The following is a 250,430-nucleotide window of genomic DNA, read 5'->3' on the forward strand; positions in this document are numbered from 1 at the left end:
GTTCATTGGAGGGACTGATGCTAAAGCTGAAACTGCAATACTTTGGCCACCTCATGCGACGAGTTGACTCACTGGAAAAGACTCTGATGCTGGGAAAGGTTGGGGGCGGGAGGAGAAGGGGACGACGGAGAATGAGATGGCTGGATGGCATCACCGACTCTGTGGACATGAGTTTGAGTGAACTCCGGGAGTTGGTGATGGACAGGGAGGCCTGGCGTGCTGTGATTCATGGGGTCGCGGAGAGTCGGACACGACTGAGCGACTGAACTGAACTGAACTGAACTGCAGAAAAGAGTATTATTAAAAAATTAATCATATTCATCCACAGAAAATTATGATTCATTTATTGGTTCATATATTTCCAGATTTTATTTCATAAATAAGTGTTGGAGCCTCAAATTTATTATTATTTATTTATTGGTGTATACTTGCCTATGATCTTCAGTTCAGTTCAGTTCAGTCGCTCAGTTGTGTCCGACTCTCCGCGACCCCATGAATCACAGCACGCCAGGCCTCCCTGTCCATCACCAACTCCCGGAGTTCACTCAAACTCATGTCCACAGAGTCGGTGATGCCATCCAGCCATCTCATTCTCCGTTGTCCCCTTCTCCTCCCGCCCCCAACCTTTCCCAGCATCAGAGTCTTTTCCAATGAGTCAACTCGTCGCATGAGGTGGCCAAAGTATTGCAGTTTCAGCTTTAGCATCAGTCCTTCCAATGAACACCCAGGGTTGATCTCCTTTAGAATGGACTGGTTGGATCTCTTTGCAGTATAAGGGACTCTCAAGAGTCTTCTCCAACACCACAGTTCAAAAGCATCAATTCTTCGGCGATCAGCTTTCTTCACAGTCCAACTCTCACATCCATACATGACCATGGGAAAAACCATACCAGTCTGTAATGCCATACCCAGGTGAATTAACAATCAAATCTGAGAATAGAATAAATACATTTTCCAGTATGCAAGAACTCACAAAATGCAACTCCAAAGCACACTTGCTTATGAATTTACTTGGCAATAGAATCCAACAAGAATACACAGAAGAACTACAAGTTCTTAATTACCTGGATAACCATGATGGTGTGATCACTCACCTAGAGCCATTAGGTGGAATGTCACTCCTAGACATTCTGGAGTGTGAAGCCAAATCGGCCTTAGGAAACATCACTATGAACAAAGTTAGTGGAGGTGATGAAATTCCAACTGAGCTATTTCAAATCCTAAAAGGTGATGTTGTGAAAGTGCTACACTCAATATGTCAGCAAATTTGGAAAACTCAACAGTGGCCACAGGACTGGAAAAGGTCAGTTTTCATCCCAATCCCAAAGAAAGACAATGCCAAAGAATGTTCAGACTATCCCACAATTACACTCATTTCACATGCTAGCAAGGTAATGCTCAAAATCCTTCAAGCTAGACTTCAACAATATGTGAACCAAGAACTTCCAGATATACAAACTGGTTTTAGAAAAGGCAGAGGAACCAGGGATCAAACATCCACTGTATCACAGAAAAAGCAAGAGAATTCCAGAAAAGCATCTGCTTCTACTTCTCCTTCACTTCTACTTCTGCTTCACTGACTATACTAAATCCTTCGCCTGTGTGGATCACAACAAACTGTGGAAAATTCTTAAAGAGATGGGAATACCAGACCACCTTGTCTGTCTCCTGAGTAACCTGTATGCAAGTCAAGAAGCAACAGTTAGAACTAGACATGGAACAATGGACTGGTTCAAATTGGGAACTATATATTGTCATCCTGCTTATTTAACTTCTGTGCAGAGTACGTCATGTGAAATGCTGGGCTGGATGAAGCACAAGTTGGAATCAAGATTGCTGGGAGAAATATCAATAACTTCAGACATGCAGATGACACCACCCTTATGGCAGAAAGCAAAAAAGGAACTTAAGAGCCTCTTGATGAAAGTGAAAGAGGAGAGTGAAAAAGCTGGCTTACATTCAAAAAGCTAAGATCATGCCATCCAATCCCATCACTTCATGGCAAATAGATGTGGAAACAATGGAAACAGTGACAGACTTTATTTTCCTAGGCTCCAAAATCACTGAAGATGGTGAGTGCAGCCCTGAAATTAAAAGACTCTTACTCCCTGAAAGAAAAGCTGTGACAAGCCTAGACAGTGTATTAAAAAGCAGAGACACATTTTGCCAACAAAGGTCCATACAGTGAAAGCTATGCTTTTCCCAGTAGCCATGAATGGATGTGAGAGTTGGACCATAGAAAAGGCTGAGCCCTGAAGAACTGTGGTGTTGGAGAAGACTCTTGAGAGTCCCTTGGACAGCAAGGAGATCAAACCAGTCCATCCTAAAGGAAATCAACCTTGAATATTCATTGGAAGGACTGATGCTGAAGCTCCAATACTCTGGCCACCTGATGCCAAGAGCCAACTCGTTAGAAAAGACCCTGATGCTGTGAAAGATTGAAGATAGAAGGAGAAGGGGGCAACAGAGAACAAAGTGGTTGGATGGCATCACCAACTCAATGGATATGAGTTTGAGCAAGCTCCAAGAGATAGTGAAGGACAGGGAAGCCTGGCGTGCTGCAGTCCATGCAGTTGCTAAGAGTCAGACATGACTGAGCAACTGAACAATGACAAGACCAAGGAACAATGACATGGCATCCAGACAAGAGGGGTACAGGATTACAGGTGAAGTACAGACCTACTGGATCAGTGGTTCTAGGAGAGAAATCTCTAAAGAAAGGAAGTACTTCATAGAAAACTCAATTTGATTGAGAGGATGGATCAATCTGAAGTCTACAGCTTGCAGAAACTGTGTAACAAATAAAAAAGACAAAAATAAACTCCAAAAGGTACAAAATGTTTTTTAAAAGTATGCTGTTTCTGAATCTTCAGAAACATTATTTGCATAGTCAGTTCAGACTGTTTGCGTAGTCAAAATAATATAAATACTTTGTATTGATGGCTCAGAGGTTAAAGCATCTGCCTCCAATGTGGGAGACCCGGGTTCGGTCCCTGGGTTGGGAAGATCCCCTGGGGCAGGAAATGGTAACCCACTCCAGTATTCTTGCCTGGAGAATCCCCTAGACGGAGAAACCTGGTAGGCTACAGGCCATGGGGTCGCAGAGAGTCAGACACGACTGCACAACTTCACTTCACTTCACATGAACCTAAGCTTTAATTTTGGTCTTGAAAAATTGGAACTTAAAATATACATCACATAGCTGAACCAGATACTAAGAGAGTTAGTGTATTATCAGGTTAGAAAGGTAAGCAACAGAGAAACTTAAATATAGCTATATTAGGAGGAAGAGGAGAAGGGAGTGAGGTGTATTTGGGCTACACCTTAATCTGCTTAGCCACTTGATGGATTAATATGTGGAGAAAAAAGACTTTTCTAGAGATAGTGAGGCAAGATCTGGAAATCGTGCTTCTTGGCCCCACTTGGACTGGAGAGTTGGAAAGTCGTGGGGAGAGAGACTGTAGCTTTTAATTGTGGGCATGTACTATTTTGATAATTACAAATGTGACCTGAGTGACAGAGTTTCTATTTGGCATGATAAAAAAAGGCTTAGAAATAGATGGTAGCGGTGACTGTATAACACTGTGAATGTAACTAACACCACTGATTGTATACTTAAAAAATGATTAAAATGGCAAGTCTTATGTTTACATCTATTTTACTACAATGATAAGTGTGTTCTGAGGTAACATTCATCTTTTGCTGAGCCCACCTCTTATAATACCTCTACTTAGGCAGTTGATTTGGTCCTAGAATTTCAGAAGATGGATTTAAGTGACCACAACAGCAAAGATAGAAGAACTGTAGAACCAGGGCATTACACAAGTCATTAGGAGGATACTTTATTATCTCTGGAAGTAATGCTGCCTGTTCAAATTTTATTCTCATTAAACAGGGCCTGCCGAGGGAGAAAGTTCCCATCTTACAACTGACTTTTTTTTTTTAATTCTTGTCTTGAGACTTTAACGAAATCTTTTTCCATTTTAGGATTAACACTAAAAGAATTGCTTCAAAAGTAGTTGAGATGACTAAGCTAGGCAAAACAGATTACAAGAGAGGAGCCAGTGAATGAGAAGACGCCTGACTGTGGGGATAGTTTGTTGAGGCTGGTACGGATAAGCTCAGGGGTGGTGAACACTGATGGCGGCCTTGTCCACTGAGCGGCAGGTGGCAAGAGTGAAGGCGGGTGAATGATGGGCTCTCCGTGGCACTTGCACAGCCTGAGCTGGGTGTAATTTTCCTCTAGGAGAGATTTCTGAACCATGTTTCCTCTTTGTATCCTCCTGAATGAAGCCAGCTTCAGCACCCTGAAGGTGGGATTGATGATACTACGCAGCCATTATGAATAATCCATATAAATTTAAAGGGCTTTATATTTATGTTTACAGAGTAACAGAATCTATGTGCAAAAAGAAAGTTTATGAGGGTTTGTATCAGGAAGTGGAGAGAATCTCTGGGAAGAGGAGAGGCTGGGTCACTGAGAATTGGTTTAGGTGTGGCCTGTTTAATAAAAGGTATGCGAAGTTCAATGATAATGAGATGCCTTATATTGTCTATTAACTATCAGAGATTAGAATAAAATAATACCAAATTATGCAAAGGATATAGAGAGGTGGGTCCACTCTGTACTCTGGTAATGGAAGTGTAAGTTCAACTTATACTTCCAGAGTGGGGCAGAGTTAGAGTCAAGAGCCAGGCAAGGACATGATACAGAGACGTTGCCTTATTTGACCATAAGCAGAGTTGTCTCTAAGGTGTGTGGCCCTGGCCAATTTTTTTTTTTTTTTTTTGAAGAGTGATGACTAGTGTGGCCCCTATCTATATAAACAATTTGACTTTTAAATATATTATAAAAGTCATAGGCCCAAGTGAAGTACAGTGACTTATCATTGATGATTTAGAATTATGGGTAGAGGACTGCTACTTAGTCCTACTAAGAAACTACTACAGCTTATTTGCTTGCTGTCCAATCAGTGCACGTACAGACTTTTGTTACCATCTGGGCACCATCTCTTCATGTTAGATCTAGGAGACGTTTGCTCATGTTATTTATTGTCAGAGGCATTATTCCTGGATAATCTCATTATCTCCCACCACATGAAAAAGGCAGCACAATGCCACAACTCTTCAAAAGCTGTCTGGAATCGTACAGATCTTCCTCTTTCTGCACTTTCCGTAATGCCACTTATTTCACACCGGCTATATCACGACTCATGGCACCGAATCATTCACTGTGGTGCCTGTGAATACCAGCTCCAGTGACTCTGTCAAAGGTTACTTTGTTACTCTATTGTGTCGACAATGACCGCAAATGTAGGCAGTGTCTTACTTAGTCCAGCCTATATTGTTATGACAAAATACCACACTGGGTATCTTATGAATGACAGAAATTTGTTTTTTACAGTTCTGGAGGCTGGAAGTCCAAGATCAGGGTGCCAGCGCAGTCAGGACAGAAGTGGCAAGGGAGCTCTGGGGGATCTCTTTTGTAGAAGCCTTAACCCCATTTATTAAGCTCCACGTCCTAATTCCTTCCCAAAGGTTCCACCTGCTCACACCATCACATGGGGCATCAGGATTCCAACATGTGATTCTGGAGGGGATACATATTCAGACCATAGCACCAAGAGCAGACAGGAAAATGAGAATAAATTTCTGGCTATGTGAAATTTGCCATCTGGAGTTTTATAGTGTAAACATAAAACTATACGTCTTCTAACCATATCTTCTGAACTGCTTTTTTTTTGAGAACTGACTTAAGAATTTCTCAAGTTTTCTTTTCTTTTTTTTAATCGGAGCATAATACTAATAGTATATTAGTTTCAGGTGTACAATTCTCTTGAACTCTTTAGGCCATGATGACCACATTCCTAGAATGCCACCTCTTTCATAACTGACCACACCATGCTCCTGCCTTCCACACATTGCCACCATCCAGGAGGACAGGCAAGGGGCCCATGAGCAGAGCAAAAGAGCAACCCCATTCACACAAGGAAGGACCATACTTCATCTTGCACAGGTTAAGAGCACATGTCATCACTGTCAATCAGAGGCAAGAGAGGGCATTGATATGAAGTGCTCCACTGGCTCTGCAGAGCCAGGGTCTCAAAAGTCTTTACAGGAGCTAGGAGCAGCCAACCATGCCCTCTATGGTGTGGAGCCTGCACAGGGGTGGGGTCCACCCTGGGTGCCAGCAGTGGGGAACTCACAGTGTAGGGATACATGTTACGTTGCCCCTCATCCTCAACTGCTGTAGACCAGAAGAAGCAGAGCAGTATGAACATGGGTCCTGGGGAAGACTCCTGTATCATGCACTCAAGTCCAAGGGTGAATAGTGACCATCGATAACCCAGAGTCCTAAATTCATTCTGCGTCCAGGATATATTTGAGTCACGAGAAATCAATTTGTCAGCACCATTCTGGTGACCCACTGCTGTGTTCCCACAAAAGAAATACCACACCAGCCAGAGGGAACTGTCCACTCACCAGGCACCCTCCTGGAAACAGGACCTGGCTTCAGCGTCCATAGGTGAACTTTTATGGGGCAGCTGGTTGGCTCCACACATGGGGTAGGGGAGCAGTGTCCCGAAGGGGAGAAATGGGACTCGGGCCCACAGAAGTCCCAGTCCAAGCTCAGGGTACCTGATTCAGATGGCACTGCTGGCCCCAGTCAGTCCCAGACACCAGAGGGGAACTTCCTAAGTAAAAGGCACTTCAAAGTGTAGGGGACCCCTGAGGGGCTAGGCTCCAGATCAGGGTCCTGTTCACTCAGGTCTGAGGACTGCCCTGGCCCCAAATATGTAAATTAAATGGCCACCAAGGGATGGAACTTGAGGAGTTCTACAAGACGCCACATATTCACATACCAGCCAATGTGATCAAAACTGAAACTGGAGCTAATGGTATTGCGTATTGTATCACAGTACTGCTTCCAGAAGAATGTTGTCAAAATGCTTATGCTTTCCATGAGCAGTGAGCCCAGTATCATCCCCACCAAAAGCAGCTGCCACTCATGGAGCTCTACTAAAGGCCATTTAATCTCATAGCATTCTCATGACAACCCTGAGGTAAGTACTATCATGATCTCATTTTACAAATAAGGAACCTGAAGTTCTGAGAAGCAAGAGCTGAGCTGACTCTTTTCTCCCTTGCTATTTGAATTAGTTAATAATCTGAGTAGGTTACTTTATAATCTTACCTAGATGTGAATCTTTAGGGTAGTCCCCATGATAAGTGTATTAGATGAACAAAGTCAGGTGAAGGGCTTAGAAAAGTCTGTAACAACTTTTCTCAACTAGAAACACTAGTTCTAGAAGCTGCTGAAGACTGTGTGTGCTCAGTAGTGTCCGACTATTTGCAATCCCATGGACTATAGCCTGCCAGCCTCCTCTGCCCATGGAATTTTCCAGGCAAGAATACTGGATTGGGTTGCCATTTCAGAAGGGAGGAATTTCATGATGAAAAAAATTTAGAAATGTTGAATATGATCTCTGCCTATTAGAGAGTCATAAGGCTTGTTCATATTAAAGGTTATGCCAATTGCATAAAAGAAACCTACTTAATTCTGTTTAACCCAGCACCTCCCAAACCATTTCAGCATCTCTATAAGCAAGAATCCTCCATTCAAATTACAGATCAGTCATTTATGAGTTGGGTGACCTTCGTCCAGGTAAACCTGGACTCTCTGAGACTGTTGCTTATTACCTGCAAAATGAAACTAATAAAATACCACCTCCTTACAAGAACGACATAAAACCAAGCATGGACAGCACCTAGTGTACAGTGCCCAGCATACAATGGTAGTTTCTGTCCTGCTGTCTTAAAAGAATTCACATAGAGTCCTCAGGAACGTGAATTAAGCTACCCAGCTCTTTTTGTTTGCGTGTGCAATATTTGATAGAAGTCAGAAAACTTGCTTGTCTTACATGATTCTATGTTTCATACAATTTCTATAATTTCTGAGGAGGTACTGGATTATCAGTAAGCAGGTAACCATTGATCAATAAATATACTGAAAATATAGAAGAAATTTATAACAGAGTTGTCTTCACAAAAATGCTCATGGTCTCACTAAATACTCAAATTAATTAAGGACTAACTAAAGAGTATATATTGGAGAAGGCAATGGCAAGCCACTCCAGTACTCTTGCCTGGAAAATCCCATGGATGGAGGAGCCTGGTAGGCTGCAGTCCGTGGGGTCGCTAAGGGTCGGACACGACTGAGTGACTTCACTTTCACTTTTCACTTTCACACATTGGAGAAGGAAATGGCAACCCACTCCAGTGTTCTTGCCTGGAGAATCCCAGGGACGGCGGAGCCTGGTGGGCTTCCGTCTATGGGGTCACACAGAGTTGGACACGACTGAAGTGACTTAGCAGCAGCAAATTGTATATATAGGTCCCAATCCCTTACCTGAAACTTTTAGGGCCAATGCATTTTGAAACAGAAGTTTTAGGATTTTAAAAAGCAACATTGTGTGGGTATATAAGATACATTACTTATGCATCCCTAGAAAAGTTTATGTGAGACAGTATTCATGATCAGACATTTTTATATTTCCTCAGTGAAATGTGTAACAGTCATTGTTGTTTAGTTGTTAAGTCATGTCCGACTCTTAGCGACCCCGCGGAATGCAGCCCACCAGGCTCTTCTGTCCATGGGACTTCCCAGGCAAGAATACTGGAGTGGATTGCCATTTTCTTCACCAGGGGATTTTCCTGGTCCAGAGATCAAACCTGCCTCTCCTGGGTTGGCAGGTGGATTCTCTATCACTGAGACACTAGGGAAGCCATAATAATTATAGAGAATAAATAAAGATAATAGTTATACTAACATAGTCAGTTCAGTCAGACTTATATCTCACTGAGTTTGGGAACCACTTTGAAAGAAAATCTTTCAGTTTTCAGAGCTTTGGGGATTTAGGAACATTGGGAAAAGGTTTGAGAACCTGTTACATGGGCTAAGCATATACCCTGCAAGTGCAAAGTGGGAGATATATTGAAGCCAGAAGACTTTGTGAAAGTTCTGTGAATCAGGCATCATTTGAGCTATGTCTGTGAAAGTCACTCAGTTGTGTCCGACTCTTTGTGACCCCATGGACTATACAGTTCATGGAATTCTCCAGGCCAGAATACTGGAGTGGGTAGCCTTTGCCTTCTCCAGGGGATCTTCCCAACCCAGGGATTGAACCCAGGTCTCCCACATTGCCGGCGAATTTTTTACCAGCTGAGCCACAAGAGAATTAATTTTCTGTTTCTGGTGAGTGAAGTTCCCACATCTTATCAACCCGTTACACCTACCAAGCTATGTTTTCCTGCTTAAGCCACTAGGAGCCCACAGAAGGCTATGTAAACTGCTTTCCTGAAATAGAAAGCTGAACTGAACATCCTGAAATAGATAAAAGCCTAACCACTGAGATTTGTCTAAAGTGGAAACCAGAAGAGGGCGATAGAGGTACTCCTTGGAGTGTGGGCACGCTTAAAGAGAGAAGCTGGTGGGAACCTATGAGAGGATGTAGCCTCATCTGTGAATGAAAGCATATTGGCTTCCGTTTCTTGCCAATTCCCGTCTCCTAATAGTTCACCCGACACAATGGATTCTTTGTCTTATGGTCAAGACATGAAACTTGGAATCTTTCCCATCCCATTCACAATCTTCAGTGTGTTTGGTTTACCTACTGCATGGCTGATTTTCTCTGTTAGCCACTCTTCTGTCCTCTCTCACACCTCACTTCTTTTTTTTTTTTCTTTTTTTTCTCCCTTGTTTTAAATCATGTTTTGTCTATTTCTCCTGAAAGAGATCGTCCATCAGGAAGGGTAGAAATCTGCCTTGCCCAGGGCCTTGCCTCTTGCCACTCCTCAACCCACCTCTGGAATGTCAGGGCAGCCCACAGCTGCAGACACACTTCCTGCCCAACAACACTGCTCTTGAGAGGTCACTGCCAGGAGAGGTGAGTCAAAGGTATAAAGGGAAATATTGAAATAGGGGAATCTGAGCAGAGACTAGAGGCAAAACATTTAAGTGGTTGCTTGCCTGTAAGAACAGGTAGGATAAGGGAAAGTAGGGACTAAATGATGAAAGAACAGGAAAAGAAAAGCCAGGCAGAGTAAGACAAACTTACCTTCCTCCAGTCTCCCAATTATGGATGTCCCTGACTCTTGAGTGTGTTACTGTCTAGAAGGCTAAAGCAGAACAAACACCCTAGGGAAAAGAAATCTCAAAATCAAGTCACATACTGAATCCTTATTGCCATTTTCGAAGATCTCTTCTGTACCCCTGTCCATCTAAACTATTTCTTGATAGATTTGAATTCAGAGGAAATAGGCTGAGGCAACCACTTACAACCTCTGTTTATTCAACTCCATAGCATTTCTCCTCTGAGTAGATGCAGTCCTTTTTCTGCTGAAAATATTCTTTCACCAACTTTCTTGTTTTTCAGAACAAAAAAGGAAAGAGGTACTGAGTGAGGATAAAATTCCCTCCAATCCCATTCATTCTGCATCTATTGAGCATCTAATGTGAACGTTATTCTACTTATTGGACATAGTTTTAAAAAAACAGCTCTCTCTTCTTATCACTCTCCTGACCCACCCTCCCTCTAAACCCCTATGACCAACATCGTCTTACCTGACATGACATAAGAGATCAGTATTGGCTGAATGAATTTCTAAAAGGATTCAGAGCAAGAATAAGGAGAGCCCCCAAAGAAGAGGAAAACGAGACTAGGAGAAAGTGGCTGGGGGTGAGGGAGAAACAAAGGGAGGGAAGAGAAGATGAAAAATGGCAGGTAGTAAAAGATGGGAGGGGAAAGAGCTGAGAAAGGCCAGGAAGATGAGTGCTGTCTTTGCCCCAGAACGTGTTTCATCTCGGTCTGCACCACCATAGCACTGTGCCAAGGTGGTACACCTACAACCAGGGGTCAGGAAAAGAAACTTGGTCCATATACAGTTTCAAATACAGTCGCGGAATTTGCATCTACAGCAGAGAAGAGCTTCTTGGGAAGCCCAGGAGGTTTATGTGAGTGCCCTAGAAGCTCATGGTGGCTAGCTGGGAAGGACATGGGTAAGGATGCATTAGACTCTTGTACTCCACACCTAAAGGCCTCCAGACCAGGGAACAGACTAATGACCAAGATCATAAAAGAGACTGTCTTATCTTTTTTCAGGACAAGGGATAGACTATAAGAGACAGAACCTACAGAGATCAGACATCATCACCCTCTTCTAATCTCAGGAATAAAACACAAGTTAGTTGAACCCTAGGGAAAGAAGATTTATATTTTTGTATTTATCAGAATAGTCCAGCTTCTCTTCCCAAACCCTTCTTTGCAGAATACTTAAGGATGAGAACAGTAAGGAAAAGAAGTGAAAGGAAGACAAAAGTGAGAAGGTGAAGAAAAGAAAAGTTACTTCATGATTTAGATGTTATCTGGACTTTCATGTCACTACAGGACATAAGAATGTACTTTTCAAGAATGAAAGTTACATAATTACAGTGAGGAATCACTTGGCCTGATTCGGATAACTTGCAGAATGTCAAATCAAAAGGACGGGGGCTTTTGTGGCATTTGCCTCCCTTGAGATCACAGGCAACAGCAGGACTCTTACAGACAGCTTTGACTGCATCAGGTTCCTCATGGATAAATATGTATTGGGGTATGCATGTGTGGTCTTTTGACTTCAACTTCGGTGCCATGAGGGCATTGCATTCCCTGTCCATCACATCAGACCTAAGATAGTCTTTGTTGCTCTGTAAAAGAAACTCAGCTCTGAGCATCCTGTCTCCTCCAACTTCATCTTCACTGATGATGGGGTCTTCTGGTTGCACCACTTCTTTGTTGCTAACCAGCAGGATTTCTTTGCTTCGGCTGTCCAATCCCTCCTTAGTAGCTTCAGCTTTGTCCTGTGAGTCACTGTTCAGAAACTCATCCAGTAGCTGATCACTTTCCTCCAGGACAGCTGCGGCCATCTGGAGTCCCAAGCCCAGGCCCACCCCTAGGCCCAGCAGCAGCAGCAACATCATGAAAAAGATTTGCACCAGAGTCAGCTTCATTTTGCCTGGTGGGAAGAAGGGAAACAGAGGACTGACTTTGAGATGAAACTTGGCTCCAGTAGAGATCCTAAACTCCCCAAAACCCTGAGAACACAGTCTTTGGGGTCTTCTCCTCCCCCTTCTCCACATTACCCATCCCTCACCCAAGGCGGACATCCTTTCTCACTCTTTTCCCACTCTCCCGCCCTCTCATTCATTCCCTGACGCTGTGGAATAATGTGTGGATCCTGTTCTATAATTGGTTCACATTTGGGAAATCAGGGGGGAAGGTTGACATTAATTAACTTTTAAAAAGAAATCAGTTCCAAGTCACCAAAAATAATAGGTAAAAAGACAAATACAGTGTCACTTTTTCCTTGAGAGAAATTCTTGTAGAAACTCTTATTCTCAGTAAAGGACTAGAATTACCATAGGAGACCAACTCCCTATTTTTTTCCCAAATTAATTTTTGCTCATTCAAGTATTTATTATTCTCCCAGATACCCACCTCCCCCTCCAAAGATCAAAAGGAATAGAAAAAGTACTATAGTTCATTTACATTCCTAAGCTGAGGCTGATGGGGAAGGGAGATTGGGGAGGGGAGGGTGCGGGGAGAGAGTAGAATTTCCCCTTGCTAAAACTGCATCTTGTCAAGTCAAATCTTTTCTACTACTATAGAACTCTTAGACTTGGGTATTTCCTGCTGATTAGTTTTTATATTCTTTAAAAAGGCTAGGGACTAAGGATGAAACCAAAGTTAACCAAACAAATGAGCATCAGAGTTCCCCTACTAATAAAGATCCTAAAGAGATTGAAAGGAGTATGTGCCTTTGTCCTGCTATGCCAGCCTCATGCCCCTATCAAAGAGAGACCTTCCCTACCAGAAAAAAATATTACTATAAAGAACATTTTTTATACAATGGATTATACAAGAATATTGTCAATGGAGTAGATAGGAGTGCTATGTCAGTGTTTGATATGTGGAATTTGAAATTTATACTACAGTTGTCAAAGAGGATATCTTTATTCTTAGAAAATCCTAAAATATTGCACAGGGGCATGATACAAGCAACTTACTCTCCAAGATTCAAAATAAAGATCATATGGGGAATTCCCTGGCGGTCCAGTGGTTAAGACTCCATGGTCTCACTGCATAGGGCCTGAGTTCAACCTCTGGTCGGGGGAGCTAAGATCCCATAAGCCGGGTAGTGTGGCCAAAAAAAAATGTAGATCATGTGTATGTATGTGTATGTGTGTTTACAGAAAAAGGAAGAAAAAATGTTTAATGAGGGAAAGAAAAGTTTTAAATATGGTGACTGGACAAAGGGTATTTAGGAGTTCCTTGTATTATTGTTGTAACTTTTCTGTAAAATTACAAATACTTAAAAAAAAAATTTTTTTAACCATGCCGCACAGTTTATGGGATCTTAGTTTCCCAACCAGGTATCAAACCCAAGCCTTCCACAGCGAGAGCATGAAGTCCCATTCGCTGGACCACCGGGGAATTCCCTCAAATTTTTTTAATTTTTAAAAAAGAGAATTTCTCATGTTTTTCTCTGGAGTGCCCAACAACACTGTGACTTACCTACATACCTAGATAGCTTCAGTGATGCTTGTGTCTTCTTGGTTTCCAATTTTGTCCCTCCCAGGTTTTCTTTTTCTCTGAAAAGTACCCTGGATGCTAGACTGGAGAAAAATGGTTATCCTCTTATGGTTCCTGTGCCCTTAAACCCAGACTTACTTCCTACACCCATTTCCACTCCCACTCCCCCTACCTAGCACTGAATAAACACGCAGCCAATTGTCCTTTCTGCTCCCATGAACACTTTGAAGTAAGGCTACTTACATATTGAAACAGATCCAGACATCCAAGACAGGAAATGTCTCCAGTCTGGGAAACTGCAAATGGTTTTATTTACCCAATCAATTGTTCCACTTCTGAGTTATACCCACTATGCTGTAGTTTATAGCAGCCTGACCTTGCCCTTAAATTTCAGTCATTTCCTTATATTTTCTACATGTGTTTCCTTTCAACTTTCCCTGTCATTTCTGAAATCTCAAAATCTTTGGACTGTGTTTGGTTCCTCCCTCCAACATGGCTATTTTGCTTTTTGCATTTTAGAACTGTATCATGACTTCATGAGAAGATTTGGCTATTTAAATCAATGATGACTGTTTACATATCTTTATCTATGAAGCCTATCCCAGCCCTCCATTCTCCACTCCCTGTTTCCAACCCTCAGCCAATAAATTCACGTCAAGTTTTGGAAACCTTATGATTTAGTCCTAGATAAAAGAATATCCATAGCAGCTGTCAGTCCCTATAGCCTTGGTGAGTAAAGTCAGGAGGTTACAGTATTGATCCCACTCATTTCTTTAGCTGAAAGTGACATCATAAGATAACATTTTTAAAGCATCCTGGAGCTCATTAAAGCGGCATGAAAATCCTCTTTAGACATAAACAGAGAACTTTGGGAGGATGATTTGCTGTGTCTTTCAGGCAGGAATTCTCAAATGGTGGTCTAGGAACAGCTTCTGTGATCTGCAGTCTATCAGGCTGAATTCTACACTGCAGATTCACAATAACAGTAATAACAGTGTGCATGCTTAGTTGCTCAGTCATGTCTGACTCTTTTCAACCCTTTGGACTGCAACCTGCCAGGCTCCTCTGTCCATGGGATTTTTCAGGCAAGAATACTGGAGTGGGTTGCCATTTCTTTCTCGAAGGGATCTTCCTGACCCAGGGATCTAACCCAGGTCTCCTGTCACTATTGCAGGCAGATTCTTTACCCACTTAGCTGTGGGGGAAGCCTAATAATAACAGCAACGAACTATTATGGAGCACTTACTTCATGCTGGGTACTTACTACATTTCACCCTCACAATTTGCTAATGCTATCCATCTTTGGTGTCTGTTCTGCCCTTTCATTCTGACATGAAGGCAGAGTAAAGGTGCTTCTGCTGAGCCCAATAGCTGTCTGGAGTCAGCAGGGATAAAACATCCAACTTTATACACCATTTGTTTCTTTATGAGTGTTAAGTCGTGTCGGACTCTTTGCAACCTTACGGACTGTAGCCTGCAAGGCTCCTGTATCCATAGGATTCTCCAGGCAAGAATACTGGAGTGGGTTGCCATGCTCTGCCCCAGGGGATCTTCTCCCTCCAGGGATCAAACCCACGTCTCCTGCATTAGCAGGCGGATTCTTTACCGCTGAGCTATTGGGAAAGCCCCCTGCATCTTTATAACTGGTTACTATTAGGGATTTGAGGGAGAAGGAAATGGCAATCCACTCCAGTATTCTTGCCTGGAGAATCCCAGGAACAGAGGAACCTGGTGGGCTGCCGACTGAAGCAACTTGGCAGCAGCAGCATCAGCATTAGGGATTTGAAATTAACCTTTGATTCAATGTGAAGAAAAGATCTATGTCTATGGTCGAAGTATGACCATTAGGCTGGACAGGTTTTTAAACTTTATTTAATTCATTTATTTATTTTGGGTGCTGTGCTGGGTCTTCCTTGTTGTGCAGGCTTTTCTCTAGTTGCGATGAGCAAGGGCTACTCTCTAGCTGCAGTGCATCAGCTTCTTATTGTAGTTAGTTTCTCTTGTTGCAGAACACAGGGTTCTAGGCCTGTGGGACTCAGTAGTTGCAGCTCGTGGGCTCAGTAATTGCAGCTCCTGGGCTCTAGAGCAGAGGTTCAATAACTGTGGAACACAGGCTTAGCTCCACAGAATGTGGGGCCTTCCCAGACCAGGAATCAAACCTGTGTTTCCTGTATTGTCAGGCAGATTCTTTATCACTGAGCCACAAGGGAAGCCCTGGATAGGTTTTTATTCTTATTTTTTCCTTTTCTAGGCTACAGTTTTCATATCTTCTGTAGGTCCTCACAGGGATGATATGAATATTATACAATGCACTGCATGTAAAAGGGTAAATGTATTAGCTTTTGTTATTATAGTTACTAACCATGATGGAGGTAATGAAGATAACGGCGACCTCCTCCAAAAGGTCCCATGCACACACTGCTGTACTCGGTGCCCCCAACCCTGCAGCAGGCCACCATCAACCCACACCTCCACTGGAGACTCCTAGACACTCACGAGCAAGTCTGGGTCAGTTTCTTGTGGGGTCACTGCTCCTTTCTCCTGGGTCCTGGTGCACACAAGTTTCTGTTTGTGCCCTCTGAGAATCTGATCACAATCACAGAAAACTAACCAAACTGATCACATGGACCACAGCCTTGTCTAACTCAGTGAAGCTATGGGCCATGTCGTGTAGGGCCACCCAAGACGGAAGGGTCGTGGTGGACAGTTCTGACAAACTGTGGTCCACTGGAGAAGGGAATGGCAAACCACTTCAGTACTCCTGCCTTGAGAACCCCATGAACAGTAAGAAAAGGCAAAAAGATAGGACACCAAAAGATGAACTCCCCAGGTCGGTAGGTGCCCAACACGCTACGGGAGATCAGTGGAGAAATAACTCCAGAAAGAATGAAGGGATGGAGCCAAAGCAAAAACAACATCCAATTGTGGATGAGACTGGTGATGGAAGTAAAGTCTGATGCTGTAAAGAGCAATATGGAATAGGAACCTGGAATGTTAGGTCCGTGAATCAAGGCAAATTGGAAGTGGTCAAACAGGAGATGGCAAGAGTGAACATTGACATTTTAGGAACCAGTGAACTAAAATGGCCTGGAATGGGTGAATTTAACTCAGATACCATTATATCTACTACTGTGGGCAAGAATCCCTTAGGAGAAATGGAGTAGCCCTCATAGTCAACAAAAGAGCCCAAAATGCAGTCCTTGGATGCAATCTCAAAAACAACAGAATGATCTCTGTTTTTTTCCAAAGCAAACCATTCAATATCACAGTAATCCAAGTCAATGCCCCGGCCAGTAATGCTGAAGAAACTGAAGTTGAACGGTTCTATGAAGACCTACAAGACATAAGCATAGGACTAGGTATATAAAGCCATGAGACTGGAGAAGACTGAGTGTCAAGAGAAGGTCGGTGTTCTACTTTGTTCCTTTTTTTTTTAAGACAGGAAAAATAACAGCTTGCTTATTGATAATGAAGACCAAACAGAGAGGAAAAACTGATAAGGCAGGAGAAAAAGGAAAGAACTGTTAGAGGAATGATTCTGAGTGCTCAGATTCTGAAGGCGCATTGCCTGGGTTTATGAGTGTAAACGTGTTATTTTATCTGTGAATTACACTACAGGATAGTAAATGGGGCATACCACATGTTTCGCGATAAAAGATTGGATCTGGTGATTGGGTTGAGAACCACTGGTTTAAAAGAGTTAGTGGTGGTCAGGGTTCTTTGTACACTGTGGACGAGGGAATTTCCCCCTCATTTTTCTGTTGCAAGTGTTACTTTTTTAGTGACAGTTGGCTGCATATAAGAATCCAGGTCAGCCTTGGGCTGGAAGATTTCCAGTTGTGAGGAAATCTCACAATGGGAGATAGAAACAAAAGAAGGGAAAGAATGCTAAACAATGTCTTACTAATAAGGAATCCAACTTTGCTTGTGTGCCAAATAAGTATTAGATTTTTTTCCCCAGAGTTTTCGTCACTCACACACCCCCCAGATATACAAAAGTCTTGGTTTGAGGAGGGTAATTTTTTTCAGAACTGGAAACATTATTTGAGATGACCTGATATCTAAACACAGACCTTCATTAGATCCCAGAGTGCTCAAATGTGTGCAGAACTTAGCATCCATTTACCCTGACCCACAGAACACAATGAGGTCTAGTCTACTAAGGGTATTTGGCAAATATCTTGCTAGTGAATACTTCTTCGTTGTATTATGTAGTGTAGTTCTTACAGAAATGATTCTAAAGGTTATGCTCTGCTCAACGGTGGCCAGCCGAGGGGACAAGCAGAGAGTGAAACCTAATACATGCTCTGTTTGGCAAACTGTACAAACTGGAAGAGAGTTGACATCCCTGAGAGGAAGTGACTTTTCTTCCAATTCACACAAATGTGGTGATTAGGTTCTTTTCTGCCTGAGCCACCAGGGAAGCCATTAGGTTTTCTAGAGACCTAAATAGATGGCTTTGCATTTTGACTCAGAAATGACCTCATATGACCCTTACAACTTCTTCACAAAGTAAGAAGCACTAGAATTTATTTCTTTTTTTTCTTCCTTCCTCCCTCCCTCCCTCTCTCTCTCTTTCACCAAGGACTTCCCTGGTGGCCCAGCGGTTGAGATTCCTTGCTTCCACTAGGGGGCACGGGGTTGGATTTCTGGTCAGAGGACTAGGATCCCTCAAGCTGCCCGGTGAAGTGCAGCTAAAAATAGAAAAACAAAAAACTGAGGCCACATTGGTAGTGGGTGGCAGGGTGGAAGAACAGGAATGGGACCCAGATCCAACGACTCCCACAGATTGTTCTTTCTCGTACACTATCCTTCTTGCACCCGATAGTTTGTTCCAGCTGAAGTCATTTCCTCATGGATCTAGAGAACAATCAGTTACCACTGATGCCCAAAAAGTGAAAGTGAAGTTGCTTAGTCGTGTCCGACTCGTGGTGACCCTGTGGACTGTAGCCCACCAGGCTCCTCCGTCCATGGGATTCTCCAGGCAAGAATACTGGAGTGGGTTGCCATTTCCTTCTCCAACCACTGATGCCCAAAACTATCTTGCAAATGTAAGATGGATATTTGCAGCTATTGTTGAGAATCGCAACAGTTCACATTTGTAAAATGTGATACACAGGCTGGCTCACAATCTGTAGAACCCAGCCCTTCTAACCTCTGCCAGATCTTTCACTCTTGTAATTCTTTTATCCCTCTCTAATCACTGCAGTGCTCCTAACTGAGGCTGTTACCTCTTCAGGTCCTGACTAGGCCTTGGACCATTTGGTAGATGACCCTATGGGGATATTATTGCATTATGTCTTGTTCTTTCTAAATGAGTGACTTTGGCAGCTTCATGACATTGGAGGAGTTTTGTTAATAACATATGATCCATGAATGAGCCCACAACCTGATACAACAGGAACTTTCAGAACCAACAAAGTCTAAATAATGAGTTCCCCCAAATTACATCCGACCTTTGACTCCTCTACCCAAGTTCCCTGTCTTCTCACAGCCTACACCTTTGCTACACCTTTAGGAAAGATGCCAGCTCACTGACATTCTAGATTGTATTCTTTATAAAAATTACGTTCATCTGTTTTTATCAATCAATGTAATATGTAATACTGACTTCTTTGAAACAGGTTTACAATTATCTTTTGAGACATTTTGTATAGCATTTTTCGGGAAATGATTTATTAACTGGTTTTGCATGCCAAAGAAGCAAATAAGTTTCCCTCTAAGTTACACTACAGTAAGTCCCCTACATACAATCCTTCAAGTTGTGAGCTTTCAAAGATGTGAACATGTGTCTGTCTGTGCAATCATGCAAGTTAGTGCACTTGTCTGGTGTACACTGCCATGGGCATACGTCCTCTGGAAGTGGCTGTGCTTTTGTGTGCTTTACTGTATGGAGTACAGTAGTACAGACTCTTTCAAGCCTGGGATGTCCGAAAGCAAATGTAAAAGCAGAGGTAATGTAGTTGGTACCGCTAAGAAGCACCAAGCAATGGTGGAACTTGCTGTCCAACACAAGGAGCTAACTAATGAAGACCTGATGGAACTGGAGGCCCAGAGAAAGGACGAAGAGAGACAAAAGGAAGAAGTAACTGAAGAACCGAAGAGTTTTACAACACAGGAAATGGCAAGGAGATTTTCTCTATTTGAGGAGGCACTAATAGCTTTGGAGGCACAGGACCAGAACATAGAACGACACATGAAGGTTGCAGCAGGCATTCATAATGCAATCCAGGGCTACCATGTCATCTGTGATGAGAAATAAAGGGCAACTACAAGACATCACTGGATTGTTTTTTCAAGAGGGAGGATAGAATTGAAGGCTTCTTTCATGGCTCAGTGGTAAAGAATCTGCCTGCAATGCAGGAAACACAGGCAGAGTTCAATCCTTGAGTCAGGAAGATCCCCTGGAGGCATGACAACCCACGCCAGGATTCTTGGTGGGAAAATCCCATGAACAGAGGAAATTGGCAAGCTACAGTCCATAGAGTTGCAAAGAGTTGGACATGACTGAAGTGCCTGACCATGAGCACGACGAGATAGAATTGAATCCAGCAAGGAAGCAGAACTGTGCCATCAGCGTCAGGCATGAGTGAAATTGAAGCTTGCCTTCTGTCTCCTTTGCTGAAGATCCTTCAGCTCTACCATGTCACCCCTGCTCCCCCTCCTCCAGTCAGTAACTCTTCCTGCTTGTTCATTGGAGCCAGCACCTGTATGCCAGCTGTTGTACTGTACTACTGTACTTTAAGACACTATACCGCAAGATTAAAAATGCTCTCTTCATTTTTTGTGTATTTGTTTTTTATATATTACTTGTGTAAAAATTCATATATAAAAAATAGCCCATGGGGTCACAAAGAGTTGAATGCGACTGAGCGACTTTCACTTCACTTCACATATCCTCAGGTGTGGAAACCAGGAATACGGAAGGTCAATTGTACTGTGCCGTTCTATGCCTACAAGGGACTTGAACATCCCTGAATTTTTATATTCGTGGGGGTCCTGGAACAAATCCTCTGTGGATACCAAGAGATAAATGCACAGATTTTGAATTAACACCACTTAGACATCTTTCATACCAAACCAGTGAACTGAGTCAGGATTACTAGAATTCTTTTTGGTCAAAAAGCAGATAGCTTCTGAGACAACTGACTCAAGAGCCAACAAAACAAGAATTAGCTGTATAAGACCAAATGAACAAACAAAGAACATTTGTGGTTATTTGCTAGGAATATTGTTTTAATGTTCTACATTAATGTTAATGTTTTAATGTTCTATTATGAATATATTAATATAAATAAGGCTTTTTTCTTTCTTCTTAAACTCTCAGTAAGCCAAAGCAAACTATTAGACTCTGCTTTTTTTAACTGAAATAAACATTTAAAGATGATATTTGATTCTCGCTGACCCACACACTTGAGCCATAAATTTACCAAATCTCCTTACTTTTCTTGGCAATATAGCTATTTGCACAGATTCAGTAAAAATCTGTCCTCTTTTTTACGGAAGTATAAGAAAAAATCAGTTATGCAACCAAGACCTTGTCCAGATATCACTTTTGACAATGATGTTCATTTAATCTGTATGATGAAATCATATTTACAAAGTCTTTTCAGGGAAGCTCGTCTAGGACCTGGCTTATCAGGTTGCAGGTTTGCAGGAGGTAGGAAGACCACTTACTGGCCACGAACTTTAAGAAATCATAAGAACCTTGAGAAGAAAGGGATTTACCCAAATTTATATGTACTATGGGGCTTCCCTGGTGGCTCAGAGGTTAAAGCGTCTGCCTCCAATGCGGGAGACCTGGGTTCGATCTCTGGGTTGGGAAGATTCCCCTGGAGAAGGAAATGGTAACCCACTCTGGTATTCTTGCCTGGAGAATCCCATGGACGGAGAAGCCTGGTAGGCTACAGTCCACGGGGTCGCAGAGAGTCGGACACGACTGAGCGACGGAACGGATATGTACTATGGGTAAAATCTGGTGGAAAGACTTTCCTAGGATTGGGCTTGGTTTTTCTAAATTCAAGATAGCAAATAATAGAGCCTTTTAAAAGTCCAATCTGAAATTCTTTAAGGAAAATTCCAGAAAGAAAATACTTTTGTGGCTTTATCAGTAAATACAACTCTAGATTTATAAAGAAGACTTAAGGAACCTATATGATAAATTAACACTCTTGCTGCACCTGCACAAATAATCAGGCCAAACCAACAGTCTTGCCCTTTTGCTTTTTATATTTTCCAGTGAACTGAGAGTTTCTTAGTCTATCTGTCTTCTGTTCTCAGTGCCTAGCCCAGTGTCTGGCATAAAGAAGGTAATTAACATTCAGTTCAGTTCAGTCGCTCAGTCGTGTCTGACTCTTTGCGACCCCATGAATCACAGCACGCCAGGCCTCCCTGTCCATCACCAACTCCCGGAGTTCACTCAAACTCATGTCCATCGAGTCGGTGATGCCATCCAGCCATCTCATTCTCTGTTGTCCCCTTCTCCTCCCGCCCCCAATCCTTCCCAGCATCAGGGTCTTTCCAGTGAGTCAACTCATTGCATGAGGTGGCCAAAGTATTGGAGTTTCAGCTTTAGCATCAGTCTACAAAAATCAATATCAGGGGACTTCCCTAAGTGGTCCAGTGGTTAAGACTCTGCACTTCCACTGCAGGAGGCATGCACTGGATCCCTGATCAGGAAACAGATTTTACATACTACTTGGTGTGGTCAAAAAAAAAAAAAAGATCAGGTCATAAAATTGTATTTGCACCTGATTAGGGAGAAGGTGAGCCCTAAAAATAAATTCATAACTAGCATTAAAAATACTTTAGGAATAAACGAGCACAGATTAAAAAAATAAAATGAAAGGAGAAATGAAACCAGACAGGCAAAACTCTGATTATTGTTGAAGTTGTATGTGGTGGGCACTTGAAAACTAATCATACTTTTTCATAATAAAGTTTTTTTTTTAATTACCTTGAAGGGAAAGGGAAGGATAACAAAGAAATCTGAGGGCTTTGTGTGGGAAGAAGTAATCTCAGGCAGTTTTTCTGTTCTGTTTAGGGTTTTTTTCATATAATAGTTCACCTCTGCTTTGCCCTGCTGACAGTTGCGGGGAGGGGGAGCGGAATATGTAAAATGTCAGAAGTTTCAGGGAAACGTGAGCTCTGAGAAGAAGTGCTCAAGTGGCCTTGAGTCAGCCCTGAGTGCTGGCAAGATTCACTCCACATGGGCCTTTGGCTAAGCCATGTCAGATCTGAGATGGCCAGTGGCCAGATATAGACCTGAGCAGAATAGGAAAGGAATGCTCTAAGGTCTAAGAACAAGGCAGGGGAGGTGGGTAGATGTATGTGGGCCGAATCAGTGCTAGAGGCCAGGAGACAGAAGAAGAAAGGTAGGGAGCACTGCGCCCTCTAATTGTCGTTCCCTACCTCAACAATGGCACCCTACTCCAGTACTCTTGCCTGGAAAATCCCATGGATGGAGGAGCCTGGTGCTGTAGTTCATGGGGTCGCTAAGAGTCAGACACGACTGAGCGATTTCACTTTCGCTTTTCACTTTCATGCATTGGAGAAGGAAATGGCAACCCACTCCAGTGTTCTTGCCTGGAGAATCCCAGGGACGGGGGAGCCTGGTGGGCTGCTGTCTATGGGGTCGCACAGAGTCGGACATGACTGAAGCGACTTAGCAGCAGCAGCAGCAGCAACCACAGCAGAGGGAATCTGGAAGCAGTGGAGCCACAGGAAAAAGAATGGAAGTTGTTCGTTTGCATTAGACTACAAACACTCCTTGGGTTTAAAGTCAGTATCAACTTAGCTAACACAACATTGTAAATCAGTTATACTCCAATAAAAATGAATTTGAAAAATTAAAAAAATAAAGTCAATATCAACTTAGGGTGATTTCCTTTAACAAGGTACATTGCCTCTGAGAGATGAAATAATAACAAGCATTTATGAAGTGCTGATTTAGTGCCAGGGAATTTTCTTAAGCACTTTGTTTACAGTCTCATCTAATACTGTGAGGTAACTGATACTATATCCTGATTTTATAAATGTGAAAACAAAGCATTAGGAACTTTCAGTGAAATGCTCAAGATCATAGAGCTAGGAAACGACAAGGACTGCATTTGAACTTAGATCTGTCTGACTAAAAATTGATGTTCTTGGAAGTTCTAGAATAGAAAGAAGAAGCATGGAGATAGACCCTTAGGTCAGGGGGTCATTCTTGTCAATTCCTGTGGTGCACAGTGGTACTAGACACCAGGGAAGAAATGTGTGGTATGTGTGTCTCTTGGAGGGAAGGTGACCATTTGTGAAATGGCTGAAAGGTAATTGTAACACAATTCTTTTATAATGGCCACAGAACACTGAAGCAGTAAACTTCGTAGAGAAAGGACCAATCTTCAAACAAATGTCACTGTGTGGTATTTCAACTTGAGGCAATCGTCAAACAAGTTTTAGTGGAACCATATTTGCGTCACATAGTAGAAAAGCCTCTGAAGTCAAAAGAAGATATACCAGTTAAACTGGTGGCCTCTTAGGACTTCTCTGGCGGTCCGGTGGTTAAGACTTTGCACTTCCTCTGCAGGCATCGCGGTTTCAGTCCCTGGGTGGGGTACTAAGGTACTGCATGCTGTATTGTTGTTTAGTCACTAAGTTGTGTCTGACTCTGTGGCCCCCAAGGACTGCAGCACGCCAGGCTTCCCTGTCCTTCACTAGCTCCCAGATAATTTGCTCAGATTCATGCCCATTGAGTCAGTGATGTTATCTAACCATCTCATCCCCAGCCACCCCCTCCTCCTTTTGCCTTCAATCTTTCCCAGTATCAGGGTCTTCTCCAGTGAGTCAGCTCTTCACATCAGATAGCCAAAGTGTTGGAGCTTCAGCATCAGTCCTTCCAATGAATATTCGGGATTGAGTTCCTTTAGGATTGACTGGTTTGGTCTCCTTACAGTCCAGGAGATGCCATGTGTACAACCAAACAACATCAACAACAACCACAAATTGGTGGCTTCTAATCTTTTAATCACCAAAGACAATGTTATTACTCCCAGGCATCTTGCATTCTGATAAGCTACACTTGTTAAGCTACAGTGATTTCTCTTGCTTAGACTGAGGTGAGGTAACAAAAGCATCCAGCAGAGCCAGATGGCCACACTGACAGGGCTTCAGGTGGTGGAGGCAGCGAAATGACCCAAGTCACACTGAGTTCATCCTCAGCTCACAGGTCCATGTTTGATTCTGTCTGTGCCTCTGGAAGTTTTCAGTCTCACAGGACTGATTCATACCAACCAATCCCAAACTAGAACAATAAACAAGAGCTACATTGAGAAATCTGTGTAGTGAAAAATGAGTCTGCTTCCATATTTTCTCCCTGACTTCAGTGGGAAAGCAAACCATGAACAGATGTTTGCTTGGTGAGCAGGGGTGGGGAGTAGTGTTGAGGTACATTCAGGCCAGGATGAGGGTGAGGAAATATTTCTCACTCAGAATTAATGACAGAGCCAGTGTTCCACCCTTGACCAGTGGTGGCTTACAAGGAAGCAGCTCCCAAAATTTAGAATTTCCCTTTATAATCTCTAAGCTTCTCAATCTCCTCCTTAAAATACATTAGTATGCTTGTTGGTTGGTGTTCTTTTATACTCCACCCATTTCAAGGCAGGATTAAAGGTAGCTTACAAAACTATCCACAATAAATGCAACACAAATCAAATTTGGGTAAGAGAAAAAAGGCAAGATGCATTTTGACTGATTATATTTTTAGTTGTGAGGATGCTAAAATCACTGTACTCCCCTAAGCCTGCATTTTGGTCCCCAAACTGGAATCTGTGGAGTGGGCCACCCTTACTCTACTGATTGGAAATTTCAGTAGTTTGCTTTTACAAATGGTGGGGTCAAAGGAAGAAAAACACACAAACTAAAAGTTGCAAGCTGTGTTTTAAGCAGTGAACCCACTGAGGACTATAGCCCAGGAGACAGCCTCTCAGATAGCTCCAAGGAATTGTTCCCAAGAAGTAAGGGAGGAACTGGGGTATATAGGGATTTTTGCTGAAAAACAAGCAAGCAAACAAAAAACCTGTAGTAGCACATCCAAAGATTACTGCTAATTACAAGAACAGACATCTCGGGTTAATGATTTTAGCTCTTTTCATCTATGGGAAGATAAAGCATCTAGGCTCCCTGAAATTGCTCCTTAGATATGCATCTTAACTACCTAGGGCTGGTATCCTGTACTTTTCCATCTTGAATTCCCCTCAAGGGTATAGTCCAGGTGCCGTGTCAGGGTGGTTGTACTGACTTGGCGGTGACAACGTTTGCTTTTTACTGGAATGGCAGGCAATGTTCTTTGTCTACAGTGGCTACTCTTTACCAACTACAGATCTAACCTGATTTAATTTTCAAATGGCTCCAAAAATTTCAAGTTTTAAGGAGAGTTTGCTGCTATACTTACAAATCACCATAATTTAATTTTCTCTTTCATATTAATAAAAAAGAAAAACTTGCCAAAAAGTTTTTGTTAAGAATGAGAAAACCAGGGTTTCCGTAACGGATTGATATCATTCAAATAGGCTTAGTTAGCATGTGTCTTATTTAGACTAAACTTGTGATCTTCATTAAAATTTCTGAAATGTTAAAATTAGCTCACAGATCTCCAGGTTTACCTTCTTATACCCAGGAATGATTTTAAAAGGACAGCCAACAACTATATCCAAAAACAAACAAAAAAGTCTAAGTCAACAAAGTAATCACAGATGCCCTTAAATTTGCAAATCAGATATTTTCTTGCACAAAGAATTGTCCCAGGGGGAGCAACTCAGCTAAAATTTCAGGGTAAAGGAGCTTGCTTTCTCTTCATGAAACTGTGTCTGGAATTCTGGTCAAGTAATGATGCTCATCAGGGCAACTATCAGCTCAACCATCAGTTTAGCCTTTTCCACATGAAGCTCCTCGTATACACTCTAAGGTCAGTAGATGGGTAAGCCAGTCCTACGGGCATGATGCTCCTAAATAACAGGTTGCAGACCAAGGACAGAACCACTCACTGAGGAGAAATTCTACCTTTTCTATATTTGAGATCAGGGACCAAGTTCACTTGGGTGGGCAGACTCTGGTGCAGAGCGTAGCACAGAATTGGTGCATGGTAAAGCCTGGTGGAGCAGAGAGGAAGGAAGGGAGGGAGGCCAAAGCAAAGCTCTCTAGCCCACAGCCTGGAGGAGAGCTGTGTAGATGAGCTCAGGGGAGAGAAAGCATCCTGGACTCCTCGCAGAGATGCCCTTCTGACAGGCTTCCAGGTTGCCATGCTCTTGGGGATTCTCCTTCTTATCTTCCCTAGTACACAGCTGCTTTGATTCAGCTGACCAGGTAAGTGATTGCACTTCTGTCTTCAAAGATGGACTAAGAATGTCACCTGCCATATCAAAAAACAAAGAATGTTGGGGTTATCAAGCCATCAGTCACTACAGCTGCCCCTGGTGGTGAGCCCTGAGGGAACACAAAACACAGAAAAGCAGGCTGCCATCAGCCACTACAGGCACTCTCAATGGTGTACCTGAGGGGATTCAGGATGGGAAAGAACAGGATACTGGCCCGAGACTGCTGCAATGCATATCAAAGGAATGATTTCAATGAGCCCAGGCTCTCGTATCTCCCCATACACAGAAAAATGCTAAAATCATTAAATTGAGGTAGTAGCTCAGTCATGTCTGACTCTTTGTGACCGCATGGATTGTAGCCTGCCAGTCTCCTCTGTCCATGGAATTCTTCAGGAAAAAGTACTGGAGTGGGTAGGCATTCCCTTCTCCAGGGGAGCTTCCTGACCCAGGAATTGAAACCAGGTCTCCCGCATTGCAGGCAGATTCTTTATCATCTGAGTCACCAGGGAAACCTTAGCTTCCTTTAATTAACAGTAATCTTTGGATGGTCTGACACCTGGTTTATGTTGCAAAAACTTTTTTATATATTGGCTTCTCCCTTACCTCTTGGGAAGAACTCCTCAGAGCTTCTCTGAGATGCTATCTTCAGGACTTAAGTCCTCAGAAAGTCCACTGAATAAAACATAATTCTCATTATGTATTTGTATTTTTTTTTTCAGTGAACGGAGAAATAAGAAAAGGGAAAGCATTTAGAATCTGTAGCAAAACATATTGATAACTAAGATATATGCAGACCTTACTGAATTAATCTTGATCTTGTGCTTAGCCGTTCAGTCGTGTCCGACTCTTTGCAACCCCATGGACTATAGCCCACCGGGCTCCTCTGTCTATGGAATTCTCCAGGCAAGAATGGTGGAGTGGGTTGCCGTGCCCTCCTCCAGGGGATCTTTCTAACCCAGGGGTTGAATCCAGGTCTCCTGCATGGCAGGCAGATTCTTTACCTTCTCAGCCACCAGGGAAGCCAATGTTGATCTTAGGTGAGATAATGTTAACGTTATTACATAGGAGAATGTGATTTTTAGAGATGCATGCCAATGTATTAAAAAATGAACTGCCATGATGTTTGAAACTATTTGATTTCAAATGGCTCAGTAAAAAAAGGAAGTGTATATGAGGCTAATTGTTAAAAATTGATGATTTACGTGTAATGAATGGACTATTGCTTGCTATATTAGTAAACAAAGACTGTCACAGTCATCAGTGATTATAATTACAGCCAATGGTGAGCTAATGAGCTCTGAGGATACTCAGGATGTGAAGACACAGCCTAGTGGCCCCAGACAGCTGAGGTGCACATCTAAGGAATGATTTCAGTGCTCAGACCCTCGTATTTTCCTATACGTAGAAAAGCCGTAAATTCCTTAACTTGGCATATCTGGTTTTCTTTAATTAATAATAATCTTTTGATGTTTAGACTACCTGCCCTTGTTGCAAAACTGTTGTATATCTCAGCTCCCCCACTGGCTTCCTCAGAGCAGTTCTATCAAGGTTACTTGAGATGCTGCTTCCCAGGCTTGAAGTCCTAAAAGTTCCCACTGAAAAAAATATAACTCTCCACTTTTAGGTTGTGAATATTTTTTAGTCGACAGGTGGTAGTTATGCTAGTGTTCGATGCACTATTCTTCTGTTGTTCTTCAGGCTTTAAGGTTTTCAAAGTAAACAGTTGGTGAGAAAATGGACTTTAAAATTTTCCAGAATAAACAACTGAGATTTCCTGTATAGCATGGGGAACTATATTCAATGGTTTTTAATAAACTATAATAGAAAACATTATTAAGAAAGGATATGTACACATACATATATATAACTAAACCTCTTTGCCGTAACCTGAAACTAACACAATGTTGTAAATCAAGTATATTTTCAAAACTTTTCCAAAATAAACTTTAAAAATCCATAATAAGTACACCAAACTGGTAACAGTGCTTATCGTGGCTGAGGCAATATAGGGGTTCTTTTTTGTTCTTTACATAATCTAGTTGTTCAACATTAACATATTGTTTTTGTAATCATATAAGATTTTTATTTCAATTTTTAAATATGTATATGCATATATTTTTTAAAAGCCACTGCAAGGACTCTTCCTTCAGCTCCTGTGGCCTCTCTCAGTGCCAAACACCACCCTGTCATAGCCCCAGTAAAACAAGCCTCCAACACAGCACATTTCTCCACAAGTGCTTTCATGCATCTCACTAGCCCTGTATCTCCCTTCCCCACACTTTCCTCATGAACCACCGCCCACACAAAACACACTCCCTCTAAACTACTCTTCCAGAACAAATGACCTCTTTTACCACTGACTGCACCTTTGCGCGGTGAAGGCAATGGCAAGCCACTCCAGTACTCTTGCCTAGAAAATCCCATGGATGGAGCAGCCTGGTAGGCTGCAGTCTGTGGGGTCGCTAAGGGTCAGACACGACTGAGCGACTTCACTTTCACTTTTCACTTTCACACATTGGAGTTAAGGAAATGGCAACCCACTCCAGTGTTCTTGCCTGGAGAATCCCAGGGACGGGGGAGCCTGGTGGGCTTCCGTCTATGGGGTCACACAGAGTCGGACACGACTGAAGTGACTTAGCAGCAGCATCAGCAGCTGCCCATAAATCACTCCTTCTTCAAAGTTCCTATGTAACCCTTCCACCTTCTATCCTAACTTACTGCTTCAGTCCCCTGGTGAATTTCTCCAGGTGTGCTGCTAAAGAGTTCTCAGTTGCTGACTTTCCTGTCTGCTGAAGTAATGAATTGCTTCCACCTTGGTCTGAGATCAATCACAGCTCCCAACTCTTCCTTTTCTAGCCTCCCAACTCCTCATCTCTTACCTTGCAGCTGATCAAGAAGAAATGAACATGCATAAAATTATTTATATATATATTTATTGCAATTATTGCAATATAATTATGTATTGCAATATATATATATATATAGTTATTGCAACATGAGTATACAGGGTAACATTTAACCTTCCTTCCATATAACTTAAGTGTTGGAGAAGTGTACTTTTGTTATTCAGGCTTTTGAAACAAGTCCTAATGTTTCAACCTGTGTTGGAAAATTGTACTAGGGTTATTCAAACAAGTTCTATTGTTTCAAGCTACTTGATTTGAATAGAATTTTAGAGATTTTAAGATCAAAGAAATTCCTTTATGACTTTCTCAAATACTCATCTAGCCCCTACTTCCACACTTCAAGAATTTAATCACAAAAGAGAATATAATTTCCTTTTTGTGGAGTTCTTCACAGATTGAGTGCAGTCTGTTTTCCGGTCTAAATTTTTTTTTTTTTTTGCCTCACCATGCGCATGTGGACTCTTAGTTCCAATCCACACCCCCTACAATGGGAGTGTGAAATCTTAACAACTAAAGTTTTAACCACTGAACTGCCAGAGAAATTCCTTCCAGTCTAATCTTAACTTTCCAAAGTTGTGCAAAATAAATTTAGCTCTTCTTTTATATCAACAATCTTTTAGAATGATAGAAGACAGTTTTTCACTACTCCATTTCATCTCCAATTTACCACAGAGTGGAATTCCATTGGACCTTTTCTATTAGCCTAAACATGTGATGCGTTTCCACACATTACCCTCCCGTATCACTCTCTGTAGATTCAAAGATACAAAGACAAAAGTTGTGACTATTAGTCCTGGTTTAGTCATTCTTTTGCTGTGTGTGATGGTGGGAAACTCAAGTGACCTATCGCTAAGCCTCTTTTTTCATCTGAAGAAGGAAACTGAGAATAATATTAATGATAATTGCTCAAATCTCCATAAATGCCAAAACTGAAAAGGACAAAGAATGTAAAATCTTTTGTCGATTGTAAAGCACTCTGTACTGTTACATGCTGTGGTTATTCACATTAAAGATTCAGTCACAGCAGGTGAATCTTTCCCTCCCCCCAGCTCATTACAGATTAATGAGATTCTGGGAAGGAAGGGTTTTGTTATTGTTGGTTAGTCACTAAGTCATTATGTGACTCTTTTTGTGACCTCATGGACTACAGCAAGTCAGGCTCCTTCTATCTGTGGGATTTCCCAGGCAAGAATACTGGAGTGGACTGCCATTTCCTTCTCCAGAGGACCTTCCTGACCCAGGAATCAAACCCACGTCTCCTGCATTGGCAGGTGGATTCTTTATCACTGAGCCACTAAGGAAGTCCAAGGAAGGGTTCAGTTCAGTTCAGTTCATTCGCTCAGTCGTGTCCGACTCTTTGCGACCCCATGAATCACAGCACGCCAGGCCTCCCTGTCCATCACCAATTCCCGTAGTTCACTCAAACTCATGTCCATCGAGTCGGTGATGCCATCCAGCCATCTCGTTCTCTGTCGTTCTCTTCTCCTCCTGCCCCCAATCCCTCCCAGCATCAGAGTCTTTTTCCTGTGAGTCAACTCATCACATGAGGTGGCCAAAGTATTGGAGTTTCAGCTTTAGCATCAGTCCTTCCAATGAACACCCAGGATTGATCTCCTCTAGAATGGACTGGTTGGATCTCCTTGTAGTCCAAGGGACTCTCAAGAGTCTTCTCCAGCACCACAGTTCAAAAGCATCAATTCTTTGGCGATCAGCTTTCTTCACAGTCCAACTCTCACATCCATACATGACCACTGGAAAAACCATAGCCTTGACTAGACGGACCTAAGTTCCCTAATATTTTTGAAGAGTAAGTAACATTACCCTGCAGGGACAACCTTGCCAAGCTCTTTCTCTGCTGCCCTCTTGTGGATAGCTATCAAGTCAAAGCTATCAGTGTGGACTTATTTCATTATCAAGAGTCCCTATCAACAGTACAGCTGTAACTGTACTATAAGCAAGTCGTAGCAGAATGCATCAGTGATCTATTCAAGGTCCCATGTAACTCCCAGTCAACAGTAGAGACCATCTAGTCTCCTCCTTCATATTGTCTCTATTTCAAGATGTCTACCATTGGAGAAGGAAATGGCAGCCCACTCCAGTACTCTTGCCTGGAAAATCCCATGGATGGAGGAACCTGGTAGGCTGCAGTCCATGGGGTCGTAAAGAGTCGGACACGACTGAGCGACTTCACTTTCACTTTCACCTTTGGTACAAATTAAAAAGAAAATTAATCCTCTTTCTTTGACCTCACATGTTTCTTTAGCCACTTCTCTCCTATGTAGCAAAATTTCTCAAATGAGTTTGTACATGCTGTATGCACTTCCTCATCTCTTATTCTTTCTGGTGTATAGTCCAATTAAGGTGTTGAAGTCGAATCTAGCCTCTGTACCCTGACACCGAAGGAAATTTCAGAGACAGAATTTTGGGTGAGATACAAAAGAATAGTTTTATTGTTTTGCTGGGCTTCTCTGGTGTCTCAGTGGTAAAGAATCCACCTGCAGTGAGGAGACCCATGTATGATCCCTGGGTTGGGAAGATCTCTTGGAGAAGGAAATGGCAACCCACTCCAGTATTCTTGCATGGGAAATTCCATGGACAGAGGAGACTGGTGGGCTACAGTCCCTGGGGTCACAAAAGAGTTGGACATGACTTAGTGACTAAACAACAACAACAAATAGTTTTATACCTAGCTTTATGAGATACCATCAAACTGTTTATCCAAAGTGGCTACACCATTTTATCCAAAGTGCTACATCCAGCAGCAATGTATGACGGTGTTTTTCTATCTGCATCCTGCCAATACTTGTTAATATCTCTTATCTGAAACTGCAATACTTTGGCCACCTCATGCGACGAGTTGACTCACTGGAAAAGACTCTGATGCTCGGAAAGGTTGGGGGCGGGAGGAGAAGGGGATGACCGAGAATGAGATGGCTGGATGGCATCACCGACTCTGTGGACATGAGTTTGAGTGAACTCCGGGAGTTGGTGATGGACAGGGAGGCCTGGCGTGCTGTGATTCATGGGGTCGCGGAGAGTCGGACACGACTGAGCGACTGAATTGAACTGAACCGAAGTGAACTGAACTATGGACATAATAGTGAGCATAAAATGGTATCTCACTGTAGCTTTAACTTGCCTTTCCTTCCTTTATTACTTTCCATCCCCTTACTTTGATTATTTTTCCTTAGCACTTACCATTACCTGAGGTTTTTTTTTTACATTTGTATTTATTTGTAGTCTAACTCCTCAATTAAATATAAACTCTTCAAAGGCAAGAACATTGTCTTGTTCTTCTGTTTCCCTAATCCCTGGAACATTTGTTGAGGAAATGAATGGATAAACATACCCTCCTCATGTGTTTATTTTTCTCTCTGCACAACAGCCTAGAAAGGTACACTCAGCGAGTACCTTGCTGAGACATTGTAAAGCTTCTAGCTTACCCAAGGTTTCATGGGCAGACAACAGGTTGCTGCTGCTAAGTCACTTCAGTCGTGTCCAACTCTGTGTGACCCCATAGACGGAAGCCCACCAGGCTCCCCCGTCCCTGGGATTCTCCAGGCAAGAACACTGGAGTGGGTTGCCATTTCCTTCTCCAATGTGTGAAAGTGAAAAGTGAAAGTGAAGTCACTCAGTCGTGTCCGACCCTTAGCAACCCCACGGACTGTAGCCTACCAGGCTCCTCCATCCATGGGATTTTCTAGGCAAGAGTACTGGAGTGGCTTGCCATTGCCTTCTCCGGACAACAGGTTATAAGTTGATAATTTGGGGATTAGCACACAAATGTGTGTGTATATGCATATGTATGTATGCACAAACACACACATATACCTCAGCATTTCTATATGTCTTAATACATCCGATTATCAAAGGGACACAGTTCAAAACAAATGTGGAAAAAATGGACAAACATCAATGCAATACAGCATTGTCAAGTAAATATTATGGTTATCTGAGTGGCCAATGTGTTGAAAAACATCAATACAGAGTAATGACTGATAACAAGACCTGACACAAGCATCACTTGAATAAATCAAACACACTACTTATCCAACAGGTACAGAAAAAATTCAGCTCAATTAGAGACGATGAAATCTTTCAGTTCAGACCGAAGTACAAACATCTTAGAAAATAAACTTATTGGGATTGACATATACACACTTAGGGCTTCCTTGGTGGCTCAGTGGTAAAGAATCCACCTGCCAAGCAGGAGACATGGGTTTGATTCCTGGGTTGGGAAGATTCCCTGTGGAGAAGGAAATGGCAGCCCTCTCCAGTATTCTTGCCTTGCCTAGGAAATCCCAGGGACAGAGGAGCCTGGCGGGCTACCATCCATGGGATGGCAAAAGAGTCGGATTCACCTTAGTGACTAAACAACAACAAACAGCAATAGAAACACTACTGTATATAAATAGATAACTAACTAATAAAGATCTACTGTATAGCACAGGGAACTCTACTCAGTACCCTATAATGACCTATGTGGGAAAAGAATCTAGAACAGAGTGGATATACATATATGTATATCTGATTCATTTTGCTGTACACCCAAAACTAACACAACACTGTAAATAGATTGTACTCTAATAAAAAGTTTCTTTTGGAAAAAGAAGTACAAACATCTTAATTTCAACACCTTCACCAGAGGGTGTATTATTACTGAAAATGCTAAGTAAGCAAGAGTCATATTAGGGCCTATGGAACTCTGTGTACTCATAAGCAAGGAAGGATATGCCCCAAGCCCTTCAGGTAGAAGCACCTCATGTGTCTGGTTTATACAATGTACATTCCTATTGCAGGGTTCAATTTGGTTCTCTAAGGTACCTCTCTCAGGCTCCTCAGGCTAGTACATTCTGGTCTGAGAACAATCCTGAACCCAGTATTGTGTAACCATACCAGGGATCAGTTTTCTAGATCTTTGGGAGTCCTGCTAACAAGCCTTTAGGTCAACCATGGAGCTATACTAAAGTAATGAGCTGGTAGGTAAGAAATATTTTAGATGCCGGACATCCATAAAGAACGGCAGAAAGGCAGAAGATATTCAGAGTTACCCTTACCATATTTCCATGTTTTTTTTTTAAACACTGGTGATTCCTATCCATTTGTGAAGGACAGAGTCAATTTGGGGGAGCAAGCATTCAAGGAAACCCAATGACTTTCTTCTGTCTCCCCAGATTCAAAATCTTGCAGGTCTATCAGTGGATGTCCAGAGAGAGAACCTTCCCACCTCCAAAACAAGCATATCAAAACCAACCACTGCACCAAACATCAAGTTTATTCCTTGATGGCAGTTAAATTATTTCCATACTTTGTTTGATAGAGTGGGTGGGATACTAACAATGGTAGAAGTGTTGTAGCCACATGTTCTGGGAAACAAATTCACTCAAAAGGACAATGCAGATAGTGAAGTGCAGTTTATTACACCGGCGGGCCCAAGGCAGAGTTCCCTCTTAGCCAAGGACCCTGACCAACATTTGTGAAAATCTTTAATGCCCCATGCATACGTGTCTGAACCCACCACTCCAAATTCCTTGAGACTTACATAAACCAAGGAAGATACAACCCCAGTAACCCCATCTTTCACGTGCTATGTGCTCAGGTGCTCAGACAGTCAAACAGTTAGCCAATAATCAATAAGCCCCAGATTACACTCCGACAGATACAGAAAATCTGTGGCCTGTCTGGAGGAAGGGGTGATTAGTGTATGTTTTCTCTTAGGCGATGAGTAACCTAGATACGATCTTTAAGGTTCCCCTGTCTGGAGGGGGTCTTATCCTTCTGTTGTCGTTTTCATAGGCACTAAACAGAGTTTAGAGTCCATTGGAAAGGTGGCTGAGCATGATCAACATGAACAGGCCTAAGATGGAGTCCAGGCCCTATGAATTCCTTCTTCAGAAGCTCTACATTATTATTTAAAGGGAGCAGTGGAGATTAAAACTGTGAACTGGAATTAACCTGAGACAGTTTTTGAAGGGTAAAAGGAACACTGGATAGACCTAGAACATGTCAGGCTACACATAAAGTCGTACTAAATTCCAACTAATCTCTTATTATGAAATTATAACTAAAGTTCAAGTAGAAATAGCTCAAAATAAAATAGGAAAAGGAAAGACTAAGGCTAAAATAAAACAGCTGGCTGACATTTATTTTAAAAAATGAATAAAAGAGAGAAGGGAAAGAGAACAAGAAAAAAAGAGATTTGCAAGGGAGCTAAAGTAAACCTCCTGAATGAACATATTTAGGATGGAAGTGAAAATGAAAACCAGTGGGTGTGGAGGGGAAGGGCTCTCTGACCCAAAACAGGAGAACAAAGACAGATTAATCCCAAACAATATCGAATCTATTTCAGGCCAAAGCTACAACTCTGGAAAAAATATTGAAGACAGGAAATGTTCCATTTTTATTAAAATCCAAATTTACAATAACAGAAAAGCAAGGCAGATAGCCAGTATTTATCCAAAAGGTGTCCCTTAGAAACGAAATGTAATTATGAAAAGCAGAGGCCTATTTACAAGGAAAAGAGCAATGCAAATCTAAGCCAGATCAAATTTAGATTCAAGGCACAGCAAGGAAGAAACAGTTTCATTCTCTTTCACTTTCTTGTTTTAAGGGGACAGCAGGTGGCATTATCTCTTCATATGTACTCCTAATGCTAATCAACAAGCAGGCTGGGAAACAGCTAAAAACAAACAAATCCAAGCATATTTTTCCTTAGGTTCTAAAAAATTTGAGATGACAAACATGTGTTCTCGACAGCATTGACCTAATTCATGAAGTAAGCACGCTAATTTACGAAAGGGCAAAGATCTCCAAGATATATTAAGATAAAATAAAATAGCAAAGTGCAGAACAATACAAATAACATGCTAGCTTCAGTGTATTACAATAATAGGAGAAAAAAATTGTATTTGTATTTCTTTGTATTTTTTATAAATGCTGGAAGAATATACAAGAAGCTAATAAAAGTGACTCCTAGTGGGATAGGGAAGGAAGGGCAGATGGAGGACAGAACTGAGATGAATATTTTCACTCTATACATTTTTTTGCTTAACTTTTTAGCTATGTGATTATATCACCTTTTGAAATTTTAATCTAAATGAAAGAGAAAACTAATTTGAATTAACTGTATATTTTAATTTCTAAATTTCTTACATTGTTGCCTTTATGTTTCATTTTATCACATTTTCTTTCAAACACTACAAAAGACCTCAACCAGATTAAAAATTAAATACTTCACACCACCCAGCTAATTTGAGGTGAAATTAATTCTCTGGTTCTACTTAGGCTTTAGTCCATGAAAATATTTACTATAGTGTGATTTTCAACTAGCAGTCAGTTAAAAAGCCTTCAATGGTTGGCCATTTGCCTAGAAAATAAAATTCTTACTGCCTAGCCTGAAATCAGAGCTCTAAACAATTTAACCTCTCTCCACCTTATCTCCAACTGCTCCTTCTCATGATTTCTTCAATTTTACCATTCCAATTTGTTAAATGATTAGAAATGCCTAAATTTGACTGTGTACATTGCCTTCAGATATATCTTCCTCATCTATCTTTCCTGTAAAGCCTACCTCATGTCCTACCAATCCTTTTCCCACTCCCAATCCTCAGTAGCACATATGATCATTGGCACTTAGCATATGCTGCTTTTCACATTATTATATTGCTCTTTCAAAAACATTTTTTCTAAATAATCATTACTAAGTCCAAGCTCACTCTGCTCACTTCACAACAGGCCAATAAATCTGAGAAAAAAGGTTTTGAGGCAAGGAATCCAACTTTATTTGGTGAGCCAACTGACCGAGAAGATAACCAACTAATGTCTTAAACCACTAATGCCGAAGAAGATAAAGTTGAACAATTCTATGAAGACTTACAACACCTCCAAAACCTAACACCAAAAAAGATGTCCTTTTCATCACAGGGGTCTGGAATGCAAAAGTAGGAAGTCAAGAGATACTTGGAGTAATGGGCAAGTTTGGCCTTGGAGTATAAAATGAAGCAGGACAAGGGAGTTTTGCCAAGAGAGTGCATTGGTCATAGCAAATACCATCTTCCAACAACACAATAAATGACTCTACACATGATATAACCAGATGGTCAATACTGAAATCATATTGTTTATATTCTTTGCAGCTGAAGATGGAGAAGCTCTATACAGTCAGCAAAAATAAAACCTGGAGCTGACTGTGACTCAGACCATCAGTTCCTTATTGCAAAATTCAGGCTCAAATTGAAGAAAGTAGGGAAAACCACTAGAGCACTCAGGTATGACCTAAATCAAATCCCTTACAGTTAATATATTGGAAGTGACAGATTCCAGGGACTAGACCTGATACAAAAAGTGCCTGAAGAACTATGGATGGATGTTCGTAACATAGTACAGGAGGTGGTGACCAAATCCATTCCTAAGAAAAACAAAGGCAAGAAGGCCAAGTGGTTGTCTGAGGAGGCCTTACAAATAGCTGAGGAATGAAGAGAAGCAGAAGACAAAGCAGAAAGGGAAAGATAAACCCAACTGAATGCCGAGTTCCAGAGACTAGCAAGGGGAGATAAGGAAGCCTTCTTAAGCGAACAATGCAAAGAAATAAGGGAAAACAATAGAATGGGAAAGACTAGAGATACAAGGGGACATGTTCATGCAAAGATGGGCACAATAAAGGACAAAAACGGCACGGACATAAGAGAAGCAGAAGAGACTAAGAAGAGATGGCAAGAATACACAGAAAAGCTGTACAAAAAAGCTCTTAATGACGCAGATAGTCACGATGTGGTCACTCACCTAGTGCCAGACATCCTGGAGTGTGAAGTCAAGTGGGCCTTAGGAAGCATTGCTACAAGCAAAGCTAGTGGAGGTGATGGAATTCCAGCTGAGCTACTTCAAATCCTAAAAGATGATGCTGCTAAATTGCTGCACTCAATATGTCAGCAAATTTGGTAAACTCAGCAGTGGCCACAGAACTGGAAAAGGTCAGTTTTCATTCCAATCCCAAAGAAAGGCAATGCCAAAGAATGTTCAAGTAGTTGTACAATTGCACTCAATTGCTAGCAAGATTATGCTAAAAATCCTTCAAGTTATACTTCAAAAATATGTGAAAAGAGAACTTTCAGATGTACAAGCTGGATTTAGAAAAGGCAGAGGAACCAGATATCAAATTGCCAACATCCACTGGATCATGGAAAAAGCAAGAGAATTTAAAAAAAAATCTGCTTTGTTGACGATGCTAAAGCCTTTGACTGTGTGGATCACAACAAACAGTGAAATATTCTTGAAAAGATGTGAATACCAGACTACCTTACCTGCCTCCTGAGAAACCTGTATGCAGGACAAGAAGCAACTGTTAGAACTGCACATAGAAAAATGGACTGGTTTCAAATTGGGAAAGGAGTACATCAAGGCTGTATATCGTCACCCTGCTATTTAACTTATTTGCAGAGTACATCATGTGACATGCTGGGCTGGATGACTCACAAGTTGGAATCAAGATTGTGGGGAGAAATACCAACAACCTCAGATGATATCACTTTAATGGCAGAAAGTGAAGAGGAACTAAAGAGCTTCTTGATGAGGGTGAAAGAGGAGAGTGAAAAAGCTGGCTTAAAACTCAATATTCAAAAAACAAAGATCATGGCATCCGGTCCCATCATTTTGGTAACAAAAATAATACAGTCACAACCTGAAAGTAGAGTTATTTTATTTGGTGGGAATGTTTAGAACTCCAAGCTCGGGAGATAGTGTCTCAGTAGCTCTGAGAAAACTGCTCCAAGGAGATAGGGAAGAAGTCGATCTACATACAAGTTTGCAACAAAGGGAGCAGGCAGTCTGAACATCAAAGATCAGGGATCAAGTTAAGAAATTTAGCATTTTATGTATGGGAAGATACAAGCCTCTGGGTTCACTGAATTCATTCCTTTCATATTCTCATCAACTATCTGGGGCCAATCCTGTTTCTTGCATTCTACCAGCTCCTCAGCAATCACTGTAGGGTGTGGCAGCATCCTCTGGATCTAAGTTTTGAAAGACCTGAATCACATTTGGAGGCCAGAAGTCGCTGAAGGCTGTAACATTTCTTGTTGATTAATATGGTAGGAGATATTTTCAACAACTTTGTAGCAAATAAATGGGGAAAAAGTGGAAACAGTGTCAGATTTCATTTTCCTGGGCTCCAAAATCACTGCAGATGGTGACTACAGGCATGAAATTAAAAGACTTTCTCCTTGGAAGAAAAGTTATGACAAACTTAGACAGTGTATTAAAAAGCAGGGACATCAGTTTGCCAACAAAGGTCCGTATAGTCAAAGACTACTGGTTTTTCCAGTAGTCATGTATGGATATGAGTGAAAGTGAATGTCACTCAGTCATGTCCATCTCATTGAGATATACAGTCCATGGAATTCTCCATGCCAGAATACTGGAGTGAGTAGCTGTTCCCTTCTCAAAGGGATCTTCCTAATCCAGGGCTCGAACACAGGTCTCCTGCATCACAGGCAGATTCTTTACCAGTTGAACCACTGGGGAAGCCCAAGAATAGTGGGTTGGGTAGCCTATCCCTTCTCCAACGGATCTTCCTGACCCAGGAATCAAACTGGGGTTTCCTGCATTTCAGGCAGATTCTTTACCAGCTGAGCTACAGTTGGACCATAAAGAAGGTTGAGTGTCAAAGAATTGATGCTTTCAAACTGGTGCTGGAGAAGACTCTTGAGAGTTCCTTGGACAGCAAAGAGATCAAACCAGTTAATCCTAAAGGAAATCAACCATGAATATTCATTGGAAGGACTGGTGCCAAAGCTGAAGCTCCAATACTCTGGCCGCCTGATGCAAAGAACCAGCTCATTGGAAAAGACCCTGATGCTGGGAAAGATTGAGGGCAAGAGGAGGAGGTTTGACAGAGGATGAGATGGTTGGATGGCATCAATGGACATGAGTTTGAGTAAACTCAGGGAGATAGTGAAGGACAGGTAAGCCTGGTGTGCAGCAGTTCATGGGGTCGCAAAGAGTCGGACTTAGGGAGTGAACAGCAACAAATGTCTCAAAACAACCATCTTGTGTGCTTGTGTGTGTGTCTGTGTGTGCGCATGGGGGTGGGGGTGGGGAAAGGGGTGTTGCTGGATGCCAGGATCTTTTATAGAACCAGAGAGAGAAGCTGTGAGGAACTAAAGTCAAAAGGCTTTTGACATTGCCTCTCTCTCTCTGGAAGAATAGAGAGAGGCAATGAGGAAGTAAAGTCAAAAGGGCTTTATCTCTGCAAAATATCTCTGGGGATGGCCAGCCTCCGGAAGTGATGTTTTAATCTCTTTTCTCTTGCAGACATTCACAGGTGGGCAGGGTTCTTTGAGGCAGGCCATTATGTATGCTTATAACAATAAAAGCAGCAAAAAACAAGTCAAAGAAAGAGTTTTAATGTGGAGTCAGAATTGGCTCTTCCCTGCAACACAGTGACAGTATAACACACAAAAAGACTAAAAGTGGGCATAGAGGGTCCAGCTCATCCACCTTCCTCCCCCTTTTTAATGCATATATCCTGTCTTCTGTCTAAACTGCAAGCACTTTGTCTTTTCACCAATTTATAGTATGGTTTTAAAGACAATGTTCTATGTAAAGTACATGATTAATGATAGTACTGATAAAATTAAAGATGACCCTGACTGATGGGGTGGTCTTTCCTGTGGCTCAGCAGTAAAGAATCCACATGCATACAGGAGCTGCAAAAGATGCGAGTCCCACCGCGGGGTCTGGAAGGTCCCCTGGAGGAGAACATGGCCGCCCACTCTAGTATTCTTGCCTGGAGAATCCCATAGACAAGAGGAGCCTAGCGGGCCACTGTGCATGGGGTCACAGTCAGACACAACTGAAGCAGCTTCACAAGCACGCATGACTTGATGGAGTACGTGTGTTTTGACATATATGATGAGACTCAAGAAACTAAACCCACTTCTCAGGCATTCTGTAGACGCCTCTGGAGAGTTTTTCCCCAAGAGTTACCCTTCCCTAGTTGGCCCCTATCGCCTTGACTTTGTGCTTTTATTCTTTTGCTCACCTCAACGGATACATTCACTTTGGGCTGAATTGGTTGATATTTTGAAATTGAAAATACTTGATAAACCAAATGTGGTGTAGCCATACAATGGAATATTATTTGGTTCTAAAAGGAATGAAATACTTATACATGTGACAACTTAGGTGAACCTTGAAAACACTATGCTAAGTGAAAGAAACCAGTCACAAAATTCCATGTGATTTCATGTATCATTCTAGTCATAGAATCATGAGAAACAGTTCACTCTGAAATGGAGCAAGACCCTATGGTCTTTGAGTGCCCACTCACCCCACCCCCTACCCACCCCCATGATGTCCTCTGCCTGCCTTTTTTCTGTAGAAAATTTCAGTCAAAGAATAAGTTTAATTAGAGAAGTGAGAAATGCTGAAACGAAAACAGTCACAAGAGAGTAAAAATAATAATGCAGTCATTTTAGGCATAGTCAAGGACCTTTCGGAGAAGGCAATGGCAAGCCACTCCAGTACTGTTGCCTAGAAAATCCCATGGACGGAGGAGCCTAGTAGGCTGCAGTCCATGGGGTCGCTACGAGTCAGACATGACTGAGCGACTTCACTTTCCCTTTTCACTTTCACACATTGGAGAAGGAAATGGCAACCCACTCCAGTGTTCTTGCCTGGAGAATCCCAGGGACGGGGGAGCCTGGTGGGCTGCCGTCTATGGGGTCACACAGAGTCGGACACGACTGAAGTGACTTAGCAGCAGCAGCAGCAGCAAGGACCTTTAGTTCTTTCTCAAGGGCTTTGCATAATATTCTGAGCCATATCCTGTGAGCTGTCTTATAGATTCTAAAACACCATGTAGAGAATGATGACCAGACTGTACTCAAGTCATGAGCTGCCACAGAATCGACTGCAAAAAATGGGAAGAAGTGGACCCTGAAACTAAAGATTAACTGTGCCAATCTTAGTGACAACCAAGATGATGCTGGTCAGATCACTGAAGACCAATTGAAGACGACTGTTATAGATGACTGTGCTGTTTCTGCATGTAACCCTCCCCCCTCCCAACTTTGTCTATAAAAGCTCTTCTCTGCTTGTTGGAAGGTGGGGAGTAGGCCTTTGAAAAGATGTCCACCACCCTCACCCCACAGTCACCAGCATCTTAAATAAAGCAAATTATCCTATCTGCCTGGGCTGTCTATTGGCCTTTGAGCAGCCAGGGGTAGCAAAGCCTTTGACTGTGTGGATCACAACAAACTGTGGAAAATTCTGAAAGAGATGGGAATCCCAGACCACCTGACCTGCCTCTTGAGAAACCTGTATGCAGGTCAGAAAGCAAAAGCTAGAACTGGACATGGAACAACAGATTGGTTCCAAATAGGAAAAGGAGTACGTCAAGGCTGTATATTGTCACCCTGCTTATTTAACTTATACACAGAGTACATCATGAGGAACCCTGGGCTGGAAGAAGCACAAGCTGGAATCAAGATTGCCGGGAGAAATATCAATAACCTCAGATATGCAGATGACACCACCCTTATGGCAGAAAGTGAAGAGGAACTAAGGAGCCTCTTGATGAAAGTGAAAGAGGAGAGTGAAAAAGTTGGCTTGAAGCTCAACATTCAGAAAACAAAGATCATGGCATCTGGTCCCATCACTTGATGGCAGATAGATGGGGAAACAGTGGAAACAGTGGCTGACTTTATTTTTCTGGGCTCCAAAATCACTCCAGAGTCACAGATGGTGATTGCAGCCATGAAATTAAAAGATACTTACTCCTTGGAAGGAAAGTTATGACCAACCTAGACAGCACATTAAAAAGCAGAGACATTACTTTGCCAACAAAGGTCTGTCTAGTCAAGGCTATGGTTTTTCCAGTGGTCAAATATGAATGTGAGAGTTGGACTGTGAAGAAAGCTGAGCACCAAAGAATTGATGCTTTTGAACTGTGGTGTTGGAGAAGACTCTTGAGAGTCCCTTGGCCTGCAAGGAGATCCAACCAGTCCATCCTAAAGGAGATCAATCCTGGGTGTTCTTTGGAAGGACTGATGTAGAACCTGAAATTCCAGTACTTTGGCCACCTGATGCGAAGAACTGACTCACTGGAAAAGACCCTGATGCTGGGAAGGATTGAGAGCAGGAGGAGAAAGGGACGATAGAGGATGAGATGGTTGGATGGCATCATCGACTCAATGGACATGGGTTTAGGTGGACTCCGGGAGTTAGTGATGAACAGGGAGGCCTGGCATGCTGTGATTCATGGGGTCGCAAAGAGTCGGACCTGACTGAGCAACTGAACTGAACTAAAATTAGACTTTGGAATTAGGACATCAAATGCATAATCTTATTAGCCTAGTATTTTATTATGAAATACATGACACCTTCTAAATCTAAAAGGCTAGAGGGACTTCCCTGGTGGTCCAGTGGTTAAGACTCCACACTTCCACTGTAGGAGGCATAGATTGTATCCCTGGTTAGGGAACTAAGATCCTGCATACTGCACAGTGGCCACACACACAAAAAAAAGGCTGGATGCCCAAACTCTAGAAATGCCCTTAAATATTCCAAATCTCTCTGGGACATATTTTTCAGATGGCACTATTCTGATTCCTGACCCACCACACTGCAGATCTGGGGTATGAAAGCCCAGCGCCAAAAATGCAGCCCTCCTCTAACCTCCAAATGCCCATCCGCTATGTCTCCATGTCTTCTGTTCTAGTCACACCTGTTGTGACAATGACCCATGAACATGCCTAGTGCTTTTCATTGCTGTGTACTTTGGCTCACCCTCATCTGAAATCCTTTCCCTCCCTTTCAACCTTGAAGACTAAACTCAAAGTTAAACAACCTTTCTCTCAGTAACCAATCCTCACAATCCAGTGTATAAAATCAGTTTGTCCTTTAGGCTCCCATAACAAGTGAGTTGTACCTATTTTGTGCCACCTTATATGGACAGGTAGTAACTTTGCAAATGTGTATTTCTATTGGCAGGAAGTGAAGAGGAACTAAAGAGCCTCTTGATCAGGGTGAAAGAGGAGAATGAAGAAGCTGGCTTCAATCTCAACATTGAAAAAACTAAGATCATGGCATCCAGTCCCATCACTTCATGGCAAATAGAAGGGGGAAAGGTGGAAGCAGTGACAGATTTTACTTTCTTGGGCTCCAAAATCACGGCAGACAGTAACTGCAGTCATGAAATTAAAAGACACTTGTTCGCTGGAAGGAAAGCTATGACAAAGCAGTGTATTAAAAAGCAAAGACATCACTTTGCCAACAAAAGTTCATCTAGTCAAAGCTATGGTTTTCCCAGTAGTCACATAAGGATGTGAGAGTTGGACCATAAGGAAGACTGAGCACCAAAGAATTGATGCTTTCGAATTGTGTTGCTGAAGAAGACTCTCGAGAGTCCCTTGGACTGCAAGATCAGTCAATCCCAAAGGAAATCAATCCTGAATATTCATTGGAAAGACTGATACTGAAGCTGAAGCTTCAATATTTTGGCCAGCTGATGTGAAAAGCCGATTCAGTGGAAAAGACCCTGATGCTGGGAAAGACGGAAGGCAAAAGAAGGGGGTGGCAGAGGATGAGTTGGTTGGATGGCATCACTGACTCAACGGACATGAGTCTGAGCAAACTCCAGGAGACAGTGAAGGACAGGGAAGCCCGGTGTGCTGCAGTCCATGGGGCTGCAGAGTCAGACACCACTTGGAGACTGAACAACAAAATTTCTGTAGGGCATTGCAAGGCCCTTGAGAAGAAAAGACCATTTTTATATTCTGAACTTTACATTCTCTTAGCTAACAGTGTTAAACAAGTATTCAATAACTTGAAAAGAATGGATGAAAGGAAGAGTAGTTATAGTGCCCCTCCAGGATGCTTTTCTTGTTGGGTTCAGCTAAGTAGGTCAGTTACCAAACAAAGCGTTTATTTATAAGAGTTCTGGAAAGCTTTCCTGCCAAAATTTCTCTTCCACATTATACTAATTGAAATGGTACCACTATTGGAGGCTCACCCAGCTCTACCCTCTCTCAAAAGGCAGACAGGCCTGATCGGGTGGGAATAGTACATCTTTCAAACATGCCAGCCAGCTGAATGCAAGCTGATAAGCACAAAGAGTTCAGTGAGCCGAGTCATGCCTGGGGTCACGTCACAGGGAGGTTCTGATCAAGCAGAGTGAAAAGAAAGGCTAATGCCCAGGAAGAAACCAATAGGAGGAAAGGTGGTATGAGTCAGCCTCACAAGGGCTGGCGGCACTCTCATCAGCAGTGGCGTGGCAGGCAGCAGAGAAAAGGGTATTTGCCATTGCACTGTGAGAATGGGGTGAAGTATATGGCTGCCATGAATTATGGCAGATGTTTGGGTGAGGGAACCGAAGGAAATCAGTAGGAAATACAACTAGGGCTTAACAAGGAAGTAGCAACTATGGAACACAAGCTGAGATCAGTGAACTAATTCAGATATTCACGAGCAGACAGAAACTACCAGAAAGCAACGGGACAGAGGAAGACTGATTCGAGGGAAGTAGCCATCATGTGCCAGAAGTTAGCCTTTCCTTATCTTCTAGCACTTTCTCTCACTTTCACCTCTTTGCCTTTGCTTCATCCTGCCCTGAATTCACATCCCACCTCATCTCAGTTCTTCACTGTCTGCGAAGCACAGAGCCAAACAAAACGTGGTCTCATGATTGGTTTCATGTCACTCTCGGTCCATATCCCAACCTTATTCCGAATTACATAAAAATGAAGAAATTATTTCATCTTTCTCTTTATTCTCAAAATACAATACTATAAAAATCCAAAAGGAATAGGCTGTTCCCTATATGGTCTCCAGTGCTCTGAGGAGGCAGAACTGAGCCCCGAGGAATGTGAGACGACCATCTTAAGCCAGTAATAGTTACTGCGCTGAGTTCGAGGCTTGGGCTCCAGTTCTTGAAGAGGAATAGGAGTGGAAATCATTTTGAAATGACAAACTAACCAGAAGAGGTCACAGCACCAGTAAGGTCTGGTGGGAGAAGCAGGGAAAAGTGACCCTCCTTTCTGCCACCACCTAAGGCAGAGGCACGTGACTCTAGCAAGGGCTGAAGTAGGCAGCAGCTCCTCGGATCCCATAATGGAGAGGCCAACCCATCCGGGGCTGGTTAACTGGTGTGCCCAGGCAGTGGAATGCTAGCCATAAGAATGGAGACAAACTGTTCCAATTTCTGTGCAGCTTGCTTCCCGGCCTGTAGTACTTCCTCGTGACTGGCCTTCCCCTGGCTTTCATAATCGAAGACGACCTTGTTGGTGATGAGTGAGAAGCCAAAGACTCGAAGTCCACAGTGTCTTGCAACTATAACTTCTGGTACTGTACTCATGCCTGATGTGGAGAGAGGGAAACCAACTGTCAGAATCCTCAAATGACCCTTAGCCTCACCTCCGTTCATCACCTCGTTGACAATTCGACACTAAGAAAACATCCAAAGAAGCAGCTAAATTAGTGTCAAGCTTGGGTTGTTCTGTATTACCTAAAAGAGTTGGGCTTCAGGGGTCTTTACACATTTCTTATAATATCACCACTGCAATACTTTATTACTATCTCTGCTTGTGATCATTTTAAAGTCTCTTCTAATGTTGCAATTCTATTTTCCAGCCAGAGGTATAGAAGGTGCCTATGATATTTGTTAAAATAATCAAAAACTGTTATCACATAATGGACAGTTATCACATAATGGACAGTTATCACATTAGCATTACGCTGGTTAAAGTCCTTGGTGCTGGGTGGTGGGTTGAGGCTACAGTGCAAACCTCCCAATCACCTTTAAAGTCAGTTAATTCAATCTTCCCTTAAAGCAGACCCCTCCTTCAGTGTATCATCTAAATCTACAATCTTTTACTCTTCCAACCTATTTTACCAGGATCCTCTCTTCAAGCCTCCAAGTCACAGGAGTTCCCTGGCAATCCAGTGTTTAAGACTCTGTACTTCCAATGCAGGGACTGCAGATTCAATCCCCGATTGGGGAACTAAGATCCCACATGCCCTGCATAGCAGCCAAAAAAAAAAAGATAAAACAAAACGTCCCTCCAAATTATGATGCCACCAGCCAAGTTCCCCTTCTCACCAACAGCATCCGCCCCTAGCTTCTGCAGCAGGCGACACTCTGCCACAGTCTCAAAGTTGGGGCCCGCCACCATCACGTAGGTGCCTTCCTGTAACTCTCTCTGCCCCCCAATTTGTTTCCAGGCACTGTGAGCTTTCTGCCTCATATCCCGGTCGTAGGCATCAGACATGGCAGGGAAACGAACTCCAAACCTAGAGCACAGGTTGGATTATCTCAGATTAGTGGAATACAGAGAGCTCTCCCAAGCTGACCCATCTAAACAAAAAGAAGCAGGATAGATACCTTTCATCATTGGGCCCTCTGAGAGGGTTGTCACCACTGAAACCAGGTAGGTTGATGTGATCACGGATCAGCATGATATCGCCAACCTCAAAGTTGGGGTTGAGCCCTCCAGCTGCATTGGTGACCACTAGGGTCTCCACACCCAGAAGCCAGAAAACCCTCACTGGGAATGTCACCTTAGAAGCAAAAGATAAAAGATCAGAGAGTTTTCTTTAAAATTGTACCAATACACCCATGCAGATAAACATGACATACATCATGAAAGAAGAGAAAGGAAGGGACCAAAAATCTACTGTGCCTAAGCAGCCAGGTAGTAAAATAGGACAGAGAGCTCTATCTCCCTTCTTCCAGCCCCAGTCAGGCTTGTGCCCCTGTTTTACCTTCCAGAGCGGGTAGCCTTCATACATGTGGAACCTGCCCTGCATCATCACACAGACTCTGCCATTCAAGATCCCAAACGCCAGTCGACCAGCATGACCTGGCACTGAATAAAGAACAGAGAAGGAAATGCATGGAATGATGCTTCACACAACACATATCCACTGAGCACCTACACTGGCCCAACTCACTGTGCTCAACATGTGAGGGTATAATTAACCAATAGAAAACATCATCCTCTCCACTCTGAGAAAGTTTAAGTCTGATGGGGGTGTGCTCAGTTGCTTCAGTGTCCAGCTCTTTGTGACCCTATGGACTGTAGCCTGCCAGGTTCCTCTGTCCATGGGACTCTCTAGGCAAGAATAATACCGGAGTAGGTTGCCATTCCCTTCTCCCGGGGATCTTCCCAACTTAGGGACTGAACCAGGGTCTCCTGTACTGCAGGCGGATTCTTTACTACTGAACCACCAGGGAAGCCACTGGTGGTGGAGACAGAAATTAATCATAAACTTACATACAAGTACACTCTGAGATTAGAGCAATGGGAGTAAAGATGTTCAATGTGAATATACACCAGTTACTTTTTAAAGAAATTTTAAAAGAATGAGAAAGTCATAATGCAAGAGAATGAAAGAAATGAGTGGGTAATAGAATAGTGGGTAAAAATAGAGTCAGTGGGTAATAATGAATGCACTGAGTGTTGTAATCACAGACCTCTTTTCCAAAATTTTCAAAACTCTCAAAATGTATATTCTTATGACCATAACTAAGCTATATGCTTCCTCACTCCTGAAAGGAAGCTCATGGTAGTCTGCTGCTGCTACTGCTAAGTCACTTCAGTCGTGTCCGACTCTGTGCGACCCCACAGACGCCAGCCCGCCAGGCTCCCCCGTCCCTGGGATTCTCCAGGCAAGAACACTGGAGTGGGTTGCCATTTCCTTCTCCAATGTGTGAAAATGAAGTTGCTCAGTCATGTCTGACTTGTAGCGACCCCATGGACTGCAGCCTACCAGGCTCCTCTGTCCATGGGATTTTCTAGGCAACAGTACTGGAGTGGCTTGCCATTGCCTTCTCTGATGGTATAGTCTAGCTTCCTAAAAAGGCTATGAACAAGGAAAGGGGCCAACATTGGACCCATACAAGTCCTTTTTGTGACTCACAAAATAGTCCTGTGGGAATACATGTCCTGTATGTGACACGTAGGGGCGTGGGACTACAAAGATATTTCTCTCATCTAACATTTCTCCTTTAAGGGACATGGCCAACCTATCCCTTAGGGAATGAATGGTCTGGGAGAAGAACCAAAACAAAGGGGGACAGTTCAGGGGGTACTCAGAGATTGAGGAGTGTATAAAAGTTACCTGTAATAGAGCAGAGGTGATACAGTTAGGAAAACCCAAATAGAGTATAAAAAATAAGTTGACAAAGTTTAAAAAGATCAATCCACTTTTCACTGAGTGCAGTGCCCTTGTCACTGGGGGTAGAGTGGCAGATGGAGCCAAACTCACTACTGTCCCCTTTAGAAAACTTTGCACTCCCTTCTATTATTTCCTTCTCCAACCCCATTGCCACTCCCTGCTCTGGTCTCCTAGTCTTGTTTCAAAGGGAATGAAAAATATCTGTTAAAAGTCTTAACTCTCCAGGGAAAAGAGGAAGGAAGGTACAATCTGAAAAACTAATAATAAACCAACAGAGGTCAGTCCTGAGAAATTAATAAATAAACCAAATAAACTACCCTTGTCTTCGGCCAAGTAAACTTGGCCGTTTCTCACCTGACCCTCCTCTAAGCCTCACCCTTGGCATGAGGAACCTCCTCAATCAGGGATGGAACCCAGTCCCTTCAATGAAGTGTGGAGTGTTAGCCACTGGACTTCCAGGGAAGTCTGGCCTTGGAGCTCTTGGCTGCTATTGAGATGCTGGATACACTCTCCTCAGATCCCTCAGAGCTCAGCTGTGCATAGGGGGCCCTTCCCCGCCCCAGACAAAGGTCAGTGTGAACCAAGTCTTGTGTATTCATATATTACCTGGGTATTTGTCTGCAAGAACATGGCAGTCGGTGTGTTTATTTGTTGGTATGTACCACAGTGTGCCTTATTCTAGGACTGGAGCTAGAGCTGAGGAGATTGAGAATGGTAGGAACACACAGGATAGGGTGAGGTGGGGGGTGTGGGGTGGGGTGGGGAGCTGACTTTGTCCCAGGAGGTTACAGGCATTTCTTTTTCCACTTAGGATGCAGACTGAAAGAAATGAGTGGGGTGTATGAGGATGTGGTGACCATGGTGTGTGGGGGGAAAGGATGCCTAAGGGAAGTGTTGTAAAGCTTTAAGGAGCTGAGGCATAGGAAATATGTCATCATACAGTACCACTGACACACACACACATCCTGTCTGTTAAAATGTTTCTACTGAATTTCTTTCTAGTCATTCTGATTCTTGGGTTTTTTCCCTCTCTCACAACAGTGGTTGCTAGTCAAATGTTATAGAGGATACCCAGGGTCAGGTGTAGAAGCGTTGCCCTCCCATCACAATCCCACCAGTATCCCTCAGTCCCACCCCTCCTTCCCTTTGCCAGTACCTGTACTTTTGGGAAAGTTTGGTATTTCACTATAGTCAAAGATCTCGGCTTGAGTTAATCTGTAAATCAGACCTCCTAACCCAGAACCGCAGATCACTGCCACTTGAGGTCGGTGTTTGGTGTGAGACAAAAGCCATTTTGCAGTGTCTTGATAATCTTCATATGTAAATCTAGGGGAAAAAATGGAAAACCAAGGTGAGTTTCACTCGCAACCCAAGGGTATCATAAAATAATAACCTTCTGTGTAGAAAGGCTGGCAGGGATACTAAGGTGACAGGGGATACAGAAGTTGGCCAAGGAGCGAGACCAAACTACTGCACAAAGAAGCAAATCCAGACCACAATTCTGGTTGTCAAGAGCTGGGGGAGAACTGACTATTTAAGTTTCTCAGCAGCAGCTTGTGAACACTATAGACTCTGGAGCCCACCTCTACAGATTGATCATTCTGGGGAGAGGCCCCAGAATCTCTATTTCTTACAAAAGTGCCTCGGGTAATTTTCATCCGAAAACCAGGTTTCATAATTCTGGCCTAGAGGGAAGCAGAACTCTATCTGGATTCTAGTCCCAATTTTGTCTTTTTAAGCAAGTAACTTGTGCTTCAAATTCTTTCCTCTAGGGTAAAGCAAGGGACTGTGATTGGCCTCACCTATTGTATAGGCTCTGTTTGAAAAAGAATTAAAAACTTGCTAACAAGCTCCAAAGACCTTTGAGTCCATAAAATCAGGTCCATGGTACAGGTCCACAGAACTTGAACCTTTTTTTTTTTTTTACAACTCTTCCCCCTGCCTGTATTTTTCTTCCCTGCCTTCTCCCATCTTTCCGTCTCTTCATCAAGATCCAAGGTCCTTTGCCTTTCAGAGACCTAAAGACATAACATCCCCAAGAATCAACTGGGAATTTTTCTCACAATTCTAGTCCAATTATCTCATACCTATCTGGAAAAAACAAGGAGAAGGGAGGTGGGGAGACTGAGGTGTGACAGAGCTGAACACAACTAACCAAGCCTCCAGAGAAAACCTTTGGGTTTTTTTTTTTTTTTCAAAAGTTCCGTTTCATCGCTCAGTCGTGTCCGACTCTTTGCGACCCCGTGGACTGTAGCCTACCAGGCTTCTCCGTCCATGGGATTCTCCAGGCAAGAATACTGGAGCGGGTTACTGTTTCCTTCTCCAGGCGATCTTCCCGACCCAGGGATCGAACCCGGGTCTCCGGCATTGAGGCAGACGCTTTAACCTCTGAGCAACCAGGGAAGCCCAACCAGATGACTCTACCATACCCTGGGCTACCCTCAGTCAAGTAGCTGGGCAAGGGACAGGGTGGGGGCAAAAGAACTGGGGTCAAAGAATGATGGAGATGAGAGAAGCAGTGAGATGGTAAAAATTAATCAAATATCATCCCCAAAAGGTGCAAAGGAAAGGAAATAATTGTGAAGCCCTGGCCCATCAAGCATGTCGGAGCCACAGCTTACAGGACTTCCTCATTAGCCATCAATATCCCAAGAACGCCCCGAATCCCTAGGCACCGTAAAGCCACTGTGATTCCTAATGCTGGGTAGAGATTTCAAGGACCAAAGCAGAAATAAAGGTTTTCAAAGGCAAGAGCGCGTGGGAGTGCGGGGTGGGGGTAAGGGTGGGGGAGGGGTGGCAGGGAATGGGAAGGATCTGTTGTTCAGTTTCATGAGTAAGAATTTCCTTTTCTTGGAGAGGCCATCCGTAACTTAATTGGACCTCCAACTTGGAGGGAAGAGAAGTAAGTGTTCGCGAGGGACGAGGAGTACTCTCCACTAAAGGACGAACTCTAGATACGGGCACCAAAAAGTACCTCGCTGCTTTCCCGACACTTTCGAGCCGGAATCTGTGACAAGCACATGGGTTGCGAAGCCCTCTTCTCCGCTATACGGGAGGAGGAGCACGCTCTCTACTCACCGCGTGGGCCAGCGCGCGCACGCACACAGCGGCTCCTTCTGGGTGCAGTCCACTGTTTACTAACCTGTCCCCTTTCTGCTCTGCTGGCGCCACCCTGCTCGATTCCCGCGCGCGCCCCTGCCAGGGCCGGCCGCACCACCGCTCTGCTGCCTTGCCCCTGATCCCGGGCTGCAAGCCAGGCCTCTCTGCGTCTCCGGGGCACTCGTTCCCTCTCTTGGCCCTCTCGAGACCCAGGGTGGTGTGTTTTCAGGGCTCGAAGATAGCCATTTCCTCTCCCCAAGGGCCTCCTGGGTTCCCTGGACCTGGTCCCCGCCTTACCCATTCTCCATGGTCCCGAAGACGCCCTCTCGATGGGTTTGCCCTTCTCCGTTCTTATGTGCTCCGCTGAGCTGAGCTGGCTTCAGTCACCTAGTGTTACCCACACAGCGCACGGTTTGCACCGCGCTGGCTCATTATATACCCCAGCGCCAGAGTCCCCAGCCAATGGCAAGCGAGTACGCAGCCGGCCTCGTCTCCATGGTGACCCGCCCAGACTCAATAGCCAGGAGCAAGGCTGTAAATCTAATCTGAGTTCTTCCAGCCGCAGTATCTTTCTCGAGCCACACTTTACCTTAGACAGAGCGGGGAGGGGAGATGGGGCGGAGGGAGGTGGGAGCATCGAATGTTGTGCCTCTGCACCCAGTCCTAACAGCTCGTCGGGAGTTTCCAGCGCGGAAGCCTGTGCGCGAAGAGGGCTAGAAGTCCGGGAGGAGAGCCTCTAACCATCTGTCTGCAACCCCATTCCTGACTGTGTCTACAGCAAATCATGAGAGATTTGAAAAGAGAAAAATTTAAATCTTAGATCCTGCAAACTCAGAATAAAATTAAGTAGCCTCTGTCTGAGTTCCTTCCTGAACAAAGGTAAAAGGGTGTTACTACTTCGCTGGTGACTCAGATGGTAAAGAATCCGCCTGCAGTGCGAGAGACCTGGACGCGATCCCTGAGTTGGAAGAGCCCCTGGAGAAGGGAACAGCTACCCACTCCAGTATTCTGGTCTGGAGAATTCCGTGGACTGTATAGTCCATGCACTGGAGAAGGGAATGGCAAAGCACTTCAATATTCTTGCCTTGAGAACCCCGTGAACATGTGTCACTGAAAGATGAACTGCCGGGCTAGGTAGGTGCCCAATATACAGGGTACCTACCCTATATATTGGGTCTAGTCCATGAGGTCACAAAGAGTAGAACACGACTGAGCAAATTTCACTTGCAATTAGGTTGATGTGAGGTTATTCGTTCGTTCCATCGCTCAGTCGTGTGGACTCTATGCGACCCCGTGGACTGCAGCCTACCAGGCTTCTCCGTCCATGGGATTCTCCAGGCAAGAATACTGGAGTGGGTTACCGTTTCCTTCTCCAGGGGATCTTCCCGACCCAGGGATCGAATCCCGGTCTCCCGCATTGGGGGCAGACGCTTTAACCTCTGAGCCACCAGGGAAGCCCGATGTGAGGTTATAGGATTTGGGTTGCGATTTCCTGCTCCAGGGAACCCATCCGGGTTCGATCCCTGGGTCGGGAAGATCCCCTGGAGCAGGAAATCGCAACCCACTCCAGTACCCTTGCCTGGAAAATCCCATGGACCAAGGAGCCTGGTAGGGGTCGCAAAGAGTCGGACACAACTGAGTGACTTCACTTCACTTCACTTCATAGCCCTACCATAGAGACTATAGGCTGCCTCAGGCCAAATTACAAGGAGGGAGCACAGCCCCACCCATCAGCAGAAAATTGGATTCAAGATTTATTGAGCATGGCCCTGCCCTTCAGAGCAAGACTGAGTTTTCCCCAGAGCCAGTCCCTCCCATCAGGAAGCTTGCACAAGCCTTTTATCCTCATCCATCAGAGGGCAGTCAGAATGAAAACCATAATCACAGAAAACTAACCAAAATGATCACATGGATCACAGCCTTCTGTAACTCAGTGAAACTATAATCCAGTCAGTGTAGGGCCACCCAAGACAGATAAGTCATGGTGGAACGTTTTGACAAAATGTGGTCCATTGGAGAAGGGAATGGCAAACCACTTTAGTGTTCTTGCCTTGAGAACCCATGAATAGTATGAAAAGACAAAAAGATAAGACACTGAAAGATGAAGCCCCCAGATTGGTAGGTTAAAATACACTGCTGGAAAAGAGAGGAGAAATAGCTCCAGAAAGAATGAAGAGGCTGAGCCAAAGCAGAAATGATGCCCAGTTGTGGATGTGTCTGGTGGTAAAAATAAAGTTCAGTGCTGTCAAGAACAATATTGCATAGGAACCTGGAATGTTAGGTCCATGAATCAAGGTAAATTGGAAGTGGTCAAATAGGAGATGGCAAGAGTGAACATTAATCTTTTAGGAATCAGTGAACTAAAACGAATGGGAATGGATGAATTTAATTCGGAAAACCAACTACTGTGGGCAAGAACCTCTTAGAAGAAATGAAGTAGCCCTCATAGTCAACAAAAGAGTCTGAAATGCAATACTTGGGTGCAATCTCAAACATGACCAGAAGGGTCTCAGTTTGTTTCCAAGGCAAACCATTCAATATCACAGTAATCCAAGTCTATGTCCCAACCACTAATGTTGAAGAAGCTGATGTTGATTGGTTCTATGAAGACCTATAAGACATTTTAGAACTAACACCAAAAAAAAAAGATGTCCTTTTCATCATAGGGGATTAGAATGCAAAAGTAGGAAGTCAAAAGATACCTGGAATAATGGGCAAGTTTGGCCTTGGAGTACAAAACGAAGCAGGGCAAAGGCTAACAGAGTTTTGACAAGAGAATGCATTGGCCATAGCAAACACTCTCTTCCTACAACACAAGAAATGACATCACCAGATGGTCAATATCAAAATCTGATTTTATTTGCAGCTGAAGACAGAGAAGCTCTAAACAGTCAGCAAAAACAAGACCTGGAGCTGATTGTGGCTCAGATCATCAGCTCCCTGTTGGAAAATCCAGGCTTAAGTTGAAGAAAGTAGGGAAAATCATTAGGCCATTCAGGTCTCACCTAAATTAAATCCCTTACGATTATACAGTGGAAGTGACAAACAGATTCAAGGGATTAGATCTGATAGAAAGAGTACCTGAAGAACTATGGACAGAGGTTTGTAACATTGTACAGGAGTCAGTGATCAAAACCATACCCCAAAAGGAAATACAACAAGGCAAAATGGTTGTCTGAGGAGGACTTACAAATAGCTGAGAAGTGAAGAGAAGCAAAAGGCAAAGGAGAAAAGGAAAGATACTTACTGGATACAGAGTTCCAAAGAACAGCAAGAAATAGCAAGAAAGCCTTCTTAAGTGATGATGAAAAGAAACAGAGGAAAACAATAGAATGGGAAAGGCTAGAGGTCTCTTCTGTGTACGTCAAGGCTGTGTATTTTCATCCTGCTTATTTAACTTCTATCTAGAGTACATAGATAATAGAAAATTAGAGATACCAGGGGAACATTTCATGTGAAGATGGGCACAATAAACGACAGAAATGGTATGGACCTAAAAGAAGCAGAAGACAAGAAGAGATGGTAAGAATACACAGAATAACTATACAAAAAAGATCTTAATGACCCAGATAACCATGATTGTGCGGTCACTCACCTAGAGCCAGATATGATGGACTGTGAAGTCAAGTGGGCCTTAGGAAGCATCACTATTAACAAAGTTAGTAAAGGTGATGGAATTCTAGCTGAGCTATTTCAAATCCTAAAAGATGATGCTGTGAAAGTGCTGTGCTCAATATGCCAGCAAATTTGGGAAACTCATCAGTGGCCATAGGACTGGAAAAGATCAGTTTTCATTCTAACACCAAAGAAGGGCAATGTCAAAGAATGTTCAAACTACCCTACAATTGCACTAATTTCATATGCTAGCAAGGTAATTTTCAAAATCCTTCAAGCCAGACTTCAACAATACGTGAACTGAGAACTTCCAGATGTACAAACTGGATTTAGTAAAGGCAAAGGAACCAGAGATCAAATTGCTAACATCCATTGGACCGTAGAAAAAGCAAGAGAATTCCAGAAAAACATCTACTTCTGCTTCATTGACTACACCAAAGCCTTTGACTGTGTGGATCACAGCAGACTGAGGAATATTCTTGAAGAGAGGGGAATACCAGACCACCTTACCAGAAACCTGTATGCGGATGAAGAAGGAACAGTTAGGACCAGACATGGAACAACAGACTGGTTCAAACTTGGGAAAGGTGTACATCAAGGCTGTATATTTTCACCCTGCTAATTTAACTTCTATGCAGAGTACATCATATGAAATACTGGGCTGAATGAAATGCAAGCTGGAATCAAGATTGCCTGAAGAAATAGCAGTAACTTCAGATATGCAGATGTCCCATCACTTCTCCATCACTAGATGGGGAAACAATGGAAACAGTGACAGACTATTTTCTTGGGCTCCAAAATCCCTGCAGCCAGTGAGTGCAGCCATGAAATTAAAAGGTACTTGCTCTTTGGAAGAAAAGCTATGACAAACCTAGACAGCATATTAAAAAGTAGAGACATCACTTTGCTGACAAAAGGTCTGTTTAGTCAAAGTTAGTCAAAGGTCTGTATAGTCAAAGACTCCTGGTTTTTCCAGTAGTCATGTATGGATGTAAGAGTTGGACCATAAAGAAGGCTGAGCTCCAAAGAATTGATGCTTTTGAATTGTGGTGCTGGATAAGACTCTTGAGAGTCCCTTGAACAGTAAGGAGATCAAACCAGTCAATCTTAAAGAAAATCACCCCTGAATATTTTTTGGAAGGACTGACACTGAAGCTAAAGCTCTAATGCTCAGCCACCTAATGGGAAGAGCCGACTCATTGGAAAAAACCCTGACTCTGGGAAAGATTGAGGGTGGAAAGAGAAGGGGACAACAGAGAATGAGATAGTTGGGTTGTGTCTTCAGCTTAATGGACATGAGTTTGAGGAAACTCAGGGAGATAGTAAAGAAGAGGGAAGCCTGGAATGCTGCAGTCCATGTGTCTCAAAGAGTTGGACACAGCTGAGCAACTGAACAACAATAATCAAGGGTCTAAATCTAGACCCAGAGGAGAAGAAAAGGTTTCTAGTGGAATGAATTCCCAGATCATCACAGGAGGATGCAGCAAATCCCCTTCTCCAGGTGTTTTCAACCAAATTCCTTTTGGGTATTAAGCTTTGGGATTCGGTAATGAGAAATATCCCAATAGTCGTGTATGGATGTGAGAGCTGGACCATAAAGAAAGCTGAGCGCCAAAGAGTTGATGCTTTTGAACTGTGTTGTTGGAGAAGATTCTTGAGAGTCCCTTGGACTGCAAGGAGATCAAACCAGTCAATCCTAAAGGAAATCAGTCCTGAATATTCATTGGAAGGACTGATGCTGAAGTTGAAACTCCAATACTTTGGCCACCTGATGTGAAGAACTGACTCATTGGAAAAGACCCTGATTCTGGGAAAGATTGAAGGCGGGAGGAGAAGGGGACCACAGAGGATGAGATGGTTGGATGGCATCACCGACTCAATGGACATGAGTTTGAGTAAACTCCAGGAGTTGGTGATGGACAGGGAAGCCTGGCATGCTGCAGTCCATGAGGTTGCAGAGTCGGACATGACTGAGCAACTGAACTGAAACGAATGAGAAATAGGAATTTCCCCCATGTCCCCCCAAATTATGTCATTTATAAAATATTTCCGTACATTCTTTACTCATTATTATGGATATATTTTTTTAAGTTGTTGAATAAGAAATAAATAATAGTATTTACAAAGAATTGTAGTCTGTAACAGATAGTCAAATGTTGTAAACTGTCAGTGAACATTATTGGGTGGTATTCTAATAGCAAGCAAAATACAGCTCTCAGTCTGTTTTGGTAAATAAGTTTTATTGGAAACCACACACACACATACACACACACATAATTTCTGGATCCTTGACACAGACAAAGGATGGGGATAGGGTGGGGATTGGATGAGAAAATGACAGACAATTTCTTGATTTACACAATAATTGATGCAAGGAAGTCAGATAATTAGACAAGAACTCTTCCCCAAAATGAAAATTGTTGTAACAGAACTACTAAACATAATATCTTTGTAAGAATTCAGCTATTTTCTGCCCCTACTTTTATAAGTTTAACCAAATTCACATCAAATCACAAATCAATGGTCCTTACTTAGTTATTGGAATTCTCCACCTATTTCCACTCTCCCGAACTCAAAGCTTTCCTGCTGGCCTTTTTACCCAACACCATGGCTCAGCAGTGCCACAGGACTGGAAGAGGTCAGTCTTCATTCCAATCCCAAAGAAAGGCAATGCCAAAGAATGCTCAAACTACCTCACAATTGCACTCATCTCACATACGAGTAAAGTCATGCTCAAAATTCTCCAAGCCAGGCTTCAGCAATATGTGAACCGTGAACTCCCAGATGTTCAAACAGGTTTTAGAAAAGGCAGAGGCACCAGAGATCAAATTGCCAACATCCGCTGGATCATGGAGAAAGCGAGAGAGTTCCAGAAAAACATCTATTTCTGCTTCATTGACTATGCCAAAGCCTTTGACTGGGTCGATCACAATAAACTGTGGAACATTCTGAAAGAGATGGGAATCCCAGACCACCTGACCTGTCTCTTGAGAAACCTGTATGCAGGTCAGGAAGCAACAGTTAGAACTGGACATGGAACAACAGACTGGTTCCAAATAGGAAAAGGAGTAGGTCAAGGTTGTATATTGTCACCTTGCTTATTTAACTTATATGCAGAGTACATCATGAGGAACGCTGGGCTGGAAGAAGCACAAGATGGAATCAAGATTGCTGGGAGAAATATCAATAACCTCAGATATGCAGATGACACCACCCTTATGGCAGAAAGTGAAGAGGAACTCAAAAGCCTCTTGATGAAAGTGAAAGAGGAGAGTGAAAAGGTTGGCTTGAAGCTCAACATTCAGAAAACAAAGATCATGGCATCTGGTCCTATCACTTCATGGGAAATAGATGGAAAAACAGTGGAGACAGTGTCAGACTTTATTTTTTTGGGCTCCAAAATCACTGCAGATGCTGATTGCAGCCAGGAAATTAAAAGACGCTTACTCCTTGGAAGGAAAGTTATGACCAGCCTAGATAGCATATTAAAAAGCAGAGACATTACTTTGCCAAGCAAGGTCCGTCTAGTCAAGGCTGTGGTTTTTCCCGTGGCCATGTATGGATGTGAGAGTTGGACTGTGAGGAAGGCTGATCGCCGAAGAATTGATGCTTTTGAACTGTGGTGCTGGAGAAGACTCTTGAGAGTCCCTTGGACTGCAAGGAAATCCAACCAGTCCATTCTAAAGGAGATCAATTCTGGGTGTTCATTGGAAGGACTTATGCTAAAGCTGAAACTGCAATACTTTGGCCACCTCATGCAACGAGTTGACTCACTGGAAAAGAGTCTGATGCTAGGAGGGATTGGGGGTAGGAGGAGACAGGGACGATAGAGAATGAGATGGCTGGATGGCATCACCGACTCGATGGACATGAGTTTGAGTGAACTCCGGGAGTTGGTAATGGACAGGGAAGCCTGGTGTGCTGTGATTCATGGGGTCGCGGAGAGTTGGACACGACTGAGTGACTGAACTGAACTGAACTGATGGCCCAAACCAATGTTTCCCAGCCCTGTTTCTAACTCATTCTTGTAACAAATACTCATTGAGCATCAACTATGTACTAGAACTGTTCTTTTTTAGGGACATAAGAATAATGAAAATATGGGTGCATATTCAGTTGTGTATGACTCTTTGCAACCCCATGGATTGCAGCCAGTCAAGATCTTCTGTCTGTGGAATTTTCCAATATATATAAAAACAAAAATAACATTTTAAAGAACTGAGTGCAGTGTCAGATGACTGATTTATTCTATCACTATTATTGGTTTATTATTTTCCTATTCATCCAGTAATTTTAGCAAAGGTAACAAATGGGTGGTCTAAAAGTAATGTTTCACCTTAGAAATATGTGTACAATTGAGACATGGAAAGCATGATTTTGAATGATGGAGAAGTTCAGTCATAAGAAAAAATCAGCCCAGGGATAATATCTATCAATATTCAATGCTGAAGGGTTTTTTTTTCTTTTAATTTTCATGGTTGTGCCACATGGCATGTGTGATCTTAGTTCACCAACTCACATCCCTTACATTGGAAGCATGGAGTCCTAATCAGTGGACCGCCAGGGAAGTCCCTGAAAGGCTTTTTTAATTTATTTTTTAAATTTTTATTTATTTATTTATTTTTGGCTGCTCTGGGTCTTTGTTGGTGCATGCAGGCTTTCTCTACTTTTGTGAGCAGGGACTACTCTTCCTTTTGATGTTCTGGCTTCTTGTTGCAGTGGCTTCTCTTGTTGCAGAGCACACAGACTTAGTTGCTCCGTGGCATGTGGGATCTTCCCAGACCAGGGATTGAACCTGTGTCCCTTGCATTGGCAGGCAGATTCTTAACCACTAGACCGCCAGGGAAGTAAGAAAAAGGTTGTTGTTCAGTTCAGTTCAGTCGCTTAGTCGTGTCTGACTCTTTGCGACCCCATGAATCACAGCACACCAGGCCTCCCTGTCCATTACCAACTCCCGGAGTTCACTCAAACTCATGTCCATCGAGTCGGTGATGCCATCCAGCCATCTCATTCTCTGTCGTCCCTGTCTCCTCCTACCCCCAATCCCTCCTAGCATCAGACTCTTCTCCAGTGAGTCAACTCGTTGCATGAGGTGGCCAAAGTATTGCAGTTTCAGCTTTAGCATAAGTCCTTCCAATGAACACCCAGAATTGATCTCCTTTAGAATGGACTGGTTGGATTTCCTTGCAGTCCAAGGGACTCTCAAGAGTCTTCTCCAGCACCACAGTTCAAAAGCATCAATTCTTCGGCACTCAGCTTTCTTCACAGTCCAACTCTCACATCCATACATGACCATGGGAAAAACCACAGCCTTGACTAGACAGACCTTGGTTGGCAAAGTAATGTCTCTGCTTTTTAATATGCTATCTAGGCTGGTCATAACTTTCCTTCCAAGGAGTAACACCCCCAAATCCAATTCAGTTTACTCAAAAGACAAGAACAGAACGTAATTGTATCTAAAAACCCAAACTTAATTATTATTATTTTTGCTCTGCCACTCAGGGATCCTAGCTCCCGGCCACAAACTGAACTAGGCCCTTGGCAGTGAAAACACCAAGTCCTAACCACTGGACTGCCATGGACTTGCCTTACTTAAGTTTGTTTTTTGTTTTTATTTTGTTTTTATTTATTTTAATACTTTTTTATTTGACTGCACCCGGTCTTAGCAGTCGTACTTGGGACCTTTGAGCTTTGTTGCGGCATGCAGGATCTTTAGTTCTGGTGTGGGATCTATTTCCCCGACCAGGGATTGAGCCCAGGCCCACTGCATTGGGAGTACAGAGTCTTGGCCACTGGCAACTGGGAAAGTTCCTTAATCAATTAATTGTAATGGTCTCCGTCTAAAGTAAGTGAAGATGATCTACAAAGTAAGTGAAGATGATCTACAATATATCTACAAAAGGAAAACTGGGGAACAAGACTCAATCTTCTGTAGTGTTTCTCCACTGTCATTCAAGGAAGAGTCAGAAGTGTATGTAAACATTCTGGGCACCAAAGAAATGTATTATTATATGAAAGGCAAGGACAATTTACCAGACTGCACCTTGGCCCGGGTCACATAACCTTCCCAGAACCACACAACATACTTTATTCTGAATTCAAGTACAGAAACCAAGCTTCTATACACAATCATTTGGACCCTAACCTTTTAAATCTCAAATTCACCAATGGCCTAGTGAGAAGTCTCCCCTATGAGGCCCAGCAGGCCTCTTCAGAACACATTTTAGTGGTCTATCCACCAGAAGGTCCCAGGCCCCAGATTGCCTCAAACCCTACCTTGGGTCCCTTCCTACCCTAACCTTGGTTGGCTAACATCTCTCACTACTTTCCACAGGATTTTTTTCCCTCACAGGAGTTTTACCTTTAAAAGGGAACAGATTTAGACATTCTGTCTGTGTGTGTATTTGGGGTACTAAGAACACTGGTATGCAGCTAATACTTAATGGTTACATATGTAAAATACCTATTAAATGTCTATTATTTCTCTTTAGGCCATCACAAGCCAAGTCTCCATACTCCATTTTGATCTGTTTTCAATATCCCAGTCCAGAGGTTTCCAGTTTTTCAGTTTATAGGGCACTTAGGATCTCAGCAATTTTTTCACAGCACTTCTAGATCAAAAGAAACACCTAAGAGTTTTGCTTGGTGCCTGACAGCTTAGTAACCATTTGAAAAAAAAAATACACATAAGTTAAAAGAAAATTTTTTTTTTTCTTAAATAAGCACACATAGTTACTAATGGACTGTGCTTGCCTGTTGGGCAGGGCAGGGCCCAACTTCTAAAACCTTGGAATCCAGCACTTTTACCCTCATTTCCTGTTCCATGCTGATTTTCACACAGTTCTTACTTTTTTATCAAAGGGACCTCCTAAGTCTGACTTTGCAAAGATATTTTATTATCAAAAGAAATGTAGCACAGTCCAATGTTCAAATTGTGAACTTCCTTGAGCTAGCAGTTTGCATAGCACATGAGAGATATGCCAGATATTGCTGTGTTTCCCTTAAATTTTTTAAAAATCCCATGGTACCCCTGTGAATTTGCCCCTTGGCACAGAGTTTGAGAACTATGGCCCTGGGGCACTCCTTGCCATCTTGTTCCTAAATGTGTCCTGTAAATGAATGAACTCTAATCAAACTACTTGTGAATTCCATGGAATAAATTCCATCTCTACTCCTTACCTGCCAGCTATGTGACCCAAAACAAGTAAAATAAATCTTGTTCTGCCTCAGTTTTCTCACCTGTTAAATGGTGATAATAATGGAATTTACTCTTATTGCAAGGATGTGCCTGGAATTACAGTAAGCACACAGAAAATATTGGCTATTATTTTTTATTTCGCTAGACCATCTAAACATGAATTGGATCAGAACAAAAACTAGAGGTTTGCCCAACCCATTAGCAGCAACTCTAACCCTACATTGTTTAAAACAGGAGCCACTAGCCAAATGTAACTATTTAAATTTATTGAAGTCAAAGGGCAAAATTAAACAGATAAAAATTAGTTCTTAGTTATACTAAGCACATCCCAACTGCTCAAAAGCCACAAGTGGCTAGTGTCTACCACACCGCATAGCATAGAAATATTTCAATCATTACAGAAAGTTCTATTGCATAACACTTTTCTTATCTTTTCTAGTTACTGCTTACCCTGTATCCACATTTTAAAAAGCTAGATCTATGTTTTATTCTGTATTTGTAAGGTTCCTGTAGTCAGGAACCGAACGATCATCAAGGGTGATTTTGGCTCATTACTGCCTTATTACCTCTTTTCTATCTTTTTCTCATGCCTCCTTCTACTTCTGAGGGACTCCCATGGCCAGGCACACATGCACACATCCATCTTCTATGCTCAATATCAAGGAAACTGGAGAATGGAAGTGGCGGGCTTTACATCACCAAATATTGGCTTATGGAGTGGAAAGATGTCTTGAGTTAGTGACTCCCAGTGGAACATTTATAGAAGCAGGCTCAACATCTTAAGATGTTTTAGGAAGGAAACATGTTTATTCCTGCCTCTTGCCTGAAATTACTCAGTCTCTCTATATCACAAGATAGATGTTTCCCTATTTAAATACCTATCCCACCATCACCAACCATCTTTTTTTTTTACCTTCCATTTTCTACAATTCCTGAAATTAAAATATTATTTTAGTTTAGTTTTTATCCTGGTGGCAAAAGGATCACTTTCACTTTTGTGTGAGATCCCTACCTGTGCCTCGGTCAGCAGGCACAGATAAAAAGTGACCGAACACCCTCGTTCCCAGATAGGGAAGCTGACTACATCCTAAAAGAAGGGACAAAGACCTGGGGCATGGAAAGGACCTGGAACAGAAGGGAACAAAGTTTCAGAGTGATAAAGAGAAATAATCTCTTAAAATTAGACCACACCCTACCCCACTCCATCCAACTCTGACACTACCCCTTATCTTGGTTAATTCACTCTGCGTATTATCAAAAACATTCTCTGCCCTGGAAATAGAGTAAGGGACTGTGTTGGTTTCACATGGGTGATAAACTACCACTTCAGTAAAGGAAGGTAAAGAAGAAATAGGGTATGTGGAAAAGAGAAGTCAAATTGGGACACCAGGTGGCAGAAGCCAGGTGGATACCTCCAGCCTCATTCTCGGTCATCTACCCAGTGTGACAGTAGTTGCCAATTGGTTGGAAGCCTGAAGAAAAAAATGCTTCCAAACCTTTGCAGTTCCTTTCTTTATACCCTCCCGCTATGGAGTCTCATGGACTATTTCAAAATTCATATGTTGAAGCCCCAACCCCAACTGACCATATTTGGAGACAGGCCTTTAAAGAGATAAATAAGTTAAATGAGATCATAAGGGGCCCTAACTCCTTATAAGAAGAGGAGAAGACAGGAGGAATATCTGTGCACAGAGAAAAGTCCACATGAGAACACAGTGGAGAAAGCGGCTATCTGCAAACCAAGAACAGAGGCCTATGCTGACACATTGATCTTGGGTTTCAAAGCTCCAGAACTGTGAGAAAATGAATTTCTATTGTGATAGCTCAGTTAGTAAAGAATCTGCCTGCAATGCAGGAGACCACAGTTTGATTCCTGGGTCAGGAAGATCCCCTGGAGAAAGAAAAGGCTACCCACTCCAGTTATTTGGGCTTCCCTTGTGGCTCAGCTGGTAAAGAATCCACCCTCAATGCGGGAGACCTGGGTTCAATCCCTGGGTTGGGAAGATCCCATGGACAGTCCATGGGCTCGCAGAGAGTCAGACACAATTGAGCGACTTTCACTGTTTAAGCCACCCAGTCTGTGATATTTTATTATGACAGTCCCAGCAAACTAATATACTCTCATAGCTTGATTTTTCTCAATCTAAGCGAGAACTCCCATCCTATAAGTAAGATACCTGGTACCGGGGTTAATACTGAAACTATTTACTTGTATAGTACAGGAACCAACCAATCAAAACCAATGCCAGCCATAAAGAACTGATGCCAGCCACACTGGAGTGTCTTAGCTGAATATTCACCCTGCTTGGAGCTATAGCTGACAATATTGCTCAGTATAGAAATTTACCTTCAAGATACAGCTTAAGGTAATTAAATCATTTAATTGTCATTTATTAAACAACTTCTATGGGCTAGGCACTGAGCATAAAAAGGGGTCCATCCCAGATACCATGCACTCTGCCACCCCTGAATTTTTGCCCTTTTCCATCTGCCTAGTAGATGATGTGTGGAGAAGGCAGTAGCACCCCACTCCAGTACTCTTGCCTGGAAAATCCCATGGATGGAGGAGCCTGGAAGGCTGCAGTCCATAGGGTCTCTAAGAGTCGGATACAAGTGAGTGACTTCACTTTCACTTTTCACTTTCATGCATTGGAGAAGGAAACCGCAACCCACTTCAGTGTTCTTGCCTGGAGAATCCCAGGGACAGAGGAGCCTGGTGGGCTGCCGTCTATGGGGATGCACAGAGTCGGACACGACTGAAGCAACTTAGCAGCAGCAGCAGCAGATGATGTGAGTGCAAAAGCATTAAACCATAAGTCAGAAGACCTGCATTTTTTAAAAAAATTGTTTTACTACTTCATGCAGTGAGAGAAAGCACAAACCATGAAGAACTGAGGTGTTGTCAGTAAGAGGGTGCTAGAAAGGATTTGATATAAAATTACACTTTTGTTAAGAAATTTTGAAAGGATTTAAAGAAATGGGATTTTGCTCTGGGTTGGGTGCTATCAGGAATTAGGGCAATTCTATAATTGGGTATCTAATCCATTTTATCTAGAAGCAGAGAAGACTACACAGAGGCTAAAGCTCTAATAAGTAAAGAAGTAGCTGCTGCTGCTGCTAAGTCACTTCAGTCGTGTCCGACTCTGTGTGACCCCATAGACAGCAGCCCACCAGGCTCCCCTGTCCCTGGGATTCTCCAGGCAAGAACACTGGAGTGGGTTGCCATTTCCTTCTCCAATGTGTGAAAGTGAAAAGTGAAAGTGAAGTCGCTCAGTCATGTCCGACTCGTAGCGACCCCATGGACTACAGCCTACCAGGCTCCTCCATCCATGGGATTTTCCAGGCAAGAGTACTGGAGTGGCTTGCCATTGCCTTCTCCAAAAGAAGTAGCAGTCATTCATATTTGCTGGAGGAGGGGCTACTGGGGATTTTTTGGCTCGGAGAATGTTCATGGTTTGATTGTGTTCAGACATGATTGCGGAGTGGTCTCGCTTTTAAGGAGAGTTGGACTTTTAATCCCATTTCAATCTTTGCCTTAGTTTAAGTGACTCTAGCTTACAGAGCCTCAGTTTTCAGACTGCAAAATAAAAACAATCTTGTCTTCCCTGCCCAACTTACAGTGGGCTTTGAAATCAAATGAATATGGATATAAAACTGCTTTATTAGCTGTGAGCAAATATTATCACAACTTTTTGCATCACTCTGCATACTGACCCACTTAAGGCAGAGCTCAAATCCAAGTTATCCATGCACAATAATATAATAATCCTTTAAGTTTTTAAAGTTCTCTTTGGTTGCTCTGGATAGAAGTGATTTCTTCTTTTCCTAATTTGTAGACTGTTTAACTCACATCCTAGGAAGCATGTGTTGTACCATGAATTTCTAGATATTTAGAAATTTAGAAATTCTAGATATCTAGAATTGATAATTTTTCTCATGTAATAAAACATTATCTGTGTTGATATTTTATTCTCTCTCTTCTTCTTTTGGTTGCATCACGTGGCTTGTGTGATCTTAGTTCCCCCACAAGGGATTGAATCCAGGCCCTCGGCACTGAAAGCATGGAGTCCTAACCACTAGACTACTAGGAGATTCCCTAGTGTTGATATTTTATACTGCAAACTTTCACATTGTTATTCCTCCTCACCCAGAGTTTAAGTTTCTTAAGGAGTGTCTTTCACAGAGTAGATACATAACAAATGTATAAAGATGTATTGCTTGCTGGAATTCTACCATTCGTAGTAGGTTGAAAAACATGGCCATAACATTTTGCAGCTCCTTCCATCAAGAATTGAAGTCCTAAAGAAAAAAAAAAAGAATTGAAGTCCTTTTCCCCACACCTTGAATCTGGGCAGGCCTGATGACTTGCTATGACCTAGAATGAGTTGGGAATGAAGTTATACCAGTGCTGCAGCCTAGGCCTAAAAATGTCTTGCAGCTTCTCCTCTCACCCTGAGTTCCACCTGCTATAAAGAAGCTAGCCGAACCAGTATATACAATTGCCAGACATGTGAAGAGTCCATCTTGGACCATTCAGTTATTTCCATGAATGAGCCCAGGTGAGACCAGTGAAAGAACAGTTCAGCCAACCCACAGAATCATGAGGGAAAAAAATATCATTTTGTTTGGGTGCTACTTATTATGCAGCAAGAGATAATGGAAGACCAGAAGAGGGATCCCTCTTCTTCACACTGATAGGAATTTTTCCTACCTCTTTTAGGGCCCTTCTCAAAAATTACCTTGCTTTCTGGATATATCTCTTCTGACCACTACCAGGTTGTAATGTCACTCAGGGTGAGACAATTTACTGATCTTAGATTTCTTCTAAAGTACTATGCCTAGAACTGTATGTAGTCGGTGATGAGTCCATTTGCCAAGTACATAATGGCTCCTTCCAAGGAAGTCTTGGAAATCAGGTCCCAAAGGAATTTATTACAAGGCACTTTCAAATGAGAGCACTTAGAGAGTCCCTGTACTTCCCTTAACCCTCTCTCACACCTATATGGGTAGAGGATCATCTAGCATTAAAAGAGCTCTGTAACAGGAAACATAGAAGGATTATTGCATCATACCTCTCCTTCAGTGACTCACATATCAGTCAGAAAGAATATTTTTCCTACTGGTTAACACTTACCTCTTCATTTACTTCTCTAGCACATATTTCTATATTTAACATAATGAAAACATCGCCAAGAGGCCAAACTACTAAAAAAAAAATAAAAAGCCATTCTACTCAACCATCCTCTAGGATCCTTGGTGCTGTATCCAATTCTCCAACTCTCCCACATTTTTATTAAACTAGATGAAACAAACATCAAATATGGCTTTGGTGAGGGTGAGAAGAGTCACAAAAGAACAGGTTGTGGAATGATGTGTAACCAAGGTGCAAATAATGAACCCTACTACACTCTAGAGCAAACACTTGAGCATCTGTATGCCCAGAAACAACAGTAAGAACAGCAGACTGATCTGTTCCCCTGTGGAGCTACAACCCCCTCTCGATTTTGGATTCAGAGGTTCCTTAGTTCTGAATTGTCTGTGGGACCTACCTGGCCTGGGAAAGCTGTGTCTAAAAATCAGAATTCAGGTGAAGTCTCCAGCTCCTTTAGCAGCTACAAATGCTAGAAAATCAGCAGTCCTTTTTATTATTAAGTATTTGGGGCAGGCTGCACTTTCCTCAATGTTAGGCTCAATAGAGAGGCTTCTAGCTAAACTAGTCATGGTCCTCAGAGTTGTGTTTTTCAATTTCTTGTTGCTTCATTCACTTAAGACAGTCACACTTTGGGTTATGAAGTGGGGGAAATTGAAGTGCGGTTCAGACTCTTGTAACAATTACATGAGGTTGGAGAAGAAAGGTGGTCCCCAAAGGTTGGTTTAGAGGTTACTGAGAGACCCTTAGGGTTCTGCTTTGGTTTCTTGGAAAGGGTAAGGTAAAACCCTCACCTGAGGGTTTCTTCAGGGAAAGGCAGCCATTCAGAATTATTCTCAGTCAAGGAGCCCCTACGGTTAATAGACATGCTAAAATGTTCCTATTCAGAGCAGTCAGATATTTCCCAAGAGTATGAGCTGGAACCAACTTCCTTTGATTTCTGGGTACTCCCTTCTATGACAATGAGGTCTTTCCATTCCGTCACTTGCTTAACTAAAGGAAATTATTTTAGTTACATTGTGAAACAAACATCTCTTTAAGGTGACTCACTTTTACTCTATCATCCACCATCAATCCCAGAGTAACAGTCTACTCACCCCGAATTCATGACTAAGGAAATCCTTCTAAACCATTGCATAATAACTTTGCCAACCTGTATCTGCTCTACCCAGAACAGGCAGAACCTTGAATCCTCAACAAAGCTGAAACAAAAAGTTCCTTTAAGCCACAGGAGGGAACTCTACACATTTCATTTCTGTCTGGGTACCCAGACAGAAATGGATCACCTTGATAGATTTGAAACGTAGTATTATTTGATATGCAAGTAGAGGATGGATGACGGATGGATGACCATGGATGAACAGGAGAATGGCTGTATGTTTAAACACAGGAGGTGCTTACGATCTTTTCCTATACTTGTTAGAATAAACTCTGTTAGCAGTCTCGTGACCGGTGGTGAAGTTGAGACAAGTCTAAAGACTGTCTCTACGCCAAACACGAACAAAAATATCCTTGGACTTGATTGGTTAACTCAGTCAAAACACTCTTATCACGCATATATGTTTACAACTGGGGGCCAGAAAACCGAGTAAAAGGATGAGACATCCCTGTAGTGACAGAAACAAATTTATGTAAAGAAAATTTCATAATTTAACCGGAGATGCTAGGAGGGTGGATTCTGCAAGGCAGCTTTCTGGAGAAGCTGGTCTTGTGTCCTGTTCCAGAGGTGACTTCAGCGAGGAAGACTAGGGTAAACATCTTAATGTTTTAATCCATTTCTTTCTGGCATATCTTCACTCTGACTTTTCAGAGGTATTCCTTTGAGTAGAGTGGCTAACTGTTGCCTATCCTTTCTACTCTCCGTGCTCAGAACAGCCCTGACTTCTCACGCGTTTACTGCCGCTCTTTGAGCCACGCCCCCAGGTTCTGGGGCTAAGTTCGGGCCAATAAAGTTGCGCCCCAAGGGAAGGGAAGCCTCCAGCCAATGAGAGGCCAACCATAACTGCAAAGAGTAGAAAAGTCTTTTAGTGGTGTCTTCGGACCAATGAAGAGCAATGATTATGCGCCGGCTCCGGGCTACCGACAGATCACGGGCGGCTTCCTGAAACACGTGACCAGCGAGCTGAAGCAGCCCTGCCCCACCTCCTGGTCTGGAGGTAGCGCGATGGGCCACGCTTCCAATGGTTCGAAGAACTTCTCGTCACGTGCAGTTTTTGCAGGCCCAGCGGCGTCCTGAAAGTCATGTGACAGTTGACGTTGGCGCCAAGTTTCCCAATGGAAAACAAGAGCTGCCGTCACAGGCCCAGAAATCGCTGTGTCTCCGCGAATAACAGCACGGCGGGGCGGGGATAGCCTATCACGTGCTGCGGGGCGGAACGGGGCGGGGCAGGCCACTGGTTGCGGGGCGAGCTGGGCGCGCGGCGCGCAGGCGCCCTGGGGACCCGGTAGCGGCGGCGGCGGCGGTGGCTGCGGTGACGGCGGAGGCGAGAAGAGCCGTATCTTTGGCCGAAGCGGAAGGCGGCGGTGGCGGCCATGGCGGCAGATGGAGAGCGATCCCCCCTGCTCTCCGAGCCCATCGACGGTGGCGCCGGTGGAAACGGATTAGTGGGGCCGGGCGGGAGTGGGGCTGGGCCCGGGGGAGGCCTGACCCCCTCCGCACCACCGTACGGAGCCGGTAAACATGCCCCGCCCCAGGGTAAGCCGGGGCGGGGTCCGAGGTGTTCCCAGGGGCACTCTGACAGGCGGAGGGGGCGGGGCCGAGGGCGGAGGCGGGGCCCAAGCGCCAGGTGCGGGGCTGTTGCACCTGTGACTGGGTGAGGCTTCCTTCCCTCTGCAATCGCGACCGCAGCTTGGGAGCAGAAGGGAGCTCTGAGGAATCTGATAGAAGCACCGATCATAACAATCACGCTGAGCTTGTCAGAAGGGTTGAGGACCAGAAATAGTTGCCTTACTCCGTGTAGCATCAGTGAGGGTGTCTGCAAGTAATGCCAGCCCTTCTTTTTACCTTCCTCTCCAGCATTTCCCCCGTTCCCCGAGGGACACCCAGCCGTGTTGCCTGGGGAAGACCCACCCCCCTATTCACCCCTGACCAGCCCGGACAGTGGGAGTGCTCCCATGATCACCTGCCGAGTCTGCCAGTCTCTCATCAACGTGGAAGGCAAGATGCATCAGCATGTAGTCAAATGTGGCGTCTGCAATGAAGCCACTGTGAGTTATACAAATCTATGAAACGGGCCTTGTTTTCTGGATCCTCTTTCTGATCCCTTGATTCTACACCCGGACCTTCAGGCATTGGCCAAGGGCCTTTCATGAAACCCAGGTTTCAGTTCCAGGAGTCTCATACACCATTTCCCCAGAAGCCACTCACCAGGCTAATATTTACCATCCCTCATCTTCATACCTGTCTTTATACTTAAGCTTAGTTATAGTTTGTAAATCTCATGTTACATGCCTTTCATTTCTCTGTCCTGGCTAAGATTTTACCTCTCTGATCTCTTCTCAGAAGGTGTTTTTTGAAGAGCAGGGATTGGGATTAGAGATTTGCTTACTGATGTCCCCATTATTCTCTAGCCAATCAAGAATGCACCCCCAGGGAAAAAATATGTTCGATGTCCCTGCAACTGTCTGCTTATCTGCAAAGTGACTTCCCAGCGGATTGCCTGCCCTCGGCCCTACTGGTGAGGAGGAATAATTTGGGGGAGGGAATTAGTGGGGAAAATTGGAAAGCCTAAAAAAGATGAATGTTTACAGAGAATGTAAAGGTGAGAGAGCCTAGTGTTTATTTAGAAGGAGGAAAAACTAAGGGCTGCTGTGTCTCTAGAACATTATAGTCATCTTTCTCATTTCAGTGAAAAGATTAGGATAAAAGACTACTCCATCTTTAGGAAGATGGATAGTCTCATAGACTGGGTAAATTAACCTGAGGTAAAAGGGACATTAGAGACCTTAAGTTTAAGCAGTGCTCTTCCCACAAGTATTCTCTGGGGTATGACTGGCAGTGCAGAGAAGCAGAGGGACTTCTAAAGGCAGGGAGTAGGGAATGTGATGGAGGAATAATGTAGGGATCCTTAGGATTAAAAACTTTCTAAACATAGTCGTTTTCTCCTATACAGCAAAAGAATCATCAACCTGGGGCCTGTGCATCCAGGACCTTTGAGTCCAGAACCACAACCTGTGGGTGTCAGGGTCATCTGTGGACACTGCAAGAATACTTTTCTGGTGAGGAGAAGTATTAGGAGGCTGGGGGTAGGGAGGGGCAGGAGTGGAAATGTAGTCATGAATGTATTTCTGAGTTATGATAATGAATCCTGAAAAGGTCTGTTCTATGAGGAACCATTTCCCCACCTCCCACTGCCCCAGGGCTCTCATTGAAAATGACCCTGCTTCTACTTTTAATTGGTTTCTCCCTTTTCCTTTCTCCATAGTGGACAGAGTTCACAGACCGAACCTTGGCCCGTTGCCCTCACTGCAGGAAAGTGTGAGTGATTAGGGAGCAGCATCCTTGAGCTGGATAATGAATAGGGTAAAATCTACAAGGCCATTCCAAGTATCCATTTCTGTTTGCCTCCCCACAGGTCATCTATTGGGCGCAGATATCCGCGAAAGAGATGTATCTGCTGCTTCTTGCTTGGCTTACTCTTGGCAGTCACTGCCACCGGCCTTGCTGTGAGTAGACCTTGATCCAGCCCCTTTCATTCTGCAGCCTCGTCTTCTAAGGCTAAAATTGGGGAAATAGCTATCCTAAAAAGAAGTGAAACTGAGGGGGGTTTTGTTTGTCTTATTTTAACAAACAAGATGACCTAAATTTGAAGGAGACTGATCAAGTCTTCAATGTTACTATCAGAGTTAAAAACAGCCATCTTCTTTATGTGGAGGATAGAACAAATTAGTGACTTAGATTCAGTTGCTATTAGGAAGTTGTCAGACATGAAGAAAAACTGATAGGTGCCTGGGATTGTTTGAGTATCTTCCTGCCTAGCAGAAGGGAATTGGACAACTGGGCCTTTTAAAAGGTCCCTGAAGGTGGCCACATGTGGATAGGGGACAGAAACTGAAGCTTGAGTTGCTTGTTACTGTTACTAGGTTTCCTGGAAAGTGGTGAGAGATCAACAGTAACCCCATTGTTCTTCTTCATCTTTTTCAGTTTGGCACATGGAAGCATGCACGGCGATATGGAGGCATCTACGCAGCCTGGGCATTTGTCATCCTGTTGGCAGTGCTGTGTTTGGGCCGGGCTCTCTATTGGGCCTGTATGAAGGTCAGCCACCCTGTCCAGAACTTCTCCTGAGCCCCACGACGACCCACAGACTGTGCCTGGCCCCTCCCTGGTGGAGACAGTGACACTATAAAGGGAGCCGTGGTAAAAGGCTCCCTGGGCTTCTGTAAGGGGAGCCAAGCAGCTGCCTTCCTTTTCCCTGGGGAGAGGTAGGAAGGAACCAGGCCCTCACCTAGGTTTGGAGGGATAGGTAAGACCAGTGCTTGCCATCTGCTTTCCTCCAACAGTTGCTGTGTTTAGGGTGAAGTAGGCGAGAAGTTGCCCCTAAACCTGGGTCCAAAAAGACAGTTCTAGCCTTGTCCTTCCTATATGCTCCCTGAGAGCCATTCCTGTCCCTTACACATTCCAGGGCAGGGTTGGGGTGGGTAGCCCTGGGGGGGTCTCCCTCCCTCTTGTGCACCATTAGGACCTTGCTGCTGCTATTGCACTTCACCAGGGGCTGGCTCTGGTCTCAGCACCCTCAGTCTCCTCTCCCCCCGGTTCTGTGTCCTGTGGGGGTGGGGTCAGCCGCTGCTCTGTACAGAACCACAGGGACTGATGTATATAACTATTTAATGTGGGGTATGGTCCCCTAGTCTTGTATTTCCCATAATTCCTCCCTTTCAACCTTCTGCCCCAGTTGCAGTTATTTAACTGGGCTGGATAGGGTTGCTGTGTCATGGGAGAGGTTAGGGAGTCATCCTGTGCTTGTAAATAAATAAGGTCATGACTCTATTCTTTTCCAGTTGTTAATCTCTGTGTATGAAAGGATGAGGGGAATTTGTAGCCCCATGAAGGGATAGAATGCACCACCACCAAAGCTGAAACTATGGCTCTTTATTTTCACAGGGACAGTTCAAAGGAAATATCAGTAGCTTTTAATGTGAAAAAAGGAAAAGCACCACCCCTACACAAACACTCTCCTTGAGAACTCACATCTGTTATCAGAAGCCTGGTTAAAGGATTCATAGTTTAGAAGGGAAATACAATGCAGATTTCTCTAGACAGCAGTTATTAAGGAAGTTTGGGGGTAAGAATTTTAAAGCTAGCTTGGTGGGCTTATTTCCCAGGCTCAACGTGATTTGGAAGAGGTGTCACAGAGCTAGGTATAGGGTAATGGGACAGTGGTCACTGCCCAGAGCCTTAGAACGGATTTTACTGTCACACAAGGCAGGCAACAGAGACTGAGATAATAAAAAATAATCAAGGCGCCAACCAACGTTTTTGGATCGCGCATTCATCATATAGGTCCAAAAGGTGTAGGCATAGGCCGTGTCGGGGTAGAGGTGCCGGAAACTGTCAGTGAGTGGCACAGCCTGCAGCAATTCCCCGAAGCCCTGCCGCTCTTGTGGAGTGAAGCCAGCATTCTTTTTATTTCCCTTTGGGTTGCGAAGGTCAATTTCTTCATGAGCCACGTTGAGGTCCCCACATAGCACAAGGGGCTTGCGGGATGCCAAACCCTTCAGGAATTTGCGAAAGGCTTCATCCCAGCGCTGGCGATACTCCAGGCGCACCAGACCTCGACCTGCATTAGGCACATAGGCTGTCACCAGCACAAATGCATCATATTCAGCCACAATCACTCGGCCTTCCTGATCATGTTCTTCCTCACCTACAGAAATGATGGAACAATTAGCAAAAAGAAGTTTTAAGAAAAGGGAAAGGAGAGAATAAAAGAATCAAGAATTGGGGCTGGACTGGGATACCAGCAATTAGTTTGGAAGTGCTGGGCTTTAGAAAATCAATAGGGTCTCACCAATGCCATAAGAGACTTTGAGTGGGCACTGGCGGGAGAGGAGGCCCACACCACTGTACCCTTCCTTGTCTGAAGGAGCTGACCAATACTGATGGGATAATCCAGACAGTTCTTGAAGTTCAACTGGTAGTTTGTTCTCTGAACATTTGGTCTCTTGGAGGCACAGGATGTCTGGGGCTTCTTCCTTTACCCACTGTAAGTGAAATTAAATGTAGAAAAAGTATTATCAATTCAGCAGCCATTTACTGAAAAATCTATATGCTAAGTACTAGAAATATACAGATGAGACACAGTCTCTGCAGAAATAACGTCTAACAGCACAATATTAAAACTTATAAATGAAGGGCAGACAGGCAAGAAGAGTGTTACATGCAACACTGAGGAATTCTTGTTTTCTTCCCCCAAAGGCCCTGGATAGCCAGCTAAGATTTTTAAGCAGTAGTTATTTAAATGTTGGCTATGCAGCAAATAAAATGGAGCAAGTCCAGTAAGGAGATTTTCCCAACATGCCAGGGAAGAGATGAGGACATTATAAATAAGAAAATAGCAATGGAACTGTTGAAATGGCATTTGAAAAATAACAAGGTTTTTTGGTGAAAACCTAGTACCTTTCCCACAAGAGAACTACCGTGCTAGGGACTAAGATGGAAAAAGATGATTGAACGCCAAGATCAGCCTCTGCACCCCCTTAATTCCACTCACATCTAAACCTTTCTTCTTAATCCAGGCTCGAAGCCCATCCACGTTCCACGAGCAGATCTTGAGTGTGGCTGATTTGCCACTGGGTGAGGTTTTCTGATCTGGGGGGTCTTCATAGAGAACTGCGCCCTCTCCTACTGCCTCTTTTTCGGTCTTTTTCGCTCCTGCCTTACTCTTCTTCGCCTCTGGCTCTATAAAATTAGTAATACATAATGGGATATAGTTGGCGGTACCAACTTTGATCCAAAGTTAACTATAGACCCACTAAGAGCCTGCAGCTGCCGCGACTTCTTCACAAATATGAGTATACTGTCGGTGTCGGTCTGGACTTCCCGTTCAACGGTCCGTACTTCCCGTTCAGCTAGGTAATTATAGACATCCCCATCGCTGCCTCTAGGGAGAGGGACCCATTTCATTCTCTTACCAGTCTTGGGCTCTTCCGCGTCTTCGACCACCGCTCCCTTTTTCCCACGTTTCGGCATCACTGTAATGTACGCCCTTCTGCACCAGTTCCACTTCGCCCACTGAAGCAGTATTTTGATCGCGTTGCCTACAAGTGCAAAGAAGTCGTGAAACCAGCTAGAGCAGAAGACTCCACCCTCAACGCCCACGTACCAAGTACCGCCTTTCAAATTGTATTATCTCTGAATTCCTTCCCCGCCTCCGTGCACCGTCAGCCTTTCGGCCCCTCACCCCCAAGACTAGATCATTTCATCGTGTCTCATACACTTCTCGCGAGATCCGCCCTCCGGCCAATCGAGGGACTTAATTGAGAGTCCCGACCTGGCCTTGCGGGTCAGACGTCCAGAGAAGCTGCTAAGATGGGCAAAACACAAACCCTTTAGCTGACCTGCTCCGGTCCCTGCCTGCCTCCTCCTTAACCCAGCACAAAGAATGGAGCACGCTGTGCCCCACGTGGGTAACTGGCGTGGTCACGTGATCTGAGCTGCTCTTCCGGGGCGGAGGAACACGGGTCATTGGTCTAGTTGCACCACGTGACTGAAAGCTTCCCGCCCTTCTCCCGGACTCCGGGACACTGAAGGGCCCACCCTCCATTCTTGGACTGTTTATCAATATGCCAGATTCACAAGTCTTTCTGCCACCCTGACTGGAGATCCCAAAGCTGTGTGAAAGAGAACGAAATCAGTGGAAAAGGCTGTGCTGGACCATGGGAGAGAAGCAGAGGGACGGACAGGAATTTAAGGAGCAGACGCCGGCTCAGCGTTCCCGGCAGTTAAGCGAACAGGCCCGCGAAGGGGTCTTGATGGGTCGTCGTAACGACCGAGGTTGGGACGGCGCTGGCGCGCTACCTACGGGAATTTTTTGGTAGCTGCTGTTCTGGTTGGCGCGGCTCATCTTCCTGCTCTGCGACCCGGAGTCTGCGTCCCAGCGCGGACTGGTGAGGGCTCCGTGGCTCCAGTACTGGCTCGGAGCCATGCCGGCGGTGCTGGGTTTTGAAGGCAGCGCCAACAAGATTGGCGTGGGAGTGGTACGGGATGGTAAAGTACTGGCAAACCCGCGGCGGACGTACGTCACGCCTCCCGGCACAGGTGAGGAACCGGGGATTTGTAATTCGTGGCGCACTTCTCCGCACAGCATCCCCTGCTATCTGTCTAAATGTCGGTGAAGAGTGCGCATTGTGCACTCATAATTTTTGATCCTAGTCTCTGAGATTATGTAACGGTAAGAGGGCTTCCCAGGTGGCTCAGTGGTAAAGAATCTGCCTGCAGTGCAGGAGACTTGAGTTCGATCCGTGGGTCGAGAAGATCTTCTGGGGAACGGAATGGCAACCCACTCCAGTATTCTTGTCTGGAGAATCCTATGGACGGAGGAGCCTAGTGGACTACAGTCTATGGGGTCGCAAAGAGTTGGATAAGACAGCACGCACACACATTATTTCGAGGCTGATGGGTAGAAGAGTTACAGGCACTTGGAACTGGATCTTCTGAGTTTGTTCAGCCTATACTGAGTACCATTTATGTTCTAATTATCGGCTGCCCTTGCAATATTTGGTGGTTGTTTTTGGACTTCTGTACCTTGTTCCTAAAATGGTAATGATAATACCTGTGTCATTCGGTCTGGAGAGTTAAAGTACCGGACACATTGACCACTTTCCGTAAATGTTATTTCTAAGTTCTATTGTGTGTTTCCTACTTTACTCCCAAACACCTCCTTCCATAGGAGAGGGCAGCAGACTTGTGTATACCCAAAAAGCCTCCCTGAACCGGTGATGTTGTAACAGGTTACTCGTTAGAAATGGATATATATGTTTAGCACTCAAGCTTCTTGGCATTTGGCACCAAGAATGTGAAGATAAAATAGGCAGTGCTTTGAGTTGCTCATGGTTAAGCTCGGAAAAGTACCGATTAACTATAATGCTGTAATTGTTATATGTTATATATAGTGTGTTAATTTCAATGATGTTACCATGCATAGTGTTTGTAGAGTCATAGGGAATCACCAAAAAGTATGAGGTATTGAGTTCTGAGTAGGAGTTGAGTATGAAGAAGGGCCTGAACAGGTTGAAAAGACTTTATCTGAAGACAGGATGTTTGAGGAAAAGGGAAGGAACTCTTCCTACCCTACTCAAATGTCTGTTTTGACTCTAGGTGCCTTCTGTCAGAAAATTCTTAGGATCTCTGACTTGCTTCGTCTCCTAGGATTCCTTCCAGGTGATACTGCCAGGCACCACCGAGCTGTTATCCTGGACCTGCTTCAGGAGGCACTAACGGAGGCTGGATTAACCTCTGAGGATATTGATTGCATCGCATACACCAAAGGTATAGCTAGAAGTGTGGGCAACAGTGGAAGAATACACCTGGAACCCAGCTAGGGCAAAATAGCCTGCATTTCACCTCTGATACCACCACTACTTCCACTGTACCTTCACATCCCCCGCTTCCCTCAACTCTGTTTTCCCAATCTCTATAGGATTCTAAGCCCCATTCTGTCCCCATAGGTCCTGGCATGGGTGCCCCACTGGTTTCTGTGGCTGTTGTGGCCCGTACTGTGGCCCAGTTATGGAATAAGCCAATCCTGGGTGTTAACCACTGTATAGGTCACATTGAGATGGGCCGCCTCATCACTGGAGCCACCAACCCTACTGTGCTGTATGTCAGTGGAGGAAATACACAGGTATTTAGAATTCTTCACCATTCTTTCTTTTTCCCTCAGAGATTTTTGGGTATTTTTAATGAAACAAAACAGATCTAAACCCACAGCTTCTGGAAGAATCATTTGTTCTTGCTGGTTTTGTATCTGTCCTCAAACTTGACCTTGACCTTGTTGGGCCACACATTTAATCGCAGGGTCTCTGAAGACATTCTCATTGGCAACAGTTTTTTTCCAAGGGGATACCTACAGAGTACCTTGTGGGCTTGAAGTGATATACTTCAAGTTACAAACTTTCACAGAAGACTTGCTCTCTGACCTCCTGGCAATTTTCTTCTTGCCCATGGTAGCTTTCACTTTGTACCTTGCTAGCAAGGTAGCAAGATCATAGGTGTTCTTCATGATGACTGGCCAGGGGCATCACCACCTTCCCAGTTTTCATGAACTTGCCCATTTTGGCAGAAGCCATTCAGGACTACAGCAGAAAAGTTCCACCATGCCTTCTTAATTTCTGAGGCATTGTACTAGCAACTTTCACTTTCTTCCTGAGTGGTAGGAAAACTGGGCTCATCTGAAGCTAAAATGTGATACATTGGAACATTGGATGACTTTTATATGTGGCTATAGAGATGAGGAATTTCAAACTTAGAGAAGGAAAGAATAGTAAGGATTGAAGTGTTTAAGGATTTTAATTTTCATTATTTTGAAGCTGATTTTTCCTATGAATGTTAGCAATTAAAACTAAGGGGCACTTGGGAGTTCAGTGGTTAAGACTCTGCTTTCAATGCTGGGAGCACGGGTTTTATCCCTTGTCTGGGGACTAAGATCCTACATGCCTCAAGGTGCAGTCAGAAAATTTTTTTTAAAAAAAGAAAAAACTAAGGAGTACTATCTCATTTGTTTCTTTACAACATTTGTTTTAGTTACTGGTAGTAAATATATAGGTTTTTTTTTTTTTAAGAGTGAAAACGTAAGTAATTTAAAAAACGTTTTATGAATGGTGGAAGATGTTTTAAATTTATAGATGAAGCCAGAGTTATTTGGGATACCTTACAAGATCTTTTTAAGTTGAGATTGGAGAACTCTAGCCTGCCTTTTCCACCTAACCACCTGATGGGACTATTGTCCAGACTGATTCCTCTCTCAGTTTATGAAAGGATTATATTCTAAAAGTTCATTTTGTGAAATAGTTATTACAGATGAAGCACACATTCCTATGAAAATGACGTGGGAACTTTAATGGGTAGAGAGCAGGTAATTGGTTGAGGCCTGAAGGATATTTATTATACAAGGTTAGGAACTTGGGGTGTCGAAAGTAACAGTGGAAGCTTACAAGATTTACTTGAGATGAGCAGTGATGGAATTTTCTCTTTTCCTCTTTCCCTTTGAAGCCTGCTTAGGTGTGAAAAACAAGGTGATTGACTAGGGAAGAGCAGATGGCAGAAGTAGATAGGCAGAATTTTTCTTTATGCTTTTGATTCCAGCCTTTTATCAGTAGAGTAAGGGCTACATCACAATGGAAGAAAATCCCTAGCAGCACCAGAAAGGGAAAGGGACTTAATGATCCTTTGGAAGTACTGTCAGAAGTCTGGAGCTTGTGTGTCAAAGGGTGATAAATATTCTCTGTGCTAGAAGTTGGTCACATATGAAGAGTGGACAGAAGTTGGTTGCCAGTGCTGAGCTGGATGAGCAATTAGTCTGACCCAGTATGGGATTTTTGGGTTTTGTTTTTGTTGTTGTTATTGCTGCACCAAGTGGCTTGTGGGATCTTAGTTCTCCTGCCAGGGACTGAATGCATCTGCAACCAGCTACGGGGAATTCCCTGGGATTTTTGAGTTTTTTTTTTTTAAACTCTACCTTGGTGGTTTCCAAATATTACCACCCTCGTAGGATAATCTTGAAGAACTCTGGTTCCCTGCCTCCAAGAAGGAAAACTTTCCCTAGTCCACATTGTCTTGACTGCTTTTAAAGGAATATCAGCAACCTCCAAGCTAGAAAAATGTATCCAAAATGATAACTTACTTCTCCCCTGACCTAGGTTACCTTCTTAGACTAGAAATCTACTCTGGGAATCCTTAGGGTGTATATAGACTTCTCAGATAAGCACTATATAAAAGTACCTATTGAGGGTTTGGGAAAGTACTTTATTTCCATTGCCTATTGAAGTTCTAGTGACCGTGTTGATCCTCTGCTATATTCTTCCCCAAGCCAAATGCTCCTCTTTACAGACTTGAGGTTTCATGGACATCCTCATCACCCTTAGGTGATTGCGTATTCAGAACATCGTTACCGCATCTTTGGGGAAACCATTGATATTGCCGTGGGTAATTGTCTGGATCGTTTTGCTCGAGTGCTGAAGGTAAGTCATTGAGGCTACAGAGAATATAAGTTGTGAATGAATTTTGGGAGACCCATGGAAAAGGAAAGGGAAGATAAATTAGCTTCTTTTGCTTCATAGATACCTGCCTTCATCCTGTTTTTCCTTCTGCTAGATTTCCAATGACCCAAGTCCAGGCTACAACATTGAGCAAATGGCAAAGCGGTAAGGGGAATAAGGCAGAAGGAGGCTGACTGGTGGGGTCCAAGGATTTCCCTATGTATGTGTTCATGAGCTTTGGGAGGGCTGTGGAGGGTGAGCAGCCAGCTGACTACAGGCCTTGTGCCTCATATACTCACTCCCACATAGAGGCAAGAAGCTAGTTGAGCTGCCATACACTGTAAAGGGGATGGACGTCTCATTCTCTGGGATCTTGTCTTTTATTGAGGTGAGTGTGGGGAGGTGAGGAGATGGGCACTTTCATGCTTTTTAGTGAAGTGTGCAAGTTTTGCTCAGTGTAGTATTTTCTTATGTAGCATAGAACTGGCCTATGTTAGATGCTGAATAAATTCATCTAGCAAATACTTACTGAACATGTTTTGTGTACCAAGTGCTGTTCAAGGTAATAGTGATACTAGATGGAGCAAAACAAAAATCTGCCTACTTGGAGCATGTGTTTCATGGGGCATGGGAGGAGGGAGGGAGACAGAAAAAGAGACAAATAAATGGGAAAAACATAAAAAGGGTCAGATGGGGACAAGTCTGGAGAGAAATTAACCAGGGCAGGGGCCAGAAGGTGAGAGGGCAGGCATTCATGATTATTGAATCTTGAAAGAAGGCTGCTGCTGCTATATATATATATATATATATATATATATATATGGCTCAGTGCCAGTGAAGAGCAATATATCCTGGTAAGGGTGAATTGTGGTAAAATGTAGTGATTGTCCAAGTGTGCTAGTTTTCTGCTCACGTGTCATCCCCAGACCACAGTTCACTGTTTTATCTGTTTGCCCCTGTAACTGCAGGATGTAGCCCAGCGGATGCTGGCCACTGGAGAGTGTACTCCCGAGGATCTGTGCTTCTCCCTGCAGGTAATGAAGTGAAGAGCTGGGAGAGAAAGGTGGAGCTGACAGAACTAAACTGGGATCGCCTCTGATGTTTTCAACTTGTCTGCCCCCCCACAGGAAACTGTGTTTGCAATGCTGGTTGAGATCACAGAGCGGGCCATGGCACATTGTGGCTCCCAGGAGGCCCTCATTGTGGGAGGAGTAGGGTGTATGTATCATTGAACTGTGCTTCTCTTTCATATTTTGGGGCATGTGCATCTTGCTCCTGATACTCTAAATCTCTAAGGGTTTGGGGAAATGACTTATTTTGTTTCTGTCCTGTGCTTCCCAATCCTTGCACCTGCTTCATTTTCCTAAGTCAGTGCACATGAGGTGTATAGCTAGACTGGAGAAATGGCTAAAAATAAGCTAATCGTAGCCCTGCCTCTGCAGGTAATGTGAGGTTACAGGAAATGATGGAGACCATGTGCCAGGAACGTGGAGCTCGGCTTTTTGCTACAGATGAAAGGTAAAGGCCCTCCCACCCACACACACTCCCCCCGCCCTGCCCAATTGCTGTGATTTTCTACCCTTTGATTATGAGTTTCATACCTCTTTTCCTTCCCAGATTCTGCATTGACAACGGAGCCATGATAGCCCAGGCTGGGTGGGAGATGTTTCAGGCTGGACACAGGACCCCTCTCAGTGAAACTGGGATCACACAGAGGTAAGTGGCCCCTGGGAGGAAGTAGACAGACAGCATTATATGGGAGGTAGGCAAAAATCTCGGAGAAGTCAATGGCAAGCCACTCCAGTACTCTTGCCTAGAAAATTCCATGGACGGAGGAGCCTGGTAGGCTGCAGTACATGGGGTCACTACAAGTCAGACATGACTGAGCGACTTCACTTTCACTTTTCAGTTTCACACATTGGAGAAGGAAATGGCAACCCACTCCAGTGTTCTTGCCTGGAGAATCCCAGGGACAGGGGAGCCTGGTGGGCTGCCGTCTATGGGGTCGCACAGAGTCCGACACGACTGAAGTGACTTAGCAGCAGCAGCAGCAGGCAAAAATCCAGCAGGAAAAGGACCCAGAATAGTTTGGGCAAAGAAGAATGGAATAAGGGATAACTGTCCACCAAGTTTTTCCTTTTTTTTTTTTTTTAAACAGGTATCGGACAGATGAAGTAGAAGTGACCTGGAGGGACTAACAAAGTTAACAGGATTGGAGTATGTAGTGCCCTGAGTGGAGCCCAAGAGACTCTAGGTCTTAATCTGTATCCTGTCAAGGCTGTGGACTCCCTTGTCTCATCATTTGAACCTCAAGAATTGATTCAGCATTAAAATACTTTTGGTTTTTATATGTTGGCAATTGACTTGTGTTCCGGAAGAATACACATTTGGCAATGGTTAAATCCTTTTGATGGGTCGATGGATAAGGAGGGCAGGGATCAGAGCAGCACCCTGGTGGACTGCAGGTAGCCTTGGGAGCTGCTGCTCTGGAGCTAAAATTGAGGAGAATCTCTGAGATACTCTAATCTTCCCTTAGGAATGCATTATCATTGGTACTATTTTAGCATCAGGTCTTGTGTTAATTCCTTTACATTCATCACCTTGTTTAAATTATTTTAAGTGTAGGTACTCAGGATTTCCCTGAAAACAGCCTGAAGCCAGATATAATTTCATACTAATTGATAACTCAAAAGTAAAACTGTCTCTCCTCCATACACTTAAGCCTACAGACATTTCCATTGGCAGACCAGAGGGAGGCCCTGGGTACATGTCCTGCCACAACCATCAGAATTAACCTCATCATGTACTTTTGTTTATACCAGTCACTCACATAAGAAGTGGTGACTATCATCAAGTCACCTCTCATCTTTTAAACTCTAAAACCATTACTCCCACTCCCTTTTTTGTCCCTGTCTACCTGCTTCTTTTAACTCTTGAAATTCTTTTTGTGCTCTCTGATGTTAGCAGCCAGTCATTAGCAAAAATCCCATGTATCCTCCACATCATCTCTGAATGTTCCCTTTCCATAGCTGTGCTCTGAGCCCTGGTTTCTCCTGAGGATTCTGCTGCCACCGTAGTGGTGGTTTCTCTCACACGCATTGTAGCACTAGGCCAGCCTGGAGGCAGTGTGGGAGTCCTCATTTTTCCTCATACTATTTTTAGACTACTCTCATCTCTAACATACCTTGGCTCTAAAACTGTATCTGTCATAAATCTTGGTGCTTTAAATATCCATATAGATTATCTAACACTCTGGTCTCAGCTCTTTGCACCTCCACTGATCTTGTCCTATAGTCCCACTTCAGCTACTCATTCCTTTGGTCATATTCTAGCCCTGCTGCTACTCCATATCTCAATCTCAAACATCCCACTCTCCCACCATTACTTCCTGTTTTTCCAATTGACTCCACGTGTCTTCACTGCCATCCTCCAACTAAGTGCCAGTCATGAGCACCTCATTGCAAATAACTAATCTCTTTTGCTTCTCTTGCTTTTGTCACACGCAGTTCTTCACTGACTTTATGCCTACACCCATTCAGCTGAAAGGGCTAGGGAAAAACAGCCAAGCTGACTTTAAATTCATTACCATGAAACTTCAGTGAGTCCTTTATGCTGAAAGTAGTATTTGCAAGTCTTTTCATTTGCCCTCCTTTTTTTGCCGGGGGACTCTGTGTTGCTTGTGGCATCAAAGTTGGGAATTCATCACTTAACTCTTTTCTGATCCCTGTTTTATTCCTTCTGACCCCTCGGATCTCCAACATCCCCTTCATTCTCACTTTTTGGTAGAAAATAGAGACAGTGAAAAGGTTCACAAGCTCCTACCACTATACTTACCATAACTTGCAGCATTTCTACCCATGTGCTCTGCTTTCTCTCCTGTTACTGTACTTTTTTTCCCTCCTCTTATTATTTTTGTTGTTTACATTTTTCTCTACTGTTACTGCATACCAGTGGTTCTCAGCTGGGACTGAGTTTGCTCCCAGAGGGCATTTGGTTGTGACAACCGAGAGGGTGCTTCTGGGTAGAGGCCAAGGATGCTGCAGTATGGCTTACAGTACACAGAACAGCTCCCTGCAACAGAATTATCTGGGATTAAATGTCATTACTGTCAAGGTTGAGAAGCATTGCTCTAAACAAACTGCCCAGGCTCCCCTCCAAATCCTTGGACAGCTGGTCCCATGCTCTTTCAAGGACATCTCTCATCTCCTTTCCTGTAGGGTCAGTATTTTCCTTTCTCTCTTGGAGCATCCTATCAGCATGCAAATACGCTGTCATTTTTCTCATCTTAACAAAGACCCTTGACCCCATTACCCCTTCCAATTGCTTCCAATTTTCCTGCTCAATTTTTAAAAAACATAGTTATTTTTAAAATTCAAGTATAGTTGATTTACAGTATTATGTTTCAGATGTATAGCATAGTGATTCAGTATTTTTATAGATTATACTCCACTTAAAGTTATTGTAAAATACTGTATTCCCTGTGCTGTACTAATATATCTTTATAGTTTATTCATTCTGCTCTGTTTTATAGCAGAACATCTTAAAAGAGCCATCTGCACTTCCTCTCCACCAGTTTCCTATTAAGTTGACTGCACCCAACTGTTACCATGATCAGACTTGCATGAACCAAAATCTAATGGCATCTGCTTCATCTTACACAGGCTGTCAGCAGGATTTGGCACACCCTCTTAGAAACACTGTCTTTACTTGGCTTTAGGACATAATCTCTGGTTTGCCTCAGTTGCCTTTGCTGGTTTCTCCTAATCTCCATAGCTCTTGAGAGTTCAGTCCTTGGACTATTTCCTGTTTACATACATACTTTGAGTGATGTCATCCAGTCTTATACATTAAAGCCATTTCATTGTGGTGGGCTCCCCATTTTTTAGCTCCAATCTGGACTTATATCCTGAATATCTAGTTGCCCTCAGCATTTCTACTTGGATGCTTAATAGGCATCTCAAATTTAACATATACAAAATTGAACTTGTCCCAGCTTACTGCTGCAGTCTGCTGTTTCAGTCAATGACAACTCCATCCTTATAGTTGTTCATGTCAAAGTGCCTTGGTGTTACCTTTGACACCTCTTTCATCTCCTCTAATTGATCAGATCACATTGACTTTAACTTTACAATATATCCAGAATCCACTGCTGGACTTCACTGCTGCCATCGTAGCCCAAGCCAGAATTATCTATCTCTAAGATTATTGCTTGAACATCTGGGAGTTCACGGTTCACATATTGCTGAAGCCTGGCTTGGAGAATTTTGAGCATGACTTGACTAGCGTGTGAGATGAGTGCAATTGTGCGGTAGTTTGAGCATTCTTTGGCATTGCCTTTCTTTGGGATGGGAATGAAGACTGACCTTTTCCAGTCCTGTGGCCACTGCTGAGTTTTCCAAATTTGCTGGCATATTGAGTGCAGCACTTTCACAGCATCATCTTTCAAGATTTGAAATAGCTCCACTGGAATTGCATCACCTCCACTAGCTTTGTTCGTAGTGATGCTTTCTAAGGCCCACTTGACTTCACATTCCAAGGCTCTAGGTCAGTGATCACATTATCGTGACTATCTTGGTCGTGAAGATCTTTTTTGTACAGTTCTGTGTATTCTTGCCACCTCTTCTTAATATCTTCTGCTTCTGTTAGGTCCATACCATTTCTGTGGTTTTTCCCGTGGTCATGTATGGATGTGAGAGTTGGACTGTGAAGAAAGCTGATAGCCTAAGAATTATTGCTTTTGAACTGTGGTGCTGGAGAAGACTCTTGAGAGTACCTTGGACTGCAAGGAGATATAACCGGTCCATTCTAAGGGAGATCAATCCTGGGTGTTCATTGGAAGGACTTATGCTAAAGCGGAAACTGCCATACTTTGGCCACCTCATGCGACGAGTTGACTTGCTGGAAAAGACTGATGCTGGGAGGGATTGGGGGCGGGAGGAGAAGGGGACGACAGAGAATGAGATGGCTGGATGGCATCACCGACTCGATGGACATAAGTTTGAGTGAACTCCGGGAGTTGGTGATGGACAGGGAGGCCTGGCGTGCTGTGGTTCATGGGGTCGCGGAGACTCGGACACGACTGAGTGACTGAACTGAACTGAAGATTATTGCAGGAGCGGGTCTATGTGTTTCCACCATTTCCCTCATATATAGTCAGCTCTCAACAGCAGTCATTCAGAGTGAATAGTGTGAATGTGGAAGCCAGATTATGTCACTCTTCTCAAAATCCTCCCATGTTTTCCCACCTCAGAATAAAATCCAGAGTCCTCTCAATGCCTGTGAGAACTTCCATGACCTGCCCCACCCTTCCCCCTTTACTGCTTTGACCTTATTACCTGCTACTTATCTGGTCATTCACTGTGCTCCAGCCTCATCTGTCTTTTCTTCCTTAAACACAGCAGGTTTGCCGCCCCTAAGGTCTTGTTGCCCCTTCTGCCTGGGAGGCTCTTCCCAGAGGTGTTGGCTCAGCTTAGTTTAGTGAGGTCTTCCTGACAACCCTACTTAAAATTGTACTTCTCTTGTGCTTTCTAGCCCACTGTCCTGTTTTACTTCTCTGCATAGCACTCCGTTCCATCACTCAGTCATGTCCGACTCTTTGCGACCCCGTGGACTGTAGCCTACCAGGCTTCTCCGTCCATGGGATTCTCCAGGCAAGAATACTGGAGTGGGTTACCGTTTCCTTCTCCAGGGGATCTTCCCGACCCAGGGATTGAACCCGGGTCTCCCGCATTGGAGGCAGACGCTTTAACCTCTGAGCCACCAGGGAAGCCTAAGCACCTTGTAATCTAGTGGTTGTGTTTATTATGTTCTTCGTCCTCTTGCTGGAACTCCCTGAGAGAAGGACTATCTTGTTTTATTCATTGACATATCATCTCACAGTACTTAAAATAGGGTCTGGCACATAGTTGACATTGAATTAGTATTTGCTAGTGGGTACAGCTCCATGGTGGGTTTCCCAGGTGGTGCTAGTGGTAAAGAACCCGCCTGCCAATGCAGGAGAGGTAAGAGACACATCATGGCAGTCCACTCCAGTATTCTTGCCTGGAGACTCTCACACAGTCCATGGGGTTGCAAAGAGTCGGACATGACTGAAGCAACTTAGTATGCACTCACACATAGCTCAGTGGTGGAGCATTTGACTACAATTAGTATTTGCTGAATAAATGAATAAATTTATGGGAAACTAAACCAAAGAAATAAAGGACTATAAAACATGGCTTGGGCAAAAAGATTTTAAAAATTGAGATTAAATGAGCTTGGAGACAGTTTCTGATTACTTATTAAGTAGGAAATGATGATAAATATTCTTTTGTTTTTTACAAAGGACAGACATAAATGGGTTGAAATGCATTTAGGGGTAGAGGTCTAAAGTGGAAACTTTGAAATGGAAGATAGAAGATAAATTCTTGACTGTATTTGAGAACAGGAATGATCTGTTTCTCTAGGGTCAGGGAGTTTTCAAGTATGTTATTACACATTAGCCTCAGGTATTTATTTGTAAATTTTTATTAATATCATCAGGTGGAATGGATTTTGGAGAAGGGCTGTCTTTGGCACTGTAGCTGCAGTTCATATTGTTCAGTGGAGGGGGGCTCTCCTTAGGAAAATTTAAAGTGAAAGTGAAGTCGCTCAGTCATGTCCAACTCTGCAACCCTATGGACTGTAGCCTACCAGGCTTCTCCATCCATGGGATTTTTCAGGCAAGAGTACTGTTGTGGGTTGCCATTTCCTTCTCCTGGGGATCTTACCGACCCAGGGATCAAACCCAGGTCTCCCGCATTATAGGCAGGTACTTGACTGTCTGAGCCACCAGGAAACTTTGGGCTGTTGTAAAACCCTTGTATGGGTGGTCCAGTGGTTAAGAGTCCTTAAGGGTGGTTAAGACCACCCTTCCCTGGTGGTCCAGTGGTTAAGAGTCCACCTGCCAATGGGGCAACTTAGGCCCATGTTCCACAGCTACTGAAGCTCACATGCTCTAGAGCTCATGTTTGGTAATGAGAAGGCTGCACACTGCGATGAGACAATAGGTCCCACTTGCAGCAGCTAGAGAAAACTAGTGTGTAGCAACGAAGACCCAGCACAACCAAGAATAATAACAAAACCCTTGTATGTCCAAAGCTTTGGGCTACACAAGAGTAGACCCGAAGTTTGTGGATCCAGGAGATTAAAAAGGCTCCTTGATTCCTAAATTGTGAACTCCTAGCTGTTTCACTTCCTGAGCCTCTTACTAACAGTAAAGGATCAGTGTGTCCTGCTGGTTTTCACAGATGAAGGCACAGGAACATCAGGCCCCTGGACAGCATCTCCAGCCAGCTCAGGTATAGGGCCCCAGGGCAGGCTGATGGGATGACAGGTAGGCTTCTGTTATGGAAGGCTCTGTGAGAAAGAGAACCTGTTGCTCAGCTTCTCTACCACTGAACTAGTCCAACCCCTGAGCTCTGTGACCCTGTAGCTTGGAATCTTCCCAGACTCAATGTCTGTGAGAGCAGCCATAGCACTTCATGAAGACACATGTGCTGCTCTGACTGAATGGTTAGGAAAAGCGAGCAGGACCAGGGTAAGCACCATTGTCAGTCTGTACTCTGGGACAACTGCCCCGCTTAATGGGGCAGTTACTGTATACCCACCTGCCTTTGGTTTGTCCACAGGTCCTGCTCCGAGGTATAGCCTGAAGGAACAGGAGTGTTGAGAGGTAGATCTCGGGTCCCCCTTTGGTGTGGCTTCTGCACTCTGTAGAAGGCCACCTAGTCTTCAAAGCCCTTTTGGCTACAGAGAAAGGAAACCCCAGATTCAACAGGGAACAGAGAGTGAGTCCCCTGAAATTTCTTTCCTTGGGAATTTAGATATAAATGGCTCCTTTACTCTTCAGTTTTTTCTGTTTTGTTGGCATTTCTTCCAAACTGGTAACCATTAAGCCTGTTCAGACATACTTAGCTGGAGACTCTAGCCACTCTCCCCATGGCCAGTACCCGCCATCACAGAAATTCCTCTTTTGTCAGATTTTGGCTCCTCCTCCCTGAATCCACTTAAGTCATTACTGATTTTGGGGCATCTACTCTATGCTGGGAAATGGGTTAGGTAAGATTTATCTCTCTAACCTTCCCCTCTGGTTCACTCACCTGGTTGTAATCAGAGCGCCCACAGAGGCAAGACTGTGACTCTGAATATCTGCCGAAACACCAGCCATACTGGCAATCTGACACTAGGCAGCACCCACTCTGTACACCCATGTCAGTCCTATTTCCTCAGACATCTCAGGGACTTCCCTGGTGGTCCAGTGGCTAAGACTCCACGTTCCCACCACAGGAGGCATGAGTTCAACCCTTGGTCAGGGAACTATATCCCACATGCTGTAACTAAAAAGATCTCACATGCCACAACTAAGACCTGGTGTAGCCAAAGGAAAAAAAAAAAAGACCCAACATCTCAAATCATTCAGGAACCCGAAAATGAGATTTAGAACACACATTCCTTCATGGGGAGAGAACCCCCAACCCAAAGCAGTAGCACTGTCTGGGTACCACCAAAGCCAAAGAGAGGAATGGAGTTGGGGGAGGACCAAATTCAGTAATCAAAGAACACCATGCAATTCATCATTGAAATGAAGGATGGAGAGAACTGCTGAAAAAGGGGATGGGGCCTTCAGTTCAGTCGGTCACTTGAGTCCAACTCTTTGCAACCCCATGGACTGCAGCATGCCAGGCCTCCCTGTCCATCACCAACTCCCGGAGCTTGCTCAAACTCATGTCTATCGAGTTGGTGATGCTATCCAACCATCTCATCCTCTGTCATCCCCTTCTCCTCCCACCTTCAATCTTTCCCAGCATCAGGGTCTTCTCCAAGTTCAGTTTTTGGAGTCAGTTCTTTGCATCAGTGGTCAAAGTATTGGAGTTTCAGCTTCAGCATCAGTCCTTCCAATGAACATTCAGGACTGATTTCCTTTACGATTGACTGGTTCAATCTCCTTGCAATCCAAGGACTCTCAAGAATCTTCTCCAACACCACAGTTCAAAAGCATCAATTCTTCGGCACTCAGCTTTCTTTATATTCCAACTTTCACATCCATACATGACCACTGAACCATAGCTTTAACTACACGGACCTTTGTTGGCAAAGTATGTCTCTGCTCCTTAATATGCTGTCTAGGTTAGTTCCGAGGAACAAGCGTCTTTTAATTTTGTGGGTGCAGTCACCATCTGCAGTGATTTTGGAGCCCCCCAAAATAAAGTCTGTCACTGTTGCCACTGTTTCCCCATCTATTTGCCGTGAAGTGATGGGACCAGGTGCCATGATCTTAGTTTTCTGAATGTTGAGTTTTAAGCCAACTTTTTCACTCTCCTCTTTTACTTTCATCAACAGGCTCTTTGGTTCTTCTTTGCTTTCTGCCATAAAAGTGGTGTCATTTGCATATCTGAGGTTATTGATATTTCTCCTGGAAATCTTGATTTCAGTTTGTGCTTCATCCAGCCTGGCATTTCTCATGATGTATTCTGCATGTAAGTTAAATAGGCAGTATACAGCATGTATATTAAATAGGTATGTTATACTGCACATAACTTAAATAGGCAATATACAGCCTTGAAGTACTCCTTTCCCGATTTGGAACCAGTTTTGTTCCATGTCCAGTTCTAACTGTTGCTTCTTGACCTGCATACAGATTTCTCAAGAGGCAGGTCAGGTGGTCTGGTATTCCCGTCTCTTTAAGAATTTTCCATGGTTTGTTGTGATCCACACAGTCAAAGGCTTTTGCATAGTCAATAGTAGATGTTTTTCTGGAACTCTCTTGCTTTTTCGATGATCCAATGAATGTTGGCAATTTGATCTCTGGTTTCTCTGCCTTTTCTAAATCCAGCTTGAACATCTGGACGTTCATGGTTCACGTACTGTTGAAGCCTGGCTTGGAGAATTTTGAGCATTACTTTGCTAGCATGTGAGATGAGCGCAATCGTGCAGTAGTTTGAACATTCTTTGGCATTGCCTTTCTTTGGGGTTGGAATGAAAACTGACCTTTTCCAGTCCTGTAGCCAAATTTGAGTCTTCCAAATTTGCTGGCATATTGAGTGCAGCACTTTCAAGGCATCATTTTTTAGGATTTGAAATAGCTCAACTAGAATTCCATCACCTCCGCTTGCTTTGTTCATAGTGATTCTTCCTAAAGCCCACTTGACTTCTCATTCCAGGATATCTGGCTCCAGGTGAGTGATCACACCATCGTGGTTATCTTGGTCATGAAGATTTTTTGTATAGTTCTTCTATGTATTCTTGCCACCTCTTCTTAATATCTTCTGCTTCTGTTAGGTCCATACCATTTCTGTCCTTTATTATACCCGTCTTTGCATGAAATGATCCCTTGGTAACTCTAATTTTCTTGAAGAGATCTCTAGTCTTTCCCATTCTATTGATTTTCTCTATTTCTTTGCATTGATGACTAAGGAAGGCTTTCTTATCTCTTCCACATTGTAGGCAGATGCTTTACAGATGTTCTCTGGAACTCTGCATTCAAATAGATGTATCTTTCCTTTTCTTCTTTGCCTTTAGCTTCTCTTCTTTTCTCAGTTATTTGTAAGACCTCCTCACACAACCATTTTGCCTTTTTGCATTTCTTTTTCTTGGGGATGGTCTTGATCACTGCCTCCTGAACAGTGTCACGAACCTCCGTCCATAGTTCTTCAGGCAGTCTATCAGATCTAATCCCTTGAATCTATTTGTCACTTCCACTGTATAATCGTAAGGGATTTGATTTAGGTCATACCTGAATGGTCTAGTGGTTTTCCCTAGTTTCTTCAATTTAAATCTGAATTTGGCAATAAGGAGTTCATGATCTGAGCCAGCTGATCTGAGTCAGCTCCCAGGCTTGTTTTTGCTGACTGTGCAGAGCTTCTCCATCTTTGGTTGCAATGAATATAATCAGTCTGATTTCAGTATTGACCATCTGGAGATGTCCATGTGTAGAGTCTTCTCTTGTGTTGTTGGAAGAGGGTATTTGCTATGACCAGCATGTTCTCTAGGCAAAACTCTGTTAGTCTTTGACCTGCTTCGTTTTGTATTCCAAGGACAAGTGTGCCTGTTACTCCAGGCATCTCTTGACTTCCTACTTTTGCATTCCAGTCCCCTGTAATGGACATCTTTTTTTTTTTTTTTTCCGGTGTTAGTCCTGGAAGGTCTTGTCGGTCTTCACAGAACTGTTCAACTTCAGCTTCTTCAGCATTATAGGTTGGGGCATAAACTTGCATTACTGTGATATTGAATAGTTTGTCTTGGAAATGAGCAGAGATCATTCTGTTGTTTTTGAGATTATATCCAAGTACTGGGGGCCGACTAGCATACAAACTACTTTTAATATAATTGATGAATGCCTCTTGCTCATTCCATCACCTAGCCCTTCAGAGAAGCAGAAACCAGGGTTCTAGGTCATTGTACACTGAAGGCAGAAGTGGAGGACCTTACCAATTGTGGCAGAGATGCTCAGGTAGGAAAGTGGTCCATGAGATGGCAAGGACAGTTCGTGTGGGGATGCCTGTACTAGGGTGATATTAACAAAAGTTTACCCGTTAGTGGAGAGAAAAGGGGCAATAGAGTGTGCTCCAGGCCTGGATATCCTTCTCACCTTGAGATCCCCAGAGGTTTTGGTCCTGGTGAGTGCCCCAGTGGCTGAGAAGAAGATGGAAACTTCCATCTTCTGGGCCACACTCACCACTGTGGAACCGTATTTTCTAAGAAAATGCTTCCTATGTAAAGGAAAAAAGAGAAGAGATGAGGTTTTGAGGAGCTCCTCCTGGCTTCTTTCATTCAGCCCAAAGTATCACCCCTCTACTCAGTTTAGTGTTGGTGACTTAAGTTAGGCTGGGAAGCATAAGGGAATTTTGGCCCAGGGACTTAACAAGGACTCTTGAGTGGTCTGCTGGCCAACCTGTGAATGACACAGAGAATCAGAAGTCAAGGAGTCTTTTCTGAGGAGGGTGCACATTTCTCAGTCAATTTCCCACTGTCTCACCTTGACACCCAAAGAAGCCAGTGACTTGTTGGCTGGGGTTTGTGGGGAGAAGTGTCCCCAGAAGGTAGTTGATAAAGGAGAGGAAGATGAGGAAGAAGATAATCTGCACCTGGAACTCGACGGGTGACATCCCCCACGCCCCACTCCCCCAGGGAGAGAGAGAAAGTGAGACAGAGAAAGAAAGGTGATGGAAGAGGAGGCAAAACTCTTCCTCCTCCCTCTCTGTGTCTCATCTTCACTGTTCTCTTCAATCCTCTGGTCCCCTTTCCCGCCAGCCCCTTTCCATAAAGTATTGTGGTTAAATGGTTGTTCTTTTCCTTCTTGCCTCAAACTGCAAAGCGTCCCTTCCCATGCTAGAGGTGAATCTGAAGACTGTAACTATCTGGGAGCAAGAAACAGGGCATCTCTCACCTGGTAATCATGCCTAGTGCTCATCCCAACAGATCCTCAGAAGGAGTCCTCTTTACTTTCCCCTTCAAGAACTGGCATGTGGAGTCTCTCCTAGCAGAACTGGCTAGTTTCAGGTTTGTGTCCCTGGAAATCAGTTCTGTCAACCACACACACATCTCCCACATTCAGTCTGCTCCTCATCTTTCTAGCGCTCTCTGCTATCCCCTTAGTCTTTTCACCCCAAACTCAATTCCCCTTCACCTGCCTTGGACTCCCACTCCATGCCTGCCACTGCAGCACCCAGAATAGTCACAGTCACCAGGCCCACCACCCAAAACTCATTTACGGGATCCATGTTTAGTAGCTGTGCTCCTTGCTCCTGGAAGGGCAGAACACAGAGGTTGGGGGTCACAGAGACTTTACTGGCTGATTTGATGCCTCCATCTAATTCTTAAAATGAATTGCCCAGGGCACTGTGATGACCTAGAGGGGTGGGATAAGGAGTGGGTGGGAGGGAGGCTACAAAGGGAGGGGACATATATATATATATATACTGATTCACATCATTGTATGGCAGAAATCAACACAACATTGTAAAGCAATTATTCCCAATTAAAAATTGACTTGCCCAGGCTGGAGCCACAAAAGTAGAAGCTGGATGGTCAGTGGACTTGAGAAAAGGGCTCACCAAGGAAAGAAATGGGTTTTATCCAGAACAGGTTCAAAAGGGTCTTCATGTAGCCTACCATAGGCACAGCCATGGCTACTGCATTGGAGAAAGCAAAGATGATTCCATGGAACTGCTAAACTCAGAACGCAAGCTGTGCAAGATGGGGAAGTAGGGGCCACGAGAAAGGAGAGGAGTCAGTCAGTCTCAGCAACTCCCGACAGGACTGGGGGCCCTAAGAGATCATGGACTCACAAGAGACTTACCACTGGTGGAGGTGACTGAGATACACAGGCTGGTGATATTACTGGCTGAAGCTGAGAGCAGTATTATAATGAGCCATCTGAACCCTGGAGTGAGATAGGAATGGGGCTCCTTTAATTCACTCAGGCCGAGTCCTAAAGTCCTTCCTACTGTCCCACAGAGTGATGAGCCCATACCTGTGCCTGAGCAGTGAGCCAAGGCAGCAGCAGGTAGAGGATAATGCCCCGGATATCCAGCATGCAATAGATCTGGGGAAGCAGGGTAGGGAGGGAGGAGTCAAGGTCATCCTCAGCCTTCTCACCCTCGGAGGTACCCTTGAGACTCTCCTCTGGAGCAAAATCCTCTTTTCATGCTTTCATCCCCAACCTTTGAGAATCCTGAGTACCAATCTGTTACCATGACTTCCATGGTCCAGCTAACACACACAGGGACTTGCCAGGTCTGGCCCCTGAATTCTGCAGATGATCTTCTTAGGAGCATGGTTCCACATGGGGCTCCTGAGCAGAGGTGGAAAAAATAATGTCCCTTGAATGAGATGCCAAGACCCCTCCCCAGCCAGCATGTCAGCAACAAGACCTGGAGGTGCTATGGAGGGAGGTTAGTCCCAAGGAGTTTAATGGAGGATGGACGATCACCCAGAAGAGTGGATTTTATCCAACCTTTGTGGATTCGTTGTGAACTATGGGTCTCACGAGGCAGAGCTGAGCAGAGCTTCCTGAAACATGTGGCTGTGGTGGAGCTGTCCCAGGACCATGGGGCTGGCAGAGAACTCAGGGTCCAGTGTCCTTGTCCTTGTTGGCAGGGGAGGGAACAGGCTGACCTGGGGTTTGTCTCTGCTGGGTAGCACTTCCTCCTCTTCCTGGTAGGGGCTCAAGGTGTTGGCCACCTTGTCTTGTGAAGGGGAGGCCATAGGAGGATCCACACGGAGGTTAGTCACTATCACCCATTTTGAAGCCCAGAACAACCAGAGGTTGCCTCTCTGTTGACCCATCTGGTGGAGAGCAGCCCTGGGGTTGGGTTTGGCTCTCTCACCACTGACTCCATCTCAGGACAAGGAAACCCCTCGCTAAGGGTAGGTCACGGTTGGTAGCCCTGACCCATACCCCTTCACCTGCCCCACCCCTCTGCCCTTCTTGGACCAGATGGGTTATATCTGAGATTCACCCCAGTACTGTTCTCTCCAGGGTCTCAGCTTTAGCATGCACAGAAAAATCAACAAAGGCCAGGACTGACCCCCGAACTCACCCTTCACACTCTCCCAGCTTTCCCCCGTATCAGTCCAGACTTTCTTCACCCGCCTCTCCAGCCCAGCCCAGTGGACACTGGGCTGGCTCACTCCACCACATCCCCTCATCCTCCTTGGCTTCCGAGTTTGCTTTGCTCAGCACCAGGACGTGACCTCCAAGTGGAAGAGGGGAGGAGGTAATCTCGGGTCAGGCCCAGGGGATTGGGTGTTGGAGTTTGGGCACCTGGAAACCAGCCCCTCGCCTGCCAGCAATGGCTATAATTAGCCGGGTGCCACCACTGACAGGGACAGGATTGCATTCCCTCTGCCACTCCGTCAGAAGTAGAGCAGGCCCAAGTGGGAGGATAAGTGGGACGCTGGTGTCTTAAGAGGGTGACTACTGCGATGGGGGTGAGGTGGGCGGGGTGCGGTTTCAGGCACTGGATCTTTACTCATTGTTCTGGCCTTTGCGGCCCCCAGTGCACTTCATAGTTGCCTGTTGTGGCCTAGATGCTAGAGCCCTGCCATAGGGGGAGACGGTTGAAGTAGGAAGTGAGGCTGGAGACAGGGCTTCCTCTGGCCTCTGTGGGTCCAGCTCTTACCCTCTCTTCTCTTTCCCCTTTCTATCTGTAGCGATCCAGCGAACCTGGGCCATGAGCCTCTCGGACTCCACAGGTCACCCCTCGGCGGCAGAGCAAGTCTCTCTTCTGGTCCAGAAGGACGACCTTGACCTCCCTTTGCCCACCCAGAGAACCCCCTCCTGGCCTCCGTCCCCGGATGAGGATCCTGGTTTGCCCCCCTTTCCTCTGGAAGAGCCTGGCCCCAGGCCCATGACCCCAGGGAGCCTTCCTTCTCCAGCCCTGTCCCTGGAGGAAGAAGAGGAGGAGGAAGATGAGGAGGATGGAGAAGACTCCGCGGAGCCCGAGGGGCTGTGCAGCGAGGAGCATCCCAGTCAGTTTTTCGCGGAGGCGCAGCGGCTGCGAGAGCAGAGGTTGCTGATGGACGAGGAGGTGTCAGTCGGGGGGAGAGTGTATGGGGTGCATCGGGTGATCTTGGCCGCAGTTAGCAGCCTCTTCAGAGGCAGGCTGCAGGGCGGCAGAGGTCCGCAACGCCCCCTCAGCCTGGACGTAACCCCGGCGGCCTGGGAGGCCGTGCTGACCTTTGCTTACGAGGGGGAGCTGGGACCCGCCCCACGGGAGGATGTGCTGGTCGCCGCGGAAGCCCTGGGAGCCCCCCGGGTAAAGGCTGTGGCCCAGTGGGGTCGCCGGGGGACTGGATGTGGACGGGAAGATGAAAAGCAGCCCAGCCAGGCAGAGGAACTGAGAGAAAATCTGCGTAGCATTGAGCTTCTGTACCAAGAAGGCATCGGGTGCGACCTGGAGCTGGAGGCAGGCGGCTGCCGGCTGCGGGGTGAGGGCCTGGCGGGGGTGGGCATTGCATTGAGGCATATGCCACCTGGAATGGTATGTGCAAGGAGTAACTGATTCGATCCCTAGCATAGTGCTTTCGATCCCTGCTGAAATCAGAATTTCCCAGGGGGTGGCCTTGGCGCCTCTCCTGACCCACTGAGAATGGGGCATGCGCAGTTGAGTTGTTTTCCTAGGCGCACTGACAGATTTATGCTGTGGCTTTTCCTGTGCCCAGAAACAAGAAACTTCCAGTCAGCTGGCAGGCGCTAAGGTATAGTCCATGCCAGTAGAACAAGCAGAAGGTGATTGACTCAAACAGAGATTAACCAAAGGCCCTTCTTGGCATCTTCTATTTAAGGCATGGGAAAAGCTAGAGGAACATGGTGGAAAAATTTATAGTGTGTCCTTTTGCCTAAGAGAGCTTGACACCATGGCAGACAAGGACCCTACAGCTCATGAGCAAAGTCTGGTACTGTTTTCCCAGAATCTATGGCTACCAGGTTGTGACATTTTGAAGTTAACTCTGCTCATCACTAGGAAAGCTAAAGTGAAAGTTGCTCAGTCGTGTTTGTGGAATTCTCCAGGTGAGAATACTGGAGTGGGTAGCCTTTCCCTTCTCCAGGGGATCTTCCCAACCCAAGGATCGAACCCAGGTCTCCCACATTGCAGGCAGATTCTTTACAAGGGAAGCCCCAAGGAAAGCTAAAGAGGATTGGATAAGTTGAGAATTATTCAGTTTCTGCTGCTGCTGCTGCTAAGTCACTTCAGTCGTGTCCGACTCTGTGTGACCCCATAGATGGAAGCCCACCAGCCTCCCCCGTCCCTGGGATTCTCCAGGCAAGAACACTGGAGTGGGTTGCCATTTCCTTCTCCAATGTGTGAAAGTGAAAAGTGAAGTCACTCAGTTGTGTCCGACCCTCGGCGACCCCACGGACTGTAGCCCACCAGGCTCCTCCATCCATGGGATTTTCTAGGCAAGAGTACTGGAGTGGCTACTAACATTTAATGAGGTACTGGGTACCAGAAATTTTTTTTTACACATGCCATCTCTTTTAATCTCAGGTATTTCTAGCTGAAGATAAAGAATATTAAACTCAGAGATGTTAACTGGTGAAAATCAGGATATAAGCCCACATCCATTAGCCCAGTCTGCCCTCACTAGTCCATACATTGCTTCTTATGCAGCCAAACCAAAGGCACATAGCACCTGGCAAACGAAGCCAGAGTATAGACATATAAAAGTTTAAAATTAAAAGGGATTAGCTTAGATATTATCTAGTTCAGTGCTTACACCTTACTGATAAGGAAATCAGACTTTAAGACATGTCCAAAGTCACATAGCTACTACTCATTAGAAAAATGACTGGGACCCAAAGTGCTTCTGGGATTCCCAGAAGGAAAAGCATCCTATCTTAGTCACCTTGAGTTGCTATAACAAAAATACCGTAGGCTGGGTGTTTTAACAACGGAAGTTTATTTCTCTTGGTTCTGGAGACTGGGTCAGGGTGCCAGCATGGTCAGGTTCTGGTTAGGGCCTCCTTTCCAGTTTGTAGATGGCTCTGTTCTCACTATATCTTCACATGGCAGAGAGAGACACAGAGAGATTGACGATTTCATGTCTCCTCTTATAAGAGCACTGATCCCAATCATGAGTTCCACACTCATACTTCATTACCTCCCAAAGGCTCTACCTTCAGATACCATTATGTTAGGGATTAAGGCTTCAACATATAAATTTGGGAGGGGTCCAAATGTTTAGTCCATAACAGATTTTGAAGTATTTGTTATAATTTCTGATAGCACTAGATGGAAGGGGAATTTAAAATTTCATAGTTATAAAGTTTTCACTAGGATTTGGAATTTAAACATACTTATATTGATGCTTTCACTTCCTTAACAAACATTCCAACTTAATGGTGGGGATATGTCACTTAAAATTCTGGAGAATAATGATGAGTATGAAGGGGCACAAAATACAAGTGTTTGTGACTCCATTGACAGTAGGCTATGAGCTATAGGCTGATTGATGGTATGGAAGAGGAGATGGTTTCTTGCTTTGAGGAATGCAGATTTTCTCAGGGCAATATATATGTGAAAGATGTCACTAATGTTTACTGCTTGGGAAGCACTGAGCTACTACCTACTGCTTAAAAAGACAATGGAAAGCCATACTGACATCACTTGCCCTTTGAGAGAGGTGAACATGCTGCAGATGGTCAAAGTAGCCTGAGGTTCATAAACCACACTAGGAGCTTGGGTCTGTGTGACATGCCTCAGAGGACTTCTAGCAGCATTTTCCTGCTTTTCTGTAATGAAGCATTTCAAACACATAGCAAAGAAAAGAGAATATTAAGATGAACACTGTAACACTCATCACCCAGTCTTAACAATTAACATTTTACTCTATTTGTTTCTGGAAAAGGAAATGGCAACCCACTCCAGTATTCTTGTCTGGAGAATTCCATGGACAGAGGAGCCTGGTGGGCTATAGTCCATGGAGTTGCAAGAGTCAGACACAACTTAGCAACTAAACCACCATATTTGTTTCATCTATTTTATTTTTTGGTGAAATTTAAAGTATTTCGCTCATAAATACTTGGGTATGTGTCTCTCTAAGAGAGGATATTTTCTCATATAACCACACTGTCTAACAAAATTTATGTGTTAGTCACTTGGTCGTGTCCAACTCTATGCATATGCAACCACATGGACTGTTGCCCACCAGGCTCCACTGCCCATGAAATTCTCCAGACAAGGATACTGGAGTGGGTTGCCATTCCCTTCTCCAGGAGATCTTTCCTGACCCAGGGATTGAACCCGGGTCTCCTGCATTGCAGGCAGACTCTTTACTGTCTGAGCCACCAGGGAAGCCCTTTGCTCAGTATCACCTTGTCCACACTGAAATTTTCTCACTTGTCCAAAATAGTATCTGTTAGAGCAGTTCTGCTCAATCCAGGAACCAATCAAGGTTTACACTGAACTCAGATGTCTCTGAAGCTTCCCTTACTCTTGTCCAGTCCTCTCTCCTTTTCTTTTTCCTCCCTTTTTTTAACGACTTGATTTATTGAAGAAACAAGATTAGTTTTCCCATCAGTTCCGTTCAGTTCAGTCGCTCAGTTGTGTCCGACTCTTTGCGACCCCATGAATCACAGCACGCCAGGCCTCCCTGTCCATCACCAACCCCCAGAGTTCACTCAAACTCATGTCCATCGAGTTGGTGATGCCATCCAGCCATCTCATTCTCTGTCGTCCCCATCTCCTCCCGCCCCCAATCCCTCCCAGCATAGAAAGCTCCAGTTTCTAGATTTGTATGCATTTTCCTTCTGTGTTTTTTTTTAAACTTGTTCTTTTAGCCTCTCAATTTCCTATAAACTTGAATTTAATCTAAAGGTTAGATTAAAGTTAAATATTTTGGTCAGAATACTTCATACTTGATGCCAACTGCCTCAAATTGAGTTACGTTAGGAAGCATATGTTGTTGTTGTTCGCTAAGTTGTGTCCGACTCTTTGCCACCCCATGGACTGCTGCATGCAAGGCTCCCCTGTCCTTCATAAACTCCTGCAGTTCAGATTCATGTCCGTTGAGCTGGTGATGCTATCTAACCATCTCATCTTCGGCTATCCCCTTCTCCTTTTGCCTTCAAGCATATGAGTTCTAGTTATTTAACAACATTTATTTAAAAAAATATTTATTTGGCTGCCTTAGGTCTTCACTGCTGCACGAGGGCTTTATAGTTGTGGAGTGCAGGCTTGAAAGAACATGGGCTTAGTTGCCCTGCGGTACATGGGATGTTAGTTCCCTGACCAGGGATCAAACCCACGTCCCCTGCATTAGAAGATGGATTCTTAACCACTGGACCACTAAGAAAGTCCCCTAACGACATTTTAAATAATTTATTTATTTTTAATTTTTAATAGGACATTTTCAGTGTCATGAGGGCCATGCACATAAGCAGGGAACTGATACACAAGTATGCTCAATGCAGCCTGGCAGCAGTCACAGTGCATGACACTGCCCAGATGTCTACTACATGGAGATAAAAAATAAATCACTCCCTTTCACTAGGACTCAGTTTCCTTATCTTAAAATGAGCGCTTGAACTAGATGGTTTTGAAGGTCTCCAGTTTACAGTGTCGTGATTCCATAACTGTATCAAGGAGGTGGGTATGCAAAGAAAAACTATAACACTTGGGAAGTATTAAGCCCTAAATCTTGGGTAAGAGAAGATAGCAGTTAGATGAGGTTGGATCATAGCCATCCCTGAGTGTGGTACCATTTTCTAAGTAAAATCTGACTAACAGAATGGCTGATGTCAGTGGCTCTTCTAATTGTAGAGGAAAGAACTTTATTCTGTGCACAGTATGGAAAGATCTATATAAGTTACACATTGGTCTTTGCAGTTTATTTTTTACCCCCTTTTAGCAAATGTTCTTTATAGCCTCTTCTCCACTTAATCAGTCAGGACCCTTTTTCTAATTGGCCTGCATCAAAAAAACTAAAGCAATGTTTTTCAAGGGGCTTCCCAGGCAGCTCAGTGGTAAAGAATCTGCCTGCTAATGCAGGAAATGAGGAAGCACATGATTGAACCTTGGGTGGGGAAGATCCCCTGGAGGAGGAAACAGCAACCCGCTCCAGATTTCTTGCATGAAAAATCTCATAGACAGAGGAGCCTGGCAGGCTACAGTCCATGGGATTGCAAAGAGTTGGACACGATGGAGCACATGCACACAATGTTTTTCAAAGTGTCTTCAGGTCACTAACATGAGAATAATGCAGGGTGCTTGAAAATGTTAAAACACAAATTCCTAGGATCTCCCTCTGGAGCTACTGGGTCAAAATCTCTGGGGGTGGGTCTGTGAAAATTTCATTTCAACAAGCCCCTAGTAGTGTTCTGGTGCGCATATCGCAGTTTAGCCTGTGGTCTTGGGTGGTTGGCCCAAAGTGGGGGTTGTGAAATCGAGAGAGTGCCTAGTGGTTTGCAACACTCTGGATTCCCCTCTGCTTCTCCCTCTTGCAGTGCACCGAGCAGCCCTCGCCTGTGGCAGTGAGTTCTTTGGGGCCATGCTCCTGAGTGGGATGAGGGAATCCCAGGGCACAGAGGTGTCTCTGCACACCATCTCTGCCCAGGACCTGCGACTCCTCGTCTCTTTTGCCTACTCTGGGGTTGTGCGGGCAAAGTGGCCAGGACTGCTGAGAGCTGCCCAGGCTGCTCTGCAGTACCAGAGCTCCTCCTGCCTGGCCCTGTGCCAGAAAGCCTTGGCACGAGGCCTCAGCCCTGCCCGTTGCCTGGCCCTGATCCCCATGGCAGAAGCCCCAGGGTTGGAGAGGCTCTGGAGCAAAGCCCGTCACTACCTCCTCACCCACCTGCCCGCTGTGGCTTTGTGCTCCACTTTCCCTACTTTACCGGCAGCCTGCCTGGCTGAGCTCCTGGACAGTGATGAGCTACACTTGCAGGAGGAGTTCGAGGCCTTTGTGGCTGCATGGCGTTGGCTAGCTGCCAACCCTGACACCCAGGAGTCAGACGCCAAGGCCCTGCTTCAATGCGTCCGCTTTGGCCGTATGTCCACCAGGGAGCTGCGGAGGGTAAGGGCGGCAGGGCTGCCTCCACCCTTGAGCCCCGACTTGCTGCATCAGCTGATGGTGGAGGCTGAGGTTCCAGGACAAGAGAGACGGAGGGAGCCTGACCAGGCACTGGTGGTGATTGGCGGGGACGGGCTCAGATCAGACATGGCCGCCAGACAGCCGTCCCGAGGAGTGTGGTGGGCCCGGGCCTTTCGCTGCGGCATAGGACTGGTTCGAACTGTGGACTGGGGGCGTCTGCCTGCCCTGCCTGCCCCCGGGCGCTTCCGGCACGGGGCTGCGAGCCTAGCAGGAAGTGTGCTCTACGTGTGTGGGGGACAGGATTTCTACAGCCACTCTAACACCCTGGCTTCGACCCTCAGGTATGGATGGGCTCCAGAGAGCGGCAGTTCCCAAGGTGGGCAGCTGAGGGAGTTTGTGGGCCAGCCAACAGCAGACTCCCAGGGTCACTCTTCCCATCTCTTGTCCCACTGTCTCCAGGTGGGACCCCAGTCAAGAGGACTGGGAAGAGATGGCACCTTTGTGCCAGCCTCGGAGCCTTTTCCCCCTGGTGGCGCTGGATGGCCTGCTTTATGCCCTGGGTGGACGAGACAGTGGTATTGCCCTCAGGTCTGTGGAGACTTATAATCCTGAGCTCAATGTCTGGAGGTGAGCCGGGAAGGGGGTGTTCCGGGCATCAGGGGTCTTGTCAGAGGAGAGCTGAAGATGACTCATGCCTGACCACGTGCTCTGTTCTCCACAGGCCAGCACCTCCTCTTCCTGCACCACGCTTTGCCCACGCAGCTGCTGTTCTGGAGGGCCAGCTGTACGTGAGCGGTGGCTGCAGTGAGACTGGCCAGTACCAGGCCTCGTTGCTGCACTATGATCCCAAATTTGAGAAGCCGGCGACACTTCTGAGCCCTATGGGTGTGCCTCGGGCTGGCCACGTCATGGCTGCTCTGGGTGGGCGGCTGTATGTAGCAGGTGGGCTAGGTCAGACTGGGGACCTGCTGAGCTTCGAGGCCTACAATCCAAGTACTGGTAGCTGGACTCACCTGACCCCTCTGCCCTCCCCCCATGTCGGGGCTGCAGGTGCCGTGCTGCAGGGGGAGTTGCTGGTGCTGGGGGGCTACAGCCACCGTACTTATGCCCCCTCCCACCTTATCCATGCCTATTGTCCTGGCCTGGGCCGATGGCTGTGCCTGGGAACTCTGCCAAGGCCTCGGGCTGAGATGCCTGCCTGCATCCTGACCCTGCCCGCTGTGCAGCACGTGACTTTGGTTCCCACACGGCATCAAACTAAACCTGCCGGGTGAGGGAAGCAGTGGTGGATGGAGAGAGGAAGGGATAAGAGAGGACAGAGATGATGAGTGCAGGAAGAAAGAGAAGGCTTTGTTCGTCAGCATTTCATTCTAGCGCAGTGCTTTACAACTCATAAATTGCTTTTGTATATATGATCTGAGTTGAGGAAAAGGTGGTTCTGGAATTCCTAGGGAGAGTATGGGGGAAGGAGAGGCAGTTGAATATCTAGGTAAGGAGAAGAGACCTAGGGGCAACTCTACAAGGTTTAGGGGCCCTGGCTCGATTCTCGGTGGGGAAAGTGCATCTAACTAGGAAGACAGTCATGAAGCATTGGTAGTAAAGGTGTAGGGGCCATGAGAGAACAGTCAGGAAAATTATGATTCTGACCAATGGATTAAGGAGAAAAATGCGGAAAGGTCATCTGTGAAAAGAGTTGAGGAGTATGTCGGGAGGACTGTAGCTGCTGCTTCTTTTTACTCTCCAATTCCTGGGACACCCAGACCCTTTTGATGATGTTCTTTCTCAGGTAGCTGGTAGATCCAGTCTAGCGTTTCCTCAGCCACACACCACAGGCTGCCCCTAAGAGCCTCTTGGATTTCAATCTGAGGACGAATTTCCCTTCTGGACCTGGCATACACAGGGGCCCGAGATGCCAGGGCGACCAGGCAGGAAGGCTGCAGGTGGGAAAAATGATGAGGAAAAGGGAGGCGTCCACGTGGAAAGGGAGGAAGGACTTGAGGGCATGGGGTGGGAGAAGTCAGGAGCTGACTGGCTTCCTTCCTCCCCTTTGGGATGAATCGAGGGATCAGAAGGGAAAACGGCACAGTTGTGGTGTGCGGTCCTAAATTGTGAGGGGAAGCGGCAGAGAGGAGAGAGGCAGAGAAGACTCAGAAAAGTGATTTCTTTTCCCACTTCTCTGTTCCTTTCTTCCAGAGTTTTTTAAATCCATTTCCCTTTTTCCTGGCCAGGGAAAGCTGAGTCAGATGTTTCCTCTCTTTCTTCCTCCACCCTGCTTTTCCGTCCCCTTCCCCCTTCTCTTCTATCTTTTCTCCTTTCTCCCTCACAGTTAGAAATTATCTACTTTGTGCCAGGTACGCTGTGAGGCACTAAGGACCCCAAAATCAGGGATTTTGACCGGAACACAGACTTGCAAGCAAATACAAGTTTTACAGTGGACTTAGAGGTATGGACACTTGCCTCATAGCTCTCACAAGAGCCTCACACCTCACATGTCTCACAGCTGAAGGTATGAAAGCCCAGAGGACAGAGAGGGAACTCTGTCCAGGGAAGCCTTCTTTGAGGGAAGGCATCATTTGATGGGTATAGACTGAACTGGATCTTGAAGTTTCCCTGGAAACTCACCGGTCTGAGGAGGGAGGCATTCCAGTCAGAAGAAAGAGGCAAATGGGACGTTTGGTGCCCTGTGTCTCCACAGCAAAGGGGAAGTCAGTATTCCAGGGGTTCTTCAGGGAATTCTGCTGCTATTCCAGCCTACTGTCTTCCCTGAAAACTTTCTGAAGACAAGGCCTTTCAGTTAACAATTTTGTGTTCCCTTCCTCCACAACTCCCCTACATTTTTCCTGTCTGGTGTTTCCACTTCTGACCCCCGAGCAGCTTAGGGCAAAGGAGGGCCAGTGCTTTGTACAGGTCAATTTTCTCTTACCATTGCTTATTAAGATTCTCACTCTGCTAAGGTCAAGATGAGGGAGCCTCCCTTGCTTCTTTCTTCATCCTGACATGTTTTTCTTTGTTTTGAGATTTTATTATTTTGCTAAGGGCTTTTTCTATATCTCTATTTAGGAACATAGTTGAAAATGAGGAGGGGTAAGTAGGATATATAAGCACAGAGAAGAAAGATTGAAGAGGACAGGGAAGAAGGAAATTGGAAGCACTGAGAAACTACAAGGATTGAGTCTTTAGGGTGAACTTCTGTGACCAAGTTCTTGGTGATTTGTATGCAAACACAGGCTTAAATAAAGGTTTCACCATGACTGAATCATTCTTGTCTGCGTTTTTCCATTAAAAAAAAAAATTCCATTTCCCTTGTAATTTGGTTTTTGTCTCCACTGCACTACCGAAACCATTCTCCCTCATGTCACTGTGACCCATTTCTCACCAAATTAGACAACCTAAGGCCATCCCCATTCTCTTTCATCTTTCTGCAGGAACTGGCTGGCTTGAAAACTGGCTTTTGAAACTGGCTTTTGAAAACTAAAAATTTCTCCTTCCCTGTCTCCAGAGATGGTGCACTCTCCTATGCTTATTTCTCCAATCCAAAGAGGCTGCAAAAAGTCAAATCCTGGTGTCTAAGAGCGTATGGTGCCATCCGAGGTGGAGCTGATAGCCAAGAGTCCAAAAGTATGTAGATGGGGGAGATGGCTGCAGAAGGCTCTATCATTAGGCTTTTTCAATTTTTAATGAATTTATTTTATTTTTGGCTGCGTTGGGTCTCCATTGCCTTGCGAAGGCTTTCTCTAGTTGCGGTGTGCAGGCTTCTCATTGCAGTAACTTCTCTTACTGAGGAGCACAGGCTCGAGGTGCACGGGCCTCAGGAGTTGCAGCACTTAGACTCCACGACATGTGGAATCTTCCTGCACCAGGGATTGAACCCGTGCCCTCTGCCTTGGCAGATTCTTATCTACTGCACCACCAGGGAAGTCCGCTAGCCTTAGTCTTGAAACTGTGGTTGGAATGAGAAGAGAGGAAGAGGTTTCTGATGTGAAGCAGGACCCTGGCCAATGGTCCACTCTTCAGTGAGAGGGCCCTGAATTAAGCCAGGTAACAAGTTGGGGTCTTGGGCATGTGCACTGAGATTCAGGGCAATATTTCGCCCCCAGAAGGGAAGTGGAGTGAGAATCAGGAATTAGGACAGAAATCATTCCTGTAGAGTGGGCAATCATGGCAGTCCAGGAATTAGGCGACAGTTTGGTGAATTCCTAGAGGTGCAGGATTCTTATTTTGGTAAATCAGATAATGAGCCAAAGTGTTGTATATCCTCCCCTGCTAGCTGCCTCCACAGTCTTCCTTCAACCTCCTTTGTGGAAGAGGGTGGAATCTGCACACTTGCTCTCGTCTTTTCCAGGTTGACTCAGAAACTGGATAGGACTAGGAGGTGTGCAGTTTTAGTACCGAAAAGTCTGTTAGACTATAAGAGTCTCCTATGCCTAATTCATGGACAGAGAAGCCTGGTGGGCTACAGTCCATGGGGTCGCAAAGAGTTGGACTCGACTGAGCGACACACACACACACACACCTAATTCTGGGTTATCCATGTTCCTCTCTTACCTTGCTTCATGGTGCGCTTCAGAAAGCTCACTTCCCCTCTGTCCTAGGCCTTAATGACTCACTTGGGTTCTGGTTAAATTTTTCTGTTTTTTAGCAGCCCTCACCTCCACTTGGATTTACCACTATCATCAGTTCAGATTCATCATGCTTTGTTGGTGCTATCATTTTTCCTAGACACAAAGCTTTGTCATCACCTTTAGCTTGTTCTCCTCTTATCTTATTTTTCACTTGACTCATCATGGAATTCTGTACTATTGAAACAGAAACTTTACTGATTCCTTCTCCCAGTGTTTTCCCTGTCAAATATACTACATAGTTTATGTCCTGGACATCTGGAAATCTGATAGCAGAGAAGTTTAAAACACAAACGAAAAATATATACACAAGAGTAAAAACCACATAAAAATCCTACTTCAGGGAACTCCCTGGCAGTTCTGTGGTTAGGACTTGGCCCTTTCACTGCTAGGGGTCAGGGTTCAATCCCTGGTTGGGAAACTAAGATCCCAAAAGCCCTCCGGTGCGTCCAAAAAAAAAAATCCTACTGCAAAACTAAGTACCATTATTTATCTAGACAGACAGTCCAGGATATAGAAGCAACAATGTCCAACTCCAAAGAGTGAAAAACTACATAGAAAGATTGTTCAGTAGAACATGGAAATGGAGATTTTGGAGAGAGTGTAACTCAAACCTTCCTTTACACAGTGTAAGAAGCCAAGGCAGGTGGCACAGTCTGGATAATAAAGAGGAACATTTTCAATGAGAGCAATCTCCAAGTGACATACCTATAACATTGGGACCCGGAGATTGTCTGGGACAAGTATCACAGGTTAGGTTTATATGCAGGACAGTCATAATTACTCTTTTAGGGCCACAGACTACATTCCAAATCTGAGCTAACTCTTGGGATCAAAGGATCATAGGTGGAAAAGTATGAATTTAACACAACTCCTGCTAATACAACTACAAAAAAAAATACATACATTACATACATATATATACATATGCATATTATACAAGCCTGAATACATGTGTATGTCATTAGCGGTAAGATTACTGTCTTTTATAGTCTTTATTTCCTCTGAGAGATAGACCTTTATAGATGATTCAAAATACAATCATTTGTATTTCTAATCAGAACAGTGAAAAAAGTACAGCTTGAGAGTGAACTGAATTAGAAGTAGTAACTTGAGCTCAAGCTCCAAATCAATTGCTGTTTTGGTAATCATGAGTAGATCCCTTAATCACTTTGAATGCCAGTATCTTAATCCATAAAACGGGGATAGCACCTATATATGAACATCATAAGGTTATTATAGTCACGAGCCACAGAAGCCACAGACTATCCTTGGGATAGTCCTAAGGACCTCTACGCACATTTTGAAAATAATTTAGCTGATAGTTCGTAAATTAAGTTTCCAGGCTACATCCTTTTAGATTAGTGAGCTAGATGATGCAAAAAAAAAAAGGGGGGGGGGAGGGGCCAGTGTGCTGCAACATCCCTGAGATCATGAGTGCCATACAGAGGGTTACAGGTTTATGCCCAGCTAATGCAGACTAACACTGCTCCTGAGATAGGGATATGGATTCATCTGGACTCCAGCTGAGGGTAAGGCACTTGGGGGCTAGAGGTCTTCTAGTTATGTATCAGTTTGACTCATCAGCAGACAGGTAATCTGAGCCTCAAAGCATTACATACTTTTCAAACAACTTACTGATGTAAGTCAACTCTCTCATAACAGAGAAAGAACTAGTTTAAGTGTTTGCTATGTGCCAGGCAGTGTGTTAAGTGCTTTACATGCATTATCTCATTTAAATGCAAATAAAACCCATAAAAGGTTGATGCTATTATTACCCTCATTTTACAGACAGGGAAACTGAACTCAGAGGCATGAATTTATGCACCCAAGGTCATAGAGTTTATAAATACTGAGCATTATTTAAACACAAGTACAAGGACTTTGAGCCTGCTTTCTTTATCATACCACATCTCCAGTGTAGATTCACCTCCATGGATGAAACTTATTGAAACTCTTACTTGGACTCTAAAAGTGGAAGTAGTTAAATGTTATCAATATCTTCTAGCAATCTATAATGGAAAAGAATCTGGTGAAATTCCCTGGCAGTCCAGTGGTTATGACTCAGTGCTTTTGCTGCTGTGGCCTAGGTTCAATCCCTGGTTGATACCAAGTGCTCCCAAATAGTTGCTTATTCATAAACCACTTGTCCAGTGCAATTCTTTGAAGCGGGCAGTAGTCAGACTGAATAGAGGCTTCCTTGGTGGCTCAATCATAAAGGATCTGCCCAAAATGCAGGACAGGTAGCTTCTATTCCTGGGTGGGGAAGATCCCCTGGAGAAGGAAATGGCAACCCACCCCAGTATTCTTGCCTGGGAAGTCCCATGTACAGAGGAGCCTGGCAGGCTACAGTCAATGGGATCAAAAGAGTCAGACACAACTGAGTGACTGAGCATACACACACATAATTAGGCTCTAACACTATTTAAAATATAAACATAAGGCATTTTATGCATAGTTTAATATACACTAAAATTTCTAGGAATGACACTAGCATGAACATCGTGGGATGACTATACCTTGTTTCGTTCGAAAATTTGCTAAAAATTATTTTGGACAGTCATTTCACATCACCAATTCTGTTTGTGATATCTGAATCACCACTGAACATCCCTGTATCATGTTGCATCTGTAACTGTTAAATCAAGGTGATTCTATAGAGAGACGTATACATCTAAGTATCTCTTTGTGTCTTCTTATCGTGTCCAACTACTTATGTATATAAACACATAGTATTTTACAATAAATTACCTTCTCTCTACTGTTCTTTTATATCTCTTTAGACATTTTGGACTGTGTATCTAGCTAAAATACACTATGTATAATTTGTAGCTCAGGATCAAAAGGGGAATATAAAAATATTTCTTATGAAAACAGTGTTGGGACTAATGGGATAGGTGGTAAGAGAGGCAGCTAAGGAGGGATCTGGGTACCCTCGATTCTGAGGTGAAGCTCAGTTCTCACCTGAGAACACAAGTGACCTCCCAGGCTTGTATGCATGCTCAGCTGTGTCCGACTCTTTCAAGACCATAAACTGTAGCCCACCAGGCTCCTCTGTCCATGGAATTTCCTAGGAAAGAATACTGGAGTGGGTTGCTACTTTCACCTCCAAGGGATCTTCCCCACCTGGGGATCAAACCCCTGTCTCCTGCTTGGCAGGAGGACTCTTTACCTACCAAGCAACCTGGGACGCCCACTCCTCACCCTTAGGGAAAGTGAAAGTTAGTCACTCAGTTGTGTCCGACTCTTTGTGACCCCATGGATTGTAGCCCACCAGGCTCCTCTGTCCATGGAATTCTCCAGGCAAGAATTCTGGAGTGGGTTGCCATTTCCTTCTCCAGCAGATCTTCCTGACCCAGGGATCAAACCCAGGTCACCTGCATTGCAGGCAAACTCTTTACCGGCTGAGCCACTAGGGAAGCCTACCCTTAGGAAAGGGATATTTGATTGGAGACAGATAATCATACTCTGTTTTACAGGAGATAAGCATGTTTCTCCTTCTGGAATCTGTTTGGCTCTGCTCTTTATGAAATAGCACTAGCATTACCATCGTAGAGGTCACTTGTCTCTTTCCTGAGTCTGGTCCTACCTTTTGGGAAACAGTTCTGCATTAGCCATTCAGAATGGCTCCAAAAAATTCTTTGTAATCCAGGGACCTCTCCCAGATGGACATAGGCATGCTCTTAGTCCACTCAGGTTTGATCATTTGATATTTACATCCAGTTATAGGTCATTGCTTTAGACCTTCCTTTCCTTTTACTTCTATTTCTACCAGGTAACTTACGCCTGAATTAACAGTCCCATTATATTTGATACCAGAACAAAATGTGTCCAGATTGGCAGCGAACATACCAAAATCTTTTCCAAGAAATGGTGTTGGAAGACATAACAAAAGAGGAAATTTCCCAAAAGAAGAGAATTTGGTAGCAGGGGAAACCTGAGGGACAGGAGAGGAAAGGGTGAGGAAGGGGGAAAGAAGGTGCGGCTTGAGAGCGGCACTAACCGCAGGCCCCAGAAAAAGCTGCAAAGTGCTGGCTCCATCCTCGCCGTCAGCCGCTGGTCTCTCCGCCCCGCGGGCCGCGCCGAGTCCGTCACAGTCCCCGCCCCTCTCCCCGCCCGGCTCCGCCTCGGGTTTCCACTCTTCCTGCCAGCGGAGCCCAGAGCCAGGATCCTATTCCGCCGCCCGGAACCGAACGTCCCGAGTGGCAGCTCGCTGCTCCAGGCCCGGGTGTCTCTGGGAGGATCGAGCGCCGGCAGCACCGGCCCAGGCCTGGATCTCGGCGTGGGCCCGGCCGCCGGGGCCAGCGGGAAGGGCCTAGCGCGGCCAGGTAGTGACCTCCCCGGACGCGGCAGGGCGGGCGCCGACTGGGGTGCCTCGGCCCGGACCACTCGGACAGCTCTGGGAGCGGAGGTGGAGTGTGAAAGAGGGAGCGAGAAGGCTGGAACGGGAGGGCCCGGGGATGGAAGGGCCCCTGGAGGAGGTAGGAAGAGGCCAGATGAGAATGGGTCCTCTTCCTTGTTCTATATGCTCCTTGGAAGGGAACCTGGGCTGTGCTTAAGCAGGGTGGAGTGTCACACAGTCAACTTAAAAGTGTGGTGGCTATTAACGTGCTTCCCAGGTGGCGCTAGTGGTAAAGAACCCTCTTGCCAACGCAGGGGACATAAGAAATGCCACTTCGATCCCTGGGGTGGGAAGATCCCTTGAAAAGGGCATGGCAACCCACTCCAGTATTCTTGCTTGGAGAATCCCACGGACAGAGGAACCTGGTGAGCTACAGTCCATGCGGGCGCAAAGAATCCGAAAGGACTGAAACAATTTAACACGCAAGGTCTAAAGTATGATTCTCTTTATTGTTGTTTATGCCAAAGCCTTTGACTGTGTGGATCACAATAAACTGGAAAATTCTGAAAGAGTATACCAGACCACCTCACCTGCCTCTTGAGAAATCTGTATGCAGGTCAGGAAGCAACAGTTGGAACTGGATATGGAACAACAGACTGGTTCCAAATAGGAAAAGGAGTACGTCAAGGCTGTATATTGTCACCCTCCTCGTTTAACTTATATGCAGAGTACATCATGAGAAACGCTGGGCTGGAGGAAGCTCAAGCTGGAATCAAGATTGCTGGGAGAAATATCAATAACCTCAGATATGCAGATGACACCACCCTTATGGCAGAAAGTGAAGAACTAAAGAACCTCTTGATGAAAGTGAAAGAAGAGAGTGAAAAAGTTGGCTTAAAGATCAGCATTCAGAAAACTAAGATCATGGCATCTGGTTCCATCACTTCATGGCAAATAGGTGGGGAAACAGTGGAAATAGTGGCTGACTTTATTATTTTGGGCTCCAAAATCACTGCAGATGGTGACTGCAGCCATGAAATTAAAAAACACTTACTCCTTGGAAGGAAAGTTATGACCAACCTAGATAGCATATTAAAAAGCAGAGACATTACTTTGCCAACAAAGGTCTGTCTAGTCAAGGCTATGGTTTTTCCAGTAGTCATGTATGGATGTGAGAGTTGGACTATAAAGAAAGCTGATCACCGAAGAATTGGTGCTTTTGAACCATGGTATTGGAGAAGATTCTTGAGAGTCCCTTGGACTGCAAGGAGATCCAACCAGTCCTTCCTAAAGAAGATCAGTCCTGAGTGTTCTTTGGAAGGACTGATGTTGAAGCTGAAACTCCAATACTTTGGCCACCTCATGCGAAGAACTGATTCATTTGAAAATACCCTGATGCTGGGAAAGATTGAAGGCGAGAGGAGAAGGGGATGACAGAGAATGAGATGGTTGGATGGCGTCACCGACTCAATGGACATGAGTTTGGGTAAACTCCAGGAGTTGGTGATGGACAGGGAGACCTGGCGTGCTGCAGTCCATGGGGTCGCAAAGAGTCACACATGACTGAGCGACTGAACTGAACTGAACTGAGTCGCTCTTCGTGACCCCATGCACTATAGCCTGCCAGGCTCCTCTGTCCATGGGATTTCCTAAGCAAGAATACTGGATTGGGTTGCCATTTCCTTCTCGAGGGGATCTTCCTGACCCTGGGATCAAACATTTGTCTCCAGCATTGTCAGGTGAATTCCTTACTCCTGAGCCACCTGCGAAGCCCCCAAATTACAATCCAATGACTTGAAAAATTCTGCTTCACAATGATAGAAAGTGCTGACATCAAACCATCAAAGAAGGACCTCTTTGTGTAAAGCAAAAGAAAAAGGGGGTGGTGGTGGACATGGGAGAATGAGAAGTATAGACCCTACATGTACTTGTATATGCGTAAAATTTCTGAAACTCTTCATATAAAACTTAGCAGTGGATGTCCCTGGAGAATGGAATTCTAGATGGGGATTTTTATTTTTCATTTGTAGATCAGTGAATCTCCTTCACGAACACCAGGGTGAGAAAAACATGTGACTGTAATTTTTTTCTAGCTTTATTATGGGACTTCTTTTTAAAATCTTGAGTCAATTCTGAGATTTCCCATGCCTTTTGCCGGGAGCTTATATAGCACAAAGACATGAGAGAAATGTACAAAAGATAGAGGCTGTCATTCTTTTTTTGTTGTTGTTGCTAAATTTTTTTTTAAATTGAAGTACAGTTGATTTACAGTGTTGTGCCAATCTCTGCTTTAAAGCAGATTGACTCAGTTATATACATATATACATTCTTTTGAAATATTCTTTTCAATTGTGGTTTTTCCAGGACATTGAGTATAGTTCCCCGTTCTACATATTAGGACCTTGTTTGTCCATTTTAAATGTAATAGTTTGCATCTACCAACTGCAATAGCTTGCATGTACCAATCCCAGTCCATCCCTCTGCCTCCCTTCCTTCCCCTTGGCAACAACAAATCTGTTCTTTATGTCTATGAGTCAGTTCCTGTTCATTTGTGCCATATCTTAGATCCCATGTGTTAGTGATATAATATGGCATATGTCTTTCTCTTTCTGACTTACTTCACTTAGAATGATGATCTTTCGTTACATCCCTGTTGCTGCAAGTCAGGCCATCATTCTTTTTTGTAAATCAATTAATTTTTGGCTGTGCTGGGTCTTCGTTACTTTGTGAGGGCTTTTCTCTATTTGTGGTGAGTGGGGTTTCCCATTGCGGTACTTTCTCTTGTTGCGGAGCTCGGGCTCTAGGGCTCGCGGCCTTCAGTAGTTGTGGCGTGCGGTCTCAGTCATTGCGGCTCCTGGACTCTAGAGCACAGGCTCAGTTGTTGTGGCTCACAGGCTTAACTGCTCCGTGGCACGTGCGATCTTCCCTGACCGGGGATCGAAGCTGTGTGTCCTGTGTTGGCAGGCAGATTCTTCACCACTGAGCCACCAGGGACATCCAGGCCATCATTCTTCTTTCTGTTTGCCCACACTGATGTCCAGTGAGACACCCACTGTCCTTTCTGGTTCTGGATTGTCAGTCCATTGAAGTCTTCTTGGAAGTATTCTACATTTCAGTCCATAAACTCTTACATATCAAGGATTAAGTGACTGACTTAATCCTAATGACATACTTTTTCCTAAAATACTTAAATGTAAATAGGAGATAAGCATTTGTCCAAATAAGAGAGTATATACATTCCTAATAATATTAATTCAAGCATTCTGTCAGATGGAAGTTCTTAATTTGCAGTTAATGGAGATTCTAGGAGATACATGGGTGGGCTTCCTGAAAACTGAATGCAAACTAGTATATACTCATGTGAAAAAGCTCCATAGCTTCCACCAGATTTTCAAAAACTTCTGAATCCCATGGACTAGGCACCGTTCCAACAACGGTGAACAGGCTGAAGGGTCTTTGTCCTCAGGACCTTATAGTCTGGGGGGGATGAAAGATAAATGAACAGACAATTACAATACAGAGATGTGTTCTCTGCTTGAGGAAGGACAGTGTGGGAACAGAGAAGGACCACCTATACCAGGCTGGGGGCTGGGTTTCACCCGAAGCTCCTTGGAGGCACTGACTATTAAACTGAGACCTTCAGAGTGAGAAGGAAGTAGAATTTGGCCTAGTAAAGAAGAGGCTGGGGAAGAAGGGTGGTCTCAGTAGAAGGATGAGTATTCCAGGCTTCTGCCTGTGCAAAGATGGAGAGTCAAGAGATACCTCGGCAATTCATAAGCTAAAAAGAGTTTGTATGGTTCAAGCATAAAATTAGATGGGAGTAGCAGGAAAAATGGAGGAGCCTGGTAGGCTGTAGTCCGTGGGGTCGCTATGGGTCGGACACGACTGAGCGACTTCACTTTCCCTTTTCACTTTCACACATTGGAGAAGGAAATGGCAACCCACTCCAGTGTTCTTGCCTGGAGAATCCCAGGGACGGGGGAGCCTGGTGGGCTTCCGTCTATGGGGCCACACAGAGTCGGACGCGACTGAAGTGATTTAGCAGCAGCAGCAGCAGCAGCAGAAAAAAATGAGACTGGGAGATTAGAAGCCATGTTATGTGTGTGATGCTGGGCATACAGAGGTGAACAAGACAAAGGAGCCCTGACCCTCTATTAAGGAGAAATGGTGAACAAGTAGGCAGATAACCTAACAAGATAAATTTTTGTCTTGATGAAATAAAGTGATGCAGTAAATGGTGGCTGGGGTATGTATTGCTGCTGCTGCTGCTAAGTCGCTTCAGTCGTGTCCAACTCTGTGTGACCCCATAGACGACAGCCCACCAGGCTCCCCCGTCCCTGGGATTCTCCAGGCAAGAACACTGGAGTGGGTTGCCATTTCCTTCACCAATGTGTGAAAGTGAAAAGTGAAAGTGAAGTCGCTCAGTCATGTCTGACTGTTCGTGACCCCATGGACTGCAGCCTACCAGGCTCCTCTGTCCATGGGATTTTCCAGGCAAGAGTACTGGAGTGGTACCATTGCCTTCTCCGGGGTATGTATTGGGACTTCCTTTAGGTCGAGCTATGTACTGTGTGCCATGTGGACTGGAGAGTTTCAGCAAAGATGGTGACAGGCAGAACAGAGAGAATTAGATTTGGGAGATATTGAAGGAGTAGAATCAATAGGATTTGGTAGTTTATTGCATGATAATAATAATAATAAATAACAACTTGCATTTAAGTTCCAGGAACTACTCTAAGTGATTCATATATTTTTTTCTTACTTATTCCTTACTTATTCCTTATATGAGGTAGGCATTTATTTCAGTTTTGTCGATAAGGAAACTGTGGCACAGAGTTTAAGGAACCAGTCCAAGATCTCATCGGAATTCAAACTCAAGCCTATTTTATTCAAACCCTTGTAAGCAGAGGGGGCAATGAGGGGGAGTGGATTTGGGGAAGACGTAGAAAAATGATGCCTTTGGGATCTATGGAGTATTGGGTACCTTTGGTTATTCAAGTGGTGATGTCCAACAAGGGAATGGATAAATGAGTATGAAGCTCAGATGAGAACTGGTCATGGAATAAATATGTGAATTGCCAACGTAGCAGTGTTATTTGGAGCAGCAGAGTAGGTGAGACCATCTTGAGAAAGTAGCATATAGAAGGATTAGAAAAGAATTCTAAGGAATATCAATATTCAAGGAATGGCAGAGGAAGAACCCCCAAGAGGTGTGGTCAGGGTTTTAAGAGGAAAACCAGGATGGCACCATGGAAGCCAAAGGGAGAATTTCAGTGAGAGAGTGATCACAGTGTCATAGTCTACTTGAGAGATAAAGTAAATAAGGGCCAAGATATGTCTATTCTTGTAGTAACCAGAATTTCATTAGTTACATAAGAGGATAGCCTTGGAGAACTAGTGGGGATAGAATCCTATTTAGTTGGTTAAAGAGTGATTAAGAGGCAAGAAGTTGACGTATTTTTTTTTCTGCTTAAAATTGCTTTATTTTTTCTTCATATATTTATTTAAGTATAGTTGACTTACAATGTTTCAGGTGCTCAGCAAGGTGATTAGTTATACATATATACATATATTATTTTCCATTGTAGGTTATTACAAGATAGTAACTATAGTTCCCTGTGCTATACTGTAAATCTTTGCTTGTTTGTATCTATTTTTTTTAAGTTAGATTCCTAGCATTCTATTCATACTAAGTCAAATAAGTAGAATCAAAATGTTATAATTTTTTTTAGCTAGGTAAAAATTCATGTTCTTTAAAATATGTATTATACATACTATATACATATGTATACAAAAGCTTTTCTGCTATGCTTGATAAAAGCTTGAGCAAGAACATTAAAAACAATTTAAAAATGAAGAGACAGAGAAATTGGAAAACATAAACTAAATGAAATGGGAGCACTGAATATGAAATAGAAAAAGTGAAACTAGATAAAAGTAAAAGATCATCATATAGTCTGGTTTTTAAACATGGCTGCTCTGGAGTTTTGGAGGAAAAAAGCAATAGAGGTGGTGAGTATTGATATCTGATCAAGATGTTTGTTTTTGTTTCACCAAGAATCCAGTCCAGATGACCAGTATGGCTCCTGTGCTAAGTTGGGATCATACCGATAGCTCTCGAGTTTTCCTTACCCCTTCATGTGAAGACATGTTCCTTTCCTCTCAAGCCCTTGCTTTTTCTTTTCCTTTTTTTTTAAGAATTCCTTACTCTTAAACTTCTGCCTTGTCTTTTCCCTACTCCTCCTCCTTAGAATACTCCCTGTATACTCTCGATTGAATACTCTCTGAATACATCTTTGAATGAACCCAGTCCTAGAAAAACAAATTTTGGTTGTGCTCTGCCTTCAGGTCACTGGCATTACCAGGGGACTATGGGCAAGATTTAGCCCCAGTACACATGCATTCCCACTGCAGCCAGCTGCTCATCACCTGTCTGTCTCTCCTTCTAGGTGTATACAGGCTGGGCCCCAGTCATAGAGAAATTCCATGGGTGTGTGTCTACCCACATGGACATCCTCTCCTTGAAGAACCGGTGCCTGGCCACACTTCCTGACCCGAAGATGTTGGAGAAACCACTTGGGCATGTGTCTACTCATTCAGACATCCTCTCCTTGGAGAACCGGTGCCTGGCCACACTTCCTGACCTGAAGACCTTGGAGAAACCACCTGGGCATGTGTCTGCCCACTCAGACATCCTCTCCTTGGAGAACCGGTGCCTGGCCACCCTTCCTGACCTGAAGACCTTGGAGAAACCACCTGGGCATGTGTCTGCCCACTCAGACATCCTCTCTTTGGAGAACCGGTGCCTGGCCACACTCACCATTTTAAAGAGCACTGTGTCTATCAGCCCCTTGCACCAGAATCTTCAGATATCTCACTTGGCTCAAGCTGATTTGTGCAGCCTGAACAGCAGCAACCACCTGCTCTCTGGGCCTTCAGCTTCGAGGGCTCAGTGCCTCTCTGAGGGACTAGGCCTTCTGACCTGCCCCAGGGTCTCGAAAACCATCTCTGCCCCAGAGAGAGTTCAGGAAGCAGTTCTGGTAATGGCTCCAGGCAGTTGTCTTCACTGCAGCCATATGTGTTAGATGCTCTAGTCACTAGCTTTCAGTGCCACAGTGTCCCTCTGTTCTGCATCTGTGTACCCTCTCCCCTCAGAGTCTCTTCCTGAGGTGCCCTTTACCCAAAGGCTCTCTTCATCAGCGTCATTACTCTTGTTGCATATATAGTTCAGAGATTCTGAACAATAGAGCAAAAGTAGATTTTGTTCTTAGAAAGCCTCTGCATGGGAGGAGAGCTGGCATTATATTGCAGTAGCAGAGTCAGTCGGGTGCTTTTGAGATCTTGCAAGGCAGAAGCACAATTGTAATACCCTGGATCACTTCACTGTGTATGCATGTGCAAACACACGTCCACTTACACATCTATATAAGCACCTTTGGTATACAGGTCAGGATCGATAGACACACATTCCTTCTGTGGAGACTTGAGATTTGGACTGAGGGAAAGGTGAATCTGGGCCTTCCCCCCTCTCTGCCTATTATTATAAGCCACTCGACCTTGGGCAAGACTCTTAACCCTTTGAAACTTTAATTTCCTCACCTTTAAGATGCAGTCAGTGAAAGTCCACATCATAGGGTCATTACAGCTACTGCCACCTTACATTTATTTAGGGCTTTGCAATTTGCAGAGAGTCATATATACATCCCATTTAATCTTCTAACAGCCCCATCAGGTAGGTGGCAGAGGATGAGGAAGCTGAGGCTCAGAGAGTAAGATCACGGTTGCTGGGGGATTAATCTGGGACTTGGTCTTCTTTTCTTCTAACTCCATAATACCTTAATAGCAATTAGAAGATGTGTTGTGAGGGTCCCCAGGCTTCTAGGCTATGACATCAATAAGAAGATGAAAGCAGATCGTGAATCATCTGAGCAAACGCTCAGAATGTTGATTTAGGAAAGGGTGTGTGTGTGTGTGCCAGTGTGTCTCACTCCATCAGACAGGACAGATCCGTGCTGGGGTGTGAAGGGAGAGGAGTTTAGGTGCTAGAAGGTAGTTGTGGACTCTTCCTAGCCCTGGATGTTGCTTTTAGCTCTCTGTCTGTTTGAGGGGCTGCTGGTGTATGCTGGGATTAATAACTGCCACTATCCCCAGGGTCGATGGTCACCTTCAGGAGAGAAAACGCCTGAAGAGAAGGAATGGGCAGAGGCTCAAATGCCTTTTTATAGCCTAAGCTTGGGAGAGGAGGAGGAGGTGGAGGAACTGGCCCTGAAGCTCGCCCCTGGGGACTCTGAATCTCATCCTGAGCCTACTGCACAAGTCCTTCAGGAAGTGAAGGTAAAAGTTGCGGAGCTGGGAGAGGTTGGTGGTGGTGGAGGGGAGGGCATGAGGAAGGTGAGAAGAATGGTCACCAAAGGCTGATCCAGATCCCCTCCGTGGAAAGAAGGGGCAGGAGCTCTGGTGTTTCTCTTGCTAATCCTCTTTTCAGACCTCTTAGCCAGGCAAGCATCTTCCTGAATCTGGGTTCTTTCTCTCTGTCTTTGACTTTGTAAGTTTGCCTGAGTGGATGCTTAAGTTGGTCCTTCTGACCCCTTTCCTCCCTTTCTTCCCTCTCTTTCTCGATTCCCAGATGGTCCTCATGAGCTTTCTGTGTTCTTCGCTGGTGGCAGATGTAAACACAAATGATGCAGCGTACTCTACCCAGGCTTTCCTCCTCAAAGTCTGTAGCGAAGTTGCCCGCTTTGAGCCTGAATTTATCCTCAAGGTATTGTGACGTGAAGGAAGGGATGGGAGTGGGAAGCTAGGAGGAAGGGAATTTGGTTATGGTGTCTGAGGGGGATGGTGGGCAGCTTCGTATTGGGGGGGGAGGAGCTTTACTTAGGAAGACAGTAGGATCTCTGGGTGAGCCTGAGGCCCAGTCCCTAGGGTTCTCTGAGGAGGAGGGGAAGAGAGCATTGAGAAAGAGTATGAGTGAGTGAAGTCGCTCAGTCGTGTCCGACTCTTTGCGACCCCGTGGACTATAGCCTACCAGGCTCCTCCGTCCGTGGGATTCTCCAGGCAAGAGTACTGGAGTGGGTTGCATTTCCTTCTCCAGGGATCTTCCCCACCCAGGGATCGAACCCAGGTCTCCTGCATTGGAGGTGGATGCTTTAACCTCTGAGCCACCAGGGAAGCAAGAAAGAGTATACTAGGGTTTATTTAGTAAGTACACAGGCTAAATACACAATGCCTTGAGGGCTATACCAAAAGATATGATGATACTTGGATCTGGCTCTTAGGGCATGTGTGGTATTGTTAGGGAAGCAAAAGCAATCCCAGATATTATGTAAATGCAAATGGATTAGTAGATAGCAAATGTCTCAGAAGCATAGAAGAGGGGGAAAATGTTTCCTATTAGACTTTGGAAGATGGCAGGATAAATCAGCAGTCTGAAAAGTGAGAGGTCTTCCAAAGAGGGAAAGTGAAAGTGAAAGTATTAGTCACTCAGTCATGTCCAATCTTTGTGACCCCATGGACTGTAGCCTGCCAGGCTTCTCTGTCCATGGGATTCTCCAGGCAAGCGTACTGGAGTAGGTTGCCATTCCCTTCTCCAGGGGATCTTCCCGACCCAGGGATCGAACCTGGGTCTCCTGCATTGCAGGCAATTTCTTTACTGTCTTGACCACCAGAGAAGCCCTCCAAAGAGGGAAAGGGTTAAAGGCCCTTCAGTGGGGGTATGTAGACTTAGGAGAAGACTGGTGAATAAGGGCTAAATTATGGCGCATGTAGAATGCCAAGCCAAGAAGCTTGGACTTTATAGACAACATGGAGGGCTCAGGAAAGGTTTTATGCAGGCAGGTTACATAAGGAAGTTAGTTTATGGCACGATGCTATGAAGAGGTGGCTGAGAGGCCAGTGCTACCTACCCTGTTCCCTAGGCATCTCTGTACGCCAGGCAGCAGCTGAATGTCCGGGATGTGGCCAACAAAGTCTTGGCCATTGCTGCCTTCCTGCCACTCTGCCGCCCCTACCTGCGACGGTACTTCTGTGCCATCATCCAGCTGCCTTCTGATTGGATCCAGATAGCCAGGTTCTACCAGGTATGGCATTCGGTTTCATGAGCTTGGATTCTCACTTGGTTCCCTTTCCTTTGCTTACTGCATCCCTGGAGAAAACTCGCAGACACTTTGACCTCCTGTCTCAAGCCCAGTGCCCAGACAGGACAGTTTCTTGCAGTACCAGGCTGGGTTGCCCAACAGGGAGGGCATGATTGAGAAGGGCTGGATGGAGTTTGAGAAAAATTGGTGTTACTCTGGACTTCGTGTTTACAGTGAAGAGAAGGAGAAGTGAAGTGAAGAGAAGTCTGCCGACAGGTCCAGGACCACAGGAATTGTCGTTGTCGAGCTGGGCTGGGGACTTTGTATCCTGTGCTGTCACTGAACCCCATGAAGTGGTCTCACCCTTGATGGTTTTTCATCTCTTTGACAGCTCCTGTGCAGAGAAGAGAAGGACTGTCTCGCGCCCCTGCCTGCCTGCCTGCGTGCTGCAATGAGGGACAAATTTGCCCAGTTTGATGAGTACCAGCTGGCTAAGTACAACCCTCGGAAGCACCGGGCCAAGCGGCGCCCCCGACGGCCACCCCACCCTCCAGTCAGTCCCTGCCTCAACCCCGGTCATTTACAGCCTGGCCCCTTTTTCCCCAGAAAGTTGGCGGGGGTGAGGTGAGGGAACACACTGATCCCCTCCTCCCCCGCCGCCACCTCCTTTAAACAACTGACATGTTTCTGCCCCCAGGAACAGAGGGATTCAGAGCAATGCAGAGGAGCTGAGTAGAGCTCAGGCAGCAGAGAGCAGGGCCTGCCTCTTTCCCAGCCGCTTTATGATAGAGATGGGCTGTTGGAATGGGTCTCTCTAGGGACAACCATCACTTCCCTTTTCGAAACGGTTTCTTCTGTCCTTACAGAAGGAACATACATTTTCTCAGACACAGACCAATTTGCCAAGGTTCATTTGGCCTCTTCGAGATGAGCAGAGGCTGGTGAGTGCCTTTTTCTGGGGTTCTAAATGTACATGTACAATCTTTTCTCAATTAATACTTAGAATTGGAGTTCCATCTGGTCTAGAAATACTAGTAGTGGGTGTAGTAGGCACATGCCAGTGTCCTTGGAATTCTCAGCTGTGATTCTGGGGCTTGGAGAACACTGGGAAAGGCTCCTTTTGTTTCCATTTTGCTCTCCTTGGTGTCATTCCTTACTGACAGATGTCATGTCCAGCTGAATAAGTGAGTTAAAAAAATTATGAAATCTCCACCTTCCACAGGAATTTAAAAAAATAAGCCAAATAAAAATTTTTTATTTTCTTTTTTACTTTAATCACAAAGTAGGCACTAGTCTTAGTGGTTAGGGCTCCCCAGGTGGCGCTGCTGCTGCTGCTGCTAAGTCACTTCAGTCGTGTCCGACTCTGTGTGACCCCATAGACGGAAGCCCACCAGGCTCCCCCATCCCTGGGATTCTCCAGGCAAGAACACTGGAGTGGGTTGCCATTTCTTTCTCCAGTGTGTGAAAGTGAAAAGCGGAAGTGAAGTCGCTCAGTCGTGTCCCACCCTTAGCGACCCCATGGACTGCAGCCTACCAGGTTCCTCCATCCATGGGATTTTCTAGGCAAGAGTACTGGAGTGGCTTGCCAAGTAAAAAAACCAGCCGCCAACGTAGGAGACATAAGAGATGCAGGTTCAATCCCGGGGTTGGGAAGAGCCCCTGGAGGAGGGCATGGCCACCCACTCTAGGAGTTTTGCCTGGAGAATCCCATGGACAGAGGAGCCTGGTGGGCTGTGGTCGCCATCGGGTCACAAAGGGTCGGACACGACTGAAGAGACTTAGCATGCGCGCACACACGCACTTAGTGGTTAAGAACATAGAGGCTGTATCCAGACCACCTAGTTTTGAATCCCACCCCACCCCCATTCCTTACTTGCTGGCTGTGCAACCTTGGTCAAATTACTTACCTTCTCTTGCCTCATTTTCCTCACATATAAAATGAATCGGATAATAGCAGGACCTACTTCATTGGGTTTTTTGTGAGGATTAACTAAATCAGTTACTGTATTTAAAGGATTTCTAGCAATACCTGGATCTGAATGATGATATCATCATCATTAACATAAGATTATTAGGGAAATGTATTAGTATTACAAGAAAACACATCCTCAGTTGGTCCACTTGTCTTTTCATCCTATTAATATGTCCCAAACTTAGCTCTTCTAAGAAGATTCTGAAAGCCAGCTTCTTTCATTTTTTAACTCCTCACAGCTTACATAGTGCTCCAGTTGCAAGCTCCAAGTCTCAGACATTTGTTCCCCAACCAGGGATTGAACCCATGCCTCCTGCAGTGGAAACATGTAGTCTTAATCACTGGACCACCAGGGAAGCCCATCAGTGATTTAAATAAGAGCTGCTTTCCCTCTCTCTCCCTCTAAGAACTGGCTATCCTCTGTCTATTCAATCCCCGTCTTGCTTTTCACAAGCCGTTCATCCGTTGTTAACCGTGGATAGTCCAACTTGTGTAGATGAAACACAGTGACCCCGCACGTCTACTTCGAAGCTCCTGCCGCTGAAGGGTTTTACCCTTTAGTCCTGTTCTTTTCCAAATCTGGCTGCAGGATGGTCTTGTTTTTTGTTTTCTGAAGAAAATGACCATGGTCGTAGATCGAATGGCCCCTGTGGGACTTGTGAATATTTCCACAGTTTGAGACAACCTACAGTTCAGTGTCAGAGAAAAAGAGTGAGCAAAGGTTCACCCTGAAGAAGTTGGTACAGAGACTGCACATCCATGAGCCTGCACAGCTGGTCCAGGCCCTGCTGGGCTGCAGGTGAGAAGATGCACACTCCATCTGGATAACCCTCTGACTCTTCAACACCCATAGCCCCAGTCCTTATAGTTTGAGCAGACCTGGCCTTGACTGGGACTTACTGGCTTTGACTGACTCACTGTTCCTTTCTGAGTTATTTTCAGATTCCTTTGAAATGACGTTTTTCCTTGTCTGTTTCAGATACCCCTCCAACCTACAGGCCTTTTCTCGAAGCCACCTCCCAGGGCCCTGGGATTCTAACAGAGCCGGGAAGCGGATGAAGCTCGCTCGACCAGAGACCTGGGAGCGGGAGCTGAGCTTACGGGGAAACAAGGCCACCGTCTGGGAGGAGCTCATCGGTAGAGTAACCTTGACTATCACACTCCCTTCCTGTCTTCCTCACTCGTGCCTCTACATTTTGGCCCGTGAAAGAGAAGTTTCCATGGCATGGTGCAGTTGTTCTCACTTGGTATTTCCATCACTGGAAATGATTGGATTTAACAGGTCTGCCATTGACCACACCAAAGTGGCCAGTGGGCTCTGCTTTGAATAGTACTGACATCATAGATAGGTCATAATTTCAGACGTGATTAGGTGATATGTTAGGTGATATAATACAAGCCTGTATCAATACATGACAAAAGCATTACCTTCTCTCTGATATCACTTGTGTCAATACCTGTGTCACTCATCCAGACAAAGTAGGACTGGGATGTGGCACACTGAAATCTCCACCAAAGCCCATTTTTAGGACACAGATGTTCTAGGTAATATGCCCACATGAATAAAAAACATTCAGGTGGGGAGGACCAAGTTACTCTCAGTCTGTTTTCTTGCTAGTTTATTTTTAACTATAGAAGGCCTTTTTTATTCCATGTTTTCTTTTACTTCCTCCTTCATCTTTGAAAGTTTAGAATCAGCTTCTTTCTGTTGAAAAATATCTGACTGTAGACTTTTTGACTGCTTGAGGATTTCTTGTGTCTGTTTATTTTGTTTTTATTGTTTGTTTTTTATTTGACTGTGTCAGGTATTGGTTACGGTATGTGGGATCTTCCTTGCACCCGTAGAATCTTTCCTTGTGTGGCACCGACTCTCTAGTTGTTTGCAGGCTCAGTAGCTCCACAGCATGTGAGATCTTAGTTCCCTGACCAGGGATTGAACCCGAATCCCCTGCATTGCAGGGTGGACTCTTATCCACTGGACCAGCAGAAAGGACCACCAGAAAGTCCTGGCTGTTGAGTTTTATGGACTTCACATTTTGGAGCTTCAGAAGTGCAGGCTGGCTTTTCTTTCTCTGTGAGCTGTCATTTATAGATTGTACTCAGGGCGGACCAAATAGCTCAGCCGCTTATCATTCCTCTCGCTTTGTGATTGTCACTGACGGTGTGTATATCAGAATCACATGAGAATTAACACACAAAAAGACACACACACACGCTTGACAACCTTTTCCCCAACATTTGGTACAACTTTGGGTAGAGTGGGATGAAGAGACATGAATGGCAGCTAGTATGTGTTGGTGATTCTAGTATGCATCGTCTCCACTTCCTCCCTCTGCCCCTGAAAATTAAAACTGTGCCATTTATCTTGGTTGAGACAAATGCCCATAATCTAATCCAGTGGTCCCCAACCCACTGGATCATATAATGCAGAAATAATTTTTGGGATATACCAGAATATATGTACATGTATTTTTAAAATCTTATATGTGTACTAATAAATTGTGTACTTTAGGAACTACGTACCTTATAATTATATAAATATAGATATGAAGGTAAATGTAAAAAATAAAGTATACAATATAAGATAAAATATGATTAGATATACAGATCCCTCTTTGGTCCTCAGTCTCATTAGTAACTCATTAATGAATTTTTTAGAGTGAAATCAATGAACTACTTCATCTATAGAATGAGTATTCATTTTATTTTCTAGTGTATCAAAGAATATGATATTGAATTTAATTTCTTATCAAATTGATCTAGTATATCTTTCATATATAGCAACATTTGAGCAAAACTCATGAGTTGACAAAGGATGCAATAGTTCATGACTTGTCACATATCATTTACACTGTGTATACAACTTAACTGTTTTACACAATCTAACTCAGAAGAAGACTTATGACTGGAGAACCCCAGGACTTCCAGGAGGCTGAAAGCTTTCTAGTTATAATTCAAATGAGACTTATATAATCTTAGAAAAAGTACCATCACTTTCCTAATGAAAGCTGTTGATGGTAGGGCTAGTGACTGGGATGTGGGTTGGGGCCTCATAGGCCAGGGCTGTAATGTGGTCTGAGTGTGTTTTGGCGGGTACCCAGGAAAAATATCACATCTCCTGTTTAGGTCTACCTTTATCTAAAGAGTGTTTCCAATATTTCCTATACAGATTGAACCCCTGTAATCACTTAGTCCATGTTACATAGTTGATAGCACTCCATGTATATAATTTATAAGATTATACTTGGAACTTTCTCTTTTAGCCATCTAAAAAGTTTGGAGATCATTACTGTAGAGAATGTATTTTGGTTGCCTGGAGCCAACAAAGTGATGACCTAAGTTGTTTGTTGAAATAGCTAATTCCATAAACGTACAGATTTTGCTCCAAGATCAGGCAACCCAATTTTTACCTTTCCAGGCCTTTAAAACATTTTGTGGACAATAGATCGCGTATCAGTACCTCATTTCCTCTAACGTGAATATTCTGCCTGGCCTCTGATCGTCTTGCTCTGGCCTCTGACCTCTCTCATTCATCCTTTGGTTGCTTTCGTCACCCTGTGTCTCACCTTCGCAGACAGTGGGAAACTTCCCTTCATGGCCATGCTTCGGAACCTACGCAACCTGCTGCGGGCTGGAATCAGCGCCCATCACCACGAGCTTGTGCTCCAGAGACTCCAGCATGCTGTACGTGTGAGGGGCGGGGAGCCAGGCTTCTCTGAGTGGCTGGGGAAGGTCATAGCCACTATGCTGTTTGAGAACTTTCCTTTTTATTTTCTGAGATGATTTCTGTGATTTAACTCACTTAAGGAGGGAGTCTGATATAAAAGAAACAGGGAACCTTCTGTTACTTCCTATCCGTTTTTCTTTCCTCATAGTCTCTCAGGACATCTATTCTTTCCTACCTTTGTCTAATACCAGTCCATTCTAAAGGAGATCAATCCTGGGTGTTCATTGGAAGGACTGATGCTAAAGCTGAAACTCCAATACTTTGGCCACCTCATGCTACGAGTTGACTCACTGGAAAAGACTCTGATGCTCGGAGGGATTGGGGGTGGGAGGAGACGGGGACGACAGAGAATGAGATGGCTGGATGGCATCACTGACTCGATGGACATGAGTTTGAGTGAACTCCAGGAGTTGGTGATGAACAGGGAGGCCTGGCGTGCTGTGATTCATTGGGTCGCAAAGAATCAGACACGACTGAGCGACTGAACTGAACTGAACTGAATATCTATTTTGTCCCTTCCCACCTTTCCAAAGAACTAATAGAGGGGTTATCTCATCTTCCTGGTCCCTGAAGCCTCTGATGCACCCCATCCCTCTTGGGATGTCCTCTGCTCACGACCCCTCTTTTGCTTTGCAGAAGACGGTGATCCACAGTCGGCAGTTACCGTTCAGATTCCTTAACGCTCATGATTCCATCAATGACTTTGAGGCTCAACTTGAAAAAAAAGGTAATATGTCTCTTCTTCCAACTCCTGTTTATCTCTCATGTATGAGAACAGATGAGGTAGCAGCACTGGTATTTTCAGCCTCTTACTTTCCACTCTCAGTGTATGGGGTGGGCAGAGGTCAGACCTCAAGAGTCAGGACTCAAGACAGCATTGATGGGAAGATAAGAGGAGGGAATAGAAGCTGCCTAACTCAGATACCTACTGTTGCTACCCAGAGTTGCCATTTCCTTCCAACACACAACTGATAAAGCAGATAATAATTAAAAACACAAAATTTGGCAAGAAGCATGCCTATTCCTGGCAGTATCGCCAACCAAGCCGTCGTGAACTTCGGACAGCAATGATGATCCCTGTGATATATGAACAGCTCAAGCGGAAGAAGCTGAAAATGCACAAGGCCAGGTGTGTGCTTGAGTATGTGCTATCTGGGAGCAAAGGGTGGGCATGAGAGGCACCCTAAAGGGCTTGGAAGTCATTTGGAAACCCCAATTTTTATTCTGTGAAAACATGCTTGTCAATCATCCCAATGGCTGAAACTTGACTGTTTTCAATTGTCTTTTGCGTAGAAAACTTAGTCTTTAACTTTGTCCTGCAGCGAGATCGTGAAACAAAATCAGTGTTTGGCCTCCACTCTATTATCTTTTAACTTCCCTGGTGGCTCAGACGGTAAAGCGTCTGCCTGCAATGCAGGAGACCTGGGTTTGATCCCTGGGTCGGGAAGATCCCCTGGAGAAGGAAATGGCAACCCACTCCAGTATTCTTGCTTGGAGAATTCCACGGACAGAGGAGCCTGGTAGGCCACAGTCCATGGGATCGCAAAGGGTGGGACACGACTGAGCGATTTCACTTCACTTCTGTTATCTGTGGTTGCCTTATTGGTTTCTGTGGACTCTGTCAGCCTATGTAGCATTTCCCTTCCTCTTTGTACACGATCGTGCCTCTCTACCTGTGCTCTGGTTCATACTTTTCTTTCTTTTTCTTTTCTGTCTTATCTGTTTCTTTTTCTTTTTGTTTCTCTCTTCTGTGTATTTTCTGACCCATTCACTTTCCTTTCTCTTTTGATACATGTAAAGATCGTTATCCTCAAGCAGGCTCAAAGATAGGTATAAAATCGGTTCTGCAAGTTTGATGAATTCCCAGTATTTTGTCCTTTTAGATACTTCTTCATTCATTTTCATTCAAGACAAATGCTGGGCTCATCTAACCTTCTATTAGGACTCAGTGGCCAGGACTCGCCTGAATTGGTGGTTCAGTGGCTGAACACAGGGCCATTAAAGAATTAAGCTGAGGGTGCAGTCCTAACAGTATGTCTTTGCTGGTCAGTTTGGTAGCCACCAGCCACATGTAGCTCTTGAGCACTTGAAATGTGACTAGTGGGAACTGAGATGTGCTAGATTTTGAGGGCAGTGTGAAGAAGGAAGCAAAATATCTCATTTTTAATTTTTGTATTAACATGTTGAAGTGAAAAATACATATATATACATATATATGTACATATATACATTAGACTGAATTAAATGTGATATTAATCTTTCCTGTTTCTTTTTACTTTTTAAAATGTGGCTGCTAGAAAACCTTACATTATATGTATAATTTCAATTTCATTTCATTAATTGTAATTTATTCCTACTGGATAGGCAATGGCTTCTCTAGATTAAAAAAATGATGAAAAAACTTAAACATGTACACAAATAATGAGAATAACATAATGGACTCTCATTCAGTGAAAAATAAGATTTTACCAGCCTTCCTTTCCTGATCCCTCTCTTTTCTTTTTTTTGAAGATGTTTTTAAAAACAAATGCCAAATAATATGATACATTTTCTATCATTCCCCATATTTACTAGCTGGAGCTCTAAAAAGAACCGCCCTTGTGAACTAAAGCTATTTAGTTACTTTGAAATAGAGATTGTCCTGGAAAGGTGGGATGAATGTCTCTTTTTCCTTTAATTGCCATTTTTCAGAGTAAGAAGTTAGTGTTTGTTCTTCAGATTACAATTTAAAAATAAGCAGCAGTTGGAAATTTCCTGGTACTCTGACTACTGGGGCCGGTTTTATCTCTGGTTCAGTTCAGATCAGTTCAGTTCAGTTCAGTCGCTCAGTCGTGTCCGACTCTCTGCGACCCCATGAATCACAGCACGCCAGGCCTCCCTGTCCATCACCAACTCCCGGAGTTCACAAAAACTCATGTCCACAGAGTCGGTGATGCTATCCAGCCATCTCATTCTCGGTCGTCCCCTTCTCCTCCCACCCCCAACCTTTCCCAGCATCAGAGTCTTTTCCAGTGAGTCAACTCGTCACATGAGGTGGCCAAAGTATTGCAGTTTCAGCTTTAGCATCAGTCCTTCCAATGAACACCCAGGATAGATCTCCCTTAGAATGGACTGGTTGGATCTCCTTGCAGTCCAAGGACTGTAAGACTCTCAAGAGTCTTCTCCAGCACCACATCCATTCTTCGGCGATCAGCTTTCTTCACAGTCCAACTCTCACATCCATACATGACCACGGGAAAAACCATAGCCTTGACTAGACGGACCTTGGTTGGCAAAGTAATGTCTCTGCTTTACCTCTGGTTAGGCAACTCATATATCCAAAGCTGCCCTGCACAGCTCCCACCCCCCAAAAAAGTAGCAGTTAAATCTTGCCTCTTGAAATAAATATGGATTGATGTGGTAAGCATGGCAAGCAGTGTCTGAGAGTGGGTCTACTCCATGGGATGGATTAGCCGAGTCCTGAAGAATGGGGCTGAGGGAAGTTCTGTCCCTGTTTTTTCTACTGACCCTGGAGACGGGCTGTGAATGGGTGGAGACTTAATACTTGAGTGGCAAGTTCTCATCTTCTCATCTGCCTCCAAGTGGCAAACAGAGAAGCTCCTGAGCCCTCCGTCTGTTTCTTTCCTGCCTGCAGACAGTGGAAATGTGACCGTGAGATGCTGGCTCGGTATCGACAGGCCCTGGAGACAGCTGTGAACCTCTCCGTCAAACACAGCCTGCCCCCACTGCCAGGCCGCACCCTCCTGGTCTATCTGACAGATGCCAGTGCAGACAGGATCCTTCCCAAGAGCAACCCACAAGGGGTAAGACACTCCTGCTCAGCAGGCGGATTCTTTACCACTGAGTCACCTGCGAATCCCTTCTATTTTTGTTGGGGGGAGTATTTATTTATTTACTTATGTGGCTGTGCCAGGCCTTAGTTGTGGCATGCAGGATCTTTAGCTGCAGCATGTGGGATCTAATTCCCTGACCAGGGATCAAACCCGGATCCTCTGAATTGGGAGTGTGGAGTCCGCCACTGGACCACCAGAGAAGTTCTTGAAACTATCTCAGCTGGGGACTTGGTCCACTTTTCCCTAACCAGTGGAGACATTTGCCCTCCAGATTTGGGTGGGCAAAGTGGATTCTAAAATAGGGGAGCCTATTTCACCCTGATGCTTGTCCAATCAGCCCCCTCTGAACTATGTGCTGCTGTTGATTGCGATGATGATGGTACGGACAGAGCAGGTGGAGCTTTTGCTGTGTGGAGGGGGCATTGTGAAGACTGCTGTGATTAAGGCAGAGGAAGGCATCCTGAAAACTGCCACCGAACTCCAAGCTCAAGTCCAGGTCAGACACTCAGCCCTACCTTGCAAAACTGCATAACTAGACAGAGGCCTGGGAACAGCTAACTTCAGGAAAGGCTCGGATCTACTCAGTTCTGAAGATTAGCAAACTACAGTATTTGTTGTTTACTGACATCTCCCGTGCAACTGCATGACATGAGTTTCTTTCCTTCAGGAGTCAGATGAAAACTGTGAACAGTCCCTGACTACTTTGGGGAAGCACTTGCTGTCTCTGGCTACCCAAAGGGTCTCTGTGAGTACTGCCCCTTCCCTGAGAAACCCTCCCTTCCTCCACATTTTCCTCCACACGGATGTATTTCATTTTTCAAAGCTTCTTTGCAACCTATGCACAATACCCTGCTGAAAGCAACCCCCTACTCAGTAGTATGCTGGTAAGTATTTTTTTTTTTTGTAATCCTGGTAGATATTTGCCTCAAACAGCAATCTAGAAAAATCAGTCTTGGTTAATAGCTTTTGCTAATTTCCATGGTGTAAATACTCCTTCCATGACTGATTTCAAACTACCAACATACTTCATTGACCACAGAGTTAGAGAGAGTTGCTCAGTAGGACACCTTTGTATAGTAATTCTATAATATATATAACGTGGATGAAAATAAGGTCAAGAGTATTTATTGGTGAAATGTGGTGAAATAATTAGGAAGTGATGATGTTTTAGTATTTATTACCTTTGTTTTTAATGTAATTTATTTGTGAGCTAATACAATTTAATATTTAATGGTGGCCATATTTAACAGCTGGCTCACAGAATTACTAGAAGTTTGACAGTCAGCTTTTGTGAGCCTAAATATGCCAGCTACACATTGCCCCTACTCCAAATTCCACTTTATTTTTTATTTTTGTTAAAAATTTAATATAATCTTTAAAGGTTACGTTCCAAGTACAGTTATTATAAAATATTGACTGTAGTCCCCATGTTGTACAATATGTCCTTGAGCCTACCTCACACCCAGTCGTTCCTGTCTCCCACCCCTACCCCCATTTTGCCCACCGCCGGAAACCATTAGTTTGTTCTCCATATGTATGAGTTTGCTTCTTTTTTGTTTTATTCTCTAGTTTGTTGTATTTTTCAGATTCCACACATAAGTGATACCGTATAGTATTTGTCTTTGTCCTGTCTGACTTATTTCATTTAGCACAATGCTCTCCAAGTCTACCCATGTTGCCGCAAATGGCAAATTTTCCTTCCTTTTTAATGGCTGAGTAGTATTCCATTGTGTGTGTGTGTGTGTGTGTGTGTGTGTGTGTGTGTATGTGTGTGTGTGTGACATCTTCTTTATCCATTCATCTGTTGATGGACACTTAGGTTGCTTTCATATCTTGGCAACCCCTAACTCCACTTTGATGCTCTTCAAGTCAGGGTGAAATGACTTTTTGCACCCTAAGTACTCTCCAGAAAGGCCATTTACACCCCCCTCAGGGTTCTCCTAGTTCCTCTGCCCTCAGAGATCCTGTCTCTTGATATCCTGAGCTCTTAGGCACCTCCCTGGTCTCAGCCCCTCCCCTTTCATCTTACAGGTGGACAGGGTCATTGTCTTCGGCCGACCTACAAATGAGAAGCTGATAAATGCAGCCAAACAGCTTTTCTGGCAACATGTGAATCCCAAGTGCCTCTTTGTTGGTGTTCTGCTAAGGGCAAGTTACCTGTAAGGGCACTCATGTTCCTTGCTCAGTGCCAGCGGATAGTGATCCATATTTCCTGTCCAGCCCTGCTAAAGCTTGGGATTCTCCCACTCGCCAGGCCTCTCCGCATTTCTGCCTCTTAGTTCTGTCGCACTTCTAGTGCTAGAACCTTCTCTGAAGTCTTCAGCCTGGCCCCGTACCCCTTCGTGACGGCCCACCCCAGTTCTAGCGTAGCACGGAACGCTATGAAAGATGCAGAGGTGGGGGTGGTGGTCCATCCTAGGGTGTTAGGGGGCAGTGACTCTGTGTTCTTGGCACTTTTTCTGACTGCTAGTGACTTCTTTCTTTGCCAGATGTACTGATTTGAATCCCAATGACGTGACACTCTCAGGCTGTACTGATGGGATACTGAAGTAAGTAAGGGTGGACATTGGAGAGGTTGGGGGCTATGTTAGGACATCTTTTAGAGATTATCTGTGGCTTCTGCTCTAACCACTTATATTTTTAAGCAAGATAAAAGATTATTCTGCTTTTACAGCTGTCTAGGCATGGCAGCAACATAATATTACAGGTACCTGGTCATTTTCTATCTGTTGCTCTACCATTTTCAAATACTCTGCTTCTACTTCATAGTTCAAGGTGGCTGCTCCAGCTCCAGCCATCATTTTGTATTAATCTAGAGGGAAAGGAGAAAAGGGAACATAGGAGATTATACTGTGTGCTTTTAAGGGCACCACTCAGGAGTTGGTCCCATCATTTCTGTTCATTCTCTGAGGCCTCTGTTCCATTCCATTTCAGAGGAAGTGCTGTGTTAACTTTGTTTATTTATGCCTGACCTACAGAAATCTTTTTTCTTTGTTTTTTCTCCACTATTAGGTTCCCCATTTATTTGTTTTCTCCTCTGCCGTTTCCTTTGGATGCCACCCATTGCCCCATGTTAGGAAGCCTCATGCTCCTCCCTCCCCAGGGAGCTTTCACGGCTGGTACAGAGCTAATCAAGCCCAGAGCTGATCACCCTCACTCTTCACATCTTCATTCAGCCCAGTTGCCCCTGGTCCAACAGAAAGCCTGTGATAGCCATGCACACAGAAGGGGCTGTATCTGGGTTTCTTCTCTGTTCCCTCATTCCTCTGGTTCTGCTTCCGTCCTTATTTATTTATTTATTTATTTTTTTGCTTCCGTCCTTATTTAAAATCTATGTTTACTCTTCATGGTGATCTTCCTAAGACGCTCCAGTTAACTAGTTGACCTAGTTTAGCCATATCTTTGTCCCTTCTGCCCTCGGAATTCCCTCTCATGCTGTTATTTGGTTCTCATTTATTTTGTCACTCTTTATTGCAGGTTCATTGCAGAGCGTGGGGCCTCCCGGCTTCTAGAACATGTAGGCCAAATGGACAAAATATTCAAGATTCCACCACCCCCAGGGAAGACAGGGGTCCAGTCTCTCCGGCCACTGGAAGAGAATACTTCAAGCCCCGTGGCTCCTGTTTCCCAGCTTGGGTCAGTCTGTTTTTTATGCCTTTGTGAACTGGGAGGGGCTTTAATAGAAACCTAGAGAAAGTCAAGTGACTGAAATTCTGGCTGTTGAGATGCTGCTTGCTCTATTTGCTGAGGAACATTTCCTCTTCCCAGGCAGGGGTTTGTCTAACACAGATGGTGAACATGCCCCTTACTGTACTAGGGAGAGGGGGTTAGAAGGTGAGGCGGAAAGTGGGCACCAGGGCTCAGACAGAGAGCTTCGAAGCACGGGCCGTGGCTTTCTCATCCTGGCTTTGCCAAATAGTGGCTGAAGTTTGGGCTAGGTGCTTGATGTCTTAAGCTGTAGTTTCTTTCATTTATTTATCTTTGGTTGCACTGGGTTTTTTCATTGCTGGATGTGGGCTTTCTCTAGTTGTGGCTAGTGGGGCTATTCTCTAGTGGCTGGCTGTGTGCAGGCTTCTCATTGTGTCGGCTTCTCTTGTGGAGCATGGACTCGAGGCACACATGCTTTAGTGGTTGTGGTGTGTGGGCTCGGTAGCTGCAGCTTACGGGCTCTAGAGCATGGGCTCAGTAGTTGCGGCACACAAGCTTAGTTGCCCCATGACATGTGGAATCATCCCGTACCAGAGACTGAACCTGTGTCCCCTGCACTGGCTGGCAGATTTTTAACCATTAGGCCACCACGGAAGTTCAAGCTGTAGTTTCTTGATCAGTAAAAAGGAAAGAATGATTGTGCTTACCTCACTGTGCAACTTGGGCCCATTTCATGGGCAGGATAGTAGATGCATAATAATCATTGCTGACACAGGAGGGGTACACGAGAAATAGCCAGTAGGGTTTAATTTCCAGGCTCTGCATTTGAGTTTACAAGCCTGTTATTCACTGGCAGCCAGTTGGATACCCCCTGCCTTCTGTTGTACCTGGCTCAGCAGGGTGAGGGGTGGTCACAGCCCTGTCTGTGGGCTGTGGGGCTGACCCCTGGTTTACCGGCAGATGGCGAAGCATCCGGCTTTTCATTTCCTCCACTTTCCGGGACATGCATGGGGAGCGGGACCTGCTGCTGAGGTCCCTGCTGCCAGCACTGCAGGCCCGAGCGGCCCCCTACTGCATCAGCCTTCATGCCATTGACCTGCGCTGGGGCATCACTGAGGAGGAGACCCGTCGGAACAGGTGTGGGGGCCGCTGAGAAGAGGCTCTGGGTTGGAGATGAGGGGTTTGAGTGGCAGCAGGGCTGGGGCTGCAAGGACAGCTGAGGGCTGCGTGCCAGAGGTGCTCTTTGGATGCTATGGGATGTGAGCCGGGCCCCGTCACCCTGACACGATGCTCCCATAACCTTCCTGCAGACAGCTGGAAGTGTGCCTCGGGGAGGTGGAGAACTCTCAGCTGTTTGTGGGGATCCTAGGATCGCGCTATGGCTATGTTCCCCCCAACTACAGCCTCCCTGACCATCCTCACTTCCGCTGGGTAAGACAGACACGGGTGGGGCAGGGGCGGGAGAAGTCACGGTGTGTCTGGAACCCCAGGACTCTGCACAGACAGATGAGACTTGAAGTGAAACACAGGCAGAAGGTTCTGTGAGTGACCAAGTCCTAGATGAGGGAATTCCTTTGGGAAATACCTCTGGGTTGGCCACAGGATACAAGAGGTAGGCGGTAGGTCTGGTTAGGCTTTGCCATTCGACAGAGTTGGGTTCTGATCTCTCTTCTGTCATTGTGAGGCTTAATGGAAAATGGTTTATACTGATTTAGCCTCAACTTCTTCCTATATTAAAGAGAAACAGTGATGTCTACATTGTGGGGTTATTATGAGAATCAGAAATCTATTTCAAGAATGCTCAAAATATGTTCAGTGTGTGAGAGGCATTCAATAAACATTGGCTATTAGCTCTATTTTACTGGCTAGTGTCTGGAGAGAGAGGGTAACATTACTGAGGTGAAGGGCCCCGGGGCCATGGCAGGTCTCACGGGAAGGGATAGTGTGACCAGGACTGAACCCACCTGCTTCCTGCCCTCTCCCTGCAGGCCCAGCAGTACCCTGCAGGTCGCTCTGTGACAGAGATGGAGGTGATGCAGTTCCTGAATCGGAGCCTCCGCCTGCAGCCTTCTGCTCAGCCTCTCCTCTACTTCCGGGATTCTAGCTTCCTCAGGTACCTCCATTGAAGGCCAGATAGGCTCAGTGGGCATGTCTTCTCTCCCTACCGTTCAGAATACAAGACGGGGTGCCTAGGATGGAGTAGCAGGAATCAGAGAGCTTGCTTGCAGCTGAGGGCAGGAGATCTCCATTGGAGCAGTTTCTTGAGGAGTTTCAGGGAACCACAGCAAGGTCTGGTGGCTGGGGATGGAGAGGTGCTTTGGTCTGAATCTAGTCCCACTTTTGGGGTGTCTTTGGTGGTCAGCTCTGTGCCAGATGCCTGGAAATTGGACTTTATTTCTGAGTCTGAGGAGGCTGCCCATCGGATCTCAGAACTGAAGAGCTATCTGAGCAGACAGGAAGGGATCACCTGTCGCAGGTGAGCTGGGAGAGGTAGGGGGCATCTGCCTGGAGAGACGCGATGAGGATGGGCCAGGCCTGCTCTGACCCTGCTCGTGCTCGCTCTGCCCACAGATACTGCTGTGAATGGGGTGGTGTGTCAGCTGGCCGGCCCTATGTCGGGGGGCTGGAGGAGTTTGGGCAGCTGGTTCTGCAGGATGTGTGGAATACGATCCAGAAGCTTTACCTCCAGGTCAGCAGGAGTGCTGGTAGCCAGGGCAGTGGAGAGGGGGTCCTGGGTGGGAAGTGGCTTGGTGGGGGTGCTGTAAGTTTTAGGCTGGGGTCCTGAGGAGTGTGGAAACAGAGACAGTCACTGCCCCATGTGCCCTCAGCCCGGGGCCCAGCCGGAGCAGCCAGTGCCCATCCCAGATGATGACTTGGTCCAGGCCACCTTTCAGCAGCTAAAGAAGCCGCCGAGTCCTGCGCGACCACGCCTCCTTCAGGACACAGTGCGGCAGCTCATGCAGCACCAGGGGAGGCTGAGCCTGGTGACCGGGCAGTCGGGACAGGGCAAGACTGCCTTCCTGGTACAGGGTCCCAGAGGCCTGGACAGGAGGGAGGGAGGGCTGTGTGTGCTCAGGAGGGGTACGGAGGTGGGGCACAGGAAGCTGGCATATGTGAAATGTGCCCATGTTTTTCTGTTCTCTTCCCCCTCAGGCATCCCTTGTGTCAGCCCTGCAGGCTCCGGATGGGGCCATGGTGGCCCCCTTAGTCTTCTTCCACTTTTCAGGGGCCCGCCCTGACCACAGTCTTGCCCTCACCCTGCTCAGACGCCTCTGTGCTTATCTGCATAGCCAACTGGAGGAGCCAGGTGCCCTCCCCAGCACCTACCGGTGTGTTCCTCTCCCACCTAGACCGGCCTGTCGATAGCCCCTAAGACCTACCCGCTGACGCTGGTCCTCCCACTCTATACACAGGGGCCTGGTGTGGGACCTGCAGCAGAGGCTACTGCCCAAGTCTGCTCAGTCCCTGAAAACTGGCCAGCCTCTGGTGCTGATCGTCGATGGGGCTGACAGGTTGGTGGACCAGCGTGGGCAGCTGATCTCAGACTGGATCCCAAAGACCCTTCCCCGGGTGAGTGTGAGGAGGCTGCGAGGTGGGATGAGGTAGGGAGAGGGGCTTCTCCAACAGTATTCTCCCTGCTTTCCTTCTTCATCGCTACCCTTTTGCCCAAATCCCACAGGGGGTGCACCTGGTGCTGAGTGTGTCCAGTGATTCTGGCCTGGGGGAGACCCTTGAGCAGAGTCCAGGTGCCCACGTGGTGGCCCTGGGGCCTCTGGAGCCATCTGCCCGGGCCCGGCTGGTGCGAGAAGAACTGGCCCTCTATGGGAAGCGGCTGGAGGAGTCACCATTTAACAACCAGGTTGGGTCTAGGCTGGCGCTGATCGATGTGAGGGGTGAATCTGGGAGCTGGGAGGATCTGAGTGCTGAAGCTACCAGCTGCCCCGCACAGACCAGCTCCTTCATTTTCTCAGGAAGTCTGTTTAGGGGAAGAGGACTGTGATTGCTGATATTACCTGGTCCTTTTCCCCTGATGAATGGCTGTGGTTATCTATCTGGGTGGGCTGAACCAGTGGGTGCGGGGGGAGAGCAGGGCGAGCTGGGCAGAGCAGTGCCGGGCAGAGATAGCTGTGTCCCGAGTGACACGGTGGGTCTCTCCCCTGTGGGGGCTCTCAGAGGAGAAGCTGTCCCGCACTGGGCTTGGTGCCCGAGTGGAGGGCGAGGGGCGGGGGCCGGCTCTCTGGTCCAGGGCTGAGTCCTCTGAGTCTCGTCAGATGCGGCTGCTGCTGGTGAAGCGGGGGTCAGTGCTGCCGCTCTACTTGCGCTTGGTCACCGATCACCTGAGGCTCTTCACGCTCTACGAGCAGGTCGGTTGAGGGTGTGAGCCCTCACTCCTCATCTTCTGTATCCTAACCCCATTTCCCATTCTCCATTCAACCTCTTCATCCCCATCCCTCACCCCTTCCCACCCTTCTCCTTTGCTACTCCTCATCCACACCCCAACCTGCTTCCCTCCCACCAGTGTTTCCTTTTCATCCCTTCCCACGCTTCTTCCTGTTGTCCCCTCTCCTACCCACAACCGAAGATGCCTCTCCCCTTCCCTGCACCGACGGAGGCCCCTCGCACTCCTCCCCCAGGTTTCTGAGAGGCTCCGGACGCTGCCGGCCACCGTCCCTCTGCTGCTGCAGCACGTCCTAGGCACCCTGGAGCAGGAGCATGGCCCCGACGTCTTTCCCCGAGCCTTGGCCACTCTTGAGGCCACTCGCAGTGGTCAGCGCTTGGAGTGGGCTCAGGGGTTGGACGACCTGGGTTCTGTTGGGGTCTCAGCAAACCGTGTAGGGAGTGATTAGGGATTAGGTGGGGATGGGTATGCTGCCTGGTTTGGGGCCTCAGTGAGCTTGGGTTTTCAGGTCTGACCGTGGACCAGTTGCATGGAGTGTTGAGTGCATGGAGGATCCTTCCCAGGGGAAGCAAGACCTGGGAAGAAGCAGTGGCTGCTGGTAACAGTGGGGACCCCTACCCCATGGGCCCATTTGCCTACCTCGTCCAGAGTCTGCGCAGGTACAAGTGCCCCCACTGAGCTCCCACTGACCTGTGCCTCCTGTCTTTGAGGCAGGGCCCCCTGTGACCCTCTCTCTTCATCCTCCTCCTCATTTGCTATAGCCCCTGACTCTTGTCTCCAGACCCTGCACAGCTGTCACTCAAGTCAGCACTGTTTGGGTGGGACTGGGAGCCCACCTCTGTGCCGTGCTGCTCACTGACAGGCCTTCTCCCTCTTCTCTTGCCTTCTCTCCCTCACACGGGGTCAGTTTGCTAGGGGAGGGTCCCCTGGAGCGCCCCGGCGCCCGGCTCTGCCTCCAGGATGGGCCCCTGAGAACGGCTGCCAGGTGTCGTTATGGGAAGAGGCCAGAGCTGGAGAAGACGGCACACCTTCTCACTGCAGGTGCCTGCAGCCCGGTTAACCCCCGGGGCACTGAGCGTGGGGCCTGGCGCTCCCCATCGGCTGGCCTCCTCACCTCCCACCCCAGTGAGGGGATGGTCCTCACTGTAGCCTGAGGGGTGTGATCTTTGGAGATGCTTCAGGGCCAAGCTCATCTCAGCGTCTCTTCCCGTGCCCCTCACCTGCAGCTCAGCTCTGGAAGACGTGTGACCCTGATGCCTCAGGTACCTTCCGAAGGTGCCCTCCGGAAGCCCTGGCAGACCTGCCTTACCACCTGGTTAGTCCCCAGATCCCATCGGCACCTTCTCCCAAGGAACTGCTTTGGCCGTTCTGAGCCCCCACTTCCCCCAACTGCCACCATCATCCCCACGGCTGTTACCTGCCTTCCACACTCTCTGTACCTCTCTTCTTTCCGTTTTCCTGCCCTCCTCCTTCAGGTCCTTTGTCCCAGCTCCTCAGTCCAAGTGTCAGCTGCACAGGCAGGGTCCAAGACTAGACTGTCCCTCCTCACCAGCCTTGTCGCATCCCTAGTGAACTGAGTCTGACTTTCCAGCTCCAGAGCGGGAACCGCGGCCTTCTTGCCAAGTTCCTCACCAGTCTCCACGTGGTGGCTGCACACCTGGAACTGGGTCTGACCTCTCGGCTCCTGGAGGCCCATGCTGTCTACGGTGAGATGGGTTACGGGGTGGAGTCTTCTCCAAGCTGTGGGGTCCTGGGTGTGTTCGTGGTCTCCTGCTCAGAGGGAGGTGTAATGGAAGGAGCAGTTGATTTCTATTCCAAGGTGAAAAATGCCACAAGGGTAAGCAAGTGATTCTTAGGAGACCTTTTACTCAGCTCTCTTAAATCTTAGTGGGCATAAAATTACTTGGGAAACTTGTTCAAATTGCTGATACCTGGGTCCTCAGATTTGGTTTCCTAGGTCTAGAGTAGGACCCAAAGCTTTGTACTTTTTTTAAAAAATAATTTTATTTACTTGTTTATTTTTGACCATGCTGGGTCTTCATTGCTGTTTGGGCTTTTCTCTAGTTGCCGTGAGTGGGGGCTACTCTCTAGTCGCTGCGGTGGCTTCTCCTGTTGCAGACCTCGGGCTCTAGGGCATGTGGCTTCAGTCGTTGTGGCTCCCAGGCTCTAAAGCACAGGCTCGGTAGTTGTGGCACACGGGCTTAGTTGCTCTGCGGCATGTGGGATCTTCCCAGATCAAGGATCGAACCTGTGTCTCCCGCCTTGGTGGGTGGATTCTTTACTACTGAGCCACCAGGGAAGCCCGGCTTTGTAGTTTTAACAGCTGTGCCTGATCTGGGACCAGAGGGCCACACTCTAAGACTTAGCGTTTTGGACACATCACATGACTGGCTTGGCGCTGGGGTTCATGGGGGTCAGGCTGTCTCTGCAGTGATGCTCTACATCTCTTCTCTAGCTTGCTCAGTCCCTGATGAGGAACAGAAGCTTCCTGAGGCTGATGTTGCTGCATTGCACACCTTCCTGAGGCAGCAGGCTCCCATCCTCAGCCGGTACCCACTGCTCCTGCAGCAGCAGGTAGCCAACCAGCCTCTGGACTCGCCTCTTTGCCGCCAGGCCGCCGGGCTCTCCCAGCGACAGCACCTCCAGTGCATGCTGCGTTGGCTTAATAAACCTCAGACCATGGGGCACCAGCAAAGGTAAAACCCTTGACCCCAGATGCTGACAAGCCCTGCCAGAGAGCGAGCTGCAGCCCTCTCTGAAACTAGAGAATAAAGAACAGATCAGAGTCACCAGTGAGAGGGGACTTCAGGCACAGAAATGCACATCCTTCCCCTGATCCCTCATTTCTACCTTTTCTTGCTATTTTTTCTTAGCTCCAGCCTGTCCCTGGCAGTTTCCTCCTCCCCTACAGCCGTGGCCTTCTCCCCTAACGGGCAAAGAGCAGCCGTGGGCACTGCCAGTGGGACGGTTTACCTTTTGGACCTAAGAACCTGGCAGGTATGACACTCAAGGAGGGGCAGAGTTTACCTTCAGAATACTTCCCAGCCTGACCCGAAGCCCAAGACAAGCCAAACCTACCTGTTATCACTCTGTTTGATTCAACAACTTTACTTTCACATTAGATCCCAAGGGCTTGGTCAAAAAATCAATTGTACAGCAAATTCTTGCTCTGTACTTTCCTTTGAAGGCAGTGTACTAAGCACTGCAAGAAACACAGGACTTAGGACATTGTCTTTGCCCACCAAGTAGTCAGTTTTGTTGAAATGTAAGACACAGAAGGTTCAAAAGGGAACTAGAACGTGGCCGTGTGACATAGGTAAGAGCTAAGTGAACTGTGCAGGTACTGGAGGCTATAGGATGAGAAGGGCAGGTGTTCCGGGTTGAGTGTGGAGCCTGGGCACAGACATCAGGGGAACGTTTCGTTAAACTGCTGGCTATGATTGCAGTGGAGCGTAGGTAAGGGAGGGTCCTAACAGATGAGGCTGGAGAGGAGGGCCCCCCAGCCACAGTCCCTCTCTCCTCTTCCACCCTTGTCAAGCCCCTCCCCCGTATATATGTGTATGTATAACGTCATTCCCAATTCAGACCAATCAGAATCTTCTGGGATGCTTATGGGGTTTGAAATGGGGGAGACGATGTGACCTCACTTGGATCATGAGGTCCCACTTGAACCTATTTGAGCTTGGCCTGGGTCTGGAATGGGGCCCAGAGCTTTGCCCTTTTCACAAGTGTCCCTGCTGTGGGGCCAGCGGGCCGTAATTTGAGACTCAGCAGGGACTGTAGAGAGCCAAGGGCTTCAGCCCTTCTAGCCATCGCCTCATTCCTGGTCAGGGCTTGGGGGAGCTGGACATGGGGTGGTCAAGGGAGTGCCCTGAGTGACTGACCCACTCGCTGTCACAGGAGGAGAGGTCGATGGTGAGTGGCGGTGCTGGGGTTTCCTCTTGTTCATTCCTCTCGGACCATGCCCTCTTTCTAACTGCCTTTGATGGGCTCCTGGAGCTCTGGGACCTGCAGCACGGTTGTCGGTAAGGGGCCCCTGTGCTCGGCGTGAGGGCCCTCCCTGTTTGTTGGAAGCCCAGGGGGAGGGGAATGAGAAGGGAGGCTGTGGCCAGGGGACCCTGACCTTATCTCCCTGGGGTAGGGTGCTCCAGATCCAAGCTCACCAGTACCAGATCACTGGCTGCTGCCTGAGCCCAGACCGCCGGCTGCTGGCCACCGTGTGCCTGGGCGGAGGCCTGAAGGTAACAACCAGGGGCCTGTGGTGGTGAAAAGGGCCCTAAACGTGGCATCAGCCCCATGAGGTGGCTCTCTCAGTGGGGCAGAGGCTCTGACTGCTCGGCCTGCTGAGGGCTGGGGAGTGGACGAGGTGGCCCCTGGAGCTCTGGGACCCAGCAGCTCAGGCATCTATTCAGCATCCCGTGTCCTCTTCCCCTTCTCTCTCCTCCAGCTGTGGGACACAGTCCGAGGGCAGCTGGCCTCCCAGCACACCTGTCCCAAGCCCCTGAACTGCGTTGCTTTCCACCCAGAAGGACAGGTGATAGCCATCGGCAGCTGGGCTGGCAGTTTCAGCTTTTTCCACGTGGATGGGCTCAGAGTCACCCAGGTGAGAGGAGCTGGGTGGCCCTGTGGTGGGAAGCACGGGAGAGTGGAGTGGAAGGTGGGGAATGGCAGACACTTGCATTCTGGCTCCCTCTGGGTCTGGGTTGAGAGCAGGCCCTGCCATTGCAGTTTCTTTCTCTTTGTGTAGGAACTGGGGGCCCCGGGAGCCTCTGTCCGTACCTTGGCCTTCGGTGTACCCGGGCGGGTTGTGGCTGTGGGCCGGCTGGACAGGATGGTGGAGCTGTGGGCCTGGCAGGACGGGGTACGGCTGGCTGCCTTCCCTGCCCACCAAGGCTTCGTTGCTGCCACCCTTTTCCTCCGAGCCGGGCGCCAGTTACTGACGGCTGGAGAGGACGGCAAGGTCAGGTTACTGAGCTGGCGGTGGGCTACGAGACGGGGCGGCCAAGGCGTGGAGATATTTGTGTGAGGGTGGGGCCTTTGTTGAGGAGTCTAGAGGGGCTTGGCTGGAGAGCTACAGGGAGAGGGCCGTGGGTGTGTGCACAGAAGCTCTCCAGACGAATTTCTGGAGGGAGGACTTTAATAGAGGCGGAGAAGAGGGTGGGTTGTCTTTAAGCCCGTTTCTCATCTGCAGGTTCAGGTGTGGTCCGGGTCTCTGGGGCGGCCCCGTGGCTGCCTTGGTTCCATCCACCTCTCTCCTGCCCTCTCTGTGGCTCTCAGCCCAGATGGTGATCAGGTGGCTGTTGGGTACCGAGCAGATGGCATTCGGATCTACAGAATTTCTTCAGGTACCGAAGGGAGAAGGGCTGGAGTCTTTGAGCCTGGAAAGAAACCTCCATCTCTGTCCCTGCCCAACTCTGGCCCCCTGTGCAAGCCGCTTAGTCTCTTGTCTCTTATTCTCTAGCTTCCCAGGGGGCTGAGGGTCAAGCACGTGATGTGGCAGTGTCTGCTGTGACCTGGCTCAGCCCTAAGGTGTTGGTGAGTGGTGCAGAAGATGGGGCCCTGCAGGGCTGGCTGCTTCAGGGGGGCTCCCTTCAGTCCCTCTGGCTCTTGTCCAGACATCGGAAGCCTGTGCTGGGACTGGCCACCTCCCAGGAACTCTTGGCCGTTGCCTCAGGTACAGAGGGCAGGGTTGTGAGTCACAGTTCCTTTAAAATATATGAACACATTTTTTCAATTCATATGTATATGTGTGTGTGAAAATACACCTGTGTAACTTTTTTTTACAACTTTCAAAGTGTTTTTATTTACTTATTCTTTAAACTTTATTTTTAATATGGTAAAAATCACATGACATAAAACATACCATTTCAACCATATTCCACTGTGTTCAGAGTGTTTTTAAATGCATTTATCTTGCGTAATCAGTCTAGGCTGTTTTCTTCTTGTTCCCTAACCCTGATTCTGGGATGCCTTTGTAACCCCTGTAACCCTGTGAGTTTCTGCCCGGTGGGGATTTTGCTGTGTGAAGGGTTTCCCTTAGGAGGAGAGAGGGAGATGTCGAGGTGAGAATGCAGGATGGCCTTAGTCCTTTCTAGGTAGGAGGCTTGGTCAGAGTGACACTGGGCACTTTAAGCAGAGGAGAGTGTGGAGGTGCAGTTAGAGAGAACTGCAGGGCTGGAGCTGGCTGTCCTGGCATTCCTGTCCTGTGACGTCCCATGGGACAGACCTGTGTCTCAGTGTGACTCACAGAGTCCCTCCCTTTTAGCTGTGCCTTCAGACATCACCCTCGGCCCCCAGGATTGCCTTTGTCTTTGGCTTTCCAGGCCTGTCTCACTTCCTCTTTTCAAGAAATCTTCCTCTCTCCCCATTTCCAATGCAGAGGACTTCACAGTGCGACTGTGGCCAAGGCAGTTGCTGATGCTGCCACAAAAGACAGACGACTTTCCTCGTAGCACTGAGCTCCGGGGACACGAGGGCCCTGTAAGCTGCTGCAGCTTCAGCACTGATGGATGCAGGCTGGCCACCGGGGGCAGGGATCGGGTGAGTCTCAGGAGGATGCACCCCTGGGCCCTCCCCTCCGTGGACTTCCAGCCCCTTAGGGGCCCACAGCCCCTCTGGTCCTGGATTCCCTAGCAGCTCACTTCCTACTGCTTCCGCTGGCTTTTTGCTTTCCTAAACCTCCTGTACTGGATCTGCCCACCCACCCTCCTTTGTTAGTCCCTCTTTCCTTGAAACTTCTTACCTGAGATGGCGCTGCTATTGCTACCTCTGTCCTGCTATCCTGACGACTTCCTCTCTTGGTGCCTGCATCCAGAGTCTGCTCTGCTGGGATGTGAGAACACCCACAGCCCCTGTTCTGATATGCTCCTTCTCTGCCTGTCACCGAGACTGGGTCACCGGCTGTGCCTGGACCAAAGACAGCCTCCTGGTGAGCGAAGGGGTTGGGATGGCATAGGGCTCAGCAGGGTTCCTGGGAGAGGGAGGTCAACACTTTCTACCTCATCCTATTCCTAATACTCATTTATAATAATATAGTATTAATATAGTTTTCTAACACCCAATATAACAGAGCATTTATTGAGCACTTAGTTGTGCCAGACATTGGACTAAGCCCTTAGCATGTGTTGCCTCGTATAGTCTTTATAATACCCTGTAAAGAAGTCACTGCTATTCTTTCTATTTCATAGACAAGGAAATTGAGCTCAGATAGATTAAAGAGCATTTCCAAGGTCATATATATCAAGAAGCTGAGCCAGTAAACTTTATGATAAGAAAGCCCATACTCTTAACAGGAACACAGAACCGTCTCTCTAAGGAGACGTGTATTGCTATGATTTCTTTGGTCTTAAGTGAAAAATCAGTCTCGATTTATGCACTCAGGGTTGGTAAAGCCTAGTTTCCCAACATAGAATCACTGTTGTTCTCGAAAAGAAGTGAGTAACAATTGAATAGACTTGTCATAGTCTGTCCTGCCCCTGCCTTCTAGGCATAGATCTCTCCTGAGTATTGCAGACTTCTCACCTTTGTCAGGGTGAGACAGAGTTGTTGACTGACATTATGCTAATAACAAGGACAGTTCCGTTCTTTCGCTCAGTCGTGTCCAACTCTTTGCTACCCCGTGGACTGTAGCCTACCAGGCTTCTCCGTCCATGGGATTCTCCAGGCAAGAATACTGGAGTGGATTACCGTTTCCTTCTCCAGGGGATCTTCCCGACCCAGGGATTGAACCCGGGTCTCCCGCATTGGAGGCAGACGCTTTAACCTCTGAGCCACCAGGGAAGCCCATAACAAGGACAGTAGCTACTATTTATTCAGTGCTCCCTATGTACCAGGCAGTGTATTAAGTCCTATATATAGATGCTTCAGCCCCATATAGGTACCCTGTCCTTATCCTGGTTGAATAGATGAGAAATCTGAGGCCTAGAGAGATGAATGAACTGGTCACCAAGTAATGAACGGTGGAACTAGGATTAGAACGCAGGACGACCGTTGCTCTTAATCACAAGGCTTACTGCCCAGCATCCTACGTTATAAGCACAGAGAGATGCCGGAGGGGTGCTGGTTAAGTCTGCTCCTCTGCCCTCTGGCTCTGCAGGTCTCCTGCTCCAGCGATGGTTCTGTGGCCCTGTGGGACCCAGAGTCGAGACAGCAGCTTGGTCACTTCCTGGGTCATCAGCATGCTGTGAGCGCCGTGGTGGCCGTGGTGAGAAGGCGGTGGAGAGCTCACTGGGGGTCCCTGGAAAGGTTAAGGGGACTTTGGGAGGCTGGATGCACTGGGTATCTAATCCTAAGGTCAGAAGTACCAAGAGTGAGATGCTTGGGCCTGAATTAGAGCAGGGTTAGGGTGCTGAGGCTGAGGCTCGGTGTGAGGGGAGGGAGAGCTTGAAGACACAGTATCCTAGTGTCACGGCCTTGCGGCGGGATGGCAGCCCTGAGCCCCCGGCCCCACTGCCGGGTTGTCCTCATTCTTTGACAACAACTTCTAGGCCCTTAATGCTTAGCCCGCACCTCTGTGATGAATATAATTCCCATGACCTGCTCAGTGTGACTCTTCTCTGATCCTGTTTCCTGGGGCAGGAGGAGCACGTGGTTTCCGTGGGCCGAGATGGGATCTTGAAAGTGTGGGACCATCAGGGCGTGGAGCTGACCAGCATCTCCGCTCACTCAGGACCCATCAGCCACTGTGTGGCTGCTCTGGAGCCCCATGCAGGTAACGGGATATCAGCCACTTTCCGGTCCCTATTGCCTCTTCCCTCCTCCCCTTCTTCTGACTCAGCCTCTGCATATTACCAGCCAGTCAGCCGGGGTCAGAGCTTCTGGTGGTGACTGTTGGATTGGATGGGGCCACACGGTTGTGGCATCCACTCTTGGTGAGTTCCCTGAAGGGACCGGGCTGGGGGCCGTGGGAGGGGGTAGTGGGACAGCCTCCTGATGTGTCAACTCTTCACTCTTCTATCTCCATTCTTTCCTTCCAGGTGTTTCAAACACACACTCTGCTGGGTCACAGTGGCCCAGTCGGCGCAGCTGCTGTTTCAGAGACCTCAGGCCTCCTGCTGACCACCTCAGAGGATGGCTCCCTACGGCTCTGGCAGGTGCCCGAAGAGGCAGGTGAGTGAGGTGTGGAGAGAGGCAAGGCGTGAAAGGTGGGTGGTACGTGAAAGTGGGACCAAGAAATTCAAGGGTAGCCTGCTCTCTCCTCGTGTACCCCAACAGTGGTCCAGCTCCTAATGAATCGCTTCCTTTCTTCTCCAGATGACACATATAGACCTAGGAGTCCAGCAGCCATCACTGCTGTGGCCTGGGCCCCAGGCGGTTCTGCAGCAGTGTCTGGGAATCAAGCTGGGGAACTGACCTTGTGGCAGGAAGCTAAGGCTGTGGTCACAGTACAGGTGAGTGGAGTAAACTTCAGTTTTATGTGAATTCTGCCCTGGTTGTGTATCTGGTGGCATGTGCTAGGGTCAGAGGTTGTGTAGAAGCCTGGGAGGGGGGGTGGGTGTGGACAGGTTAATCCTGGTTCCTCAGAAGGGTGTTCATTGGAAGGACTGGTGTTGAAGCTGAAACTCCAATATTCTGGCCACCTGATGCGAAGAGCTGACTTGTTTGAAAAGACCCGGATGCTGGGAAAGATTGAGGGCAGGAGGAGAAGGGGATGACAGGATGAGATGGTTGGATGGCATCACCGACTCAATGGACATGGGTTTGGGTGGACTCCGGGAGTTGGTGATGGACAGGGAGGCCTGGCGTGCTGCGGTTCATGGGGTTGCAAAGAGTCGGACAAGACTGAGCGACTGAACTGTATTCACTAGGCTCCAGGCTGCATCAGTGCTCTGCTCTGGTACTCAGCACACACCTTGATTGTTGTCAGTGCTAATGAAAAAGTCAGCGAGTGGCACGTGGAACTGCAGAAGGGTTCAGCACCCAGAAATGTCAGGTGAAATGAGGCGGCTGGGTTAAACCTGGGATTTTGCTTAAATTTCTCCCCTCTCTTTCTGTACTTGGTCAACAGGATATTAGTTAGTAAGCAGGGTAAAGGTCCCTGGGAAATTGTTTTCTGTGCCTCATTATGTCGATTAAAATAATAATTATCAAATTTTTACTGTATGCTAAGTTCTGGGCCAGGCAGCTTGAACCAGATTGAAATTAATTTTTATTTAAGGGAGCTCACAGTAGAGGAGTATGAACATAAATAAATGGCCAACAATATGTGGGGCGATCACTGCTATAATAAATTATATAAAATTCCTGGGGCTGCAGAGTTTAAGGAATTTACTGTTTACAAGAGTGGCTGTTTGAGATTGGGCTTAAAGTAAGGACAGGGAATGGTGTTTTAGGAAGAGGAGGTAGCATTAATAAAAGGCCCAGGGATGTGAGCATGCACGGTGTATTCTGAGTATAGCTAAGTCTTTGGGTTCTTGGTGTGAGTGGTGGTGGGGTATTGCGTTGAAATAATACACTGGGGCCAGGCTGTAGAGGGCACAGGGCTAAGAATTTTGAGCAGAATAATTATCTGAATTTTAGAAAGAGAACTCTAGTGGCCATGTGGAGGATGGATAGTAGTAGGGAGATACTGAAGGTAGGGCGGCCACATTTACAGATGATGCTATAGTCCCGGGAAGACATAACATGGGCCCTAATCTGGGCAACAGGGATGAGCCGAGAGAAAGATTTAGGCGTATGTTGAAAGTTGACTCTGCAGTGCTTATCGATCAGTTGCAGGTCAGGAGGGAAGGAAAGGACAGAAGTGTTAGAGATTCCTAGTTTGAGCGATTAAGGTGATAGTATGATAAATACTAACATTTTTTATTTCTGAGAGAATCAGAAAGAAGGCAGTTTTGTAGGGATGATGATACAGTTTGTTTTGTACTATACTCCTGAGGAATTCATGGGGAACTGAGGAGCCCGAGAGATGTGAACTGAAGTAGACTCTTGTCCATGTGCCTTGTTTGAACTTCAGTCTTTGCCTGAACCGAGTTCTTCAGGAGGACTTAGGTTTCCTGACAAATGTAGGCCTGGCCCCTGATGCTCACTCCCTCATCTTGGCCAGAGCGGATTTGCAGTTGTTGCACATGAAGCCAGGTGATGAGCCCTCTATAATCTGGTAAGACCCCAAGTGCTGTTTTCTCTTAGCCTAGAGAAAAAGGAAAAGTGGGTTAGTGGTTACCCTGAGGTTGGGTCTAACTAAAACAAACACTGGGGTCTTATTGGAGGGGTGTTCCTGGGCTTCGCCTCTTCCTTTCTTATAAACCAGGGGAAGTTATTCGGAAGATCCTATGATATTGTCCACCCACCAGGACTATGGTGCGTTTGTCCTGCAGTCAATGAAACTCCAAGTTCTTCCTTTCTCAGTAAGTTCTGTTTGGGCGTGTGTTAAAACAACCATTTGTTCAGGACTGCTATTTTAAAGTCTTGAGGCCATGGCTGAGTGAAAGAGGAAGGAAGTGAAAAGCAGTTGGTTCCAAATCCCCTTCTCTGCCTTTAATTGGAACTCTACTGAAGAGTGTTTTATATTGGATTTCCTTGTAAGATTTCACTGATACAAAAGAGGATTCTAGTGTTTAAAAGAATCGTGGGAAACCATAAACCTACGTGGGTGTTCAGTAGCTCAGCAGTGTCTGACTCTTTGAGACTCCATGGACTGTAGCTCACCAAGTTCCTCTGTCTATGGAATTTTTCTGGCAAGAATAATGGAGCTGATTGCTGTTTCCTCCTCCAGAGGATCTTCCTGACCCAGGGATCAACCCTGCATTGGCAGGTGGATTCTTTAGCACTGTGCGGCCTGGGAAGCCCCTATACTACGCTTCATCTTAGCCAAAAGGCTGAGAAGTGATCAACCTAGGCATTTTCTTAATTGCATTATCTTCATGTCTCTTGTCTTGTCACAATGGGTAGTAGTCCGGAACAATACAGACATATCTCTAGACATTATACCAGATGAAAGAAGCCAGACCCAAAAGAGTACATACTATATAATTTCACTTAAATGAAGTTCAAGAACAAGCGAAACTAATTTATAGTGACAGAAGTCAGAATATTGTTGACTCTGGGGGTGGTGATAGGGTAAGGGGCATGGAGGCAACTTTGCAGGGTGGTGGAATGTACTATGGCTTGATTTGGGCAGTAATTACATGGATGGATACATGTGTAAAATTTTATCAAGATGTCCATTTAAGATTTGTGTACTTTACTGGATCATGGATATAATTTTGAAAAGTCTTGACCAGCCCAGAGCAGAGAAGAGTTACTTTGTCTGGGAAGCAGTAAGCGATACAAGTAGGCTAAAGAAAATGCTCTGTCCTTTCACAGGGGCAAAAGGAATTAGGCGAGTTTGAAGAGTGCCTGGAATTTGATCTGAATTTAGAGAATCCCAGTAATACCCTCATATCAGTAACTCAGGCCAAACCTGGGTCTGGTGAGTGATGTTGGGCGGGCCCAAGGAATCCAGAGACGGCCTCGGGGAGGATGGTGGATTCTTCAAAGTCTAAGACCTGGCTCGGATTCTGCCCTTGAAATGGCAGAGTCCTCATTTTTGTGTGCCAGCTCTGATGGGATGCTGTGGAACCTAGCCAGATGCACCGATGAAGGAGAATGGATCACAGATAATATCTGGCAGAAAAAAGCAGAAATGCCTGCAACTCAAACTTCAGAGACAGAGTCATGTGTGTGTACTGACACCTATAACTGGTCAACAGTCACAGAGCTAAAGACGCAGCAGCGTAGAAAGGTGAGTTTGAGGGAAAGGTCACAAGATATTGGGGAGGAGGCTCTAGGTCCGACCCAGCAAACTTCTCTGCTCCCTTGACTGAGGCGGGTCCTTCTAGAACTCACCACACCTCTTCCTCTCTAAGATTCACTCAGGCCCTGTCACAGCCCTCCATGTACTGCCTGGGTTGCTGGTAACAGCTTCAAAGGACAGAGATGTTAAACTGTGGGAGAGACCCAGTATGCAGCTGGTAAGTGTGTGTGTGTGTGTGTGTGTGCGCGCGTATGCAGCTGGTAAGTGTGTGTGTGTGTGTGTGTGTGTGCGCGCGCGTGTGTGAGGAGGACAAAAAGGATGTCAGAGAGCAAACTTGGGGTAAGGAAAGACAGAAGATCAAAATTGTTTTCTCTCCTTCTTGCAATAATGTGTAACTAACTTGTTTCTAAATAAAAGTCATTGGTGTGGGAGACAAATAAGTTAGTAAGGAGGCCCTCGGCTTGCAGCCCTCATCTCCCGTTTTTGTTCCATTGTAGCTGGGCCTGTTCCAATGTGAAGGGGCAGTCAGCTGCCTGGAACCTTGGCTGGGTCCTGACTCTACCCTGCAACTCGCAGTGGGAGACACACAGGGCAATGTCTACTTTCTCTCCTGGGAATGAAGATCACTACTCAGGGCAAGGAGACTGCTTGTGCTAGAGAGCCAAAGCCTGAAGACACCAGTGGCTACTTTCCTGATACAATTGTATAAATAAAGGGCCAGAAAATCTCAGAGTGTAGTCCTGCCTGTGTTCTCATGTGGATTTGCACCAAGAGGGAAGAATATGGATATTCTTATGTTTCTTTTCTGAATAAACATTAATCCTTACTAGAACTGTGAGAAAGTGAAGCAGATCTTTGGTAGATATTCTTTGAAATTAGGCTTTAGAATTCTTGTGTGATGTGCTGGCCCCAGGATCCTAAGGGATGACTCCTCCCAGGAGGAGGTATGAAAGTGATGTTGATGAGCACTTAGTCTGAACAGATATCTGAAGACCTCTCACTTGTTCAAACAAGAGGAAGAGAAGGAAGAATGAATTAGTTGTCTCCTATCTAGGGCACTGGGAAAGAACCAGAAATTGAACCAGGACACTGCTAGGTTCCTCTCACAGAAACAGCCCGTCTAACTCAGAGCCAGCAGCCCAGGTGAAAGGTGAGAAGCCAGGATACCGAGAGCAGAGCGAGTCTTCTGGCTTTCACAGACACTAATGGACCAGCGGCAGCCACTTGACTTGCAAGCATTAGTCAGTATAGTAATTTGCCTTCTTGGAAGAGATCACAAACGGGTTATCTTTCAAATTGCAGGTCACAGATTAAAATGAGTTGAAGGGTGAAACAGTGCATACACATGGATTAGCTGTGAACTGTGACCCTCTGAAGTAAAAGTTCTCTGACCTTATACTCCTATCATCTGTTTATGGGAGAGGAAGATACCTGAGGCCCTTTCTTTCTGAGGGTTAAGGAAGGGTTTAGGGTCTTCTGTGTCCAAGAATTTGAGGACTTGTATATGATAAGCTAGAGCTATTACAGGATTTTATCCTGGGTTGGTAGGGTTCTTTCAGAGAAATACCACTGCACTCTGAAGTAGAGTTTTCCGGATTTAGGGAGTTGAGGGGTACTCAACAAAACAAGTTTTGTTCTTACTTGCTCCAAAATCACCTGAAGAATTTTATCTTATTTTTTATCAATGCCTCATGTTCTTCCTCAACCTGAGGATAAAGACATGAGGAATGCCAACAGCTGATGTCTTAATTATAGGTCACGCTTCTGTCATTTCTCATGTGCCTCATGCAAGGGCTCTAAATAGGCCTTCCAGACCAACTCTTCCATTGTACCTTGTGACTAGAAGTCCAAGTTAAGGTAATGTGAAACCTATGATTCGTAATACTACCCAGAAATGCTACAGAGAGCCATGACACAGCATCATCCAGAAAGTCGCTGGTTTCATTTGCCTTTTGTTCCCCTGAAAGTATGGGCCAAGGACAGAAGGAAGCCCTAGAGGTCTGTCTTCCAAGTTCTGAAAATTCTATCAAAGTGACCCAGCTGAATCTGTAGCTGTGGGGCTGGAGAAAGTAAAGTCTGCTTGTTCAGTTAAGACTCAGTCTTGTTGGCTAGGACCACATGAAGGGTGTGTCCTTTCTTAAAGATACACAGTGAGGCCAAAGTATAATTGCTATGAGTGAAGATAAGAACAGGCTCTAGGTAACAGTAAATATGTACCCAAGGGAGTTGAAAGGAAAATCAGCTTAGGTTTTACACTGAATATTTTTAAAATAATTATTTTAAATAAAGAGGACATTAAAAAATTATTATTATATATTTTGGCCCTGTGGGACCTTAGTTTCCTGACGAGGGATTGAACATGGGCTCCCTGCAGTGAAAGGCCAGAGTCTTAACCATTGGACCACCAGGGAAGTCCCCACATTAAATATTTTCTGAGTTTTTATCACTGAACAGAATTTCAGGATTGTGATGAGTTGCCCAATTACAGTCACTGGATTGTAGGATCGTAGCACATCGGAACAGTCTCTTCTTCTGCATGTGTGCTAAGTCGCTTCAGTCAGGTCTGACCCCATGGACTGTAGCCTGCCAGGTCCCTCTGTCCATGGGATTTCCCAGGCAAGATTATTGGTATGTATTTAATGTCAGATGAAACCTGGACTCCATTCTTCAGTTAAAAATAATATATATGGGGAACTGATAGCATTTTATTAAAAAAGGAAAAAACCACTTGTCGGTGCTAAATCTTCTACCTGGAAATGAAACATTGCTTCCACTCATATTTTATATATGTGAGCAAAGCAAGTCACATGGCTCTACCGGACATCAAAGGGGAGGGAAGTGTCATCCTACCATGTACCTGGGAGGAGAACTGGGAACCACATACAGTTATCCCCCAAAGAACCTGTGTTGATACTTTTTCCAGTAGAATGGCTTTAAGTCCTTAAAGATCATTTAAGATTTACAGAGAATCTTCTCACATACTCTTCTTCACTTGGCTTCCTCTGTTAGCATCTTACATAACCAAGAAATTAATGTTGATATAATATTATTAATTTGGATGCAGATTTGGATTTTTCCACTAATATCGTTATTTTGTTCCGGGGTCCAATTCAGAATACCACATTGTATTTAGTCATCAGGCTCCTTAGTCTAATCCTGCAACTGTGCCACTTTCTCAGACTTCCTATAGGCTTGACATTTTTGGAGAGTTCTGGTCAGGTGTTTTGTAGAATCTCTCAGTTTGGCTTTGCTGTTTTCTCATGAAAAGATTAAAATTATGAATTTAAGGGAAGAATACATATGATGGGCCCTTCTTGTTATAGCATATCAAAAGCAATCACATCAACATGACTTATTACTAGTGATGTTAACCTTGATCATTTTTAAAGCTGAGGTGCTATTTGCCAGGTTTTCCTTACTGTACCATTTTCATCTGTTTGTTAGAAGCAAGTCATTAAGTCTAGCTCACACTCAAGGGGAAGGGGACTAAACCACTAAGGGAGATATATCAGAGAATTTGTGATAATTGCCACAAAATCAATACATTTTGAGGTAAGTTTTTTTTAGACTATGCAAATATCCTGTTTCACTGACTTTTTAATATTCATCCATGAGCAATTATTACTGTGATTTTCTAGGGATGATTTTCTATTTCCTTCTGTATTAATTGAAATTCTTATGAAAGGAATATTTATCCCTTCTTCCCTATTTATTTATACATTGGTTGAGTCGTTCACATATCAGTATGGACTTGTGTCTAGGGGAGCCTGTTGTATTTTATTACTCAAACATCACAGTGTGTATATATCAGTGCAACTTTTTCTGGCCACTAAAGGAAAATATATATCACAGAAATTCAGCACAGCATTTTTGAGGTATAATTCATTTTCACCCCTTTAGAGTGTGCAATTCAATGTTTTTTAGTATATTCCAGCACTGCATGGCAAGCCACTCCAGTACTCTTGCCTAGGGAATCCCATGGACGGAGGAGCCCGGTAGGCTGCGGTCCATGGGGTCGCTACGAGTCGGACATGACTGAGCGACTTCACTTTCACTTTTCACTTTCACACATTGGAGAAGGAAATGGCAACCCACTCCAGTGTTCTTGCCTGGAGAATCCCAGGGAGGGGGGAGCCTGGTGGGCTGCCGTCTATGGGGTCACACAGAGTCGGACACGACTGAAGTGACTTAGCAGCAGCAGCAGCAGCAGCAGCAGCAGCAGCAGCAGCACTGCAACTATCACACTAATTCCAGAACATTTTCATCATCCCCCAAAAGAAACATTGTACCCATTATCAATCACTCTCCTTTCAGTCCTTCCTTCAGCTATCTACAATTGCTCATATACTTTTTATCTTATGGATTTGCCTATTCAAGACATTTTATATAAATGGAGTCATACAATGGCCTTTTATGTGGCTTCTTTCATTTAGCATGTTTTCAAGGTTCATCCATTTTGTAGCATATATCAATACTTTATTCCATTTTATAATAATATTAAAATATAACAAATAACACAATAATATTCCATTGTATAGATAAACCATATGATGTTCATCCATTCATTAATGGATAGACATTCTGGTTATTTCCACTTTTTGGCTATTACTATGTTGCTATCAACAGTCATGTGCAAGTTTCTGTATAAACGTTTCTAATTCTCTTTATATACTCAGGATTGGAATTGGTAGATCACATGGTAACTATATGTTTAACTGTTTGAAAAACTGCCAAACTATTCTCCAAAGAAGCTGTGCCGTTTTACATTCTCACCAGTAACATGTGAGGGCTCTAATTCGTTCACATCTTCACCACTACTTGTTATTGTTGGTCATTTTAATTGTAGCCCTTCCAGTGTTTGTCAGGTGGTATCTCATGGTTTTGTTTCCTTAATGTTTAATAATGTTGAGCGTCTTTTCATGTGTTTATTATTGGGCATTTGTTGTTTCTTCTTTGGAGAAATTTCTCTTCAAATTCTGATTTTTAACTGAGTTATTTACCTTTTTATTGCTGAATTGTAAGTGTTTTATATATTCTGGATACTAGATCCTCATCAGATTATGATTTGCCAATATTTTCTCCTATTTTAGGTTGTCGTTTCACTTTCTTGACACTGTCTTTTGATTAACAAAAGCTTCAACTTTTGGGGGAAAAAGTATGTCAGAATCAAGGGAACTATGAGAATATAAATCATAGAAGAGAAGTATAGTCCTAGAAATGACACTTGTTATTTGATAAAAGGTGTCAAATTTTGGTGAAGACTATTATTTTCTTTGGTTAATTGTGCTGTTGATGTCCTGTTTTCAGAAACTATTGCCTAATCCAAGGTCACAAGATTTCCACCTGTGTTTTCTTAAAGAGAGAATACATTTAACCAGTTCCTTTTTTATGGCTTTTTGTATATAACAGTTCTGCAGGAACATCATCTATGTAAACATGTGTATCTGTAATTTAGGTCAAAGGGTGTATATATTTAAAATTTTTGATAGATATTGGTAATCTGGTCTCTACAATGTTATAAACTATTGTTTTCGTTTAAATAACCTTCACTGTTACTAGAAGTATGTTATATGTGTGTGTTTATCGGTGTTGCATGTGTTTATAAATAGTCAATAAGCCTCTGGATTTGACTTTGGTACTTCTTAGATGGGGGGGTACATCAAAATCATTCTACTTCTCTCTCTCGCTCCCTGAGATGTATTCAGGCTTAGTGACAGTCCCCCAGGTGCTTCCCCAAATTGTGGACATCTGCTGAGATCTAGGATGCTAAGTGGTGGGAGACCGGGTCTGCAGATGGTAAACGGGGGAAAAAGGCAAGTGAGAAGGTTTGCATGGGAAGCAATTCAGTCTTTGCTGCCTCTACCCTTCCTATAATATTACCCAACAAACTCTGCTGCTGCTGCTGCTGCTAAGTCACTTCAGTCGTGTCCGACTCTGTGTGACCCCATAGACGGAAGCCCACCAGGCTCCCCCGTCCCTGGGATTCTCCAGGCAAGAACACTGGAGTGGGTCGCCATTTCCTTCTCCAATGTGTGAAAGTGAAAAGTGAAAGTGAAGTCGCTCAGTCGTGTCCGACCCTTAGCGACCCCACGGACTGCAGCCCACCAGGCTCCTCCATCCATGGGATTTTCTAGGCAAGAGTACTGGAGTGGCTTGCCATTGCCTTCTCACCCAACAAACTCTAGTTTGCAGAAAAACTGTGTTAAATGAGGAAAAGTTTTAATCTCCATTAGTCTCCCTCATTGCACAGAGGAGGCTATTGAAAGAACAGACTCCTGAGTAACCTGCAGCTAGCTGTGGGATATGTAGAGAAGCTGTACTTTCTGTCTACTAACATCAGAATAAACATGTGCTTGCAGAAGTAAAGTCCCAAAAAGCCAGTGATAGATTTGTACTACCTTTATTACAGAAAATATGAGAAAAATCAAAAGTACAACATTGCCTGTTTCTTGCTTGAAGGTCATATCTTCTCTGGGTTATCATCTCTTAAAATCAACTGTCACCACAGCTGCAGGAAATTAAACTGAACCTTTAGAAGGTATCGCATTCGGACCTGGTTGGGGTTATAGACGATAAATTCATTGTAGTTGAGGGTATAACCCTCCGGATTCAGAATTCCTGTGTCACTTGCTGGTCCTAATGGCACTGTACTCCCATTCCTGCCAAATGGAAGACAGTGTGTCAACATTTGCCTCTGGTCCAAAAGCTGGAATAGAGAAAGTAGAGTCTTATCTGGCCAAAAGGAGTTTTCTGGCCCTCCAGCCTCTGAGTACTTACAAGGTGATGGCGCACGCAGGACTGGGAGCCATCTTGCCCAGCCCCTTGGTGCTGTGTTTGCCTTGAAGTAATCCTTCTGCCTCTGGGTTGGCCCCGAGTAGCTCATTACACTGACCCAGAGCTACCTGCAAAGCGAAACATCTTTAAATGACCACATCCTCTAAAGCCAAACAGAAAACTCCATCAGTACTTTCTTCTATTCCAGCAGAACCGAATGCAATGGAAACTGTGTTGGGCTTCCCTCTCAAGTTCTCCCAGCTGAACCTCTTGGTTCTGTGGCCAGTCTTTTCTCTTTGGAAAAATAGGAACTAATAATAAACTAGAGATCATAGATGCGTTCCTGCCTTACCTCTGATAAGAGCAGCAGCCCAGTATCCTTTAGGCGAGTGGCAAAGCAGTAATTGGCACTCTTGGAAGACATGTCAGCAAAGTAGATTCCTTTTCCAAACTGAAATATATAAATAAACAACAAGGTCAACTGCCTAACCCAGTGTGCTATAAGAAAGACTCATAGCAGTACCCTGTGTTCTACTATCTTAAACACAATATAGACTCTTTTCCATTTCCTCTCACAATTCTGTTCCAAGAGGAGGCAGAAGCATGGATAAATCTCTGCTTTCTGGGGGAAAGGTGAGGTATCTTTAGGAATTTAAGAAAGGAGGATCACAGTAAATGCCAGGGTTATGAGTGAGCAGGTTTAATTCTTAGGAATGTCACCACTTAATCCTAATCTAGAAAAAAAAAAGGGTTCCAATTTCCACTCACCATGTAACCTGTGATGGGAGCCTCAGGTGGGGCGATTCGAAGCCCATGGCTCAGGATTCCCACCCAGTTACTCAGCCTGGAGCCATGCCAGAGTAGCATCCTAAGGAAAAGCCACTATTATTGTACTCTCTCTTTCTCTCCTACAAACACAGGCCATAAGCATCAAAAAGCCAACAGTTGTCTGGGCTATCCTTCTTTATGAGTTCCATAACTGCACTTCAGGCAAGGGACTATCTTCCCAAACCGAAAGTTAAATGGAGACCTGTTATGAAGGTCTTCTCTGAAGGCTTCTTTTTCACCCTCCTTCTCAACTTCAAAGACATCCAGCAAGGTCATGGTATAGTCACTGTGTGTGGGAGCATGGGTAGACTGTAGGTACTGGGAAATCACCTGTGAAAAAGAATGAAAGACAAGGTTGACCTGAACTCTATAAGAGACTAGGCTGAAATGAAGAATCTTGGGCTTCTTGTATAAGTTGGCCTAAATGGTCTCACAAGGGCAGCCAGAAAGAGTCTTACCTTCTCAATCCTTAGTAAATAGAAATTCCGCCCTAAAGTTTTCTCTTAACCAGATGCAGTCAGAGAACAGTGGCATGGGGAGGGTGGATCTTAATGGTGAAAATAAATGATCATTTTTCTTACTTTGAACTCATAACTCTCATGGTCTAAAGGGTGCAAGGCACACTGCAGTTTTCTATAATGTTGGTCCAATGGGTGTTCCGGGCTTTGCAGTTCTGTCTTCACCAGCTTAATTGCAATTTCAATGTCTCCCAAAGCCTGACAAGATGAGACAGAATCAATGTGGGAGAAACTTGGGACAAGGGATTTAATACTTCCCAATCCACACGTATCTCACCTCCAGTAGTTGTACTTTATCTGACAGTTCTTTCTCTGTCTGGATTAATGGAGGGGTACGGAGTCTAAGGGCAGAGATATAGTCAATAATTAATTCTCCGATGTTTGGCCAAAAGGCATATGACCAAAAACACAGATTAAAGATAGGTTCTTTAGGAAATAGGTATAAGAACAATGGTTTTCCATTTGAAAGAGATCTGTATGAGATTTTTAACTTTCAAATACATAAAGAGATATTATGTATATATTCTGAGTAGGATAAAACAAACTACACAGACTTTGACCTGTGAGACTATAGAGTTAAAATTCCTTTTTATGGGAGTTTTTAAAAAATAAGATGTACCAACATCTATAAGGAACAGTTTGGATGAAGTCCTATGTAGAAATACAAAGGCAGAAATGCACCTATTGACCACTCGGGGTTCTCTCTAGGTCACAGGCCTCTATAAAGCAGTAGAGGAATAAAAATAAAGTAAGCAACAGAATGCAGATCAATGAAGATAAAATGTATTTTATAAACCGAATATCATTTGAGTTCACAGAAATGGTGTTGGTGTGTTAGTCACCTTATAGAATTGGGTGAAATGCCTGAAGGTGTTTTACATGCTGGTTGCATGGCTAGACCCACTCTCCCTAGAGCTGGTAACTTCTGCTTGGTCAGAGAATATGGTTGTAGATCAAGGCAGGAGATTGCAGCCCCTACTCGTAAATTGATTAAATAGGTTATTTATAAATCATGTTGGCTCTGTATCTACTCAAGATGATCATTTCTTTCAAAAAGAAAATTTAAAAAGATGATAGTTCCTGCTGAGTGAAGTAGAGAATATTGCTGGGCAGAATACCAAAGTGAAGTAACAGCACAGGTCATACCCAAAGTCATGTGGGATTCTGGTGTAGAATTCATTGCATGCTTCCACGAGAGCTCGTCCATGCTGGCCAGCCCGAATACAGTCCTCAATCTTCTTAAGAGACTGGTAACCTGCCTTGATTTGTGCCACTGTCAGCTTCCCTGCAGACCCAGAAAGAGATCAGACTCCACAACTATAGGCCCATCCTGGAAACTGTATTTATGACCCTGCCCAACAAAGACTCTCACCTTTCAACTTTTAAAATTGTTCTTCCTCCCCGCTATACAATTTCTCACCCCAATTCTCTCTTCCTTTACTCAGTAATATCAGCAAGCTTTAAATCATGATGGTGATAAAATATCCTGTTACATGAACTAGGAACATGAAGTGAGCATGCAGGATAGAATCTGAAGTCCTACCAAGTGGTGCTTTCTTGGTATCGTATTTCATTTCTACCATCATCTCTTCCATGGCCTGGACATTACAGATCAACTTTATCAGCTCCTGCACACGAAGATCTAGCTGTGACTCTAGTTTCAAGGGGGATTTAAGAGATTCCTCTTTCTTTGTTTCCTCTTCATTCTGTAGCTCAAAAAAAAAAAAGGAAAAAAATCACACAATTGGAAAAGATTTATTATATGTTCCTTGCAAGGACTGGCTATACAATATCCCTGGCAGATGAACACCAGCTTTTGATTGAAAGGAGGCCCATCCCATTATAAACCTAGTTAGAGTACTCAGTGTGACTTCAGATTCTAGTCTTACTTCTATCTCCCGTGGTTAAACACTCAGAATAAGTCTATAAGGTCCTCCTAATATGATGTCATTAAGTTTGTAAAGGCAGCTATTGTATCTCAAATCTTCTCACCTTAAAAAGACTGGTTTTTCCATTTTTCAAATATGAAAAATTTGTGACAGTTTTCAGGAAAGATCCTTTCAGTAAAGCATCTTGGTTGTACCTCAGCATTCAAAATTAAATTAAACAAAAAATAAAACTTTTTTTTTTTAGGACCTAAGGATTTTAGTAAATAATAGAGACTAGGACCTCATCCAAGTCACTCTACTAGACTTCACTCTGAGAGGAAAGAGTTTTTCCCTAAACATAGAGTTTACCTGTGTATTGCTGGCATAGTCCATTTGTAGCATATCATATTTTCCAGGCACCTTCTCAAACTTCTCACGATCCTCCCAATTATTTTTTGTTTTGTCAAGGAATCTGTAGAGTTCAAGTTGATGAGAAAATCTTACAAATAAGGGTCTACTACTAGGGATGGGCTTTTTCCTAAGAATATCTCTAAAACTTTTTATTTCTTACACCATCAATATTCCATAAATCTGGATTCTAAATTAGGGCCCTGCATGGACAGAAAAGCTCTAGAGAAAAAGGAAGCAAAAAGTGGTTAAAAACCCAAAGGCTCCAATCATCACTAAAGTCATTGAGATTTAAGACAAAAGATTACTATCCAATCTTTTTCTCTGAAAGAAACATTCCCAGGGACTCCAGACAGTTTTTCATAGCATAGTAAAACAATTTTTAAAAAAATTTTATTTATTTATTTGGCTATGCCGGGTTGCTGCATGCCGGGACCTTTAGTTATGGCACGCGAACTCTTCGTCATGGAATGTGGGATCTAGTTCCCTGACCAGGGATCAAACAAGGGCGCCCTGCAGTGGGAGCATGGAGTCGTAGCCACTGGACCACCAAGGAAGGCCCATACTTTTTAAAATTGTAGCTGAATAGTCTCATCTCATTCTCCCCAAATTTCCTAAATTGTTGGTCATGTGCTGAATATGTTAGCTTCATTTGATTTTAGTCAATTTCTGGTTCCAAGTGATTTAATCACTATCTAAGGACCAGTTTGGTGTTCCAGTCACACGATGTCACAGTGGAAAGACATTATCTTTTAGGCCAACTCACACTTATTATGAAATTCCTAAAGAAGATATATCCAAGAAGATGAAAGATATTATTTTGTACTCATTTCTTAGCACTCACTTCTTTTGAAAGATTTCCTTGGCCTTGCTGAGGTCCCTGGAACAAGCCACCAAGCTGTGCTGCCCTGTCTTCCCAACTGCAAGGTAAATGCCATAAGTAAGATAGTTCCCTGCCCACTCAACCCAAGAAGAGTTCTCTGATAGTAACAAGCCAGATCTCTAAGGTCTCTCCACTTAGCATCTGACAAACAGGCAGGAAGGAAAGAAGGAAAAGATGAAAGGGCTTAGGGAACCGACCCTGTTGCCTCTGAGCAGCACTTGCAGCCCAATCGCAGTAGAGTTCTCAGCCTTAACAAGCTACTTAGTTTTTCCAGTGCTAATGAGGATGCCTGCCATGCCCCAATTTCAAGCAGCACAATTTGATTCCTAAGCCTCTCTCAGGTTATATAAACTCCACTACACCAACTGAAACCCAGAGAATTCTTCGGCTATTCACTAAACTGCTTCTGGCTTTCTAAATAACAACCCACAAAATCTACAATAAAAGCAATTACCTCGGCCCCATCTCATCCAAACACTGAAGTTTCTCTGGTCATCATCTTCTAACAGCTGAATCAGATAATACTTGTTGTTGTTGAACTGGAGATTGGTCTATGAAAAGAGAAATATGAACATAAAAGGACAGAGGTTTGCAAATAGAAGCCACATAAACCAATGACTCTTGGTCAAAGGTTACAGTAATTGCCATGAGGAAAGGACAAAAAGGGATAAGAAAATCAGGTTCAGTTAAGAGTAAGGATATAATAAAGGAAGAAAAGGGTTTCTATACTATACTTTGAATTTCTAGGAATTAAAGCCTGGAAGCTTCCTAAAACCTCCACCCAACCTCAAATGTCCTATATTGATTGGCTCCTTCTGTTTCTTCCTGCCTCACCTCCCTCCATAGATATTACTGAGGCCATATGTGTTTTCCTGCTCCCAATCCATTTACAGTCATTATTTTCCAAATGAAAACAATTTTGATGCCCCTAAGATCTGTAACCATTATGCTTCTTCGTTTAGACAACTTATTCTTTAACAGTACTGTTTACAATTTTGGCTTGTCATCTGCAACAATTTGACCATGAGTTGAGAGTAGGACAGTGTTAGGAGGGGAAAAAGGATAGACAGAAACCACTGCCACACCTACCCCATACCTAACATGACCTAGAGACATTTGGAGACAATGTGACCAGTATCTAAAAAGGTATCCTGTGAGTAACCTACTCCAGTGAAGAGAGGAAGCAGTCCATGATAGGGAACAGTAGCTTGCGCTGTAAAGCCGAGCCCTGGTCACCCAGTCAATCTTCTTTAGTTAAGCATGTTACCTGTTCTACCTCTTGCCTGCTCATATTATAAATTCGCTGAATGGTAGAACAAAAAGGGGCCTTAAGACCTTTTCTATCTGCTTATGATATTTTACGGAAAAAAATGGTAACAGAGGAATTCTACGTAGCTCTTAGAAGTATATATGATAGATCAATAAATTAAAATATGAAGACATATTCAGGAAATACCAAGCATGAGCAGTATCTATCCAAAACAACAAAAATAAGCAAGAGGAAAAGATAGAAAAGGAAAAAACTGGAGGTTAGTGGCATGATGGAGAAAAAAACGCTCCCTTCATCTCCCTCTTCAGTCTATGAAAGCAAAAAATCCACAGCTCCGCAAAGGGGCCCACACACCAGGATGCCAGAAAATTCCACACATCTGTACAGCTAAAGGTGGGTGGCCTGGAACAGAGGAGCGGAACCAGGGCAGGAGTGGAGGCGCTGCCTGCAATCCCGTCCTGCCGGAGAACCCGGCAGCAGCAGGTGATGCTGGAGTCTTGGTGGCAGTGGCAGCAATGATGGGAGCCATGGAGGGCCCATGACCGGCTCCTGCACCTTCACCCTCACTGGCGGCTCCTGGCTGAAAGCAACAATACCAGAGATCTCAGAGGCACTGGTGAGGCCACCTGGCTTCTTGCTCTGCTTCCTCCTGAGGTGGAGCCTATGACTTAGGAGATTCCAGATGCATGGAAGCTCCTACCACCCTGGTGCTCCAGGCGGTGATGCCAGTGACAGTAGCAGCAGCAAAGCACCAACAGCCTTGGAGGCACAACTGTGATAAGGTGGGCACCAGGTGATCCCTCTGACAGAGGTGGCAGAGGGTGGAAAGTGCTCTCAAATGGAACTATGGGCAGATCAGATAAGAGAAGCCAAAACCTTGTGCTAGAGCGCCACCTACTGGAAAACAAAGGAAAGCCTTCTAATTTCTAACCTATTGAATCCTTAAAAATCAAGATTTTAAAAAAACCTTTACCTAAAGAAGAAAGGTTTCACTACTTCAAATGTCCTGGCAGAAGAACACCTCAAACACTAGGAATAACCATAGTTACAGTGTATCGCGAAAATAAAATGACAATTTTCCAGAAAAGAAACAAAGTCACGGAACATTGTGATCTAACTGATAGAGAATACAAATAGCTGTCATGAAGAAACTCAATGAGCTACAAGAAAACTCAGAAAGGCAGTTTAGTAAGTTCAGGAATAAAATTAATGACCAGAAGGAATACTTTACTGAAGAGATTAAAACTCTATAAAAATCCAAGCAGAAATTCTGGAGCTGAAGAACTCGATAAACAAGATAATGTTTAGAAAGCATTGGAAATAGGGAAGACCATATGAAAGACAGAATAAGTGAGCCCAAATACAGAAATCTAGAAAAGACACAGGTAAGATTAGGAAAGAGAATTAAGATGTAAAAAAAGGAGGAGGAAATTTTATAAGAACTATCTGACTCTTTTAGGAAGGGCAACATTAGGTAATGGTATTTCAGAAGAAGAAGAGAGGGAGAAGGCAGAAGAGAATTTATCTAAAGAAATAATAGCTGAGAACTTCCCAAACCTAGAGAAGAAAATCGGTGTACCACTCTATGAAGCTAAGAGAACACCTAATTGCCTCAATACAAAAAGATCTTTTCTAGGACACATTATATTAAAACTGTCAAAAGTCAATTATAAAGTAGGAATTTTAAAGACTGACAGGGAAAAAAAGGATGCTCACCTACAAAGAAATCCCCCTTAGGCTACATGCAGATTTCTCAGAAGAAACTCTACAGGTCAAGAACCACTGGAATGACACTCAAAATACTGAAAGATAAAAGCTATCAGCCAAGAATATCCAGCAAAGTCATCATTCAGAGATGAAGGAGAAAAAAAGCTTTCCCAGACAAAAGCTGAGAGTTCATTACCACTACACCTGCCTTAAAGAAATGCTGAAAGGAGTTCTATCTGTAACAAAAAAGCAAAAGTACACAAACCTTTGAGTAAGGTGATAAACAGAATCAGAAAACTGCAACCCTATCAGAAAAGATTTTAAACAGTTTATTATAGCATAAAGGTTAAAGGGGGAAAAAAACAGAAAAAACAACTATACTTCAATTTGGTAAGAAACTCACAACATAATGATGTCTGGCAGAAACAAACAAAATTCTGTAAAGCAATTCAGTTCAGTTCAGTCGCTCAGTCGTGTCCGACTCTCTGCGACCCCATGAATCACAGCACGCCAGGCCTCCCTGTCTATCACCAACTCCCGGAGTTCACTCAAACTCATGTCCACAGAGTCGGTGATGCCATCCAGCCATCTCATTCTCCGTCGTCCCCTTCTCCTCCTGCCCCCAACCTTTCCCAACATCAGAGTCTTTTCCAGTGAGTCAACTCGTCCTTCACTTAAAAAATAATTAAAAAAAAGAAACTCACAACATAAAAAGGAATAATTTGAGACAACAAAAACATAAATGGGGAAGAGGCTGGGACATGTATACTCAAAAGAAGGTAAGATGGTATCAGCAGAAAAAGGACTATTTTATCCAAGAGATGTTTACACAAACCTCATGGTAACCACAAAATATAAATCTGCTGCTGCTAAGTCGCTTTAGTCGTGTCCAACTCTGTGCGACCCCATAGACAGCAGCCCACCAGGCTCCCCCGTCCCTGGTATTCTCCAGGCAAGAACACTGGAGTGGGTTGCCATTTCCTTCTCCAATGTGTGAAAGTGAAAAGTGAAAGTGAAGTCACTCAGTCTTGTCCGACTAGTAGCGACCCCATGGACTGTAGCCCACCAGGCTCCTCTGTCCATGGGATTTTCTAGGCAAGAGTACTGGAGTGGCTTGCCATTGCCTTCTCCGAAATATAAATCTAGAGCATACTAAAACAATAAAAAAAAAAAAAAGGAAACTGAGAAAAATGTCACAGATAACCACCAAACCAAAGTGGAAAACAGAAACACAAGGAAAAAGAAACAATGGCGATATCAAACAACCAGAAAACAAAAGATGAAATGGCAACAATAAGTCTTCATCTATCAATAATCATCCCAAATGTAAATGGTTCACCAATCAAAAGATATAGAGTGGTTGGACGGATTAAAAACAGGATCTAACTATATGCTGCCTCCAGGAGACTTACCTCAGCTCTAAAGGAAAACATAGGCTCACAGTGAAGGGCTGAAAGATGATACTCCGAGCAAATGGCAGCCAAAAGAAACTGAGTGTAATCAACATTCATATCAGACAAAGCGAAAACAAAAGGCACTCAGTTGCGTCCAACTCTCTGCGACTCCATAGACTATACAGTCCATGGAATTCTCCAGGCCAGAATATTAGAGTGGGTAGTCCTTTCCTTCTTCGGGGGATCTTCCCAACCCAGGGATTGAAGCCAGGTCTCCCACATTGCATGCAGATTCTTTACCAGCTGAGCCACAAAGGAAGCCCAAGAATACTGGAGTGTGTAGCTTATCCTTTCTCCAGTGGATCGTCCGGATCCAGGAATCAAACCGTGGTCTCCTGCATTGCAGGAGGATTCTTTATCAACTGAGCTATCAGGGAAGCCCTAAAAGGCCTATTTTATCTAGCAGACAAAATAGATATCAAGAAAAAAAGGTAACAGTGGGACTTTTCTGGTGGTCCAGTGGCTAAGACTCTGAGATCTCAATGCAGGAGGCTTGGGTTTGATCACTTGTCAGGGAACCAGATCCCACATGTCACAACTAAAGAGCCCACGTGCTGCAATGAAGATGGAAGTGCTGCAACGAAGACCTGGTGCAGCCAAATAAATAAATTTTAAAAAAAGAAAAACAAAGGTAACAAGAGACAAAGATGGACATTATATAATGATAAAAGGAACAATTCATCAAGAAGACATTTTTCAATGTATGCACATGTAACTTTGGAGCACCAAAATATGTAAAACAATTATTAACAGACCTAAAGGAAAAAACTGACAGCAACACAATAATAGTTGGGGACTTGTAACACCCAAATTACATCAATGGATAGATCATTCAGATAGAAAGTCAGCAAGGAAACAGCAGCCTTAAATGAAACATTAGATCAGATGTTTCATAGATTTGTACAGAACATCCCATCCAAGTGCATATGGAACTTTCTCAAAAAATATGTTGAGATACAAAGCAAGTCTCAATACATTTAAGAAGACTGAAATCTTATCAAAAGTCTTTTTTGATAACATGGCATGAAATTTCTACAATGATGTAGAAATCAACAAGAAGAAAGCTGGAAAAATCACAAATGTGTGGAAACTGAACAATGTGCTACTAAACAATATGCAACTGAATAACTATGAGGTCAACAAAGAAATCAAAAGAGAAATTAAAAATACTGAAGATGAAAATACGACAAGCCAAAATCTATGGGATGCAGCAAAAGAGGCACTAAGAGGAAAGTTTAAAGCAACACAGGCCTACCTCAAGAAACAACAAAAATCGCAAATAAATAATCCAACCTCACACCTAAAGGAACCAGGAAAGAATAAATACAGCCCAAAGTCAGTAAAAGGAAGGAAATAACAAAGATCAGAGTAGAAATAAATGAAATAGACTAAAAAGATAACAGTAAAGATCAATGAAACTAAGAGCTGGCTGTTTGAAAAGATAAATAAAATTGAAAAACTTTTAGCTAGCCTCAGAATAAAAGAGGTAAGACTTTGATAAAGGCAGAGATGAAAGAGGAGAAATAAGAATGGGTACCACAGAAACACAAAGAACTATAAAAGAATATTATAATGATCTATATTCCAACAACTGAACAACCTAGAAGAAATGGACAAATCTTAGAATCATACAATGTTCCAAAACTAAATCATGAAGAAACAGAAAATGTGAATAGACCAAACTCTAGTAAAAGAGATTGAAACAGTAATAAAAACACCTCCCTCAAACAAAAGTCCAGGGTAAGACAGCTTCCCAGGTGAATTCTATTAAGCATTCAAAGAGGATTCAATACTTCTCCTCAAAGTCTTCCAAAACATTGAAGAGGAGGGAATACTTCCTAACTCATTTTACAAGGCCCACATTATCCTGATACCACAACCAGACAAGGACAACACAAAAAAAGGAAAGTAGAGGCCCATATCTCTGATGAGCATGGAGAACTGTATGATGATGGATGGGAGCTAAAGTTTCGGTGGTGAGCATCCTATAGTACGTATATACCTACAGAGTAGAAATCTAATGTTGTACATGTGAAACTTAGAGACTGTAATAAACCAATGTTACCTCAATAAAAATAAATTTAAAAAAGAAAAAAATAAATTTAGCTACATAAAAATTTAAAACTTCAATATGGGCAAAAAGTATACTATGAAGAAAATCAAAAGGAAAGTGAAAAATTTAGAAGATATATAAGCAATTTATATGATAGATGAAGGACTATCCTCCACATTATATAAAGTTCCTCAAAGCCCATAAGAAAAAAAGACCAACAACTTACCAGGAAATGTGCAAAATCATATGAACAGTGGGTTCATAGGTTCAATAAATACATAAAATCTGCTAAAGGATCTGCTTCTTATGGAGACTCCACTATTAGGCAAAGTGCACTAGAGTTGAGTATTTGGGATTATGGGGCTTAATATAAGGGACTTCAGAATTAAAGATCTGGGCTTTGGGACACTGTCATCAATAATTATCAAGAAGAAATTCTCATAGTTCCTTCCCTTACCTGATTTAGCATGACATCATAGACATCATTTCCTTCACAGAACACATGGGCCTAGAGAGAAAGAAAAAACTGGCATTTGTGCATTCCCAGTCCTGATGAGGTCAGAAGTGAGGGTCTAAACTTTTTATGCCCCAAACTATCACTCTCCCACATTACCAACATGCATCTTCCAGGGAAAGAAATGCAAAAGTATGTTCTAAACATAACTTGTCAATCCTATAATGAAAACATGTTGCCTTTATGTAATTACAGAAACAAAAATGAGTCTCAGTAAAGGCAACCTGCTCCAGAGGAAGCCTTTCTTCTGTATTCTTCAAATCCTTTTCCCAATCATGGGTAACTCATGCCACACATACCAATGCACAACTTCTCGTAGAACACTGATAATGACACAATTTTCTAATTGAGAAAGAGGTGTGGAAAGCTGATGACAACCATGCTAGAAACACCATGATTAGTACTCCCAAACCCCATGCTGTCCATCCCTTAGCCTTGGAGAAAATTCTGGAGAGGATTCCTAAAACAGATAATAGCAATGTTCCAGACAAGAATCCCAGTGAGAACAATGGTTCTTTGAGAAATTAGTGGGAGTCCTCTTACCTTCCCCACCTTGGCTGTGCACTCTGGGTCCACTGGAGCTTTGCCCTTTAACAGCAAGGTCTTCACAGACTCTGAGGGAAGACAGATAAGTACTACATCTACTTGTATGGGAAACAAAAATAGCTGCCGTGGTTAGATAGAAACCTGTCATAATTCACTCTGCCCTTCCCAAGCAAACTCGATCTGCTCAAGTCTCAGTTTATTATAATAAAATAAATAAAGCTTTTTATCTTCAAGGATAGAAAAAATGAGCGTTGAAAGAACAAAATACTCTCCCACCCTCAGCCCTCCCAGGGACCCTCTTGCTGGTCCACGTCCTCCTTGGTATATGTCTCGGGCTGACCTTGCTTGTCTTCAGTCCCGTCGTTGTCTGCCTTTCCTTCAGCCACAGGCTCCTTTTTCACTTTGTAACATCTTCGAAGTTTCTTTGCAGGAGGAGGGTCTTCTGCAACTGTTTTGCCATTATTAACTCCTGCCGCTTCATTCAGAATAGGCAAGAAGAATGGGCAAAGAAGCAAAAGAATGAGTACACACTGAATATGATGCTACAGTGCAAAAACATCTTTTTAAAGAAATAGACTGAGATGGTTTTGTAAATTTACAAAGGAATAATAACTGCCATACCACTCAGAAAACAGTCTGAGTTCCTGAACTGCTGTTCTAGCCAACAAAACAAAACAACTCACAGACCATGTGAGTTCATGGCCTCAGGCATCAGTCTCAAACTGCTTATCTTTTCTGTTTGCTTGTGCCCCATACCCTCCAAATACCTATCCTCAAACTACTAAAGGTGGTATGAAATAGATTAATAGAGTGCTCTGGAGACTGTGCCCTGTCTCTTCTAACTGGGGAATCAGTGTAGAAGTTATTTCATTTCTTTGTACATCAGTTGCCCTAACTGAAAAATCTAGAGGAAGACAACACATTTAAGAACACAATAAACAGAGTATGATATGCCATAAATCAATTTTAAGAGCTGAATTTTATAATCTCTGAAACTGGGATGACTTATAAGTTGCGATTCACGTTTTAACTGAAAGCGTTTTTCCTTGCTTCAGTTCAGTTCAGCCGCTCAGTCCTGTCCAATTCTTTGCGACCCCATGAATCACAGTACGCCAGGCCTCCCTGTCCATCACCAACTCCCGGAGTTCACTCAAACTCATGTCCATCGAGTCGGTGATGCCATCCAGCCATTTCATCCTCTGTCGTCCCCTTCTCCTCCAGCCCCCAATCCCTCCCAGCATCAGAGTTTTTTCCAGGGAGTCAACTCTTCGCATGAGGTGGCCAAAGTAAAGGAGCTTCAGCTTTAGCATCAGTCCTTCCAATGAACACCCAGGATTGATCTCCTTCAGGATGGACTGGTTGGATCTCCTTGCAGTCCAAGGGACTCTCAAGAGTCTTCTCCAACACCACAGTTCAAAAGCATCCATTCTTCGGTGATCAGCTTTCTTCACAGTCCAACTCTCACATCCATACATGACCAGGGGAAAAACCATAGCCTTGACTAGACGGACCTTGGTTGGCAAAGTAATGTCTCTGCTTTTTAATATGCTATCTAGGTTGGTCATAACTTTCCTTCCAAGGAGTAAGCATCTTTTAATTTCATGGCTGCAATCAGCATCCGCAGTGATTTTGGAGCCCCCCAAAATAATGTCCGACACTGTTTCCACTGTTTCTCCATCTATCTCCCATGAAGTGATGGGCCCAGATGCCATGATTTTTGTTTTCTGAACGTTGAGCTTTAAGCCAACTTTTTCACTCTCCTCTTTCACTTTCATCAAGAGGCTTTTTTAGTTCCTCTTCACTTTCTGCCATAAGGGTGATGTCATGGTACATAAAACAATGGTGCACCTTACACTTAATTTTTTAAACTGTTTTGTATTAGGTATTTAAACCGTGTTGGCACTAAGTTGTAACAGGTCAACAGGCTGTCAGACACAATTTTGTAACCCCCAAATGTATGACAACCGAAATTTTCAAAGTTCGACGTCAAAACAAGTGCTGATTCAGGGGGCGATGGACATAGGAAGGGCTAGTACTCTTGCCTGGAAAGTCCCATGGATGGAGGAGCCTGATGGGCTGCAGTCCGTGGGGTCGCGAAGAGTCAGACATGACTGAGCGACTTCACTGTCACTTTTCACTTTCACACATTGGAGAAGGAAATGGCAACCCACTCCAGTGTTCTTGCCTGGAGAATCCCAGGGATGGGGGAGCCTGGTGGGCTTCCGTCTGTGGGGTCGCACAGAGTCGGACACGACTGAAGTGACTTAGCAGCAGCAGCAGCAGCATACTAGAGGGTACAATTCCTTTTCTGAATTCCCGCCCCCAGTATTCTGACCCCGACAGTTCACTCCGAACCTCGCGCTCTGCCGCCGGCAGTCCCGCGCCGCCGAGCTGCCATGGAGCCCGAACGCTGACGTCATCAGCCCGCTCCCAGGAATCGCCTGCGCAGTCTAAAGGCGGGAACTGAAGTGCGTGTGCGTCCTAGCGTGGAACGACCAGGGGGCGGGACGCACTGTAATATTTGCATATCGCAATGTCTTGTGGGAAGTCACCATAACCGTCTAGTGGCTTTCACTATGAGCACGTTATAAACACTCTTTGCGCGCGGCCCTTACCATAGGGCGGAGGGAAGCTCATCAGTGGGGCTACGAGCTGAGTGCGGTTAGTCACTCTATGCAATGTCCCTTGGGAAGGTCTGAGACTAGGGCCATAGAGCGGCCCTAACAGGGCCCTCCCTGAGCTTCGGGGAGGTGAGTTCCCAGAGAACGGGGCTCCGCGCGAGGGCAGACTGGGCAGGAGATGCTATGGACCCCGCCCTTGCGGAGGGGCCTGGCGGATGCCTCCTTAGCCGGAGCTTGGAACAGACTCACGGCCGGCGGAGTGAGTTCAATGGCTGAGGTGAGGTACCCCGCGTGGGGGGACCTCATAACCCAATTCAGACTACTCTCCCGCCCGTCCTATTTTAATGAAATGATGCTTTCAGGCCTGAAGCTATGAGAATGGTAATGAACTCAAGGAGGCCAAGAGAATTTTAGAACGGGTGGGTGCCACCGTGGGGGATGAGTGGGGGCGCGGGATATCTCAGAGGCTCCATTTCAGGCCCTCTGAATTAAAACTTAGATTCTGCGTTTTAAACAACAACCAAGTATTGGTGACTTTCATATAGATTTTTATCCTCCTTTTTTTAATTCACACATTTATTGTACATCTTGGCGAGTTTTCAGCCAAAATAGACATGGTTCATGTCTTGGGGACAGACATTAATCAAGTAATTACACAAGCAAAAGCAGCAACAGTGCTATAAGAAGTACACAGTACTTTCGGAAGTTGTGTAAACTGTTAGTCGCTCAGTCCTGTCTGACTCTTTGCTATCCCATGGACTATAGCCCTCCAGGCTCCTCTGTCCATGGGAGTTTTCCAGGCAAGAATACTGGACTGGGTTGCAATTCCCTTCTCCAAGGAATCTTCCGCACCCAGCGGTTGAACCCATGGGAAAGTAGTACTTCAGGGCTGTATATTGTCACCTTGCTTATTTAACTTATATGTAGAGTACATCATGGGAAATGTCGCGCTGGATGATTCACAACCTGGAATCAAAATTGCTGGAAGAAATATCAACAGCCTCAGACATGCAGATGATAGCACTCTAATGGCAGAAAGCCAAGAGGAGCCTGGTAGGCTACAATCCTTGGGGGGAGGGGGGAGGTCACAAAAGAGTCGGACACTAGTTAGCGACCAAACAACATCAACAAGGCTATGAGCTTTACACATATTTAATTCTCACAACAACCCTGTTGTTAGGTATTATTGTCTGTATTTTACAGTTGAGAAAACTGAACTCTAAAAAAATGTGAGTAATTTATTCAAAGTCGCAGTGTATTGGTTTGCTAGGGCTACAATTACTAAAAACTACAGACTGGATTGCTCAAACAAAAAAAAAAATTATTTTCTCGAAATTTTGACGCCTAGAAGCCCAAGATAAAGGTGATGGCAGCATTGATTTCTCTAATGCCTTTCTTCTTGGATTGCAGCTGACCGTCTTTTTCCGGTATCTTTCTTACTAAGCTTGTTAACTTGAATATTTCCCTGACGATAAGTTCTAACTTAAGTAGATCTAGACTACTAACCCATAAAAATGGAAAATTGCAGTAGGTATATCTAGGAAAATTGCAGTAGGTATATCTAGGAAAAATTGCAGTAGGTATATCTAGGAAAATTGCAGTAGGTAAACTAGAATGTGTGTAAATACCTTGAATTAGTCCGTGCTAAGTATATTAACTCAAAAGGAAGCTTGGTTTAAAAAGTTTAAGAACGGTGCAAGTAGCATCTTTGGTCCTTGAAGAGACAGGTGCCTGAAGGGGGTGGGGTGGGGCAGGTTGCGTCTTTCCAGCACTTTTAAGGTAAAGGAGGGAGGGAATCATCATTAGCCAATCAGGCTCTGAGGTCACTTCTCAAAGTCACTTCCTGTCTCTCCACTTTCTCTCTTTTCACTTTGGTGGTGGGCTGGTGAGTGTGCATTTAATTTTGATTCCTAATTGTTTTGAATTTCTCCCCAGTTTGAGCCACTATATCCTTGTGGCAGCCTTAATTTCCAGCTAGCCTTGGAATGTATGTGAGCTACTAAGCGATTAATTTCGGCTGTGTGGAAATTGGAGGAAGGCAGTGAAATGATCTGCCTGGCTTGTTTCCACGTGGGCCTCTTCAGAACCAGGTCTGCCTTCCTTTTCTGAGACAGGGTGACCGAGGAACAATAGACTCTGCTTCATGTATATAGTGTTTCTGCAAAATGCCTGGATTCATTTTGCTTGGGGGAAAAGGTACTGTTATTTTCTCAATGCTGTTTTGACTTCTGTCTTTCAGTGCGAGGGTAGATCTTGGAAGAGGAGTTTAGACCAGTCAGCTTTAATTCTCCTGTGTCTGGAGGGCTCAGGTTTTTACTGGGTTTGTGGGTGCTGCATTGGATGTTGTTTTTGCCCTGGTCTTTGCTCAGAGCAGTTCATCTTTCTTGTTGGGAGGACGCTGCAAACTCTGAAGTCAGATGATTTTAACAAGCTTCAGGAGGAGCTCCCAGTTTTTATGTCAGCATTGTGGTGATGGTGCCCATAAAAGCTTAGGATGTCCTGAAAAAGATGAGGGCTTTAGCTTAATGTAAGCCTAAATGAAATTCCAACACCACAGTTTAGTCCTCCAATGATCTTAGGTGAGTCAGTGAGCCATTCTGTGGCTTAGCTTTTGAAGATCAAAGTATATGAAGTCCAAGCACTAGTGGATGTAAAATAAATGTTATGTACCTTCTAGAAATAAGCAATAAATATATTTTGGGTATTATTTTTCTCCTAAAAAGTTTTGCCCAGTGACCTTGAGTGATATACATTAGTATAATATATGAGTTACCTTACAGGTAGAGGGTGTTGAGCGAGTAAACTCGTATTTTAGCATTGTTAGGAAAAATGGAAATGTATTGGGACTGTAAACATGCAAAATAAAAGAGGAAGACTGTGAATTCCTCCAAAGCTATTTATTTTAAAAAGTCTTAAAAATCCCAGATCATGTCTTGTGAAACAGCTAGTTTTTCAGTTAGAGGTTTTGATGAGTGGGAGAAAAATTAGTTTTCAATGGAGATATGCTTAATCTTATATCTATTTTGCATAATTTAATCTTCACAGCAGTTCTAAGAGGTAGGTGGTGTTTGTCCTCATTTTAAGGAAAGGAAATCTGAGCCTTAGAGAAGTTGCATAACTTGTCCCAGGTCACAACAAATGGATCTAGGAGTCAAATCTAGCTCTGTCCAACTTCATTATCTTAACCATTAAGCTAAGTTGCCTGCCACTTATTTAAACCTTGCTTGTATACATATAAAATGGAAAAGATAACATAGTACTTGCAAAATGAGTTACTATAAGGACAGTGCTTTATAAATTCTAAGGCAGAGTTATTATGAAATAGATAAAATATGAAGTTATTCCTTACTGCTGTTTTGACCCAAAACCCTCAGGTACTATATTTTTTATTTTCATTTTTATTTTGCTCCACCAGCAATGGGACTAGGATTGGGTGAAACAGTTTTCTCTTGGGATGAACTGCATGATTGGTCAGTGTTTCTGATCTTCTGACTTTTATTTCACATATGGTCTGAGTGGATTCCTCCTGGAGTTCAGTTCAGTCACTCAGCTGTGTCTGACTCTTTGTGACCCCCTGGATTGCAGCATGCCAGGTTTCCTTGTCCATCACCAACTCCCAGAGCTTGCTCAAACTCTTGTCCATTAAATTGGTGATGCCATCGAACCATATCATCCTCTGTTGTCCCCTTTTCCTCCTGCCTTCCATCTTTCCCAGCATCAGGGTCTTTTCTAATGAGTCAGTCCTTTGCATCAGGTGGCCAAAGTATTGGAGCTTCAGCTTCAGCATCAGCCCTTTTAGTGAATATTCAAAACTGATTTCCTTTAGGATGGACTGGTTGGATCTCCATGAAGTTCAAGGGACTCTCAAGAGTCTCCTCCAACACCACAGTTTAAAAGCATCAATTCTTCGGTACTCAGCTTTCTTTCTAGTCCAACTCCCACATCCATACATGACACTGGAAAAAACCATAGCTTTGACTAGGTGGACCTTTGTCAGCAAAGTAATGTCTCTGCTTTTTAATATGCTGTCTAGATTGGTCATAGCTTTTCTTCCAAGGAGCAAGCATCTTTTAATTTCATGGCTGCAGTCACCATCTGCAGTGATTTTGGAGTTCCCAAAAATAAAGTCTCTAACCATTTCCATTGTTTCCCCATCTGTTTGCCATAAAGTGATGGGACCAGATGCCAGGATCTTCGTTTTCTGAATGTTGAGTTTTAAGCCAACTTTTTCATTCACCTCTTTCACTTTCATCAAGAGGCTTTTTAGTTCTTCGTTTTCTGCCATAAGGTGTCATCTGTGTATCTGAGGCTATTGATATTTCTCCTGGCAATCTTGATTCCAGCTTGTGCTTCATCTGGCCCGGCATTTCACATGTTATACTCTGCATATAAGTTAAATAAGCAGGGTGACAATATACAGCCTTGACGTACTCCTTTCCTGATTTGGAACCAGTTTGTTCCATGTCCAGTTCTAACTGTTGCTTCTTGACCTGCATACAGATTTGTCAGGAGGCATGTCAGGTGGTCTGGTATTCCCATCTCTTTCAGAATTTCCCCTAGTTTGTTGTGATCCACACAGTCAAAGGCTTTGGCATAGTCAATAAAGCAGAAGTAGATGTTTTTCTGGAACTCTCTTGCTTTTTTGATGATCCAACGGATGTTGGCAATTTGATCTCTGGTTCCTCTGCCTTTCCAGCTTGAACTTCTGTAGGATCACAGTTCACATACTATTGAAGCCTGTTTTGGAGAATTTTGAGCATTACTTTGCTAGTGTGTGAGATGAGTGCAATTGTACAATAGTTTGAGCATTCTTTGGCATTGCCTATCTTAGGGATTTGAATGAAAACTGACCTTTTCCAATCCTGTGGCCACTGCTGAGTTTTCCAAATTTGCTAGCATATGGAGTGGAGCACTTTAACAGCATCACCTTTCAGTTCAGTTCAGTTCAGTCGCTCAGTCGTGTCCGACTCTTTGAGACCCAATGAATCACGGCACGCCAGGCCTCCCTGTCCATCACCAATACCCGGAGTTCACTCAAACTCATGTCCATCGAGTTGGTGATGCCATCCAGCCACCTTTAGGTTTTGAAATAGCTCAAAGGCAAAGGAGAAAAGGAAAGATATAAGCATCTGAATGCAGATAGAAAGGAGAGATAAGAAAGCCTTCCTCAGTGATGAATGCAAAGAAATACAGGAAAACAATAGAATGGGAAAGACTAGAGGTCTCTTAAAGAAAATTAGAGAGTCCTCCTGCACTGAGAGGTTAAAACAATTGGGATTTTTAGCTAAAATAACTGACAGTAAGTGGGAAATAAAACTTGAGAGTCTGTACTGATAGGACAGCCTTAGAGAGCTGTCGCTAAAAGATGACTCTGAAAGCAGTTAGTTTAGCATTTACTTCAAATACAAAGTTTTTTTATTGTTTTCCTTTTGCTTCAGGTTGAAGATGGAATCCACTGAGGAAGGAAAGCCTAGGTCTTTAGCACCACGTGTGCCAGCCCAGAAGCAGCAGTGTGAAAACTTCTATAACATCTGGAGACCCCTAAAAATTAGACTTTCATCTGGACATTCTCAGTAGGAATGGTTAAAGGCTAATGGGACCATAGAGGCAAGTACTTGAACTTTGACTAAGATATGACGCCTTAAAGTGTTCTCTGGTTTACATGTGTTTTTTTTCTATCTAAAAAGACAGGAGGTTCTTTGAATTACCATAGTGAGGGATACACAGAAGGCACTGAGTAAATTGGAATGGAACTGAGCAAAACTGAGTGAGTATAATATTAAAATGGAAGCATCAGCTCAGTATTATCAATTTGTGTTTTGTATCAAGCCTCACAAATCATCTGTTCATATGTAAAATGTACCTTTTGTCCTTTGAAGAATTTATTTCCACAGGAAACAAAATGAGTGGGTCATTGATTGCCTATGGGATATGTTTACTTTAACTCCCTAAGTAACTCAGTAAATGTACAATGGTCTTCATGTGGTGGAATGACACTTTATGAAGGATAACTAAAATCCTGCACGGAGCATCACACATTGGGAAAGGCATCATGTGCTACCAGGCAGGCTTTGTGCTATGTGCCACGGAAACAAAGACCAGGCCCTTTGCAATCTGGGTTTTGTTTTTGTGAGATGAGACGAATAGGCAAGGTATGCCTTTAAATCTATAATTATTTTTCCCATAAGAAGTACTTGGATGTGGACTTTTAAGGTGGACAATGTTAAAACTCTTACAATAAGAAATGGTGAAATTTTGCAGTGTCTGAATGCTTCCTATGTTCCCTTAGTTAATCTCAAATGTTGCTGATATCCAAAACATTTGGAATAATTAAAGCACTATTCAAATATAGGACAAGAACAAGTAAAATAACACTTTGATTATATCTCTGAGTTACTTAAAAATTTATGGTTTATATCAAGCCTTATGAATCATCTGTTCACATATAAAATGTACCTTTTGTCCTTTGAAGAAGCTATTGCCACAGGAAACAAAATGAGTGGGTCTGTTTCTTTCTGACCTACTGAGCCAGTATGCCATTCTTTTTTTTTTCCCCCAGTATGCCATTCTTAATACATTTTAAAGCAAATTGTCATTTGCAGTTCTGCTTCTTAGTTCAGCTAGTAAGGGGCATATTGAAGTGAAAATATGGAATTTTGACGAATTGGGCTCATATCCCAGGTCTTAATAGCTAAGTGGACTTAGGAAATTTATTTAACTTCTCTGAGCCACAAAATTTCCTTATAAATATGGGAAAAAACTTCTGTTGTAAAGTTTGAAATGATTTCAGTAGTTCTTGACGGATTATAGGTAGGACTTTAAGAATGATAACTACTACTTCCTTTTTTGTCAGCTTACTTTTAGTCATACCCACTGTTTAAGGCACTGCTCTTCAAAAGAACTTGAATGTTCTATATTTGTACTGTCCAGTTCGATTGCTATCAGCCATATGAGGTTACTGAGCAATTAAAATGTAACTGAGGAATTTAACTTTTAGTTTAGTTTAATTTAAATTTAGGCTGTAATAGGTGTTAACTATTGGACAGTGCAGTTATTCTTTTAGAGATATATTCATGTGTTGCATTATATTAGTTTCAGGTGTACAACATAATGATTCAGTATTTGTATGTATTGATATTAGGACATGATTACTACAATACATCTAGTTAAGATCCAACATCTGCTGCTGCTAAGTCACTTGAGTCGTGTCCGACTCTGTGTGACCCCACTGACGGCAGCCCACCAGGCTCCCTTGTCCCTGGGATTCTCCAGGCAAGAACACTGGAGTGGGTTGCATTTCCTTCTCCAATGTGTGAAAGTGAAGTCGCTCAGTTGTATCCGACCCTTAGTGACCCCACGGACTGCAGCCTACCAGGCTCCTCCATCCATGGGATTTTCTAGGCAAGAGTACTGGAGTGGCTTGCCATTGCCTTCTCCAAGATCCGACATCACATCTAGTTAAAATTTTTTTCTTCTTGTGATGAGAACTTTCAAGATTACTCTCTTAGCAACTTCCAGATACATAGCAAATACTCTTCTAAGTGCAATTTTGATACTCATTCAAGACCTATTTTTTTTTCATGAAGCCTTCCTTGACCAATGATTCTTCTAAATATAACTTGGCTCTTGCTCCGACTTGTTTGGTCCTTACCATGGACATTAATTTTCTTGTGTGTCATCTTTCTAGCTATGTTGTATTTGAGATTATGGAGTTTTAAATTTCCCCATTGCTGCATGAAAAGGAACATGAAAAAAATATAATTGTAATATTGTAGTGAATAATTTTATATGATCATTAAATATAATAGAAATAAATTTTACTTACTAATTAAGTGAAGAGTAGGGAATAATATAAAGGTTGCTTGCCGGATGAGCTTTGTGTCTAGTCTGTTTCACCTAAAAATTCAGATTACACTCAACCTCTGGAAGAACAAATTGAAGCTTCTTTCTTATACTGCCATCTCTTGGCCAACTTGTGCTCCAAATGATGCTAATTCAATTTTGCTACGTCAAGGGAAGGTTTTCTTTAGTTTATTGTGATAAATACTTAACAGAAATAGAGGTTAAATATAACTGACCTGACTCAAATGAAATTGAAACGTACTATTTTAGATTGCCTTCTCATTTATCTGACACTTACCAGTTCTTGAAAGTGAAGGTCGGTCAGTTGTGTCTGACTCTTTGCGACCCCATGGACTATACAGTCCATGGAATTTTCCAGGCCATAATCTTCCCAACCCAGGGATCAAACCCAGGTCTCCTGCATTGCAGGCGGATTCTTCACCAGCTGAGCCACAAGGGAAGTGCAAGAATGGGTAACCTATCCCTTCTCCAGCAGATTTTCCCAAACCAGGAACTAAACTGGGATCTCCTGCATTGCAGGTGGATTCTTTACGAACTGAGCTATCAGGGAAGCCCTACCAGTTCTTAGCTTCTTCCATTTATTTATTTATTTTCTTAATGGATTTTGTGAACTTAATGATTGGGGTCACCCTGTGGTTACAAGTGTTTTCTGTAATCACATACCCTGTGAACTTGGAGAGACTGGCAGTAACTCATACCATTTATGCCCCATCTCCCTGAATTTGTTCCCATGGCTGCCATACTTTGGTTGCAGCCATCACGGTGCTTCTTCTATTTGCATACCTATTCTCTTTATAGACTGTTGACTTTTATTAATGTAACCTTTCAGAGATTGGTTAGACTTACTGTGTAGTTTTACCCAAACTTTTAAATTTATACAAATAGCGGAGCTTGTACAGAAGTCTTGCCCTAGTCTGATAATGAGTTTGGGCATTTGACAACGTTCTCCAAAAAAGATGGGTCCATTTATATTGCTGAGTGGAGATTCAAATAAAGAATGAATAGTTTTCTTTGAGTTAATTTTCCTTGAGGCTTTATGGGTGTGACTTGGTGTGGAGTAGGTTGGTGTGCATTCAAGTCTTGTAATCACAACCTTTGTATATTTGTTTATTATTTGATTTTTTCTTCTCTAGAGATGCCAGATACTTGATAGATCCTGTAGTTCAACTTGATTTCTAGAGAGAAGCTGTTCATATGATACCAGAAGTAAGTGTAAAGAAAACCTTCATTTATACCTCATTTGAATTTCACCACCTCGCAAATTTGGAGATTGAGTTTTCTTAGTGGTTGAAATTTGGTAGTTGAAGGGGCTTAGTGCTAACCTTGAGAGAGTTTCCCTGGTTTGGGGATGAGGACCTGGTGGTGGTTTGTTCTTCAGCAGTCAGTCATTTGCAGTTTGCTATGATGAAATACACACTAAGCCTATGTTTCAGCTGATTGCCCTGCTATTTTATTTATTTTTTTTTTATTTGACTGCACGTGTGGCATGTGGGATCTTAGTTCCCAGACCAGGGGTTGAACACGTGCTGCCCGCATGCTAGAGTGGAGTCTTAACCATTGGACTGCCAGCGAAATCCTAATTGCCCTGATTGAACACATACTCTAAGCAGACTATAGCTAGCGCAAACACTTGGAATTGAATTCTATTTCTTGAAATTCTTACTGGGATCTAGCCCATGATGTTAGGTAATTCTTAAATCTTTGAACTATGAGTTTGCTACTACAATACTTGGTTGAGCTTTGATCTTTTGTTGTATCTCTTTGAGATAGAACTTGGGTCAAGAATCCTTAGTCTAAAAATTCAAACACTACAGAAAAAACACTGATAACTGGTATAATTCTGTTAACCACTTAACTTGACAGTATTAAACGAGTCACTATTTTGTTAGTTTATACATAAGATTAAGAGAACCCCAGAGTTGGTTAAATCAATTTTGAAATCAAAGATAATAAAATACAATATTATATAATCACTAAAAATTGTGATACCAGTTTATCTTTCTTGAAATGGAAGAGTATTCATGATATATTAATTTAAAAACAAGTTACAGAGCAATATGTATAATCCTTTTTCTGCTTAAACATTTTTATGTGCTTATGTTTACTTAAGAAATCATTTGAAAGGATATATTCCAATACTAGGGATTATCGTCTTTAGAATTGGGTTCTATGGGTAATCTTGTTAACCAGTCTTTTCTGACTTTGTTACATTCATCTATAATTTAAAGTTATTTAAAGCAGCCTAGATAGGACAGGCTTGTATTCTTGTACTTGCAAGTTTCAGCAGAGAATGGGGATATAGGAAATACAAGTATTTAAAAGCAATGTTCAGAGTAACATCAGCACTTGAAATAATTTTTTAGCTCTCAGTTGTGTCTTTTGCAGAAGTGAAATTTCAGGAAACTAGACTGGAATCTCACTTCTTTCCCAGCCCAGAACTCTTGGGAGCTGTAATACTGGATATACAGTAGATAATAATAGCGTTTTTGTTTTATGGTAAGGCTTATGTTGAAATTGAGAAGCTTTGACATACATATGAATCTGTGAAAACTCAGCTTAGTGACTTCATGGCTAGCTTTTAAGGTGCTACAAATTTTATTTTTTAATAAGTCAACTGAAGATGTTGAAAGGTGGCATGGCATAGTAACTATACATGGCTTCTGAAGTCAGACTTGGTTCAAAACCACTCTCTATCACTTAAGCAGCTATGTAACCCTGGCAAGTTTCTTAATATCTCAATGTCTTAGGGTCTTTATATCTTAGAAGGTGATAATAATAATACCAGACTCAAAGGAATAATACTTGACTTAGAAGATTAAATTAGATAATAAATGTGTGGGGCTTAGAACATTATTAACATATGGTAAGTGCTCAATAGATGTTAGCTATTTTATCACTGGGGTCCATGTGTATATTTATCTTAGACTTTGTACTACCTAGCAATTTCTGACATGCATCATTGTTATGAGAAATTCCTTGTTTTTATTGCTTATGTGCATCTTTCTGGCAGTTGGGCCATGCCTCATTATCTTTACCCTTAGCTCACAGAGTCTAATTTAGTTCTAGAGTTAGGCAAAGTACGGTAATAAGGCCTATAGTGTATATCCCAATATCAGTTTCAATAACATTTTCTTAATTAATCTTTTTGACACTAATTTATTTATCATCTAATTCCTCTTTTTGTCTGGCTGCTAGCTGGACAAGTTGATACTTGATGGTTCTTCTAGTTCTCGACTGACTCTTTAAAAATTTAGAAGTGATAGTGATGTTTCTTAAAACATTTACTGAAGTGATTGGAGATAATCTTTGATGGCTGTTCCTCTCACTGCTTGGAGCCTTAAGTAGTGGGATTTTAGTCCATCATATATCTAAACTGACTTGTCTTCACTCAGGGCACCATGGGGATGGGTTGGCTGTCCGTTAGTGCCTTCTGATTTTTGCGGAGTCAAACAATTGTGAAGCAGGTGGTGATTCTAGATTAAGAATTATACATGGGATTAAAAAACTCCATTAATTCTAAAACATGAGGATCTAATATATAGAGAACTCCCTGATTGCAACAGATTTGAATAGTACTGATCTAGGACAATGAAAGGAAGCACTCTAGTCAGTTGATTCTAGGAGTTATTGAAACATACTCTGAAGTCATTCATGTTTAAATTTTAAATGGTTTACTCAGTTTTCTATTGAGTATTTATTCACCTTTCAGGGAAGTATTAAAAATATATTTTTCTCTGCAGCATGGAGGTGGATGATTCTTCAAATTAAAGATGGACACTGACTTTTCTCACCAGAAATGGTTTATAAGAATCAACTTGCAAAAATTTAAGAGGCAGTAAAAAAAAGAGGAAAATATTTTCTTCTATCATTGTTTGATTCTTTGCTAGATTGTAAACTCCATGAAAGCAGGATAACTTGCTTATCTGCAATGCCTGACCCAGAATAGACACTCAAGAAATACTTGAAGTTAATTAAAATCTCCATAGAATTTTGTGTTTTTTTTTTTGAACCTCTGGAAATGACAACCATCTTAATGGCATTTCAACAAGATTACATGGAATACTTGGGACTTAAAGTTTGACTTGATAAACTACCTGGATAGCAATGAGTCTTAATAATAACTTCTGTTATAATATGAAACCTATTCTTTAGAAACCTATAATATGAAACCTATTCTCTGTTAAAGCAAATATAAATATCAAATTAGATTTAGAGTAGATGATGCTGACTATCTCAGATTCAAACATAATAGGAAGATTATTATTTCTGAAGCTCTTAGAGAAAACTGGTACATAATATAACCAGTAAGTACTTATAATATCTAAACAAGATCAAAATCAAACTTCATGGTAAAATACCAGTTAAATGGTATATGATAATGAATACACAAATTGTGCTGTCAGAGTTTATCCAGACTTTTTATGTTAGGAAGAATGGAATAAAGATCTGTAAATTGAAAGCAAAACTTCAAGCCTATATAAAATCAAAGAATATGGCACTGTGACATTGGATTAGCCATAAGGCAAAAGAAAAGACTGATAAATTTGTATACACTAAAATTCAAACTTAAGTTTGCATGTCATGTAACTGACAAAGGCTCTAGTTAAATCAAGAAAATGATCAAAGGATATGAATGGGCAATTCATAGATGAGGACCCTGAGTAGTCATTCACATGAAAAGATGCTTAATCTAACTACTAATAAAATAACTTTACATTAAAACAACACTGAGATTCCATTTCACTGCCATCAGATGGGCAAAAATTGAAACAGAACAAACGAACTCTGACACTTAAACATGTTGCCAAGGCTGGAGTTGCTGGTAGCAGTGAAATTAATTTATTACTTTGGCAACATCATTTTTTTCGAAGATGATTATATCCAATCTTTGGGTATTCTTAAGGAGTTCTTGACATGTGTACTCAAGGAAATGGGCACAGAAAGTTTATATGCATTAAAATATTTTTAGTTGTAAAAGCCTGGAACCAATGTCCATTAGAAGAATGAATAAATAAATTGTGGTTTGTAGAATTTGGCTGTTAAAATGAACTAATATAACTTTATTATATTTCTGTATTAACTTTACACCTCAAAAAAAAAAAGATTTAAAAATGGCCAACTGATATGTATTGTGTGAGATTTAGTAGTTTGAGAACATGGAAACAAAGTTTGATATATATACATATTGAAAACCTAAATGAGTATGATAAACCCCCAAATCTGGCTTGTTTACCTCTGGAGAGGTAAGAGGAAAATGGATTGAGTATCTGTAACTTGTTACCTCATTAAAAAACATCAAACTTGAGAGAAATTTGGGTTTATTAGATTGAGTGATGGTCATTCTCCACACACTTTTTATATGCTTAATATTTAATAATAAAAACCTGTCTATTTTTTTAGCATTTTATTTATTTATTCACTTAACATCAAAAACATTTTGTATTGGGGTATAGCTGATTAACAATGTTGTGGTAGTTTCAGGTGAACAGCGAAGGGACTCAGCCAAACATATATATGCATCCATTCTCCCCCAAACTCCCATATAGACTGGCATATAACATTGAACAGAGTTCCATGCGCTATACAATAGGTCTTTGTTGGTTATCCATTTAAAATGTAGCACTGTGTACATGACCTTCCTAAAGTCTATAACTATCCCTTCCTCCCAGGAAACATAAGTTTGAAAAACCAATATTTTAAAATGCTCTTTTTGGTGGTTAGGTCTCTGTATCCCAGCCTTGATTGATTTCACTGGTTTCATCCTCAGGAGCACCTTAGAAATGAGCCACGGAAGGGTTTTTCTATGCCATGAGAGAATAGGACACATGCCACCAAGAAACAGGTTAAGTCAATTCCTGGTATTCCAGACTAGTGGGATATTATATTAAGACTTTGTAGCTCCCCCCAACTTTTTCCTATGTGCAAAACATGTCCCTGTAATCCGCCCCCCCCCCACCAAATGTGTGTGTGTGTGTGTGTATACAGATAGATATACCTACACACACACACACACACATATATATGCATACACAATTTATATAGGCTTTTAGCCAAATGGGTTGGAAACTGACTTTAAAAATGGTGTGGGTTACACCAAGCTTTGGGGAATCAATGAAATTGAAGAAGCAGGAAGGGATCATATTATAGCACAAAGGTAACTTGGCTAGAATCACAAAGTTAGGTACTGGTCAAATGTGAATGCTTTGTGTTTTATAACTTGACATGAGAGTGTACCTTTTTTTTGTACTTTAATATTTCTACATTTGGCATAGTGAAAACCAGAAAATGCACAGAAGGCTATGATAACTAAAACATGTTAGGGATTACATGGTTTACATATGAACCCCTGGTTTTCTTCAAACCTATTTTGTAACTCTAGATTGAATTTCTATTTTGAACTCTCAGAAGACATTTTACAAAGGCCAAAATGACCTTGATTACTGTGAACCAGTTCAGTTCAGTCGCTCAGTCGTGTCCGACTCTTTGTGACCCCATGAATCACAGCACGCCAGGCCTCCCTGTCCATCACCAACTCCCGGAGTTCACTCAAACTCATGTCCACAGAGTCGGTGATGCCATCCAGCCATCTCATTCTCTGTCATCCCCGTCTCCTCCCACCCCCAATCCCTCCCAGCATCAGAGTCTTTTCCAGTGAGTCAACTTGTCCCATGAGGTGGCCAAAGTATTGGAGTTTCAGCTTCAGCATCAGTCCTTCCAATGAACACCCAGGATTGATCTCCTTAAGGATAGACTGGTTGGATCTCCTTGCAGTCCAAGGGACTCTCAAGAGTCTTCTCCAGCACCACAGTTCAAAAGCATCAATTCTTCGGTGATCAGCCTTCTTCACAGTCCAACTCTCACATCCATACATGACCACGGGAAAAACCATGGCCTTGACTAGACAGACCTTGGTTGGCAAAGTAATGTCTCTGCTTTTTAATATGCTATCCACGTTGGTCATAACTTTCCTTCCAAGGAGTAAGCGTCTTTTAATTTCATGGCTGCAATCAGCATCTGCAGTGATTTTGGAGCCCCCAAAAATAAAGTCTGACACTGTTAACTGGGCATGGAACAACAGACTGGTTCCAAATAGGAAAAGGAGTACGTCAAGGTTGTATATTGTCACCCTGCTTATTTAACTTATATGCAGAGTGCATCATGAGAAACGCTGGGCTGGAAGAAACACAAGCTGGAATCAAGATTGCTGGGAGAAATATCAATAACCTCAGATATGCAGATGACACCACCCTTTGGCAGAAAGTGAAGAGGAACTAAAAAGCCTCTTGATCAAAGTGAAAGAGGAGAGTGAAAAGGTTGGCTTGAAGCTCAACATTCAGAAAACAAAGATCATGGCATCTGGCCCCATCACTTCATGGGAAATAGGTGGGGAAACAGTGAACCAGTTACAGACAGACAAAAAACTAGAGAAAGTTGTTTAATCAGGGTAGGTTTTTGTCTGAAAGAGAAAGGTTTAGTATATAGATTCACAATCTATAAGGGCGTTTGCAGGGCTTAGTGTCCCCGTTGTGTTGCTGATTTATTGGATGGTTTCTGTTACTAATTCATACTAGTGTCACATCTTCAGGAAAGGTGGCTACAAAAGTCAGCATTAGACATATTCTGAGGACTCCTGGAACTCTCAGCTTAATTTCTAATATGAATTCATAGATTGAGCAGAAAGTCATACAGTAAGTACAGAAAAGAAAATGTAACAGGTAGAAGTATTAGGATAAAATGGATGCAAACATTTAAACAATTATTAATCCAAGCAGGCCCAGGAATGTACACAGGCAGATGATCTCAGAAAAGCTGTGACACCTAACCCTATCGCTTAAGAGCTGTAATGAACGTTCATATGCAGATTCTAAATCAAGTTCTTTATATAGAGGATGTGAAAAACTGGAAAGATGTCTATCTCAAGGTGGATTAAAAAACGGCAGAAAATACAACAGAGGTGGTAGGTGTCAAATTATAGGTATCACACAATTTGGGGGACTTTGCTGAAATACAAAGCCTTGTTGCCCAGCCTGTACTCCCTAAAATTTCCCAGGACAAACACCTGCGTGTACTCACTCCGTCCCCACTCTGTTCTGACCTCAAATGTTAGGCTGAGGACAGCTAGGAGAGAGGGGCTTGGGGGTCTACAGTCCACGCGGGTCACAAAGAGACACGACTAGCGACCAAATAACAGCTTGTGCCAGGCGAGGGCTGAAAACGGCACACAATGACAGTATCTGCGAGGCTCCCAAGTGGGACACCTAGACCAGGCTCAGTCAGATTCGCTCAAAGATACGCGCGCCTGGGGGTGCAACGCCCATAGTCCAGGGGCCAGAGGCCTCGTGTCCCAGGATCCTGAGCCGCGTGGACTCGGCGCCCACCACCCAGCAGGCTCTGGGGCGACCCCGCGCATGCGCCCTAAGACGTAGTGGCGACGCCAGCGCGAGTCCTCGCTTGTCGTCGTCTTCGTGGACTTAGGGCAGCAACAGTGTTTTCCCGCGCTTTTCTTGGGCGTCTCAGGTTAGATTTTATTTTATTTTTTTAATTTTGTGTTAATCTTGTTAGTATTTTCTTTTGAGAGCGCTGCGAGCTTGAAGTTTCCGTCTTCAAAAGTTGGTCCTCGCTAAGTTGGACGGCTCGCTAAATTGACTCTCCCCGACCTTGAGGAAAAATTTGAACTAGCTACACCTCTCGCTCTGCCTGGCGCAGATCCCCTAGAGAAGGGAATGGCCACCCACTCCAGTATTCTTGTCTGGGAGATCCCATGGACAGAAGAGTTTGGCGGTTGCCAAGAGTCGGACAAGACTGAGCAACTAACACTGGCTCTGCCTGGTAAGGGACTCAGGTTCCAAACTGTTCCCAGCTCTTCTGTTTCCCGTCTGCACTCTACCCTGCTGGAGGGACAAAGGCCTTGTAACTGCGGCCGCCGGGTACCTGTGGACACTCCTTCAGCGGGGACTTTTGGGGTAAGAAGAGTCGGAGCGTCCTTGTCCCACCCCTGTGACCCAGGCAACTGTCTTGACAGAATTTATCCGTTTCTAAATGTGACCATCTTCCCCTGGTGTGTAATTGGTGTCACTATTATTTTATGCAAAGTGTTAGCCGCTCAGTCGTGTCTGACTCTGCAACCCTTTGGACAATGGCCTACCAGGCTCCTGTGTCCGTGGAATTCCCCAGGCAAGAATACTGGAGAGGGTAGCCATTCCCTTCTCCAGGGAATCTTCCCGACCCAGGGATCAAACGCGGGTCTCCTGCATTGCAGGCAGATTCTTTACTGTCTGAGCCACAAGAGAAGACCTATTTTATACAATAATGGCTAATTTTGATATGTTCAGGCTATTGCTGCCTAGTTTGGATTAGTTGAACTCCAGTGACAGTAGACACTATAGAAAAATAATGGGATAGAAGCATAGTATTTACATTAATAGGTGAGTTGTTTAATTGGTGATAAACTTTGCTTTTATATAGGTATTCAGGCTTCATCATGTCAACTACTTGAATGAATTAGGTTAGTTTCTATTTAATAGTATAGGTTACTAGTCTTTTTTAGTCAAGGCAACACAGGTAAAGAATCTGGGGAATCAGCATATATGAAGACCTAAAAATGTAACTTAAAATACTTTGCATTAAAGAATGGCTAAAATTAGTGCCTGGACTTTTTATATCTGCCAAATGTGAGAAGTGATACTAAAATATTTTAGCAATCTATGAATGGGTAATACATTTGGATTTTTGTTTAGGTATTGAGAAATGGCAAAAAGCACTAATTTAATTTTTATCTGTACTTTGTAAATGTTCCTAAATCTTTTTTTATATGAACATATTATTTTTAACTTATAAGTGAGATTTGGAACTACCTGTGTCTTTAACTTTTTCTTTAAAAAATTTTTTTCATGGCCTTAGCAGTGGTTTACACAAAGAAGGAGCACAATATTGTTGGGTGGCTGAAATCAATATTATATATTGATTGTAATACAAAAGCATAATAAAAGGTATATTATTTTGTCTTAGTAAAATAAAAACATGTTTCATTTATTTTTATTTATATATTTAATTTTACTGCAAATTGACTTTTTCATTTATCCCTTTTTAGGATTCTTTTCAGCATCTGGAGACTTTATTATCTATTATGTCTTTGTGTGAAGACATGCTGCTTTGTAATTATCGCAAGTGTCGTGTCAAACTCTCTGGTTATGCATGGGTCACTGCCTGCTCTCATATATTCTGTGATCAGCATGGTAGTGGTGAGTTTAGTCGTTCACCAGCTATCTGCCCTGCCTGCAACAGTACTCTTTCTGGAAAGCTAGATATTGTCCGCACAGAACTCAGTCCATCAGAGGAATATAAAGCCATGGTATTGGCAGGACTTCGACCAGAGATTGTATTGGACATCAGCTCCCGAGCGCTGGCCTTCTGGACATACCAGGTTAGTGCTTACGCTAGTTTCTCTGGAGAGTATGCTTTGAGGCATATATAAATTCTTCTAAAGTTTTTCCTTCACTGTGTTTGTATTTGTTTTTTAAGAAATGTATGGAAAAATGTTCTTTTTAATTTTCTTTTTTGCAAAAGTAATATGTTTAGTGTTAAAAATCCAAAAGGAAGAAAATAAAAATAATCCATAATTCCATCACTCAGAGATAAACAGTCTTGATACTTATGTTTGTATATTACTAGATTTTCCTGTGTATAAATATATATTTATATATATATGTTGTCTATACAAAAATAGGGTAATACCACAGATACCATTTTTGTGGCCAGGTAAATTGACAATAGATTATGCCTGTTATGAGTATTTTATTAAATATTTAAAAGTTAGCCATTCTATAATCATAATTTTAATGGTTATAATGTATCATAATTTATTTCCAAGTTATTAAAATGCTAGGATGAGTACTGTTATCATTAAATTCTTATCCTTAATTTTTTGCTAATTTTAATCACCTGAAAGTGGAACATTTCAAAGTTTTAAAAATTGTAGTATTAAAAGTTGCCCTCCAGTTAGATCATGTCAGTTTGTGTTCCTGTAAGAAATATAGGAGGGTGCTTATTCACCATACTTTCTGCTCACCAATTAGGTATGGTTACAGTAGAATCTCATTACTCTAAATATGTATTTGTTGGATGACCTTTAGATGAATACATTTTCCTGTATTTTAAGTATATTTTTCTTTTATTAATTGTTTTATTTTATTTCAGTTGCTGTAGTTTTTCTCCTACTGATTTGTAAGAATTCTCTCTATACATATACTTAACTCAGATGTTGCAAGAAATTTTTTCACTTTTGTTAGTCTTCATTGAATTTTTTGACCTACAGAAGTTTAAAACTTGTGTGTGTTTGATGAAATCATAATTTTAATGATTGAATTGTATCATAAATTGTAAGTTATTTAAAAAATGCTATAATGAGCATTCTTATCTTCAAATTCATATCCTTATTTTCTTTTTTTATTTCTGCCTTTGGCTTCTTTTTAGAAAGACTTATCTGTGGAGAACTTTAATCAGGTCCTTAAGTATAATAGTGTTATATCTTATATATGCAATTATAATAATGCTTCTGAAAGGTCTGTTTGTCCTCTGTCATGTAAATATTTTCATTATATTTTTATAGGTAAAATGGACATCTTATATGCTCCTATATCTTCTTATCCTTACCTTTGTTGTCTTTTTTATACTATATTGTAATTAGTTATATATTTGCTTATCTTTTCTAGTTAGGAGAGTTCTTTAGGTCATGTGTTGATTCCTGGTATCTTTGGGTCCTCAGTGACCATCATAGTTACTGGTCTTAAGTCTCAGTAAATACTTATTGACTGAAATGAATAGACACTTTATCTTAAAGTAGATCCCAGTTTGGGGGGTAGTATTGATTGAACATGAACATGTGGTATTGTTGTTAAGTCTGTCCTTAAAGTCATTGTGACCCTAGTGTTTTGCTGGCTATTGCCCAGAGACTGCTGTTAGTTACTTGCCTTTTGGCCTTTCCAACTTGGCCTCTTGCTTCCACACATCCAGCAAGAGAGAGAGTACGCTAGTAAGAGAAACTCTATATTCTTATGTAATGTACTGATGAAGAGATATCCTGTCCTTTTTCCTGTCATCTAGTCACAGGTCCTGTCTAGATCAAGGGGAGGATATAAGTGTCAGAAGGCAGGGATAATTGGGGACTGTTTTATAATATGTTCTCCACACTATGGATTACTCGAAATATAGTGTTAGATTTCTTGGAAACCTTTGGTCTACATGTCACTTGTTGAGGTTAAACAAATATTCACATTTTTTGTTGGTGTAATGGTCATGCTTTGAGAGTATTCCTCAATTTTTTTCCTATGCACTTAGTGACATAGTGTATTATTTTCTATAATAATTATTCTTTTGTGCATCCTAATTTCTTCTTAATCTGGTTCTAAAATTTAAAGTAATAACATTCCGGTATGTGTGTCTTTCTTTTCTTTCTGTGTTTGTATAAAGTTGAAATAAACAACTTTGCATTTATTACCTTTAATCTTTTCTCTCTTGGGACAGGTACACCAGGAGCGTCTCTATCAAGAATACAATTTCAGCAAGGCAGAGGGCCATCTGAAACAGATGGAGAAGATATATACTCAGCAAATACAGAGCAAGGATGTAGAATTGACCTCTATGAAAGGGGAGGTCACCTCCATGAAGAAAGTGCTAGAAGAATATAAGAAAAAGTTCAGTGACATTTCTGAAAAACTTATGGAGCGAAATCGCCAGTATCAAAAGCTCCAAGGCCTCTATGATAGCCTTAGGCTACGAAATATCACTATTGCTAACCAAGATAGTACTCTTGAACCATCTATGATTGCACAGTCTGGTGTTTTTGGCTTCCCATTAGGTAAGAAAGGACATGTAATATCCAGTATCAGTTCTTTAAATTAAATTAGTGATGTTTCACACTCTGCCCTAGTTCCATGCAGTTAGTGGAGACTCCAGAGGCCTAGAGTGGTAGTAGTAGTGGTCGGCTCTAGGTTCTTCATCTGTGTCTCGATCAGCACATCCTTACTTTTATCTGTTTTATTTGCTTACATTTTTAATTACATCTTTAATTTATTTGAACAGAGAGTAAATAATTCCAAAATTAAAGCTGGCAAATTTCCACTTCAAATAAAAAGCTATTTAGTTGCAATAATAATAATATTAGCTGCCATTTATTAATTCCTTACTAAGTATTAGAAACTATTATAATTTCACATGTATTTGTGTCATTTATAAAACTTTATGAGGTAGGTGTTTATTATCATGCCTATATTACAGATGAGAAAGCTGAGGAACAGAGAGGTTAAGTAAATTGGTCAAGATCACAGAGCTATCTTCAGAGCCCATACTCTTTTAACTATTTGCTATCCTGTGAGAAGACCATGTGTGGACAATACTGATTGCACAGTTCTTAAGTTATTATTGGTTGTTCTTCTGTTTATTCATTCATAAATTTATCAAATATTTATCAAGCATGTTTCCTGCGCCAGACTACTGGAAAAAATTTTGGGCAATGGGGATGTAAGGATTATCCAGATAGGATTTCTGCCTCCTGGAAATATAGTCTTGCTTTTTTCTACTTGTCAGATGGCAGTGAATCTTTTCCTGAGTTCTCTCATTTACACCACTCTTGATATAACAGAGTCTAATAGTTTTTACTATGCTATTAATGTACTTTTTTGACACACAAAAAAGTGAAAATTCTTGAGATGAACTTTTGTTTGAGCTGGATTTTTATAAAACCTCTTTTTTTGAATTTTAGTGTTGAGGAGAAGATGATATCCTAGAAAAGGCATGAAGTAATGAGAAGAAGAATATCAGATAGGAGGATTCAAACGAAAATAAGTTTCAATGTAGCTTTCAGTTAATCATATGATTTAGTCAATCAAAGTATTATTGTGTATGGGGATTATAAGTATTCTTATTTTTTCCTTGTGACTATCCACATTTATTTCAATTTCTTCCATTTTTACCAGTTCCTTTTTTTTTCGCACACTTATCTTTTTCCTTTCACCTCTTGCCACCATTGTTGGCTTGAAGTAGATATAGTCAGCTTTCTCCTTTAGTTATATAACTAAAGCCAAGGATGGGTTCAGTGAAAGTGAAAGTTGCTCAGTCGTGTCTGACTTTGGCAACTCCATGGACTATACAGTTCATGGAATTATCCAGGCTAAAATATTGTAGTGGGTAGCCTTTCCCTTCTCCAGGGGATCTTCCCAACCCAGGGATCGAACCCAGGTCTCCCGCATTGCAGGCGGATTCTTTACCAGCTAAGCCTCAAGGGAAGCCCCAGTGGAGGCTGTTAAATGTTTATTTTATCAGATCTATTGTATAATTTTTCTTAAGGGTGTGCTAATTGATCTTGGGACGTGAATATATGCCAGGTTTTCATGGTAGTGATATATTTTCCAGAGCGCTTATGGAACTTGTAAAAAATAAATTTGTTCTTAAAGAACCTGGGACAAAAGTCACACACACACACACACACACACACGAATATATATGATATTCCTTGGATGTAGATTAATAGATAATGAATAAAGTTATGATACTGTAAATTCTAGCTCTACAAAAGTATTTCATGGTGTTAAATTACTTTTGGTGATGAGGTAATGGCTTTCACTGGAAACTGCACAGGAGGTAAGATGCATACACTGTGGTAAGGGGAGGAGGCCATCTTTTCTTTATTCGAGGTTTATGTTGTATGCATGTCATAAGTGTTGAGTTCTGTTAAAATATTGTTGAATGACTTTGTTTATGTGATCCAAAAGTTCTGTAAGGAAATAGATACTTAAGTTCTTCCCTTATTTTTCTCCTAGGGAACAACTCCAAGTTTCCTTTGGACAGTACACCAGTTCGAAATCGGGGTGGTGGAGATGGAGATTTTCAGTTCAGACCATTTTTTGTGGGTTCTCCCACAGCACCTGAACCTGCCAACAGCTTTTTTAGTTTTGCCTCCCCAAATAATGAATTAGAGCAGCAGCCAGTCTCTAACAGGGCCTTTAAAGTAAAAAGAATTTAGTTGACCTCACAGAATTTTCTCTGTTCTCTTTCAGTGATTTCATTTAATAAATAATCTTTGTTTCATATAGGAGTCACCAGCCTTTTGTGTTTATACTCAGTCTTCAAAATTGTCTTCACATTTCCAACTTATAAGAGATTAAGTGGGTGGGGGGTGGCTTCAGGTTTCCTTTCAGTTTCTTTTATTTGAGGCATAAGCATTTTAAACTCAATTTTAGGATGAACTGTTGAGTTTTCACTGGTAGCAAAAAGCTTACAATATTTTTGGGTGTTTGTAGATCACCATTTGTTTATGTTTGAGCTATTTCTGGCCGAGCCATATGTTTAAGGATACTGTATAAGCACCTGTTTTATGTCTACATGTCTGTTTGGGTTCTGGTGTATATATGTTCCTTTACATTTTTTTTTTGTTGCTGTTGTTGCATTTGATAGTATGTTTATGTGAAAATTTTGGTTTCAGGAACTACTGAGTGAGACTGTAGCTAGTTATTTGGAAACATACATTTATTTGTATATACTTAATGTATTTGCCCATATGTGAATTTGTTTGGAGGTGTCATCTCAGTGAATGAAGGTACAGTTTGATGCATGTATATTTAGTTCCTGTTTCTGTTTAAGAGTAATTCACATTGATAAAGTTATGTTGAAAGTTGACTTTTTGGCATTTAAGATAAAATCACTTCTTTTTTGCTACCTGTTGCCCTGGATCTATTTAAAAGGAATGCACTTCTACTGCAGAAAACTTGCCAATATGTTGTTGATCTCAAGATTATAGTAATTAAATATTTTTAACGACTTATTCCTTGTTTTTCTTTACTAAATAGTGGTCATTTCTGACTACTATCACAGTAAAATATAGAACCAATAAAGACATTTGAAGGATACTTTCAGTAATTACATCCTATTAGAGGCAAGACTTGAAATCATACTGGTTGAGGAGCCAGAACGTCAAGGTTCTAGTTATTTTTTCCCCTATATATTAATTGTACAAGTTTAAGTTTAAACTTTTGGGGCCTTTGTTTCTATGTCTGTGATGTAAGGGGTTGAATTAAATTATCCTTACAATCTTTTGTGATTTATTGTTACTGGCTTGGGAAGAACTGCCATGGAATTACCTCCATTCCAAGTTCCATTGTTTTTAGGTAATAAAAGTCATACTGAAATCATTTGAGTGTATTTTATGTTTAGTCATTGTAGAAAGGCAAGTAAATACCCTTGCTTTACCTAATTTAATAGCAATCAAGTAACATTTTCTTCTTTAAGGGTACAGAATATCAAATTTCTTAAAAAATAATTTTTATAGTACCCCAAAGTTAAAATGGTATCTGAGAAAGAGGATGAAACAGTCTTTACTTTTAAAAACACCCCTTTCTATTTCATTGCTAATTACACAGATTTTATAGGTTGCAGAATTTTTTCTTATCTATGAAGTTTTAAAATTTGTTGAAAAGTGATTTGAATAAATAATTTTTGTACATTCATGATTTCTGTCCTGAACCTTTGCTTCCTTTGTTTGGTTCACAGAATCAATTTGAAATATAAGTAAGCTATAATTAAAACTGTCTTTTGATACTGTTCATGGGGTTCTCAAGGCAAGTATACTGAAGTGGTTTGCCATTCCCTTCTCCAGTGGACCACATACTGTCAGACCTTTCCACCATGACCCATCCGTCTTGGGTGGCCCCACACAGCATGGCTTAGCTTCATTGAGTTAGACAGGGCTGTGGTCCATATGATCAGATCAACTAGTTTTTTGTGATTATGATTTCAATGTGTCTGCCCTCTAATGCCCCCTCCCAATACCTACCCTCTGTGGAAAATTCTGAAAGAGATGGGAATCCCAGACCACCTGACCTGCCTCTTGAGAAACCTGTATGCAGGTCAGGAAGCAACAGTTAGAACTGGACATGGAACAACAGACTGGTTCCAAATAGGAAAAGGAGTACGTCAAGGTTGTATATTGTCACCCTGCTTATTTAACTTATATGCAGAGTACATCATGAGGAACGCTGGGCTGGAAGAAGCACAAGCTGGAATCAAGATTGCCGGGAGAAATATCAATAACCTCAGATATGCAGATAACACCACCCTTATGGCAGAAAGTGAAGAGGAACTCAAAGGCCTCTTGATGAAAGTAAAAGAGGAGAGTGAAAAGGTTGGCTTGAAGCTCAACATTCAGAAAACGAAGATCATGGCATCTGGTCCCATTGCTTCTTGAGAAATAGATGGGGAAACAGTGGAAACCGTGTCAGACTTTATATTTTGGGCTCCAAAATCACTGCAGATGCTGATTGCAGCCATGAAATTAAAAGACGCTTACTTCTTGGAAGGAAAGTTATGACCAACCTAGATAGTATATTAAAAACCAGAGACATTACTTTGCCAACCAAGGTCCGTCTAGTCAAGGCTATGGTTTTTCCCGTGGTCATGTATGGATGTGAGAGTTGGACTGTGAAGAAAGCTGATCACCGAAGAATGGATGCTTTTGAACTGTGGTGCTGGAGAAGACTCTTGAGAGTCCCTTGGACTGCAAGGAGATCCAACCAGTCCATTCTAGAGGAGATAAGTCCTGGGTGTTCATTGGAAGGACTGATGCTAAAGCTGAAACTCCAATACTTTGGCCACCTCATGCGAGGAGTTGACTCACTGGAAAAGACTCTGATGCTGGGAGGGATTGGGGGTGGGAGGAGACGGGGACAACAGAGAATGAGGTGGCTGGATGGCATCACCGACTCCATGGACATAAGTTTGAGTGAACTCCGGGAGTTGGTGATGGACAGGGAGGCCTTTCATGTTGTGGTTCATGGGGTCGCAAAGAGTCGGACACGACTGAGCGACTGAACTGAACTGAACTGATAATTAAAACTAAAGAAAAAACTCTGATGGACTATTACATGCTACTTTTTAAAAATTGCATTCTACTTTAAAAATTTTAATACGTTCACATGATACAAATTCCAAAGCTACAAAAAATTAGAGTGAAAACTTGCCTTTCACTCCTATTCCTGAACTACCCATTTTTCCTTTCTGGAAGCAGTTAGTCTTGTAGTGTCTTGTGTCTCGTGCAGAAATAGCCTCAGTTCAGTTCAGTTGCTCAGTCATGACTGTTTGGGACCCCATATCACAGCACGCCAGGCCTCCCTGTCCATCACCAACTCCTGGAGTTCCCTCAAACTCACCTCCATCTAGTCTGCTGCTGCTGCTGCTGCTAAGTCACTTCAGTTGTGTCCGACTCTGTGTGACCCCATAGACGGAAGCCCACCAGGCTCTCCTGTCCCTGGGATTCTCCAGGCAAGAATACTGGAGTGAGTTGCCATTTCCTTCTCCAGGGAAATCTTCCCGACCCAGGGATCTAACCCAGGTCTCCCGCATTGCGGGCAGACGCTTTAACCTCTGAACTAACAGGGAAGCCCATATTTACATGACAAACATTCAAAAGTGTACACAATGAGAAGAATGTTCTTTTCCTAGACAGCTTTTAGTCCCCTTATTTCCCTCTTCAGTTCAGTTCAGTCGCTCAGTCGTGTCCGACTCTTTGTGACCCCATGAATCAGAGCACGCCAGGCCTCCCTGTCCATCACCAACTCCCGGAGTTCACTCAAACTCATGTCCACAGAGTTGGTGATGCCATCCAGCCATCTCATTCTCTGTCGTCCCCTTCTCCTCCTGCCCCCAATCCCTCCCAGCATCAGAGTCTTTTCCAGTGAGTCAACTCGTCGCATGAGGTGGCCAAAGTATTGGAGTTTCAGCTTCAGCATCAGTCCTTCCAATGAACACCCAGGACTGATCTCCTTTAGAATGGACTGGTTGGATCTCCTTGCAGTCCAAGGGACTCTCAAGAGTCTTCTCCAGCACCACAGTTCAAAAGCATCAATTCTTCGGCAATCAGCTTTCTTCACAGTCCAACTCTCACATCCATACATGACCACGGGAAAAACCATAGCCTTGACTAGACGGACCTTGGTTGGCAAAGTAATGTCTCTGCTTTTCAATATACTATCTAGGTTGGTCATAACTTTCCTTCCAAGGAGTAAGCGTCTTTTAATTTCATGGCTGCAATCAGCATCCGCAGTGATTTTGGAGCCCAAAAAAATAAAGTCTGACACAGTTTCCACTGTTTTCCCTCTTCAGACACAGTCAATTGTTTCTTAAATACCCTTTGGGATGTCATTTCAGTTCAGTCTCTCAGTCGTGTCCGACTCTTTGCGACCCCATGAATCACAGCACGCCAGGCCTCCCTGTCCATCACCAACTCCCAGAATTCACCCAAACTCATATGCTTCGAGTCGGTGATGCCATCCAGCCATCTCATTCTCTGTCACCCCCTTCTCCTCCTGCCCCCAATCCCTCCCAGCATCAGAGTCTTTTCCAGTGAGTCATCTCTTCGCATGAGGTGGCCAAAGTATTGGAGCTTCAGCTTTAGCATCAGTCCTTCCAATGAACACCCAGGACTGCTTTCCTTTAGGATGGACTGGTTGGACCCCTTGCCGTCCAAGGGACTCTCAAGAGTCTTCTCCAACACCACAGTTCAAAAGCATCAACTCTGTGACCCCATTGACTAGACTACCAGGCTCTTCACGCACATGCACACACACACACGCACACACACCCACACACACACACACACGCACACACACGCACACACAACCCAGGGATCCAGCACATGCACACACGAACTACCCACTACCCAGGGATCCAGCGCGCGCGCGCGCGCACACACACACACACACACACACACACACACACACTACCCAGGGATCCAGCGCGCGCATACACACATACACACACACATCATACGCACACACTATCCAGGGATCCAGCGTGCCTGCACATACCACACACACTATTAGTGTATTAGTGATGGCTTTCTTAATACCATTCCAAATGTAGTCGATTTATTAGGATAGTGTTTTCAAAATTATAAAATTCCTCCTATATAGAAAATCACTGTAAAGTTTGGAAAACATTCAGGCAAATTACTTTACCACTTTAAACTTATAACACGGGCACCCACTGTCTTAGCCTGTTTTTTTTCCTGGGGTATTATAATCTTGGTAATAAACACATAGGAATATACGAAACAATAATACACAGGTACTTAATCTGAGAACATTTTGTTTGCAGGATTTGGAAAAGACAAATTTATGAATTTGGAAGTGATTGCAGACCACTTCCTCTGGGCTGTAGGCATTGCAGGAGGTTTTTTTTTTTTACCGTCTGAGCCACCAGGGATATCCACTTGGTACGTTTAAGTTTGGAGCGGCGCTCTTCCTTGAAAACCAGCTCTTTCACTCAGGTGCCGAAAGCCTCCAGAACTCTAGATGTCGCTGTGGCTCTATCGTGGGGACGGGTATGCGTCTCTGTGGTTTTAAGTCGGGGCCGGAGAAGCTGGGAAATGATGGCTGTCGAAGAGGAAGAAGTCAAGGAGGTCTTGCAGAAATTGCAGGTGGGGCCATAGATTAAAATACATATCTGCTTTTGTTACTTGGGAAGGAGTAGAGAGCCCAGTTTATGCACTGCCTGCGAATTTCTTGACACATACCCGACGCTACTTGTGTCCCCGTGGTTACTATAACAACACCCGAAGGTGCAGCCGCATCGGGCTAGGGGACCCCCGGGCCAAGTGACAGGCGCAGCCAGTTTGTTGGGATCCCGTGGTGCTGACCCGACTGCAGTCAATTTCAGTCCTGTAGGGAAGAGGATTTATTGCTCCTAACTTACATTGTTGGGAGGTTGTATTCCCCCCTCCCCCCATTCACCATAACAAATAGCATACACGTGTGTTTGGCAGATCTTTAGGCGCTATTACCTATTGCTTGTAGTTTTGATAAGACCATTTCTTCAGTACTTTCATGCTTTCAAATTGGCAACAGTCACAGTAATGGCTTGCACCGCGTGCATTCTGGTTACTCTCCTTAGAATTTAACAGTTTTTGATTTTTTTGTGTGTACTCCCAATTCCAGTTTGGGTCTAATGCAGACGGCTCCAGACTCCACTCAGTTCACAATTGACTGTGGTAACTGGGACAATCTTGTAGTTGGTAGATAGGAGCTAACTAGTTGCTTGACTCTTCTTTTAATAACCCAAGATTTTTCTTAAATCTCAGCAACTGAGTTTTTTGTATTCTAAGGCAGCCTGAAATTTACTCAGAAACTGAGTTTTTTTGTATTCTAAGGTATCCTGAAATGTACTCAGAAACTGAGTTTTTTTGTATTCTAAGGCAGCCTGAAATGTAAATGTTAGACTTATGACAGGTTTGTACCTTTCTTAAAGGCGTCTACAGCAAAAGTTTAAACGTTGATGAGATTTCTTTGTTTCTTTAGTAGATTAGACTAATAACAATTATTAGAGTGTGAGCTTTACCTCTCATCCGGTTGACTTGGATGTAATTCTTTTACCTAGTGTGACTGTCTGAAATCAGAGATTCTCAAATCTAGCACTGTATTACAAACATTGTGTATGTGTTTGTATATGTATAGAAAAACCTGAAAAGGTAAACTAAGCCATGGTTATCTCTGAGGTTATTGTGATAATCATGAGGAGTTTTTTACCCTGCATATTTTACTTGTACCTATTTGAATTTTAACAATGTATATATATTGATTTTTACCAGGACAAAGTTACTAAAAATGTTCACTGTAGCAAAACAAACCAACAAAGCCAAGCAATTTCTTGTACATTTTCTATTACAAATAGAAACGAACAATAAGACCTTCTCTGCTGCTGCTAAGTCACTTCAGTTGTGTCCGACTCTGTGCGACCCCATAGACGGCAGCCCACCAGGCTCCTCCGTCCATGGGATTTTCCAGGCAAGAGTACTGGAGTCGGGTGCCATTGCCTTCTCCAAGACCTTCTCTGTAATTCTTAATTTGTAGCTATGCTGACTTCATGACGAAAGGAAATGGGTTGTAATATTTGCTGAGAGCTGTCTTTTCCTGCTCTTATTTGTGGTAAATGCCCTAAGCAGCTAGGTCGAGGATACCTGGGGTATCTTGGGGGTGGGTGGGGAAGACGCAAGGATGGAATGGGGGAATGGCATAGAGAGAGGAAAAGGATGGTGATGTTGCTGTTCATGGGAATGGTGGTAAACTTTATTTCATTGTTATAGACACTTTAGGTTAGAAGGAATATATTAAAGGATTTTTCTCAAAGTGTATTTTACAGGTTATTTCTATTAAAGTCATGCAGGGTGCTTGTTAAAATGCAGAATTTTGAGTTCTGCTAAAACCACTAACATCAGAATCTCTGTAGGCCGGGTCCTGGAAATAATACAATAAAACTTGAAAAGCACTGTTACAGAAGGAGATAATCTAATTTCATCATTCTGGGTAGAATTTTAATTTCAAATAAGTACTGTGAAGAAAAGTAGGAGTGTGATTTAACAGTGGGGTGGAGGAGGAAGGAGTTACTTTAGTTTGGGCAGTCAGGGAAAACCTCTCTGAGAAATTGGTGTTTGAACTGAGACCTAAATAATGAAGAGGAATGAGCCATGCAATGGTCTGGAGAAAGAATGTCCAGGCAGAGGGGCCAGCATGTGTGTAGGCAGGATTGAGAGTGGATTTGAGGACCTGGATGAAAGCCAGTCTGGCTTGAGTAGTGTAGGAGAGTGATAAGAAGTGAAGTTTGTGGCAGGATGAATGGTGGGAGGTCAGATCTTACAGTCTTCTAGGTCATAATAAGCAGTTGGATTTTATTCTGTCTGCAGTGGAAAATTATCTGAGGGTTTGTGACATGACCTACATTTCTGTAAGGCCACTCCAGCTATAGTGAGGAGAATGGGAAAGAGTAGAAGCAGAACGATCAGGTAAGAAGCTATTGAAATAGTTCAGGCAAGTAATGATGCTGATTTAGTTGAGGATACTGATAGGGACATGGAGACTGGTGGATGGATTTGGGATGTGATGCAGAGGTAGTTGGTAAGACTTGGTGGGTTTGGGTTCTACCTTTCTACTGCTGTTTTGTTTTAGGAAAGAATAGATAATGGAAAAGCTTTGATTGATGTCCCAGAAAGACTCAAGCAGAGATATTTAAAGAGGAAGGAGAACGTTTACTTGGAAAGAATGCAAATGAGCCAGAGAATGACTTGACGAAAACTAAACAAAAAACACAAATATCTAAAGAAACAAAACTGCAAAAATACAAAATTTATCAAGCTTAAATTGGCCTGTTTGTCATGGAGAACAGCTCTCACATGTTTGTCTTATTCACAAATGTCACAGATGTTTAGATATCAGCATAGGAAAAATCAGGGGTAAGGGATTATTATTGTTAGAAGTCCAGTTTTAAGGGTAAATTTCAAAATTTTATACTTTAGGGACCAGTACTAGATAGGATGATTTTATTAACTTTGGTTTATGTCAAGGTGCAAAGCATTTCCTCTCTCCTGACTAAGGTATGTGAAGTGCTTAATCACATCGGAAGCTCTGCCGGGTCTAAGAGAAGTGACTGACATCATGGTACAGATTGACGTGGGGCAGTGTGGGAGTGGGCTAGACAACTTTCCTTCCCTATCTGCAGCCTGCCTCTCATATCATTCCTAGGTAAGGTAGGGGATCAGCATTTCTAGGCCAAAAGTTGGTATTGGTATCCAATCTCAAAGTTTACTTGTCTGGTATCCTCTCCACTTAATGGTACCATTCTTATATTCCTAGGAACTGGTGGACCAGCTGTATTCATTTCGAGAGTGCTATTTCGAGACACATAGTGTTGAGCATGCTGGGAGGAAGCAACAAGATGTGCGGGAAGAGATGGAGAAGACCCTGCAGCAGATGGAGGAAGTAGTGGGTATGAGTCCCAAAAGAACACACAACCCCCTGTTCCTCATTGAAATGTGATGGAGCTTTGCTCTCTCTGTAGACTCTTTGGTATCCTGTTTGTGGCTGCTTCAAGTTAGTGCAACAGAATATTTCTTCTAAGGGTACCTGTGCAGGATGGCAGCCTTTCCGTTCCCTAAACTCCATTTCCAAATGCTATGAAAAGAAAAAGAGCATACTAATTGCTTGATTACTGTTGTAGTAATCTTCTTAACTGACCTTTCTGCCTCTTAATTTCTTTTACTTCCAAATCTACTTAAATAATGACCATGGCCATAATCTTTCTAAATAATTGCTTCATGAATTTAATCTCATCTCTTGTCTGCCTCTTTGCTCAAGTATCTTCAAAAATTCCTACTCTTGACTGGTTGAGGTCTAAACCAGTCCTTTGTTATTCAACTCTTCATTGTCTGACTCTTTTCCCCCTACCCTTATCTCCGACTACCTACTTACAGAGGAGCCTTTTGTTTCATTCACGTTGAACCATCCATCCTCCCATGAACATGCCACGCGTATTTCTCCTTTCTGCTTCTTTATCTTTGTTTACATCGTTTTTCCCCCTGGAGTGTCTTGTCTTCTCTCCTTTTCACTTTGTAAAGTCCATTCATTGGGTGTATGTCGTATGCTCTTTTTCATTGTGTTTTAATTTTCCATGGATAGACATTGTCCTCTCCACTAGATTGTAAGCCCCTCAGAGGCAGGGATAATGCTTTCTTTGTTACCTTGTTTTCTAACATAATAGTCTGCATGTGGTATGTTTTCAATGAATTGTTTGTTCATGAAGATTTTCCTTAATTATTTGATTGCTAGAACTGGCATAGGGTGATTCCTTGAAAGTACCCTGGTCTCACCTGTAAAATTATCTGGGTTTCCTTTATCTTTTCCCTTCCTCCTAGGTTCTGTCCAGGGCAATGCACAGGTTCTGATGCTGACTGGGAAGGCACTGAATGTGACTCCCGACTATAGCCCCAAGGCTGAGGAGCTTCTGTCAAAGGCTGTGAAGCTGGAGCCTGAGCTGGTAGAAGCCTGGAACCAGCTGGGTGAGGTGTACTGGAAGAAAGGGGATGTTGCAGCTGCCCACACCTGCTTCTCAGGAGCCCTCACCCATGTGAGCTGCCCACTATGCCCTCAGAAAACACAGATGGAGAGGATGGGATTTCTCTGGTTTTGTGAGTTTCCCTAGGCCATGAATACCAGAGTAGAACTGCATGGGAACTAGGAGGACAGAATCAGAAGACGGGAGAAAGCAGACTTGGATGAGGAAGATGATGATGGGACCAGGTTCAGAGGTAGATGAGAAGTGAAGAAAAGTAACCAAGTTGATCCTTGTAGATGGGAGTCTTAGATACAGATGGCAGTAAGAATTAAGAGGAAAAGTTAGAAGCCTGAAATAAAATAGATCTGGAAAGGAGAAATAGAACCATGAAGGTTAAGTATATGGCTTCTCCATTTGCAGTGCAAGAACAAAGTCTCCCTTCAAAACCTGTCAATGGTGCTTCGCCAGCTGCGGACTGACTCTGGAGATGAACATTCTCGCCATGTCATGGACAGTGTGCGACAGGCTAAGTTGGCTGTGCAGATGGACATCCTTGATGGCCGCTCCTGGTGTGAGTGCTTTCAAAAGATCTCCAGCAGGTTTCTAGAGCAGTGGTTCTCAACCGTGGCTGCACACCAGGATCATCTGGAGCCCATCTGTTGAGTCTGACTCTTAAATGTGAAGCCAGGGCATCTTTGCTTTGAAGGAGCCCAAAAGGTATTTTGATGAACCACTATTCTAGTACCTCTTGGACCTTTTCATTGAAGAGAGGAGGCTTATGTTTCCCTATCAGCAAAGCGGAGCTTTTGTGCAGTCTTCTGTTGTTTCCTTTGGGTTCCTGTTTGCCTCTTTATCCCAGAGGAATTTTGGGTATACCCTGAGTATAGATAGTATCATCACTAGTTTGTTTCAGATGTGGGGCCTTTCATACAGACTTTTGAGGGTGACCAAAATAGTTATACATAGAACTTGGGCTCTGAGATGATCCATCACTGTGTTTCTCAGTTTTCTCTCTGCCCTTCCATCCCCACTTAGGAGGCACGGGATGGCTAGAGTTGGTTGGAGTTGGATATTTCCCTTCTTCCATGTGGAAGACTGGAGCTAGCTGGAGTTGGTTATTTCCCTTCATTAGGTCAGTTACCTTCTGATAATACCTTAGCAGGTTAGGCTCTGGATAACTAGTTTCTCCTGAGGGCACTTGTTAAGAATGGAGTGTTCAGGAGTTCCCTGGTGGCCTAGTGGTTAGGATCCCAGGCTTTTACTGCTGTGGCCCAGGTTCAGTCCCTAGTTGGGGAACTGAGCTCCCTCAAGCCACATAGTGTGGCCAAAATAACCCACACAAACAACAACAAAAAGAATGGCATGCTTTGGCATATTTCAAAAAAGTTTCTTTGTCCCCTCCCTCTGCTAGAAGTATGAGGGTATTCTTCGATATTTGCTATGGGAATCTGGTTAAGTTCTTGAAGGTAAACCTTACAATATTGGTGAGGGTCCCTTATGACTGGTACCCCTGGAGTTTTCAACTCCCAGGCTTGTCTACAGTGAGGCTCCAGAATTCATCAATTTCAGTTTAGGTTTTCCTACCCCGGCGCTGTTGCTGTGGTAGCTCCTGAGTTTCTGCTGAGCAGTAACTCCCTGTATTCAGCTCTGTCTGTCTAATTTTGGAGCAGTGGTTTGCCCGTATTGTCCCCTTTATTATGCATCCAAGAGGAGCTGTGGATTTTTTATAGTCTGTTCAGCTTTTTACTTGTTAGGATAGAGTGGTGACTTTAAGCTCCTTACGTGCAGAACCAGAAATCTGTGTTTCTCTTTCAGATATTCTGGGGAATGCCTACCTTTCTCTTTACTTCAATACTGGCCAGAACCCTAAGATCTCCCAGCAAGCCCTCAGTGCTTATGCCCAAGCAGTAAGTATTTATGGTCACCCAGGCTGGATATGTAGAGGCAGCAACAGAAGCAAAAATGTTGTTCAGTCTTCTTTGTCACATTTTAGCAAGCAGCATGGGGAGTGTTTGCTGGCATCTGATGAGTGTGGTTTTGCGAAGCCAGTCCTGCAGAGGTGAGGTATTTCTTCCTACAACTTGAGTATTAGCAATCGCTTGCAGTGTGTGCCTCAGTGCGAGGTAGCTATTTGAGCTGCCTAGATTTCTTATATAGGCATGTGTAACCAAATCACAGAGCCAATCCCAATATGCATCTTTTTGAATGGGGAAAAAAGTATATGTTAAAAATAATGTTTATTAATATATATACACATTTTTTAAAAACATTAAAATTCTGCTACTTAAGTATAAATTAAGCAGTATCCCCAGGTTAACCATTAAATAGTATGAATCTGGGTTTCCTACAGGCTAAAACAGAAAATAGCGTGTAGTCCATTCTACATTATATCCTAGGGATTAATTCACTGGAGCTTATGCTTTGCCTCAGGTTTTCAGGCTGTTTATATTAATATCCACTTGTAGGGGAGGAGTTTCCTTCAGGCTTTGAGTGCATGACTGCTCATTGTTAGCAAGGTTTACATTGGCCTCCTGAGTGCTTTTTATTTAGACTTCGTGTTCACCTTCTTTTGTTTTCTCTTGACATAGAGACGCTTTTTTCACTTATTGTTATTTATTTTGCTCTGAGTGGCAGAATAAGGAATATAGCTACCTTATATTCATGTTTGCAGTTTAGGGACTGTTCTTTTTTCTTTCTTTTTTTACCATCCCACAGAAACTATTTTTCACAAAACTGAATTCTGAAACATAGATAACCATTTTTAATAAGCACAGTCAAATTTTGAATCACAGAATGTCTCCAAGAATTATAGCTTTAAAATATACAACCAATTTTTGTATTTCAAAAATATCTTAAGTTAGTTTCTTAAAAAGTACATTTCTCATGCTAGTTGTTTGGCTTCGCCCTGGTGTACACTGGTGCAGCCCTACCCCGAAGCTGTGGGGACAGATGTGCACACCATGCACTTTATCCTGCCTTTGTGCAGATGACCGCAGCTCACCTGTAGGACTCACACTCAGGAGAGAGGAACATGCAGTGATAAGATGGCTTTTTTAAAAATGACAGACACGACTTCCTCATGCACTGTGCTTCTCACTGTAGCCTTAGCAGTGGCGTTTAACTCAGCCCAATCTGTGTAGTCAGCAGGTTTGGTTTTTATTCAATCAGGGAACTTTTTAGGCAGAAGTATTTTGTTTTACTCTGATTTCTTAATCTGGTAACTACTTATATTTTAAGGTGTAATATGATGTACTCCTTTAAAATTTTATATTTGGCTTCTGCTAAATAATTGCTTTTAATTATTAATTTCTTCATCAGACCTGCATTTTTAAACATATTTGAACCAGTCATTTAAATAATTTGAATTCATGTTGTTTGCACTTTTGCAGTGTGCCAGGCAGTGAATAGAATTTAAAAAAAAAAAATGATCATTGCCATGAAGATAGCTGCAGATACATTTGTCTTTACTGTCATGGTTTCTGGCCATCTGTTTAAATTAGCGAATCAGAATTTGGCTTTCTCTGTGAGTTTTAAGGGGGCTTAGATGTAGTAACATGATTCTGTTTGTGTCTGAAGCTGGACTCATGGGCAGAGGAAAAGTGTTAAATCAGCATCATTTGTTTTCTAGATTTTCTTCATTTATATTAGCATCTCATTAATTAAAATTTTTTATCAGATATTAGTCATGTATTACTTCTATATTTATACTATTACATGGGTAAATTATAATCATATTTTAAAGTTCCATGCACACACAAAGCCCTTACATCCTTGAGATTTCAGGGACTGTGTAATATGTTCCACACAAGCATTTACTGTATAATAGTGTGGGTATAGAAAACACTTTGACAAGCAAAAACTTAAATTTTTCCAAGGAGAGGAGGTTTAGGACATGTTGTGTATGGCCATCCTTAAGACTGAGACAAGCGCCACTGATGGTCTTCTTATTCCACTATAGGAGAAGGTTGACAGGACAGCTTCCAGCAATCCTGATCTTCATCTGAACAGGGCAACGGTAAAAACAAAAAGAAATTATCATTTATATTGGGGAGTGGTCATCTGAAAGTCAAATACATAAGCTATCTAGGTCTTAGCCTGTGAGGATAACAGTATTCATAGGGACAAAGTTGGATACTAACTGCTAGAGGAAAGCTAAGTTATTTCTGGGAAAAGCTTGCTTAGTTTGACTAAAGTATCCGGAGGGAAAGGAAAGGGGGCTGAGTTGGCGGGAGGGTGAATAGAGGATGGGGTCACAGTCTATAAGACTTTCCTAAAATGGTCATTATAAACATAAAAATAGGATCACCCAATATATGCAGCTTAACTGTTTTAGAGTTTGGAAGTTAGCTTCTTTGACATGATTTCACCTTTGAGGTTGTGATCACCTTGGCCAGGAAAAAGGATATAAGGTATTACCAGCTCTTCATGCAGTTCATTTGTAGAACAGGAAAAAAACTGGGAATGTTTGTAGAATAGGAAAACAATTGGGAACAGGAAAACAGTTTATTTCTCAAGATTCCTAGCCCACTGTGCTAGCCCACTTCTGCATAGTTTGTGTTAAACATACTTATAATTGGGAGGGTTTTTGTTACTTCTTGTGCAGTTACATAAATATGAGGAGAATTATGGTGAGGCCCTGGAGGGCTTCTCTCAGGCTGCAGCACTGGACCCTGCCTGGCCAGAGCCCTGGCAACGAGAGCAACAGCTCCTGGATTTCCTGACTAGATTAACCAGCCTCCTTGAGAGCAAGGTAAAGATGTCTGAAGAATGAATCCTACTTTTTTTATTCTGCCGTAGGTTAATCAAATAGTAGGCCTCAGTAGTAGTGACCCTATAGAAGTGGGTAGGTGGTGGGGAGGACTAGACTCTCAAGGAGAGTGCTTCATTTCCAGCTTCTTACCTGTTTCCTTTTCCTTTGCAGGGAAAGGTGAAGACCAAAAAGTTACAGAGCATGCTGGGAAACTTGCGCCCAGCCCACCTGGGCCCTTGTGGTGATGGGCGCTATCAGTCAGCCTCGGGGCAGAAGGTGACTCTGGAGCGCAAGCCCCTGAGTGCTCTGCAGCCTGGTGTAAATAGTGGAGCTGTGGTCCTGGGAAAGGTGGTGTTCAGCCTTACCACGGAGGAGAAAGTCCCCTTGTGAGTTTCTGTTACCTTTTCTCTTTTTCATCCTTTTAAACTAGTTGCTTTCATTTCCTGGCCTTTCTCTGAAACTTGAAGATAATTGTTAGTGGTCAGAGATCAGTGAGTTCTCTTTCCCTTCTGGGACTGTCCCAAGGGACACTGTATTGTCTTAAGTGATGTCTGACAGTCTCTCTGTAGATCCCGTTACCACCCAGTTTTTCCCTGAGTTTGGGGTTCTGTCGACTCTTACATCTGAAGCTGAAATTTGACAGCTACATTTTTTTTATAAGATAGGAAATCTTTTTATAAGATGGAAACCTTAAAATTCTCCTACCTCTTTGTGTTTTCATGATCATAGAAGTAGAAGGAGAAAGAATTCTAAATCCTGTTTGGACTTAGGTATGCCTAAGCAGTTCTGGAAGTTCAGCTTTGAGTTTGAATTTAAGGCCTGTTGGAGAGATTCTCTCAGCTGTTATTCAACAAATATTCATTGAGCATCTGCTGTATGTGTTGTAGGGAGTTAAAAAAAATGTGCCACACCCAAGTGAAGGGTTCTTATAGTTGAGCAGAGGAAATGAGTTAAGAATATTCATTTAGAAAATTTTAACTTTTGAAAAATGAGGATTCAGTCAGTGCCATCATTCCTTGGTCCTTTGCTCACTTCCCAATCCCTGCTTGACTGGTTTCCTTTTTCTGTTTTCTGCTGAAGCTTTTTTGTTTCTGGGATCACCAGTGTTTGATCCAGTAGCTTCTATTACATTGCTCCACAGCAGTCTGACTTCTCTGTCACTATTGCCTTTCAAATTCCTTCTGCTTCATTCAAACTAAAATACAGCTCCTACTGTATACCTGATTTTCCTCCACGGCATTTTCGTGGTGTATGTGTTTGAAGAACAGGAAGATAGTTGAGAAAAGTTTAGTTACTCGAGCAGACGTTAGAGTTAAGAGGAATGAGGAAGAAGTATAAACAAAGGTAGTTTTAGGGGCCCTGGAACAAATATTTTGCTACTCTTTGGTTTCTCTTTTTCTGCCTGATTTCTAAATGTTAAGTTCGAGGTAGACTCTGTTTTTGTTTCTTTCCTTTTTCTACCAGGGTGGCAAATAGATGCCCACTTTGATCACTTGGCAGTGGTTGCATGTTTAGAAGGATTCTGAGGCTTTTCATCAGGAGAGGTTGATGTGCTTGACTGCAGTGTTTGCTGTGAATTCGAGTGTGCCAAGTGAGCATGAGCACTGATTCCTCACCATCTCATTTATAGGTCATCTCATTTGGTGATGTCATATAAACCCAAGGCTTTGGCTGCCTCCTCTATGCTCACAGATCTAGCTCCAGCCAAAGCCTCAATTCCAAGTTTTGGATTCCTGTATTCAGCTGCCTCTGGGCTTTGATAAAATCTCTAACTCATTATGTTCAAAATTACTTACGTCATCTTTCTCTGTCAGTTTGCTTCACCTCCCTGAATTCTTTGTCAATCAATGGTATTACCTCTAGTCAGTCACTTAATTAAGACTTCTAAGTTCTAACTTCTCCATTCTCTTGCCTTGAAGCATTTGCCAAGACCAATAGATATACCTTTTAGTCCCTACTTCTTTGTGTCTACTAATTTAATTCAGCCTCAGCACTTCTCCAGACAAGTCTCCTTATTCCCTGTTTTTCCTCCAGTGTTCTACAGTGCAAATAAATATGCCCCAGATACAGATTTGACCATTGCTGTTTCTTATTTAAAATCTCTTACTGGTATTGTGTAACTTTGGGGATGAAGTTTTAACTCCTTAGTTTAATACACAAAGCCCTTTATGATTTTTTCCCTGCCTACTGTCTTCTGTCATTTTTCCTCTTGTGCACTTTATTCCAACCTTAGCATTATTTTGTAGGTTTCAGAACAGCTATTTTCATGCCTCTGTGTCTTTACACACAGTTACTGTACCTGGATAATCTTTTTGCTGCTTCTTGATATAGATTACATTTTCCCCCCCAACATTCTATTATAAAATTTTTCAAACATACAGCAAAATTGAAAGAATTTTACAGTGAACATTTGTGTACTTATATTCTATTAATATTTTATTATACTTAGTTTATCATATATCTGTCTATTCCCTTATATATCTGTTGATCTCTTATTTTTGGTGCATTTCAAAGTAATTGCAGACATTAGTATGCATTCAGCGTGCAATCATTAACTAGAGTTCAGTACTTGTTTATAGTTTTCTTCTTTTTTATGTAAAATTTACATCCAATGAAATGTGAAAATCTTAGTGTACATTCCTAAGTTTTGACAAATGGATATTCTCATATAACCCAGACGCCAGTAGAGAACAATACCACCACCTCAGGAAGTTTTCTCATGTTCCTTTCTTGTCAAGCCCTATTCCCTTCCCTGTAGAGGTTTTTTATTTCCACTGAGGATTAATTTCCCTGTTTTAACCCAAATAGTTTTTCATTCCTTAAGATTCAGTTTGAGGGTCTGGTCTAAATGGAGGCCTTCCTGGCTTTCCATTGATTTAGACATTTCTCCTCTGGGCCCCCACAGCCCAACCTTTGGCTTCACTGAATTCAGCACAAGGAAAGAGCTATTCTGGAACCTTTTGCAGTTGTATTGTAAGTGATGGTTTAATTGTCTGATATCCACTAGACTAATAAAGTCACTCAGAGTTGGATTGATGTCTTACTGCTAAGCACAGTGGCTGACACCTGATAGGTATTCAGTGAAAGTTTGTGGAATTAAGTAAATTGACAGTGATGGTTAGAGAGAGTGATACTGTGATAGTTAAACTGGTAGAGCAGGAATACTGTTCTGCTGTAACATTTTGAGCTAATTCATTATTAATATTCGTTGAAGGCTTCAGTGTGCATGTTTCCCAGGTTCTTGGGAAAGTGACAGATTGATGAGTCTTACGGATGTTTTTTAAAGACACATATCTAAGACAAATGAGCCCGCAGGTGTACATAGTGAATGATGGTACCTGCCATAGGATTTCTAAGGAAGTAACTATGAAAGCATTTGTTTATTTTGCTGGTATTATTAAAATCACTGTTTCTGCTTTTCTTTGCTGCTCACTTCTTTTTTTTTCCCCCATGTCCCTCTTAACCCATCTTAACCTGGCAGTACATTTGGCCTGGTAGATTCAGATGGACCTTGCTATGCAGTTATGGTGTATAATATGGTGCAGAGCTGGGGAGTACTCATTGGGGACTCTGTAGCCATCCCTGAGCCTAACCTTCGTCTTCACCGAATTCAGCACAAGGGAAAGGTGAGTGATGGCTAGGATTCTTTCTTAGCTCTTAGGCTCTCAAAGTGGGACCAAGTTTACCTCTATAAAAAATATATATGTAAGGTAATGCATATATATGTGTGTATGTGTTGTATGATATCCTATATCTACATATATATATAAAATTATTTTTTACTAAAAGCTAGATTATTTATTTATTTTGATTTTTTTTTTTTTTTTACTAAAAAACTACTGTCTGACTGAAACAAAGAAAATTTAAAAAATGAACTGAACAGAGAAAGAAAAATACATGTGTTATCACATGTGGAATCTAAAAAAACTAAACTTGTGAAAACAGTAGATGGTGGAATTGGGGAGGTTTTGTTTAAGGATACAAACTTGCAACCAGTAGATAAACAAGTCCTGGAGATCTAATGCACAGCATAGTGATTATAGACAACAATATGGCATTATAAACTTCAAAGTTGCCAAGCGACTAGGTCTTAATTGTTCCCACCATAAAAAAGAAATGGTAATTATATGACGTGATAGAAGTGTTAGCTAATATAGTGGTGGTAATCACATTGCAATATATAAATATATCAAATTAACACATTGCATTGTATACCTTCAACTTACATAATATTATATGCCAATTATTTCAGTAAAAATAAATTTTTAAAAATAGACTGACATATTCTCATTCACATGCTATTGCTGTTAACAGTTTGGTATGTAAACCTGTAGTCTCTTTTTCATAAAAATATACACACATTTGTATGTATATTTTAAATCATGAGTGGAATATTATATGCAGATGTTTGTGAACATTTCCTTTGGCTTTCCATATTCTACAACTTTGTTTTGAGTTAAGACAGAGGAGCTGATGATGATGAGGATAGTAAAAATTTACTGAACACTTAACTGACTCTAGACACTGTGTTTAGTGTTTTACTGCCTGCACTGGGCTCATTTAACCCTCATAAAACTCTACAAGAGCAGGTGTTCATGGGTCAGCAAATTATGGCTGATTGACCAAATCTGTCTCATTGCCTGTTTCTATATGACTTGTGAGCCCAAAATGGTTTCTATATGTTTAAATGAAAACAATGGAAAGAATAATAATTTATGGTACGTGAAAATTACAGGAAATTAAAATTTCTGTGTTTTTGTAATTAAATTTTTTTGAAACAAAGTATGCTCATTTGTTTATTGTTATCTGTGGCTACTTTGGGGGTTTCCCAAGTGGCTCAGTGGTAAAGAACCTGCCTGCCAATGCAGGAGATGGAGGAGTTTCAGTTTGATCCCTGAGTTTGGAAGATTCCCTTGAGGAGGGCATGGCAACCCACGCCAGTATTCTTGCCAGGGAAATCCCACGGACAGAGGAGCCTGGCAGGCTACAGTCCGTGGGGTCAGAGTCAGACGCAACTGAGCGTGCATGTGGCTGCTTTTACACTATAGCGTCAGTGCTGAACAGTTTTAGGACAGAGACCATATGACCCACAAAGCCTAAAATATTTACTATTTATTTGACTTTCTACAAAAAAATTTGCTGATCCCTGATCTAGATTATTTACAATTTTTCTTTATTCTAAAAGTACCGTAGTAAATATTTTTATCTGCCCATATCCATGATTATTACATAAGTTTAATTAATTGACTAAAGAAATAAAGTGAGTTTCTAAGGTAAAATCTTAGATTAAAAGCTTATGCAGTCTATGACTTTTGATATATACTGCCAAACTAGTTTTTGGAAGGTTCTACCAGTTAATACCAACAGTGAATGTAGTTGTTGTATTTCTTTGCAATTCTATGTAGAAATTTTTCAACTATTTGCTGATTTTTCATGAAAAGGATAGCATCAGTATTCTTTGCCTTTGATTTCTTGATTATTGGTGAGGTTGAAAATTATATTATGTTTATTGACTATTTATAATCCTTTTTAAATTTTTTTTTTTGGGGGGTCACATACTTATGTTCCTGTTAGGATGTTTCAAAAAATTGCTTTATGAGAATCTCTTTACTTTGACTTAAAAAGAACCTCCTTTACACTCCATGTGAAATAGTATATTTTGGATAAAGATCTTTTAGCAACACGTTTTACAACTTAAAAGTACATTTGAACTGATAAAGTGAGCTGATATCTTCTGTTACTAGAAGAATGTTTAAAACCTACCTTCTGTTAATTCCTCCTTATATAAAAGGAAAAGTCAGTCTATATTTGCCAGATTAATTTATAGCCTAACAAACACTTGATCTAAGAATTCCTCAGACTTTCCATTGGCCCTGGATTGCCCACTCTGTGTATTTAGTTATAATTGTTGATAAACACTGTGGGAAGGGCAGATTTTGTAGAGCCAGTGGGACTCTCTTTGTTGGGCATTGCCAGGATACTGTCCTTTTTGAATTAGAGAATTGTCCCTTTTTTTTTTTTTATTGGAGTATAGTTGATTTGCAATGTTGTGTTAGTTTTGGGTGTATAGCAAAGTGTTATCAGTTATATATGTACATATATCCACTCATCCCCTTCTTGTAATAGCAGTACTGGCAATCTACCTGCCCCAGATACTCTTTTTGAAGATTGAAAACTTTGGGAAAATTGCATTCCCTATGTAAGCTTAGGTTTGTTTAATGTGAGATGGAGGTAAGGGGTGTATCTACTGGAGAAGGTAGAAAGGAGGGGAAGAAAGTCAATATGATATATCCCTGTGCAGGAGTTTCTTGCATCCTTGGATATGTAATTAGTTTCTATATATTTGTCTTTTCCAGGACTATTCCTTTTCCAGTGTTCGTGTGGAGACGCCCCTCCTGCTGGTGGTGAATGGGAAGCCTCAGGGCTCCAGCAGCCAGGCTGCTGCCACGGTGGCATCGAGGCCACAGTGTGAATGACCCTCCTTGGATTGCATGCTGAAGAGAGAGTGGAGGCAAGGAAATAAGCTCAAGGGCACTCGGCAGCTCCATCAGCCACTTCTAGTAATGCAGCTGGAATTGGGGGGATGTTTTAGATGACAGCTTTCCTTCCTCTGCCCTGTAAGACACTTGTGTCTTATATTACATTTCAGCTGTCTCTGGGGCCACACATGTTTGTGGTGTATCTCTCCTGCCTCTTTCCTTGCTCTTCTATGTTTTGGTAAAGAGCGTGGAATTGGTAGAAGGGTTGGGACCTTGCCATGGGATAGAGTCCCCAAGGTTCCCCTTCTTGCCTCCTTCCTGAGCCTCATGTGTATATATCATTTCAGTATTTATTGCTAGGGGAGGGGGCTTAATTTTTTAATGACTTAGTTTTTAAGCAATTTTTATTTTATTTTTACTCTAAAATTTAGGTTCTTCCCGTTCTTTGGGGCTGGAACAGAATTAAATTTGTTTGGAAAAAAATTACTGTGTAGTTTGGCTTATTTCATTCTCTCCAGGCTTGAATTCTTGGTTTTAGGATCACTTTAATCCACTGAAGCAATACCCCTCCCCCACTTTTTTCTTTATTCAAAATAGTTTATTTTTCCTTCAGTTAAAAGAAATCTGGCAATAGGCAGCTCGGAGCAGGAATGGCCGTTCCATGAAGTCATTGTGAGCCAACTTTCTTCCATTACCCTCTCTGTCATCCTCAGGAGTGGTCCTTATCATGTCCAACACGACAGCAGTACTGTTCTAACAGTATTAGGCTGAAAGGCAAGAGAGTTAGATATTCAGTTCCTTTAGGTTCTAGTGATATATTTTATAATAGTTTTTCTTAATATCCTTGTGGGAAAATAGGCAAATACGAGGGAGGGTTATTAACCAGCTGAATGGTTACATCCAGAGAGTTCATTAATGGATGCAGATTAATTTGGAAGACTTCTAGTGGTGTGCCCCAGGTCTTTGTCCCTGCTCCTTGAATATCATTGATGAGTCACTCAGTTTATGAAGAATGTAAAATATGGAGAGGTCCGTAGAGGATGGATGATAGAATAAACGTCAGTCTACTTTAAGAAGTTATAAGGGCTGAATCTAAAATAAAAATTTGAAGTCCATTCTTTTGGTCCAAAAAGGGCAATTTTTTAAGGTGTATCTTCGACATCATGTGTGAAAAATTACTCAGAATTTTAGTAGATAAAGTCAGTAGGAGTAACTAGTATGATATAGTTGCAAAACACTTTTTTTAAGACTATTCCAATGAGAATATACTATACTTTCTCTACTAGCCTGAGAGAGTTTTTAATACATTGTCTGGCAGACCACATGTGGAGCCTTGTATCCAGTTCTGATTGTTGATTGTGAAGTGTATAGTCATGAAACAGTGATCAGGAACTTGAGGGAATGTAAAATACCTTGAGAAATGGTTGAATGATTGGGAAGGAGGAGGGTGGTAAGATGTGTATGTTAAAGTCAGTAGAGGAGATCCAATTGTTTGGTTTAGTTGCTAAGTTGTGACTCTTCTGTGATCCCATGGACTGTAGCCACTCTGCTCCTCTGTCTATGGTATCTTCCAGGCAAGAATACTGGAGTGGGTCGCTATTTCCTTCTCCAGGGGATCTTCCCGACCCAAGGATCAAACCTGTGTCTCCTGCCTCTCATGCATTGCAGGTGTATTCTTTACCTGGTGAGCCATCTGGGAAGAGAGGAGATCCAATAACTACCCCTTTTATTCAAGTTCTGAGACAAGGTGACATATCTGTCTTGGGCCAGACAATTGAAAGATGGCCAGTAGGTGATAGAAGTGGAACTTAAAAGATTTAATGACAAAATATATGTACAGTTGAGTATACAGAATATACATGTACAGTTTAAAGAGTAATTAGAAATGTCCACTCATGATCTCATCTTGTTTTTACAGATAAATATCTCATTGATTATGCTACAATGTATTCGTTCTATTGTTAAAGGATATTGGATTTCTTTTTTTTTTTTCGCTATTAAGGCAGTACATTATTAGTATTTATGTGTCCTGATGAGTGAGTACAAGAATTTCTTTTATAGCTACGGTTCTCAAAGAGTTCCAATGCATACCAATGTGTGAGAACCATTGTTTCAGAGTACTGGCACAAGGGTAGAATTGCTGGGTCATGGAGCTACATATACTCAACTTTTTTTGAGAAATATAAAATGTTTTCAAAGTGGTTATACCAGTTTATATCTCTGCTGTCAGTGGATGAATCTTGCTAATTAGTCTTCTGCATCCCCATTTCTGTTTGGTTCCCTCATTATGTTTTAGGGTTCACAAGTATAGGAAATTAGAATATTTCCCTGTGGCCTTAATGTGCATTCTCTCACTATTAATGGCTTTGAGCATCCTTTCATATACTTTTTCATGGTAAAATGCCTATTTGTGTTTTTGCCCACTTGTGCATTGAATTTCAAATTGATTTGTAGGATTTACTTATCTCCTGTACTGATCTTTTGTCATTTTATGTGCTGCAAACATCTTAAAGAGTTTTTAGCTTTTTTTTTTAAACTCTATTGAATCTTTTGTTGAACAGAATTCTAAATTTCAACATTATTGAATTTATCAATATTTTCTTTTATGATTAGTGCTATTTGTGTTTTAATAAGTCCTTCCCTATCCTGAAGTCATCAAAACATTTCCTCTCTATTGTTTTTATGAATTTTTATCATTTTGCCCCTTTCTTTTATTATGACCTTTCCTTAAGTTGTGATCTAAGTATGTAATTTTTTTCCCAATGAGTAATTGATTGGTCCAACACCTTTTATTAAAGATCCATCCTTTACCCGCTGATCTTTAAAGCCCAGCCTGTCTTAAATTTTCATATATAGGATGTAGGTTTGTTTCTGGGTTTTCTCTTTCTGATCTTTTCTGATCTATTTCTTTATTTCTGTACCGGTACCATATTATGTTAAGGTTTTATGAAAAGTCAGTATCCAATCAGAGTAACAGTGAGCCATGTTGTCCTTAACCAAAGAGCCCATTTATATTTTCAGTTCAGTTCGGTTCAGTTCAGTCGCTCAGTCGTGTCCGACTCTTTGCGACCCCATGAATCACAGCACGCCAGGCCTCCCTGTCCATCACCAACTCCCAGAGTTCACTCAAACTCATGTCCATCAAGTCGGTAATGCCATCCAGCCATCTCATTCTCTGTCGTCCCTGCCTCCTCCTGCCCCCAATCCCTCCCAGCATCAGAGTCTTTTCCAGTGAGTCAACTCATCACATGAGGTGGCCAAAGTATTTGAGTTTCAGCTTTAGCATCAGTCCTTTCAATGAACACCCAGGATTGATCTCCTTTAGAATGGACTGGTTGGATCTCCTTGCAGTCCAAGGGACTCTCAAGAGTCTTCTCCAGCACCGCAGTTCAAAAGCATCCATTCTTCGGCGATCAGCTTTCTTCACAGTCCAACTCTCACATCCATACATGACCACAGGAAAAACCATAGCCTTGACTAGACGGACCTTTGTTGGCAAAGTAATGTCTCTGTTTTTTAATATGCTATCTAGGTTGGTCATAACTTTCCTTCCAAGGAGTAAGTGTCTTTTAATTTCATGGCTGCAGTCAGCATCTGCAGTGATTTTGGAGCCCAAAAAAATAAAGTCTGACACTGTATCCACTGTTTCCCCATCTATTTCCCATGAAGTGATGAGAACAGATGCCATGATCTTTGTGTTCTGAATGTTGAGCTTCAAGCCAGCCTTTTCACTCTCCTCTTTCACTTTCATCAAGAGACTTTTGAGTTCCTCTTCACTTTCTGCCATAAGGGTGGTGTCATCTGCTTATCTGAGGTTGTTGATATTTCTCCTGGCAATCTTGATTCCAGCCCGTGCTTCTTCCAGCCCGGCGTTCTTCATGATGTACTCTGCATACAAGTTAAATAAGCAGGGTGACAATATACAACCTTGACGTACTCCTTTTCCTATTTGGAACCAGTCTGTTTTTCCATGTCCAGTTCTAACTGTTGCTTCCTGACCTGCATACAAGTTTCTCAAGAGGCAGGTCAGGTGGTCTGGTATTCCCATCTCTTTCAGAATTTTCCAGTTTATTGTGATCCACACAGTCAAAGGCTTTGGCATAGTCGAAGAAGCAGAAACAGATGTTTTTCTGGAATTCTCTTGCTTTCTCCATGATCCAGTGGATGTTTGCAATTTGATCTCTGGTTCCTCTGCCTTTTCTAAAACCTGCTTGAAATCTGGAAGTTCACGGTTCACATATTGCTGAAGCCTGGCTTGGAGAATTTTGAGCATGACTTTACTCACATGTGAGATGAGTGCAATTGTGCGGTAGTTTGAGCATTCTTTGGCATTGCCTTTCTTCGGGATTGGAATGAAGACCTTTTCCAGTCCTGTGGCCACTGCTGACTTTTCCCAATTTGCTGGCATATTGAGTGCAACACTTTCACAGCATCATCTTTCAGGATTTGAAATAGCTCAATTGGAATTCCATCACCTCCACTAGCTTTGTTCATAGTGATGCTCTCTAAGGCCCACTTGACTGCACATTCCAAGATGTCTGGCTCCAGGTGAGTGATCACACCATCCTGATTATCTTGGTCATGAAGATCTTTTTTGTACAGTTCTGTGTATTCTTGCCACCTCTTCTTAATATCTTCTGCTTCTGTAAGGTCCATACCATTTCTGTCCTTTATCGAGCCCATCTTTGCATGAAATGTTCCCTTGATATCTCGAATTTTCTTGAAGAGATCTCTTGTTTTTCCTATTCTGTTGTTTTCCTCTATTTCTTTGCATTGATCACTGAGGAAGGCTTTCTTATCTCTCCTTGCTATTCTTTGGAACTCTGCATTCAGATGCTTATATCTTTCCTTTTCTCCTTTGCTTTTTGCTTCTCTTCTTTTCACAGATATTTGTAAGGACTCCTCAGACAGCAATTTTCTTTTTTTTTTCATTTATTATTTATTGGAGGCAAATTACCTTACATTAATATATTGGTTGGTTTTGCCATACATTGACACGAATTTGCACTGGGTGTACGTGTGTTCCCTTTCTTGAACCCCCCTTCCACCTCCCTCTTCCCCATATCCTCCCTCCAGGTCATCCCCGTGCACCAGCCCCAAGCATCCTGTATCATGTGTCGAACCTGGACTGGTGATTTATTTCACATATGATAATATACATGCTACAGTGCCATTCTCCCAAATCATCCCACCTTCACCTTCTCCTACAGAGTCCCAAAGACTGTTCTATATACCTATGTCTCTTTTGCAGTCTCATATACAGGGTTAAGATTACCATCTTTCTAAATTCCATATATATGTGTTAGTATACTGTATTGATGTTTTTCTTTCTGGCTTACTTCACTCTGTATAATAGGCTCCAATTTCATCCACCTCATTAGAACTGATTCAAATGCATTCTTTTTGATGGCTGAAAAATACTCCATTGTGTATATGTACCAAAGCTTTCTTATCCATTCGTCTGCAGATGGACGTCTACGTTGCTTCCATGTCCTGGCTATTATAAACAGGGCTGCAGTGAACATTGGAGTACATGTGTTTCTTTCAGTTCTGGTTTCCTCGGTGTGTATGCCCAGGAGTGCGATTGCTGGATCATATGGCAGTTCTATTTCCAGTTTTTTGAGGAACCTCCACACTGTTCTCCATAGTGGCTGTACTAGTTTGCATTCCCACCAACAGTGTAAGAGGGTTCCCTTCTCTCCACACTCTCTCCAGCATTTATTGCATGTAGACTTTTGGATAGCAGCCATTCTGACTGGTGTGAAATGGTATCTCATTGTAGTTTTGATTTGCATTTCTCTGATTATGAGGGATATTGAGCATTTTTTCATGTGTTTGTTAGCCATTTTATGTCTTCTTTGGAGAAATGTCTGTTTAGTTCTTTGGCCCATTTTTTGATTGGGTCATTTATTTTTCTGGAATTGAGCTTCAGGAGCTGCTTGTATATTTTTGAGATTAATTCTTTGTCAGTTGCTTCATTTGCTATTATTTTCTCCCATTCTGAAGGCTGTCTTTTCACCTTGCTTATAGTTTCCTTTGCTGTGCAGAAGCTTTTGATTTTAATTAGGTCCCATTTGTTTATTTTTGTTTTTATTTCCAGTATTCTGGGAAGTGGGTCTTGGAGGATCCTGCTGTGATTTATGTTGGAGAGTGTTTTGCCTATGTTCTCCTCTAGGAGTTTTATAGAATCTGGTCTTACATTTAGCTCTCTAATCCATTTTGAGTTTATTTTGGTGTGTGGTGTTAGGAAGTGTTCTAGTTTCATTCTTTTACAAGTGGCTGACCAGTTTTCCCAGCACCACTTGTTAAAGAGACTGTCTTTTCTCCATTTTATATTCTTGCCTCCTTTGTCAACGATAAGGTGTCCATAGGTGCGTGGATTTATCTCTGGGCTTTCTATTTTGTTCCATTGATCTATATTTCTGTCTTTATGTCAGTACCATACTCTCTTGATGACTGTGGCTTTGTAGTAGAGCCTGAAGTCCGGCAGGTTAATTCCTCCAGTTCCATTCTTCTTCAAGATTGCTTTGGCTATTTGAGGTTTTTTGTATTTCCATACAAATTGTGAGAATATTTGTTCTAGTTCTGTGAAAAATATTGTTGGTAGCTTGATAGGGATTGCATTGAATGTATAAATTACTTTGGGTAGTATACTCATTTTTACAATATTTATTCTTCCAATCCACGAACATGGTATATTTCTCCATCTATTAGTGTCCTCTTTGATTACTTTCACTAGTGTTTTATAGTTTTCTATGTAAAAGTCTTTTGTTTCCTTAGGTAGATATATTCCTAAGTATTTAATTCTTTTCGTTGCAACAGTGAATGGAATAGTTTCCTTAATTTCTCTTCCTATTTTCTCATTATTAGTGTATAGGAATGCAAGGGATTTCTGTGTGTTGATTTTATATCCTGCAACTTTACTGTATTCATTGATTAGCTCTAGCAGTTTTCTGGTAGAGTCTTTAGGGTTTTCTGTGTAGAGGATCATGTCATCAGCGAACAGTGAAAGTTTTACTTCTTCTTTTCCAATTTGTATTCCTTTTATGTCTTTTTCTGCTGTGATTGCTGTAGCCCAAACTTCCAGAACTATGTTGAATAGTAGTGGTGAGAGTGGGCACCCTTGTCTTGTTCCTGACTTTAGGGGAAATGCTTTCAGTTTTTCACCATTAAGGATAATGTTTGCTGTGGGTTTGTCATATATAGCTTTTATTATGTTGAGGTATGTCCCTTCTATTCCCACTTTCTGGAGGGTTTTTATCATAAATGGATGTTGAATTTTGTCGAAGGCTTTCTCTGCATCTATTGAAATAATCATATGATTTTTGTTTTTCAGTTTGTTAATGTGGTGTATTACATTGATTGATTTGCGGATATTGAAGAATCCTTGCATTCCTGGGATAAAGCCCACTTGGTCATGATGTATGATCTTCTTAATGTGTTGTTGGATTCTGATTGCTAGAATTTTGTTAAGGATTTTTGCATCTATGTTCATCAGTGATATTAGCCTGTAGTTTTCTTTTTTTGTGGGATCTTTACCAGGTTTTGAGATTAGGGTGATGGTGGCCTCATAGAATGAGTTTGGAAGTTTCCCTTCCTCAGCAATTTTCTGGAAGAGTTTGAGTAGAATAGGTGTTAGCTCTTCTCTAAATTTTTGGTAGAATTCAGCTGTGAAGCCATCTGGACCTGGGCTTTTGTTTGCTGGAAGATTTCTGATTACATCCTCTAGTTCCGTGCTTGTGATGGGTCTGTTCAGATTTTCTATTTCTTCCCGGTTCAGTTTTGGCAAGGTGTACTTTTCTAGGAATTTGTCCATTTCTTCCAGGTTATTCATTTTATTGCCATATAATTGCTGATAGTATTCTCTAATAATCCTGTGTATTTCTGTGTTGTCAGTTGTGATCTCTCCATTTTCATTTCTAATTTTATTGATTTTGTTCTTCTCCCTTTGTTTCTTGATGAGTCTGGCTAGTGGCTTGTCAATTTAATTTACCTTCTCAAAGAACCAGCTTTTGGCTTTGTTGATTTTTGCTCTCTTTTGTTTGATTGTTGATTTGGTCTCTTTTGTATTTATCTCTGCCCTAATTTTTGCGATTTCTTTCCTTCTACTAACCCTGGAGTTCTTCGTTTCTTCCTTTTCTAGTTTCTTTAGATGTAGAGTTAGGTTATTTAGTTGGCTTTTTTCTTGTTTCTTGAGGTGTGCCTGTATTGCTATGAACTTCCCCCTTAGCACTGCTTTTACAGTGTCCCAGAGGTTTTGGGTTGTTGTGTTTTCATTTTCATTCATTTCTATGCATATTTTGATTTCTCTTTTGATTTCTTCTATGATTTGTTCATTATTGAGCAGCGTGTTGTTCAGCCTCCATATGTTCGCATTTTTAATAGTTTTTCTCCCATAATTGAGATCTAATCTTACTGCATTGTGGTCAGAAAAGATGCTTGGAATGATTTCAATTTTTTTTAATTTTCCAAGGCTAGATTTATGGCCCAGGATGTGATCTATCCTGGAAAAGATTCCGTGTGCACTTGAGAAAAAGGTGAAATTCATTGTTTTGGGGTGAAATGTCCTATAGATATCTATTAGGTCTAAGTGGTCTATTGTATCATTTAAGGTTTGTGTTTCCTTGTTAATTTTCTGTTTAGTTGATCTATCCATAGGTGTGAGTGGGGTATTAAAATCTCCCACTATTATTGTGTTATTGTTAATTTCCCCTTTCATACTTGTTAGTAATTGTCTTACATATTGCGGTGCTCCTATGTTGGGTGCATAAATATTTATAATTGCTATATCTTCATCTTGGATTGATCCTTTGATCATTATGTAGTTTCCTTCTTTGTCTCTTTTCACAGTCTTTGTTTTAAAGTCTATTTTATCTGATATGAGTATTGCTACTCCTGCTTTCTTTTGGTCTCTATTTGCGTGGAATATCTTTTTCCAGCCCTTCACTTTCAGTCTGTGTGTGTCCCTCGTTTTGAGGTGGGTCTCTTGTAGACAACATATATGGGGGTCTTGTTTTTTTATCCATTCAGCCAGCCTTTGTCTTTTGGTTGGGGCATTCAACCCATTTATGTTTAAGGTGATTATTAATAAGTATGATCCCATTGCCATTTTCTTTATTGTTTTGGGTTCAAGTTTATATACCCTTTCTGTGTTTCCTGTCTAGAGAAGATTCTTTAGTATTTGTTGGAGAGCTGGTTTGGTGATGATGAATTCTCTCAGCTTTTGCTTGTCTGTAAAGCTTTTGATTTCTCCTTCATATTTGAATGAGATCCTTGCTGGGTATAGTAATCTGGGCTGTAGGTTACTTTCTTTCATCACTTTAAGTATGTCTTGCCATTCCCTCCTGGCCTGAAGAGCTTCTGTTGAAAGATCAGCTGTTATCCTTATGTGGATCCCCTTGTGTGTTATTTGCTGCTTTTCCCTTGCTGCTTTTAATATTTGTTCTTTGTGTTTGATCTTTGTTAATTTGATTAATATGTGTCTTGGAGTATTTCGCCTTGGGTTTATCCTGTTAGGGACTCTCTGTGTTTCTTGGACTTGGGTGATTATTTCCTTCCCCATTTTAGGGAAATTTTCAACTATTATCTCCTCAAGTATTCTCTCATGGTCTTTCTTTTTGTCTTCTTCTTCTGGGACTCCTATGATTCGAATGTTGGGGCGTTTAATATTGTCCCATATGTCTCTAATATTGTCCTCATTTCTTTTAATTCATTTTTCTTTTTCCGTCTGTTTCATTTATTTCTACAATTCTATCTTCTAGCTCGCTTATCCTGTCTTCTTCCTCCGTTATTCTATTGTTTGTTCCCTCGAGAGTGTTTCTGATCTCATCTATTGCATTATTCGTTATATATTGACTCTTATTTCCTCTAATTCCTTATTAAACATTTCTTGCATCTTCTCAATCCTTTTCTCCAGTTTATTTATCTGTAACTCCATTTTGCTTTCCAGATTTTGAATCATTTTCACAATTAAAATTCCAAATTCTTTATCGGGCAGGTTCCCTATATCTTCCTCTTTTGTTTGTGTTTATGGGCATTTATCCTGTTCCTTTACTTGCTGAGTATTTCTCTGCCTCTTCATCTTGCTTATATTGCTGTGTTCAGGGTGGCCTTTCTGTCTTCTGGCAGTTTGTGGAGTTCTCTTTATTATGTAGTTACCTTGTTGTGTGTGGGGTTGGATGGGTGACTTGTCACGGTTCCCTGGTTAGGGAAGCTTGTGTTGATGTTCTGGTTGGTGGAGCTAGATTTCTTCTCTCTGGAGTGCAATGAAGTGTCCAGTAATGAGTTTGAGATGTCAGTGGGTTTGGAGTGGCTTTGGGCAGCCTGTATATTAAAGCTCAGTGCTATTCTCCTGTGTTGCTGGATAGTTTGCGTAGTATGTCTTTCACTGAAACTTGTTGACCCTTGGGTGGTGCCTGGTTTCAGTGTATGGAGGCATTTGATGAGTACCTATCAATTAATATTCTCTGGAATAGGAGATCTCTGGTGTTCTCAGGATTTGGACTTAAGCCTCTGCCTCTGGTTTTCAGTCTTATTCTTGCAGTAGGCTCAAGGCTTCTCCCTCTGTTACTTCCAAGGCAGTTCCTTCTGTTCAAAAAGCTCTTCTGTTTTCTGGTCTCCTCAGTGTCTAATTCCCGTCCTGACACCAGGATGCGGTGGTGGACACTTTTTTTTTTTTCCGGGCTCACCTTTTCAGTCCTGCTGTGGGGAGGGAGGAACGCAGCTAACAAATATTCCTGGCGTCTGTGGGGATGCTCGCGGTGTCTCGGCTACACTGGGAATGCTCCCGCTCGAGGCGTGTGTGCCTTCCCTGTTTATGCTGCTTAGGCTCTAGGTTGCTCTGCCAGGAGCTGTCTGCAGCCAGTGCTGGGTTGCATGCACTTCCCAGGTCTGAGCGGCTCAGGTTCAGGTCCTCGGGTACTCCACAAAAGCACAGACTTGGCTGGGCCTGCGTTTTGTGTCTTCCCCGGTCCAAGCAGCTCAGGTGACCAGGCATTTGGCGAGCGTGGTCGATGCGACTTATCGCCTTCCCGGTCCCTGCTGCTCGGTTTTCTGGCTGTACAACTGGCACACTTTCTCAGGTGGATATCGACCAGCTTGAACCCAAGAAGTCTTGGTTAGCAAGGAAGCCTGCCTGCAGCTTGGTATGGGAAGCCTCTCTGGGGCCGCGGCTGCCCCTTCTGGCGCTGGCTGCCCTCCCTGCCTGTGTCAGTGGGGGCTGGGGGCTGGGCCACCCGCTGCCAGCTCGCTCTGCTCAGTGCTTTGTTCTGTGAGAGGGGCTGGTGGAGTCTTGGGTTGGGGCTTTTTGCAAGCTTTTCCTAGCCTTTTAGCTGCAGCGTCTGCTTCGCTATCTTAAGTTCGCGCCCTCAATTTGCCCTGGGGCGTTCAAGCCCGGTTCTCCCTCTAAGCATTCCAGAGTTCCTCCCTAAACATTCCAGGTTCCTATGCAATATTGCTCTTTACAGCATCAGACCTTGCTTCTATCACCAGTCACATCCACAACTGGGTATTTGTTTTTCTTTGGCTCCATCCCTTCATTCTTTCTGGAGTTATTTTTCCACTGATCTCTAGTAGCATACTGGGCACCTACCGACCTGGGGAATTCCTCATTCAGTATCCTATCATTTTGCCTTTTGATACTGTTCATGGGGTTCTCAAGGCAACTATACTGAAGTGGTTTGCCATTTATATTTTAGGATCTAAATTTTCATGAAAAATTCCTCTGGGATTTTACTTGGGATTGCATTGAATTTATAGATCAATTTAGGAAGAATAGACATGTTTATAACACTGAATCTTCTTTTCCATGATTTTCTTCATTTATTTAAGTCTTCTTCAGTGTCTTTCAATATAATTGTATACTTTCTCTGGGAAACCCCTATATATCTTTTATTAGATTTTTTTTCCCTAGATACTTCATAGTTTTTTATGCTATTATAAATGGTATAATGACATTTTCTAACTGTACTTGAGAAGAGATATACAGTTGACTATTATATATATATTTATATATATATATATTTGTGGCTGTGAATTTTTAGAACTCTCTCATTCTAATAATTTGTTGATTCCTTTGGTTTTCCTATAAATAACAACTGTTTTGTGTCTTCCTTTTCAGTCCCTTTACCTTTTATTTTGTTCCGTTTTCTGCAGTAGTTAGGATCTCTAGTATGTTGAATACAAGTAATGATTGCAAGCAGTCTTATACTTAACAGGAATATTTTCAAAATTTCAATGTTAAGTGTTATATGGTTTTTACATATACTTGATCTTAGATTTCGAGCCAATTTGAGTTTTTATCATGAAAAGGTATTATATTTTTATTACTGTTTTTTGGTTGCTAAGTTGTGTCTGACTGCAACCCCGTGGACTGCAGCATGCCAGATTATATTTTATCTAATGCTTTTTCTGCATTTATTGAGATAGCAGATGATTTTTTTTTCTTTTAATCCCTTAGTGTGGTGGATTAGCATTCTCTGCCTTTGATTAATAAACCAAACTTGCCTTCTTGGTACAAACCTTAGTTGGTAAGGAGATATACATATATATATATATTTATCATTGCTGGATTCACATGGGTAATATTTAGGGTCACAAGTGCTATTAGTTTATAAGTACACTATTTCTTAATATGTTCTAGTCTAGTTTTGGTATGAAAGTTATGGTAGCCTCATGTAATGAGTAAAGAGTATTTCTCCTGTATGTGACAAGTTTATATAAAATCAGTTTGTCTTTTTCTTTGTAGAACTTGCCTGTAAAGACATCAGCACCTGGCATTTTCTTTATGGAAAGATTAACTTCTGATTTAAATTCTTTAATGTTTTTTGAATTATTCAAACTTTCTCTTGATTTAGTCTTGATAGTTCATATTTTTTAGCAGTTTATTTTATTTAAGTTTCCAAATCTACTCTTCTAAATATTTGTAGTATGTTCCTTAGTTGTTTATTCTCCATGGTATCTGTCATTTTGTTTCCTTTTTCTCTACTGGTATTGTTTATTTGTAACTTATTTCTCCTTCAGCCTTTTGTCTCTTACAGGTCTTCAGAGAACTTGACTTTGTTTATTGTCATTTTTTGTATATTTTTTCTGTTTTGTTAGTTTTTATTTTTATTTTCATAATATCCTTTTTTCTCCTGTTATACCTATTCATGAGCCAGGATATAGTTTTTATATTCAGTAGGCAACATGACATTTCATTGTTTTAAATTTGCATTCCTTTATTTGTGATGTTGAGCATCTTTTAATAAAATACTTGTTAGCTACTTATAAATTCGATGTAAAATGTAAAAGAGAGCATCCAAGACTGAAGAAAATGTATTAAAATTTTTTTAGGGAGATATGTTTAGGAAATGATATAGCACTTTGTACAATCTATAATTATATGGCACATATTTTATTGTATTATGATTTCTTGATTATATGCTTTGAACTTTTAAAAGGAAAGCCACTAACTTACACTTACCTTTAAGTTCTAGACATTACTATATACATCTCTGAGGGTTAGACATTGCCTGACTCATTAACAAATGGCTGGCTGACTGGACAGATGGTGGGTTACGCAAATAGGATTAATATAGAGGGTGTTAACACCAGAGATCAAATTACCAACATCCGTTGGATCATGGAGAAAGCAAGAGAATTCCAGAAAAACATCTATTTCTGCTTCATTGACTATGGCAAAGCCTTTGACTGTGTGGATCACAATAAACTGTGGAAAATTCTAAAAGAGATGGGAATCCCAGCCCACCTGACCTGGCTCTTGAGAAACCTGTATGCAGATCAGGAAGCAACAGTTAGAACTGTACATGGAACAACAGACTGGTTCCAAGTAGGAAAAGGAGTGCGTCAAGGTTGTATATTGTCACCCTGCTTATTTAACTTGTATGCAGAGTACATCATGAGGAACGCCGGGCTGGAAGAAGCACAGGCTGGAATCAAGATTGCCAGGAGAAATATCAATAACCTCAGATATGCAGATGACACCACCCTTATGGCAGAAAGTGAAGAGGAACTCAAAAGTCTCTTGATGAAAGTGAAAGAGGAGAGTGAAAAGGTTGGCTTGAAGCTCAACATTCAGAACACAAAGATCATGGCATCTGGTCCCATCACTTCATGGGAAATAGATGGGGAAAAAATGGAAACAGTGTCAGACTTTATTTTTTTGGGCTCCAAAATCACTGCGGATGCTGATTGCAGCCATGAAATTAAAAGATGCTTACTCCTTGGAAGGAAAGTTATGACCAACCTAGATAGCATGTTAAAAAGCAGAGACATTACTTTGCCAACCAAGGTCCGTCTAGTCAAGGCTATGGTTTTTCCCGTGGTCATGTATGGATGTGAGAGTTGGACTGTGAAGAAAGCTGATTGCTGAAGAATTGATGCTTTTGAACTGTGGTGCTGGAGAAGACTCTTGAGAGTCCCTTGGACTGCAAGGAGATCCAACCAGTCCATTCTAAAGGAGATCAATCCTGGGTGTTCATTGGAAGGACTGATGCTAAAGCTGAAACTGCAATACTTTGGCCACCTCATGTGACAAGTTGACTCAACTGGAAAAGACTCTGATGCTGGGAGGGATTGGGGGTGGGAGGAGACAGGGACGACCGAGAATGAGATGGCTGGATGGCATCATCGACTCGATGGATGTGAGTTTGAGTGAACTCTGGGAGTTGGTGATGGACAGGGAGGCCTGGAGTGCTGCAGTCCACGGGGTCGCAAAGAGTTGGACATTACTGGGCAACTGAACAACAAATGTAATAGTATGTTCATTATATAAAAAAGACCTTGTGCCGTTCCAGCTTAGCAGGTTGGCAAAGTACAAACTAGCATGTAGAACTTCTAGAAGGATACTCCAAGAGTAGAGCAGAAGTTGAAGATGAATAACTAGTTTCTATGGGGGAGGAAAAGAGGCCTAATTACCGTGATTAGGGGAAGAACTGGAGGGAAAAAAAACCCAGAGTGTTGAATCTGAGAAGGTAACCGTTAACATAGTGAATCCAGGTAAGTGCCAAAGCACAAACTGTTTCTATCTGTGGATATGATGAGCATAGCCCTCGTGAAGTCAAAATCTTATTGAGATCTAGTAGGGACACTTCTTCCTCATCTTCTCTTTAATGATGGTGGCCTTAAGAGTTCTACTACGGCCTGCTGCTTTCCTCCCTCAAAACATTTTCATTGAACCATTTCACTCATACCCATGTATTGTTCAATTACCAAACTACTAATTTTTCTAAATCTGTATTTCCAGATGTCTTTACTTAGAACTAGTGATCAATTTACATCAGAATACCAGGCAATATGTGTCACAGACATTTAAAATCAAAGCAGTCACCTGTTGTCTCTATATGAGCAGCGGACATCGACATGTATTCAATTATCCAGGCCAGAAACTTGGGAAGTCACTTCTGATTCTTTGTTTCTAATTTCTAGTCTGTCATATGGCTATTGTGTTGATCATAACTCTTAAACATGTCTTTATTTTCTTTCTATTCATATTGTCTTAGTTCAGTAATTCTGCATTTCTTGCTTGACTGTGGCAGTAGTTTTTTCACTATAGTTGAAATCTTGCTTTCTCTAATTTTTTTCACATTTAAAAAATCAATTCAGTCACTCAGTTGTTTCCAAGTCTGTGACCTCATGGACTGCAGCACACCAGGCTTCTCTGTCCATCACCAACTCCCGGAACCTTACTCAAACTCATGTCCATCGAATTGGTGATGCCATCCAACCATCTCATCCTCTGTCATCCCCTTTTCAGCCTTCAGTCTTTCCCAGCATCAGGGTCTTTTCCAGTGAGTCAGTTCTTCGCATTAGGTGGCCAGATATTGGAGTTTCAGCTTCAAAATCAGTCCTTCCAATGAATATTCAGGACTTTCCTTTAGGATGGACTGGTTGGATCTCCTTGCAGTCCAAATGACTCTCAAGATTCTTCTCCAACACCACAGTTCAAAAGCATCAATTCTTTAGCACTCAGCTTTCATTAGAGGAAAATTATGACCAACCTAGATAGCATATTAAAAAGCAGAGATATTACTTTGCCAACAAAGGTCCGTCTAGTCAAGGCTGTGGTTTTTCCAGTGGCCATGTATGGATGTGAGAGTTGGATTGTGAAGAAAGCTGAGTGCTGAAGAATTGATGCTTTTGAACTGTGGTGTTGGAGAAGACTCTTGAGAGTCCCTTGGACTGCAAGGAGATCCAACCAGTCCATCCTAAAGGAGACCAGTCCTGGGTGTTCATTGGAAGGACTGATGCTGAGGCTGAAACTCCAATACTTTGGCCACCTCATGCTACGAGTTGACTCACTGGAAAAGACTCTGATGCTGGGAGGGATTGGGGGCAGGAGGAGAAGGGGACGACAGAGGATGAGATGGTTGGATGGCATCACCGACTTGATGCACGTGAGTTTGGGTGAACTCCGGGAGTTGGTGGTGGACAGGGAGGCCTGGCATGCTTCGATTCATGGGATCGCAGAGTCGGACACAACTGAGCGACTGAACTGAACTGAACTGAACTGAACAACTTTCTTTATAGTCCAATTCTCACATCCATATATGACTACTGGAAAAACCATAGCTTTGAATAGACGGACCTTTGTCGGCAAAGTAATGTCTCTGCTTTTTAATGTGCTGTCTAGGTTGCTCATAGCTTTTCTTCCAAGGAGCAAGTGTCATTTAATTGCAAGGCTGCAGTCCCCATCTGCAGTGATTTTCAGTTCAGTTCAGTTCAGTCGCTCAGTCCTGTCCGACTCTCCTCGACCCCATGAATCACAGCACGCCAGGCCTCCCTGTCCATCACCAACTCCCGGAGTTCACTCAAACTCATGTCCATCGAGTCGGTGATGCCATCCAGCCATCTCATTCTCTGTCGTCCCCTTCTCCTCCTGCCCCCCAATCCCTCCCAGCATCAGAGTCTTTTCCAGTGATTTTGGAACCCCCCAAAATAAAGTCTGTCACTCTTTTCACTGTTTCCCCATCTATTTGCCATGAAGGTATGGGACCAGATGTCATGATCTTCGTTTTCTGAATGTTGAGTTTTAAGTCAACTTTCTCACTGTCCTCTTTCACTTTCATCAAGAGGCTCTTTAGTTCTTCGCTTTCTGCCATAAGGGTTGTGTTATCTGCATATGTGACGTTATTGATATTTCTCCTGGCAATCTTGATTCCAGCTTCTGCTTCATATAGCCCGGCATTTTGCATGATGTACTCTGCATGTAAGTTAAATAAGCAGGGTGACAATATACAGCCTTGACGTACTCCTTTTCCTATTTGGAACCAGTCTGTTGTTCCATGTCCAGTACTAACTTGCTTCTTGACCTGCATACAGATTTCTCGGGATGCAGGTCAGGTATGGTATTCCCATCTCTTTAAGACTTTTCCAATTTGTTTTGATCCACACAGTCAAAGGCTTTGGTGTAGTCAATAAAGCAGAAGTAGATGTGTCTCTGGAACTCTCTTGCTTTTTCGATGATCCAGTGAATGTTGGCAATTTGATCTCTGGTTCCTCTGCCTTTTCTAAATCCAGCTTGAACGTCTGGAAGTTGACGTACTGTTGAAGCCTGTCTTAGAGAGTTTTGAGCATTACTTTGCTAGCGTGTGAGATGAGTGCAATTGTGTTGCAGTCTGAGCATTCTTTGGGATTGCAATGAAAACTGACATTTTCTAGTCCTATGGCCACTGCTGAGTCTTCCAAATTTGCTGGCATTTTGAGTGCAGCGCTTTCATAGCATCATCTTTTAGGATTTGAAGTAACTCAACTGGAATTCCATCACCTCCGCCACCTTTGTTCATAGTGATGCTTCCTAAAGCCTACTTGACTTCTCATTCCAGGATGTCTGGCTCTAGGTGAGTTATCACACCATCGTGGTTATCTGGTTCATGAAGATCTTTTTTTGTTTTTCTGTGTTTTCTTCCCACCTCTTCCTAATTTCTCCTTCTGTTAGGTCCATACCATTTCTGTCCTTTATTGTGCCCATGTTTGCATGAAATATTCCCTTGGTATCTCTAATTTTCTTGAAGGGATCTCTAGTCTTTCCCATTCTATTGTTTCACTCTATTTCTTTGCATTGATCACTGAGGAAGGCTTTCTTATCTCTCCTTGTTATTTTTGGAACTCTACATTCAAATGGGCATATCTTTCCTTTTCTCCTTTGCCTTTAGCATCTTTTCTTTCCTCAGCTATTTGTAAGGCCTCAGACAATCGTTTTGCCTTTTTGCATTTCTTTTTCTTGGGGATGGTCTTGATCCCTGCCTCCTGTACAATGTCATGAACCTCCATCCATAGTTCTTCAGGCACTCTGTCAGATATAATCCCTTAAATCTATTTGTCACTTCCATTGTATCATCATAAGGAATTTGATTTAGGTCGTACCTGAATGGTCTAGTGGTTTTCCCTACTTTCTTCCATTTAAATCTGAATTCGGCAATAAGGAGTTCATGATCTGAGCCACAGTCAGCTCCCGGTCTTGTTTTTGCTGACTGTATAGAGCTTCTTCATCTCTGGGTGCAAAGAATATAATCAGCCTGATTTTGGTATTGACCATCTGGTGATGTCCATGTATAGAGTCTTCTCTTGTGTTGTTGGAAGAGGGTGTTTGCTATGACCAGTGTGTACTCTTGGCAAAACTCTATTAGCCTTTGCCGTGTTTTGTTTTGTACTCAAAGGCCGAATTTTCCTGTGCCTTGACTTCCCACTTTTGCATTCCAATCCCCCATAATGAAAAGTACATCTTTTTGGGTGTTAGTTCTAGGTCTTGTAGGTCTTCATAGAATCAATCAACTTCAGCTTCTTCAGCATTACTGATTGGAGCATAGACTTGGATTACTGTGGTATTGAATGGTTTGCCTTGGAAACAAACGGAGATCATTCTGTCGTTTTTGAGATTGCATCCAAGTACTGCATTTTGGACTCTTTTGTTGACTATGATGGCTACTCCATTTCTCCTAAGGGATTCCTGCCCACAGTAGTAGATATAATGGTCATCTGTGTAAAATTCACCCATACCAGTCCATTTTAGTTCACTCATCCCTAAAGTGTCAATGTTCACTCTTGCCATCTCCTGTTTGACTACTTCCAATTTGCCTTGATTCATGGACCTAATGTTCCAGGTTCCTATGCAATTGCTCTTTACAGCTTTGGAGTTTACTTCCATAACCAGTCACATCCACAACTGGGTGTTGTTTTTGCTTTGGCTCTGTCTCTTTATTCTTTCTGTTGTTATTTCTCCACTGTTCTCCAGTATCATATTGGTCACCTACTGACCTGGGGAGTTCATCTTTCAGTGTCCCATCTTTTTGCCTTTTCATGCTGTTCATGGGGTTCTCAAGGCAAGAATACTGAAGTGGTTTGCCATTCCCTTCTCCAGTGGACCACATTTTGTCAGAACTCTGCACCATGACCCATCCGTCTTGGGTGGCCCTACATGGCATGGCTCATAGTTTCATTGAGTTAGACAAGGCTGTGGTCCATGTGATCAGATTGGTTAGTTTTCTGGTGATTGTGGTTTTTGTTCTGTCTGCCCTCTGATGGAGAAGGATAAGAGGTTTATGGAAGCTTCTTGATGGCAGAGACTGACTGTGGGGGAAACTAGGTCTGTCCCGATGGGCGGGGCATGCTCAGGAAATCTTTAATATCCGGTTTTCTGTTGATGGAGGAGGCTGTGTTCCCTCCCTGTTGTTTGACCTCGGCCAAACTATGGTGGAAGTAATGAAGATACTGGCAACCTCCTTCAAGAGGTCCCATGCATTCACTGCTGCCCTCAGTGCCCCCAACCCTCTATCAGGTCACTGCCGACCCACTCCTCCCCCGGAGACTCCTGGACACTCACGGGCAACTTGGGGTCCGTCTCTTGTGGGGTCACTGCTCCTTTCTCCTGGGTGTGTGCACAAGCTTTTGTTTGTGCCCTCCAAGATTCTGTTTTCCCTTTCCTGAGTAAGTTCTGGTGGCTTACCTCCTCCAAGAGGGCTTATGCCACACCCAGGTCTACTGCACCCAGAGCCCCTGCCCCTGCCACAGTCCACTGCTGACCTGTGTCTCCGCAGGAGAGACTCAAACACAGTCTGGCTCAGTCTCTGTGGGGTCTCTGAGTCCTGGTGCACACAGGTATGTTTGAGCCCTCCAGGCATCTCTGGCGGATATGGGGTTTGATTCTAAATGCAGTCGCCCCTCCTACCTTCTTGCTGGGGCTTCTCCTTTGCCCTTGGATGTGGGGTATCTTTTTTTTTGTGGGATCCAGCATCCTCCTGTCCATGGTTGTTCAGCAGCAAGTTGTAATTTTGGAGTTCTCGCAGGAGAAGGTGAGTGCAAGTCCTTCTACTCTGCCATCTTGGAGTCAAGAATAGATAAGTTATTTTTGCTTATCTATTATTATTTTATTATTATTTTATTCTTGCCTAGAGAATCCCTTGGACAGAGGAGCCTGGTGGGCTGCTGTCCATGGGGTCGCACAGAGTCGGACACGACTGAAGCGACTCAGCATGCATGCATTATTATTTTAATGATAATGATCATAACAGTAGTATTCTCCCAAGTTTATGAGCTTGTAACTAACAGAGCTACTGTTTGAAATTTTAACTGTTATTCTGCTCTAAGGCTGTGGGAAACTTTCTTAGCTCTCTGAGATTTGGTGTCTCTATCTGTAAAATGGAGGTAATATTACTACCTAGCCTTTAGGATTATTATGAGGATTAATGAACTAACACATGTCCTACACATGGTACAGAGACAAGCAGGGCTCAATTATGCTAGAATTCCAGCTGTATTAGAACTGGGGTTTTAACCCAGTTCTCCCAACTCTAAAATGTGTACTCTACCCTTATGCTGACATGCTCTTCTGCTATTTCTGAAGTGGGAAGTGTTGCCAACAGTTTCATCTTCCTCAAGACAAACCTGATCATTTAATTTCCTTGTTTAAAAACTCTCAGCAAAGGACTTTCCTGGCAGTTGAGTGGTTAAGATTTCCCCTTCCAATGCAGGGGATGCAGGTTCAATCTGGGGATCTAAGATCCCACATGCCTGGTGACCAAAAAGCATAAAACTGAAGCAATATTGTAACAAACTCAATAAAGACTTTTAAAATGGTCCACACAAACACACACAAAATCTCAAGAAAGCCGTCAGCAATTCTTTAATTCCAATACGATACTCCCTTCACATGGGCCACAGCCACATGTTTCAGTGTGCTTATCTATCATATGGGGTCGCACAGAGTCAGACATGACTGATGCGACTTAGCAGCAGCAGCAGCAGCAGCCCTCTTATAATTCTACTGCATGGCAACCCCAGCATATGTTTAGTATCTGTTCATTTCCATGCTCTTTCACACCTCAGAACTTTTGCACGTGTGATTCTGTCATCGCTTCTGGAGAGGTCCTAATTGTCCTCTGAAATTCAGCTCAAACATTACCTCTTCTGTAAAGTCTTCCTGAGCATATTCAATTTTGATGTGTTTATTGCTATACTCTCAGAGCACTTTTGTGTTTTAATTATTTGCCGGTTTCCTACAGGCCGTGAGCTTTCTGAAGGTACTCATCTTAGCAGTCGTAAATCCTGGCTCAGTACCTGACACAAGTGCTTGATAAATTTACATGAAATCAATTAATAAGAGAGCGTTTATGCTGTTTCCTTGATAGTCTCCTATTTTAGTCTGTGGTAATGACTGCCCCTTGGTGTCAGGATTCTGTTAACATTTTCCTTTTCTATTTGCTGATCTATGTACCTCTGTGATTTGTAGAGTCAGTGTTTCATTGTTGAAAGTGACCTGAGAGGCAATTTCTTCCAATACGCTGTCAATATATATATTATCTTTAAATGTGTGTAGCTGCATTTCCCATTGTGTCATATCTCTTGATATTCAGGAAAGGAAGTTCCCCCCCTTTTTGTCAGTGACTTGCCAGGCTATTGAGTATTAGGGAATTGTATTCCCCAAACTGGCAGATGATATGGCCTTCATTCTTTCTAAAACTGATCCTTCATACTGAAGTGGTAGCTTATTTTTCTATTCTCTCAAAATATTTGAACAGAAATGCTATTTTTTCCCCCAGATAAAATGTATTGTTAGAATCACTCTAAGCAAGATCACTCAAGTGTGCTGGAATTCAATTTCTTTATCACTTGGTTGGTTTTCAGCATACTCTCAGCTCTGGGCAGATTTGCACAGAAGAGGCAATCATGGGAAAATTCTCATAGAAAGTTATCTTATGTATATGTGCATCTACATGTGGATGGTGATGATGGAATGGGGAATAAGTGGGAAGATATAAAGGAAAGAGAACTGTCTCTCTCGTTACCCAGTGTGGGGGACAGCACTATACAGTGGGAAACAGAATTGGATTGTGGTTTTATGCTCCCTAATTGTAACTTTATTTTCTTTTAATTTTAGGAAATTGTATATACAATAGTGTAAAATTACCAAAAAAATAGTAAGAGAAAAGAAAGCTTCATTTCCACTCCTGACCCCTTACTTCCTCTGCTGTAGTAACCACTTAATTTTCTTACATTTTTTTCTGGGGATAGTCTATGTATATACAAACTTAGTGGCTATCATTTAAAAGTATAAAAATAATACTGCCTCTATGCTCTTAGGCAGATCTCTTGAATTTTAGCATCAACTTTTAAAAATTCTTAGATGGAGATACTAATACATAGCCAACAGAATCCACAGGGATTTTGTGACTGTCAATGAAGTAGTATTTGTGAACATACTTGAAAATCATCATGTATTTTACAAGTACAGGATGGAGGGGAGAGTAGTGATGGAAGTAGTATTGGTCTATACAAGGATGATGCATCACATGTGATCTGATTTAACAGGAGCAATTCTGAATTGGTAGCAGGTCTTTTGTGTCAGCAGCATCCTGCTGAACTTTTTTGGGCATGTTTCCCTGCCTACAGGTCCTGTCCCTCTTACGGCACGGTATTGGGATTTTCTGCATGGCTAATCAAGAGATTCTACCTGCACCTTAATTGTCAGGTGTGTATTCACTTGAGATGAGAAGTGGAAGCTTGCCAAAGTGTGGGACACCCCTGCTTCCCTCCCTTACCCCTCCTCTTTGCTCTCTCTTCATGTTCAGGGAGTTGGTGCTGGAACTTGGATGATGCAACAGTTTGAATCATGGTCCCTTGGTACTGTGGGATCCATTCACTTTTAATTGGTAGTTGCTGGAATCATTTCTTCCTCCCTCACCCTAACTTCCTTTTCTAATTGGCTCTCAGGGGCCTCCAACTCCTGCCTTAATCAACCAAAGCATAGCTTCTGCAGAGAGTCTAAAACTGGGACGTTGGGGACTCTAGGTTTTTCTGTTGTAACTCGCCAAGTTTCTTTTCTAATCTATTAAAATAACTTTGGATTAGGCCTGGGGGTATAGGGATCCTTAGGGGAGTCCTTTCACCAAGGCAGCTTCAACAGTGCCAAACTCTTCTAGATTTTGCCAACTACTGTGTTTGACTTGAAGTTTTTTGTTCTTGCTGGCAGAGAGGGAGAAGATTTCTAGTTGAGGTATCTAAGTCTGGGGAATGATGGGAGTAGATGAAAAAATTGATCATTTGAGGAGTTTGAGTCCATTTTGGTTCACAGATTACTTCTCTATAACAAAAAGCCTTGTGGAAAACTTACTTTGTCTGCTTCTGTTTGTCACTGCCTAAACAAACAGTAGTTGCACAGTTTTTGACAATAATCATTATTGGGTTACATTTTTAATAAGTATTTTCAAAATAGACTTTATTTTTTTAGAGCAATTTAGGTTCTCAGCAAAACTGAGTGGAGAGTACGGAAAGTTCCCATATTCCTCTTGCCCTCACTCAGGCACAGACACACACACACACACGTGCTTCCCTGCCATCAGCATTCTGCATCACAAGGGTGTATTTGTTACAGTCCGTGGACTCACACTGATGTTATCATTATCACCCAAAGTCCACAGATTACATTAGGGTTCATTATTGATGTTGTGCATTCTATGGGTTTTGACAAATGTCTAGTGACTTGTATCTACCATTATAGTATCATACAGAATACTTTTACTGCCCTAAAAATCCTGTGTTCTCCACCTGTTCATCCTTCCCTTCTTGCCTAGCCCCTGATGACCACTGATCTTTTTTACTGTCCCCATAGTTTTGCCTTTTCTAGAAAGTCATATACTTGGAGTCATAAGAATATGTAGCCTTTTCAGGTTGGCTTCATGCATTATGGTTTTAAATGACATCTAAAAACTATTTTTAGTATGGTTTTAAAGCTATGATGGAGAATACATATATCTCTGCAAACATAAGCACATTTGTGTGACTTCTTTTTGGACAAATGGATACTGCTAAAGGAAACTGTCCTTGTACCAACTCACCTCTGGAGAAACAATGCAATAGTAGTAGACTTGACTTTGAGTGCTTTATTGCCAACATGCTTTGGCCAGGCCACAGTCATCATCCAGGATAGAAAACACTTCGTTGAGGGCTGAATTGTGACTTTGTTACTGAATAAGGGGGTAGCTGTTATCCTACAGATAAACTTGCTTACAAGGCTACATCTTAAGACAAGACCAAGAAAGACACAGAAATCTGTCTATAGTTTCATCAGTGTTCATTGAGAACTGCATTCTAGATAAAGCAAACATATGTATATAATTATATCACTATGTAATATATGTGATGTGTAAGTTATTATATATACATCTCCCAAGAGATTGTGATCTCTTCTAGAGAGATCTCTTCTAGTGTCTTTCTAGAATGTGTCTGTAACCCTACCATGGTGTTTATTTATAGTACACATTCAATAAATGTTGAATAAGAAAACATTATTCTGTTGTTGATTACAATTCTCTGAACACTTTTATTATTGTTTATATTTGGAAATCAGTTTGTCACATGTTTTTCCATGTATTTACATGTTTATGTGGGTAGAGAAAGTAAATAAAATGGCTACACAGTCAGGGCAGGACGGCTGTAGAGGGTCCCATCAGATGGATGCAGAAGTAGATCCAGAGTGCTGGAATCTGAGGGTGTGGCCCCACTAGATGGCAGAGTACCTGGTTTACCAGTGTGGTCAGGAAAAACCATGCTTCCCATGAGATAAGGAATCTCAGTCAGGGTGTCAGCCTACCAGTCTTTTCGCCCTGTCCAGCATTGCTTCTCTTTGGGCTCCTTTCTTGGTGCAGGCCATTTCCTACGCTCCGCCAGGTGGTTGAACAGTTAGGAGGGAGCACTATAATTTTTCTTTTATTTACTTGCCTACTGCTGTAGCCCAATTCATAAGTTGGCAAGCAAAGAGGAGATCTCTTTTACTGGTTCCTCCTAGACACAGTTTCTGATTAAATTCATAACTGTTGACTGAATACCCACTCTCGCATTGGATATAGCAATATGAGAGATTACAAAATACATAATAAGTCATACATAATAGGTGGTAAACCCAAGCTTAATCTGGGTCTACTCCCAGGTGGCACTAGTGGTAAAGAATCCACCCACGAAGGCAGGTGATGCAGGTTCGATCCCTAGGTCAGGAAGATACCTCTCAGGAGGAAATGGCAACCCACTCCAGTATTTTGCCTGGAAAATTCCATGGACAGAGGAGCCTGGTGTGCTGCAGTCCATGGGGCCACAAAGAGTCAGATATGACTGAGCGCACCCTGATGCTTTTGACACTAAACCAGGCTGTTTTGTGGGGTTCTTATGTCCAACTAAGAAAGCGAAAGGAATTATGTGTTTTTAATTAAACCCATGAAGAGAATGCAGGAAAGACTAAAATTCTAATAGTTAAGGTTAGTTTGTACAGTGCCCATTCTCCTTAGGCATTTAGATTTAATTTTTAATTGTAGTTTTTCACATACTTAATGTTTGTACTTGCCTGTTCTATAGAAAAATGTATAATTAAGGATAAAACTGTATTACTCCATTAAGCCAAATAAAGCACTACTGAAGGATGTCTAATTGCTCAGATACAAGGACATAATCTGTGATAGTTTCTGTTGTTTTCTTGTTGTGAACCATACTTTGAGAAGCTGTCCTAGATCAGGTCATCATAATATCTTCTCTGGATTATTGCAGTACCCTTATAACCAGTTCCCTCTCTTCAATTTTTATTTTCCTGCCACCTCCCATATACCCTTAGACCCAGTGCTCCTCCCATATGCTCTGATAGCGCCCTGTGTTTACTCCAGGATAGTGCTTCACACACACACTAAATTAAAGCAAACTGTTCATGCATCTGTGTTTTTCTACAGAGTAAGTACTATGAGACTTATCATATATCAAGAGAAAAATCAGTGTAGGCCACCTTAGCTTTCTTATAGATAGAGGAGCTGAGGCCAGAGAGCTGAAGTGATTTACCTAAGAACACATAGCTAGTTGGTGATAGAATGGAGTTGGATTGCCTATGGTCTGTCTGTTCACTGCCTGTCCCAACATGTTACACTTGCTGTGTTCTTGTATGGTGAAAAAGTAAATAATTTTTAACATCCCAAGGTTTAAGAATGGGCAAACACATTTTATAAAGATTTTAATACTCAATATCAAAAGGATTTTTCTGATTAGAAGATTCAGTTAACCATTATCCTCCTTCACATATAATACTTGGGTGGGTTGAAGTTTTTTGTTTTACACTTAGGCATACAATGGAAGTACACTGACCCCCAGAGGGTAGCAAAACACAAATGGCTATGGAAAAGAAGTAATAAAAAAACCATGGAAAAAGGAAATTTTATAGGGCTAAGGTTTTAGAGAATTTAGAAAACTAAAGTGGAGAAATGACAAAGGGGGAATAGTGAAAGTTGCTCAGTCGTGTCCGACTCTTTGCGACCCCATGGAGTCCATGGAATTCTCCAGGTCAGAATACTGGAGTGGGTAGCCTTTCCCTTCTCTAGGGGATCTTCCCAACCCAGGGATCGAACCCAGGTCTCCCACATTGCAGGCAGATTCTTTACCAGCTGAGCCACAAAGGAGGAATAAGTCAATGAGAATTCTCACTGTGACAGGTTTTATCTTTTTCCACAATTTTCCATCCTCAAAAATTGTGCATCCAGAATCTAAGAAGTATCTCCAAGACAACACAAAAGTAAGGGTGAAAAATATTAATGTTCCATAAATTCATCCTTCAAAAGTTTCAACAGTAATTTTACATCAGTTACTCCTTTTCTTGGGAACAATTGAGAGGTGGTGTGGAGATGGAGGTGTTGAGATTTGTTGAAATAGAGGAGGGGGCAGATTTGGATGGCATGGATACCTAGGTCATAAAGGATATCTAGGGTTCTGATTTCCTCTTCGTTTCTATCAGCCTTTTTCTCTGCTCCTCAATGTCTACATATCTTTCTTCTCTGGTATTCAACACCCTTCATAAGATGACCCCAAAATGAACCCTCAACTTTCATCAGGCTAGTCACTTAACTACTCCACCCTCTATCAACTCCACACATTTGCTTAGGCTTCTCTTTAAATTCAGAGGCTCACCTCACCTTCAGCTCTGAAGGTTTAGAAAGATACTTAACACAGATCCTGTGGGTCTTATTTTGTAAAATGGGTATAACTTGTATCTTATAACAATATCACAGGGATTAAATGAGACAGTTTATGTAGGGACCACAGCACAGTAAAAGATGCCTGGAAGATTCTCAGCACATGTTTGTCCCTTCTGCTTCCTATCTTCAAACCACTAGTCAACTGCAACTTCCTTTTTGAATGAATTTCTGGGTACAGCATATACTGATATTTATATACTTATTTTCTTAAGCTCTTGTGGCACTAAATGTAAAATTCAAGGAAGGAAAATGAACACAATACTAATTTCACCTCTCATATTGGTAAACAAATGAGAAACCAAGATAAAAACCAGTGTTGGGGAGGCTGTGGGAAAATGAGCACTCTCAAACAAATGTTTCAGCAAGACATAATTCACACAGCATGAAATTCATCCTTTAAAGTGTAAGTAATTTTTAATATTCCACAATGTTGTGCAACCACCACCACTATCTGATTATAGTACCTCTTCATCAGCCCCAAAGAAACTGAGTATCCATTAGCAGTCATTTCTCGTTCTTCCCTCTGCCTAGTCTTTAGAAGCTACTAATCTACTTTCTGTCTTTATAAATTTGCCATTCTGGATATTTTATATAAATTGAATCCTATAACATATGGCCTTCTGTGTTTGGATTATTTTACTTAGTATGATATTTTCAAAGTTCATGTAACAATGGCTGAATAATATTCCATTGTATGTATATACCACATTTTGTTGTCCATTCATTGGATGATGGTGGTTTAGATTGTTTTACTTCTTGGCTATTATGAATAATACTACCGTGAACATTCATATACATGTTTTCTATGAATATGTTTTTATTTCTCTTGGGTTTATACTTATGAATGAACTTGTTGCATCATATGGCCACTCTATGTTTAACTATTTGAGAAACTGCCAGTGGTTTTCTAGAGCAGCTGCACCATTTTACATTTCTGCTAGCAACTCGTAAGTGTTCAAATGTTTCCAAATCCTGGTCAGCACTTGGCATTGTCTGTCTTTTTGATTTTAGTCATGCTAGTACTCTTGCCTGGAAAATCCCATGGACGGAGGAGCCTGGTAGGCTGCAGTCCATGGGGTCGCGAAGAGTGGGACACGACTGAGCGACTTCACTTTCACTTTTCACTTTCATGCATTGGAGAAGGAAATGGCAACCCACTCCAGTGTTCTTGCCTGGAGAATCCCAGGAATGGCGGAGCCTGCTGGACTGCCGTCTCTGGGGTTGCACAGAGTCAGACATGACTGAAGCGACTTAGCAGCAGCAGCAGCAGCAGTGGGTATGAAGAGGTACCTTATTGTGATTTTAATATATCTTTCCCTAGAGATTAACAGAGTGTCTTTTCACTTGCTTACAAGCGATTTGTGTATCCTTTTCTAAGAAATGCCTACTCAAATATTTTGCATATTTAAAAAATTGAGTTATTTGTGTTCTTATTGTTGACTTGTAAGAGTGTATTTAAAAATATATATATATTCTGGATACTGGACTCTTGTTAGGTTTTTTTTTCCCATTCTGTAACATTACTCTCTTGAATGATAGTATCCTTGTAGCATAAAATTTTAAAACTTTGATGAAGTTCAATTTATCTATTTTTAATTTTATTGCTTGTATTTTTGGTATTATACCTTCAAATATATAATTCTGTATAATTTAAGGACACTAAGGTTTAAGTCTATGTTTTATTCTAAGAGTTTTGTAGTTTTATCATTTACATTTAGATCTTTGATCCATTTTGAGTTAATTTTTGTTGGTGGTATGAGGTAGGTGTCCAACCTCATTCTTTTCCATGTGTATATCAACTTGTCCCAGAACCATTTGTTGAAAAGTAATACACTATTTAAAGTATCTAGAGTTTAACAGTATTTTATGTAATTAAAAAATTAAATAATTTATATCCCAGAAATCCTTCTTCTAATTTATGGAATACTTATGTGATTGTATAGAGACTTTTATTCAAGAACATTTATCGCAGCATTGTTTTAGTTGTAAAATATTGGCTATAATAAAGTATCTTGAGTAATGGGTAAATAAATTGTGATATGTTTGTATAATGGGACACAATATTCCTGTTAAATAGAATGAGATAAATATTTGAGCTCTTCTTCTATGCTAAGTATTATACTACTGTTGATTCCCGATAATAATGGCCCTCATGAACACAACTGTAGTTGAACAAAATGGGTTTATTGTTTTCTTGCAAAGAGAGAGAACACATGCCATGAGGAAAATGGAGGGAGCATCTCTGTAGAAAGACATTAGAAAGGATTTATTATATGATTTGAGCTTTTGTTATTGACTTTGGGGAGAACTGAAGGGAATAGAGATTTTTTTCTGGGTACTGTCAGAAAGTGGAAGAAAATTCTACGATTGAATATCTTAAGGGCTATCTAGAATGCACTTGGGCTAAAGCTTTACCTGGTAAAGAGACAGTAGCCATTCACGTTAGCCTGAAGAAAAGGATATTGGGCCACATTTTGTGGTTGTGACTATTCTTGATTTTGTCTGTGCTCCAACATGATTCTAGAGTGGTCTGGGAACTTGTTTATGTTCAACAGGATTACACTATGGTCCAGTTGAGAGAGCTAGGCCAGCTCCTGCAGCACCCAGCCCTGCTGATAGCTCCAGGCCAGCTCCCAAATTCCAGGGGCTTTTTTTTTTTGGCTCTGACACTGTGTGTTGAAAGAGGCATTTCCTGTTCTCAAGGAGCTCCCTCAAGGGGAAGTGTGTGCAAATAAATTATACCACAGTGTAGAACATGTAATAACAGAAGTGTTAAAAGCAAATTCAACAAATTGTTATTTAGCAGATATTCAAATTTTATTTCAAACTTACCACAAAGGAACTATATCTCTAAGAAAGAGTTTCTTCTGGTTGAGAGAATTTTTTTTCTTTCTTTCAATAGAGAGAAAGCGTGTTTAGATAAGATTGTTAGACTAGGTATAAGAAAGAACAGTCTCTTAAAGATTACAGAAAGATTTTTTGTTGAAAGTCACTGTCCCTTGATACAAACTACTATATATAAAATACACAAATAATAAAGTTCTGCTGACTAGTACAGGAACTCTAGCAATTCTGTAATAAGCCATATGGAAAAGAATGTGAAAACTGAATCACTGTGCTGTACACCAGAAAATAACACAACATTGTAAATCCACTATATTTCAAAAGGATTAAGTTAAAAAAGAATTAATTAAAAAAAGGATACTCTTTCCAAAAGGAAAAAAATTCACAGCACCTTTAAAATATATTATGTGCAGTCTTTTTGTATATCAACTATAGCTAAATAAAAATGTTAAAAAAAGTCACTGTACTTT

The 250,430-nt window shown here is 43.1% G+C and overlaps 10 protein-coding genes and 2 non-coding genes across 35 annotated transcripts; 8 read left to right on the forward strand and 4 right to left on the reverse strand.

Annotated features, from left to right (window-relative positions):
• Positions 1 to 10,635: 10,635 nt before the first annotated feature.
• Positions 10,636 to 23,122, reverse strand: RNASE10 (ribonuclease A family member 10 (inactive)). Of its 2 annotated transcripts, none has more exons than XM_055437053.2 (3): positions 23,043 to 23,122; positions 13,614 to 13,714; positions 10,636 to 12,054 (listed from the first exon to the last, which is right to left on the reverse strand). In XM_055437053.2, exons 1-3 carry the CDS (start codon positions 23,087 to 23,089, stop codon positions 11,408 to 11,410), a joined length of 795 nt encoding a protein of 264 aa, XP_055293028.1. In that variant the 5' UTR covers positions 23,090 to 23,122; the 3' UTR covers positions 10,636 to 11,407. The 2 variants fall into 2 exon arrangements, with proteins under 2 accessions (XP_055293028.1, XP_055293032.1); XM_055437057.2 differs by having other exon boundaries at positions 13,622 to 13,714; positions 23,043 to 23,057.
• Positions 23,123 to 46,637: 23,515 nt separating this feature from the next.
• On the reverse strand, positions 46,638 to 53,615 carry PNP (purine nucleoside phosphorylase). The gene is made up of 6 exons (XM_055436788.2): positions 53,461 to 53,615; positions 51,221 to 51,390; positions 48,649 to 48,752; positions 48,269 to 48,444; positions 47,987 to 48,177; positions 46,638 to 47,244 (listed from the first exon to the last, which is right to left on the reverse strand). Exons 1-6 carry the CDS (start codon positions 53,469 to 53,471, stop codon positions 47,027 to 47,029), a joined length of 870 nt encoding a protein of 289 aa, XP_055292763.2. The 5' UTR covers positions 53,472 to 53,615; the 3' UTR covers positions 46,638 to 47,026.
• A 17,900-nt stretch (positions 53,616 to 71,515) lies between these two features.
• PIP4P1 (phosphatidylinositol-4,5-bisphosphate 4-phosphatase 1) lies at positions 71,516 to 75,114 on the forward strand. Of its 2 annotated transcripts, none has more exons than XM_055436765.2 (7): positions 71,516 to 71,820; positions 72,142 to 72,332; positions 72,696 to 72,802; positions 73,238 to 73,343; positions 73,550 to 73,602; positions 73,700 to 73,790; positions 74,269 to 75,114. In XM_055436765.2, exons 1-7 carry the CDS (start codon positions 71,658 to 71,660, stop codon positions 74,410 to 74,412), a joined length of 855 nt encoding a protein of 284 aa, XP_055292740.1. In that variant the 5' UTR covers positions 71,516 to 71,657; the 3' UTR covers positions 74,413 to 75,114. The 2 variants fall into 2 exon arrangements, with proteins under 2 accessions (XP_055292740.1, XP_055292741.1); XM_055436766.2 differs by having other exon boundaries at positions 71,516 to 71,799.
• An 87-nt stretch (positions 75,115 to 75,201) lies between these two features.
• On the reverse strand, positions 75,202 to 77,780 carry APEX1 (apurinic/apyrimidinic endodeoxyribonuclease 1). Of its 5 annotated transcripts, none has more exons than XM_055436759.2 (5): positions 77,685 to 77,780; positions 77,259 to 77,384; positions 76,838 to 77,025; positions 76,136 to 76,328; positions 75,202 to 75,991 (listed from the first exon to the last, which is right to left on the reverse strand). In XM_055436759.2, exons 2-5 carry the CDS (start codon positions 77,314 to 77,316, stop codon positions 75,474 to 75,476), a joined length of 957 nt encoding a protein of 318 aa, XP_055292734.1. In that variant the 5' UTR covers positions 77,317 to 77,384; positions 77,685 to 77,780; the 3' UTR covers positions 75,202 to 75,473. The 5 variants fall into 5 exon arrangements, with proteins under 5 accessions (XP_055292734.1, XP_055292733.1, XP_055292735.1 ...); XM_055436758.2 differs by having other exon boundaries at positions 77,618 to 77,759; XM_055436760.2 differs by having other exon boundaries at positions 77,673 to 77,756.
• A 93-nt stretch (positions 77,781 to 77,873) lies between these two features.
• Positions 77,874 to 84,670, forward strand: OSGEP (O-sialoglycoprotein endopeptidase). 2 transcript variants are annotated; one of them, XM_055436877.2, is made up of 11 exons: positions 77,874 to 78,384; positions 79,495 to 79,614; positions 79,893 to 79,969; positions 82,209 to 82,304; positions 82,438 to 82,487; positions 82,632 to 82,710; positions 83,291 to 83,356; positions 83,450 to 83,540; positions 83,765 to 83,840; positions 83,940 to 84,038; positions 84,481 to 84,670. In XM_055436877.2, exons 1-11 carry the CDS (start codon positions 78,270 to 78,272, stop codon positions 84,518 to 84,520), a joined length of 909 nt encoding a protein of 302 aa, XP_055292852.1. In that variant the 5' UTR covers positions 77,874 to 78,269; the 3' UTR covers positions 84,521 to 84,670. The 2 variants fall into 2 exon arrangements, with proteins under 2 accessions (XP_055292852.1, XP_055292851.1); XM_055436876.2 differs by having other exon boundaries at positions 77,876 to 78,384; positions 79,794 to 79,969.
• Positions 84,671 to 98,134: 13,464 nt separating this feature from the next.
• KLHL33 (kelch like family member 33) lies at positions 98,135 to 108,145 on the forward strand. Of its 4 annotated transcripts, none has more exons than XM_088840039.1 (5): positions 98,135 to 98,219; positions 98,496 to 99,272; positions 104,290 to 105,214; positions 105,333 to 105,500; positions 105,595 to 108,145. In XM_088840039.1, exons 1-5 carry the CDS (start codon positions 98,135 to 98,137, stop codon positions 106,145 to 106,147), a joined length of 2,508 nt encoding a protein of 835 aa, XP_088696165.1. In that variant the 3' UTR covers positions 106,148 to 108,145. The 4 variants fall into 4 exon arrangements, with proteins under 4 accessions (XP_088696165.1, XP_055292662.2, XP_055292664.2 ...); XM_055436687.2 differs by having other exon boundaries at positions 98,149 to 98,255; positions 105,595 to 108,144; XM_055436689.2 differs by lacking the exon at positions 98,135 to 98,219 and adding an exon at positions 98,255 to 98,273 and having other exon boundaries at positions 105,595 to 108,144.
• Positions 108,146 to 113,619: 5,474 nt separating this feature from the next.
• Positions 113,620 to 154,949, forward strand: TEP1 (telomerase associated protein 1). 7 transcript variants are annotated; one of them, XM_055435798.2, is made up of 55 exons: positions 113,620 to 113,820; positions 120,284 to 120,874; positions 121,986 to 122,168; positions 122,461 to 122,595; positions 123,749 to 123,910; positions 124,299 to 124,460; positions 124,774 to 124,848; positions 126,554 to 126,678; positions 126,859 to 127,016; positions 129,454 to 129,563; positions 130,243 to 130,333; positions 130,549 to 130,735; positions 133,241 to 133,409; positions 133,777 to 133,935; positions 134,107 to 134,184; positions 135,471 to 135,598; positions 135,929 to 135,988; positions 136,917 to 137,075; positions 138,048 to 138,224; positions 138,398 to 138,518; positions 139,076 to 139,200; positions 139,450 to 139,563; positions 139,659 to 139,776; positions 139,916 to 140,110; positions 140,241 to 140,416; positions 140,501 to 140,657; positions 140,767 to 140,946; positions 141,359 to 141,451; positions 141,722 to 141,854; positions 141,995 to 142,145; positions 142,394 to 142,521; positions 142,707 to 142,801; positions 143,078 to 143,192; positions 143,942 to 144,182; positions 144,360 to 144,483; positions 145,387 to 145,511; positions 145,628 to 145,727; positions 145,934 to 146,089; positions 146,234 to 146,446; positions 146,678 to 146,831; positions 146,948 to 147,160; positions 147,866 to 148,026; positions 148,301 to 148,414; positions 149,582 to 149,689; positions 150,064 to 150,196; positions 150,280 to 150,356; positions 150,462 to 150,594; positions 150,739 to 150,875; positions 151,293 to 151,417; positions 152,441 to 152,584; positions 152,735 to 152,831; positions 153,790 to 153,895; positions 154,002 to 154,207; positions 154,332 to 154,436; positions 154,717 to 154,949. In XM_055435798.2, exons 2-55 carry the CDS (start codon positions 120,341 to 120,343, stop codon positions 154,837 to 154,839), a joined length of 7,848 nt encoding a protein of 2,615 aa, XP_055291773.2. In that variant the 5' UTR covers positions 113,620 to 113,820; positions 120,284 to 120,340; the 3' UTR covers positions 154,840 to 154,949. The 7 variants fall into 7 exon arrangements, 2 of the variants coding, with proteins under 2 accessions (XP_055291773.2, XP_055291775.2); XR_008687211.2 differs by lacking the exons at positions 152,735 to 152,831; positions 154,332 to 154,436; positions 154,717 to 154,949 and having other exon boundaries at positions 154,002 to 154,138; XR_008687212.2 differs by lacking the exons at positions 154,002 to 154,207; positions 154,332 to 154,436; positions 154,717 to 154,949 and having other exon boundaries at positions 152,441 to 152,562.
• A 5,654-nt stretch (positions 154,950 to 160,603) lies between these two features.
• Positions 160,604 to 175,533, reverse strand: PARP2 (poly(ADP-ribose) polymerase 2). Of its 2 annotated transcripts, none has more exons than XM_055435801.2 (16): positions 175,398 to 175,533; positions 173,383 to 173,517; positions 173,040 to 173,110; positions 172,440 to 172,490; positions 165,953 to 166,049; positions 165,460 to 165,535; positions 164,577 to 164,679; positions 163,883 to 164,045; positions 163,486 to 163,624; positions 162,617 to 162,680; positions 162,403 to 162,537; positions 162,024 to 162,151; positions 161,762 to 161,861; positions 161,346 to 161,444; positions 160,997 to 161,121; positions 160,604 to 160,878 (listed from the first exon to the last, which is right to left on the reverse strand). In XM_055435801.2, exons 1-16 carry the CDS (start codon positions 175,438 to 175,440, stop codon positions 160,719 to 160,721), a joined length of 1,689 nt encoding a protein of 562 aa, XP_055291776.2. In that variant the 5' UTR covers positions 175,441 to 175,533; the 3' UTR covers positions 160,604 to 160,718. The 2 variants fall into 2 exon arrangements, with proteins under 2 accessions (XP_055291776.2, XP_088696166.1); XM_088840040.1 differs by having other exon boundaries at positions 163,883 to 164,051.
• Positions 175,534 to 175,663: 130 nt separating this feature from the next.
• Positions 175,664 to 175,998, forward strand: LOC148776644 (Nuclear RNase P). Its single transcript, XR_016038380.1, has one exon.
• A 1,504-nt stretch (positions 175,999 to 177,502) lies between these two features.
• On the forward strand, positions 177,503 to 199,710 carry CCNB1IP1 (cyclin B1 interacting protein 1). 7 transcript variants are annotated; one of them, XM_055436725.2, is made up of 8 exons: positions 177,590 to 177,859; positions 181,102 to 181,274; positions 181,355 to 181,430; positions 184,660 to 184,732; positions 193,430 to 193,515; positions 193,617 to 193,949; positions 196,049 to 196,382; positions 198,343 to 199,710. In XM_055436725.2, the coding sequence occupies exons 6-8, from the start codon at positions 193,653 to 193,655 to the stop codon at positions 198,543 to 198,545; spliced, it is 834 nt and encodes a 277-aa protein (XP_055292700.1). In that variant the 5' UTR covers positions 177,590 to 177,859; positions 181,102 to 181,274; positions 181,355 to 181,430; positions 184,660 to 184,732; positions 193,430 to 193,515; positions 193,617 to 193,652; the 3' UTR covers positions 198,546 to 199,710. The 7 variants fall into 7 exon arrangements, with proteins under 7 accessions (XP_055292696.1, XP_055292700.1, XP_088696168.1 ...); XM_055436721.2 differs by lacking the exons at positions 177,590 to 177,859; positions 193,430 to 193,515 and adding an exon at positions 177,503 to 177,548; XM_055436724.2 differs by lacking the exon at positions 193,430 to 193,515 and having other exon boundaries at positions 177,592 to 177,859; positions 184,662 to 184,732.
• Positions 186,834 to 186,981, forward strand: LOC129563643 (small nucleolar RNA SNORA79). Its single transcript, XR_008687386.1, has one exon. It is a non-coding gene; the product is annotated as a small nucleolar RNA SNORA79 (small nucleolar RNA).
• A 4,206-nt stretch (positions 199,711 to 203,916) lies between the features above and the next one.
• On the forward strand, positions 203,917 to 220,027 carry TTC5 (tetratricopeptide repeat domain 5). Its single transcript, XM_055436694.2, has 10 exons — positions 203,917 to 203,990; positions 207,196 to 207,328; positions 208,254 to 208,465; positions 208,814 to 208,964; positions 210,209 to 210,300; positions 212,352 to 212,408; positions 212,997 to 213,143; positions 213,315 to 213,529; positions 216,625 to 216,769; positions 219,500 to 220,027. Exons 1-10 carry the CDS (start codon positions 203,940 to 203,942, stop codon positions 219,617 to 219,619), a joined length of 1,323 nt encoding a protein of 440 aa, XP_055292669.2. The 5' UTR covers positions 203,917 to 203,939; the 3' UTR covers positions 219,620 to 220,027.
• Positions 220,028 to 250,430: the final 30,403 nt, after the last annotated feature.

This window comes from Moschus berezovskii, chromosome 9 (assembly GCF_049115385.1).
Source record: "Moschus berezovskii isolate FMDL1 chromosome 9, NW_MosBer_1.0, whole genome shotgun sequence".
Taxonomy (NCBI): Eukaryota; Metazoa; Chordata; class Mammalia; order Artiodactyla; family Moschidae; genus Moschus; species Moschus berezovskii.

Bases quoted from the DNA above. Each gene is read 5' to 3' on its own strand.
- OSGEP (XM_055436876.2), top strand. From the start codon at position 78,270: ATGCCGGCGGTGCTGGGTTTTGAAGGCAGCGCCAACAAGATTGGCGTG. The intron at 79,970-82,208 runs GTATTTAGAATT...CATCACCCTTAG, and splicing joins TCAGTGGAGGAAATACACAG to GTGATTGCGTATTCAGAACA. The intron at 82,488-82,631 runs GTAAGGGGAATA...ACTCCCACATAG, and splicing joins ATTGAGCAAATGGCAAAGCG to AGGCAAGAAGCTAGTTGAGC.
- KLHL33 (XM_088840039.1), top strand. From the start codon at position 98,135: ATGGCTATAATTAGCCGGGTGCCACCACTGACAGGGACAGGATTGCAT. The intron at 99,273-104,289 runs GTGAGGGCCTGG...TCCCTCTTGCAG, and splicing joins AGGCGGCTGCCGGCTGCGGG to TGCACCGAGCAGCCCTCGCC. The intron at 105,215-105,332 runs GTATGGATGGGC...CACTGTCTCCAG, and splicing joins ACCCTGGCTTCGACCCTCAG to GTGGGACCCCAGTCAAGAGG.
- RNASE10 (XM_055437053.2), bottom strand. From the start codon at position 23,089: ATGGGATTTTCCAGGCAAGAGTACTGGAGTAGGGTGCCATTGTTGAG. The intron at 13,715-23,042 runs GTAGGGAACGAC...ATTTTTCTCCAG, and splicing joins AGTAGGGTGCCATTGTTGAG to TCTAGCATCCAGGGTACTTT. The intron at 12,055-13,613 runs GTAAGTCACAGT...TCTTCCCACCAG, and splicing joins GAAGCTATCTAGGTATGTAG to GCAAAATGAAGCTGACTCTG.
- PIP4P1 (XM_055436765.2), top strand. From the start codon at position 71,658: ATGGCGGCAGATGGAGAGCGATCCCCCCTGCTCTCCGAGCCCATCGAC. The intron at 73,603-73,699 runs GTGAGTGATTAG...GCCTCCCCACAG, and splicing joins TGCCCTCACTGCAGGAAAGT to GTCATCTATTGGGCGCAGAT. The intron at 73,791-74,268 runs GTGAGTAGACCT...CATCTTTTTCAG, and splicing joins TCACTGCCACCGGCCTTGCT to TTTGGCACATGGAAGCATGC.
- PARP2 (XM_088840040.1), bottom strand. From the start codon at position 175,440: ATGGCAGCTCGGCGGCGCGGGACTGCCGGCGGCAGAGCGCGAG. The intron at 172,491-173,039 runs GTAAGAGGACTC...CTTTCTCTCTAG, and splicing joins GCACAGCCAAGGTGGGGAAG to GCCCATGTGTTCTGTGAAGG. The intron at 163,625-163,882 runs GTAGGACTTCAG...CTGGGTCTGCAG, and splicing joins TACCAAGAAAGCACCACTTG to GGAAGCTGACAGTGGCACAA.
- TTC5 (XM_055436694.2), top strand. From the start codon at position 203,940: ATGATGGCTGTCGAAGAGGAAGAAGTCAAGGAGGTCTTGCAGAAATTG. The intron at 203,991-207,195 runs GTGGGGCCATAG...TTATATTCCTAG, and splicing joins AGGTCTTGCAGAAATTGCAG to GAACTGGTGGACCAGCTGTA. The intron at 207,329-208,253 runs GTATGAGTCCCA...CCTTCCTCCTAG, and splicing joins GCAGATGGAGGAAGTAGTGG to GTTCTGTCCAGGGCAATGCA.
- PNP (XM_055436788.2), bottom strand. The intron at 48,445-48,648 runs GTAAAACAGGGG...TTTGCTTCTAAG, and splicing joins AAGGCTACCCGCTCTGGAAG to GTGACATTCCCAGTGAGGGT. The intron at 47,245-47,986 runs GTGAGAAGGGGA...TCTCCACATCAG, and splicing joins GCTAGGGGCGGATGCTGTTG to GCATGAGTACAGTACCAGAA.
- APEX1 (XM_055436759.2), bottom strand. From the start codon at position 77,316: ATGCCGAAACGTGGGAAAAAGGGAGCGGTGGTCGAAGACGCGGAAGAG. The intron at 76,329-76,837 runs GTGAGTGGAATT...TTTCACTTACAG, and splicing joins TTAAGAAGAAAGGTTTAGAT to TGGGTAAAGGAAGAAGCCCC. The intron at 75,992-76,135 runs GTGAGACCCTAT...TCATTTCTGTAG, and splicing joins CAAAGTCTCTTATGGCATTG to GTGAGGAAGAACATGATCAG.
- CCNB1IP1 (XM_055436721.2), top strand. The intron at 193,950-196,048 runs GTTAGTGCTTAC...CTCTTGGGACAG, and splicing joins TGGCCTTCTGGACATACCAG to GTACACCAGGAGCGTCTCTA. The intron at 196,383-198,342 runs GTAAGAAAGGAC...TTTTTCTCCTAG, and splicing joins TGTTTTTGGCTTCCCATTAG to GGAACAACTCCAAGTTTCCT.
- TEP1 (XM_055435798.2), top strand. From the start codon at position 120,341: ATGGACATCCTCTCCTTGAAGAACCGGTGCCTGGCCACACTTCCTGAC. The intron at 127,017-129,453 runs GTAGAGTAACCT...TCACCTTCGCAG, and splicing joins CGTCTGGGAGGAGCTCATCG to ACAGTGGGAAACTTCCCTTC. The intron at 144,183-144,359 runs GTAAAACCCTTG...ATTTTTTCTTAG, and splicing joins ACCATGGGGCACCAGCAAAG to CTCCAGCCTGTCCCTGGCAG.